We start from the raw sequence: 243,106 nt of genomic DNA, 5'->3' as shown, positions 1-243,106 counted from the left end.
AATTTATCCCTCCCCTACCCCCCCTTTCCCTTCAGTAACCATTAGTTTGTTTTCTGTGTCTGTGAGTCTCTTTCTGTTTTGCAAATAAGTTCATTTGCATGTTATGTTATGTATATTTTGCCACTTTTTTTTTTTTAAAGCTGTTGGTTCAGCTTACAGCATTGCCAATGTGCTTTTTCCTGGAGACTACGAGGATATTTCAGTATACAATAAAAGTGCTTTATGTGAAATCACTTAGTCATTGAGAATTTTAAGATGCATCCTCACGGATCAAAATGTAATCAAATTAATGTTTTTTGCTGCCTTATTGAGGCCATTTTTTAAAAAAAATATTTATTTATTTAATGGCTGTGTTGGGTCTTTGTTTCTGTGCGAGGGCTTTCTCTAGTTGTGGCAAGCGGAGGCCACTCTTCGTCGCGGTGCGCGGGCCTCTCACTATCGCGGCCTCTCTTGTTGCGGAGCACAGGATCCAGACGCGCAGGCTCAGTAGTTGTGGCTCAGGGGCCTAGTTGCTCCGCGGCATGTGGGATCTTCCCAGACTAGGGCTCGAACCCGTGTGCCCTACATTGGCAGGCAGATTCTCAACCACTCCGCCACCAGGGAAGCCCTATTGAGGCCATTTTAAAGGGAAGCTGGCTTGTTTTTCTGCAAGTATTTAACAGAGACAAATGTAATGTCAACTAGATAGTTTAGTGCCGTTGCCTTGATTCATATTAAGTTACAAACAGTTTTGTCCATCGTTGGCTTTTGCAACATCAGTGCAAATGTCAATGCAGTTGTTCCAGGATACACCATGAGATTCAAGAAAGTTATTCAATACTCAGAGTGTTTCAACATGGAATGTGCTTACTGTCTAACATTCACATTGAAGATCCTGTTTGATGATTATATGGCACTGAATCTGCTCAAATACGAGGAAAATAGCAGGTCTAGCCATGTTTGTAGATGTAATCTCCCCCTTTTAAGCCAGAGTCATTCTTAAATGTTAAGTCTTCTATTTTAGAAAAAAATATTATTAACTTCTTAAAAGCAACAGTTTTAGATAAAATTAAAAATTTAGAAATGTTTTCAAATTTTAAAAATTGTTGAAAAATGAGACAACAAATAGTATTGACTTTTTTTTGTTTGCATAGGTGCGATAACTTAATAATTTCAAAATAACAATTTAGTCCATGATAATGAGATTGCAGAGACTATAGCAGAAATAACTGAATAAAGCCAGCAAGAATATGATAGAAGTACTGAGAAAAAACTTAATATCTGAAAATATAATTTAGAATTTAAATTCTAATCCTACTACCTCAGAGAATTCTAAAAAACATAAGAATACAAAGAACACATTTCATGGCCAGAATGATGACATCATCATATATCCTGTAGCATCTGGATAATTCCACTGTATGCTCCTGAAATAATGAGAGTTTAAAAAGCAAATAATGTATTATTACTATTATGAAAATAATCTTGACTTCCTGCAAGGGTCTCGGTCCCCTCAAGAGTCTGCACTCCATACTTTGAGAATTGATTAGTAAATATTCAAATATTGAATGTTTGGAATTTGTAAGATACTGTGTTAAGTTCTGGAAAATATTTAATTAAGACATGCTTCCTGGGACTTCCCTGGTGGTCCAGTGGGTAAGACTCCGTGTTCCCAATGCAGGGGGCTGGGGTTCAATCCCTGGTCGGGGAGCTAGATCCTGCATGCATGCCACAGCGGAAGATCCAGAGTGCCGCAGCTAAGACATGGCGCAGCCTAAAAAAAAAGAAAAAGAAAAAAGACACGCTTCCTGGTTCTCAAGAAACTCAAGTTACATTATCAAATCATATTTGATGAACTGCCCAAGTCAGTGTGATTGGACAAGTAGTGTGAATTGTCCAAACACAGTTCAATTGTGCTAGGGGCCAGGGGCATAGCCTCAGGGACTCTTACAGTAGAAAGCCTCCTGATCATTCCCCAAACATCCTTCTATGAATATTTATCTCAGGCTTTGTTCTACATATCCTAGTTGTTTCCCTTTCTCTTTCTACACTACTTCAATAATTTAATATTCATTCCTTTTTTTCTTTTTAGGGAATTCTACCTGCTTTCTGTAGCAGGCAAAAATATGTGTTCTAAGAATATTTATGCATGTGTTCTGCAGGGGCACATTGGAGATAGGAACTCTTTTTGAATTCTCACTCTGACTCTTGATCATATTGTGTTGTTGTCAGGAAATGACCTTTATAGTCTCTCCTTTATATGTGTGAAAGAGAGGCAAAGAGGCTCACTGAAATTTAAATATGAACTGTTCTAATATTTCTAATATTAGAAAGTATGTTTCCTAATATTTCAATTTAAGTAAATTCATAATCACATTTAACTTTCAAATTTGGGATGTTTCTTTCTCTCTCTCTCTTTTTTTTTTTGGCTGCACCATGCAGTATGCAGGATTTTAGTTCCCTGAGTAGGATCGAACCCATGTCCCCTTCAGTGGAAGCACAGAGTCTTAACCACTAGACCGCCAGGGAAGTCCCTGAAATGTTTCTTATTCAGTGCTGAACGTTCATTTACTTATTCATAAGTTATTAAGTGCAAAATATGTATCTTCCTCACCAGTAGTACTAATTAAAAAAACCTTGTTGACATATAACATATATAAACACAAATTATAAGTGAATAGCTCACTGAACAAGTGAATACAGTGAACAAATCTGTATAACCACCATGAAGAGATAGAAGAGGGGCTTCCCTCATGGCACAGTGGTTAAGAATCCGCCTGCCAATGCAGGGGACACGGGTTCGAGCCCTAGTCCGGGAACATCCCACATGCAGCGGAGCAACTAAGCCCGTGCGCCACAACTACTGAGCCTGCACTCTAAAGCCCATGAGCCACAACCACTGAGCCCATGTGCCACAACTACTGAAGCCCGTACACGTAGAGCCTGTGCTCTGCAGCAAGAGAAGCCCCCATAATGAGGAGCCCGCGCACCGCAACGAAGAGAAGCCCCCGCGCGCAGCAACAAAGATGTAATGCAGCCAAAAATAAATAAATAAATTTATTGGAAAAAAAAAGAAGACATAGAAGACAAGAGATTGAATACTATCAACACCTAGAGACATCCCCTTCAGGCTTCCCTCCAATCACTCCCCTGCCCCGCTCTCCAAAAGTAATCACTCTCCTGACTTTTAATACCATAGATTAATTTTGCCTTTTTAAAAATTTTATACAAGTGAAATCATACCCACTATGTCAGATTTCTTTTGCTCAGCATTGTGTCTGTAAGATTCATCCACGTTTGCTCATTTTCATTGTTGTATAGTGGTTCATTATATGAATATACTATATTTATTCTACTGTTTATGGATATTTAGTTTCAGTTTTTTAAATTAAGATATAGTTTACATAAAATGCGCAAATCTTATGTACAGTTTGATGAAATGTGAATAACAAATGTACCATGTAAACAACACCCCAATTAAGATACAGTTCCATTCATCACAGTAATTTCCCTTCTGTTCCTACCAGTCAGTTACTGCCATCCCACAGGCAACCACTGATCTGATTTTGATCATCATAGCTTACTTTTGCCTATTATAAAACTTCATATAAATGGAATCATGCAAACATACTTTTTTGTGTTTGCTTTATTTCACTTAGTGTAAGGTTTTTGAGCTTCACCCTTGATGTACGTCGTTCATTCCCTTTCATCGCTGAGCACTATCCACTGTATGAATATACCACAATTTGTTTATACATTCACCTGTTGATGGATATTTGGATTGTTTGTAGTTTTTGGCTAATATAAATAACATTGCTATGAATATTCTTGCATAATGTTTTTTTTCTGGATATATAAGTTTTTGTTTCCCTTAAGTGTAATTTTAGGATCATAGAGTAGGTGTTTATAAGAAACTGCTGAACTTTTTTCCAAAGTGGCTGAACCATTTTGCACTCCTTCTGGCACTAATTGATAGTTTTAGGTACTCCACATTTTCACCGATATTTCGTATTATTAGTCTTAAATTTTAGCCATCCTGTTGAATGTATAGTACACTCAGTATGGTTTTAATTAGCAATTTTCTGATTACTAATTTCACATGTTTATTTGCCATCTGGATATCTTCTTTTATGAAATGTCCATTGAAGTTGCTTGTCCAATTTTCTATTGGGATGATTCATTTCCTTTTTTAAAATTTTTTTTATTTTTTTTATTTTTAAAATTTTATTTATTTATTTTTGGCTGTGTTGGGTCTTCGTTTCTGTGCGAGGGCTTTGTCTAGTTGTGGCAAGCGGGGGCCACTCTTCATCGCGGTGCGCGGGCCTCTCACTATCGCGGCCTCTCTTGTTGCGGAGCACAGGCTCCAGACGCGCAGGCTCAGTAGTTGTGGCTCACGGGCCTAGTTGCTCCGCGGCATGTGGGATCTTCCCAGACCAGGACTCGAACCCGTGTCCCCTGCATTGGCAGGCAGACTCTCAACCACTGCGCCACCAGGGAAGCCCGATTCATTCCCTTTTTGATTGGTAGGAATTCAATATATATTCTAGAGGAACATCCTTTTTGGGTCAGACATGTTGCAAATATTCTCTCCTACTCTTTAGCTTGCCTTTTTACTCTCAGTGGTCTCTTTTTATTAACAGCTTTCTTGAGACATAATTTACATGCCATACGATTCACCAATTTAAAGTGTACAATTCAATAGTTTTTGGTATATTATTAATTTTTAAAAATTATGGTAAAATATATATAACAAAATTTGCCATTTTTACTATTCTTAGGGTAAAATTCAGTGGCAATAATTATGTTCATAATATTCAACCATCACTACTATCTATTTCCAAACTTTTTCATCATCCCAAACAGAAACTCTGTAACTCTTAATGGTGTCGTTTAATGAACAGAAAGTTACAGTATTGTGACCCATTTTGTTAGTAAGCCTTTTCTTTTGCGGTTAGTACTTTTTGTGTTCATTAAAAAAATGTTTTCTCACTCCAAGATCAGAAGTAATAATAATTGTAGCAACAGTAATAATGTATTTATAGATTAGGTTACAATTCATAATATGCTTCCATCAGTCTGTAAATGCCATGTCAGGGGCATTGTATTCTGTGTGAATGGTGCCCCATGGAGTTGTGTCATGCCGGGCCATGTCATGGACCATGTCTGTTTTGTTCACAGTGCTATCCTCAGCTCTTGCAGAGAGCAACTTGGTAGGGGCTCAATAAATATGAGTTGAATTAATTTGTTGCATGAATAAGGCAGTGGGTGAAAATCTTCTAGTCTTTTTTTTTTTTTTTTCTAGTCTTTAGTAGAGATGCACAGAAGGAAGTTTTCCTCTGTTTAAGAAAAAGGCAGGGGGGAGAAAATTAGGTTAAGACAACTTGTAACAGTACTAAATGATAATAAAAAAGATCCCAGAGCGTTGTTAAGCATTTATAACCTTGGAAAAGTTGCACAGACCAGTCTGTAGAGGAGCTAATATAGGTCAAGTCCTTTAGGTACTGTCGTGCTTTTTTCTCCAAAATATTTGTAAAGCATGAGTTGAGACACTTACTAAAAATGTCCTTGTTTTAATATTAAACAAATGAGAGAATCACAGTAAGTATAGTTTCAAGGTCTTAACGGACTCAGTTTTGAAGGAAGGAAGGAAGGAGAGGGAGGGAGAGAGAGAGGAGGGAAAGGGAGAAAGAGTGGGAGGAAGAGAGGAGAAAGAGAGACAGGCACACATAGGAAAAATGAATGAATTCTCTTCCAGGGTTCTTTCTTATGTTTTGAAGGCTATGAATTGAAGGGTATCATTGCTACTTGTAAAATTGGGATAATAATAATTACCTCTCAGGGTTGTCATGAATCTTAAATGTGATCATCTGGCAGAATTCCTTGTACATAGTAGGCACAATGTTTCTTATGGTGTGAATTTCAACAGTTGCCATTAGAACTGGTGAGCTTGCTGTGTGCATAGGTTCGGTGTGTATTTGGAGGCCAGGCAGAAATTCAGAAGTTAATACAGTTGTAGGTATCTTGTATGTTTATGTTCCCAGCAGGTATTTCCTCCTCTTCCTTCTGGTGATAAGGGTGGCATGGGCCTTGAGCTGGGCCAGTCAGAATTCTTCTCCAGGGTTTTAAGTGGATCTGGCAGAGAACAGACCCTTTTTCTCTGTTGTAAGGTTGTGGAGATGTGACCTGGAGCTGGGAACAATGGAGCCAATGCTCACTGAAAGCAAAGGTGGAGATGCATCCAGGTTCACCTCTCCCTTCCCCCAATTGTTTATATGATCTAACACGATCCTCCTTTTGGCTTAAGCTAAGTCAGGTTTTTGTCTCTTGAAACCAAGAGAGTCCAGATAAATACAAAAACAACTTTGGAAGGAATTCCCTGGCAGCCCAGTGGTTAGGGCTCTGTGCTTCCACTGCATGAGGCATGGGTTTGATCCCTGGTGGGGAACTAAGATCCCACATGCCATGCAGCCAAAAACAAAAAACAAAAACAAAAAACACCAACTTTGGAGAGTTTACATTCATTTATAAGTTCTCTGTTAAGGGTCTCTAATTTTGGAAGCAATTATGTTATTTATCATTTATAGCTTTTACCTTATCTGTGTGTGGTTTATTTCAATTGGAAAAGCCAATTTAGAAGTATCACAAGATTCCTATTCACATAAATTAAGATGCAGTACATAAATGCACATAATTTTTTAGATGTTATTTTGTGGCTTTCTTTAACAGCAGTATGTTGTATTGTTATTTATTCAATGTCTTCCATAGAGTAACAGAGTGATTCCATGTAATTTTGTGAGGTTTAGCCTTTAAATGTATTTAAATGGGTGCAGCTGAATTTCAATCTGGCTTTCCCTCATGGAAATATGATCGTTGTAGGAATTCCCCATGGCAGAGCACGGTGACTTGAGAGGTAATTTAGAAGAAGAGTTTTTATATTACACTAATGAGTTGAAAGAGAAAAATGTCAGACTTTCTGGATTCAAATGATACAAGCCCCAGACATCCTAGGAGAGGCTAAGATTTGAGAGCCTGTCATGTTGATTTTGAAAGCTAAAGCAGTAATACAGTTTCTACCTGGACAGAAATTTGATGATTTCACTCATCTCAAATAGCAAGTATATTAATTATTATTATTAACTGTTTTATTACAGTATAATTTCATACCATAAAATTCACCTGTTTTTAGAGTAGAAATAAATTATTTTTCGTAAATTTACATAGTTGTGCAACCATCACCACAATCCATCTTTAGAACATTCCTATAAATCTAAAAAGATCTCTGTGCTCATTTGCAGGCACTCCCTGTTCTTAACCCCCAGCTTCAAACAATTGCTAATTTATTTTGTGTCTCTATAAATGTACCTTTTCTGGACAGTTCGGATAAATGGAATAATACAACATACACTTTTTTGTGTGTCTGACTTCTTCCACTGACATAACATTTTTGAAATTCACCCATGTTGTAGCATGCATCAGTACTTCATTTCTTTTTATTGTTAAATAGTATAGCATTATATGAATATGCCGCATTTTGTTTATCCATTTACAAATTGATAGACCCTTGGATCACTTCCAGTTTTTGTTTTTGACTATGAATAATACTGCTCTGAATATTCATCTACAAGTCTTTGTGTGGGTATATGTTTTAAATTCTCTTGGGTAGATTCCTAGGGATGGAATTGTAGAGTTCTATGGTAAATTTATGTTTAACATTTTAAGTACATAACTGGCAAACTGTTTTCCCAAGAGGCTGTACCATTTTACATTCCCATCAATGTTGTATGAGGGGTCCTGTTTCTCCATATCCTTGCCAACATTTGTTACTGTCTCTCTTTCTGATTATTGCCATTTTAGTGTGTATAGTGGTGTCTCATAGTTTTGACTAGCATTTTCTTCATTTTAAAAAAATTAATTTATGTATTTATTTTTGGCAGCGTTGGGTCTTCGTTGCTGCGCATGGGCTTTCTCTAGTTACAGTGAGCAGAGGCTACTCTTTGTTGTGGTGCGTGGGCTTCTCATTACGGTGGCTTCTCGTTGCGGAGCATGGGCTCTAGGCATGCGGGCTTCAGTAGTTGTGGTACGTGGGCTCAGTAGTTGTGGCACTCAAGCTTAGTTGCTCCGCAGCATGTGGGATCATCCCGGACCAGGGATGGAACCCGTGTCCTCTGCATTGGCAGGCAGATTCTTAACCACTGCACCACCAGGGAAGTCCCTTGACTTGCATTTTCTTAATGACTAATGATGCTGAGCATGTTTTCTATGTCTATTGGCCGCTTATATATCTTCTTTGGTAAAGTGTCTATTCACATTTTTGGCCCATTTTTCACTTGGGTTATTTCTATTCTTGTTATTACCAGTTATTTTTAATGGTTCTCTGATTTTGAACATATCTAATATCCTCATGAACAAAGTTGGTGGGAAATCTGGCAAATGTCCAGATTTCTGTATGTGCACTGCAATGTCTATGTAACTGAAATAGGGGGTGGCATTTGAAGTTTTTTTGTTTGTTTTTGTTACAGAAAAAAAGAGGCACTGGTGACAAGTGGTGGAATTTTGTAGAAATTTGTAGGAATTTCACAGAGCGCGTAGAGACCACTAAGGAATGCTGAAAAGGCTGCATGTGCAGCATGCATCATCGTGGTCAAGCAGAGCAGGCGCCTTTGTTATTCTCCACAGGAAAGCAATCCTGGAGAGATACCAGCACACTTCCCCAACTGCCTGAACCAACAGACACTGATTAGTGAATACACACTAGTTTTACCTTAGTTTGAATTGCTCCTGGATTTTATTTGGTTTATAATTTGGTGATTCATAAAGAGAATTATTGAGCAATTTTTGAATTATTTATCACTGTTAAATGATGATTGTGAAATGCTTTACTAATGTAGAGCGTCTAGACATGTGATATAGTATGTTTTTGTTATGTTAGGTTCATTTATATCACTGGTTATGGATTGGAAATACTCATTCTACTTCCTTGGATCGCTTCTCCTACAGTTTTTTTCATTCTTGGTTGTCCTCTGCCATGTGTTACTAAGTTACTTTTAATAATACACCCAGCTCTCTGGAGGCGAGCTATAGAAACTTAAAAAGTTGTAGATTTTTAGTTCCGGAAAGATCATTAATGATAATCTTTTTCAAGATTCAGATTCTGTTAGATAGGGCAGTGTAACCTCTGGAGATTTTGATACCTTGGGTCTGGGGTGGGGCTCTGGAATTTGTTTTTGTAAGAACTTAAGGTGAGTCTTAGGATCAGGCAGGTTTGGGAAGCATTGATGTGGTAGGAAGAGCAGGACTTTGGATTCAGATGGACCTGGGTTCTAGTCACATCTCATTTGATTGCCAGCTGTGTGTTTCTGGGACACATAAACGACCTCTGTAAGTTTTAGTTTCCTTACGTCATAGGATTATTGAGAGAGTTAAAATAAATAACATATATAAAGAATGGGGCACATAGTAAATATGCAACAAAAATTATCTATTATAATTATATTCCATTTAACAACAGTAATCAGGCAAATATTTGAACACTTATGGGCAATGATGAAGAAGATTCATTTTTTGCCCTCAAGAAATTTACCAATTAGTAGTGCGGTGGGGATGAGGTTTTTATAGCGAAAGCAAAAAGTTGTATCATCAGATAAGTTCAGAGCCATTTTTTGTGTGTGTGTGTGTGCAGCAATGCCATATTATTAGTGAAAGATTAAAAATAATTTCAATTCAATATTAGAGAAATGGTTTCATAAATTCAGGCACATCTATACAAGGTAAAAATACATAGTCACTGTAAATTATGTATTTGTAGTCTTTGTTTATCTCACTTCATGCAGATATTCACAAGTTTTGCTGAAGAAATGTTCACGTGTTTCCTGCCCTGTATCTCCTAGAGATGGTACATACAGTACAGTACACATGCACTGTCTCACCTTTCTAAAGTTTAATAAGCTCTGAGTTCTAAAATGCACGTGGACCCAAGGGTTTCCTACTGAGGAATTAAGGGTTTCAGACTGAGGAATTATGGACCTATCATTTTCTTGAAACTTCATAACGTTTTCTGTAAACACTGCAGCCTGAGTCAGTAGTACTTAGCAGGACTGGAGGGAGGGATCGGCGCCCATGGCAGGTGTAAAGTGAGCCGGAAAGCAGCAGCCAGCTCTCCTCGAACCACCCCTTTATGTAGGCAGCTGTGGGGCCTGGGATCTGGCTCAGGAGGGCTGCTCTCTTCCTGAGAATGCTCCAGCATCTCCAGGGCCAGCCTCAAGTCCTCGACGAGATGGAGCACCGGGAAGGGGTTCATGTAGGAAGCCGCGGAAGCCAGTGCAGGCTCACAGGTACCATAGCTAATATCCACCCCTGTGTTAGTGCCTGCAATGATCCCGTCCATCTGCTCCAGGGCAGCTTCCAGCACGTGACTCGCATCAGAAGCTATGCGTCCTTTTCCCTGCTTAGTCTCCTCCTTCTCCTGCTGGGTGCGGGGATCCTCTCCGGGCAGCTCAGGTGTGCGGGCCTGTCCCGTGTCCCTCCCACCTCCGAACATGAGAGCCGAGAACTGAGCTATAGGCCACCGACCCACGGAGCAACTCAGAGCCATTTTTGAAGAAGGGAAATGAAATGGGCAGACATTGCTAGAACAGGAGTGTGGGGCGACTGTATGGGGTGGAGTAGGGGTGGAACTAGGAACAATAAAGACTACAGGCATAAAGCATCTTTCAGAAAACACTGAAGAGTCCCATTGGTCTCTTTCAAATGGCAAACTTAGAGTAGCACAAGGAGATAATGATAGAAAGATAGGTTGGTGGTGGGCATTAAGAGAAGATTCAAGGAGGTTTTGACTTTTGTTTCCACTAAAGATTTTGAACAGGAGAGTGAGAGTAAGAATATATTTTAATCCTCTAAAAAATGTACTTTAGAAGATTAAACTGGTAATAGTGTGAGGGTAAGAATTGATACAGGGCGAAAAATTAGGAGGGTTTTTCAATAATAATAGTAATTCAATCGTAATTAAGGGTTTGATAACAGTGGGGATCTACATCTCAGAACGAAATGCAGATGCCTAAAAAACAGCTGAAAGATGCTGTCTGTATTCCTGTAGCCCAGGTAAATAGAGGAAAAATGGTCCATATTAAAGATTTTCCATATTAAATAATTTTAAAGTCGGGTCCCTTATTTTAGTGGCTCTCAATTGTAGTTGAGAGCCAAGAGGTCGGAGGAAGAAACTGGAGGTCCGTCCCAGGCGAGAGGGTCGGGAAGCAGGCACCCCAGCGCGAGGGGGCGTGTGCAGGGGCGGGGACACAGGCAGAGGTGCGCGCAGCCCCGGGGTATCGCGAGAGTTGGGAGGGCCGAGCAATCGCAGCAGCCAATTCCCCCACCCTCCCAGGAGGAGCCGCCGGCCCTGGACTCTCCAAATTCTGAGCTCTCATCATGGCGGCGGCGGCGGCGGCGGCAGCGGCGGCCGTCGGGGGTCCGCAGCCACCCCAAGCCGAGATGCCCGCGTCCGGGCTGGCCCTCGACAAGGCGGCCACCGCCGCGCACCTGAAGGCGGCCCTCAGCCGGCCGGACAACCGCGCAGGTGCCGAGGAGCTGCAGGCGCTGCTGGAGCGGGTGCTGAGCGCCGAGCGGCCGCTGGCTGCGGCTGCGGACGGCGAGGAGGCGGCGGCGGCCGGCGGCGGGGGCGGTCCGGGGGCGGCCGAGGAGGAGGCCCTGGAGTGGTGTAAGTGCCTTCTGGCGGGCGGCGGAGGCTACGACGAGTTCTGCGCGGCGGTGCGGGCCTACGACCCCGCGGCGCTCTGCGGCCTGGTCTGGACAGCCAACTTCGTGGCCTACCGCTGCCGGACGTGCGGCATCTCTCCCTGCATGTCGCTGTGCGCCGAGTGCTTCCACCAGGGTGACCACACCGGACACGACTTCAACATGTTCCGCAGCCAGGCCGGCGGTGCCTGCGACTGCGGGGACAGCAACGTGATGCGGGAGAGTGGGTGAGTGGAGCTGTCCTCCGGGGCGGGGGGCACAGCGGGAGGCCCAGGCCGAGGTCTGGGGAGGCCTTGGGGAGGGGGAGCTTGGAGCCGACCCAGAGCTGTCAAGGGAAAGGAGTGGGGCAGGAGGTTGCAGCCACATGGGGATGGAAGTGACTGAGCTGTCAGCGGTGAAGGAGATGGGGAGGAGGGGAGAGCGGAGAGCATATTTAGGGAACAAGGCTGTGAATTTTCAGGGAAGCCAGGGCGAACGAGTGATTGAGAGAAAAGAGCCAGTGCGTGGGGTAGGAGCGGAGAGAAGAGGAAAGGATACTTGGGGAATCTGGTGTCGAGCTGTCAATTGCGTACTTGTTGGGAAAGGCTTTAAAGCTGCCTGTTTCTTGGGAAGAGACTGATGATGTGATTTGGATTGGCTGGGAGAGGGATGATATTGGGGACCGAATTGGGTCGCTGGATGATGCGACTCGGGGAGGTGGTCTTGCAGCTGCAGGGGAGGACAGCTTGTGGAAAGGGACTTCTGAACTGTCAGTGTGTCAGTATGAGGGAAGGAGCTCTTGAGCTGATGGGGGTTGAGGGAGGAGGGAAGGGGAGGGGCCTGTATGAAAAGTGACTGTTGAGCTGTCAGTGGAGTATTTGGTGTTCTGGAATGACATCTAGAATTGAGCTTACTGAGCGAGCAGTCAATTATAGAATACCTTCCATACCAGCACAAACAAAACCCTGAGCGAATTAGGAATCAAGTGTTAGGTCTTCTCCAGTTAAAAGGGCACTTTATACACTGACTAATGTGTGAACCTCTATCTAAAAGGAAACACTCAAATCTTTTTCGATAGGAATAATGTACCAGGGTGTTGGGATTTAGGACAAAAGACGTTTCAGAGATTGCAGTGAGTTAAAGAGTTGGTACATGTTGTATCTTGGCTTGGGACATGATGTCAGTGTCTGGGGAAGTCCCGGGAAAAGAAAAAACTTAGTCAAAGAGAGGAGATTTTGGCTGGGCAGTAGCCAAAAGAATGTTAGCAAATCCAGTTATTCAAGTTTTTCAATTTTCAGGTCTTATAATTAATGATAGAGTATAATCCCGTTAGAAATGGTCACTGTTTTCTTTGGAGTACTTGTAGGTTACTGTTATTCCAGAATATTTGTATCGACTAGGTACAAGCAAGGCTCCTAGGATATTAAAAATGAACAAGACATTGACCTACCCCTTAAGCCGCTTACACTAGAGTAGAAAATGATAAATTCCTTAAATAGTCTGGGAGTTAGAGGAGGCTCTGTGCAGAGGGAGTAAGAAAAAAGCTTCAGAAAGGAGCTGTTTGTTAATGATAATAATACTTATAATACTGCTATTGCTAATAACAACAATAGTAATAATTGCAGCTAACATTTGCCAGCTTAAAGTGTATGCCAGACACTTAAAAATACTGTAAAAATTGACAATTGAATAGGTAAAATATTTATGTAGCTAAAAAAGCAAAAAAATAAAATAAAAAGATACACAGTTTGAAGTTTCCCTCCCATCCTGTCTCCCATCTGCCCAGTTTCTTCACACCGTTACTAGTTTCTCTTCGTGCAAAAAGAAACAAGGATGAATATGTATTTTGATTTTTCAGTCTCTTTTTATGCAAAAGATAACCTATCATATGCACTGTTGTATACATCTTGAATTTTTCACTTATTTGAGATCTTTCCACGTCAGTAAATCAGTGTACTCACTCTATTAAAAAAAAAAAAATCTGTTGCATAGTGTTTCATGTCATAAATTTGCCGTTCTTTTTTTAGTCATCACTTTTGATGGACATTTCGGTTTCAGTATGAAATAAAAAAATGGTATACCTCTCTTTGCCTACCTGTGCAAGAATATCAGTGGGATAAATTCTCAAAGTGGGATTTCCAGATTGCCCCCCATAAGGCTTAGGAGTAAGCAGAGCATGTGACTCTCTGTTTCACACCAGCCTCAACAACAGAGTGCTATTAAAATTTTGGATTTTTATTCATCTATTTGGAAAATAGTGGTCAAATATTAAAATCTGTTTTACATTAACTCATTTAATCAATAACTGAGATTGTTACTGTTATTATTCCCCTTGTACAGAAGAGGAAAGTGGGGCACAGAGTTTTAGGAAACTTGCTCAGGATTACACAGGTAGCTGGCTAGGCATGCTGGCTCCAGAGCCTGACAGTTCAGCACTTTTCTCTATTGCCTCTACAAGTAGCATTCCCTTTTTTTTTTTTTTTTAATTAATTGATTTATTTTTGGCTGTGTTGGGTCTTTGTTGCTGCGCACGGGCTTTCTCTAGTTGCAGCGAGTGGGGGCTACTCTTGGTTGCAGTGCGTGGGCTTCTCATTGCGGTGGCTTCTCGTTGCGGAGCACGGGCTCTAGGCACGCGGGCTTCAATAGTTGTGGCACATGGGCTCAGTAGTTGTGGCTTGTGGGCTCTAGAGCACAGGCTCAGTAGTTGTGGCTCGTGGGCTCTAGAGCACAGGCTCAGTAGTTGTGGCGCACAGGCTCTAGAGTGCAGGCTCAGTAGTTGTGGCACACGGGCTTAGTTGCTCCGTGGCATGTGGGATCTTCCCGGACCAGGGCTCGAACCTGCAGTGTCCCCTGCATTGGCAGGCAGATTCTTAACCACTGTGCCACCAAGGAATTCAGTTATTTTTGATTAGTAGTACTGATATAATAAATGTGGCCTATTAACAGGTATAGGAATCAAAGGAAGAAAACAACTGAGAATTCATTTGTGGGAAGAGATCACAAAGCCTATAGAAACTATGTATTAATAATTGTATGTTGTCACTAATGTAAGTACAGTCATTGTCACAAATGATTAATGGATGGATGAGTTCAAAAAACGTAATGAAAAAAAAAAAAGTAATGGAAAATCTAAACTAATGTCAGACTGGTTTGGGGCTCTGATGTTATGAACCAGAAATTGGAATTTTAAACATTAAGTTTTCAAATTTTGATGCAGAGGATGACCATTTTCATGTTCTATCGTGTATTATTGATTTCTTTTGCCTCCTTATTCTTCCTCACAGATTCTAAACTCCTTAAAAAATAGGAACCTCATCTTGCTATTATTATTCAAAGGCTCTTGTACTTAGTAGTAAAGGTTGAATTAAATTGGATAAAATAGTAGCTGTTATACCTGAAAATTTGCCCTGAGATTACATTGCTTTAGTTATTCAGGGAGTGGCATGGATTATTAAATTTATAGCATCTTTTTTCAGCGTACTTCAGGAATGATTTCTTTTTTAATTTCAAAAGTAATACTTATTGGTTATAACATAAAAATAGGTGGAAAAGTAAAAAGTAAAGGTTCCTCTTTCCTCCATCCCACACCTCAGTGAGAGATTTCCCTTACTTTTGAGCTTAGTTATACATTTAAAAGATTTTAGTTATAATTTACTCAGCATTTTTAGATGTTTTGTTGTAGGAAGTTTTTAGGTTATTTGGTGTGGCAATGCCAGAAATCAAAGCAGTGAATGTCTGCTTGAACAGTGTTATACTCCTCTGAATCTTCTTGCTTTTTTCCTGTGAACGTACTTATTGGATTCTGTCTCTTATTAGTACACATAGAACCATTTTATTTTATTTTTTAAAGTTAAATTGTATTCTATTGCATTTTCATATTTTTGTATTTTACTGTAGTTTATTCAGTCAGTTCCCTACTGATAGACATGTAAATTGTTTCCAGTCTTGGGCTTAATATAAGCTTTGTTGTAGTCAGTATTCTTGTATACACTTCTTTGTGTATGTGTGTGAGTATATGTGTGAGGATAAATTATCAGAAGTTATATTATATCTTGGTTAATGGAAATGTGCATTTTAAACTTTGATAGAGCCCTCCAAAGAGATTAATTTACACTCCCACCAACAGTGTTTGAAAGAGCATGTTTCCACACATCTTGGCCAATGTATATGGTGTTACCAGTTTTTCTGATCTTTGTTAACCTGATAAGTGAAAAGTGATATCTTTTTAATCTATTTTGAAGCAAATCTCAGGTGTCTTATAATTCAGTTTATAAATGTTTAAGTATGTATCTCAGTAAAGAGGTATGAACCCTGAAAAATAAAACTGAACCCAAATGTCCACTGACAGATGAATGGATAAACAAAATGTGGCATATTCATAAGATGGAATATTATTCAGCCTTTACAAGAAATGAAATTCAGACACATACTACAAAATGGATGAACCTTAAAAACCTTATGCTAAGTGAAATAAGCCTGACACAATAAGACAAATGTTGTATGATTCTGTTTATATGAAGTACCTGCAATAGTCTCATTCACAGAGACAGAAAGTAGAATGGTGGTTGTCAGGGGCTGGGGGGAAGGGGGAATGGAAAGTTATTGTTTAATGGGTAGAGTTTCAGTTTGGGAAGATAAAACTGTTCTTGAGTTTGGATGGTGGTGATGGTTGCACAACAATGTGAATGTTCTTAATACCACTTAAAAGTGGTTAAATAATAAATTTTATGTTATGTGTATTTTATCACAATTAAAAGAATTACAGTACTGTTACCACAATTATAGTACCTAAAATATTCACAGTGATTTTTTAATGTCTTCAAATAGCAAGTGAGTGTTCAGATTTTCCCACTTGTCTCATAAATGATTTCTTAGGGTTAATTTAGGAGTAGGATGCAAACAATGTCCTAATGTTGTATTTGGTTTTTATTTCTCTTAAGAATCTTAATTTATAGTCTCCCCCTCCCCCTTCTTTTTTCCTTCTTTGCAATTTATTTGTTAAAGAAACCGACATTCTGGGTTTTACTGATTCCATCTCTGTGATATTTAACTTGTTCTTCTGCCCATTATTTCTTGTAAACTAGTAGTTGGATCTAGAGTCTTGATCAAATTTTAGGTTCTCTTTTTTTGGGGAGGGGGCAAGAAAACTTTATCATGGTGTTTTATACTTCCTGTTGAATCATAGCTGGAGCCACAGAATGTCTCCTTGTCTGTTCTTTAATAAATGTTAGGTTGATCGGTGGGTTCAGGTTTGTCAGCCCAATCCATTTGTCATGAAGTTCCCTGTCATGTTAAAGATATTTGCAGCTATCGATTATCATTGTCTAGATCTATTATTTTATTAGGGGCTGCAAAATGGTGAAATTCTAATTGTATTATCTTTTCATGTATTAGTGAGTTCTTTGTAGAATACTCTATTTTTTTAAATTAATTAATTAATTTGGCTGAGTCTGGTCTCAGCTGCGGCACATGGGATCCTTCGTTGTGGCCCGGGCTCTTTGTTGACGTGCGGGCTTCTCTCTAGTTGTGGCATGTGGATTTTCTCTCTCTAGTTGTGGCACGGGCTCCAGGGCCCATGGGCTCTGTAGTTTGCGGCATGCGGGCTCTCCTGTTGCAGTGTGCGAGCTCAGTAGTTGTGGTGTGCGGGCCTAGTTCCCGGACCAGGGATCGAACCCATGTCCCCCACATTGGAAGGCAGATTCTTTACCACTGGACCACCAGGGAAGTCCCTAGAATACTCTATTCTTAAAGTTTCAAGGATCAGCTATATTTTATCTATTTCTCTAGACATGTTTTACAGAGATTTTCTACTACAGAGGGGTGTACTGTGGCCAAGCAAATTTGGGAAACACCTCACGTTGTATCTTCTTGACTATCTGCAATGTGTAACATCTTAAAGAAATCCTATAGTAAAGAAATCTGTAACTTTGAATAATCTAAGTTTCATTGGTTAAATCTAGGAAGCTATTATTTTGAGTCATACCAGTTTGGGAACTTTTGTCCACTTGAATACCCTCCCATTACCTTAATGTCAGCATGTCTAAATTGAATCAATTATATCGCTCTCCAAAATACTTCCATGTAGATTTTCCTTTTTTTTTCTGTTTATTTATTTATTTATTTATTATTTTATTTTAGTTTTTTTGGCCGTGCTGTGAGGCTTGTGGGATCTTAGTTCCCTGACAAGGGATTGAACTTGGGCCTTTGGCCATGAAAGCACAGTCCTAACCATTGGACCGCTGGGGAATTCCCTTTGTTTCTTTTTAAATTAGTATTATTTTTCCCCCAGTCAGAAATCCCAGGTACTAGTGGCTTAAACCTTGAAGAGATTTACTGTTTTGCATTTCAGGACTAGTTCAGCAGCTTATTAGTGTTATTGAGGACCCAGGCTTTTTATAAACTTTTGTTCCATCACTTAGTTTGTTTACATTTGGTCTTTGTTGTCTCATGTCTGGGGAAAAACAGAGGAATGGATTTTGGGTAGATATCTAATAGTGTCTCCTTGTGTCATTATTAATTCTTCCCTTTCCCTCTCCTTGCATGCTTGGTACCAAGACCTGTTCTTTTGTTTTCTCTTAGATTTGTTCTTTTCATTCTCTGCTGTTACCTTAGGTCAAGCCTTCATCACATCATAACCTATTCCATGATAATTTACTGTTTTTCTGCCTGTAATAATTTCACAGTTCAGTCTAACCTTCACTCATATAAAATTCTGCTTTACATATATCACTACTTTGCTTAAAATAGCTTCCTGGTGGTCCAGTGGGTAAGACTCTGTGCTCCCAATGCAGGGGGCCCGGGTTAGATCCCTGGTCAGGGAACTGGATCCCGCAAGCATGCCACAACTAAGAAGCCCCCATGCTGCAACTCAAGACCCTGCATGCTGCAACTAACAGTCCGCGGGCTGCAACTGAGACCTGGCGCTGCCAAAAAAAAAAAAATGGCTTCCCATTTTTTATAAGCTAAAGTCTGACACCCTTAGCCTGGCGTCAGTGTTTTCCACAACGTGGCCTCTACCTACGTTGCCAACCTTATCATCTCCTTTGCAGTGGGATCCTCTCTGTTATTTTTTTTTAGCTCCCTGTATGTATTCCTGTCCTTCAAGTCTCATGTTGCAAAGTCCAGTGGTGAGTTTTATCTTCACTGTGAAGCTCATGTGTAGAGGCAACACCGCTATAGCATAAGTACAGTGTGAAACCATACTGCAGGATTTGATTTTCTGAATTAACAATTTTTTTCATTTCTAGTTTATATCGCTACAAGTAACAAACTTTCAATAAAGATTTGATGATGAAGACCTGTGCCATATTTATCTCTTTTATTTATATTCTCTTTGCACATATTCAGAGTTTTAGTATGTTATCTATGTGTTTACATGGATTACTTGTGAAATTTTCTTTCCTATGAATCTGAAATTTTCTCTACAGCAGTATCCGTCTAACTCAAGTCACAAATTCAAACAAAGGAGCACAACACTCCTGTTCTGAGAGCTTGGAGGAAGAAGAGTTAAAGAAATCTTTGTTCTCTTTTCTGTGTTCATTGTACTTTCTGTCATTGCTAATTTACTAGAAATAATGTAGACAGATTCTACTTAGTGGAGAAGATGCTCCTTGAGCTGGAAGTGTAATTTCTAGTCATCTTCATAGTTACGAGGTTTAACTACAACAGAGCAATTTAGAAGTGTTGTTAAATAGTAATTTTTTTTCTAATCATTTTTATTTCATATTAAATTCTTTAAAACTATTTTCAACTATGAAACATTTTCAATATACATAAAAGTATAAAAATAATATAACAAATACCTTTGTACTCACCACTGAGATTAATAGAGGTCAACCTTTCGTCATATTTTCCTTAGAGCTTTTTTCAATCAGAAAAATAAAGGTCATCCTCTTCTCCCTCCCTTTCTCTTTCCCTCCCTTGGGGTTACCATTATCCTGAAATTCCTGTGTCATATCCATGCATGTTTTACTTTTATACTTACTTTTTACATTTACTTAAATGTACTACATTTAAACAATATTTATGTGAAAATCTTACATAAATTATTTTACATTATATGAATCCTTTTGCAGCTTGCCTTTTTTATTTACCATGTTGCTAAAATAGACTAGTTCATTCATTTCTAACTACTATTAAACATTCTTTAGTATGATTAAACCATAGTTTGCTTACCTGTTTCTTTGCTGAAGGACAGTTAGATGCTTTACATTTTTCATTGTTTCCAAAAGGGCTATAGTGAATATCTTTGCATGTGTCTCCTTGTATAGATATACCAGAATGTTTTTAGGAGAGGAATCACTGGATCATAGAGTGTGCATTCTATTCTTCAGCATTACTAGATAGTTAAGAGGTGCCTTCTGTTGGTTTATCCAGTTTACTCCCAATTACACTTCCACCAGGAATTTGAGTTCCTGTTTTTCTACTTACCAAAATTGGTGAGATATATATATATATATATGTATCTATCTATCTATCTATAATATTTTGCCAGTCTGTTGGTTATAAGCATATTTAAAAATTTTGCATTTCCTGACTGCTAAGTAAAGTTGAACATCTTTTCATTTGTTTTTAGACCATTTAGTTTCTTCTTTTGTGAACTGCTGGTTCATATTCTTTGCCTGTTTTCTTTTTTTTTTTTTTATTTCAGATAGTCCTTTCGCTTTATTCTTTTTATTAAAGATTTTTCAACCATTCTTGACCTTTGCATACACTCATAAATTTTTTTTTTTTAATCAGTCATCATCTTTGTCTGTTTTCTACTGGGTTTTTAAATTTTATTTTACTGAGTCTTAATGTATGCTAGATACTGATCTTTGGATTCCTAATTTCATTGTTTTAGCCTGTGGCTTGTCTTTTCACCTTGTAATATATAATAGTGTTGTAAAAAGCTTGAAATTAAAAATCTAGTTTTACTACTGTAGTTTTTGTATTATTTGTGTTTTTTTAAAATATTTATATATTTTTTGGCTGCATTGGGTCTTCGTTGCTGCATGTGGGCTTTCTCTGGTTGTGGTGAGCGGGGGCTACTCTTCATAGTGGTGTGCAGGCTTCTCTTGTTGCAGAGCACGGGCTCTAGGCGTGCGGGCTTCAGTAGTTGCAGCACGCGGGCTCAGTAGTTGCGGTGTGTGGGCTCAGTAGTTGTGGCTCACGGACTCTAGAGCGGAGGCTCAGTAGTTGTGGCACACGGGCTTCGTTGCTCCGTGGCATGTGGGATCTTCCCGGACCAGGGATTGAACCTGTGTCCCCTGCATTGGCAGGCAGATTCTTAACCACTCTGCCACCAGGGAAGTCCTATTTGTCTTTTTAAAGCAATCCTCTCTACCTTGGTTTAAAAAAATGCTTATAAGTTTTCTTCTGAAAGATTTAACATTTTGTATTTCATATTTAGGTCTTTAGTCCATTTGGAATTTATTTTTACATATAATGTGAGATTGAGATCTAATTTTATCTTTTTCAATATGAGGATCCAGTTATTCTAGCACCGTTTATTTATTAAAAAAAATTTTTTTTACAGTAGGTCCTTCTTGGGTATCTATTTTAATATAGCAGTGTGTACATTTTAATCCCAAACTCTCAGTCTGTCCCTTCCCCCCAGCCTTTCCCCCCGGTAACCATAAGTTCATTCTCTAAGTCTGTGAGTCTGTTTCTTTTTTGTTAATAAGTTCATCTGTACCATTTTTTTTTTTTTTTTTAGATTCTGTATATAAGTGATATCATATGATACTTGTCTTTCTCTGTCTGACTTACTTCACTTAGTATGATAATCTCCAGGTCCATCCATGTTGCTGCTAATGGAATTATTTCATTATTTCATTCTTTTTAATGGCTGAGTAATACTCCATTGTATATATGTACCACATCTTCTTTATCCATTCATCTGTCAATGGATGTTTAGGTTGCTTCCATGTCTTGGGTACTGTAAACATCTAGCACCATTTATTAAACAGCCATGTTTTTCTTCATTGATTTTTGTGCCACATCTGTCACGTATCAGTTTCCCGTATATGTCCTAAGCTCTCTGTTGTATTAATATGTCTCTTGCAACAATATCATACTATTTTAATTATTATAACATTAGAATATATCTCAACATGGCAAGATTTCCCTTATAATTCTTCAAAAGAATCTTGGCTATACTTGGTCCCTAGCTTTTTCATTTGAATTTCAGGGTCAGCTTGTCAAGTTCTGTGGAAAAATTCTGTTAGTTATTTTTTGGAATCATGCTAAATTTGAGGACATTGCAGAAGGAGTCTCTACAAGGATATTCATTATAATACTATTTGAAATAGGAAAAATATAGAAATAATGAGAAAATATAGAAACAATTAAACTGTTGTTTAATCATGTAGTGGAATTCTTTTCAGTAGAAAACACATGTTGTCATCTTTGTAGTATTAAATCTTCCTAACCGTGAGAGTAGTGTAAATTGTTTTTTCTATCAATAAAGTAATTTCCTCCATAAATTGTGTATCTTTCGTTAAATTTGTTCCCCGATACCTTCTTTTTGTTTCTACTATAAATGATATCATTAAAAAAATTACTTTTTCTAATTCCTTGTTTATTGCGTTTCCTCAATATTTTATATTATAAAAATTTTCAAATGCTATTTTTTTAATGTTGATCAAGCAATATTCTGAAGTCTCTTCTAATAGCTAATCTGTACATTTTCTTATTAATGAGTTTTATTGTAGGTCAGGAATTTACATATATCTAATTTAACATTCTTAACAAGCCTTAGGGGTTGATATTATCATCTACATAAGTAAAATATAGTCTCAGGGAGGCAACATGACCAAAGTCACAGAGCTGTTATTCACACCCATTTCTGTGCATATCCAAATCTTGTGTTCTTAGCCTCTGTGGTCTCTGTTGATACTGCATACTAGTGAAAGCTGAAGAAAACTTTACAAAGAACTTGAATTTGATTTGGAAGGAGATTGGGAGTTAAAGGAGGACATTATGGATAGAAGGAACAGAAAACATAAAGCCTCACAGGCTTGAAAGAACATGATGTAATCAGGTACTAGAGTAGTTTTCAGCCTCACTCTCAAATAATATTTTAACTGGGTTAAGAATTTTAGTTGACGTTTGTTTTCCCTTACACTTTGAAGGTACTTTTCTGTTGTCTTCTGGTCTCTGTTGTTGAGAAGTTAAATTCCATCTAATTGTCCTTTTTTAAGTAATCTTTGTTAATTACTTTTAAGGTTTACTTTTTGGTGATCTGTACTTTCAGTTTGATGTGTCTAGGTGTGGCTTCATTTGTTGAGCTGATTCTAGATGAGGATTTGTGTCTCTCATCAATTCTGAAAATTCTCAGCCATTGTCTCTTTGAATTTCAACTCTCTCCCATTCTTTATCTTCTGTTTTGGATACTGTGCTACTATAACATATCTGTTGGATCTTCTCATTCTGTTTTCTAAATAGAGCTCACTCATTTTCTATCCATTTATCTTTTTTTTTTTTTTCCCTGAATTGGGGGTGATTTCCTCAGATCTGTCTTCTAGGTAATTCCTTCTTCAGTTCTGTCTAATCTGCTGTCCAGTTTGTCTATTAAGTTTTTAATTTGCATTTCTAGAAAAAATCTTTAAGGAAAATTTCACAAGAAATTTGAGTTTTACCTGGAAGGAGATTGGGAGCTGTTTTCTAAGCCATCACAGACATCATTGGCTCAGTGCCAGTTTTAAAAATTAATTTTTAGTTTGGGGAGTTCCAGTGCCACATGAGTAATGTAAATTTGAACCCCAAACTTGCATGAAGCCTAGATTTGGGGTTTTGATTTCTTAAGGGAATTTTAAGCCTTGCCCATTGCTCAGGTAGAGATAATCCTGCTTGTAGGTGATTTTATTGGGAGAGATGGGGACAATTAATGGAATATATTCTTTTTTTTTTAAACTTAAAAAAAATACATTTATTTATTTATTTATTTTTGGCTGCATTGGGTCTTCGTTGCTGCACATGGGCTTTCTCTAGTTGCGGCAAGCGGGGGCTACTGTTCATTGCGGTGCACGGGCTTCTCATTACGGTGGCTTCTCTTGTTGCAGAGCACAGGCTCTAGGTGCACGGGCTTCAGTAGTTGCAGCATGCGGGCTAAGTAGTTGTGGCTCCTGGGCTCTAGAGTGCAGGCTCAGTAGTTGTGGCGCACAGGCTTAGTTGCTCCGTGGCATGAGGAGTCTTCCTGGACCAGGGCTCGAACCCATGTCTCCTGCATTGGCAGGCGGATTCTTAACCACTGCACCACCAGGGGAGTCCTGGAATATATTCTTTAAAGAATCTCAGGAAATCTAACCTGTAATAGTGGAAATAATTTCCTAGAATGCTGGTTGGCAAGAATATTATAGTTCTGATTTATTCACAGTGATATTTTCATTATCACAAAACTCCAGGTAGCTTATCAGTCATCTCTAGAGAACACTCATTTTTTGACCAGGGGGACCTTTGAAGTTGGTCTTGCTAATTTTCAGTTTAGAATTTGTGAGAACATAACTGTCTATGAGGCCATGTTTTGGTCTCACTTCCCAGCATTTGTTATCGTTTAGTCCTTGGGTAAATCACTTAATTTTCCTAGGCTGTAGTTTTTCTCACATGTAAAATGGGGGCAGTATTTGACCTGCCTACTTCAATTTTTCTTTTAACTAAATGAGACTTGAAACATAAATAGAAAGGTATTTTTCCAATTTTATGTGATTGATTGCCCAGGACTATGAAACATTGACACGCTATATTAATATTCCATTATACTGGTGATAGAACTGTTAAAAAGCAAAGCCTTTTATCAAAGCATTGGATTGGAATGCTTGACCAAGGCAATTGCATATGCTTTTGAAGGCATTTTTTGGAATAGCTTGATTGAGGCATAATTGATTTATAACAAGTCACACACATTTAAAGTACATTAAGTTTCTCTCTCTCTCTCTTTCTCTCTCTCTCTATATACACACACACACACACACACACCCCTGTAAAACTATCACCACAGTCAAGATAGTAAACATAGCAACCACCTGCAAGGTAGTCCCTACCTTCTGCCTTTTTTCTGTGCCTCTTCCCCCAGCAACCACTGATCTACATTCTGTTGCTGTAGATTAATTTGCATTTCTAGAGCTTTATGTAAGTGGAATATATGTGTGTGTGTGTGTGTGTGTGTGTGTGTGTGTGCATATGATCTACATTCTGTTGCTGTAGATTAATTTGCATTTCTAGAGCTTTAAGTGGAATATATGTGTGTGTGTGTGTGTATGTGCGTATATTTATATTTTGTGATGCTAACACCACATTTATAAATGTAAAATAATAGTTCACCAAATAACACTCTCATATGGTGGCTTTTTTTTTTTTTTTTAAATGTTTCCGAAAACCTAAATCAGGGCAGCATTTTTAGATAGTCATCAGGAAAATAACAGTGCATGGAAATTCTAGCCTTTCTCAGTGAGAACTTCAGCATCTTGTTTTTACCTTTTAACCCTGAATTATTCAAAAGTTAATGCATTATTGCTTCAATGATAGGAGGAAAACACCTTTTCCCATTTCCATTTTTCTTACTTTGTTCTCATGTTTATCAGAGCACCCAAAACATTCTATTATCGATAATTCAACTTCTTACAAATCATCCTCAAAGGCAGGACACATTAAGTCAGTCTGGTGTGGATATATATACACACGCATATATTTGATCTGGTGTCCTTCACTCAGTGTAACTATTTTAGATTCATTCATGTTGTTGTGTGTCAGTAGTTCATTCCTTTATTGCTAAGTAATATTCCACTGTAAGGATATAACACAATTTGTATATCTGTTCATCTGGTGATGAACATTTGAGTAGCTTCCAGTTTTTGGCTATTACAAATTTAGCTGTTACGAACATTCATATTCAGGTTGAGGTTTGTGTATTGATCTTACATCTTGCAACCTCACTAAACTTATTTGTTCTAGTAGCTTTTGATGGATTCCATTAGGTTTTCTATGTAGTTGAGCATGTTGACTGTGAATAAAGATTGTTTTACTTCTTCCTTTCAAATCTTAGTGCCTTTCCTTTCTCCCTCCCTCCCTCTCTTTCTCTCTCTCTGTATTTCTTCCTCCTCCCTCCTCTCTTTCTTTCTTTCTTTTTCTTTCTTTCTTTCTTTTTTCTCTCTTTTTCTTTCTTTCCCTTTCTTTCTTTCTCTTTCTTTTCTTTTCTTTTCTTTTCTTTTCTTCTCTTCTCTTCTCTTTTCTTTTCTTCTTTCGTTTTCTCTCTCTCTCTCTCCTTCCCTCCCTCCCTTCCTGATTGCATGGGGCACAACCTCCAGTACAGTGTTGAGCAGAAGTGGTGTATGTGGATATCCTTGTCTTGTTCCTGATGCTGGGGGAAAATAAGTCTTTTATCATTAAGTATGATATTAGCTGTAGGCTTTTTGTAGATGCTCTTTATCCAATTGAGTAATTTCTATTCCTAGTTTGCTGAGAGGTTTTGGTTTTTTTTCCCCCAATTATCAGCAATGGGTTACTGGACTTTGTCAAATGTTTTTTCTGCATCTACTGAGGTAATTGTGTGATTTTTCTTTTTAATCTGTAGATATGGTGAATTACATTAAGTAATTTTTTGAGTATTGAACCAGTCTTGCATCCTGGGATTAAACTCTACTTGGTCATGATGTATTACCCTTTTTATATATTGCTGGATTCAAGTTGCTAGTATTTTGATAAGAGGATTTTTGTATCTGTGTTCAAGAGGGATATTGAACTATAGTTTTCTTTTGTAATATCTTTGTCTAATTTTGGTATTAGGGTAAAGCTACTTTCCTAAAATGAGTTTGGAAGGGTTCCCACCTCTTCTGAATTTTTTTAAGATTTTGTGTAGAATATAATATATTTCTCCCTTAAATGTTGGGCAGAGATTGGCAGTGAAGCAATCTAAGTTTGGAGTATTTATTGTTGGAAGGTTTTTAAGTACAAATTCAGTTTCTTTAATGATGTACTACTTATTCAGGTTATGTTTTTGTGTGAGCTTTGGCAGTTTCAGTCTTTCAAGGAATTTGACCATTTCATTTAAGTTGTTGAATTTATGGGCAAAAGGTTGCTTGTAATATTTTATTGTTCTATCAGTGTCTGTAGAATGTATAACGATATCATCTTTTTCATTCCTGTGTCACTTTTGTTGCTCTTTTTAAGCAACCAGCTTTTGATTTTATTGATTTTTCTGTTTCTTTTCTTTTTTTTCCCCATGTGGTTCTTAATTTCAGTGATATGTCCTCTGTATCAACGGTCCCCAACCTTTTTGGCACTAGGGACAGTTTTGTGGAAGACAATTTCTCCACGGATGGTATCTATTTTTAAAAATATTTTTTCTTGGGAATTCCCTGGTGCTCCAGTGGTTAGGACTCTGAGCTTCCACTGCAGGGGCATGGGTTCGATCCTGGTCAGGAAACCAAGATCCCGCAAGCTGTGTGGCATGGCCAAAAAAACTCAGAAACCAAAACCCAAAAAACAAAGAATGTTTTTCTTTTAAACTATTTGTGTCTTTTTATTTAAAGTCCATTTCTTGTAGGCAGTTGATCTTGTTGGGCCTATCTTTTTTTATCCAATTTGATAATCTCTGACAGTGGTATTTCGACCACATTTGATATGATTGCTGATACGGTTAGATTTAAGTCTATCATCTTGCTGTTTATTTCCTATTTATCCCATCTACCCTTTGTTTGCTTTTTTCCTCCTTTCAAATTATTTTTTATGTTTCCATTTATCTCCTTTGTTGGTTGATTAGCTTGTCATTGTTATTTTATTGATTGCCTTATGGCTTATAATGTACAGTATATCTTTAACTTATCACAGTCTACCTTCAGTTATATTATACTACTTTATGTATAGTATAAGAATCTTCTAATAGTTTGTTCCTGTTTTTCCTCTCCCAGCTTTTATCTTACTGTTGTCATACATTTTATTTTCACATATATCATAAACTCATGAATACATTGTTGTTATTTTTATTTAAACAGTCAATAATTTCTAATAGTGATTTAAATGATAATAAAAAAATCATACTCATCTAGTTACAATTTCCAGTGTTTTGTTCCTTTGTGTAGGTCCATGTTTCCACCTTATGCCTGAATGACTTCCTTTAATATATCTTATAGTGCAGGTTTGCTAGTGATGGATTCTTTCTTTTTTTTTTTTTTGGTATGTCTGAAAATGTCTTTATTTTGCTTTGTTTTGCCTTTGTTTTTGAAAGATTCTAAGGATTCTAGTACTTTATGATATACTAGTGTCTTCTTGCTTGCATTGTTTCCAAGGAGAACTCTGCTGTCATCCTTTTTTTTTTTTTTTTTGGCTCCTCTGACCTGTCTTTTTCTGTGGCTGCTTTTCACATTTTCTCTTTATCCCTGCTTTTGAGCAGTTTGATTATGATGTCTCAGTGTAGGGTTTTTTTTTTGTTTTTTGTTTTCATGTTTTTTGTGCTTGGGCTTGTTGAGCTTCTTGGACTTTGGGTTTATTATTTTAATCAAATTTGGAAAAAAATTTGAACATTATTTCTTTTATTTACTTGGCTGCGCTGTGCAGCATGCGGGACCTTAGTTCCCCAACCAGGGGTCGAACCTGTGCCCCCTGCAGTGGAAGCATGGAGTCTTAACCACTGGACTGCCAGGGAAGTCCCTGAACATTATTTCTTTATATGTTTTTCTACTTTCCTCTACTTTTGGGGACTCTAGTTATATGCATATTAAGCTGCTTGAAGCATAGCTCACTACTGTTCTTTTCATTTTTGGTGGTCTGTTTTTTTCTTGTCTTTTGTTTTTGCTAGTTTCTCTTTCTATGTCTTTAGGTTCACTAATCTTTTCTTCTGTCATGTCTAATCTGTTAATCCAATCCATTGTATTTTTTATCTCAGACATTGTAGTTTAATCCCTAGAAGTTCAACTTTTTAATATCTTCCATATCTCTACTTAACTTTTGAACATATGGAATGCCATTATAATAACTTTTAATGTTTATTTCTGCTAATCTAACATCTGTGTTAATTTTGGATCACTTTTGATTGATTGTTCTCCTCATCATAGATTGTTTTTTCCTGCTTCTTTATACTCCAGACATTGGATGCCTGCCACTGTGAATTTTACCTTTTTAGGTGCTTGATATTTTTTCTATTTACGAATATTTTTGAACTTTGTTTTGGCATGTAGTTAATTTTTTGGAAACAGTTTGATTCTTTCAAGTTTTGCTTTATGGTTTGTTAGGTGGGTCAGGAGAATTGCTCAGTCTAGGGCTAATTATTTCCCATTACCAAGGAAACACCCTCCCCATTACCAAGGAAAGTACCTAATATCTCATGAATTATGAGTTTTTGCAGGCTGGCTGATGGAAATGACTGTTCTAGGTTCTATATGTGAACATGTGCTGTGTTCTAATTTTTTTTTTTTTTAAGTATTTGCTTATTTATTTATTTATGGCTGTGTTGGGTCTTTGTTTCTGTGCGAGGGCTTTCTCTAGTTGTGGCAAGCGGGGGCCACTCTTCATCGCGGCGCGCGGGGCTCTCACTATCGCGGCCTCTCTTGTTGCGGAGCACAGGCTCCAGACGTGCAGGCTCAGCAATTGTGGCTCACGGGCCCAGTTGCTCCACGGCATGTGGGATCTTCCCAGACCAGGGCTCGAACCCGGGTCCCCTGCATTGGTAGGCAGATTCTCAACCACTGCGCCACCAGGGAAGCCCTAATTTTTTCAATTAAAAAAATTTTTTTTTTTTTTTTTTTTCCCTGGCCTTGGGTAGTTTTCTTATACTTATGTGCTGATCTGTACTCTGGTGAATACTAAGGGATTCCCTGTATAGATTTCTGGAATTATTTCTCTGTGGAATTCTTTTCTGTTTGGAACTCCGTCCTGTTCACTTTAGTGGCATTGATTTTCCTAGACTCTCAGTTCTGCCTCCTCCCTTAACTCAGGAAGCTTGCCTGGCTCCATTTGGTCCTCCTTCCTCGAGTTGTGGCCTTGAAACCCTCAAGGCAGTAAGATGTGACACTTGAAGGGGCTCATTTCATTTGCTTCCTATCTGTTAGAGATCATGGTCTTTCACTGCCTGATGTCCAGTGTCTGGAAAACCACTGATTCATGTATTTTGTCTGTTTTTTTTGGTTGTTTTTGGATGAAGGGATAAATTCAGTATTTGTTACTCTATCTTGGGCTGAGGTACAAAGACACTGACATGCAAAATTTTAAAAAGCCTTTATTCTGATAACAGATTTTATTAACTCTTATTAATAAAGTATACTCTTGGAGTAAAGAATAGTATCATTATAATGTTGTTTTACTTTTGAGTTAAATAGTACTTTGCTTGCAAAAAATTGAGGAAAAAGTGATATTACCCATCTTTTTTAGAGAATATGTTTTTAAATGGGTTGCTTATCTCTAATTATGCACATATTTGTAGTACAGTATTATATGCTGTATTCTTATAGCTATATTTACCAGTCACCTAAGTGGACTTTTTTCTATATATGTGCTCTCAGAAAATCTATTGGATTTTGCTCTAACTTTGGAAGAGTACCTTTTGCTTTTAGAGAAGAGGGCCCACAACCTGTTAGACGTTTACCCTCATCTGTGTTCATTGGTGGATTTTCCTGAAAACATGTAATGTCAGGTTTCTTAATATTTAAGTTAGGCACTTTGAGCTTGTCATTTATAAGGTTGGTCTGACGTTCATAAGTTAGATAGAATTTGCATGTATATATCTTTCCTTCCCTTTACTTTTAACTTAAATATATCTTTATGTATTTATATTTAAAGTGCATTTCGTTAAGTAGCTTATTGGTGATCATTTCACAATATACACAAATACCTAATCGTTATATTGAACACCTGAAACTAATATAATGTTGTATGTCAATAATATCTCAAAGAAAGTGCATTTCTTGTATAGAGGATATATTTGGATTTTGCTTTTTGCAAATCACTATGATAATCTCTGTCTTTTAATTGGCATGCTTAGACTATTCCCATTTATTTTAATTCTTTATATGGTTTTATTAACATACACCAGCTTTGTTGTTCTCTATTTTTATTACATTTTTTTTACGCTTCTCCAACTCATAATAATTTCTGAGGTAGATACTATTGTCCTCATTTCACGGAGGAGTAATTTAATTGGGGTAAGAGTGAGTCTTACTCAATGAATAGTAATTGGCATAGCTGGGATCCAGGTCTTTTGAGTTGGAGTCTGTTGAATAAATCTTGGTTTGAAATGTGAACCACTCTTTTGCTTACTGATTAACCATCTGCGTTAAAACATCTTTTCAGGGACTTCCCTGGTGGTGCAGCGGTTAAGAATCCGCCTGCCAATGCAGGGAACGTGGGTTCGAGCCCTGGTCCGGGAAGATCCCACATGCCGCAGAGCAACTAAGCCTGTGCGCCACAACTACTGAGCCTGTGCTCTAGAGACCGCATGCCACAACTACTGAATCCCACGCGCCTAGAGCCTGTGCTCCGCAACAAGAGAAGCCACCGCAATGAGAGGCCCATGCACCACAATGAAGAGTAGTCCCTGCTCACTGCAACTAGAGAAATCTGAGTGCAACATTGAAGACCCAATGCAGTCAAAAACAAACAAACAAATAAATAAAACACCTTTTCAGAGGTGCTCATATTCCCTATAATTTGCCTTCCATAGTTATTTTCTTCCTGGTAATTATTTATCGTTAGAGGGCAATGTGTCAATCTCTTTAGGCCTTAGACTGCCTATTTTTTTAATTTTTAAATTTTTTTATTATTATTTTTTAATATCTTTATTGGAGTATAATTGCTTTACAATGCTGTGTTAGTTTCTGCTGTATAACAAAATGAATCAGCTATGCGTATATATATATAGCCCCATATCCCCTCCCTCTTGCGTCTCCCTCCCACCCTCCCTATCCCACCCCTCTAGGTGGACACAAAGCACCGAGCTGATCTAGCTGTGCTATGCGGCTGCTTCCCACTATCTGTTTTACATTTGGTAGTGTATATATGTCCATGCCACGCTCTCACTTTGTCCCAGCTTACCCTTCCCCCTCCCCCTGTCCTCAAGTCCATTCTCTACGTCTGCGTCTTTATTTGTGTCCTGCCCTTAGGTTCTTTAGAACCTTTTTTTTTTTTTTTTAGATTCCATACATATGTGTTAGCATACGGTATTTGTTTTTCTGACTTCACCCTGTATGATAGTCTCTGGGTCCATCCACCTCACTACAAATAACTCAATTTCGTTTCTTTTTATGGCTGAGTAATATGCCATTGTATATATGTGCAACATCTTCTTTATCCATTCATCTGTCGATGGACACTTAGGTTGCTTCCATGTCCTGGCTATTGTAAATAGAGCTGCAGTGAAAACTGTGGTACATGACTCTTTTTGAATTATGGTTTTCTCAGGGTATATGCCCAGTAGTGGGATTGCTGGGTCGTATGGTAGTTCTATTTTTAGTTTTTAAAGGAACCTCCATACTGTTCTCCATAGTGGCTGTATCAATTTACATTCCCACCAACAGTGCAAGAGGGTTCCCTTTTCTCCACACCCTCTCCAGCATTTACTGTTTGTAGATTTTTGATGGTGGCCCTTCTGACTGGTGTGAGGTGATACTTCACTGTAGTTTTGATTTGCATTTCTCTTATGATTAGTGATGTTGAGCATCCTTTCATGTGTTTGTTGGCAATCTGTATATCTTCTTTGGAGAAATGTCTGTTTAGGTCTTCTGCTCATTTTTGGACTGGGTTGTTTGTTTTTTATTTTATTTTATTTTTTAACATCTTTATTGGAGTATAATTACTTTACAATGGTGTGTTAGTTTCTGCTTTATAACAAAGTGAATCAGCTCTACATATACATATATCCCCATATCTCCTTCCTCTTGCATCTCCCTCCCACCCTCCCTATCCCACCCCTCTAGGTGGTCACAAAGCACGAGCTGATCTCTTTGTGCTATGTGGCTGCTTCCCACTAGCTATCTAGTTTACATTTGGTAGTGTATATATGTCCCTGCCACTCTCTCACTTCATCCCAGCTTACCCTTCCCCCTCCCCGTGTCCTCAAGCCCATTCTCTACATCTGTGTCTTTATTCCTGTCCTGCCCCTTTGTTCTTCAGAACCTTTTTTTTTATTTTTAAGATTCCATATATATGTGTTAGCATACGGTATTTGTTTTTCTCTTTCTGACTTACTTCACTCTGTATGACAGTCTCTAGGTCTGTCCACCTCAGTACAAATAACTCAATTTCATTTCTTTTTATGGCTGAGTAATATTCCATTGTATGTATGTGCCACATCTTCTTTATCCATTCAGTTGTCAATGGACACTTAACGTTGCTTCCATGTCCTGGCTATTGTAGATAGAGCTGCAGTGAACATTGTGATACATGACTCTTTGAATTATGGTTTTCTCAGGGTATATGCCCAGTAGTGGGATTGCTGGGTCGTATGGTAGTTCTATTTTTAGTTTTTTAAGGAACCTCCATACTGTTCTCCATAGTGGCTGTATCAATTTACATTCCCACCAACAGTGCAAGAGGGTTCCCTTTTCTCCACACCTTCTCCAGCATTTATTGTTTGTATATTTTTGATGGTGGCCATTCTGACTGGTGTGAGGTGATACCTCATTGTAGTTTTGAGTTGCATTTCTCCAGTGATTAGTGATGTTGAGCATTCTTTCATGTGTTTTTTGGCAATCTGTATATCTTCTTGGGAGAAATGTCTGTTTAGGTGTTCTGCCCATTTTTGGATTGGGTGTTTGTTTTTTTGATAGTTAGCTGCATGAGCTGCTTGTATATTTTGGAGATTAATCCTTTGTCAGTTGCTTGGTTTGCAAATATTTTCTCCCATTCTGAGGGTTGTCTTTTCGTCTTGTTTATGGTTTCCTTTGCTGTGCAAAAGCTTTTAAGTTTCATTAGGTCCCATTTGTTTAATTTTGTTTTTATTTCCATTTCTCTAGGAGGTGGGTCAAACAGGATCTCGCTGTGATTTATGTCATGGAGTGTTCTGCCTATGTTTTCCTCTAAGAGTTTTATAGTGTCTGGTCTTACATTCAGGTCTTTAATCCATTTTGAGTTTATTTTTGTGTATGATGTTAGGGAGTGTTGTAATTTCAATCTTTTACATGTAGTTGTCCAGTTTTCCCAGCACCACTTATTGAAGAGGCTAGACTGCCTATTTTTTTATATTATTATTATTTAAGAAATATTTATTTATGTATTTGTTTGTTTGTTTATTTTGGCTGCACCGGGTCTTAGTTGCGGCACTCGGGATCTTCGTTGTGGCATGTGGGAATTTTTTAGTTGTGGCACGCAGACTCTTATTTGCGGCATGCACGCGGGATCTAGTTCCCCGACCAGGGATCGAACCCAGTTCCCGTGCGTTGGGAGTGCAGAGTCTCACCCACTGGACCACCAGGGAAGTCCCCAGGCTGCCTATTTTTAAATGCACATGTAGAATTTTAATGCTAGAATGTACCCTAGAGATCATTTACTATCAGCTCTTCATTTTGTAGTTGAGATGTATCTTAGACTTTTTAAGCAGTGATTGAGATCACTGTATTTTAAATACTTTCATAATCTAAGAGCACTGGCCTCATTGACTGACAGATCAGTGGATTATGGATTAATTTGATTAATGAATAGGTAGACTTGCATTTTTCTATTCCATGGCTATATATCCTTTGGATTCTTCTAGAACATGGAGTTGGCGAACTACTTCCCAGGAATTGGCTGCTTGTTTTTATAAAAAAGTTTTTTGGAATACACCGCATTCATTTAGTTATATTGTTTATGGCTGCTTTCACTTCACAAAGGCAGAGTTGAGTACTGACAGAAACTGTATGACTCTCAAAGCCTAAAATATTACTCTCTGGCCCTTTAAGAAAAAATTGTTGGCTTCTATAATAGAGCTGTGGATTTTTGTGGATCTAAAAATGCCTATTTTAAACCAAGTAATTAAAATTATAAGCAAACCTGTGAATAACTATTAACTTAAATAAATAACTTGAGATCTCATCCAAACCAAGATACCATGAAAGAATGTAAATTTTCAACAGATGTGTGTTTGGCTTTAATATTTTCTTTTTTCTTATCATACATTAGTGTAAGCATAACTAAAAATCACTTAGTCACTTGAATTCTGGTTTGAAAGGTGAGAGGGAGGAACTACTCACGGATGCCTGAGAAAATGTTGCTGCCATAAGCTGAGATAAGGAACCCAGGAGAGGGGAACAGTTTTGGTGAACAGAGATCATAGAGGACTGGAGCTGGGCAAGAGGCAGACAATTTTTGACGACGTTCCATTTTGTCTAGAAAATGACTCACTGTCATTGATCAGGGTTTATTGTAAGCTACGAGCAGAGTATTTTTGTCAGGTAGGTTACAAAATGTGCTGGTTCTTAAAATGTAAGTACACTTTTTTCTTTTTTCTCTCTAACGGAACTTAGTTTCTTTGAACTCCGCATGAATTTATGTGTGTTGTTTGTGTGTATATATATGTGCAGAGGACGAAGTAAGGAAGAAAGAAAAAGAGAAACCTATTAAATAATTCTGGTCAAAAGATCCCCTGAGATATAGTTTATTTTTTAAACAGTAATAGAAAAAAATCCTTTAAGGTAGGTGTTCTTCTTTATCTCTGAGAATATTAACTTAATGTTTTACCATAGTTTTGGTAATTATATTTCTTATCATCTGCTCAATTATCCATCTTGCAGTTAGGTACTCTAAAAGAAAAGAAGTTTAGGTTTTTATAACACTGAAATTTAACACTGGCAATTAAGGTTAACCCTTCTCATTGAGAAAGAGGGAAGTGATGCCTTGTCTTAGGTTTATTTGGAGTAATACTGAATAGGGGTTTTAACTCAGATTCTGAGTATCTGTATAAGTAAGTCAGTGTTTTTTATGTTATCAAATTTACATACACAGGAAAGTATGTATAAAATGTCTGTATACAGTATAAAGAATTTTAGTAGAAGGAACACTCATGTACCACTATCTACATTAAGAAATAGATTATTGATAAATATTTTATATTACCTTAATTCTAATAGAAAATGAATTCAAGTTAATATGAAACTTCAAGGTGATGAAAGTTTTTTTTGTTTTGTTTCGTTTTTTAAGACTAAAAAAAGCTCTAGAGAGTATTAAGGGATTAAGCATTGAGATTAGGAAGAGGTTAGAAAGGGTTAGTAGCCTTAAGGCTGGTATTAAAATACTATATATAAAAGATTCTTAAAGCAAGATAATTTCTTATTGTCATTTAATTAGAAGGGCCATGCAGCCTAGATTTTCCTCTCTAGCTTTATTGAGGTATAATTGACAAAGTTATATACATTTAAGGTATATAACATGATTGTTATATACATGTAACATGATGTATATGTTACAAAATGATTACCACAGTAAGGTTTAGTTAACACATTGATCACTTCATATAGTTACCTTTTTTTCATGATAAGAACTAAGATCTACTTTCTTAGCAAATTTCAAGTATATAATACAGTATTGTTAACTGTAGTCACCATGCTGTACAGTAGATCGCCAGAGCTTATTTATCTTACAACTGGAAGTTTGTACACCGTGACCAACAATCCATTTCCCCCATCCCAAGCCCCTGACAACCACCATTCTACTCTCTATTTCTCTGAGTTCAACTTTTTTTAGATTCCACTTACAAGTGAGATCATACAATATTTGTCTTTCTCTGGCTTATTTCACTTAGCATAATGCCCCTTAAATTCATCCATATTGTCACAAATGGCAGGATTTCCCTCTTTTATGGCAGAATAATTTTTTCCATTGTGTGTGTATCACATTTTCTTTATCCATCATTTAGCTGACACTTAGTTGTTTCCATATCTTTGCTGTTGTGACAGTGGTACAGTGGACATGGGGATGCAGATATCTTTTTGAGATAGTGATTTAATTTCCTTCAGATAGATCGAGAAGTGAGGATTGCTGGATCATATGCTAGTTCTATTTTTAATTTTTTGAGAAACCTCATACTGTTTTCCATAATGCTGTACCAGTTTACATTCCCACTAACAGTGAACAAGAGTCCTCCCTTCTCCACATCTTTTTCAATACTAGTTCTTTCTTGTCTTTTTGATAAAAGCCATTCTACCAGATGTGAGGTGATACCTCATTGTCGTTTTTTTCCCCTTTTTTTCTTTTTTTAACATCTTTATTGGAGTATAATTGCTTTACAATGGTGTGTTAGTTTCTGCTGTATAACAAAGTGAATCAGCTGTACATATACATATATCCCCATATCTCCTCCCGCTTGTGTCTCCCTCCCACCCTCCCTATCCCACCCCTCTAGGTGGTCACAAAGCACGAGCTGATCTCCCTGTGCTATGCGGTTGCTTCCCACTAGCTATCTATTTTACATTTGGTAGTGTATATATATATCCATGCCATTCTCTCACTTCATCCCAGCTTCCCCTTCCCCTTCCCTGTGTCCTCAAGTCCATTCTCTACGTCTGCGTCTTTATTCGTGTCCTGCCCCGAGGTTCTTCAGAACCATTTTTTTTCTTTTTTTTAGATTCCATGTGTATGTGTTAGCATACGGTATTTGTTTTTCTCTGTATGACAGACTCTGGGTCCATCCACCTCACTACAAATAACTCAGTTTCGTTTCTTTTTATGGCTGAGTAATAGTCCATTGTATATATGTGCCACATCTTCTTTATCCATTCAGTTGTCAATGGATGCTTAGGTTGCTTCCATGTCCTGGCTATTGTAAATAGAGCTGCAGTGAACATTGTGATACATGACTTTTTTTGAATTATGGTTTTCTCAGGGTATATGCCCAGTAGTGGGATTGCTGGGTCGTATGGTAGTTCTATTTTTAGTTTTTTAAGGAACCTCCATACTGTTCTCCATAGTGGCTGTATCAATTTACATTCCCACCAACAGTGCAAGAGGGTTCCGTTTTCTCCACACCCTCTCCAGCATTTATTGTTTGTAGATTTATTGATGATGGCCATTCTGACTGGTGTGAGGGGATACCTCATTGTAGTTTTGACTTGCATTTCTCCAATGATTAGTGATGTTGAGCATCCTTTCATGTGTTTGTTGGCAATCTGTATATCTTCTTTGGAGGAATGTCTATTTAGGTCTTCTGCCTATTTTTGGATTGGGTTATTTGTTTTATTGATAGTGAGATACATGAGCTGCTTGTAAATTTTGGAGATTAATCCTTTGTCAGTTGCTTCATTTGCAAATACTTTCTCCCATTCTGAGGGTTGTCTTTTCGTCTTGTTTATGGTTTCCTTTGCTGTGGAAAAGCTTTTAAGTTTCATTAGGTCCCATTTGTTTATTTTTGTTTTTATTTCCATTTCTCTAGGAGGTGGGTGAAAAATGATATTGCTGAGATTTATGTCATGGAGTGTTCTGCCTGTGTTTTCCTCTAAGAGTTTTATAGTGTCTGGTCTTACATTTAGGTCTTTAATCCATTTTGAGTTTATTTTTGTGTATGGTGTTTAGGGAGTGTTCTAATTTCATTCTTGTACCTGTAGATGTCCAGTTTTCCCAGCACCACTTATTGAAGAGGCTGTCTTTTCTCCATTATATACTCTTGCCTCCTTTATCAAAAATAAGGTGACCATACATGCGTGGGTTTATCTCTGGGCTTTCTATCCTGTTCCATTGATCTACATTTCTGTTTTTGTGCCAGTACCATATTGTCTTGATTACTGTAGCTTTTAGTATCGTCTGAAGTCTGGGAGCCTGATTCGTCCAGCTCCGTTTTTCCTTCTCAAGATTGCTTTGGCTGTTAGGGGTCTTTTGTGTTTCCATACAGATTGTGAAATTTTTTGTTCTAGTTCTGTGAAAAATGCCATTGGCAGTTTGATGGGGATTGCACTGAATCTGCAGATTGCTTTGGGTAGTATAGTCATTTTCACAATGTTGATTCTTGCAATCCAAGAACATGGTATATCTCTCCCTTTGTTTGTATCATCTTTAATTTCTTTCATCAGTGTCTTATAGTTTTCTGCATACAGTTCTTTTTTCTCCTTAGGTAGGTTTATTCCTAGGTATTTTATTCTTTTTGTTGCAGTGGTAAATGGGAGTGTTTCCTTAATTTCTCTTTCAGATTTGTCATCATTAGTGTATAGGAATGCAAGAGATTTCTGTGCATGAATTTTGTATCCTGCTGCTTTACCAGATTCATTGATTAGCTCTAGTAGTTTTCTGGTAGCCTCTTTAGGCTTCTCTATGTATAGTATTGTGTCATCTGCAAACAGTGACAGCTTTACTTCTTCTTTTCTGATTTGGATTCCTTTTATTTCTTTTTCTTCTCTGATTGCTGTGGCTAAAACTTACAAAACTATGTTGAATAATAGTGGTGAGAGTGGACAATCTTGTCTTCTTCCTGATGCTAGTGGAAATGTTTTCAGTTTTTCACCATTGAGAATGATGTTTGCTGTGGGTTTGTCGTATATGGCCCTTATTATGTTGAGGTAGGTTCCCTCTACGCCCACTTTCTGGAGAGTTTTTATCATAAATGGGTGTTGAATTTTGTCAAAAGCTTTTTCTGCATCTGTTGAGATGATCATATGGTTTTTATTCTTCAATTTGTTAATATGGTGTATCACATTGATTGATTTGCGTATATTGAAGAATCCTTGCATCCCTGGGATAAATCCCACTTGATCGTGGTGTATGATCCTTTTAGTGTGCTGTTGGATTCTGTTTGCTAGTATTTTGTTGAGGATTTTTACATCTGTGTTCATCAGTGATATTGGCCTGTAGTTTTCTTTCTTTGTGACATCTTTGTCTGGTTTTGGTATCAGGGTGATGGTGGCTTCTTAGAATGAGTTTGGGAGTGTTCCTCCCTCTGCTATATTTTGGAAGAGTTTGAGAAAGATAGGTGTTAGCTCTTCTCTAAATGTTTGATAGAATTCGCCTGTGAAGCCATCTGGTCCTGGGCTTTTGTTTGTTGGAAGATTTGTAATCACAGTCTCAATTTCAGTGCTTGTGATTGGCCTGTTTATATTTTCTATTTCTTCCTGGTTCAGTCTCGGAAGGTTGTGCTTTTCTAAGAATTTGTCCATTTCTTCCAGGTTGTCCATTTTATTGGCATATAGTTGCTTGTAGTAATGTCTCATGACCCTTTGTATTTCTGCAGTGTCAGTTGTTACTTCTTTTTCATTTCTAATTCTATTGAATTGAGTCTTCTCCCTTTTTTTCTTGATGAGTCTGGCTAATGGTTTATCAATTTTGTGTATCTTCTCAAAGAACCAGCTTTTAGTTTTATTGGTCTTTGCTATTGTTTCCTTCATTTGTTTTTCATTGATTTCTGATCTGATCTTTAAGATTTCTTTCCTTCTGCTAACTTTGGGCTTTTTTTGTTCTTCTTTCTCTAATTGCTTTAGGTGTAAGGTTAGGTTGTTTATTTGAGATGTTTCTTGTTTCTTGAGGTAGGATTGTATTGTTATAAACTTCCCTCTTAGAACTGCTTTTGCTCCATCTCATAAGTTTTGGGTCATTGTGTTTTCATTGTCATTTGTTTTTAGGTATTTTTTGATTTCCTCTTTGATTTCTTCAATGATCTCTTGGTTATTTAGTAGTGTATTGTTTAGCGTCCATGTGTTTGTATTTTTTACAGGTTTTTTTCCTGTGATTGTTATCTAGTCTCATAGCGTTGTGGTCAGAAAAGATACTTGATACGATTTCAATTTTCTTAAATTTACCAAGGGTTGATTTGTGACGCAAATAGATTTGTGATCTATCCTGGAGAATGTTCCATGAGCACTTGAGAAGAAAGTATATTTTGTTGTTTTTGGATGGAATGTCCTATAAATATCAATTAAGTCCATCTTGTTTAATGTATCAGTTAAAGCTTCTGTTTCCTTATTTATTTTCATTTTGGATGATCTGTCCATTGGTAAAAGTGGGGTGTTAAAGTCCCCTACTATGATTGTGTTACTGTCGATTTCCCCTTTTATGGCTGTTAGCATTTGCCTTATGTATTGAGGTGCTCCTATGTTGGGTGCATAAGTATTTACAATTATTATATATTCTTCTTGGATTGATCCCTTGATCATTATTTAGTGTCCTTGTTTGTCTCTTGTAATAGTCTTTATTTTAAAGTCTATTTTACATGTTATGAGAATTGCTACTCCAGCTTTCTTTTGATTTCCATTTGTATGAAATATCTTCTTTTATCTCCTCACTTTCAGTCTGTATGTGTCCCTAGGTCTGAAGTGGGTCTCTTGTAGACTGCATATATACGGGTCTTGTTTTTGTATCCATTCAGCCAGTCTGTGTCTTTTGGTTGGAGCTTTTAATCCATTTACATTTAAGGTAGTTATTGATATGTATGTTCCTATTACCATTTTCTTAATTGTTTTGAGTTTGTTATTGTAGGTCTTTTCCTTCTCTTGTGTTTCCTGCCTAGAGAAGTTCCTTTAGCATTTGTTGTAAAACTGGGTTGGTGGTGCTGAATTCTCTTAGCTTTTGCTTGTCTGCAAAGGTTTTAATTTCTCCATCGAATCTGAATGAGATCCTTGCTGGGTAGAGTAATCTTGGTTGTAGGTTTTTCCCTTTCACCACTTTAAATATGTCCTTCCACTGCCTTCTGGCTGGCAGAATTTCTGCAGAAAGATCAGCTGTTAAGAAGGGGATTCCCTTGTATGTTATTTGTTGTTTTTCCCTTGCTGCTTTTAGTATTTTTTCTTTTTATTTAATTTTTGATAGTTTGATTAATATGTGTCTTGGTGTGTTTCTCCTTGGATTTATCCTGTATGGGACTCTCTGTGCTTCCTGTACTTGATTGCCTATTTCCTTTCCCATATTAGGGAAGTTTTCAACTATAATCTCTTCAAATATTTTATCAGTCCCTTTCTTTCCTCTTTTTCTTCTGGGACCCCTATGATTCGAATATTGGTGTGTTTATTGTTGTCCCAGAGGTCTCTGAGACTGTCCTCAATTCTTTTCATTCTGTTTTCTTTATTCTGCTCTGCAGTAGTTTTTTCCACTATTTTATCTTCCAGGTCACTTATCTGTTCTTCTGCCTCAGTTATTCTGCTATTGATTCCTTCTAGAGAATTTTTAATATCATTTATTGTGTTGTTCATCATTGTTTGTTTGCTCTTTAGTTCTTCTAGGTCCTTGTTAAAAGTTTCTTGTATTTTCTCCATTCTATTTCCAAGATTTTGGATCATCTTTACTATCATTACTCTGAATTCTTTTTCAGGTAGACTGCCTATATCTTCATTCGTTTGGTCTGGTAGGTTTTTCCCTTGCTCCTTCATCTGCTGTGTGTTTCTCTGTCTTCTCATTTTGCTTAACTTACTGTGTTTGGGGTCTCCTTTTTGCAGGCCGCAGGTTCGCAGTTCCCATTGTTTTTAGTGGCTGCCCCCAGTGGCTAAAGTTGGTTCAGTGGGTTGTGTAGGCTTCCTGGTGGAGGGGCCTAGGGCCTGTGTTCTGGCGGATGAGGCTGGATCTTGTCTTTCTGGTAGGCAGGACTGCGTCCGGTGGTGTGTTTTGGGGTGTCTGTTACCTTATTATGATTTTAGTCAGTCTCTCTGCTAATGGGTGGTGTTGTGTTCCTGTCTTGCTAGTTGTTTGACATAGGGTGTCCAGCACTGTAGCTTGCTCATCGTTGAGTGGAGCTGGGTGTTAGCATTGAGATGGAGATCTCTGGGAGAGCTTTTGCCATTTGATATTACGTGGAGCCAGGAGGTGTCTGATGGACCAGTGTCCTGATGTTGGCTCTCTTACCTCAGAGGCACAGCCCTGACACCTGGCCGGATCACCAAGACCCTGTCAGCCACATGGCTCAGAAGACAAGGGAGAAAAAAAGAAAGAGAAAGAAAAAAAAATAAAGTTATTAAAATAAAAAATAAAAAATAATTAAAAATAAGGAAAAAATTAAAAAGTAATTAAAAAAAAGAAAGAAGAGAGCAACCAAACCAAAAAACAAATCCACCAATGATAACAAGCACTAAAAAACTATGCTTAAAAAAAAAAGTAACCAAAAAAACAGACAGACAGAACCCAGGACAAATGGTAAAAGCCAAGCTATACAGACAAAATCACACGAAGTCCACCACCTCAATTTTGGGATGATTCGTTGTTTATTCAGGTATTCCACAGATGCAGGGTACATCAGGTTGTTTTTGGAGATTTAATCCGCTGCTCCTGAGGCTGCTGGGAGAAATTTCCCTTTCTCTTCTTTGTTCGCACAGCTCCCAGGGTTCAGCTTTGGATTTGGACCCTCCTCTGTGTGTAGGTCGCCTGAGGGTGTCTGTTCTTTGCTCAGACAGGACAGGGTTAAAGGAGCAGCTGTTTCAGGGGCTCTGGCTCACTCAGGCCGGGGGGAGGGAGGGGTACGGAATGCGGGGTGAGCCTACAGCGGCAGAGGCCAGCGTGATGTTGCAACACCCGTAGGTGCACCGTAAGGTCTCCCGGGGAAGTTGTCCATCGATCACGGGACCCTGGCAGTGGCGGGCTGCACAGGCTCCCGGGAAGGGAGGTGTGGATAGTGACCTTTGCTTGCACACAGGCTTTTTGGTGGCTACAGCAGCAGCCTTAGCGTTTTATGCCTGCCTCTGGTGTCCGCGCTGATGGCCGCGGCTCGTGCCTGTCTCTGGAGCTCGTTTAGGCGGTGCTCTGAATCCACTTTCCTCGCGCACCCCGGAACAGTGGTCTCTTGACTCTTAGGCAGGTCCAGACTTTTTCCCAGAGTCCCTCCCGGCTAGCTGTGGTGCACTAGCCTGCTTCAGGCTGTGTTCACGCAGCCAACCCCAGTCCTCTCCCTGAGACCTGACCTCCGAAGCCCGAGCCTCAGCTCCCGGCCCCCACCTGCCGAGGCGGGTGAGCAGACAAGCCTCTCAGGCTGGTGAGTGCTGGTCGGCACCGAGCCTCTGTGCGGGAATCTCTCTGCTTTGCCCTCTGCACCCCTGTTGCTGTGTTCTCCTCTGTGGCTCGGAAGCTTCCCCGCCGCCACCCCCTGTCTCCACCAGTGAAAGAGTTCCCTAGTGTGTGGAAACTTTCCCTCTTCACAGCTCCCTCCTGGAGGTGCAGGCCCATCCCTATTCTTTTGTGTCTGTTTTTTCTTTTTTCTTTTGCCCTACCCAGGTACGTGGGGAGTTTCTTGCCTTTTGGGAAGTCTGAGGTCTTCTGCCAGTGTTCAGCAGGTGTTCTGTAGGAGTTGTTCCACATGTAGTTGTATTTCTGATGTATTTGTGGGGAGGAAGGTGATCTCCACGTCTCACTCCTCCTCCATCTTGAAGGTCTCCCAGTTTTAAGACTTCACTTTCTTCCTCCTCATCCCATGGCCTAAACTTTCTTCTCCAATCTAATTTCCCACAGCTTCCTGAATTATATCGAAGAACTGAGGCCCACATGAGGAGGGTTCTCCAGACTGTCTTTCTCTAACAATAACCATACTGCTACAGGCTGAGTGAATTAAGGCTCTTTCCCAGACACAGCATTTCTTAGCAGCAACACACTTGCAGGCTTGCCTGTACTCTACTCATAAGTGGCAATCCACAACTAGAGAAAGCCTGTGCACAGCAATGAGGACCCAACACAACCAAAAATTCCTCATTGTGGTTCTGATTTACATTTCCCTAATGATTAGTGATGTTGAGCACCTTTTTATGGACCTGTTGGTTTGTATGTCATCTTTGGAAAAACATGTATTCAAGTCCTCTGCCCATTTTAAAGTCAGATTTTTGTGTTTCTTTTGCTTTTGAGTTGTATGAGTTCTATATCTATATATATTGGATATTAACCTCTTAGTATAGTTTGCAAGTATTTTCTGCCATTCCTTAGGTTGCGTTTTCATTTTGTTGATTACTTCCTTTGTTGTGCAGAAACTTTTTACTTTGAGATAGTTGCACTTGTTTATTTTTGCTTTTGTTGCTTATATTTTTGGTTTCATATCCAAAAAATCATTTCCAAGGCCAATGTCAAGGAATTTTTTCCTTTTTTTATTTCTAGAAGTTTTATGGTGTCAGGCCTTACATTTAAGTCTGTAATCGATTTTGAGTTAATTTTTGTGCGTGGCTGAGATAGGGATCCAGTTTTATTCCTTTGCATATGAATATCCAATTTTCCCAACACCATTTATTGAAGAGATTATCCTTTACCCATTGTGTATTCTTGGCTCCTTTGTCAAATTTTAGTTGACCATATATGCATGAGTTTATTTGTGGGGTTTCTACTCTGTTTCATTGATCCATGTTTTTTTTTTATGCCAGTACCATTCTATTTTGATTACAGTAGGTGTATAACATAGTTTGAAATCAGGAAGTGTGATGCCTTCACCTTCTTTCTTTTATTCTCAAGGTTGCTTTGGCTATTTGGGGTCTTTTGTTGTTCCATATGAATTTTAGTATTGTATTTCTCTGAAAAATGCCTTTGGAATTTTGATGGGGATTGCATTGAATCTATAGATTGCTTTGGGTAGAATGGACTTTTTACTGTTAATTCTTCCCATCCATGAACTTGGAATATCTTTCCATTTATTTGTGTCTTCTTCAATTTCTTTCATCAGTATTTTATAGTTTTTAGTGCACAGATCTTTCACCTCCTTGGTTAAATTTATTCCTATGTATTTTTATTGTTTTTGATGCAGTTGTAAATGGGATTTCTTTTTTTTTTTTTTAATTAATTAATTAATTAAGTTATTTTTGGATGTGTTGGGTCTTCGTTTCTGTGTGAGGGTTTCCTCTAGTTGCAGCAAGCGGGGGCCACTCTTCATCACGGTGCGTGGACCTTTCACTGTCGCAGCCTCTCTCGTTGCGGGGCACGGTCTCCAGACGCGCAGGCTCAGTAGTTGTGGCTCATGGGCCCAGTTGCTCCGCGGCATGTGGGATCTTCCCAGACCAGGGCTCGAACCCGTGTCCCCTGCATTGGCAGGCAGACTCTCAACCACTGTGCCACCAGGGAAGCCCAATGGGATTTCTTTTATAATTTTTCTTTCAGATAATTCATTGTTAGTATATAAAATACAGTTGATTTTTATATGTTGATTTGTATCCCGTAACCAGTAATATTAGTTTTAACAGTTTTTTGGTGCAGTCTTTAGAGTTTTCTATATATAATGGTTCGTCATCTGTAAACAGAGATAATTTTACATATTCCTTTCTGATTTGGATACCTTTTATTTCTTTTTATTGCCTTGTTGCTCTGGCTAGGACTTCCTGTGCTATGTTGAATACAAGTGGTGAGAGTGGGCACTTGTATCTTGTTCCTGGTCTCAAAGGAAAAGCTTTCAGCTTTTCACTATTCAGTATTATGTTTCTGGGCTTGTCATGTATGGCCTTTATTATGTTGAGGTACATTCCCACTATACCCAGTTTGTTGAGAAGTTTTATCATGAATGGATATTGAATTTTGTCAGATGGCTGTTTTTGCATCTGTTGATATTATCATGTTTTTTATTCTTCATTTTGTTAATGTGGTATGTCACGTTGACTGTTTTGTGTATGTTGAGACATCCTTACGTCCTAGCGATAAATCTCACTTGATACTGGTGTATGATCTTTTGATGTGCTGTTGAATTTGGTTTGCTAGCATTACTATTCATCAGGGATATTGGCCTGTAATTTTCTTTTCTTCTAGTGTCTTATCTGGCTTCAGTATCAGGGTAATGCCGCCTCATAAAATAAATTTGGGGGTGTTCTATCCTCTTCAGTATTTGGAAAAATTTGAGAAGGATTGGCATTAATTCTTCTTTAACTGTTTGGTAGAACTGACCAGTGAAGCCATCTAGCCATCTGGTCCTGGGCTTTTCTTGGTTGCGAGGTTTTTTTTTTAAATTGAAATATAGTTGATTTACAATATTGTGTTAATTTCAGGTGTACAGCAAAGTGATTCAGAAATACATATATATACATTTTTTATATCCTTTTCCATTACAGTTTATCACAGAATATTGAATATAGTTCCCTGTGCTATACAGTAGGACCTTGTTGTTTATGCAGTCTGTATATCCTACTTTGCATCTGAAAAAGCCAGTTATTTTATAAGTAGATGGCTCCTAAGTAACTAGATCTTCAACTAAATTTAAACATTTTTCAAAACAAGTTGAGTGTAAAATACTCTCTACCAGCATTAAAGTGATGAAAAGGAGATAAATGAAGAATGTCTTATATCTGAATTACTTTGCTGTACACCTGAAATTAACACAATATTGTAAATCAACTATATTTCAGTTAAAAATATATATACATATATAAATATACATCTGAATTCAGATATATATATATTTATCTTATTCAGATGTATATATATATGTTTCAGATTATTTTCCATTTTAGGTTATTACAAGATATTGAATATAGTTCCCTGTGCTATACAGTAAATCCTTGTTGCTTATCTAGGTTGTGAGATATTTGATTATTGATTCAATATCTTGTTATTGGTCTGTTCAGATTTTCTATTTCTTCATTGATTCATTCTTCATAGATTGTATGTTTCTAGGAATTTATCCATTTCTTAAAGGTTGTCCTATTTGTTGACCTACAGTTGTTCTTAGTAGTCTCTTATGATCCTTTGTATTTCTGTGGTAGAAGTTGTAATTTTTCTTCTTTCACTTATAATTTTATTAATTTAAGTTATCTTTTTCTTGTAGTCTAGCTACAGATTTGTCATTTTTATCTTTTCAAAAAACTAATTCTTAGCTTTGTTGATCTTTTCTATTTTTCCATTCTCTATTTTATTTACTTCTGCTCTATTTTTTATTTTCTCCCTTTTGCTAACTTTGGGCTTAGTTCTTTTTCTGGTTCTGTGAGGTGTCAGCTTAGGTTGTTTATTTGAAATCTTTCTTTTTTCCTAATGTAGGCATTTATAGCTATACATTTTCCTTTTAGAGCATCTTTTTCTGCATCCTGTAAGTTTTGATTTGTTTTGTTTCTTTTTTGCATTTGTTTCAAGATATTTCTTGATTTTCCCTTTGATATCTTCTTTGACCCATTGGTTGTTCAGGAGTGTGTTGTTTAATTTTCACATATAGGTGAGTATCCTAGTTTTTCTCCTGTTATTAATTTTTAGTTTCATACCATTGTGTTCAGAAAAAAATACTTCATATAATTGCAGTCTTCTTGAATTTATTAAGACTTGTTTTTTGGCCGAACATATGATCTTTTCTGGAGAATGTTCCATTTCATTTTTGAGAAGAATATGTATGCTGCTAGTGGGTGGGATATTCTGTATATGTCAGTTGGATCTATTTGATCTATATTGTTGTTCACATCTGCTGTTTCCTTATTAATTTCCTGTCTGGACGATCTATCTGTTGTTGAGAGTAGAGTATTGCAGTCCCCTACTATTATTGTATTTCTGTTTATTTCTCCTTTCAGTTCTGTTAGTATTTGTTTTATATATTTAGGTGCTCTGATGGGGGGGGTGCATAATTTTTTATAATTGTTATATCTTCTTGATGAATTGATCCTTTGTTATTATGGAATGATCTTCTTTGTCTCTTTGATTATTTTTGACTTAAAGATTGTTTTGTCTGATATAAGTACATCCACTCCTGATCTCTTTAGGTTACTATTTGCTTGGAATATCTTTTTCCATCTCTTCACTTTCAACCTATTTGTGTCCATAAAGCTAAAGTGAACCTCTTGTAGGCAGCATATTGTTGGATCTTCTTTGTCTTCATCTTTCTCTTCTTTTTCATCTTCTTCGTATTTTTCCTCTTCCTCCTCCCCTTCTTCTTTCCCTTTCCCCCTGTCTTCCTCTTCTTACTCCTCCACCTTCTCCTCTTCTCCCTCCCCCCTTCAGCCTGTGTCTTTTGATTGGAGAATTTAATTCAATTACATTTAGAGTATTTTTTGATAGGTAAGGACTTACTATTGCCAATTTGTTAATTGCTTTCTGGCTGCTTTGTATTTCCTTTGTCACATTCTTCCTCACTTTCTTCCTCTCTTGCCGTCCTCCTCTGTGATTTGATGACTTTTTGTGGTGGCATGCCTTGATTTGTTTCTCTTAATTTTTGTGTATCTACTACAGGTTTTTCCATTGTGATTTTTACCATGAGGCTTTCATAAGGTATCTTATAGTTACAACTACCTTTTTAAAGGTGATAATTACCTAAAACTGTAGTTTTTTTGTTAATATATCTTTATTGGAATATAATTGTTTCACAATACTGTGTTAGTTTCTCTTGTACAACAAAGTGAATCAGCCATATGCATACATATATCCCCATATCCCCTCCCTCTTGAGCCTCCCTCCCACCCTCCCTATCCCACCCCTCTAGGTCGTCACAGAGCACCAAGCTGATCTCCCTGTGCTATGCGGCTGCTTCCCACTAGCTAGCTATTTTACATTTGGTAGTGTATATGTATATATGTTGATGCTACTTTCACTTGGCCCCAGCTTCCCCCTGCCCCTCATGTCCTCAAGTCCATTCTCTATGTCTGTGTCTTTATTCCTGCCCTGCCTCTAGGTTCATCAGTACCTTTTTATTTTTTTATTTTTTCTAGATTCCATATATATGGTATCAGCATACAGTATTTTTTTTTCTCTTTCTGACTTACTTCACTCTGTATGACAGACTCTAGGTCCCTTCACCTCACTACAAATAACTCAGTTTCGTTTCTTTTTATGGCTGAGTAATATTCCCTTGTATATATATGTGCCACATCTTCTTTATCCATTCATCTGTCGATGGACATTTAGGTTGCTTCCATGTCCTGACTATTGTAAATAGTGCTTCAGTGAACATTGTGGTACATGACTCTTTTTGAATTATGGTTTTCTCAGGGTATATGTGCAGTAGTGGGAATGCTGGGTCATATGATAGTTCTATTTTTAGTTTTTTAAGGAACCTCCATACTGTTCTCCATAGTGGCTATATCAATTTACATTCCCACCAAGAGTGCAGGAGGGTCCCCTTTTCACCACACCCTTTCTAGCATTTATTGTTTCTAAATTTTTTGATAATGGCCATTCTGACTGGTGTGAGGTGATTCCTCATTGTAGTTTTGATTTGCATTTCTCTAATGATTAGTGATGTTGAGCGTCTTTTCATGTGCCTTTTGGCCATATATATGTCTTCTTTGGTGAAATGTCTATTTAGGTCTTCCGCCCATTTTTTTTTTTTTTTTTAACAAATTAGATTTTTTTTTTCTTGTTTTCTTTTTTTTTTTTAAAGATCAAATTTATAGAGAGAATGTTTTGCTTATCTCTTTTAAATTTTATTTATTTATTTATTTATGGCTGTGTTGGGTCTTCGTTTCTGTGCGAGGGCTTTCTCCAGTTGTGGCAAGTGGGGCCACTCTTCATCGCAGTGCACGGGCCTCTCACTATCGCGGCCTCTCCTGTTGCGGAGCACAGGCTCCAGACGCGCAGGCTCAGTAACTGTGGCTCACGGGCCCAGCTGCTCCGCGGCATGTGGGATCTTCCGGGACCAGGACTCAAACCCGTGTCCCCTGCATTGGCAGGCGGATTCTTAACCACTGCGCCACCAGGGAAGCCCCGCCCATTTTTTAATTGGGTTGTATTTTTTTTGATATTTAGCTGCATGAGCTGTTTGTATATTTTGGAGATTAATCCTTTGTCCGTTGTTTCATTTGCAAATATTTTTTTCCATTCTGAGGGTTGTCTTTTCATCTTGTTTATGGTTTCCTTTGCTGTGCAAAAGGATTTAAGTTTCATTAGGTCCCATTTGTTTATTTTTATTTTTATTTTCATTACTCTAGGAGGTGGGTCAAAAAAGATCTTGCTGTGGTTTATGTCAAAGAGTGTTTTTTCTGTGTTTTCCTCTAAGAGTTTTATAGTGTCTGGTCTTACATTTAGGTCTTTAATCCATTTGGAGTTTATTTTTGTGTATGGTGTTACATAGTGCTATCACAAGTAGTGGACCTGGAACTGTAATTAAAAATCTTCCAACAAACAAAAGTCCAGGACCAGATGGCTTCACAGGCGAATTCTATGAAACATTTAGAGAAGAGCTAACACCAGACCTTCTCAAACTCTTCCAAAAAATTGCAGAAGGAGGAACATTCCCAAATTCATTCTACGAAACCACTATCACCCTGATACCAAAACCAGAAAAAGATATAACAAAAAAAGAAAATTATAGACTAATATCATTGATGAACATAGATGTAAAAATCCTGAGCAAAATACCAGCAAACAGAATCCAACAACATATTAAAAAGGTCATACACCATGATCAAGTGGGATTTATCCCAGGGATGCAAGGATTCTTCAGTATACACAAATCAATCAATGTGATACACCATGTTAACAAATTAAGGAATAAAAACTATATGATCATCTCAATTGATGTAGGAAAAGCTTTTGACAAAATTCAACACCCATTTATGATAAAATCTCTCCAGAAAATAGGCATAGAGGGAACCTACCTCAACATAATAAAGGCCATATATGACCAACCCACAGCAAACATCATACTCAGTGGTGAAAAACTGAAAGCATTTCCACTAAGATCAGGAACAAGACAAGGATGTCCACTCTCGCCACTCTTATTCAACATAGTTTTGGAAGTCCTAGCCACAACAATCAGAGAAGAAAAAGAAATAAAACGAATACAAATTGGAAAAGAAGAAGTAAAACTGTTATTGTTTGCAGATGACATGATATTGTACATAGAAAATCCTAAAGGTGCTACCAGAAAACTACTAGAGCTAATCAATGAATTTGGAAGGTTGCAGGATACCAAATTAATGCACGGAAATCTCTTGCATTTCTATACACTAACAACGAAAGATCAGAAAGAGAAATTAAGGAAACAATCCCATTTACCATTGCAACAAAAAGAATAAAATACCTGAGAATAAACCTACCTAAAGAGGTGAAAGACTTGTACTCAGAAAACTATAAAACACTGATGAAAGAAATCAAAGATGACAAACAGGTAGAGAAATATACCATGTTCTTGGATTGGAAGAATCAATATTGTGAAAATGAGTATACTATCCAAAGCAATCTACAGACTCAATACAATCCCTATCAAAGTACCAATGGCATTTTTCACAGAATTAGAACAAAAAATTTTACAATTTGTTTGGAAACACAAAAGACCCCAAATAGCCAAAGCAATCCTGAGAAAGAAAAAAGGATCTGGAGGAATATTTCACCCCACTTTTTCCTGGCTTGTGAGATTTCTGTTGAGAAATCCACTTGTAGACTTATGGGGGGCTCCCTTGTGTGATGATTCACCTTCCTCTTGCAGCTTTCAGATTTCTCTCTCTGTCTTTGACTTTTGATAACTTAGTTATAATGTGTCTCAATGAGCCCTTTTTGGTCTAAACCTGTTTAGGGACTTCAGGGCCTCAGGAATCTTGATGTCCATTTATTTCCCCAATTGGGGAAGTTTTCAGCCATTTATCTTTGTGGAAACTTTTGATCCCCTTCTCTCTCTTCTCTTTTTGTGATTCCCATAATCCATATATTGATTCTTTAAAAAAATTATTTATTTATTTTTTAACTTATGGCTGTGCCAGGTCTTAGTTGCGGTACACAGGATATTCGTTGTGGCATGTGGGATTTTTAGTTGCGGCATGTGGGATTTTTAGTTGCGGCATGTGGGATTTTTATTTGCAGCATGTGGGTTCTTAGTTGTGGCATGTGGACTTCTTAGTTGTGGCACGTGAAATCTTAATTGTTACATGCATGCAGGATCTAGTTCCCCAACCAGGGATTGAACCCAGGCCTCCTGCACTGGGAGTGCAGAGTCCTACCCACTCGACCACCAGGGAAGTCCCCATATACTGATTCTTTGAATGTTTTCCCATAAGTCCTTTTGGCTTTCCTCATTCGTTCTCATTTCTTTGTCTTTTTGCTCATCTGACTGGATAATTTCAAATTACTTGTCTTTGAGTTCACTGATTCTTTCTTCTGCTTGGTTGAAGTCTGCTGTTGAAGTTTTGTGTTAAATTTTTTAGTTCAGTCATATTCGTCAGCTCTAGGATTTCTGTTTATTTTTAAAGTGGGTTCCATATCTTTTGCACTCGTTTTATTCATGTATTTTCACCCTGTTTTCAGTTATCTGTTTGTGTTTTCTTATAGTTCACAAAACTTCTTTAAGAGTATTATTTTGAATTCCTTGTTGTTCAGTTCATAGATCTCCATTTCTTCAGGGTCAGTTATTGGAGCTTTATTAATTTTTTTTGGTGGTTTCAGGTTTAGTTGATTGCTTTGTGATTCTTCTATCCTTGTGTTGGCATCTGTGCATTTGAGGAAGTGGTCTTAGGTTCACTTTGTCAGGGAGAGACCTCCAGTCAGCCCAGTTTGGGATTCTGGATGGGCCAACTGGTAGTGTACACTAGCAGGCAGCATCTGCTTTCAACATGTCTAGTGAGGTGGGGCCACTGCCCATGCTTTGAGGTTGGAGGGGCCTGCTGGCTCAGTTCCATAGTTGGTTGAATCTACTGGTTAGGCTCCCTGGGTGGGTGGGGCTGCTGGCTGGGATCCATGGTCAAGTGGGGCCACTGTCCGGGCTCCATAATCACCTCTGGTTGGGCAGGGTCACACACTGGGTTCCCTGGCTGGGTGGTGTATCTGTTTGGACTCTGTGATTGGGTGGGGTTGCAGTCTGGGTTCTTAATCACCGCTGGTTGGGTGGGTCCCAAGGCTGTGCTCCCTGGCCAGATGCCGGTCTGTACTTCCTGTTGGGTCAGATTTTTTGAATTAGCTCTGATTTTGATATTCTCTTTGATTGTTTCTTCAAACCATTGGAAGCTAAGGGAATTAGAATATTTCATTATTTTGGCTAGCCTACATCTTCCAACTTATCTCTTTTATCTGGACACCGTATGAGAATTCTTTCTTTGACTGTGGTTTGAGAAAATGTCTTCATAGGTATGGTGGAAAAGAGTTCCAGATTAGAAATTAGGCAGTCCTGACTCTAATCTCCCATGGATTATTGGGTCAAATGGATGTGCATTTATACTTTTGGTAGTCCTCATATTTGGTATGTTAATTTACACTCTCTCCAACAGTACAATCAGAATATCCGTCACTTTATTACCTGGTCAGGACAGTATATCATCAAACTTTTGGTCTTTGCAAATATGATAGGTTCAAAAAAGTTGTCCCAATGTAGTTTTTTTTCTTTTTTGGTCCATGTGTTATTCACAGGTGTGTTATTTAATTTCCAAATTTGGGGAACTTTTTTAGGTATGTCCGTTACTGATTTCCAGTTTAATGTGTGGTCTGAGAGCATACTTTATGTAATGTCAGTTTAAAATGCTTCAATTCCACAAAGTTGGTAAGATCCATATATCCTTTTTTGATATTTTCTGCTTGTCAGTATTGCCGTAAATCTCTGGTCTGGTCTAATTTCAGTTCCGGCGATAAGACTGGCTCCATTGTGTGTTTAGGCAGTCATGTCTTATTGAGGGAGTGTAGTAGTCTACTCACTGCCATAACATATTACCACAGCCTTGGGGGCTTAAACAACAGAAATTTATTTCTGGAGGCTGGATCAAGGTGCTGGTGGGTTTGGTTTCTCCCGAGGCCTCTCTCCTTGGCCTGCAGATGACCACTTTCTCTCTGTATCCCTGGTGTCTCTTTCTCTTATTATAAGGACACCAGTCCTATTGGACTAGGGCCCCACCCTGTGATTTCATTTAACTTTAATTACCTTCTCAAAAGTCCTGTTTCCAAATACAGTCACACTGGGAATTAGGACTTCAATGTATGAATGTTAGGAGGCCTCAGTTCAGTTCTTAATAACAGGAGGGGCATGGAGAGTGGGTATATGCATTGGAAATATATGTCTTGTGTTAATCCTATGCAATGTAGTCAATGTATATGTTGATAAATGTATATATACAATGATTATTTGGAAATACTATCTGTATGTTTAAGTTAATTATATAATTCTGAGTCAATAATATCCGCTTGCTTCTTAAAAATCTAAAATGAAATGAGGCATTTTATGAGCAGTGGAATGAGCATCCAGCTGTTGTAGGGTGTAGTGTTCTGTTAGGTCTAATTGGTTGATAATACTTTTAGTAGTTATCTATTGCTGTGTAACGAATCACTCCCAAACTGAGCAGCTTAAAATGACAAACATTTATTATTTTATACTTTTTGTATGCCAAGGATTCTGAAGTGGCTTAGGTGTGTGGTTATGGCATAGTGTCTCTCAAGAGGTTGTAGTCAAGACCTTGGCTGGGGTTACAGTCTTCTGAAGGCTTCTTGGGATGGGAGGATCCACTTCTAAGATGGGTCACCCACATGGCTGTTAATAGGAGGGTCAGTTTCTCAAAATGTGGGCTTATCATAGGGCTGCTTATTAGACTTACTTCCATTTTTTGTGCAGGTGTGATGACAATGAATTTTCCTAAATTTTTTCTGAAAAGTTTTTATTTCTCCTCAGTTTTGAAAGTTATTTTGTGTTAAGAATTCTGGATTTGCAGGTTTGTTTTCTTTTAGCACTTTAAATATGTCTCTCCGTTGTGTTCTGGATTGTGTGATTTCTGATGAAAAGTCTGCTATCTTTTGTATCTTGGTTGCTCTGTACATAATGGATCGTTTTCTGGTTGCTTTGAAGATTTTCTTGTTGTCACTGGTTTTCAGCAATTTGATTATGATGTGACTTGGTATGGCTTAAAAATAGTGTCTTATGCTTGGGGTTTGATGAGTTCTTACATGTGTGATTTTATGGTTTTCAACAAATTTGGAAAAATTTTGGCCATTCTTCACATGTTTGTTCTGTCTCACCTTCTCCCCTTTTTGGGATTCCAATATAATGCAATATTGCTTGTTATTATCCCACACCTCACAAAGACTCTGTTCTTTTTCTCAGTCTCCATGCTTTATTTTGTATAGTTTCTTATTGCTTTGTCAGTAAATTACTGATCTTTTCTTTCTTGTGTCTAATCTACTGTTACCCCATCAGGTATATTTCTTTTGTTTCTAATGTATTTTTCATCTGTAGAAGTTTGATATGGGTCTTATTTATTTATTATCATGGTGTAAGGTGTGAGGAGATTCTCCCCTGCCACCCACAAACTGGCTGGTTATTCATCTCAGTACCATTTCTCTGAATGAGTCATGTTTCCTCATAGATTTGAAATCTGCCTTTGTCATAAATTCCACATATATTTGATTCTGTTTCTGGACTCACAGCAATTAATCTGTCCATTGGTAACGTCTTTTCATGTACCATTACCACATTGTTTTATTTCTGCCTTCAAACATTCAATTTATAATTTATTTATTATCTTAAAAGTTAAGTACATTGACATCTTTAATTTTGCTTTCAAATTTTCTGATCTTATATGCCTTCTCTAATTGAATTTAGAACTTTTAGTTTTCATAAATATTTTACTTTTGCTTTTCTAGTACTTTAGGCTCCAATAAATAATATTAAACTTACATAGATGGAATTTAAAATGTTTCCTTTTGTTTCTTAACTATTCATGTAATCTAACAATTTTAGACATGAGATGAATCTGTACCTTAATCAAGCCATACATATTAAAGATGTAGAAATGTATATCTAGAGAAATGGTGTAAGAACACATATAGGTGAATTTCTGTCCCAACTTCCACTTGGTTTACTTTATAGTTTATTTAATTGCATTTATCATTAATGTCTACTCTCTAGAATGTAAGCTCCCTAAAAGCTGGATAACAAGACATTTTTTTTAAACACTTCTTTCTTTTTAAAAAAAAAATTATCTATTTATTCATTCATTCATTCGTTCATTCTGTGCCAGGTCTTAGTTGTGGCATGTGGGATCTTAGTTGTGGCATGCGGACTTCTTAGTTGTGGCATGTGGGCTTCTTAGTTGCAGCATGTGGACTCTTAGCTGCAGCATGCATGTGGGATCTAGTTCCCTGACCAGGGATCGAACCCAGGGCCCCCTGCATTGGGAGCATGGAGTCTTACCCACCGGACCACCAGGGAAGTTCCAACAACACTGTTTTGATGATTTTAAACTTCAAAATAAGTTAATACCTGATAAAACTACTCTACTTTCATTACACTTATTTTACAGAATTTTCTTAGCTATTCTTAATTTTCCGTTGGAACTTCAGAATCATCTTGTTTGTTCCTTACTGATACTTTTTCTGAGGTCATGTTAAATACATAGATTAGTTAGATACAATATATCTTTACGATATGCCTTCTGTGATCTTCAGGAGTCTTTTAACAATTTTATTGGTTAGGTGTGTCATTTAGTGTTTCTGATACTTTCGTATCTGTAAAATGAAGAGAAGAGAATACTTCAGGTGCTTTTTTTTTTTTAATGTAAATTTATTTATTTATTTATTTGTTTTTGTTTTTGGCTGTGTTGGGTCTTCGTTGCTGCGCATGGACTTTCTCTAGTTGAGGCAAGCAGGGGCTACTCTTCGTTGCGGTGCGCGGGCTTCTCGTTGTGGCTTCTCGTTGCAGAGCATGGGTTCTAGAGTGCAGGCTCAGTAGTTGGGGTGCATGGGCTTAGTTGCTCCGCGGCACGTGGGATCTTCCCGGGCCAGGGATCGAACCTGCGTCCCCTGCATTGGCAGGTGGATTCTTAACAACTGCGCCACCAGGGAAGCCCCTATTTCAGGGGCTTTTAATTTGGGATGCATGACTCTCCAGAGATCTCTATGAATTACCTTAAATTATATGCAAAATCATGTATTTGTATGTAATTTGTGCTAAGTTGGGAATGTAATGTACATGCCACAGTCTAATTTTTAGGGGAGCTTATTTCAGATGCTTCTCTAATTTTTGAAATGTGTGGTTGAGTTATTTGAGTTGGCTTCTCCTTGCCTTTCTGCCCCCAACCAAGTCTCAGTAATTTGGAAATGGATGACCAGAATGCTCTGGTCATTTTTCTTTCCTCCCTTCTCTGTTCTTCTCATCCTATCCCTTTCCCTCCTGTCCTATTCTGCCCCCTCTCTTTTTCTCAGCATACAAGAACTCTGCTTTTAGTCATTTAAATTTGGTATCAGTGGAATCACAAGGAGGGTTTCTGGAATGCTGGTAATATTAGGTGGCTTGGTCTGATTGGTGTCTACATGGGTGTGTTCAGTTTGTGACACTTCATTGAGCTGCACACTTAGCTTTTGAGCAATCTTCTGTCAGTTATACGTCAATGAAAAATTTTTAAAAAGTTGAGGTAAAATTAAATTTGGAGAGATTATTTTATCAACTGTTTCTATACTTCTATTTGACCATTCTATTTATTTCCATAACATCCTGTTTCTTTAAGAAATATTTAGCCTTCTTACTCATTCAGAACCATTGGATTCCTTGAAGAAAATATCTGTGACCTGTGAACTGCAAATGCAAACACATTACTTCCCGCCGTTTTTCCTTTGGAACCATACCAGTTGTCTAAAAAGCCCTTTTTCTGTTCACCTGGGGAGAGATCTTTAGTACCTGATTATATGCAGTTGCATTTGTCATACCTCTTGACAATATGTTCTACCCACAGAGCTCTGCATGCCTAGAGTAGCTCCTTCATTTCATTTGGTCTGTAGCCCAAATATCACCACTTCAGAAAGGCCTTCCCTGGCAAACCGAATTTAAAGGCACCTAGTGGCTGCATTCTATAAATCATGCTGTGATATTATTTTTGTAGAGCATATTTTTCATATTAATATTTTTGTTTCTCTCTCCTCTGCCCTGCCCTCTTTCCCTCCCCGCTTCTCCAGTAGAAAGTTACCTCCATGAGAGCAAGGCCTCTGTATTCCTAAGGCCTAAGTGCCAGGCATATAGTGGTTCTTAAAAACATATTTGAAAATCTGGGATTATTAAATGGGTTTCTGTTTTTCCTTTAATTGGACGCCCTTGAAATCATTTTTGGAGTTCTACTATTAGATTAAATCTTTGTTTCACCAAGCCTTTATTGAGCACTTGCTATGTAATATGTAAGATGCTTTAGTTCCCCACACTATTTTCGCAGCGTAAAATACACAAACCAGTTTTGTTTGTCGATCTTATAGTATCTTATAGTTACTCTTGTAAACTCAGTCCCTAGGTTGCTTAGACCATTCTTGCTGCTCCTTCAGCTTAGTTCCATGTTGAATTGTCACTCCTTGAAGCCACTGCACACTGTTCAAATGTTCTTCACTCTCTGTCCAGTAGCTCTTTTTGAATTAATTTCTTTCCTACACAGAAAGTGTCTAAGAGAGCTTTCTGTGCCCTCCTTTAGCTAATCTTTTCTCTCTTCCTGCTTTTTCGTTGTATCCTTTAGTCTTTGTGCCCCAGTATGTTTTCCCTTTCTTCTCTTCTGGCTTTCCTTTCATCTGTTTTCTTTCCTTCACATTCATGCTTGTAAGCACTTCAGTTAAATTATCTTAGATCACCACAGGTTTCACAGGGCTGATTCTTTTTTTTTTAATCTTTAAAGGTTTTTAAAATAGAGTAGGATTTTAAAAATTTCTTTGATTTTACTTAGATTTTGTGTACCCCATCTGAAAGAAGTTCTTAAGTTTCTATTTCCCTTTAAATAAAGATTTGGACTTTAAGGTGTGATACTTTATAATTTTTTTCATTATATGATAAATATGAAAATGATATTTGGATGGGACACACAGATAACTGAGGAGGCTGCCCGGACCCTCCTGGTCTGTCAGTCTGATGACTGATGAAATCCATGTCTCCACACTGTAATCTTTTGACCTGATGTTTGGAAGCTCTGTCTTAAGAGTAGATAGACTTCAGTAGTATGTGAACACTTGGTTTTATTTTTTTTGTGTTGCGTATATTTTTCTTTTTTAAAAAAATTATTTATTTATTTATTCATTCATTCATTCATTCATTCTACACCAGGTCTTGGTTGTGGCACTCGGGATCTTCATTGCAGCATGCAGACTTCTTAGTTGCAGCATGCAGACTCTTAGTTGCAGCATGCCAACTCTTAGTTGTGGCATGCAGACTCTTAGTTGAGGCATGTGGACTTCTTACTTGGGGCATGCGGGCTTCTTAGTTGCGGCATGCATGCAGGATCTAGTTCCCTGACCAGGTATCGAACCTGGGCCCCCTGCATTGGAAGTGCAGAGTCTTACCCACTGGACCACCTGTGTATATTTTTCTTAAGAAAGAGTTATAACTTTCATTAGATTCTCAAAGGTGTCCATGAGTCAAAAAAGGTTAAGAGTTAATGTTCAAATTGTGGAACTAAAGCCAAATGAATGGCATAACTTATTAGTGTTTTTGGAGTAAATTTTTTTTCTTTTGATTACACACTTTTACATATATTTGCCATGCAAAATTCAAACATTGTAAGTAGAATTAATGTAGAAAGTAAAAGTATGCTATAACCCACTTTCAGTTAATTTCCACAAAATTTGGTGTACATTTCTCTAAATATTTTTCTCCTTACATATATTAATATTTTTTTCTATTCTTTCTCCACAATTTTATGTATAAAAGAGATTATTATATATGTGTGTGTATATATATGTGTGTATATATATATATGCTATGTAATTTTTTTCTCACTTATTTTGGATATAATTCTATTTCAGTACTTGTTGAGCTCCCTCATTCTTTTTAATAAATGCGAAGTATTTTATTGATCTACTCTAATTTGGTTAATCTTTATTCTGTTACTGAACACGTGAGTTGTTTCTAACTTTTTTGCATTGCAAACTGTGGTACAGTGAATATATCTGTAGATATATCTTGCAAATTTAGGATTATTTCTGTATAATAAATTACTAGAAATAGAAATGCTAAGCTAGGGTTATGAACACATTAAGTTTTAGTAGATATTGTCAAAATGACACCCAAAACTGGATCTATTTACACTTCCATGTGTATGATAACAAATTTCTGAACATGCTTTCCAACAATGAATTAGTAAAGTGAATTTTCCCTAATCTGCAAGATGAAAAAACATGTTTGTGTTACCAAAAATTTCAACCATACACAAAGGTAGAGACAGCAGAACATTTAACCTCCATATACCCATCATTGGACTCAATGTTTATCAAGATTTTTGCCACATTTGCCTCATTTGCCCTTTTTTCTCTTTTGCTAAAGTATTTTCAAACAAATCCCAAACATTGTGTGACACGCTTCACTATTCATCTTTAAAAAATATGAATATTTCCTTTCTTTTAAAAAATTTTTAATTTTTTAGTACAGAAAATTTCAGACAGATATAAAAGCAATGAGTATAACCCAACTGATATGACATTTTATTAGGAAAAAACTCCTTTGGTGCTATTTATTTATTTATTTTCTTGGCTGCGTTGGGTCTTCATTGCTGCACGTGGGTTTTCTCTAGTTGCGGTGAGCAGGGGCTACTCTTTGTTGTGGGGCGTGGGCTTCTCATTGTAGTGGTTTCTGTTGTTGCAGCGCACGGGCTCTAGGCGTGCGGGCTTCAGTAGTTGTGGCACATGGGCTCAGAAGTTGTGGCTTGCGGGCTCTAGAGTGCAGGCTCAGTAGTTGTGGTGCACGGGCTTAGTTGCTCCGTGGCATGTAGGATCTTCCCGGACCAGGCCTCGAACCCATGTCCCCTGCATTGGCAGGCGGATTCTTAACCACTGCGCCACCAGGGAAGCCCTGTTTGGTGATGTTTAATCAAAAACTACATTCTTTTGATTTGGTGCCTTAAAAATCTAAAGGGAGTGGTACTTTTCTGGCTTTGATATTGCCCCACATTCTGCTTAATGAGTGTAATATAAGAAAACCCTTTATCAGTCTCCCAGTTTCTACAATTAACAACTCAAGCTGGGCTTGGTATACTCCCACTTACTTTTCTTCACCAAACTAGATTATTCTGAAGCAAGTCCCATACATTGTAGCATTTTATTCATAAATATTTATATAGATACATGTAAAAGACAAGACTTTCCTATTCAATGATAACCACAATGTTGTTGTCATACCTACACAAGATAATTCCTTAATATTATTAAATATCCACGAACATTTTCTTACATAATCACAGTGCCATTATCTTACCTAATAAAATCATCTAACGAACTAGTACCCAGTTCTTAATTGGACTTCCCCTATTGTCTAAAAAATGCCTGTTTCAAGTTGGTTTGTTAGAATCAGTAAACACTGATTTACTGGTGGTTATTGGGTTTCTCAGGCCTCTTTAATAAGTGATCCTTCTACCTCCTTTTTCTCCCTGCCACTGACAGTTTGCAGAAATGGAGTCAGTTGTCCTGTATAATGGTCTACATTCATGATTTGTCTATTTTTTTTTTTTTGTGGTGTCATTTAACTTGTTTCTTTATCTCTCATGTTTCCTATAAATGGAAGTTAGCTCTGGAGACTTGGTGTCATTAGAGGTCAACTTGTTTGGTAAAAACTCTTTGTAAATGGTGCTCTGTACTTCACAAGCATCATAGCATCTGATTTTTTCTCATTTCTAGTGATACTGAGATTGATAAGGATGTAATAGTCTGATCTCTAAGTGGAAAATTTCCCCTCAAGCCTTCCTTTAATGGCTCCATTGCATGGGTCAGTTATTTTAGTAGGTATCACAAAATGGTGATTCTCTAATTATTCATTTTTTATTTTAATAAACTTCATTTCTTTGATTATTAGAGAACTTGATCATCTTTTCATATGTTTCTTGGCCATTCACTTTTTTGGTGAATTGTTTATGACTTTGGCTGATTTTTCTATTGAATTATTTTCTTTCTTAATCCATTTTTCAAGAGTCAAAAATCATAGATATTAATCTTTCATCTGTTTTATCTATTGTAAATATTTTTTCCAGTTTGTAATTGTTTTCTGCATAGAAACTTTTGATTTATGTAGCCAATTTTTATCTTTCTTTTATGACTTTGGTTTCAAATCTTATTAGACTTCTGTTCTTTGAGATAATATAGGGGAATAGTTTATTTTCTTCCTAGTAACTTTTTTCACATTTGATTTTTGATCTGTATGGAATATATAATAGTTTGTATATGGTGTAAGATAAGGATCAAATTTATCTCCTGCATGGAATCAATTGTCCTATAGCAATTTATTGAAAGTCTTCTACACAACCCCCCGCCCCCCACATTGATTAACATAGTCATTACATAGTCTATTTCTAGACTCCATTGTGGTCCATTGATGTTATCACATTACCACAGATTTTACTTTAAGTTTTAAAAATCTTTATTGGAGTATAGTTGATTTACAATGTTGTGTTAGTTTCTGCTGTACAGCAAAGTGAATCAGTTATACATACACATATATCTACTCTTTTTTAGATTATCTTCCCATATAGGTCATTATAGAGAGATTACTACAGATCTTAAATTATGTTAGCTTTATGCTATGTTTTAAAGTCTAGGTCACTATCATTAATTTTTTTTTTATAAGTTTTACTGTTTTTTTTTTTTTTAACATATATATTCTTCCATTTGAACTTTAGAATTAGTTTGTGTTTAGTCCCATTGGGATTTAAATCTAATGTCATTAAGTTTGGTGGAAGTGACTTTTTTTAGAAAAATAAAAGTTTTTTCCATTTGGGAATGTAGTTTTTCTCTATCCATATCTCTTACGTTTTTCAGCTAAAATAGTTTCTCCACCTATCATAATAAGTTTCTTTCTAGGTATGTTGTGTGTTTAGTGTGGTTATTTTGTGTTTGGTCACAAAATACCTTATTTGTGACTGTTTGGATTGTGAACATAGAATAGTTTATTTCATTTTTGCTCAGATATACCAACCATACTTTAAAATAAGTATAAATAAGATTAGAAGGAATGTGCATACTTAAGTGTATAAACTTTTCAAATAAACTTTAAGTATTGATATCACTTATCTATTCATTAATGCAATAAGTTCGAAATAGTTAAGGAATAGAAAATGCGAATTCTTGGGAATGATCAATTTGTACTTAATGGTTTATAAAGGGTAAAAGTAATAAAGTAATATTTGCAAGTAATAAATTGCAGTTAAAAAATATAAACTCTTTAACGAGATTTTGGTTTTGTAATCTAATTGGAATCTAACTAGAATGGTCTTTTATTAGGAAGAAATCTTCCTAAGTGCCAATTTTTATTTAAAGACCAATTAAAACTATATTCTTTTAACTTGGTGCCTTAAAAATCATAAAAGAGTAATACATTGGCTTTGATATTGGCCCACATTCTGTTTATGGATATTGTAAATAGAAGTAATAGATTCTTAGCAGATTCGACATCGCCATTAATTCTTTTCTTTTTCATATTACAGGTTTTGCAAAAGGCATCAAATTAAATCAAGTTCAAATATTCCCTGTGTCCCCAAAGACTTACTGATGATGTCTGAATTTGTTCTTCCAAGATTTATTTTTTGTCTTATTCAGTACTTAAGAGAAGGCTATAATGAACCAGGTATGTTTAATCCACTTTTCGTTAGTACTCTTTTTAAGTTCTCAGCAAAGTTTAGCACTAATAATGAGGTGAATTTTTTCAGATACCATTTTTTTGCTTACATATAACATTTTTTATGTAATGACTATGAAATACAGAGACTAAATAAAAACACACTAAATATCAATTATATAACCTCATTGATACTTCTAGTAGGCACAGTTTGGCAATCTCTGCCGCTGGGATCTTAAATGTTTCTGATCAAACTTATTTGGCCTTTTGCAGATGAGGAAATAATTATTTTATGGGATTAAAGTGACTTTATTTGTGATTATGTTATAATAGAGCATAATTAAGAAGTCCTGGGAATGTTTGACTTTAACTTAGATTTTTAGAAGATAAAAATTTCACCAATATCTTTCTCTCCCCTCCCCCGCCTCTTTTTTGTAGAGGTCTATACATTTTTATTCCCCTCCATATATAATAACTTATGAGAGGGTCAAATTGCTCACTCCCATATTACTGGTAGAATGCATGGGTGTAAGCATCCTAATAGTATTGAAAAGAGAAAAAAACCATGCAAATTACAGATATTCTTCTTACCTTTTAAGATTTAGTCACAATCTTGATTAATATGCGTTAGTTAAATATTTGTATTTAGATAACATTTATTAAAGTTCTCAGTGTGACATTGTGAATTACAGATATCAATTAGTGGTATGAAACGAATTTATTAACTTTTTATGATGTCTTTTACCTTTTTAGTAATATTTGCATTTTTATCATTTAAGGGACTGCATTTGCATTACTTTTAGAGCTTTTAAATTATTTAATTCTATAAATCTTAAATCCAATTTGAAACTATGGCACAAATGTTTATCTTCTATTTTCCATCCTAAAAGTGTGAAGAAATATAGTATCTTCATCATTTCTAGAACTATCATGCTATTTGCATTGTGAGCAAATACTTATAGTTCTTCACTTTTACATTTTAAGCAAAATATACAATCTTTTGTCAAGTACTTTTCCTCTCAGAGTATGTCTTAAAATATAGAAAGAAATACTATTTTGATTTAGTCCCAAACTGCTCTCTCTTTGGAATGAAGGAAGTGGAGACCAGCTGGATTATTGAAATTGCCTTCCATTTTATTTCTCATATGCTAGTTAACAGATTTTTTGGATGTTTACATTTTGTACTACAAGTGTTCTATTTTAGAAAAGTAGTAGGTAGAAATCATTTATTGTGAGAACCATAAAGCTTACCATTAGTTTAATCAAAGAGTAATTCATATGAGTGTATTATATTTATTTTTTCCTTGGTGACATTTAGCAGTTATAAGTGGTAGATGACATATGTACATAGCTTTGATAATTATGTTACCATTATCTGAAAACATAAAGGAATGAATGGAAGTACTTTTTTTGTCTTAAGATGAGTTTCATGAACTTAGGTTCATGAAGTTTTCCTCTCTATATTACCACTTGTGCTCAGCATTAATTTCTTCTGTCTATGCAAAATCTCTGAATTACTTTCTGCAGAGATCACTGTTTAAAATTAAAGAAAGGACTTGAAATCATCTAATCTGAGATATGGAAGCTCAGATAATCTTGTGGTTTGACAGTTGCCTTGAATTCCATTTCCCATTTCACCCTACCATCCTTAGACCAGTGTTAGAGCCCTTGGAAATCAAGAACAAATGCTAATTAAATATCTACTATGTTACTACATAAGTCATTGGGGAGAATATAAAGAAGAATAATATACGGTATTGGTTTTCCACTGAGAAAGTAAGGTTTTTTGGCTTGGGTCCCATGACTCAGTTATCTAGAATTTCATTCACAGGTTATCTTTGAACTAGGTTGTGAGTTCCTTGGGGGTAGGAACTATGTCTTATTTAGTTCTGCTTCTCAGTGCCTGTCGTGTAGTAGATACTGAATAAATATTGAATGAACTTGATGACCCCTTTTCTGGGCACACAGGCCCCCTGTTAGCTCCGTTATATGTATTCTTCTTTTAACCAGTTATGGCTAAACTCTAAATCTCTCTATTCACTTCTTCCTTTTAGACCTCAGTTTCTCTAAAACATCTTTTTTTCTTTTCCTCTTAAATATTCTTTTTTAGTTGCTGTCCAGGTTTCTTCTCTCCCCCTCTACCAGCATATCTTGCCTTGTATTTTAAAATTGTTTTAGTAAAAACATCCATATTTTTCATTTTAGTTGCTTTGACCTCTAGCTAATATGAATCTGTATTTTTGAATATGATAACGGATGGGTTATTTGCTACACAGGTTTAAATTTAGAGCTGACATAATTTTGTCCTAATATTCTTATGCTATCTCAATATATTTCATTTCTCCTGTTTTATTTTAGAGAGTGATCTTAACTTTTTTCTTAAACACTGTTTATCTAATTTTGAGATGATCTTATGATTACATATATACATCTGGAAGTTTAGGACCCTAAATTGAATGCTTCTTACACAAATTAAGTGCTTAATACCTTATGAAGTCATCTCTTTTCCCCATCAATCTTTTCTCAGAGGACTGACTTCCTAAACAAGTCTGTCCTAGGCTGGGTGCTTGGTGGGTGCCTGCTTTCTAAAGAGAATTCTTATGTTAACTTTTTGATTATAAAATACTGTCATCTAAGTCATCATAATTTTAAAGAATAAAATATTGTTCTTAGCAAATATTTTAAAGAACGTTGATTATATTTTTTTTAGCAGCTGATGTACCATCAGAAAAAGACCTTAACAAAGTCCTTCAGCTTTTGGAACCTCAAATTTCCTTTTTAGAAGATCTAACTAAAATGGGAGGAGCAATGCGGTCTGTTCTTACTCAGGTTTTGACAAACCAACAAAGCTACAAAGATCTGACTTCTGGTGAGTAAAATTTAGAAGAGAAGAAGGTTAAAATTTACTTATATTACTAAAATAATTAAAAAGTTGTGTATTTTAGAACTTAAAAGTAAAATGTAGTTTTTTAAAAATAGAATGCTAAAGCTGGAAGTTATTAAGAATACTTCTTAGTTTATGGATGAAGAAATTGAACCCCAGAAAAATTAAATGACCAGTTCAAAACCTCACAACTAACTGATTTTAGAGTTGGGACTAGAACCCAGGTTTCCTAAATTTGGTGTGACATATTCGTAATTATATTCCACTTCCCCTTCTCCAGACAATAACAGCAACCACTTTTGTGTCTTCATTTTTGTTATTCTAAACGTTTGTGTTGTGTGGCCTAGGATTTTATAGTGACGTAGAGTTTAAGTTATAAAACTTGGAATTATTAAGTATATTTGTACTGTTATATAAAATAATTTAGTTTTTAAACCTTTAGTTTAGTTCAAATTTATAGTATGGTAAATATATCAATTATTTAAAAATCTTATAAATAGTTTAAATAGTGTTCTTTATGCTGGCTCATGAACAGCATGTTTTGAAAATTGAAGTGTATCTTCTTTCTTTAGAGTGGTGAAGTTTTTATGTGTACTGTTAACCATGTATTATTTAGAGATAGTCTTATCTGATGTATTTATTTCTTTAGTGAGTACTCATTAAGCACCCACTGTGTGCTTGGCTTTGGGCTAGGTATTAGAGCTTGGAGTAGGGAAGGTACGTAGTAAGCCAGGTACTCCTATCTCTGCCCTTATAAAGCTTATGGTCTAATGAGTGAGATGACATTAACAAAGTCTCCAAACCAAAAAATTGTGTAAGTATAAACTGTAGTAAATAACTGTGAAGGGATAGGACAAGTGTTTATAAAAGGGAGACCTGATTTCATTGATGGAGGAGGTGGGAAAGCTTCACTGAGGAAGTGACATTTGAAGTAAAACATTGAGAGAAAGTCATTTAGCTAGAGGATGTGGCAAGTTGGGTGGTAACGGGGTGGAGTTAGATTCCGGGTAGATAACATTTTCTCCTTCTGACTACTGGACTAGCCCTTATGTCATAAATAACATAAAACTGGAAAAAATGTGAGGCAGTTGTTTTCAGACATTAGACAGCAGGCAATACAAGACTGTAAATCTTTGAGAGAAAGGAGAAGCATGAGATGAGCCTCACAATTCTCTGAATCTCTGTCTGGGGATAACTTCCTGAGTGTAGTATAGAGGGCTGGTATTGAAGCAGAGCGTGGTGGTCCAGCCGAGTTAAGGAGGCAGAGGTCACAGTTTAGGGCAGCTGAAACAGTTGGAAACTGGAATCTTTGGGGCAGAATAGCAAGAGTTTGTGGGGTACATGTATGAGGGACCCCTAAAAGTGCTTGGCTGAGAACTGAGATACACATGTACAGGATGAGACTACCTAAGGCTTATTAGAGAGTGCTGTGGGGTTACTGCTATGGGGTTAAAAGCAGCTTTTAAAGATAAAGGTTAGGCAGTGTTGGGAGACATTGGAGTATCAGCTCAACCAGACTAGAGAGACCTTACCAGTACCCTAGGCATCAAGTTGACACACCAGAAGACCACACCTGAGAGTAAGTTCTACTCTAGGTCAGCCTTAATGAAGCCTAGAACCCTGACAGAGTTTGGAGATTACTGCTGTTAATTTGCAGGGCTTTTTTAAGAATCTCAGGCTTTCTATAAATCTGCCCCTTACAAAGTATAAAACCAAGTCTTTATGAGTTCTAGGTGATCAGGCTGTTTATTGAATGTCTTGTAGAATTAAAATTAATACTCTTCAAAGGAAGGTAACAGAATCCAGAATCTTTGATAACATGTCATTAGAATGTCCAAGAAAAAGGACAGTAATAGAAATTGACCTTGAAATGGCCTAGATGTTAGATTTAGCAGTTAAAGACTTTAAAGCAACTATTATAAATATGTTGAAGAAATTAAAGGAAAATATGTTCAAATAAGTAAAGGAAAATATGATGTTAATGAGTGAAGAGATCAGGAATCTTAGTGAAGAAATGTAAACAAAAAAAAAAATTCTAGAACTGACAATTACTGTAGAATGCAATTGACAAGTTCACTGGATGGACTTAGCAGCAGTTTGGAGAGGATAGAAGAAAGACTTAGTGAATTTGAAGACAGATTAATACATTATTCAATCTAGAGAACAGAGAGAAGACACAACAGAGCCTCAGGGACCTGTTAGATAGAATCAGATGACCTAATGTACATGTAATTGGACTCCCAGGAGGACAGGAGAGTGGGAATGGGGCAGAAAAAAACATTTGAAAAAATCATGACTAAAATTCCCCAAATTGGATGAAAAACATTGGTTTATAGATTCAGGATGCTTATTGAACCCCAAACATGATAAATATTTATAAAGAACATAACACTTAGGCACCTCCTAGATTCCATGCAGAGGGACCAGCATGTGGAAATATTTATGGGTGAGAGTGAGCTTACTTTTTTAAAAGGTACTAAAAAAGGCTATCGTGGTTGAAATGAAATGAATGTAGGGGGATAGTGGCCCAAATAAGGCTACCACATTAGGCTAGATCTAGATTAGGTAGGCCCTTGTTAGCTATTTAAGGTTTTATATCTTATCCTGAATGTAGTGGGAAGTCATGGATATATTTTAATCTGAAGAGTGACATGATCAGATATGTGCTTTAAAAAGATGGCTTGTTATTTTGCCAGGAATAGATGGGAAGAGGCAAGAACAGAAGCTCAAGTGCAGCAGCCTAGGATAAAATGATGGTCACTTGTGTTTGAGTTTTGGTGATGATGCTAGAGAGATATCAGAATTATACCTGAAAGTCTGTTATTTCTTCAACCTAGAATATGGTTCTTTATTCAGAAACTATCAACTGTTGGGAAAAAGAACAGCAAGTTGTTCTTAATCATTGTAAGAATGTATTCCTTGAGAATGATTTATGGTAATTGTCTTCTTTTCGTTCTACAATTCTTTTAAATTCTTATTTCTTGAAATTGAAAAACAAAACAACAGAAATCTTTAGCTAACTTGTAGTGATGGAAATTACATTAGGTTTGATTCAGAAGTTTAAAATTTGTAGTCTAGGTTCATTTCTAATCACTGCTTGCTTACTCACTGGTTATTATATCTTTGTAAGCCTCAGTTTCCTCACTTATAAAAATGGTGATAATATGTTCATTTTTCTCAGGCTTGTTGTAAGGGGTTGATGAAGTGTATTTTGTTAATTAAAAGTATTACAAAAATTTCATATATTATTATTGAGATAAATACATGGCTTTTATTATTCAGGAGACATTTAGTCATTTCTTACATAGGACCCCTAGAAGTCCTTTATTCTTTATAGACTAATTGTGGTTGTTTTTAGTTTTGGACTTGAATTGAAGGATAGATGTATTCCTATCTGTTTAATCTGTGCTGAAGGTTTTTTGTTTTTTGTTTTTTTTTTAAACTATCCCAGACAGACATTGGGCAGAGATTTAAAAAACAAAACTAATCTATTGCAATTATTGAGGCTAGCAAAGAGAGGAAATTGAGAAAAGCTCAACAAATACTAAAGAAACTCATTTACTATATATTTTTATAATCAGAGAGATTGAAACCTTAATTAAAGATATATAATCTGCTTAAGAGGTGGCAAATGACATGGTAACTTGGCTTTCAGACAGAGAGTAATTTTTCCTTTTAAAGAACTTTCAAATGTCAGTATTTTTATTTTATTGTTATTCTATTTTCCATAATATATTAAAAAAACAAAAGACAAAATTGGCATTAATATGCCCAAATGCTAAAGTGAAAGACCTAGGATTGTTTAATTCTAGAACCTAAACTTCTCAAAATTTTGGAATAAATTTGTTTTAACTGATACTTCCGTAGAAATTATACTTTTATCCTTAAATGTGATTATAAAAACATATTATGCTTGGTAAAACAGAAATTAGTAATCTCAGTTACTGTTTGAAAATTCCACTCAGGCATTATCTTCTCTAGGAAGCCTTTCCAAAAACTGCTTTGGGTAAGTCTGGTTGTACGGTATTATGAGAGCACAGGTTGTTAAACCAGATGGTGAAGTCTGCTACATAATTGTCATTTACCATATTATCTGCCTTTCTTTACAGTAATTTTAAGTTCTTTGAAGGCAGGAATCATGTCTTATTAATCTTTGCACCCCCTGTATTTTGTATGTAATCTCTGGCATATTCTAGATGCCCAGTTACTTAGTGGATTTCATTATTTGTTATAAACATGCTGTGCATTCTGAGATTGTTAATGCCAAACATGAGCACAAAAATGTTGTCTGAAGCTATCTTATGTTATTCATTCTAGGGTTTCCCTTTCATTAGAATATTCATCTATTTTATATGTGTATACATTAGTTATTGAGATGGCTGTACTTATGTTTTGAATGGAATATTTTTTCTGATTTTAAATTTATTTTAAATATTAGGTCTTGGAGAAAATGCTTATGCAAGGAAAAGTCATGAAAAATACCTTATAGCTTTGAAGAGCTCTGGACTTACATATCCTGAGGATAAACTTGTTTATGGTATACAAGAACCATCTGCTGGCACTAGCACTCTGGCAGTTCAAGGTTTGTTTAAATATTTAATTTGAACAATGATAACTTTTCTGTACTAAAACAAAAAACCCTTCAAACATTACTCATTGAAGAAATTTAAGTGCTGTGTCATTCTTTGTAAGAAAGTAGTAAAAGTAGTAAAAATTTGGAAGCAAGAAAGGATAGAGTCGGTCAAAGACGATATTTCATTTTTCTTAAGTGGAATTTGGTTAGTTTATCAGAGGTTCTGGTTCTAACTCATGAAAAATATAGCAGTTGCTATTTAAGAGTAGCCCTAAAGTTTAGTAGTTCAATATTTTAGTAAACCATGGTTTAAAAGTAAAAGAAAGCAATTCTTCTGAAACACCATGTGTGTGATTATTAAATCTGGGTTTTCACTGGAGATTTCCTATTGAAGTATAAGCCTATTAGGCTCAAATTTATTAAAGATAAATGTTGAATTCTGCCAAAATAACTGTTAGAATGAGTTGTCTTAACAAAACTTAGTTTTTTGTTATTGTTATGTCTCAAAATAATTTTAAAGTAAAGCAATATATAACAATTATGAAGGGCAACCTTTTTTCTCCTTTCCAAAGGTTTTGCAGGTGCAACAGGAACATTGGGACAACTAGATTCTTCAGATGAGGTGAGAGATTTAACCTTTGAAACTTTTTAAAAGTAGAATTTTAAAAGTTTTAGAACTACCATACAGATTTGTGGATATTATCTAGTTGGAATTCCTCATTTTATAGACATGGACACTGAACCCCAGAGTGGAATAACTTAGTCAAGGTCACACAGTTACTTAGTGACAGGACGAGAACTACAACTAGATTTTTACTTCTTGTTTGTAAATTCATTTCTCTTTTCACAGTTTAGAAATGGGAGATAGAAAGACATAGAGATATTTCTCCTATGAAAATATCTCCAAATTTATCCAAGTTGTCATATGCACAATGAAATTGTTTTTAAAAAATTTAGCTAAGTCTAGAATAATTTACTAGAAGAATGTGAAATGTAGCTTCTTTTCTAATCTCATAATAAAGTTATATCTTATATGGCAAAGGTTATTAAAAAAAAGCAATGTACTGGGAAATAGAATGTCAATTTGAAATTTGTAATTTTAACTTTTATAGTGTTTATTAATAATAAATATTTCTAATAAATTCCTTATAACATTCTTGTATTTTGTTAGTATACAATTTATAAGCAAATATTGGTTTTTGACTTATATCTGTTTATAATCTTGGTTTCTGTAAAACCTAAATTTCATATTTTTATTGATTTATATATTTAACGATTGAAATTTTAAAAACTAAATCGTTTTTAAACATTTAAACATTTACATGTTTTTCCTTTGAAAACCCATTTTGATTTGATAATATCATATGAACTAAGCCAAGTATCCTTCTTTTGAAAACATGATTTCTTTTATGGAGGTCTTATAATTGATCTAATGCCTTATAATTTAAACTTTGTAATAGTATATTTCCCCTCTAAGAAGGCTCCCACAAAATGCAACATTTTGTGGAGTCTCATTTTGGACTAACAATTTTATTTCATTTATTATTTTAAAAATTTATTTATTTATTTTTAAAGTCTTTATTGAATTTGTTACAATATTGCTTCTGTTTTATGTTTTGGTTTTTGGCCGCAAGGCGTGTAGGATCTTAGTTCCCCAACCAGGGATCGAACCCACACCCCCTGCATCAGAAGGCGAAGTCTTAACCACTGGACCGCCAGGGAAGTCCCTGGACTAACAATTTTAAAGAGTTTTCAACAAATTGGATAGGCAGTTTATTTATTTATTTTTCTGAAATATTTATTTATTTATTTGGTTGCATTGGGTCTTAGTTGCGGCATGTGGGATCTTTGTTGCGGCTCGTGGGATCTTTCATTGTGGCCCGGGCTTCTCTCTAGTTTTGGTGTGTGGGCTCTAGAGAGCGCGGGCTCTGTAGTTGTGGTGCGTGGGCTCAGTAGTTGTGGCATGCAGGCTTAATTGCCCCGCAGCATGTGAGATCTTAGCTCCCGGACCAGGGATCGAACCCGCATCCCCTGCATTGGAAGGAGAATTCTTAACCACTGGGTCACCAGGGAAGTCCCTACGTAGTTTAGTATACTGCTTCCGAGTTTGACTCTGGAAATAGAGTGTCTGGGTTTGAATCTGGCTTCTGTACCAATTAGTAGTGTGACTTTGGACAGGTACCAACTTCTCCATGCCTCAATTTCCTCACCTGTAAAATGGAGGTAATAATAGTACTTAATGCCTGGGGTTATGATGATGATTGAATGAGTTAATATATGTAAGCACTTAGAGCAGTAGTGCCTGGCATATTGTAACACTATATGTATGTTTGTTAAATAAATAAATTAAAATAAAATTATTTAAAAAAATTTGTGTAAATGGTTAGCTATAATTTTTGCTTTTTTTTTTTTTTTTTAAGCTTTAAAGAGTTACTTCTAAGAACACTGCTGCTGTAATGACAAATGGGGAAAACTTGCTGATATTTAAAATAGACTTTCAAAAATATATACACTATTGACTAAAACAGTAATAATTTTGTTTTGAAGCTAGGGGAAGCGAGTAATGGGGGTAAGAATGCTAATTCTTCACATGTCGAAGAAGGAAGTGATTAGATAATAGACATATGATTTTAAATTGGTTATTCTGCTTTCTTTAAGGGCATTTTGTGGGGAGGTGGAATGATCTCTCAAAGGCGAGATTTCGGAATACTAGTTGAGTTGAATATGAATGGGTGCAGGGGGACCCTTCCTTGGCTAAAGCCAGCGAGACAGGAAGGAAACCTTGAATCTGTTGTCAGTAGTAACTTTATTTTATTTATTTATTTATTTTTGGCCGCACTGCGTGGCATGCTGGATCTTAGTTCCCTGACCAGGGATCAAACCTGTGCCCCTTGCAGTGGAAGCATTGAGTCTTAACTTCTGGACCACCGGGGAAGTCCCATCAGCAGAAACTTTAGAAGACTATTTATTACATGATGAAATGGTCTAGTGATATTACAAAACACTTTATTAAAATAATCTAAACATCCTCATGTGATCTAGAACAATAAAAATCTAGTTTTATGTTTGTGTTTATATGGTAGGTTAAAACCTTCATACTATTTTAGTATACCTATTTTATGCATCCAATGGTCTGCTAATAATTCTACTTTGTTTTTATGAATTGAATTTGATTTTGGAGAATGCAGAAAGCTGATCTTCAATATAGATACTTTTTCCTCTATGTAGGAAAAACATTACAGTCATTTGTTGGCCTAAACTCTCCAGATTAGCTTTTAAATCTCCAGTGGCTACTTTAATTGTACATAACTGCATTGCAGCAACACCATACTTTACGGTAGGGTGCTAGAAGGAGATCCCTGTGTGTAGTGGGGGGAGGGGCTGGGGGGATGGCTTTTGAATTTCTTCTAGAAATAATTTCTCGAGGGATATCAGAGGATTTGAAATAGGCCTTTCTTTGCTCATTACCATTGCTTTTACTCTGTTCTTTTTAGGTCCTCTCTTCTGTTCCTTCTGTTCACTTCTCTTAGATTCTTTGTTTCAGCAACTTCTGTGTGTAATATAATTTATATAATCATTTGTTTCTTAATTATGATTATGTCTCAGTGTAAATATTGTAGTAAATGCTTTTTGATGGTGACAACTTCAAAATACTTCATTTAAAAAAAATACTTCATTTCAGTATGTTTTCTCATAAAACACTTTTTATAATAGTAGCTGAGAACACTTACTTTTAGAGTATGTGAATTATATTTGACTTATATATTTAAAAACAGTAAGACTTTTTGATCTTTAAATCATATTTTATAATTAAACTTTTAGTCTATTTAAAATTACTTTTTATAGTTTATATATTTATCATATTTTCCAATTGGGATGAAAATGGGGTCATTTGGACATCTGAAAGCTTAAGAATTTGAAGTAGAGTTGTTTAGCTGGAAGTGGATTGAAGGGATATCTATTTTGGTTTTTCTTTAAGAGAAATTTGAGTTTCAGAGTTAGGCAGATCTGAGTTTGAATATTGCCTCATAATATTGCTGTGCCTTCTGCCAGGTTTTAAACTTCTGAACATCAATTTCCTCATGAAAAAATGGTGATAATTCTAATGTTAGGATTAAATGGGATAACATATGGATTACCTATTATGAACCAGATACATATTAGGCTCCTGATAAATGTTTTCTGTCCTAGTGCTTTATATGTAGAAGGGGTTCAAATACTGAAGTTTTGAGCTATCATAGGTCATATGATAGACATTTCTGCTCATCTTTCCAGAGGAAATAGTTTATTAAAGCATGGTTTAAGAGTAATGAAGTTTATCTTTAAAAATTTAAATTAAAAATTTACCCAAATATCACACAAATACATTGTAGTTGTTTTGCCAGTATTCTGAAATATGAATAAACAACAGTTTATCCAATCATTTTTATGATTTCCAATTTTTAATTAAAGATACAATGCTTATATTTCTTTTTGTGCAGATGTGCAAATAGTTCTCTAAGATATGGAATTGCTAGATTACAGGGTAGGCATATCTTAAATTTTATTAGATTTATTTTTCTGATTATAAAAGTCACACACACATATTTAAAATGAGAAGTATGGAAAAGTACAAAGTTAAGACCATTACCCAGGGCCAATCATAGAAGGGTTTTAGTGATAGGAAATTTTCTATTTTAAGATTGTGATCGTAATTTTTTATACAAAAAATTCATTTATGTTTTATTGACTTATACACTACAAAGTCAAATCTTGAGTTGGAAATAGAAAAGTTGTATAATATAACGAAACAAAAATGAGAATCAGGAGGAGGCAATTTGCAGGTTTAAAAATTTAATGAATGCTAGAGCTAAAAGAGACCTTAAAGTTCATCTTGCCTAACTTTCTTATAGATGAGGAAGCTGAATTCCAAAGAATTAACTGATTCACTCAGGCAAGTGAATTTCGTCTAGTTAGTAGTGGAGTTGCAAATGGTCGCTAGGTCTCCTCCCTGCTGGTCTTGAGTTTTTTATGTGAAGTAGATAAGCCACTGTTCTTATTATTATTTCTATACAGCAAATTTGTCCTAAACTTTGTGGCTTAAAATTACCATTTTTTGTTTTGCTCACAATTCTTTGACTCAGGAATTTGGGAATGGCAGCCAGGCAGTTCTCACTTGGTTATCTCATGCGATTCCTGTTAGTTGTTGGCTGCAACTGCACTCATCTGAAGGCTCAGCTGAGATGGAGATTTAAGACGGCTGATGGACAGAGCTGGCAGTTGATGCTGACTGTGCACAGGGAGCTCAGCCTGCATGTGGCTTTTCCAGTATGGTGGTCTCAAGTTGTTGGGACTTCTCATATAGTTACGGCTTCTCCCAGGATGAGTAGCTCAAGAGCAGAAGCTGTGGAGCCTTTTCTGAGCTAACCTTGGAAGTTACGTAGTATCACTTCCACTGCATCCTGTTCCTTGTGAGTTGCTAAGATGGGCTCAGATTCAATGGCAAAGGAGGTAAATCCTGTCTCTCGAAGGGAGGAGTGTCAAAGAATTTGTAAATACATTTCAAAACTTCCACAACCAGTATGTGACATTTGCCATTCTTTTCCCTGGATTCTCTTGATATCCTAGAAATGACTCGTGATTATAGCTAAATAACATACCAATAATTGAGTATGTATTTTTCCATCTATTTCAGTGGTACTTGTCTGTTGGGAAAAACTATAACATGGTAATGAAATACCACTGTAGCTAGAAATGGCTACTGTAGGGTTTTAACTAAGATCACAAAGTTTTCCTTAAGTATAGTAGTTATTATTGTACCTCAAGAGAGTGAAAGCTTATATTTGAAGTTGTAAGAGTTTTAAAAAAGTTGATCTTTACCTTTGTAAAACAAAAGGGGATATAATAAAATTTTACAAGCATTCATTGCAATTTAAGGAACAAAATATAGTTTTGAATTTAATTAATACTGAAATTATTGAATTTATACTGAAATTATAAATTTGCATTTAATTTATGCTGAAATTATAAAATTAGTGTAACTCTTCTGCTAATCTCTTCTTGGGGTCTCCTCTTCTGCTTTTATTTTTTAAATGAGAAACATTATTTTAATAGGACCAGTGACCTACATGGAAAAAGCTTCCTTTTGTGCCTAGATATCATAAATAAGAATTAAGTTAATTGAGTTTTAGTGTGATATATTTAGAGGGAAAATACAAGAATTTCCACCTACTCACTTAAAAACTAATGATATTTTAAAAAAACTAATGACATTAATATTTTAAATTTGTATTGTACTTCTTTTCAAAGCACTTTTTACATATATAAATGGTGAAAATGGAAGCAAATTAAATTTAATAAAGGATGGAATAGATAAAGGAGAAAGTAGATGAAAGGATAAGGTAGATGGAAAGAGTATGATAGAAGAAGAGTACCCAGATACAGATGTTCTTGAACAAAAACCTATTTTATGCCATTTAAAAATTTCGTTAAAGCTTTTAAAGCCATATTGCTTTTTATTTTGCAACTACAGGCACAAATGATTGTTTGCTTTTAGTATTTATATTTGAAATTTAATGAAGAGCTGAATATGTCTTAAGGATTGGAATTTCTACACCCTTACCTTACAGGCCCATGGGATTATTGAACAAACCCTTTTTGTGATTTCATTCTTATAATTTAACAAATTATATAAAAAGGAAGACAGGATGAGAAGAGCGCAGTGACATCTCAAAAACTATAGAGAGGGAATTGTAACAATTTAAAAAATGCTGTAAGTTAGAATTGGAAGAGATCCTAGGGGTAATCTAGTCCTACCACTTTGTTTTAAAAATGAAGAAACAGGTTTGAAACTCTAACAGCAGCAAGATTTTCCCTATTTGTAAAGTTTTACTTGAATGGGTATACTATTACTGTCTACTTAATTTTATTCACACAAGTTGTGTCAGGTATTTGTCCCTGCTGTCCCTAGAGTAAGAGAACATTATGTACTCAGCAAGGCTATTTATACACAAGACATTCTTCATACTACTATTTCTTACTCTTTTTTTGTGTAGTTAATATGTAATAAGAGTAGAAAATGTTCTTTGTGTTGTATGGAACCAAAAAGAAAAGAAAATAGGAGCACATTTTAACTTCATTAAGTATTTTAAAATGTAAATTTGTGTTTATTCATTTTTTTGTTTAGATTTATTTATAACCATCACATAATTCAGTTCAGAAGAAAATTATCTCTAGAATTATATGTACGTGGGTGTAATAGAGAGTTTCTTAGAGAAAATAGGACCTCTTAGATCAAGATAGCTTTTCAAGGAAAGATTATATTCACTGTGGCCATTACCATAGCAATGTCCATTTTTCTTTGTGCAATGACCAGATCATTAATCTCTGTGTGAAATCATTTAACACACTTTACCCCCTGTGTAACTATAAAAATATGAATGTTCGTTGTGGAAAAATTGAAAAAAACAGAATAAAAAAAGAAAACATTTACCTTCAGCTGTGCTATCCAGAGATAACCATTGTTTATTAATTTTGCTGTTTACCTCTAGTCTTCTGTTTTGCATACTCTTACATAACTGAGAAATAAGCACTTAACAAAATAAAATAAGTTACTATGTAGATGTGCTGTCGATATTCTTGCCTTTATTCAAGATAGAATGCAATGAAAAGTTAAAACTAATTTGGTCAAAACTTGCAGCAAAAGCAGGATTATTGAAATTGAAAGCCAGAATAGCTTTTCATAAATGAATAGGTAAAAGAAAAATACTGTTTTATTTTGAGGTATAAGATTTGATTTTAATTAGTTAGTTATCATAAATTACATTAAAGGTAAAGGGTGGGGTGGGGACTCACAGAAACTTTTGGTGCGAAGGCCTTAGAAATATCTAATATATTTCTTTTACAATTTAGGAATTGATTTTACAACATTCCTGACAATTGGTAACCCTCTCCATAAACACTTCCAATGGTTGGGAGCTTACCCAGTTTATAAAGCAACTTGTTCCTTTGTTTGATAGCTCTAATTATTAGGAATCTCTTCTCAATACTGTGTTAAATATTACAATTTTCACACATTTCTTCTTGTTTTCCCATGTAGAAATATTTTAATTTTTACTCCCATAAGACACCCCTTTAAGACACCCCTGCTGTTCATAGCTCTTTCATCTGTTTATTCCCTTTTAAAATCTATGATCTGATTTGGTATAGAGTCATAAGGACATCTTGTCATGAAGCATGTTGTGGCTTCCTTAAGGCCCAAGGTTTTTTGTTAGCCTTTTAGCAGCTATGCTAGACTGTCGCGGGAGCCCCAGTGGTCAAATGAAATGCCCAGGTCCCCCACCCCACCCACCCCTTCACCTCTCAGACAAGTTTGAGAGCTCCCTCCCTGCTTTGTATTTGTAGAATTTAAATAGATTTAAAGCAAACAGTCTCATATTACAGTGGCTTACATAAATGTTGTTTTCATTTCATTCTAGTCTCTCAAGATCTCCTTTGGATTTTATTTTTATAACCTTATATGTTAAATGTTCCTTTTAGCTTTGTGTATTCTGTATTAACATTCTCTGAGTATTGTTTTAACCAGCTGTGAATTTACTTGACTTCGTTTTTTGGAGCTCATTTTTTTTCATCTGTCCAGTAAATTCATCAAAGAAAGAAAGAAAGGTTAATTTGGGTTGAAAAACCATCTGTAAATTTTGCAGGGTAGGAGTTTGAATCTGATTTTTTTTTTTGGGGGGGGGGACTTGTATATGTATTTTATGCCTGAAACACACATAGCAATATTGTCTACTTCTGTGCCCAGGAACTAGTTAAGGTTTGGAAAGTGTTTCTGAGGGCTGTACAAATGCTGTCTGGGTTGAGGTTATTTATTTCCTCTTTTGTCCACTGGACCATCATTTTCTCCCAGGGTTCTGTACTGTTTTCTCATGGATAAATGGGAAAGAACTATAACTCCCTATCATGAATTTGGGGTGGGTGGGGTCTTGTCATGATAACGGAATTGTTTTCATCTTCCTTAATGCCTGAATATCCCACCACTGGAAGTTATTCCTGTTTGTTAAAAGTTTTGTTCTTTCTCAAAATAAAAAAAATGGGACTTGTAATAGGTAACACAGTAATCCATTATCTTGAGCAGATTGTTGTAGTTAGGATTGGCAATCAGAATTAGTATTAAAAACATATTTATTAGCTTAAAGCTATAATTCATTGTCATCGTTGAATAAATAGAAAATTAATATTAGCAAAAAGATGATGAAATTACCTATTACTTTATCACTTAGAGGTGACTTACTGTAAATAAATATATTCTAACAGATTCTATATATAGTATATTTTAATGGCTCCATGCTATATATGCTGTTCAGTAACCTGCTGTTCTTACTAATGGTAGTTTTGAACATCTGTAGCAAGGGGTATATTTTAAGAGATTTTATTTGTGTGTATTATCAGTACTTAAATGGTTTCATACTCCATATGCTATTCTTCATAGCATGTTTTTTTTTTTTCTCATTTATAGTAATAGTTTTTGAACATTTATCTGGTCACAGTGAATATAGTGCTCTAGTATTGTGTTTTTGTTTTTTTTTTAATTTTTATTTTTTTAATGCTATTCTTGTCTGCCTACATTCTTTTTATGTATGCATGTATGTATGTATGTATGGCTGTGTTGGGTCTTCGTTTCTGTGCGAGGGCTTTCTCTAGTTGTGGCAAGCGGGGGCCACTCTTCATCGCGGTGCGGGGGCCACTCTTCATCGCGGTGCGCGGGCCTCTCACTATCGCGGCCTCTCGTTGCCGAGCACAGGCTCCAGACGCGCAGGCTCAGTAATTGTGGCTCACGGGCCGAGTTGCTCCGCGGCATGTGGGGTCTTCCCAGACCAGGGCTCGAACCCGCGTCCCCTGCATTGGCAGGCAGATTCTCAACCACTGCGCCACCAGGGAAGCCCTCTAGTATTGTTTTTCTTCATAGGATATATGTGTGCTATAATTTATTTACCTAATCCCCTGCTCTGCTGTTGGAAACCAAAGATTTTTTTTTTCTATTATAAATAACATTGTGATGAGTATCTATGCATATAGTCCCTATTCACTTGTCTGATTATTTTTTCAGGATAAATTCCTAGAACTGGAATTTCTGTTCCAGTGATAGATATACTTTAACGACTTTTGACATGTGTATTGACAAATTGCCATTCAGGATAATAGTTTTATTATATACTCTCTCAAGCGATGTACAAGAGTACACGTTTTCCCACCAGTTTAGATGGAGATAAACTCCCTTCCTAGCTGAGTTTGATATCTATGATGATGTCAAGCTGATCTTTGTTTCTAGACTTTTGTCATTGTGCTTTTATTCATGGTGTCTTCTTGGAATGACTTTCCTTTCCTTTGCTTGGCTAATTTTACTTGTCCTTTAAAGTGTAAGGTTGGGAAATTTATAAAACTTGTATTGCCATGACTATTGCTTGATCAAGGATACTCTTTCATAGGAAGTTTGTATTTGAAATTATGAAGTAATCCTAACCTGGAATATAACATTAGAAGTTTTTCTTTCTTTTTTTTTTTTTTCTTTTCTCTCAGGGCTGGGAGAGCAGTTTCATAAATGGCTGTTAGCTAAAATCTCAAATTTTAGAACCTTCTGGGTCTTGTGGCATAGTTTTACATTCTTATGTCTGTCTTTTATGGCTCCAAATTTCATACTGGTTGAGTTTCTCTAAGGGCAAGGTGAGGGTGGCAGAGGAAGAGGAGAGTGTAGTTTGACTGTCAGTATTGCTGCCAGGTAGACCATAGAGGCCTGGCTTTGGTAGGAATTAACAGGGAGAGCATATTGAAGTGCTTAGTAAATGCTGAATGACTGAGCTAAGTAGTGTCTTTGGGTAACCCCAGACTGGTCCTGAGGACTGATGCTGGACTTGGCAGAAACCTGGAGTTAAGTCTGTGGTGCGCAGGCCAAGGAGACTACACCAATGGGCAGAGCAGCAGCTTAAAGCCGAGGCTTTTCTGCTTTGGAGATTTGATTTAATTGAGCAAGTGTCTGGGAATTTGTACCATGCTTCTAACCTGCCACCAACATAATTGGTTAGCACAACAGACTGTGTGCCAAAATGCTACCACATGTCTTTATAATACCAGTTGGCTCATATATGTTTGGAAATATAGGAAAAAGCTGTCAGTATAACATGGAAGTTTTGGATTCCTATGCAATCTTTCCTAGCTCAGGAGAGCTGGGATAGTGGTGTAGAATCATATCCTCTAGCTGGAGGGGAAAAAACCCTGAACGGTGAAGGCAGCAGGAACCTTTTTAGCAACATTCAAAGGAAATCAGAAACGAGCATCTGCACCCATGGCTCCCTCCCTAAGAGGCACATCGCTAGCCTCACTGTTGGTTTCTCTAGTAGCAGGCTGCTTCCTCTGCTCCTCTTCCCTCTGTGTTGTCTCAGCCAGCTAGCTTCCCACTTTTTTGTTGTGGTAGGTTGTTAACATCCCCTGAGACAGCCTCAAATCACTCCAAGATGTTTGCCTGGGCATCCAAATGATCTCCCCAGGTACTGATTATTGCTTCTGTTACTTCTTTGGTTACAAACTTTCTAGGTTACAAAATAGGTTGTGAGTGGTCTGCCCCTCACCCTTTTATTTCCTATAAGCCTTTTTTTTTTTAATTAAAAATTTTTTTAAATTTTATTTATTTATTTTTGGCTGTTGTTGGGTCTTCGTTGCTGCACGTGGGCTTTCTCTAGTCGAGGCGAGCGGGGGCTACTCTTCGTTGCGGTACGCGGGCTTCTCATTGCGGTGGCTTCTCTTGTTGCGGAGCACGGGCTCTAAGCGCGTGGGCTCAGTTGTGGCTCGTGTGCTTAGTTGCTCCACAGCATGTGGGATCTTCCTGGACATGGCTCAAACCCATGTCCCCTGCATTGGCAGGCAAATTTTTAACCACTGCACCACCAGGGAAGTCTGCCTTGTTGTTTTTAATGTGAGGTTTTTTTCAGGAATGGATATATCACATGTGAGCAGAAATGCATGTATTTTCTTCTTGGCTTTTTTTCCTAAGCACATTTTAATTTGTTTTTATTATTATTTTTTTGACTGTCAACTCCAGCTTCTAATATGCTATGCTTATTTTTCAGAACTTGATCTCTTGAACTCATTTTGTTTGTGTTAGACTCTTCAAAGCCTTTCCTCTATTCATTGTTTTAACCGTCTTCTCCTTCTCCCCTTCCTTCCGATGCTAATCTGCTCCCTCCTCACCTTTAGCTTCTTTGATATTATATTTATAAGGTTAGGAAAATTTTTATTTTGGCATTTTGGGGTATTTAAGAGTCTTTCATTAGAAGCACAGATTAAGTTCAAGAACTCTTATATTTTAATCCTAAGGATTTTCATGATATATTTTAATTATAATGCTAATTTTAAATTTAATTTTCAATTTAAAGTTAGCAGCATTAAAATATATTTTATGACAGCAAATACATAAAATCGTTGGTTAATAATATGTAAGCATGCCTATATTTTATATTTAACATAATTTATAAGCATATTTATATTTACATAAAATGTATAAATTCATGAATAGGACTATAGATAATGCTAATTTTGTTTTTCTCCAGGAGGATCAGGATGGGAGTCAAGGTCTGGGCAAGAGAAAGAGGGTCAAACTAAGCAGTAACACCAAAGGTATTTATATTTTGTTTTTTCCTTGTATAAAAAAATGCTTAATCATTAAGAGCACTTGAAGGGAGAGTAATGTTATTAGATTTGTCTAATATGGAGAAAGTGTTGTTAGAGCATGATTGTGGGGGACCTCGAAAGCAAGTAAAACCCTTACTGTTGGGATTTTGTTCATTTGTTTTCTTTATAAAATGAGAAGCATCATATTTGAGCCAGAAAAATAGTCTCTTCATTGAATCTTTGATTTGGATCCAGCATATTTGGTGTAAAGCTTTAATTTGATTTAAAGGATGAGCAAGAGGGAGATTTTGGGTGTTTGTGTGAGAAAAAGTAACAAGAGTGAAAGAGAGTGAGAATGAGAATGAATGGCACTTACCACATATTAAGGGCTCAGAAAGGACTCAATACATATTGTTGCAAAGGAAGAAGTAGATATGCCTGTAGTGAGGGAATAGATTAGTAATAAGTAATACATATTGAACTTTTTTTTAAATGACACTTTTAATTTAATTAATTAATTAATTAATTACTTTTGGCTGTGTTGGGTCTTCGTTTCTGTGTGAGGGCTTTCTCTAGTTGCGGCAAGTGGGGGCCACTCTTCGTCGCAGTGTGCAGGCCTCTCACTATCGTGGCCTCTCTTGTTGCGGAGCACAGGCTCCAGACGCGCATGCTCAGTAGTTGTGGCTCACGGGCCTAGTTGCTCCGCGGCATGTGGGATCTTCCCAGACCAGGGCTCGAACCCGTGTCCCCTGCATTGGCAGGCAGATTCTCAACCACTGCGCCACCAGGGAAGCCCTTGAACTTTTTATATATGCTAGACATAGTGCTAATCACATCACATGCATTGTGTCATTTAATTCTCCAAGTAACCATATGAAGCGGGTTTTATTATTATTACTATTTTATGAATGAGGAAATGGAGGCATGTTAGGTTTAACAGCTAATGAGAAGTAGGTCCTTAATTCAAATCCCAGAGTTTAAATGCTTTGTCACTATATTTTCTTGACCCTCCCTAAAAGCTTTTCTAGAGTACTTGTTATTAGTTGGCAGCCTGTGCTCTGGATTTTTGCCATGGATTTCCAAATCTTAACATAGTCTATTTTCTGGGTTAGTATGGTCTGTTAGAAAGTCTCCAGAGGTTAAAATATTATTTTGATGAAAAGATTCTTACTTCTGGTGCTAAGTGTGTCTTGTGGAAAGTTTAGGACTGCTTGGAAGGTGGAGCAAGCAGGCAGTTTCCGTTGAGGCTCATTTTGTAAGTCTGTACTTAGTTATTCATGTTGTTGCATTTAACTTACAGACTGTTAGCAAAGGGCATGAAATTTGATTTGCTGGCCAACATAAGCATTTTCCCTTTCTTCGTGGCCCAGCAGAGAACCTGTAATGCCTGAAAGAAATTAGAAATCCATATGGCTAACTGGCCCCTTGACTTACCAGAGTTGTCCATGTGTTTACCTGAGTCCTTGAGACACATCTGAGTTGGAGGAGGTTGTTAGGCATATACTTGAGTTTAAGCTTCAGGGATGTTCAGAAAATACCTGTTACGGCGTAAGAGGTCATTGTTTTCCTTCAGCCTGGTCAAACTCTGGCTGAAGTTACGTTTTATGCAGACTTTATGTTGAAGTTGATTTTCTATTATATGAATTTTTTTGCATTTGAGATTGATTGTTTTCTCTTCCTTCCTCTACTGGTAAGAAGTGGTATAGAGATTTAAGACTTGATCAGTTATCATGTTTGGTTTAGGTATGTATGTGGAAGAAGTGGCTTTTGAAAAAGTAGAAAGTGAGGCTTTTTGAATTAGTAGAACCTCTGTTTTCAAAAAGTGATTGTTGCTTTTGAAAATGTCTGAAGTTCAGGGAGTGGTTTAGTTTTTGTAAGAATTTGATTCAGCAGTTTGAAAGTGAGCTGAAAATAAAACATGTAATGATAGGCAAGAGGAGAGGCACTGTGCTAACAAACACATCACTGCCTATTCTCAAAACCGCAATTTTAAGGGTGAAGGGCCTAGGCCTAGAGGGCTTCAGCTAACATGGCCAAGATTATTGAGCTCGTGAGTTGCAGAGGCTGGACTCTACTGTCTAAATTAAATGCTGTCATGCATTTGTACCACATACTGATTCTTCAAAAATCTCTTTTTACAATTTGGCTTGAGTTGTTTAGGCGTTGTAAAGGTCATGACAATTTAATCAAGATTTTAAAGGTAAATAATCATACGTAACTAATGGAAGCATTTCTAACCACATTTCCATAACATAACATGTAAAACACATAACACATGCTTTAAATATCTTGGGAAACTGATATCATTTATTTTAAGAATAACAGTGAAGACATTGTGGGTTTTTCTCCCTTTTTTTTGTCTGAAGTTAGAAAAATTGGATTGTACATAACTGCAGCTATTTTCAGCATAACTGCAGCATTTTAGTAGAAGCCATAGCTTTTCTGGTACGTTCAGATTGTTTTATTTATTTAAAACAAAGTTAATGTATCTTTCTTTTTTAATTCTTGACATATAATAATTATGGTAGCTTCAGGCTTTTCTTTGGCTGATACAAGCTTGCAGAGAGTTATAACTGAATTTTAGGATAAATACTGCTAGTTTTGTTCAACTTTGTAATTATTTTCAGAAGCACTTCTCTGTGAGGGTTTTATTTTTTTGGTAGTCTGTGAAATTTTCAGTCATGTTAGTACCAAGTGAATTTTGAGAATTAAATTGGCTTCAGCAATGTGTGCTGTGGATTATATTCTAATTTTTAATTGTAATCCTTATATTCCTGTCACCTGATTCATTTGGTCCCTAATTTTATTACTTTTTTGGCTTTGAATCTGTCAGCTTGTGCCTTTGAATATATTTTACCTCATTTCTTGCAGGACTCGTTTATGTCTCTTTTTAAATCATTGCCGTATCCTGGGAATGATCTATTTCAGGAGGAAGAGATTTCTGTTTTACAAGTAGAAAATTCTGAGATTTGGAAAATAAAGAATTATTGTTTCCAATAAAGGGATGTGTAGTGTAATTGTATTTATACTTTTACTCCTACTACATACGGCTTATACTAAAGGCACCACTGAAAGGGAATTAGGTAGGGGATTAGCAGATACTTTGGTCTCTCTGTAATCTAAATCGTAGTGTCTCTAGATTAATGAAATTATTATTCTGAAAACAAAGGGTTATTAATTATTAATCGAACATGGGGTTAAAGTTACATCTAACTTTAATATCTGATTCAAGTCTTATTAAACTCAGTGTTTTACAAAAGAATCAAGAGAGTGATTAAATACTGAGTTGTTACTCTTTTAGACTCGTTACCTGAGGAGATGTGGTATGAACACATTACTCAATAATAGAAGAACTGTGACACTGGGGTAGGATTGGGGTAAGGTTAATTGAAAAAACTACAGGGTTACCCTGCAAGACTACTTCAACTGTGATATAGTTAGGGCTGTACCTGAGTATTTTGGTTCATGTGATACTGGTTTTTCAAATCTTTCATCTAACTCTAGTCTCTGCTTAAGCACTGTCACTGAAACAGTCCATTCATAGTTGACACTTGATGCCCTTATCTTCTTGATGCCCTTATATAGAGCTGATGATCCAGAGCAGTATCCCAAGATAATTTGCTCCAATAAAGATTAATAGGGGGCTTCCCTGGTGGCGCAGTGGTTGAGAATCTGCCTGCCAATGCAGGGGACACGGGTTCGAGTCCTGGTCTGGGAAGATCCCACATGCCGCGGAGCAACTGGGCCCGTGAGCCACAACTACTGAGCCTGAGCGTCTGGAGCCTGTGCTCCGCAACAAGAGAGGCCGCGATAGTGAGAGGCCCGCGCACTGCGATGAAGAGTGGCCCCCACTCGCCGCAACTGGAGAAAGCCCTCACACAGAAACGAAGACCCAACACAGCCAAAAATAAAAAATAATAAATAAATAATAAATTTAAAAAATTAAAAAAAAAAAAGATTAATAGAATTTTCTAGTTCATTTTGAGGGGAAAAAAATTAGAGAAAGTGAGAGAAAGAGATAGCCAAAGTATTAAAAATATTCAGTTCACACTTTGCTGTACACCTTGAAACTAACACAACATTGTTAATCAACTATACTCCAATGTAAAATAAAAATTTAAAAAATTTCAATTCATCATATACCAGTTGAGACCTTTTTGTTGATTAAGCATGGCAAGGAGGCAGAGATAAGCAAGAGACAGCCTAACCCTCAAGGAGTGGCACTTGGCTTTAGAAAATAGACTTTCCAGTAAATAATTTTATTCCCCCCTTTGAATACCTTTAGTCAAAAGGGGCATGCATTTCCTGTTTCCTCTATGCATGAAGAGGGCATCTTGAGTCCAGTGCAAGTAAGCATATCTAATGTTCTATGTGTTTCCTGGTATGTTCCTACCAGAAGAAAGTAACTGCTTCTGTATACTAGAGTAAGCAATGCACTAGTGATTATCTTCTCTAGTGAAGTTAATATTTCATTTATGAAGGATAATTTTAGAGAAATCAATTATTCATCCATAAAGATTTTTTTCAAAAATAAAAAATTTAGATAACTTTGGAGTTTATGTCCTTAAAAGTATGTTTTTAGGTTAAAATTACTATTACTATTTTAAATTAAGTGCCATGAATATTGTTCTTGTAAGATAATTGTTTTAAATCTTAGTAGAAGTTTTAGATAAATGGCTTATGTTTAAGGGCAAGTAATTACTTATTTTTCTAGTAACTGCTTTATATTAAATTATAAGGATTAAGTATTTTACTATTTATATACTGTGGACATTATAGAAATTTAGCTTGATATTGTTAGCATTATCATTTGAATTATTGAAAGGATAGCCTTAATTTTTAGGTACATTCAGATGTTTGAGGTTGATGGGTTATTAATCATAGTAAGGTTTACTGAGATGAGCAACTTAAATCATTAGGGTGATAAATTTTATTTTTCTTATGTAGATCAATCCATAATGGATGTTTTGAAACATAAAAGTTTCTTAGAAGAACTATTGTTTTGGACTATAAAGTATGAATTTCCTCAGAAGATGGTGACTTTCTTACTCAACATGCTTCCTGATCAAGAGTATAAGGTATCTACATTTTTTCCTTCCTTTATGAACTTTGCTCCTCTTTCTTTGCCTTTTCAACACTAAATCTTTTTGATATATTTCTCAGCTCTGTTGCCAAAAGAGGGCCTGCACAAAAAGCACAGTATTGTAGATCTGAGTCAAAGCACCATTACAGAGCAGGGTTTCTAAGGGTTGCCTTTGTGCATGAAACTTGGTCCAAAGGGATTGCTGGGGGACAAACAAAAACACAGTTGCACAAATAAATATGTAGTTACAAATTGTAGTAAGTTCTCTAAAGGAGAAAGGTACAAGGTGCTATGAGAATGTTTAATGGGGGCAACTGAATTTAGATTGTATGGTTAGGCATGGGAAAAGCATGGAGTTTGTAGCTGCTGGCCATGACTGTTAAAGACACAATGGTATTGACTCATGTACACATGTACATAGGTGAAGTCTCTAGTTTCAGAGGGTGTGGACTCACCTGTTACTACTGTATGGTTATGGCAAAGTTGCACAACCTAGTGTCTGAAAAGACAATAAATCATGCTATAGTTCTTATGGTTTAGGTAGTAAAGCCTCTTTAGGAGTGACACTTTAATAATGCTGTTGTTTTGTGCCTTTATACCTGCTTAAGAAAACAATAGAGGAAGTGTATATGGTATACAGAAGAGAATATTTAGTCAGAATGGTGGTTGGCTTTCAGATCAAATAGGAAAAGATATTATTTCTTTCGGAGTAGTCACGTTGACTCACTTATTGTTTAGTTATATAAACACCTCTGATGGTTTTCAAGTGAGGCTTTAGATTTTGTTGTTAAAGTTGGTAGCACAGGACAAAGACACATACTTTGACATTAGTGAATTGATATATTTGTGAGCAAAGTGAAGATTTGTATTTTTAGACTATCTTTGTAATTGCTTTAAAACTTTAATAATTTAAAATGCATATTGAACATTTTTTTAACCATCGAAGTATTTTGCTAATTTTCCAAAAAAGGACAAATGTAAGACTACCATCATTACTGAAATTATTTTTCCAGTTATCTTGGATATCATCACAAGCTAATCATAGCTTAAAAATGCTAGTATAATATGTTGGAAAATGTGTTATAAAACTTAAACTGTGTTTTTTTTCTTCCTATTTAAAACATTTTACAGGTTGCTTTTACAAAAACTTTTGTTCAGCATTATGCTTTTATTATGAAAACACTGAAGAAAAGTCATGAATCAGACACAATGTCTAACAGAATTGTGCATATTAGTGTTCAGTTGTTCAGCAATGAGGAGCTAGCCAGACAGGTAACAGAAGAATGTCAGCTGCTGGATATTATGGTCACTGTGCTGTTATACATGATGGAAAGTTGCCTTATTAAAAGTGAGCTACAAGGTAAACACAGCATTATTTTCACTAGTTTTATAAGTATACTTTGTATAACTAATCTTAAAAACTCCCTTTATGCTTAAAAATAGCTTTTAAAAATATTATAAAATAATACATGTTTGTTAAAGAAAAATTTATAAAAATTTCAGCAAAATTTAAAGAAAAACTTTAAAATCACCTATAGTTTTGTTATTCACAAATAACTTAATATTAACAAATATTTTGGGATATTTCTTTCTGTCTTTTTGTGTGATGTGAGTATATTTACAGATGCGAATATGTACTGTAAAATATGCTATCAAGTGTACACATCAAGAACATGTTCTTTCATGATTGCAGGTAGTAATATATGACTTTACCATTATTTAACCATTTTCTTATTAATTAGATATGTTTCTGTTTTTTTAATCATGAATTTGTTACTGTCAGCTTTAGACATTTTATATGCATATACTTTTATAATTTAAAAGTTGGAATAAATCTTGCCTTTTTTATATGTTCCTTTAGTGTGATATTTAATTTTCTTCCTTTGTGCCTCCTCAAATTGCCATAACATTTCTAGGAATTCCTCCCATTCTTATTTCTTTGTGGTCTTTCATCTTGACTTCACCTCCTTGTAATAATTTATATTATTTGAGTATTTGCTATGTACTAGGCACTGTGTTAATACTATTTATATGTTGTCTCAATTAAGCTTCTGAACAACTCTCTAGATTGGCGTTATTATTATTTCCACTTTAAAGATGAGTAAATTGAAGTTTAGAGAAATTAAGTCATTTACTGTAGATTATATAGTTAGTAGATGACAGAGCCAAGAAGGACTTTATATCTCCTGATGTCAGAATCTTTGTTCTTAGCCACAATACAGCCAGGACAACATTAATAGGACTGTGTCTTAACTTGTTGGCACTTGGAGCTAAACTTAAAAAATAACAACAAATAATGCCTCAAATTAAATCTTAGGACCTTTCCATTCTCTTTGGATGGGAGATCTTATACTTGAGACTTGCCTTCTGCTGTTGTCTCCTTTTGCATATCAGCTCCTATTTTCTCTTTATACTGATAGTCTGCCTATTCTCAGATGTAATACCATAGCCTGAAAATTTATATAGGGCTCAGTACAGGGCATGATGCCTTATATATAATAATAGCTTGCTAATAATGATGATGGCTACCATCTTTCGAGCACTTACTGTATACCATGCTTTTTTTTTTCAGTACTTTATATGTATTATCTAATTTATCAGTAATTCTGGGGAGTAGATATTGTTTTTTCCATTTTATAGATGAGGCATTTGTGGTTTAGGAAGTTGAAAAGTCAGTGATCTATGGTTTTATAGCTGTAAGTGGTAAAGCTAGGTGTCTAACTCATACTCTGACCCACCGCGTAACTGCCTTCCCATTGTAGGTATAGTGGGAGAATAATACATTATTTACATTGAACAGTATACCTCTTTACCTTTTTAAAAGAAAAATTAAAAGCTGCTTTGTATTGTACTTTTTCTGTCTTTGTGTAGGATGACCTTTTCTTTCTTAGAGATTTAGCTACGTATATTACTTTCTCTTTTCTTTTTTGAAATAGTGTCTATCATCATTCAGCTATATCAGTGATATTCTTATGTGTAGAATTATATAATTAGAAAAGGACTTTTCACAAGTATAGTATTTTTAATTTATAAACTGGAAAACTTTAAAAAATTAGAAGTATCTACTCTTTTGAAAAGAATCTTGAGTCTATTTTCTTGACTAAGTGGTTTAGCTATGCTTATTTTATATGGTTTGCATTTCAGAGGAGAATGTTTGGGAGGAAGATGTATATGAGTCTGCCTCCCACTTTTTTCTATAGGCATCTTTCCTGAGAGAGTTTTTATGTTCATTTCCTTATCTTCCAGTCACTCATTAACCCACCTCAATCTACTGTCTGCTTCTGTCATTCTATTGCTGTCTCCAAAATTGTCCATGACTCCAGTAGCCACATGTCCTACTTTCCCCAGAACAGCTCCAAGTTATGCCTGTTATTTTGACATCATTTTTCATACAGTCCTTTTTACTCTCAGAAGTGTCCCTGTTTATATGATAAATTATATGGTCACCCTTTCTATGACTACATGATAAGGAAGCCAGTGGCAACACTTTGGACCTTATCTTGCTTGATTTTCATTATCATTTTACACTGTTGATTCTCTGTTCCTTGTGTGGCATGAAACTATTTTCTACTTGTTCTATCAGTGTTGGTGTTTCTTGGCACTTGGTCTTGCTGTCTCTGTGTTTCTCACTTTTCCCATATTTTCTGAAATCGTATTACATGGTTTTAGTTGCTTTCTACACATACCTCCTTCTAATGCAGTTAGTCTGTCCTGGAAATTCTTACACAAATTGAATTTTCCAAAAGCTAAATAGCTATAAGTAACATTGCTAAGATCTTTAAATATAAATGTATTTTTTCTAGCAATAAATTACATTATTTCTAAGCCAAGTCTAAAACTATCTTTAGCTCCTATGCTGTTTTTTTTCCTCTTTTAAAAGTAACATAACATTTCATGTTACATATTTACTGGTTTTCTAAAAGCACCATATGTTTTCCCTGTTTTTACATGAAGAGTATTGGAATGAGCTTTAAATATATTGAACTAGCTACAGATATTGCACAAGTTCTTTATACTTCTTATTTTGTAATAGCCCCTATCTAGCCTTTGTATACATTGTCATTAGACAATATTTGAAAATTCTGTCCACACTGTTAGTAAATGTAGGAGCTGATACAATGAGAATTCACATGGCCACAGCAATAGCTGAAGATTAAAAGGAAAAAGCCTCTAGTAGTACGTGCTCCCTTCCTTATACTTTTACTTTGTTGTATTCATTTCTGCACCATACTACTTTGTGATTCCAAATATAACTCATAACTTTCCATATCCCTGAAAGTTTACAGTTTGTCTTATGAAACTGTCTGTTTAAAATGAAACTTAAAACCATGTGTTGTGGGACTTCCCTGGTGGTGCAGTGGTTAAGAGTCCGCCTGCCAATGTAGGGGACATGGGTTCAAGCCCTGGTCAGGGCAGATCCCACGTGCCACGGAGCAACTAAGCCCGTGTGCCGCAACTACTGAGCCTGCGCTCTAGAGCCCGTGAGCCACAACTACCGAGCCCTTGTGCCACAACTACTGAAGCCTGTGCACCTAGAGCCCATGCTCTGCAACAAGAGAAGCCACTGCAATGAGAAGCCTCTGCACTGCAACGAAGAGTAGCCCCCGCTCACTGCAACTAGAGAAAGCCCGTGCAGCAGCGAAGACCCAACACAGCAAAAATAAATAAATTTAAAAAAAATGGTTAACTTAAAAAAAAAAAAAAAGGAATAAAGTTTAAAAAAAAAAAACAAAACCATGTGTTGCATAACTATAGCAATGTCTGTAGTTGCTAATAATGCCAGATTGATCTTCTGTCCTGCATATCAAATTGTTTATTAAACTATATACTTTGGATGTCTACAAGCAACTCAGACACACAGTGTCAACACCAAAACCCATTCTGTCTCTATCAAGCCTGCTTCTTTTCTATTGCATTTGTGCATATGTGTGTATGTGTATATATGTATGTGTGTATTAGCACTCAAGTCGGTGTGTTGGTACCACTCTAACCATCTACAGAGTTGCCCAACCTAAAAACCTAGGAGTCATTTTTGACTTCTTACTCTTTGTAGAAATAGTGAACATCACCAGGTCTGTCATTTAAATCCTTCTGAATATCTTAGAATAGCCAATTCTTTTCATCTCTGCATCTTCATGCCAACACCATAGTTCAAGCCATCGCCATCTCTAGGCCTTCTACTACTAGTCATCAGCACCCTCCTGTATAGTCAGTCTCCACACTAAACATCTAGTCATGTCCTCTCTCTTAAAACCCCCTCTGTGGCTTGCCATTCTCTTCACATGAACTGCAAACTCCTGAAGCTGATTTATGAGGCCATCTAGACTCATTTGTGCCACCTATTCTCTGCATTCTTTGTCCCAGTAATTCCATCCTTTTTTATACTGCTTCCTCTACTTAGAACACCATTTCCTCTCCATCTCTAGTTTATTTGGCTAATCCCAATTTCTGCTTCATTCTGTAAATCTCAGTTAAACATCACTTCCTCAGGAAACTCTTTTCCTCAGTTGTAGACCAGCTTTATTTGTTCTTATGACTTCTTGTACTTTTCCTGTTACAGACCTTACCACACTCTGTCTTCTTAGATATTAACCTCAGTGGAGAGAGAGAATGTATAAATCTTGATTTATTTACCGCTTTATTTTCAGAGCTTACTAGAATACCTGACCCTCAGTAGGAGCTCAATAAATATTTGTTGATGAATGAATAGCATTTAACACTGAATCATTGCTTTCTCTGTATCTATATTTGGAAAAGTATCAGTTGGATAAAAATAGAAGTTCTAATCATTTTATTTCATAAAAAATTCCAAGGTATTTTTTGCAAGAACAGTAGTAGTTAAAGCAGTGTCAGGAAAATAGTGATTTTGATTAATTATATTCTGCTTATTCATCCTCTGATTTCAATTAAATAGAACAGTGATTCTCAATGTTTTAAAAAATTAAAAAATCCCAGCATCCCTAGGCACTGTCCCATCAGCATCAGCTGCTCACCAACTCACAGTGGCAGTAGTTGTCAGAGAGGGCGTTTCTGAATCTCAGGTGTGGGTAATTTATAAAAGCTCCCTTACTCCCACTTCCTCATTCAGTTATACCCTCTCTCATCCTGTTGTGGGTCCTGTTCTTATGTCTTGTTAAATTTGAGTTGGGTAAAGTAATTTCATGGACTGAAACCTAAATTTAATTTATGGAAATAAGTGCAGTAGAAGCCCTCTTCACTGATGAGTTTGACAATGAGGTGGTTATTTGAAAAGTTGGTTAAAGTGAGGCATTGTTAAAAAGTGATACCTACGTATCTTAAATGGTGGATTTTAACTTAAACCACAGGAATGTATGTTTGTTTTCCAACCTTTTAATTTTGGGCAAAGCAGTTGTAAGGTATGGTTTTCTTTACTGGAGTTCTCCGTCGTCCTTCTTGTATATACCACATCTGTAAAGCAGCATCTGTGATTTTCATTTTCAGTTTCTTTAAAGTAGAGTAAGAACATAAAGATTTTCATGAAGCAATCTGAGTGTAAAATCCTTCTAGACTTTTGTGATTTTTCTCCTCCAAGATTTTCGTAGGCACTTTTATTGTCTTTCAAAAGCTTATGATCCAGTTTTTGTTATACCTCTATTTATGCATTCATATTTTATCAGATTATTTGTAACTTAAATTTTATAATTATAGTAAAAAGAACAATTAGTATGAACAGAAGCAAAAACAGACTCTGGATAAGCTTATACCTTGGGGCTTGTGTACTAGGGAATAGGCTACAAGCTTTGAGCATTCTGTGTATTATGGGTATTAGTGTGTTTTACAGTGGGAATGGGGGGCTTGTTTGTCCAGTGAATCAGTTAAGCTGGAATAGGTCAAGAGAGCTAATGCATACATGCTATAACTTCTAATAGTAAAGTTGTTGTACAAACCTAATCCTCCCCATATCCTCCTTCCAGCAATGTATTTAAACTTTGAGGATTTTTTTTTAAAGCTTAAGAGATTTACGTGTGTTTTTTGTTGTTTCATTTTTGAAATACTGTGTTAAAAATTGTTTTTACATGTCCTTTGAATAGAAGAAAGCAATTAAATATATATCATTTAAGTCATACAGATTTGATTGAAAAGATAGAATGAGATTAATCTAGGGATAAAAACATTTTATTGATTAGAACTGAAAATATTGCATTATATCATTAAAATCAAGAAAATAATAAGGTTTTATAAACATGTAACTAAATATCATGTAATATGTTAGACATGTGGTAATAATTATTATAATGATGTGCTAAGTGTTATGTTAACATTTCATTTAATTCCCTTAAGATATGTGTCTTTTTCTGTTTTACAGATGAGGAAATTGATTCAGAGCTATGTAATATACCTAAAGCCATATAGTTATTAAATGGCAGGCTGGGGTTTCAATTTAGGTGACTCTGATTCTAAAATGTATAATCTGTATCATTGGTAAAACTATTTTTTTAAACTAATTTTTTTTGTGTGTATGTGTCTATTTTAGATGAAGAAAATAGTTTACATGTGGTAGTGAATTGTGGAGAAGCATTACTGAAGAATAACACTTATTGGCCTCTTGTCAGTGATTTTATTAATATCCTTTCTCATCAAAGTGTGGCTAAGAGATTTTTGGAGGACCATGGTTTGTTAGTGACATGGATGAACTTTGTATCTTTCTTTCAAGGTATCAATTTCAGATTTTTTCTTATTATTTTTTTTTTTTTTTAGTTTACAAAATGCCTAATGTTAAACTGTCAAACACTAATTAAAAGATAATAGCACATCATTCAGTTACATGTGAAATGTCTCATTTTAATTAATTGATATTTGTAAGTATTTTGATAAAGTGTTCATGAAAACATATCAGAGTTAGGAAGAAGGTCAAACTATTACATAGGAAATAGGACTGTAGTTTTTAAAAGCATTTGAAAGCATTAATCTAGAAATTTCTAATCTGTTCTCTAAGAAAGACTCATAATACTTTCATAAAAATTTCAACCGGCATCAATTAAAATAGTTTTGACTTTATTTAATATATTCAATTATATTATATAAGAAAGAGACAGTTCACAAAATGTTTCTAAGAAAACGTAGTTTATAAAGAATTCCAAAAGGACCAGATTGTTTTATTTTTAATAATTTATTAATTTCTATATATATTGTGTCATTATGCCATTTGTGTGCATTAAAATGTGTTTGGTACTAGGAAATATTTTACTTGATTTTTAATATGGGTGTTTATTTCCATTTGGCAAGGTTTATATCTGTTTTAATTTTTGCAAGGTATGAACTTAAATAAGCGAGAACTAAATGAGCATGTGGAATTTGAATCTCAGACCTACTATGCTGCCTTTGCTGCTGAACTTGAGGCCTGTGCACAGCCAATGTGGGGACTCTTATCACATTGTAAAATTAGGGTATGTTTTGTTAATTTCTGTGTTTACCTTTAAAATAATTATTTAAGAAAATTATTTGTGAAAACATTGATTTGTTTACTTGTGTGTAATAATATGCAGTGTTTAATTCTGAATTCACTTGTTGACCTGAGACAGTTAATTGTTATTCTTAGGCAGGTTAGAATTCATTTATATAAATGAATTATCATATCATTCCAGCCTTCCCTTATTGTGAATAGTCTTTGGAGCTTTATAAGTCTCCACATTCATCTTTATTGTTTCATTTTACCCATTATCAGTTAGTTGCCTAATGTTTCTTGTCTCTCAAGGGATGAGGATAGTCCTCAATAAAGTTTACACTTTTAGGATTCCAAGCACAAAATCAGTATACATTTCATACAACTTACAGTTGTTTGTAAAAAGAACCTAAGGGTACATAGCAACAACATAAATTCTTATAATTGGTTAAGAAGTGCTCGCTTATAATTGCGTGCATTTATGTCTTTCTGTACAAATATATATTTTACCTTTGCATTTTAAAGTATTCGTTTGATGGGTCTCCAGAATCCTTGGATAGTTTGTTATCTCCTGACCCTATAAACTAAGGACTTGACTAAGATTTTGCTGTATGGATCCCATGAAGTCCAACCTGCTAGCCTGTACCAATAAGCATGCTGCACAAGATTTTATAGTGGTCTTGGCTCTGCCTCTTTTGACTTAGGTGACTTGGTCAACTCATTTAAAACTATTTGAACTTCTTAGTCTTTATCCTTTTCTTTTTAAAAACTAAAGGAAACAAAATAGAAATGGGACAGCAAAGCCTGCTCTTCCTCACAGGGTTATTATGAGACTCTCTTACATATATTCTTTAAATGTATGTGTTCCTTTAAGTGGATTTCTATTTTCTTTTTGAATTTTATTTATTTTTTCATACAGCAGGTTCTTATTAGTTACCTATTTTATATATATCAGTGTATATATGTCAATCCCAATCTCCCAGTTCATCCCACCACCACCACCCCCCTCCACTTTCCCCCCTTGGTGTCCGAGGATTTCTATTTTCTCTCATGACTCCAGCTTTCTCTAAATGCAGATGACTCACAACTTTGTTACAGTCTAGCCAGGTTGAAATTTACAACAGCTCTGGTTATTCATGTAGATCTCCTTATAGGTTACATGAATTTTCTCAGGTTCCTAAACTAACTTTTTAAAAACATTTGTCTGTGCTGTGTTCTTTATGTCATTTTATGTATGGTGTTTTAAATGATGCAGTTATCCAATATAGAAACCTCCCCTTGCTGTACCAGGTGTGTTCAAGCTATAATCAGATACCATGAATTTTCTCTCATACCAGAAATGTCTCTCTACCACTTCTTTCCTCTGTCTTAATTTATTTCTTTATATTTTTAAAATCTGGGTTGTTTCTTAACTGGTTTTCCTGCCTCTAGATTCTTCCTACTGTAATTTTTCCTAATACTGAAGTTACTGCTAAGTTCTGTGCTTATCTCTCCTTTGCTTAAAAATCATTCAAGTTCTTATGTCTACAGGATAATGTCCATATTTCCTATAAAGGCATTTAAGACCTTCCACAGTTTGCCCTCAACTTGTTTATCGTAATTCACCTTCCTATACCCCCTCTACCTCCGTGCCTTCATTGGATTACCATTCCTCAACATGCAATTCCTTTCTTGATTCCAGTGGTTTTGTTCAAGTTAGTCCCTTTTTTGACAAATGAGCTCATTCTTTCTGCTTAGTCCAGTGCTTCTCTTATATGAGAATCATCTGGGAAGCTTGCAAAATACATGTGCCTGAGTCTCACTGTCAGAGATTTTGGTTTGATGTGCAGTAGGACTTCGGCAGCGATTCTAACTGGAATGAAGAACAATTAGTGTGAGCTCTTCAAAAATTGTACTCATAAGACTCAGCTGATATGTAATCTGCTCCTTTAAATTCTTTCATATTTATGATTCCAGTCTCTGTTTTTATAGTACCTCGTTTAATCTCCATTGTAGCATTTATCAAAAAAAACTGTCATCTAATATGAGATTCGTTTGTTCATTCATTCAAAAAAGTATCTATTGAATGCTGTTCTATGCCAGATGCTATCTAGATGCTCGGGTTTTTGGTGTCAAACCAAATAGATGTGGTTTTTGCTCTCATGGAGCAGTCTAATAGGAGAGATAGACATTAAGTAAGCAAGCACACAGGTTTATTTTGTAAGCTTTTGTAAGTGTTCTAATGGAAAATATCAGATTGCTATGAGAGTAATGAGTGTGGAGGCTGGTTACGTTTGAGGACCAGGGAAGGCCTTTCTGAAGAATGAAGAAGCCAGCTATATGAAGTATAAAAGTGGGGTTAGTGGTGGGAATAGGGGAGATAGTATGGAATAACCTACCTCCAGTAGGAAAGTGATTGGTCATTTTAAGGAGTTTGTGGCTGGAGCCACAGAACAAGATGGAGTTGGAGAGATAGGCAGGGATTGTATTATTAATGCAGGTTCTTATAGAACATGTTAATGAGCCTTAGATTTAATTTTAAGGACAAGCCAGTGAATATTTTAAAGTAGGGGTTTGATGTGATCAGATTTACATTTAAAAGATCCTTCTGTTTGCTGGAAAGACTGGATTGAGGGGAGCGTGGGGAGCATCATGACTAGTAGCAAATAGACCAGTTAAGATGCTGTGATAATAATCTAGGAAATTCAGGTTTGAAATTCAAGGTGCATTAAAGGTGCATTTTGGATATTGAAGATGTATTTTGAAGGTAGAACCAAAAGCCTTGGTGATGGATTGTATGTTATTGATGAGTGAAATAGACTTTTGGGTAACTATGTATGGAGGTAATTTTACAGAGGTGAAAAAGATCGATAGAAAAGGTTTAGAGAGATCACAGTTAGTTTTAGATATGTTAAGTTTGAGATGACTCTGAAACATCCAAGTGAAAATAGTGAATAGTCAGTTGGATATATGAGTTTTGTGCTCAAAAGAGAAATCTGGACTAGGGTTATAAATTTTAGACCCTTGGGAATAAAAATGGCATTTATTGCCAGGGGATGGGATCACGTCAAACAGGGGGAGAAGAGAAATGGACCTTGAAGAAAAAGCTAACATTTAGACATCAGAGAGGGAGAGGAGAAAAACCAGGAGAATGCAACATCATATAAGCCATTGATACGATGTTGATCATATAAGCCATTGATACGATGTTGATATGAAAAGGTCAGTATTTTAGGAGGATTATTCTGACAACTGTGTTTAGGATGATTTTGCATTATAAGGCTGGGGCTATGTTTATCTATGTGATAATGAGAAATCATTGTTTTCAGGCAGTAGTTTATTTTTCAGTTTTGAAGGCCAGGATTGCAATGTGTTATGGTTTTCTTAATCTAAGAAGTGAAGACAACAGAGAGAAAACGAGCTCATAGTGTTCTGGTAGTATCTGAGAGTAGTTTCTTAGCTAAAGGAGCATCTAGTTCCTAGATAAGACGTTCTCTTGATGAGAGCCTACACTATGCCAGACATTGTTCTTTACATTATATTGCTTACATTATGTTTGTATCTAATCTTCATAGCATCTCTTATAAAGTAGATAGTATCATCCCTTTCTTTCAGAGGTTAAATAATTTGCCCACATTTACACAGCTGCAAGTGGAAGCTTGAGTTTGAAAACAAATCCATCTGATTTCAGAACCAGTGCTCTTTATCACTTTGCTATAATCGTCTCTTAGGCAAGATTGTCTAGAGCTTTTTAGCAGCAGTGTTGTCAGGTTTTAGAAATGTAAACTAGAAGAAAGACTATTATTTTCAGTAAAACAAAGCTATTGCTTTATGTTTATGTTCTCTAATTATAAAATATAAAACTAAAGGATTAGCAATAGAAAAAAGGAACTTCACCTGATAGCTTACTTTCTTTGTCTGATTGCCCTGTATGCTATTTGGTTCTTGAAAATGCTAAGGGATAGTTAAACAAGTTATACTAGATTAATAACAGATAGCTTGGATAAAGGGATGGCACATTTCTAGAATTTTACTAATTTTTGCTTTCTGAACAGAACAAATAAGCTGTAAAATCTCCATCTAGTGGCAACTTTGCATTACTGCAGGCTTGACAGAAGTTAAGTCTGGCCATGAATCTTATGAATCTTTGGAGCGCTTAAGTAGTACTTGTCAGATGTAGTGCTAGACTGTGACATAGAGCATTTTATGTACATTATTTCATTTGCTTCTTCATAACAGTACTAGGAGGTAGGTAGTATTATGCCCATTTTTACGTATGGAGAAACTGAAACTCATAAAATTCAAGTAATTTCCTCAAGGTCATAACACTAGTAAGTCACGCATACTGAATTTTTGGGGCTGGGTGTGATAGTGATGGGGAGGTGGGAGAGATGATCTGAACATGATTATTAAGTATGCTGTATTTAGGAATGGAATTAGTTGGTCACCTTTTTGAAGACTCTTGATATACCTACTTTTCAAATTGTTCTCCGGAAGAGTTTATCAGTTTACACTTGTGTAAAGAGGATATAGTGGTGTCCCTTTACTCAAACCTTTGATTAAATAGGAAAACATTTGGTTTTAAATGTTTCTTTATACATGAATTATCTGCAACTTTAGTTTGGTTATGACACATTATTTATGGTAACTTAAAGTGTCATTACATTTTTTTCAGTAAGAGATAGGGAACAGAATGTATAAAATAATATTTTGAGAAGGATAAATCTCATATAGGATAGATTAAAACAGGGTGAGACTGTTGGCAGGGGAACTAGTTAAGTGATATTTTGTCTGAATGGTATCAGAAATAGGAGAAAATGGAAGTGAACCTACATGACAATATTGAGGAAGAATTAACAGGATATGGAGACTGAACTGGGTGAAGGAGAAGTAAATCTCTGAAAGAAAGGGATGATAATATCTACTTTATAAGAGATGCTATATTAATTAACTAATTAATTTTGGGCCACATCTCTTGGCTTGCAGGATCTTAGTTCCCCCACTAGGGATCAAACCCACACCCGTGGCAGTGAAAGCACAGAGTCTTAACCGCTGGACTGCCAGGGAAGTCCCCAGAGATGCTATTTTTAGATATGGATGTGAGGCTTGTAGTTTTTTTTTTAAAGTCCAGAGTAATTTATACATGTAGCTGATGAGACTGTGATGATACCTTTTATTCTGCATTGATGTCCCAAAATGTCTTTTTAAAAAACTTTTTATTGAGATAAAATTCACATAACATAAAATTCACCATTTTAATCATTTTAAACTATACAGTTCAGTAGTTTATAGTATATTCACAAAGTTGTGCAGCTATCACCACTAATTCCAGAACATTTCCAAGCCCCCGCCCCCGGCAAAAAAGAAAACTCGTACCTCCCAATTCCAGCCTCCTTTCATCTACTGGAAACCACTAATCTCCCTTTTGTCTTTATAAATTTACCTAATCTGGACATTCATATAAGTGAAATCATATAATATGTGACTTTTTGTGTCTGACTTCTTTCATTTGGTATAATGTTTTCATGGTTTGACTATGTTGTGGCATTTATCTGTACTTCATTACTTTTTATTCTATAGCATAGGTATATCACACTTATTTGTCCATTCATCGGTTGATTTCATTTTTTGGCTACTGTGGATAACACTGCTGTGAACATTTGTATATGGATTTTTGTGTGAATGTATATTTTCAATTCTCTTGGGTATATAAGAGTAGAATTGCTTGGTCATATGGTAATGCTGTGTTTAACTTTAAAATGGCTGCAGCATTTTATATTTCCACCAGCAATGTATGAGAGTTTCAGTTTCTCTGCATCCTTGCCAACACTTACTTTACATTTAAAAAATTATAGCCGTCCTGGTAGGTGTGAAGTGGTATCTCATTGTGACTTTGATTTGCACTTCCCTAGTGACTGATAGTGTTGGCATCTTTTCTTGTGCTTATTAGCCATTTGTAGGTCTTCTCTGGAGAAATGTCTGTTCAAATCTTTGCCTATTTTTTTAAAGAGAGGCTATCACGATTTATTTTTCCATTTAACTTAATACTTGCCTATTTCACTGGATCAATTTCTCCATAAAACATTACAGTTTTCTTTCACAATACCTTTATTTTAAGTGGCACATTCCTATTCTTCCTTCTTTTAGATTCTTTTGCAAGCCAAGATATTCACAGGCTGCTTACAGTACTTATATGTTCTGCCCTCTTTTTTTTTTTACTGTGGCAAAATATATATAAATTTTTTAACACTTTAACCATTTTTAGGTATGCAATTCAATGACATTAAATACATTCTCAATGTTGTGCAGCCATCACCACTATCCATTTCTCGAACTTTTTTATCATCCCAAAAGAAACTCTACCCATTAATAACAGTAGGGAACTTATATTTTTAGGATCTTTTGAAATGGAACCCAATTTACATCACATAAATTTATTTCACCTTTGACTCATTTCAGGTTAGTTCATTTTCATAACTGTCACTAGTTGTTACTATTAGTTTGTGAAAGGATGATTCCTTGAAATGACAAATGTGGTTATTTTGAAAATATGTATATTTTACCATTATATATACAATGCACATAACTTTTTATATATTACATATACTTTGAAGTTGAACATATACGTATTTATATACTGTAAATTTATATAACTTATTATTTTAGGAAACTCAAGAATATACCCGAAATGTTGTGAGATACTGCCTTGAAGCTCTTCAAGACTGGTTTGATGCTATTAACTTCGTAGATGAGGTATGTATATTTTTGATATATGTAAAAGCATTTAAGAAAAGTGTTAGATCTCATTTAACATTGAAAATAATGAATGTCTTTTCATGGGATAAGGGAAAGGTGTTGGAATAAACATAAAATCACTAGACTTTAAAAAAGGAGACGTAAGAGAACAGTTGTTTGACACTTAGGAGATTCTACAGTGCATTAACTGTACTTGCTTATTTCCTAGAGAAGGGCATAATTTTTTTAATGTTATTAAATGTATATTTCTCAGGAGTTCATTCAAAGAGATAAAAGTGACAGTGCAAATGTGAACAGAATAGGGGAGATTGATGGAAAGGGTATCACAACTTTATTAATTGGTCAGTGTTCTCCTCTGGGCATGAATAAAGATGATTTTTTTTTTTTAACATCTTTATTGGAGTATAATTGCTTTACAATGGTGTGTTAGTTTCTGCTTTATAACAAAGTAAATCAGCTATACATTTACATATATCCCCATATCTCCTTCCTCTTGCGTCTCCCTCCCATCCTCCCTATCCCACCCCTCTAGGTGGTCACAAAGCACTGAGCTGATCTCCCTGTGCTATGCGGCTGCTTCCCACTAGCTATCTATTTTACATTTGGTAGTGTATATATGTCCATGCCACTCTCTCACTTCATCCCAGCTTCCCCTTCCCCCTCCCTGTGTCCTCTAGTCCATTGTCTATGTCTGTGTCTTTATTCCTGTCCTGTCCCTAGGTTCTTCAGAACCACTTTTTTTTTTTTTTAGATTCCATTTGTATGTGTTAGCATACGGTATTTGTTTTCCTCTTTCTGACTTACTTCACTCTGTATGACAGACTCTAGGTCCATCCACAGTAACTCAGTTTCGTTTCTTTTTATGGCTGAGTAAGGATGATTGTTGTTGATAATGAACTGAGAAGAACTAAATAAGGGCTTGCTGTTAATTAGTCAGCCAAGTTTCCTATCAGAAGCCCCTTTTATTCCTCTTATGAAGTGGGGTCAAAATTTGCCAGATGTGGAAGGAAGAGCACTCCTTATCTGATTTCTGAACTCTGGGCAGATGCAACTCCCGGTGTCTTAGGCCGGGGCGCGGAGAGGAGGGGCTTTTATTTATTTCTTTTCCTTAAAAAATTTTTCTTTTACACAATCATAAACTTATTGAAAAGTTGGAAGTGGAGTACAGAACTTTTTCTTGAACTATTTGAGAGTTAACATGTTAACTTGATGCCCATAACTCCCAAATACTTTAGTATCCATTTCCTATAAGCCAGGACATTCTCTCTCTTATATAAACAGAGACAACCATAAAAATTAGGAAATTAACTTTATTATATTATTACTATGTAAATCTTAGAACTCATTCATGTTTTACAAATTGTCCATTGATTGCCCTTTATAGCAAAAGGATCCTATTTAGAGTCACTTGTTGCATTTAGTTATCATGTCTCTAGTCTCCTGGAATGATTTCTCATTCTTTGCCTTTCAGGACAATAACGTTGTGAAGAATACGGCTCAGTTATTTTTGTAGAACATCCCTCAATTTGGGTTTTCTTATGAGTAGGTTCAGATTATGCATCTTTTGCAGGAATATTACAGAAGTGATGTTGCAGTCTTTTCACTGCACCCTCTTTAGTGGTTTATGATCTTTGTTTGTCCTATTACTGATGATGTTCTCTTTGTTCATTTGATTAGGTGGTACCAGCCAGACTTCTTCACCATAAAGTTACCCTTTTTCTCATCGTAATTAATAAAGTATTTTGTGAGGACGTGCTTTAAAGCTATTTAAATACATCTGTTTTCTCATCTAATATTTAGTTCATTCACTAATTTTTTTCTGTGGAGATTCATAGTTTCTTTTATTCACTGGGTTATAATCCAATACTACTATTACTTGATGCTCAAATTGTTTCAGATGTGGCCAGTGAGAGCCCCTTCAAGCAGGTTTCTGTGTCCTTTTGACTTGTCCCGTTATTCTTTGAGCACTTCTATTCTTAGTGGCTCAACAAGATGTTTCAGGCTCACCTTATATTTTCCCTATTCCACCCCTGGAATCAGTCATTTTTTTAAGGATCTTTTGTTACTTTTAGTAGAGAACAGTATTGAGAAAGCAAGATCTGGATGCTTGGTGTGCTCACTGCTATCGAGGTATTAACTGCTCCCAGGCCTTCTCAGTGAACAGAGGTTCAGAATATATGTATGCATTTATGTATATACATGTACATATCTGCATCTATATTTATTTCTCTATTATATATATTGGAAGCTGTGAGTTCAAACTGATACTTTAAATTCCCATATAGCACAGGACTTAATTCTAGTTTTCTCTAACAGTGAGAAACCTGGCTTCCATTATCCTTAATATATTTATTTCTTTGACCAATCCTCTTATATAGAACCAATTTCTCATATTAGTTACCTCCCTTTTCCCTACATGGATGCCCTCTTCTCCCTGCATTCTGTCCCCCACCCTGCCCTACATATGGACACCCTCCTCATCCCACTTGGACTCCAACTCCCCACCTTGGACTACCCTTCCGTGAAGAATCCTTCTCACCCTGTGTGTGCTTTGAATTCCCACACCAGGCATTTTTTCATTCTGGCTGCCCTCCTCATCCTGCTTTGGCTTTGATGCCCCATACTGGGTCCTTTCCACCTGTGGATAATCTCCTCACCTTGCTTGAATTTTGATTCCTTATTCCAGGCTGGCGCCCTGTGTCATTGCCCTCTTTACCTCTGTCAGGTTCTGGCTTCTCATCCCTGGTCAGTCCCCACTCTCCTCACCCCGATTGGCTCTGACATAGTATACTGGGCTGCCCTGCTGTGTGGATGCCCTGACTCCGTATGCCAGGCCACACCCCACTTCTGTGTAGATACTCTTCACCCTGGAAAACCACTGACATTTCCCCCCACCCCGCCCCAGCACACACAGTTGTCCTCCTCACCCTGGGTTCTGATATCCCTTTTCAGGCTCCTCACCTATAGATGCCTATTTTGGTTTATTTCGCCTCTTAACACCTCCCCCACCAGTGGCTTTAGGACTGAATTATTTATGAAGGGAAGAGCCTCCTACTGTCTTTAACTCTCATCCTTCCTGCCTCAAACTAATTTATCTTCCATCCCTGATGACTCCTCCTCCAGTATTTGTGCCTGCCTTTAGCCTTCAACCTGGCCATTTTGTCCATTTGGATTCTGATTCTGCCTTCACCCGAATCACCGATTCTTATCTTGTCTAAATGTTGGTACTTAAGCTTAAGCTTTGTTTATATAAGTGGTAATGAGTCAGTCTTTAAAGAAAACATTCTCCATTCTTCACAGAGCTCCATCCTGCTTTTAACCTGCTTCACTATTTCTTCACCCCGTCCGAGGATTGGTCCGTCAGCTGGGGCTTCAGCTGGAGCTTCTCTCAATCCAATTCTCATTAGTATTTGAAACTTTAGGAATTATTGTTGAAATGGTGGCATCACTAAGACAACAGGAAGATTGAACTAGGGGGAAATTATTATTACACACAGAGGGTTAGGTAGTATTTGACATGAAATTAATCCACGGTTGAACTTGGGGTGGATTTACGGATATTTAGAATCAAGTATGGTATACAGAGCAGCTGAATTCAAGGAAATAGTTTGTGTGTGTATGTGTGTATGTATATACACACATATATATGTGTGTATATATATACACACACATATGTTTTTAAATTTATTTATTTATTTTTGGCTGTGTTGGGTCTTCGTTGCTGCGCGCAGGCTTTCTCTGGTTGTGGCGAGCGGGGGCTACTCTTCGTTGTGTTGCACGGGCTTCTCATTGCGGTGGCTTCTCTCATTGCGGAGCACGGGCTCTAGGTGCGCGGGCTTCAGTAGTTGTGTGTGGGCTCAGTAGTTGTGGCTCGTGGGCTCTAGAACGCAGGCTCAGTAGTTGTGGCGCACGGGCTTAGTTGCTCCACGGCATGTGGGATCTTCCCGGGCCAGGGCTTGAACCCGTGTCCTCTGCATTGGCAGGCAGATTCTTAACCACTGTGCCGCCAGGGAAGCCCCAGTATATTTGTTTTTTACACAGAAATATTTTAGGAAGATACTGAATGTTGTAAAAAATTTTTTTTTAAATATTTATTTATTTATTTGGCTGCGCTGGGTCTTAGTTGCAGCATGTGGGATCTTCGTTGCGACATGTGGGATCTTTAGTTGTGGCATGTGGGATCTAGTTCCCTGACCAGGGATCGAACCTGGGCCCCCTGCATTGGGAGCATGGAGTCTTAATCACTGGACCACCAGGGAAATCCCGAATGTTTCAAAAATTTATATAGATTTTTAATAGAAAAGAAAATAAGTGTAGAATTTAAGGAATCAACCAATATATCTTTTACGATGTTTAAAAGTTTCTTCTTTCTTAAAGTGCTTTTTGATATATTTGTTTCTCAAAACAACCCTGTGAAGTAGGGAAGATATTATTATCACTCCCTTTTTTTCAGATGTAAAATGGAGATGCAGAGATATTAAATGACTTGCCTCTAGTTGTATAGCAAACTCCTGGTATTTCTGGGTCCAGATCCCACGTCTCTCAACTTCTCGTCTGGTCGTATTTCAGCTGTACTGGCTTTGGCAGTGGAAGGAGCTTTAGAGTCAGGCATACCTGAGTGGACACTATGTGATCTTGGTCTTGGACAGTTTTTGTTTTTTTTTTTAAAGCATTGCCGAGTCCATCTCCTCATCTATTTATTCAAGATAATAATATTAGCCAATGAGGATTGACTAAGAGGCACATATTTTATGTGTGATAAATATTTGTTCTTCTTTCAGCCTTGAGAGTGGAGGTCAGAAGTTATTGCAGTAATCCAGCACAGAATAAGCAAATAATATTTTTTTGAACTGGATTAAGCCAAATCAAACAGTCACTTAGAAAGACAGGATGGAATAAATTTTCCCAAAGTATAGGCCATTTAAGAATCCTCAAATACTGAATATCATTTATGAGTATGTAGCAGAGCAACATTTATGAGTATATAGCAACATTTATGAGTGGTTTGATTAGAGTCGTCTCTTATAAGATGGAAGTAGAACATGTGTTCATCCAGCAAATATTTATCGAATGTTTACTATGTTCTAAACACTGGGGATACAGTGATGAAACGGTGCCCAATTTAAGGAAATGGAAGACAAATAAATGGCTAATTTGATCAGAGGGCTTCTGTAAAGTTGTGACCAAGGTGCTATGGAGGAGAATAGAGTGGAGCATTTGATTTACTGTGAGGGACTCAGGAAAAGCTTCCTAGCAGAAATGTCACTTCAGCAAAGTCTTAAAGGTATGTTAATCCAGTGGGAGCAAGGATGTGTAGTGTTTGAGGCAGAGGGAAAGGCATATACAAAGGCGCTACCTATGGTGCATGAGTTTATATGACAGGAGATGAGGCTGGAGAGGTAAGCCCTGTCTCTCAAGAGTCAGAAGGTTAAAGGAAGTTAAAACTATAGGGAGCCATTAAAAGATGATGAATGGAGAAGTACAAGGTTAAATTAATGTTTTGGTAAGACCACCTCCTGGCAATATATCAAGGTTTAAATAGATGTACTAATTAAGGTTCTTTTGAATACAAAGAAAAAAAACATTTTTGAGGCAGCCTAATTTAAAGGAGGAATAATTTATTATGAGTACAGAGAGGTCTTTCAGGGATCTTATGGCACCTGGACTTCAAGAACTGAGTGGAAAGCTGAACAGGAACTCCTGTCTCTTGCTTTTGCTTTGGCCTTTCTGCCTCATTTTTTCTTCCCTTTCTGTAGATTGGTTTTCTGTGCTTTTTTGCCTATGTGGTTAAATATTACCTTCCTACAGTTGCCTAATATTGTAGTTTCAGCCATACTCTAAGACTCTCTGCAGATGTCTTTAAATCTAGTTCAATTTTCAAGTGAAGAGAGAGCCTCATTGCCCACGATGGGTTAGGTATCTACTGCCCTGATCCAGTCAGATGTGGCTACTGTAACTTGACTGTCAGGCTCCAGTCCCTGTGTGTGTGTATTTGGAAGGTGGTGTAGGAAGGGACATTCTGAGAAGATGGGGAAGGTTGTGAGCTAGGCAGATACCACAGAAGGTTTCTTACAGAGGGTAAGAATAGAAGCAAAGCCTAGCACTGAAATCTAGGCACTAAATGTTGAGGGCCTGAGCTAAGGTTAGTTAGGGGCAGTATGGAAAGAGAGGAGGAAGTAAAGTTAAGAGGTATTTAGAAAATCAGACACACTTTGGTGCCTTATGAAAGGTGAGAGGTTTGAGAGAAGGAAGGAGTCTACATTTCAGATTTGTATTACTGGGAATTTGGAGAAGAAACATTGAGGAGGATTGAGTTTTAGGGCAAAGATGCTGAGTTTGGTTTGGACACAGTGTATTTGTGGTCCCCACGGGATATTAAGTGTTGATATTCAGTAAACACTTGAATGTACGGTTTGGAGTTCAGGAGTGAGATTTCTGCTGAGATTTGGGAGTCATCTTGGGTTGGCAATTGAAGCTATGAACTGGATAAAGTCACCTAGAATAAGAAGAGTAGAAAGCTAAGAATGGAATCTGAGGACCACCTCAGTATATATGGAAGGAGTGGAAGAAGAGTTTTTCAAGTGACTAATTTGTGACATTGGACAAGAGGGGATTATGGAATATAACACTGTAGTAGAATGTGTGTTTAGCATATGCTCAAGCCTTAAAAGACAAGATAGAGTCTGTGGCTCAGTAATTAATAGAAATGTGTGTTGGGTACTATGTTCTCTTACTTGATCCTCACAGCCATCCAACTGCTTATTATCTCCACTTTACAGGTCAGGCAACTTAGACACAGAGAAGTTAAGTAACTTGCTCACAGTTTTACAGCTGTAGGTGGCAGAATCAGGATTTGAACGCCTGCAAATCCAGCTTTTAAGAGTCTGCTCTTAACCACTGTTCTTGATGCCTGCCTTCGAAGGAAATGGCAGGAGATTCTGATTCAGCTAGTTAGTATAGTTTATGTTACTAAAATGATTATAGTAATGGAGGGCAAACTTGTTTTATTTTTATTTTTGATTGTGGTAAAATGCACATAAAATAAAATTTACCATCTTACTAACCTTTTTTTAAAGTATACAGTTCAGTCGTGTATTCACATTGTTGTGCACCCAACCTCCAGAACTTTTTGTTTTGCAAAACTGAAACTCTATACCCAGTAAACTCCCCATTTTCCCTTCCTCCCAGCCTCTGACAACCATCATTATACTTCGTGTCTCTATAAGGTACTGTAAGTACCTCATATAAGTGGAATCATACAGTGTATCTATTTTTGTGACTGGCTTATTTCACTTAGCATAATGTCTTGAAGGTTCATCCATATTGCAGCGTGTGTCAGAAATTCCTTCCTTTTTATGGAAGCCAAACGTTTATTTATTAGAACAGCTTTCTTCAGACATTTATTCACATGTTGAGGAAGATCTTTTCCTCATATCGGTTTTGGAAAAGACTGTTTCAGGGATGGGGACATATTGCACATCTTTATAGCTCTATACTGGTATTTGAGTGTTTTGGGTAAAACTTTTTAACAGGAGAAAACTTTACTAAAAACTTAATAGAAGCATTAAAAACAAATAATACCTTTTAATTTTTCTTGTCTGTTTGAGAAGGACAACTGTGTTGTACTTTTTCCCTGTAGTGATAGCGTGACCCATGGGAGTCACCGATTTAAAATACAGTTTTTATAATATTCACAAGGATACCAAAGGTCTTTGATGTATACTGTACTAAGCTTTCCTATAGAAACTGTGTGTTCACCACTGATATGGGGAGCATCTCACCCAACTAGGTAAGCCTTTTAACTGCACCTCAGTTTAGGGCTGTAGTCAGAGCCTCTTACCGTTCTGAATATAACAGCAGAGTTCAGGCTAGCTTTTCAGTTCACTACTTGTTAACTTTAGGAAGTTACTTAAGTTTTTAAACTTGAATTTCCCTATTTATAAAATGGAATATTCAGTTTCTACCCCATTGGGTTCTCCTAGGATTAAACTAAATCTGAATAAAGTGCTTATTAGCACAGTGACCGGCACATAGTAAGTGCTCAGTGAATGTTAGCTGTAATTATTGTTCTTGTTACTATCATCATGTTTGGTATGCATGCATCTGAAGATTCCCAAATGGCCTACTGTAAAGGGAAATCTATTCCATCCCTTGTTCTGTGCTAGATGCTTCAGAGGATTCAATGTTGAGGAGTATACAGTTTCTGCCTTTAAGGAACTTACATTTAAAATGGAATAATTTTATCTACAGTGGGTTTTTAAGCTATAACTTCTAAAATTGTACTTTTTGATTAGAAAGTATAGGGGAATAAATCAAGGTGAAAGTGTGGTTTTAGCATTTTAAAACCTTCTTTGAATTCGGTAAAGGATTCTTTGACTTGTGGATTTTGTTTGTTTATTTCCAGCCAGCACCTAACCAAGTCACTTTTCATCTGCCACTACATCGTTATTATGCTATGTTTTTGAGTAAGGTAAGAGTGTCATTAAACAACTCTGTTTGTTTGTTTTTTGAATATTGGGAAATACGTATTGAATTAGTAACATTTTTTATCATAATTTTTAGGCTGTGAAATGTCAAGAACTAGATTTGGATTCTGTTTTACCAGATCAGGAAATGTTAATGAAACTAATGATTCATCCACTCCAAATTCAGGTATGTTTTCAGGCTTTTACAAGGTTTTGAATTCCTTGGTTAAGTGATTCTTCCTTTATTTTATTTGTATGCCTTTATCATTGTTATTATAGCCAAAATGTTTGAAATTTTAAAAAAAATTTAGTTTTTGTATTTTTGCCAGATTATATTTGGGTTTTTTTTGTTTTTTGTTTTTAAATGAGATTGACATTTAGTTATAATTTCCCCAGGAATTCTTTTCACTATATTTACTTATGGGGGTGTTTAACATACTACAATACTGTTTTGGGAGTCAGGAGACCCAACAAATTCTAGCCTTGGTGCCACCACTATTTTATTATCTATGTTGTTTGGAGTGATTCATCTACTTGATTCTTAGTTTCCCCATCTATAAAGTGAGAGGAGAGAAAAGAGAGAAGAATTGGCCTACATATGCACTGTGGTTTCTTGCATTTCTAACACTGTGATTTTGTGGACCACCTTTTATATACATTAGAGGGATTTGCACTTCAGTTTATTTTTCCTGGAAATTTTAGATTTGTTAATCATTATTGAACTTTACCTCTGGGAGTTAGGAACAAATAAGAGATAAAGTTATGACTGTGCTTAGTTTTAGTTGATACAGGACATAAATACATGAAGAATTAAATATTAATATAGTAAGAAAATTTATTCTGATCTGCTCTTGCCGAATTTTAGAAAATGACTAGATTGAAGGTTGAGTTAGGGTGAATTAAAGACAGATTATATTCATTGATGTTGAACAGTGAACAGTTAGCTTGTTTGATGCTTATTCCTGTGTTTCTTTAAGCATTATGTATTTTTTTTTTTTTTTGAAGTGGAAAAAGTTAAATGTAATTGTCAGTGATTCCTCATTAAAGATTTCAGTGAGTATTGTTATAAATGTATCCAGGAGTCATCATGGAAAACTGACTCATGTATAAACTCCAGAAGAAGGGACTGTATAAAATATAATGAGCATCATAAAATTTAAAATTATATATTTGAATTGAATATCTTAAACATTGGACAGAATGTCAGGCTTATGCTGTGATTAAGTTATGAAATATTTTGAAATGATTGTTTATTGTAACATGATTTTATAAAGGTTGACTTTAGATGACTTCTTTGTCCAATTTACTTAATTTTTGTTTTACTAGGCAAGTCTTGCCGAAATCCATAGCAATATGTGGGTAAGAAATGGTCTGCAAATCAAAGGACAAGCCATGACCTATGTCCAGTCTCATTTCTGTAATTCCATGATTGATCCTGACATTTACCTATTACAGGTAAGCCAACTTGATGATGCAGATGTTGTACTTTAGAAGTATCTCATTTGTACCTGTGGGATTTTAATTTATAGAGGTGACTAAATGATGACATGGAGAGGTCAATGCTATTGAAAGAAGAATTTTATTACTTATAATTTCCAAAGGAGGGAGGCATGCCACACTACGCAGGACCAGAGGGGAAGCGTTAGATTTTGGTCAGGAGGCAGAAGGAGGAGTGAGGGGAAATCCTAGACCAGAAGCTTTATTGGGGTTTCCATAGGAACGGCAAGGCAGGGCAGGGGAAGTAGTTTAGGATTGGCTAGTTTGAATAATCTTGGTGGGTTCTGGGGCATAAAGGCTATCTGGTACCTGCCCTGGGCAGGGGGCCAGGGGGAATATTGGCTTGGTATGTGAGTTAAATAAAGGACATGAGTGACTTGCATATGAGAGACTTGCTCCCAGGTAAGCTGTTTATTGTCTTTTGGAATTAGCTAGCCTTTAGAAGGGTAGTTTCTCTCCTGGTCTGTAGGGCCCCCCCTAGATGCCAGAACATCAGAAGATACAGAAAATAAAAAACATGATTAACACAAGAAGTAAAACTGGGGAAATCCCTGGCGGTCCAGTGGTTAAGACTTGGTGCTTTCCCTGCTGTGGCCCGGGTTCAATCCCTGGTTGGGGGACTAAGATCCTGCAAGCCACGTGGCGTGGCTGGAAAAAGAATAAAAGAAGTAAAACTGAATATTGAGAAATAAAGATTGTGGGTTTTATTTTTTGTCTTTTAAAGGTTTGTGCATCTAGACTTGATCCAGATTATTTTATTTCATCTGTCTTTGAAAGGTAAGCATAATTTTATTAAGACAGGTATTAGGAAGTATTTGGAATTTAAACTAATTTTGTTTTAACTTTATAAAAAATCTGTCTCAAATATTTTTTTAATAGATTTAAGGTAGTGGATTTGTTGACAATGGCTTCACAACATCAAAACACAGTACTTGATGCAGAGCATGAGAGATCCATGTTAGAAGGCGCTCTTACATTTCTTGTGATTCTTTTGAGTCTTCGTTTACATTTAGGTAAAAAGCACTAATACAAATACTTGGGTATTAACTATTAACCTCCCTTTCCTCCCCTCTCCTTGTGGTAGTAACTGGCTTATGGAAAAAAAGGAAAGGATGTATTACCGTTGACACTCCTTTTAGAATATCCTTTAAAAAACCCCTTAAGGGAACTGCAAATATCAGGGTAGTTAAACTGCAGTTATATTGGGGCATTGTATTCTTTGCTCTTTAATTTTGGAAGCATCTCATTTTTGGTATTTATGCTTAATAAATTGTGTGGTAAGTTGTTTCTTTATAATATATAGATATTCAGATTTATTAATTCTATTTTTAATTTTAGGAATGTCTGATGATGAGATTCTCAGAGCAGAGATGGTAGCCCAGCTGTGTATGAATGACAGAACACATAGTTCATTGCTGGACCTCATATCCTTTTAAAAGTTTAATTTTCTGTTAGTTGCAGGATCTAAGTTATAAGTAATATTTATAGATTAGAGATATATCACTTTTTGATTAAAACGTTTTTTTTTGAAGTTGAAAAATAATATGGAGAAAAACTCCAATTGTTTGTTCAATTCTGTGTTCAAGACCACTGGTAGATTTTTTTTGTCTCTGTCGTCTCTCAGGGTACTCTTGTTAGACCTTGGTTAGGCATCAGGACTGGTGGCTCTGGGCACCCCAGGATCTGACCTTTAAGGACAACAATAGTGAAAGGGAGCTGGACACTTGGTGAAAGGCAGCTAGGTCTACTTTATCTCTATAGCCAGGCTGGAATTCATGGTTAAAATTTAGAGGTATAACTATTATTACCAGAGCTTTAAACATTCTGAGGATTTTTTTCTTAGAATTCAGTTTTAAACCAAGAGGTTTTTAAGGGCAAAGACTGTTGTCTACAAACTTTAAAAACTTATGGTTCTCTGTATAGGACTGAGCATACAATGGACACTTTATTATTTTTTAATTTATTGTTTATAAAATTTTAGACAAAGATCATCATGTTGTGATAAAATTTATTTTGTGAATTTTGGACTAAATTTAATTTGTACATTATGATTATGTTTGAAATAATTGGCTAAATTTTGTGAAATAGCTCCTATTAGAAATGCCTATTTGATAACCTTGAAGATTTTCTTAAGCAGCCAACAATTTGATACTGTTTGATGATGTCATTCAGCCATTATATACTGTGTATTAGTGCTGTAAAAGAGCAAAAGCATTCTCTGTAACTTTGAATTTAGAAGAATTATATAGCTTTAATGTGAAACCAAGAGGAAAGAATCTTTGTGGTTTTCTTCTTTTAAAAAAATTTGCTTAGTATCTTTTTCCTTCTTATTTTGAGGATGACATTTTGTGTTTTTGGAAAAATAATCTTTGCTCATAAAAATCTGGGCTGATTTTTAGTATACTGTGTTTGATTTTCTAAGGGAAAGTACAAGTTTATTTGCAAAAGGATGAAAATGGAGATTAATTTTAAAAGTTTTTTTTTAAATTTCCTGAAACTGTATTAATTTGTTTTGGGGGAAATATACTTCAGAACTACTTCAGCATGTAATTTATTAGTAGGCTTCTAGATTAAGCTATCTTAAAAATTCACAGTTAATAAAAAGTTATTATTGAACTGTTGTATTATATAGCCCTCTTGTGGCCGACTTTATGTATTACAGCCAATTACTCTGCATATTTTAGCAAGGGAAGTTAGAAACTAGAATACCTTGGTAAGATTAAATATCTGGCTTTTCGTTATTAATTTTTTTCTTGACACATACATCATATTCCAGAAAATCCAAATCCCAAAAGTGGCATTGTTCCAGGAAGTTATAGCTTTGAATCAGTTTTATCAGCTGTAGCTGATTTTAAGGCTCCTGTTTTTGAACCTGGAGGTTCTATGCAACAAGGCATGTATACTCCTAAAGGTATGTTTATATACATAAATGTGTTTTTTCAAATATCAGTTTTCTGAAGGTTCGTTGTGTATACTGAAACAAAATGTTTGCCTTTTATTTGTTCAGCTTTGGTTTTTCCCCTCAACTTTCTTATAGATGTATGTTTGTCTTTTATGGTGTACAGTGATACTGGTTCCATTTATTTACAAACCTATGGTTTATATTACAGTAAGACTTCTTAGATGACTCTGAATTATAAAAGGAACTTTATATGAACTCCAGTTTATTTTTGTAAGTGAATGAACTGTAAATGAACCAGAAATTATGAAGCAAAATATATACTTACAGACATTCTGAATGTATTTGCCCTTTAAATTTGATTTTGAAATAGTTCTCACTACCCAAATTTTAACTAGAAACAGTTAAAAATCTATGTGGAATACTGATAACATTCTCATACATTTTGAACCTGTGTAAATACATAAAAACCTTTTCCGTAAGTGGTTGGTTTTCTAAAGTTTTCCCCCTGGATTTGTAGATGACATGCTTGACAAAAGCCAGAAATAGGTGAAATCCTGATTCATGGTCTTTTCTTCTCTTTCACATTTTCATTAATCTAAGTTAAAATTTTGAAGGAAGTAGCAGTTACATGTTTCTTGCCCCCCTCAGCACTCATTGTCTAAGTGAAAAACTGATGCCCACTTTGTAGTTGTAAATAGCATGTACCGTGTTTGGTAAAACACACCAAAATAAACCTTATCACGTGTGATTTTTCAGAGAGTTCACAAAGGTAGCAAGAACAATCCAGAGCCTCTGGTTGGAATGTATTCCATTAAAGGAAAAGCACAATATTTCTTTCTTGTAGAGAACACTTTGTGTCTAAAATTCAGATGAGCTTAGAAGTAGAGTGATGTTCTTGTATAATGCAGCGCTTATTAATAAAGTGTGATGTGAGCATAACCTGTGTCACTCAGTCGCGGTCCTTATTAAAATACAGGTTCCTATGCCTCAACCCCAATCTGCTCTCATCCACATCTCTGGGGATTAATTCTGGAAATCTGCTTTTTTACCAAGCTCTAAAGGATGATTGTCACGCACAATAAAGTTTGAGACACTGAGACAGAGCACTGGACATTTGAAGATTAGAATCAAGAAATTGGGTGTCATATTCAGATGCAGTACTGAGTTGTATTAGCCAGTTGTGTGCTATTGAGAAAGTCAGTGTTTTATCTTTGGATTTGACTTCTTATTTGTAAAATGAGTGAGTTGGAATAGATGAGTGATTTTTAAGCTTTTTTAAAAAGTGTTTAAGATAAGCCTTTAGTTTTGGGGAACTAAGCCTTAAGTGAACTAAGCCTCTGTTATACAAAAGCAATAAAAGCAAACCTACTCTTGTTAAAGTGAGTGTGGTTAGTGGACATAGCTTCTCATCTGTTTTACCATCTCCTTGCTCCTAAAGTGGCCCCTGGTAAACCTCTGTTGAAATCCAACTTCTTGGAACACTGAAGCCTCCTGGACCAGTTAGTTAATCACTGAAGTTTTCTTCCATTTCAATGGTTTTATAATTCTGACAAAAACAGATAATAGAATTAATAACAAAGGTTCTATGTCTTTTTGAAGGCCTATCTTAAGGATCTTAAATCATACTTAGGATAATTTAAGATGGCCTGTTACATGAAATAGGGACAGTTGTTAACATTTTTTTTTTAATGCCAGAAAGTTGAAATTATAGTAGATGTGTAGAGAGATGCTTAAGGTTCAAATGTTAAGAAATGTTAAGAATTCTGCTGGAGAGAATGAGAGGGGAGAAAATTTTATCTAGGGAAGAGACACTCTTAAGGCAGTGGTTTCTAAAATTATTCTCAGGCCATGTTTTAGATTTTTTAACACATCCAGATACCATCTCTACTATTATATACTTAGTATGCTGCGTTTTCTTAAATGGATTCACATTTTTAAACTTCTCCTCATCCTAAGCGTGAGTATTAATGAGATCACAGGTTTTATTTGCAATGTGCAATTTTCTAGTACACGTTAATGTAATTATATAGCTATTAACATAAGCTTTGTGCACTTAATACTTAAAATCATCTTGTGTACCACCAATTGTACATATACCACACATGGGATAATGGTTCCTAATTGTGGAGAAGGTAAGGAGATCAATTATCAATTATAGCAAAAGAACAAAATCTTTTATAAACCAAAAAGTGTTTATAAACTAAGCTCTTGAAAATCAATGGCTCATTAATTTTTTAATCTAGCTTTCACATTTTTATCTTCGAATACTTTCAAAAATGTTAATGCATTGTGTTTCTTACTTTCTTGTTGGCACTTTACAAAAAAAAGTGAGCTAAACTTTTATGGTGAGGCATTATCACATTATAAAACTTTTTTTAAAAATAAATTTATTTATTTATTTATTTTTAGCTGTGTTGGGTCTTCGTTTCTGCGCGAGGGCTCTCTCTAGTTGCGGCAAGTGGGGACCACACTCTTCATCGCTGTGCGCAGGCCTCTCACTATCGCGGCCTCTCTTGTTGCGGAGCACAGGCTCCAGACGCGCAGGCTCAGTAGCTGTGGCTCACGGGCCTACTTGCTCCGCGGCATGTGGGATCTTCCCAGAGCAGGGCTCGAACCCGTGTCCCCTGCATTGGCAGGCAGACTCTCAACCACTGCGCCACCAGGGAAGCCCTATAAACCTTTTTGCTCGCTAGTTCTTGCTGAACTTAAGAGAACATTATAATGATGAAATAATGATTTTTGATTTAGAAAAGTGGTCATTGCATCAAGCTTATTAAGGCACATATATAATCAAATTAAACTTTCCCATCTTTTAAATATAAGATATACTTAAATGTAATTAGTCATTAGAGATTGACTTTATTCCTAAGAAGTCAGTGTTTTGTTTCTACTCTCTTTTGAATAATAGCTGAAGTCTGGGATCATGAGTTTGACCCCGTCATGGTCATTCTTCGAACAGTTTACCGTAGAGACGTGCAGTCTGCAATGGACAGATACACAGCATTGTAAGTACGTTATATTAGTCAGTAAAATAATGGATATCTTGTGTTTATAGAGAAAAATTTCAGTTATAACACAAATGATATGCTCTCATTAAAATATACTCAATCTTTAGAGGAGAAAATATTTTAAGATTAAAAAAATAATCTGGCTGAGATTTATGTTCTCAAGATCTTGATCCAAAAACCTGACATTAATATGATAAAAATAAATTTTATAAAACATCACAAATAAACGTAAAAAAATAACAAACTTATTTAGTTGCTCTTTGACCAGCAGAATTCAAAGCTTGGTTTTGTGTTGTTCTACTTTTAAAGCAGTAGAGGAGGCACAAGTTAAGAGAATAAAATTGATGTCAGAGATGATGGTTAGGTACAAAAAGTGTGGTGATATTGCTGTGTTCTTGACAACTGGGAAAACAGCCAAAGTAAAATGAATTTCATTTGTAAATATTTAACAAAGTAGTTAAAATGTTGATAATTGCTGAAAAATTTTGAAGGATATCTTTTTAATGGAGAATTCAGTTTTATATATTATTGTCGTAGACTATTTTTTAATGTATTATTTTCTCCTATTTTAAAACATTAGTTAACCTATTGTTGAACATTATAGGATATCACCTTTTATTTGTGCTCAGTTTATTTGTGCTTAGTTAAACATTTTGAAAACAAGTTTAAAATGATATAAATGTCTTTGATCTTGAGAAAATATTTGTTCATATAACCATCAAAGTGTAAATACAGATATTGGGTGTAATTGAAACTTCTTTTTGCCAAGACTTGGCAGTAATAGATATATGCTGAATTTAAGAACCATCATAGATACCTCTGAAAAAAGTTTATAGTGTAGAAGTTTAGCATATTCTCCCCTCCCCTTACCCCACCCCAAGAAAGACAAAAACGAAAAACAAAATTTAGTTCAGCATCTCTCTTTACCTTTCTCTAAAACCCGTGGGGAAATAGTCTGAGATTCTCCTTTCTCTGCTTTCTTAGCAACCTCTTTTTATGCTTTTTGTGTAGCTTTGTAACTATTTGTTTGCTTTGTAGGGTTTTACTAGACTCTTAGTTACTTGAGGGAAGATATTTTTGTCTCTGTGCCTCTTTTATATCTTCAGAATCTATCTCAGTGCTGGCACATAATAAGCATTCAGAATATATTTGTTGAGTATATAAATTTGAGTAGTTCATGCTGAAAAATGAAAACCATATCTGTAGAGCTATTTTTATTAAATTTTCCTCTTTCCTATTTTGCTGTCTATTTTTTCTCATAATCTCATTCTCCTCATTTGGCTTTTGAGTTCCTGTACAATGTCTCTATAGTTTCTTAGAAATATGTCTGAATTGCTGTAATGTTTCTTGGCAGTTTAAAAATCTTTGTTTAAAGAAATGTGTATTTAAATAAAAGAATAGTAGCAGATAACAAATACACTTTAACTTCAGATTAAAATCATTTTCTTATAAATTAATTTCTGAAATTTTATGTGCAATATGATATTAATCCAACAATATTTTGTATATTTAAGATAAATATATCCGTGAAGAATGTGTTTGTTTCCATGTAAAACTTAAATTTTTTTGAAATTTATTTTGTATATGAAATATAACATGTCTTTATGTGATATCACTTATATGACTGTATAATTGACCATTTCAGTTCTTATTATAACACAACTGGGAAATAACCCTAAAGTGTAGGGCTTATTGGCTGTTGGTCATTTTCATTTTCTTTTAGTTTTAAGGAACAAAAGTGGCAAAACTGATTTACTTAGTGTGATTCTTTTTTATTTCAAGAAGGTAATAGAAAGGCATTTTGAAAAATTATAGAGAAAAATAATTAGGTAAATTAAAGCTATTGTGTCTTTATTTTTAGCATTTAAAAAAATCTTTATTTATTTATTTATTTATTTTTTAACATCTTTATTGGAGTATAATTGCTTTACAATGGTGTGTTTCTGCTTTATAACAAAATGAATCAGCTATACATATACATATATCCCCATATCCCCTCCCTCTTGCATCTCCCTCCCACCCTCCCTATCCCACCCCTCTAGGTGGACACAAAGCACCAAGCTGATCTCCCTGTGCTATGCGGCTGCTTCCCACTAGCTATCTATTTTACATTTGGTAGTGTATATATGTCGATGCCACTTTCTCACTTTGTCCCAGCTTACCCTTCCCCCTCCCTGTGTCCTCAAGTCCATTCTCTACGTCTGCGTCTTTATTCCTGTCCTCCCCCTAGGTTCTTCAGAACCATTTTGTTTTTTTGTTTTGTTTTTTAGATTCCATATATATGTGTTAGCAAACGGTATTTGTTTTTCTCTTTCTGACTTACTTCACTCTGTATGATAGTGTCTAGGTCCATCCACTTCAGTACAAATAACTCAATTTCGTTTCTTTTTATGGCTGAGTAATATTCCATTGTATATATGTGCCACATCTTCTTTACCCATTCATCTGTCAATGGACACTTAGGTTGCTTCCGTGTCCTGGCTATTGTAAATAGAGCTGCAGTGAACATTGTGGTACATGACTCTTTGAATTATGGTTTTCTCAGGGTATATGCCCAGTAGTGGGATTGCTGGGTCGTATGGTAGTTCTAGTTTTAGTTTTTTAAGGACCCTCCATACTGTTTTCCATAGTGGCTGTATCAATTTACATTCCCACCAACAGTGCAAGAGGGTTCCCTTTTCTCCACACCCTCTCCAGCATTTATTGTTTGTAGATTTATTGATGATGGCCATTCTGACTGGTGTGAGGTGATACCTCATTGTAGTTTTGATTTGCATTTCTTTAATGATTAGTGATGTTGAGCATCCTTTCATGTGTTTGTTGACAATCTGTATATCTTCTTTGGGGAAATGTCTATTTAGGCCTTCTGCCCATTTTTGGATTGGGTTGTTTGTTTTTTCGGTATTGAGCTGCATGAACTGCTTGTAAATTTTAGAGATTAATCCTTTGTCAGTTGCTTGGTTTGCAAATATTTTCTCACATTCTGAGGGTTGTCTTTTCATCTTGTTTATGGTTTCCTTTTGCTGTACAAAAGCTTTTAAGTTTCATTAGGTCCCATTTGTTTATTTTTGTTTTTATTTCCATTGCTCTAGGAGGAGGGTCAAGAAGGAGCTTGCTGTGATTTATGTCACAGAGTGTTCTGTCTATGTTTTCCTGTAAGAGTTTTATAGTCTCTGGCCTTACATTTAGGTCTTTAATCCATTTTGAGTTTATTTTTGTGTATTGTGTTAGGGAGTGTTCTAATTTCATTCTTTTACATGTAGCTGTCCAGTTTTCCCAGCACCACTTATTGAAGAGGCTGTCTTTTCTCCATCATACATTCTTGCCTCCTTTATCAAAAATAAGGTGACCATATGTGCATGGGTTTATCTCTGGTCTTTGTATCCTGTTCCATTGATCTATATTTCTTTTTTTGTGCCAGTAGCATACTGTCTTGATTACTGCAGCTTTGTACTATAGTCTGAAGTCTGGCAGCCTGATTCCCCCAGCTCTGTTTTTCTTTCTCAAGATTGCTTTGGCTATTCGGGGTCTTTTGTGTTTCCATACAAATTGTGAAATTTTTTGTTCTAGTTCTGGGAAAAATGCCATTGGCAGTTTGATAGGGATTGCACTGAATCTGTAGATTGGGTAGTAGAGTCATTTTCACAATGTTGATTCTTCCAATCCAAGAATATGGTATATCTCTCCATCTGTTTGTATCATCTTTAATTTCTTTCCTCAGTGTGTTATAGTTTTCTGCATACAGTTCTTTTTTCTCCTTAGGTAGGTTTATTCCTAGGTATTTTATTCTTTTTGTTGCTGTGGTAAATGGGAGTGTTTCCTTAATTTCTCTTTCAGATTTGTCATCAATAGTGTATAGAAATGCAAGAGATTTCTGTGCATGAATTTTGTATCCTGCTACTTTACCAAATTCATTGATTAGCTCTAGTAGTTTTCTGGTAGCCTCTTTAGGATTCTCTATGTATAGTATCATGTCATCTGCAAACAGTGACAGCTTTACTTCTTCTTTTCCGATTTGGATTCCTTTTATTTCTTTTTCTTCTCTGATTGCTGTGGCTAAAACTTCCAAAACTATGTTGAATACTAGTGGTGAGAGTGGACATCCTTGTCTTGTTCCTGATCTTAGTGGAAATGGTTTCAGTTTTTCATCATTGAGGATGATGTTTGCTGTGGGTTTGTCATATATGGCCTTTATTACGTTGAGGTAAGGTACCTCTCTGCCTGCTTTCTGGAGGGTCTTTATCATAAATGGGTGTTGAATTTTGTCAAAAGCTTTTTCTGCATCTATTGAGATGATCATATGGTTTTTCTCCTTCAGTTTGTTAATATGGTGTATCACATTGATTGATTTACGTATGCTGAAGAATCCTTGCATTCCTGGGATAAACCCCACTTGATCATGGTGTATGATCCTTTTAACGTGCTGTTGGATTCTGTTTGCTAGTATTTTGTTGAGGATTTTTGCATCTATGTTCATCAGTGATATTGGCCTGTAGTTTTCTTTTTTTGTGACATCTTTGTCTGGTTTTGGTATCAGGGTGATGGTGGCCTTGTAGAATGAGTTTGGGAGTGTTCCTCCCTCTGCTGTATTTTGGAAGAGTTTGAGAAGGATAGGTGTTAGTTCTTCTCTAAATGTGTGTTAGAATTCGCCTGTGAAGCCATCTGGTCCTGGGCTTTTGTTTGTTGGAAGATTTGTAATCACAGTTTCAATTTCAGTGCTTGTGACTGGTCTGTTCATATTTTCTATTTCTTCCTGGTTCAGTCTCGGAAGGTTGTGCTTTTCTAAGAATTTGTCCATTTCTTCCAGGTTGTCCATTTTATTGGCATATAGTTGCTTGTAGTAATGTCTCATGACCCTTTGTATTTCTGCAGTGTCAGTTGTTACTTCTCCTTTTTCATTTCTAATTCTATTGAATTGAGTCTTCTCCCTTTTTTTCTTGATGAGTCTGGCTAATGGTTTATCAATTTTGTTTCTCTTCTCAAGGAACCAGCTTTTAGTTTTATTGGTCTTTGCTATTGTTTCCTTTATTTGTTTTTCATTGATTTCTGATCTGATCTTTATGATTTCTTTCCTTCTGCTAACTTTGGATTTTTTTTGTTCTTCTTTCTCTAATTGCTTTAGATGTAAGGTTAGGTTGTTTATTTGAGATGTTTCTTGTTTCTTGAGGTAGGATTGTATTGCTATAAACTTCCCTCTTAGAACTGCTTTTGCTCCATCCCATTGGTTTTGGGTCGTCATGTTTTCAATGTCATTTGTTTCTAGGTATTTTTTGATTTCCTCTTTGATTTCTTCAGTGATCTCTTGGTTATTTAGTAGTGTATTGTTTAGTGTCCATGTGTTTGTATTTTTTACATGTTCTTTCCTGTAATTGATATCTAGTCTCTTAGTGTTGTGTTTGGATAAGATACTTGATACGATTTCAGTTTTCTTAAATTTACCAAGGCTTGATTTATGACCCAAGATATGGTCTATCCTGGAGAATGTTCCATGAGCACTTGAGAAGAAAGTGTATTGTGTTGTTTTTGGATGGAGTGTCCTATAAATATCAATTAAGTCCATCTTGTTTAAAATATCATTTAAAGCTTATGTTTCCTTATTTATTTTCATTTTGGATGATCTGTCCATTGGTAAAAGTGGGGTGTTAAAGTCCCCTATTTTTGTGTTACTGTCGATTTCCCCTTTTATGGCTGTTAGCATTTGCCTTATGTATTGAGGTGCTCCTATGTTGGGTGCATAAGTATTTACAATTGTTACATCTTCTTCTTGGATTGATCCCTTGATCGTTATGTAGAGTCCTTCTTTGTCTCTTGTAATAGTCTTTATTTTAAAGTCTATTTTGTCTGATATGAGAATTGCTACTCCAGCTTTCTTTTGATTTCCATTTGCATGGAATATCTTCTTCCATGCCCTCACTTTCAGTCTGTATGTGTCCCTAGGTGTGAAGTGGGTCTCTTGTAGACAGCATGTATACAGGTCTTGTTTTTGTATCCCTTCAGCCAGTGTGTATCTTTTGGTTGGAGCATTTAATCCATTTACATTTAAGGTAGTTATCGATATTTATGTTCCTATTACCATTTTCTTAATTGTTTTGGTTTTGTTATTGTAGGTCTTTCCCTTCTCTTGTGTTTCCTGCCTAGAGAAGTTCCTTTAGCATTTGTTGTAAAACTGGATTGGTGGTGCTGAATTCTCTTAGCTTTTGCTTGTCTGCAAAGGTTTTAATTTCTCCATCGAATCTGAATGAGATCCTTGCTGGGTAGAGTAGTCTTGGTTGTAGGTTTTTCCCTTTCACCACTTTAAATATGTTCTTCCACTCCCTTCTGGCTTGCAGAATTTCTGCGGAAAGATCAGCTGTTAACCTTATGGGGATTCCCTTGTGTGTTAATTGTTGTTTTTCCCTTGCTGCTTTTAGTATTTTTTCTTTGTATTTAGTTTTTGATAGTTTGATTAATATGTGTCTTGGTGTGTTTCTCCTTGGATTTATCCTGTATGGGACCCTCTGTGCTTCCTGTACTTGATTGACTATTTCCTTTCCCATATTAGGGAAGTTTTCAACTGTAAACTCTTCAAATATTTTCTCAGTCCCTTTCTTTTTCTCTTCTACTTCTGCGAACCCTGTAATTCGAATGTTGGTGCATTTATTGTTGTCCCAGAGGTCTCTGAGACTGTCCTCAATACTTTTCATTCTTTTTTCTTTATTCTGCTCTGCAGTAGTTGTTTCCACTATTTTATCTTCCAGGTCACTTATCCATTCCTCTGCCTCAGTTATTCTGCTATTGATTCCTTCTAGAGAATTTCAAATTTCATTTATTGTGTTGTTCATCATTGTTTGTTTGCTCTTTAGTTCTTCTAGGTCCTTGTTAAAAGTTTCTTGTATTTTCTCCATTCTATTTCCAAGATTTTGGATCATCTTTACTATCATTGCTCTGAATTCTTTTTCAGGTAGACTGCCTATATCCTCTTCATTCGTTTGGTCTGGTAGGTTTTTCCGTTGCTCCTTCATCTGCTGTGTGTTTCTCTGTCTTCTTATTTTGCTTAACTTACTGTGTTTGGGTCTCCTTTTTGCAGGCCGCAGGTTCGTAGTTCCCATTGTTTTTAGTGGCTGTCCGCAGTGGCTAAGGTTGGTTCAGTGGGTTGTGTAGGCTTCCTGGTGGAGGGGACTGGTGCCTGTGTTCTGGTGGATGAGGCTGGATCTTGTCTTTCTGGTGGGCAGGACCGCATCTGGTGGTGTGTTTTGGGGTGTCTGTGGCCTTATTATGATTTTAGGCAACCTCTCTGCTGATGGGTGGGGTTGTGTTTCTGTCTTGCTAGTTGTTTGGCATAGGGTGTCCAGCACTATAGCTTGCTGGTCGTTAAGTGGAGCTGGGTCTTAGCATTGAGATGGAGATATCTGGGAGAGCTTTCTCCATTTGAATTTACGTGGAGCCGGGAGGTCTCTGGTGGTCCAGTGTCCTGAACTGGGCTATCTCACCTCAGAGGCTCAGGCCTGACACCTGGCCAGAGCACCAAGACCCTGTCAGCCACATGGCTCAAAAGAAAAGGGAGAAAAAAAAGAGAGAAAGAAAATTAAAAAAGAATAAAGTTATTAAAATAAAAAATAAAAAAACATGATTAAAAATAAAAAAAAGACAAGAGTAATTTAAAAGAAAAAGAAAGAAAGAACAACCAAACCAAAAAACAAATCCACCAATGATAACAAGCGCTAAAAACTATACTAAAAAATAAAAATAAAAACAGAAACAAAAAAAAACGGACAGACAGAACCCTAGGACAAATGGTAAAAGCAAAGCTGTACATACAAAATCACACAAAGAAGCATACACATACACACTCACAAAAAGAGAAAAAGGAAACAATATATGTATCTATATATATAAAAAAAAGAGAGCAACCAAATCAGTAAACAAATCTACCAGTGATAATAAGCCCTAAATACTAAATTAAGATAAACATAAAATCAGAAACAAATTAGCTGCAGAAAGCAAACCCCAAATCTACAGTTGCTCCCAAATTCTACCGCCTCAATTTTGGGATGATTCGTTGTCTATTCAGGTATTCCACAGATGCAGGGTACATCAAGTTGATTGTGGAGATTTAATCTGCTGCTCCCGAGGCTGCTGGGAGAAATTTCCCTTTCTCTTCTTTGCACTGCTCCTGGGGTTCAGCTTTGGATTTGGCCTTGTCTCTGCGTGTAGGTTGCCTGAGGGTGTCTATTCCCCGCCCCGACAGGATGGGGTTGAAGTAGCAGCTGATTAGGGGGATCTGGCTCACTCAGGCCAGGGGGAGGGAGGGGTACGGAATGCAGGGTGAGCCTGCAGTGGCAGAGGCTGGTGTGATGTTACAACAGCCTGAGGTGCACAGTGTGTTCTCCCGGAGAAGTTGTCCCTGGATTTCGGGACCCTGGCAGTGGCAGGCTGCACAGGCTCCCAGGAGGGGAGTTGTGGTTAGTGACCTGTGCTTGCCCTCAGGCTTCTTGGTGGCTACAGCAGCAGCCTTAGCGTTTCATGCCCGTCTCTGGTGTCCACGCCGATAGCCGCGGCTTGCGCCCGTCTCTGGAGCTCATTTAGGCGGTGCTCTGAATCCCCTCTCCTCATGCACCCTGAAACAATGGTCTCTTGCCTCTTAGGCAGGTCCAGACTTTTTCCCGGACTCCCTCCCGGCCAGCTGTGGTGCACTAGCCCCTTTCAGGCTGTGTTCACGCAGCCAACCCCAGTCCTCTCCCTGGGATCTGACCTCCGAAGCAGGAGCCTCAACTCCCAGCCCCCAGCCCGTCCCGGCTGGTGAGCAGACCAGCCTCTCAGGCTGGTGAGTGCTGGTTGGCACCTATCTCTGTGCGGGAATCTTTCCGCTTTGCCCTCTGTACCTCTGTTACTGCACTCTCCTCCATGGCTCTGAAGCTTCCCCCCTGCCAGTCCCCGTCTCCACCAGTGAAGGGGCTTCCTAGTGTGTGGAAACTTTTCCTCCTTCACAGCTCCCTCCCCTAGATGCAGGTCCCGTCCCTATTCTTTTGTCTCTGTTTTTTCTTTTCTCTTTTTCCCTACCCAGGTATGTGGGGAGTTTCTTGCCTTTGGGGAAGTCTGAGGTCTTCTGCCAGCATTCAGTAGGTGTTCTGTAGGAGTTGTTCCACATGTAGATGTATTTCTGATGTGTTTGTGGGGAGGAAGGTGATCTCCATGTCTTACTCCTCCGCCATCTTGAAGGCCCCTCTCTATTTATTTATTTATTTATTTATTTAGGCTGTGCTGGGTCTTTGTTGCTGCGTGTGGGTTTTTTCTTGTTGTGGTGAGCGGGGGCTACTCTTCGTTGCAGTGCACAGGCTTCTCATTGCGGTGGCTTCTCTTTTTGCGGAGCACACACTCTAGGTTCGCGGGCTTCAGTAGTTGTGTCACACGGCCTCAGTAGTTGTGGCTCATGGGCTCTAGAGCATAGGCTCAGTAGTTGTGGCACATGGGCTTAGTTTCTCCATAGCATGTGGGATCTTCCTGGACTAGGGCTCAAACCCATGTCCCCTGCTTTGGCAGGCGGATTCTTAACCACTTCGCCACCAGGGAAGTCCCGCTATTGTGTCTTTAGAATCTACCTTGATGCAGGGCACTTTGTAGATAATCAGTAATTGCTAAATGAATGAAAAGTAATTTTCTTAAAATTTTTTTGTGCTGAGAGTTTAAGTGAAAATAAGCCATTTTCTTTGTGTGATGTTTAGACCTTTAGAATTTTAGGATCTTCTTGCTGGAAAAGCCCTTCAAGATCTTCTCTCCAGCTTCTGTAGAAATGTCTTGGGAGCCATCACTGGAAGAGGGGGTTGGGCAACAGCAACAGAAGGCCTAAGAGAGTGGAGGTGGCTCATCCCGTTTTCCTCACTCCCTTCCAAATACCCCTTAATGGGCAATTCAGCTTTTAAAATGAGAAAAACAAAAACAAAAAACAACAAGAGCAAAAACAAACCAACAGTTGGAAAACCATCCATTCAATTCAGTGTTATATTTTACATATGAGGACATTGTGGTCCAGAGAAGTTCAGTGGAATACGTTTGTTAATGGCAGTGTTGGAACTATTGTCTAGACCATTTCCAAAAGACAAATGTGATTTTTATATAGTGGTTACTTTAAATTCAGCTGGAAAGCAGATTTTTTTGAACTGTAATTTCTGATATTTCTGTTGCTTCCCATCTCCCATCTTGAAGGTTAATGGCTGCTGGCCCATGTTTTAAAGTATGATGTATGAGTTTATATATGTCATTTTTGTCTCAAGCTAGTCAATAATTAAGTGTTGGTTTGAGTCACTTAACATTTTTTTTTGCTGTCATGTAGCTTTTCATTTGCATTATTTCATTAATGATTTTGAAAAGAGCAGTCAGAATGATGTATTACCTGCTGCCTTGAACAAATATATAACCTTTATTTCAGAACACTTTATTAATCTAGGTGCTGCGTATTTAGGGGCCTAGTACTTAAAGCAAACAAACAAATAAAATAAAAACTAAAAATTGCTTTTCTATGCCAAATGAAATAGAATAATTGAAACATTTAATCATAGGTTATTGGGATTGCTTTGAAAATTATGCTTATATGTAGCCACTATAGTATTATATAGAAACCAGTTTTTTTTTTAAAGCAAACTTAATGGCATCCTCTTCTTGAATCATAGATGCAATTCATTTCTCTGGTATGTAGATGGTAATTTTTTTTTTTTTTTTGAATAGAGAAAGGTTTATTGCAGGGCTAAGCAAGGAGAACAGGTGGCTTGTGCTGTAAAAAACCCCAAATTCCCCCATGGTTTTCAGGGAGAAGTTTTTATAGGCAAAATTTGAGGTGAGGGCTGTAGGGTGTGTGACTTTCTTCTGGTTGGTTGGTGGTGAGGTAACAGGGTGGTGCCCCAGGAATCTTATGCTCAGCCTGAAGTCACCATCCTCCACCTGGGTGGGGGGCCCCAGTTCCTGGGTGTATGGCTATTGTCTCCATTCCCTTCACATCCCAGGGACCCTTCTTTTGCTCCATAAAGGTGACCAGGTCTGGCTTAGAGACAAGACCCAAGGAGACCAGGTTTTTATAGTTCTCTAACATCACATCCCTGTACAATTCCCATTGAGTGCTGTCCAGAAATTCCCACTCATCCTGAGAAAATTCTGTGACTACATCCTGGAATGTCAATAGTCCCTGAGAAGCTGCCATTTCCTCCTCTTCTTCCTCTTGTCTGGGTCATTTTCTCATCGATGTTACGTTGAGGAATCACATCAGCATCTTGAGAATATGCCTTTGCTCCTAACATACCCACAGGCAGAAGGATCTTGAAATGCTGAAAAGGCCAACTTTTCCTGTCCTTGTCTCAGCAAATATTCAGGAAAAATCATCTCCTATATGGAGACCAAACTATGAATTCATTCTTTCCTGTTTCTAGGTGTTCTCACCTCATATAGATGTCAGGAAATTCTGCTAACACGGGGTATGTGGGCTGTACTGACTTTCCCCTTCCAGACCCATGTAACAGGAAACCATGTTGCCTCTCCTTGTAATTTATTATTTTTAAGATTTTTTTTCCCCCTCCCTACATGATATTTGTTTCCTCCAAGTTGAGTTTTCTACTGTTCAGTCTCTAGCTTTTATGTTAGCTGCATTCTTTGGATGTCTGATAATTCTGGCTGCTTGTGGTGAAGAGCTCTCAGTGCCTTGGTGGATCTTTGTAGATTCTGAGCTTTAACGTAGTGTGATTTGGGTAGGCAGGTTTGTTGAGAAGCCCTTATGTTAGTCTCTTTAGAACTTCCTTTTTGGTTTTGTCAGATTCCTCAGAGAAGTATTTTCAAATATTGCCCAGAAGGTAATGGTCTGGCTGCCATTATTTTGTGAACTGAATGGAGTCAGAGCCTAAGTGCTCTGAGTCAAAATGCATATGATGACTTTCTTTTTTTTCTCTGTCATTTTTCTCACTTTCTACTGGCTCACATCAAGCCTGGTAATGGGGTGGAAATATGTAATATACCAGCAGTGAGGCACCTCATGTCATATGGCAATGAACAGGGATGTCCTCCTCTTTTAAGGAAGTGATCCAACAGTTGGGAACAACAATACAGTCTGCCGTAGAGAGTGTTCCAAATGCAAGAATAATGGGACTCAAGCAGTTTGGTCCTGGCCATACCTCCTCCTATTGTTTTAGGTCAATACCATAGCTTAAGAAAACTTCAGAGACAAAGATTTCTAAGAAGGAATTTGCATAAAGAGGGTGAAATCTCAGTGGCTCTCAAAGGACACCTGGACTTTCTAGGCATACGATGATTTTAATCGCCCATCCTCCTACCCTTAACTGTGCTTGCGTTTTACCTTCTCCAGAGATGAATTCTCTAGCCAGAATTCTGTTGGGGTCGGGGAGAAGCAGTTTTCATCCAATCCTCATTTTAGCCTCCTATCTCCCCAACTCCAGTGATTGAAGAACCAGGTGTTTCCAGTTTCTGAGCCTTTTGAGGATTCTGCAGTGTAATTGGGGTTGATTCTCAGCTGTCCCCATTGCCTTCCTGTGATTTGGCTTTCTTAGGTTTACTAGAGTCAACATGTACCCATTTGCTTTCCGATTGACAAAATTTTGCATTTTTTTTTTTTTTTCGGATTTTCTTCATCCTGGTGCTTTTCATCCTTTAAGAAATACCATTACTATATTTTTATTGGAGTTTTGAGTGAAAGTAAAATTAAATATTTATGTTCATTCTGTCATTTTAACTTCAAGTGCTGAATGTATAACTAACTCACTTGCATTCTCTGGATTACTGGGTGAGGTTGAGCCTTTAAAAAAAACTTATTAATTTCCCTTCATGATTCTTGGTATGAGATTGGTGTATGGATTATTCTTCGATGATTTTTCTGTTAGATTGTCTAAAGTTTATCAGTTCTAAAGTTTTACTTTTATATTTGGATTTTTAATCCACCTGCAGTTGAATTTTATATAGAGAGTGAAGTAGTGATTTATGTATTTTTTTTCCCCTACAGAAAACCAGCTCCAGGACTATTTATTGAACAATCCATCCTTTTCTCACTGATTTGTAATGCTAATTCTGTCATATACAATTGATCCTCATTATTTGCAAATTCTATTTTGCAAATTTGGCTACTTGGTAAAATTTATGTTTATGCCCGAAATCAGTACTCGGAGCAATTTCTTGGTTAGTCACAGATCTCGGTGGATATGCAGAGGGCACCTAGGTTAAAGTGGAACAAAGCAAAACTCTACCCTCTTGTTCCAGCTCATACTGTAAACATGTGTCCTTTTCATGGTCAATTTAGTGCTATGTTTTTGCATTTTTGTCCTTTGGTGATTTCGCTGTTTAAAATGGTCCCCAAGTGTAGTGCCAAAGTGCTGTTTAGTGTTCTGGAGGGCAAGAAGGCTTTGATGTGCCTTACAGAGAAAATTTGTAGTCAGATAAGCTTTGTTCAGGCTGTTATAGTGCTGTTGGCTGTGAGTTCAATGGTAATGAATCACTAATATGATACATCCAGAAAAAGGTAGAGGAAGTTATGATCTGTACCTAAGGCTATTCCAAAAAGTGCTGAGGTAACATATATATAGTGTGTGATGAAGCTATGGAATCACCATTTAAATTACATTTTAATCTTGAGTCTATCATCTAATTTTAGTTTTGTTTTATTTTTACAGTTTAAAACAGAGTGGAAAATTCCCTGGAAATCCCTGGCCTCCCTATAAGAAAAGGACGCCACTCCATCCCAGCTATAAAGGTCTCATGAGACTTTTGCACTGTAAAACTTTACACATTGTGCTATTCACTCTGCTTTACAAGGTACAGTAGTAATTTGAATAGAAAGACTCAGATTAGAATTTATTACCATAATTTTTAAATAAAAGTGCTAAAGGATAATATTTACATAAAAATACTGTTTATAAAGCAAAGTGTATTTATATGTTTAAGATGTGTGAGGATATTTCATAATCACATATATGAATTGTATTCTTTATGTAATTTCAAATCTAAGTTGAAAATAATAGAGCTATACCATTTTTGGGGGGAAACTATTCATCTTATCAGTTTCAGATAGGAATATTTTTTTATGGTTTCTGTGCCACAAGAAGTGAAATATTATGTGAGTACAGGAAGAATGAAATGAACAGTAGGGACCAAACAACCACCAGAATCCACTAAAATGACAAAACTAACATGGCAGCCATAGGAGCCAGTGACCCTGTGTTTAGGCTTGTTCTCTTGGCTTTCTTCTTCTGATCAGGAATGTGACATGGAGGGATTTGAATGGGTTCCTATGTGACAACATTAAGGATTTTCTTTTGTTAAATACCTTAGAAGCTCAAAAGGTGATGCTTTTACTTTTTTGTTACCTAGAATTTGTTTTATCCTTGGGTCTTCTCACACAGAACTGACTTACTTATTTGGCTAACATTAGTTGTGTACTCAAAAATTGTATACATAATGTCATGGAGTATGTGTATGTATATTTATAACAGGCATATTTATGTTCTAACCTGGATAAGAGATGAAAGACAAACTATACTCATGTTATATAGATAAAATAACTATAGACATTTATAAAGTAACTAGACACAATAAACATTATACAGTTAGATACAAAAAAAACTATTGTTTCTTCTTTCTAATTAGAATTTGAAAAATTAAAAATTAAATTAAATAAAAAAGTAAGCCTATTTGTTAGGCAAATTTACAATTACTACATATACATTACTTAAATTACTTAAGAAAATATACATTAAATTTAGTTCAGTAGACACTTTAGTTTTTTTCTTGTTTGCTGTGTAAACAAATATAGCTTTTAGATTTCTGTACCCCCTATTCTTTTTAACTCTACCCCATGACCAGTTTTTCGTTTTACTTGTAAAAATTACTCCTGTTAAAATTTTAGACATGCGCCTCAAAAAAACATCTTGAATGGTTTATTTTCATTAATTTCTAAGAGAATTATTCAGTAAAATGATTTAAAACGTTCTTTTTTTCATTAAGAAAAGTAGAATATTTTTTCTTACTAAGAAGATATTTGTGGTTTAGATTTTTTACAAATAGATATTTTTTGAATGTCTACTTAGTGCCAGATTTTGTTTCAAGTACTTTATATACACTTATATACATTACTTTGTTTAATTCTAGGAAACTTCCTTATGAGTGAAAGTTCTGTTGTTATTCTCATTTTTCAGATATGATTTTTAAGTTTTAGAGATTAAATAACTAGTTCAGATAGTGAAGCTAAGTACATGTATTGGGTTGGGCAAAAAGTTTGTGTTTTTCCGTAACATCTTACGGATAATAAATGTCAGTAATTCTTGATTTAAAAATTAAAGAAGCCTACTGCAAATGATTTGTGTCCTCTTTCAAGTTAAATTTTTCAACCTTTTTATTTGCTTACTGTAAAAAGAATATTTCATGAAAAATAGAAAGGCAATATTTAATTGTTGCAAGATTATTATGAACAAATTTTTAAAAATCTCAACTTTGTAATAGCTTTCATGACTTTTATGATAATAGAAGAACCTTTAATTGACATTGCATTGGCAGGTCAACTTTCTAAAAATCAGTGTCAGTAAACCATTTCATCTCCTGCCATGTTTAATATTAAAAAACTTTAATATAGAACATATTGATAAAAATCCCCAGAAACCATTTATTTTTTTTTTGTAGTACCTAATAAAGTTTTTTCTTTTCTTAGCCTTTAAGTTACTCATTTGAAGCTGTAAGATGTAATGCCATAGAATTTCAAGCCATAAGAGGAGGCAGAGTAGTAATGATAGGCAATCCTTGGGAGTTTGAAACTGTGTTCTAGTATTGCTTGTGCTAGCTGAGTGTGTGGCTGAGCCTTGGTTTCCTCCCTGTAAAGTACTGGATTAGAAAAAATGACCTTTGTTGCCTCCCAGCCTTCAGTCCCCTCTTACTGCTGTTCTTGCTCCTCCCACTATCCGTACCACCTACCTACTATTTATTGAACACCAATTGCTAGATACTGTATGAAGCAAATTACAGATAGTAATCATGTAATCCTTGCAATAATTCTGGACTACTATTCCAGTTTTAAAGATGAGAAAACTTAAGGCCAGATGTTGCTCAAGGTCAAATAGCTAAGTACATACAGAATTTGTATAAAAAATCAGGTTTTTAAAAGGTTTTGAAAGTCTATTCTCCTCACCACTGTGCCACACAAAATATGAATGGAAAAGCCTTCTCAGTAGTCAGAATAAGCATTAAAAAGTCAGTGAACTGAAAGTCTTTATTTTTTAGTCACAATAGATTAGCTCCTAAGTGACTAAGTCCTTTCCAAGCTCCCTCTGCCGTTTGGGCAGTTTCTGCTAGGCTCAGCCTAGACTGGCCTCTTTTTTGTTCTCTTTAGTCTCATCTGCAGCTGACAATGCCACTCCCTGCAGAAGCTCTTCCTCTTACCCCTTCCATAGTTTGACCAGATGGCTTTTTTTTTTTTAAATAATGAAGACAACATGATAGCTACCAGGCTGTTTTTTTCTTATGGTATTTTATGTGTCTTCTGGTTAATAGTTTGTTGCATCATATTGAATGAGTGATTGGTGTAGGTTAGCCCCAAAGTCCTGCATAAAATGTGTAAGGCTTGCATTGTGTATTCCATGTATAAGGTCAGATGTATCAGTATTTCCTTAGAGAAGCCTCTCTCCTAACCACTTGCATTCCTTTTTCCTTTCTCACTCATATAAACCACACATTGCATACACATTTACACAACAGCACAAAACACTCAGGTTCAGAACTTTAATTTTAGAGACAGATTTTAAAAATATTAATGTTCCATAAACAATTATTTTGCTCCCAATTATATGCCAAGTACTATGCCAAACACATTTGCATGAATTATCCTATTTAACAAACTTATTTATCTGATATCTTTGTCATCAGGAGAAGAGTGTCAGCAACTTAGGATGTAAAATAGTCTTGTTAAATTACTTTATTAGATACTAGTATTTTTATAATAATGGTTTTAGTGGATTATTTAATGTCTTAACCTTTAGGAAATCAGTGAACTAATATTTCTGGATATTGCCTAAAATACTGTGTGATCTTGAGAGGGAACCTGTTTTACTGGTTTTAGTTGTCTTTTCACCAAGGTATAGCTTTACTTACGTATATGATTATGAATTTTGTATATATATGTATATATATACATATGCATACATACACATATATATGTGTATATATATTTTATGTTACTTTCATCTATAACATTAAAATATTTTTTGATATTTAAGTGAAATATGTTTTATGGAAAAAAGTAATTACAGGGCATTTTTTCCCTTTTTAAAGATTTTGATGGATCATCAAAATCTGTCAGAACATGTACTCTGCATGGTTTTATATCTGATTGAATTAGGACTTGAAAATTCAGCTGAAGAGGAATCAGATGAAGAGGTAAGTAGTTTCTTGTATTTTTAAATGTTAAAGTTATGACATGCCTTAATAAAAGGTTGTATGTCATCTTGAAAGGTATTTATGGATTCATCATACTCAGATGAAAATCTTCCTAAGAACTACTGGAAAAGGCCCTTTTTAATCTTCACATACATATGTTCTTTTAGAGGTTTCACTAATACATTAAACTCCATTTGTAGAATTATTGAATTTGAAATTCGTAATTCATAATATGTAGATCTAAGAAACGTGGTTAGTGCACTTTTGGTGTTATGCTAATAGCATTGATTACTGGTAAATAATTGTTATGTTAGGAATTCAGTCTAGAAATTCTACTAATTTGATTAGGGATTAATTTTGAATAGCAAATTGTTTCTGTAAAGGTTTTAAGTTAATGGAGTAAGTATTGTTATAAGGGAGAATGTTTACTTAAGAATGCAAGTTGTTTGTTAATCTGTTTCAGGATTTTATAAGTACCACTTCCATAAAAGTAATTGTCACTACTAATTGATTTTATAATTAATTGATATTTTCCTCATCCCCTCCCTCCAAAAAGACAGAATACAACACAACATAATAACAGCAAAAAAACAAACAAGAAAAAAACAGACAAGTAAAAAGACTAGACTGTACTTTATATTCTAAGTTGAGTCAACATATATTCTTTCATAGATATTAAAAGGTCATTACGATTCCTCTAAGACTTAAGTCAGACTTTTGGTTGATTTTTCAGACTTTCTTCTACAGTTAGTCCAAATTAGCATTATTTGACTGTATTATGAGTTACTCCTAATGGTTGATGAATAATATTCTGTACTAAGTATTTCCAAATTGAAAAATGTTTTTTTTTCTGGAGAAGCTTAGCTGACTTCCATTGGACTTACCTATATTAGTACTGAGAAATTTGTTCTAAAATTTTGTGTTTGTATTTGGTTTTATTAGCACTTTGTGATTTGTGAATGAGACTATAAGGGATTCAGGAATATGACAGGCAATAGACTATTATTTGGGCTTGTTACATTTCCATTGTACCTTAGACCAGATTGGCAAGGTTTGATATTCATTATGTTTATGTTTTAGGCATCAGTAGGTGGACCAGAACGTTGTCATGACAGTTGGTTTCCTGGTAGTAACTTAGTATTGAACATGCGACACTTTATAAATTATGTTAGAGTGAGAGTTCCAGAGACTGCTCCGGAAGTGAAGAGAGACTCACCTGCAAGTACCAGCTCTGATAGCTTGGGTTCTTTACAAGTAAGTGTAAAAGAGAGAACAAAAAAAAGGAAAGACTTTGTTATGTTGGGTTGTGTCATTTAGATCATCCTATCATATCCAAAAGAAAAATAAATGTGGTTGTAGATAACTTTAAATTGTCTTTTATTTCCTCTGATATATCTAAGCAACTTTTGCCTCACCTATCTTTTTCCTTTAATCTGCCAGAGTTCACGTCGGCCTAAAGTTCTTCAAAGAGAGGTAGATGTATATAATATTTGCATTAACTAGCAATATGGCTTTAACTGGAAATGGGGACAAATGCTGAAGTATTTGTGTGTATATGTGTGTGTTTAATTAGTATGGTTAGATTAAAAAAATGTTTAACGTGTGTGTGTGTTTTTTAAATGCAGTAATTTAGGCTTAATTTTAAAGAAAATTCATATTATTGAACTTAAAAAATAATACTGCATATTTAATAGTGGGTTTTTCTTAGTAGTGTTAGTATTTTGGGCCAATTATAAGCGGCACATTTCAGTCTGTTTACATTTAGCATTGTTACTAACATCTTAAAAATGAATGTTTCCTAAATCAAAATAAATTTAATCTTTAGTTGCTGGTGGCATGCCCATTCACAACTTTTTTTTTTTGCTCCTATGGCAGTTAATTAACTTTGATAAAATAAGCCCACAAAAATCTTAAACTCCATATATTGTGTATTTGGACTCATTTTGAAAATCAGCTCTCTCATTGCATGTAGCTTAATTAATTTATAGAAAGCAGAAATGAAAAATCTTGATATGACAGGGCAAGTAACTAAACTTAAATACCTCTAATTCCTACAATATAGATTTTTGCAAGTGAAGAACATTGAATCAGACATTTCTTGTTGAAGAATCCATTTGTAGGAACTTTCTTTGTCTTTGACAATATGTTTTTGCTGTGAACACCATAAAGAATTTTGATTAAAATATTGGAATCTATACGCGGCAGCCTTTGCCTCTAATGCTGGGTAGAGAGTACGTTGAAAAACAGCTTGGATGTTAAAAAAAAATAATGTATGTTATAATTTAGCTCCTAAAAAGCTCAACTGATTGAAGCATCCTTTCTATGCTTGCTTAAAAAAAATTAATGAAATCCATTAAACTAACTTGTATCTTAATTAAAAGATGATTTCTAAGAGCCCTAATGCAGTTTGACTGCTTTAGCAAAAAAGGCTAGTTTGAAGATAAATTATTGAGAAAAATGGTTTTAAAAAATCTGTTCAAATAACAAATTATAGTGATATTTAAATATGAAAGAGATTAGTTTGATTTTTCATCTTTATATTTCATTTCAGTAACTTAAAGCATTTGTGTTAGAATTAATTTTCAAACTTTTTAAGTTCCTTAAAAATGAAATTAATTAGCAGTTCAGATTCATTAACTTGGAAAAAAATTAATTTATAATTTTCTTAAGTGGAAGATATCGTGGTCTTCTAGAAGTTGGTAAAGAGTATAGTATTCTTGATGAATGTTGGATAGAATAGCTTTTATTCCTTTAATCTGATGAAGGACTTTGTTTATGATTCCTCTTTAATATGGCTGTAGAAACTACTCAAGCTTTGTCTATTTTCCCTAGTAGGTAGGCCCAGGAGGTTGTAAAAGAGGTGTTACTGTGGATAATCGCCTTTCTCCTTGATGTTTCCAGGTTGAGTGGGACTAAGTATATTTGAGAGAAGTGAAGAGACAGATTTACTTAAAGAGCAAATCTATTAAATAAATCTTTGGATGAAACTTTGAACATTCCCTTTTGAAAATGTAGTACTAATATGGTTTTAAACTTGACACTGAATAACTTCTCTTTATTTTTCTTTCTTTCTCTTTTGAATGGTAGAATTCTGGTACAGCTCAAGTTTTCAGCTTAGTAGCAGAGCGTAGAAAGAAGTTTCAGGAGATCATCAATCGCAGTAGCAGTGAAGCAAATCAGGTGGTTCGTCCTAAAACTTCAAATAAATGGTCTGCACCTGGTTCAGCTCCACAGTTAACTACAGCCATTTTGGAAATTAAAGAAAGCATATTGTCTTTGTTAATTAAACTTCACCACAAACTCTCAGGAAAACAAAACTCCTACTATCCTCCCTGGCTTGATGACATAGAAATTTTAATCCAACCGGAAATACCTAAATATAGTCATGGAGATGGTATAACTGCAGTAGAAAGAATTTTACTAAAAGCTGCATTGCAAAGCAGAATGAACAAACGCATCATTGAAGAGATATGTAGAAAAGTGACCCCTCCTGTACCACCCAAAAAGATCACTGCTGCAGAGAAGAAAACACTGGACAAAGAAGAAAGGTAGTTTTTATTTTTAATGCTTTAAACTAATGTATGGTACAGTTGAAGATTTTATATTACCACCCCCCATCCCCACTTTTGGCCATCTGAGGCTAATCACCTGGATGTTTATCAGCTGATTAGTTGGTAAGATAAATGGAATCAAAGATAGTCAGTGCTTGTGCGTTTAGCATGCTTGAGTTGGTTGAGTTATCATTTACGTTTAGAATACACATGGTGACAGCCATATGTATTCTAAATGTAAATGTACATGTATGTATTTAAAGGTGAGCTGTAGAGTGCGTAGCTCATTGTTTTAATTAAAGAAACATACTGAAACTTATAAGTTTATTATAAGTTTATGAAGGGGTAGTATAGGAGACCAAACATATTCTATCAGTGCTATTATTATTTAAACATTTTTGGAGGTCTCATATGTCTTTGAGCATCTACGGCACATTTTTGTTTGTTTCCATTTCTTCCTTGATGACGAATTTTTGTCCTTTGAGCATGGGTTTAATTTTTAAAACCTTTTTATTTTGAAGAAATCTCAAACTTACAGAAATGTTTCAAGGATAATACAGTGAACTTCCTGGATCATTTCAGAGTAAGTTGCTTTACCCTGGAATACTTTAGTGCGTGTTTTTTAGGAATAAGGTCGTTTTCTTACCTAATCAGAATACACCTTTCAAAATAAGGGAATCAACATTTTATTTAGTACGATAAAATCCTTAGATCCCAAGTTTTGACAGTTGTCCCAGTAACGTGTCTCAGAGCAAAAAGATCCAGTCCAGAATCACTCATTGCATTTTGTTGTCATGTTTCTTTGGTCTCCTTCAGCATGGAATAGTTTCCTCAGTTTTTCCTTTATTTTCTTGACCTTGGCACTTTTGAAGATTATAGAGCAATAGACACTGTAGAATGTCCCTCAATTTGGGCTTGTCTCCTTTCCCATTATGTTTGGATTCAGGTGATGCACCTTTGAGAGGAATATCAAGGAAGTGTTGCTGGGGAGTTGCCTGGTGGCTTAGTGGTTAGTATGCCGGGCTTTCACTGCCATGGCCTGGGTTCAATCCCTGGTTGGGGAACTAAGATCCTGCAAGTTGTGCGGCCTGGCCCAAAAAAAAAAAAAAAAAAAAAGGAAGTGTTGCTGTTTTCTTTTGACTGCATCCCATCAGGTGTCACATGATTTTAATTTGTTTCATTACTGGTGATTAACTTTGATCACTTGATTATGAGGGTGTCAGACTTCTTCACTGTCAAGTTACCCTTAGTAACTTTCCTCTCTTTTTTCCCCCCTTTGTAATTAATATGTAATTTGTGGGGAGATACTTTGAGATGCTGCAATATCCTGATCTCCATCAACTTTCAGTTTATTCATTTATTTACTTATATCAGTTTGGAGTTATGGATTCCTATTTTATTTTATGGGTTATAATTTCTTCCTCATTAATCATTTTGATGCTCAAATTGTTCTAGATTTGACCAGTGGGAGTCCCTTCAAGCTGGTTTCTGTGTTCTTTGGATTTCTCCCCACCATTCTTTGAGCATTTTCAATTATTTTCTGGGCCAAGAAGATAGCCCAGGTTCATCTTGTGTTTGGTATTAGCCATTCCTCCAAAGAGTCCTGGTTCCTTTTAGTAAAGAATCTTATTTAGAAACCACAGTCCACGTGCTCATTCTAATGAGCTCATTCACAGACCCTGTTAGTGGGCAAAATGTGTGTGTATGGGGGGGGATAAAGGGAGGGGAGAGAGAGTTATTAAAAACTATGACTGTGAGTTCAACCTGATAATCCCAATTCTAATCCAACACCATAGGATTTATTCTTCTTTTCCTTCTTTTCATAATTGTAATTCTCTCCTCCCATAGTGAGAAACCTGGCCCCTATAATCCTTAATATGTATTAATTTTTGATTAATTCCCTTGTGTATAACCAATTTCTTGTAACTTTCCCCCACACGAATGCCCTCCTGTGCCAGGCTGTTGGGTCTTGACACCCTGTCCTAGGCCACTGTGCCACCTTCCATGTTCAGGAAGGAAAGAGAGCGCAGGAGTGGTTTTTAATTTTTTGAAATGGCTAATGTCATTGGGAGTCCAGTTTGATGAGTAAGGTGAGTGATCAACCTGGATAATAATATATTGGCTTAAAATATAAAATATAATATAAAAAATAAGAGTTGTATTTATAAATTAGGTAATAAAGTGAGTTTTCTTAAGTGGGGCCTAAATTACATTTAAAGTAAATATTAGAAAAGGAGTGTTAAAAATCTCTTGAACTTTATTGGCAAAATTATGTAACTTTTCATGGTAAGCTGGACCACAGTACTTGATTTTATAGACGTTTGTGATTATCTCCACTAAATGGGTCGGAGCGGATGTGTGAATAATCTAAAAATTACCATCAGCATTCCATTCTTCTAAATTCTATATTCTGTATCCTTTAATCATTTCAGACTAATAGCAGAATTCTTTCATGTTTCCCATAGAAATTACTTCATAGAATCTCAGTTTAATAAAGTTCTTTTGTAGTATATAGATATAATAAATGGTCAGTAAAAGAAACTGCTATAGTATACTCCATCCATTATGTTTTTAATGTCCTTTGTATCATGGGATATGATAAATCCCTTTTTGAGTTTAGTTCAAGTAAAAAGTTTGTCTCTCCCAATGAGTTAATATATAACTTATAACCTTTTTCTTCTTCCTCTCTTGTTTTGAATTACTATATTAACCTTACCTTGCTGGGGGTAGAATTTTATGCTTATTAGTATTTCTAGCATCTTTAAATGTAGGGAAGCCTATCTCCTGTCTTTATTAGTTTACTTTTATTTTCTTATACTTATGTTATAGTCATTTTTTTTCTTTTTCAACTAGCCTCAAATTAAAATGCTCTTTGGAAGTAGATAAGGGATAATTAATAAATAGAATAAAATGAATTAATCCAAAGGAATATTTATGCTTAGATTTGGAATATAGTTTTATCTTTATCTTATATTTGAGACTCTTTCATATTCTTTTACTTCAAACAAAATAAACCAAACTTGGAATATTTCCTAGTAGAAACTGGAAAACTTCCTGGCTTTTTGCTATTTCTCTTTTAGGAAGAGACCTGTTCTTAAGGTAACAGTAAATCTGACTATTCTTTTTTTAAAAAATTAATTAATTAATAAATTAATTTTTGCTGCATCGGGTCTTAGTTTCGGCACATGGGATCTTTTGTTGCGGTGTGCGGGCTTCTCTCTAGTTGTGGCGTGTGGGTTCCAGAACGCGCGGGCTCAGTTGCCTGGCAGCATGTGGGATCTTAGTTCCCCAACCAGGGATCGAACCCGTGTCCCCTGCACTGGAAGGGGGATTCTTAACCACTGGACCACCAGGGAAGTCCCCTAAATCTGACTATTCTTAACTTTTAGATTCTGTTCATAGCTTAACATAATAGTTTCTTCTAGCAATGAGTTTGCTATTATTTGTACCTGGGGTTAAATTGTGGATTCCTAGCTAAAACTCTTCTTGCTCTTGCTGTGAACTGACATATATTTAGGAAATTGTGTTGTTGGACATCCAAATTTTCTATCTACTTTAATTATTATTTCACATTTTAAAGTAAATCGTGGCTTTTATTTTTACCTATTTAAGCCCAGTGATTTTCAAACTATTTTAAAGCAGCAGAATCCTTTTAAGGACAGTAAAATTTTACCTGAAATTTAATACATAGTACAGAAAATTGGTTGTTCTTAACTGTGTGCCGGGGGCCTTTCATACATTATATACTCCTGAAAGATAGTAGGTATGTCTTAAGCACATCTGGTACTTATCAGTTTATTTCTGTTTAATCTAGGCGACAAAAGGCCAGAGAGAGGCAGCAGAAATTGCTTGCAGAATTTGCTTCACGACAGAAAAGCTTCATGGAAACTGCAATGGATGTTGGTAAGTCAAAATTTATCAGTTTAGAACTCTCATACTTACAGTTATTACCTTAGGGATTATCTAGTCCAATCATCCACCAGTTTTTAACATTACAGACAGATGATTTCTGGTCTTTATTTAAACAATAGAGTGATGGAAGATCAGACCTTTATTATAGACAGTCCATTCTGTTGTTGAGTAGCTACAGTTGTTAGAAAGTTCTTCCTGATGGTAGTAATACAGTATTCTCCTGCTGCTTTCTTCTGTTAAACTGTCCTTTAGATTTGTGAGGTTCATCAATATGAATTTAGTTATTCTGATTTTTTCCTGTGAAATTATTCTAAGATCCTTAAAATACTTTTCAGATACTTTCAGTGTCTCTTCCTGCTGCCCACCCCTTCACTATTTCTTAAAATCAGGTGCACTTCTCACTTCCATTAGGATTAGCATTAGCATTTGTACAGTGAGAGAGGATGCCATTTTCCTGTGTGATGGTAGATTGCTATGAGTAATCTTTTACAAACATAGGAGAAATAGATTAAATCTCAATTAATCTCAGTCTTCAGTTAACCAGGATACTCCCTTCCCTGACTATTACTTGCATTTCATTGATTTCTCTCTTTCTTTTAACTTTTAGACAAAAATGCTGAAAGAAAACACACTGAAGTTGTGCCTTTAGTTAAAATATATACACATATGTGCATTCAGACATGCAAATACAGTCTCATGCACATAAGCACATGTAACTAAAGTTATATATATATATTAACTAATGTTCAATATATAACTAATGTTCAGAAGAGGTGTGAAGAGGAGGGTCAGTCCAGATTTAGCATAATGTGTTCTAAACCATCAACAGTAGAGTTTATGTTCAGGACATAACTTTCATGTAAAGTATACTAAATTCTGTTTATTGGATTAACTTGCTATCAGTTGACTTTCTTATAAGAAATAATGAAGATTTAGTTCATTGACACTGCTTTCACTTTTTCCATTGTGTTTTCTTTTCCTTCTTTCCAAAAATTAATAATTATATATAATTTTTGGTTTTCATAGATTAAAGATAATTGTAGTAAGTGTTACAATTAAGTGTTCTATTAAGTGTTCTATCTATAGCCAGTTTCTTCATATCTCTTCATATAAAATGAACTAATAAGCACCCCTATTTTTCATTTTTCTTTTCCTTATCTCTACCTTCTACATTTTATTAGTTACTTCTTTTCTTTTAAATTAAGGTTGCCAACATTTTGTTTTGCAGTTGCAGTCAAGTCTTCCATCCAAAGGTTTATTCTAAACGTTGAAAAACAGTTAAGATAACTTTTTGAATGTTGTTGAATACAGGGCTAAAAGATAACCTAGTATTCATTTACTTTTTTTGAGTCCAGTGGCCTGACTCCTTAGCGCACTTTAAGGAGATTGTGTTTAGTATATAGCCTCTTTTCTCACAGTCTTGCAATTGCTAAAACCATACCATCCTTTATTCATTTCTGTTTGGGCCATTACTTTGTATTGTCTTTTGTTTCTCCTGAAGTTTCCAACTGCCTTTTTTTCGAACTAATAGGCCTTTATGATATCCCTATTATTCTGCCCACTCAATCATACTGTCCTTTGCATGGAATTCTATTCCAGTCTGGTCCATTTGCTCTGTAGGCATGCTCTGCAGCCATTACCTTAGGATTTTCCTCTTATCATGTTGATCTGGGGTTTCCTGCATCTTATGTCTTTTTGGGAGTCTTGTTTATTGGAGTGCAGCCTCAAGTGTATTCCCAATAATGCTTGTGCTGGAAGCTAAACTTTCTGATTCTTTATATTTCCAGATGGAACTCTGGTTTGCTCTCATGCTTGATTGTTAATTTGGATGAACATAAAATTCCCCGTTGATACACATTTTCTGTTACAACTGTTAAAGCAATACTCCCTTGTCTTTTGCCATTAATTTGATAAGAAGTATGGTGGTAGTTTGATTCTTATTCATTTGTGGGTGAGCATTTTTTTCCCTTTCCTGTGACACTTTTATAATTGTTTGATCTTTAGAGATCTGAAGTTTTATGATATGTATCTAGGTGGATCTTTTTTCATTCTCCTTAGTACTTAATGGACCTTTTCGGTCTGAAGATTCATGTATCAGAAGCTCTGAGAAAAATTTTTCCTATGATTTTCTTGATAACTAATATAGCCATCTTCCAAGATGACCCTCGATCCATACCTCCTAGTATTTATGCCCTGTGTAGTCTTCTCTGACATTGTGCCAGAATTGGTATACATGATCACTGGGATATGGCAGAAGTGATGGTATGTCATTTCTGAGATTAGGTTATGAAAGATACTATGGCTTCTCTCTTGACGGCTTTTCTTGCTCTTGGATTACTCATTCTGGGGAAAGCCAACTGCCATGTTGTGAGCAGCCCTATGGAAAGGCCTGTGTGGTTAGGGACTGAGGCCTCTGGCCAACAGTCATGTGACTGAACTTGGATGTGAAAGTGCCAGCCCCATTCAAGTTTTCAGATGAATACTGCCCAGCTGTTACTTTGATAGCAATCTCATGAGAGATGCTGAGCCAGAACCATCAGCTAAGCTGCTCCCAGACTCCTGACCCTCAGAAACTGTGTGAGATAATAAATGTTTTTTTTTTTAAATTAATTAATTAATTTATTTATGGCTGTGTTAGGTCTTCATTTCTGTGCGAGGGCTTTCTCTAGTTGCGGCAAGCGGGGGCCGCTCTTCATCGCGGTGCGCGGGCCTCTCTTGTTGCGGAGCACAGGCTCCAGACGCGCAGGCTCAGCAATTGCGGCTCACGGGCCTAGCTGCTCCGTGGCATGTGGGATCTTCCCAGACCAGGGCTCGAACCCGTGTCCCCTGCATTGGCAGGCAGACTCTCAACCACTGCGCCACCAGGGAAGCCCATAAATGTTGTTTTAAGCCACTGAATTTTGTGGTAATTTGTGAAACAGCAATAGGAAACTATTATAGTACTTTTCTCCGTATATTTTCTTTATTCTCTTTTGGTGGGACTCTCACTACTTGGATATTGGATCTCCTGGATTGATCTTTTAATCTTTTATGTCTTTTTTTTTTAATACATCTTTATTGGAGTATAACTGCTTTGCAATGTTGTGTTAGTTTCTGCTGTACAGCAAAGTGAATCAGCTATATGCATACATATATCCCCATATCTCCTCCCTCTTGCGCCTCCCTCCCACCCTCCTATCCCACCCCTCTAGGTGGACACAAAGCCCTGAGCTGATCTCCCTGTGCTATGCAGTAGCTTCCTACTAGCTATCTATTTTACATTTGGTAGTGTAGATATGTCAATGCTACTCTCTCACTACCTCCCAGCCTCCCCTTCCCCCTGTGTTCTCAAGTCCGTTCTCAACGTCTGCATCTTTATTCCTGCCCTACCACTAGGTTCATCAGTTATGTCTTTTTTATATCATGTATTCTTTTTGCTTTACATGCCTAGAGGTTTCTTCTCTTCAATATCTTGGTCTTACTTTGTCTATAGAATTTTTTCTCAAATCTTTCTGAATGTCTCTCTCTCTCTTTCTCAATTATCCTTTATCCTTCTAAATTGCTTAGAAATTTAAGTTAGTCTTTCATGTTGTTAGTTTTCCTTATTTGCCTGATAATCCTTGACTCTCCTGGAAAGGTGGTCTGGGTAGTTAATTTGGGTTTACCCTGCTGAGGTCTAAGTAGGTTTGATTCTAGTAATTCTCTTTAGCCTGAGTATGGATGAGGCGTGTCGACTGTCGGACTTAGATTTTGGTGGGAGGACTGCAGACTACTCTGTTTGGGCCCCCAGATGTTAACACTCAATTAGAAACCCCAGTGCTCTCCAAGTGACTTGTTCGGTTCCTCTGGAGAAAAATAGTCTTTTTTTCCTCCGTGAGGTAAATGTCAAATTATCTGAGTGCTCTGTCAGTCAAAGTTGGGGAGGGAATTGGGGTGCTGAGTAGTGAAGTTCTGTATATGGACTTTTGATTAATTACTCTGTTTTCAGAGTCGCTTAATACTTATGACTCCTATCCTCTGCCTCACCGACTGATTCTGAGCCCAGAGTTGACGTTCTTCTAATGGACAGATCAATTCTTCCTTTCTGTAACTTTCTCATAATACATAAGTGGTTGCAGCTTTTATGACTTTCTTTCATTGTCAGCATGTCTCCATCTTCTCCAATCTTTTGGAAATTTTATTGACATTTCTTATTTGTTGGTTGGTGAAACTCTCTTCCACAACTCCATCCTTTTTCTATATTCTTGTGGAAATATTTCTTTATGTATTTCTCTACTTTTATTTCAGTGGTTTTTTAGAAGGAAGGGAGACAAAAGCCTGTGCTGGGTCTGCAGTCTTGATTAGATACTTACTAATATTTGTTATTATAATATATAAAGTTAAAATTTCTGTTATTACAAAAACATTAAATTTTTATTATAGAAACTTAGAAAACACATATAATCAAAAATAAGAAAATAATATTATATTTTTACTATCAGATTTCCTAACCTAGGCTGTATCCTTACAAATCTTTTCCTGAGTGTATATGTATATAAATGCTTTTTTTTTTTTAAACCAAAATGAGTTAATTTCACACATGCTGTTTATTCTTATGAAAAATTTCAAACATACAGAAAAGCTAAAGGAATAGTATTATAAATTCCCATGTACCACTATAACCCTCCCCTAGTTAACATTTTTCTTTATTTGTTCTTTTCCTCTCTTTCTGTCTGTCTCTACTAAATGAAGTAAGTTATAGACATCATGACACTTTACTCCTAAATACTTCAACATACGTGTCCTAGGATTGAGAATATTCTCCTACTCAAGCACAATACATCATATGTAAGAAAATTACTTTTTCTTTCAAAGTAAATAGCTTCAAATACCAACCTGGATATTATGTTAAACAATGAAATCATTGAATTAAGTTTAAAAAATTTAAAATTGTTTACAGATCATTTTGTCCTTCGGTAATTCTACTAAGGGTATGTAGTCAAAAGCTCTGTGTTCTGAAGTCACTTGAGAGCAGTCTTTTGGGGGGAGGTAGTGTAACCAGTTTGATGTACAGTTTGGTTTGTTTGTTTGTTGGCAACCTTAGGAACTAAGAAAAAAAGCTTAGTTAATACTGCTTTTAGAAATTGTTTTTATCTGTTGCCTCCCACTCCCAAGTGAGACAGAACAAAAACAGTTTTCTAAGGAATTGATTAAGCAAAGTATCCAGAGGATGTTAGGTAGTACTGTCTTGAATAGGAGAATGGCCACCGCATTCCCTGAGGAGACTGGAGGGAAGAGGGAAAGAGTGGATGGAGATAGAGGTAAGTTCCATTAGGGGCAGGGGAAGTGGGAAGTTCAGGTGATCACTCAGTTGCTTCAGTTTTCAGGGCTAAGTAAAACATGAGTTCTGCTGAGTGAAAAGAATGCCACCTGAGGTTTGGAATAGTTGCTAATGAGAGTGGGAGATGTTGCTCACCCAGGCTAAGTATAAAAATTGATAAGCAATGCTTAGGAACCAATGTTCACAATCATATATTTGAATGTCATTAGTCTGCAAAGTTATTGACTCGCTGTCCTAAATCTTACTACTTTTTGGAAGGTTTGATCTTTTTTGGCAGTAGCCAGGGCACAGGAACAACAATTGAGGGATCAGGCAGACATGATTGCTAGCAAACAGAGGCAATTCACAGAAGCCATCAGGATAATGGGCTCCGCTCTCTCCTAGTCCCGGTTCTTGCATGCTGCAGTGGTGACAGGTGAGGTAATATAGATTCATGAGCATTTGGTTTATTTATGTTGCTTATGGCCATGCCAGTGGGATTCTGGACCATTCAGATTTGCATATTCCTTTTATTTGTAACTCACTCCCTTCCCAAAGAGATCTGTTTGACCCCTAGAGCCTGTTTGAGATCCCATTTTCATACAACGCCCAAGATAAAAATTACAGAGTTGTATGTCTCACTGCCTCTGATTACTCTGCTTATTTACATCTGATATTATGTATTATAATATTATTAACACATGAAGCAGGACCCACACCTGAGGTACTATTTAGCAGTAATACAGACACAATTTAATCTCAGTCCAGTCCTCTGCTTTATTTGTCAGATACCTTTTGTCTTCTTGCCTTATTTCCCATCTGTGTTGTAAATGTAAGCATTCTGTAGTTGCTTCTTTCTTATTTTGCCTTTATCTTTGTGTATGAGGGATGTTCTCCCAAGATTTCTAGTCTAGTAACATGTAGAGTATTTCGAATTTATAACATACAGTACTTTACAAGTCCTCTAATCAAATATTGTACATCATTAGGTAAAAATTTAAGGACAAATGCTTTTCTCTCTGAATGCAACAGATTTCTACTCTGTGATGAGTACTCTTATATGTTGATAATGCCTTTTTGTAGTTATCAGATTTTCTATATGAAAAGACTCCCTCTGCAATTCCTTCTGTCTTTGTCTCCTGATTACTATACCCCATTATTTGTTTTTACTAGCCATCTAGGTATAGAAGTCAGGATGTTAGACCTTGATTCATTAAGGCTTATCAGATGGATATGACTGAAATCCAACATAATTGTTTCAAGTGAGAGTTTAGATGCTTAATATAGAGTAAATTTATTTTGGAAATTATTTTCTTATCTTAAACATACTACATGTAATCGTGGAAGTTATATGGTACAGAAAAACATAAAGAAGGATGAATTTCATCCCTAATCCCACCATCCAGAAGACATGTACATTACAGATGATACTGCGTAGTACAATTTGGTTTCACGTCTTCTTGCTCAACATTTTAGCGTAAACATATCCCTATATTATTATTAAAACTCCTGGTAACTATGATTTTTAAAGGCTTTACTTCGTTGGGGAGGTAGCAGGTAGTGGTTATCATCGTGGACTCTGGAGCCTTACTGCCAAGTTCATATTGCAGCCACTCCATTGCCTGGAGTAATTTACTGAACTTCTCTCTACATTGGTTTCCACATAGTTAAAAAGGAATTATTATACTGCCTACCTCATAGGGTTGTTGTGAAGACTGAATGTATTAGTACATTTAAAACACTTAAGACAGAGTGCTTCGCACATAATAAGTGTTTATAAGCATTGGCTATTACTGTTATTACTTTTATTCTATAATTTACTTAATCATCCCATCATAATTGGACTTTAGTTTTAAAATGTTTTAAATTATTATAAGCATTGTATATACAAAACCTTGTCTGTATTTTGGGTCTGGGTCTAAGTATGAATTTTGGGGGATGATGATGATGATGATATATATTTTTGTATGTTAACTGTGTAACCAGAACTATGCTAAACACATTCTGTATATTGACTTATTTGTCCTGATAGACCCATGAGATAGATGGTAGTATTCCAGTAAAGATGCCTAAATTTAGGTTAAGAAATTTGTCTGAGGTTATACAGTAGTAAATGGTGGAGTCTGGGCTGTTAATCAACAAGCTTTGCCTGCTCTTTACTATTTCTTCATATTTGAAGCAAATTGAGCAGTTAAGTCCCTCCCCTCCCCTACTTCCCCAAGTTGGTAGCCCGGAGATAGAAAGGGACAGTTATGAGAATAGTTGCAAAATAAGAATTAATAGACTGATGATTGATTGATTGATTGAGGCACAAGGTACAAGATAGAAGGGATATTCAATGTGTTTGGAAAGTTTTATTTATTTATTTTTAAACCAGAATGAAAAGAATACTTCTTTTCCAGTAGCTGAAACAAAAATCCTTGGTGTGACACTATGAGTCTAGCCTAGTTATAAGGTCAGCCCCACTCCAGTCATATGAATCAGAAGTGGGTGGTGATGGTATGATTCTCTAAGCAAAAATTGAGTCCTGCTGTTAGCAGATGGAACAGTAGATACTAGGTAGATAGAAATAGTAACTGTCCACAGTACCCATCCTTTAAGATTTCATTTGGAAAGTGGGGTAGTCCAAGCAGGAGCTGGCATAGATCAGGATTTGGTTGACCTCTTATTGTTGTTAGTTGTGGAGGGAGCTGTTTATTTTGCTATTTAATAATACAGTTTAATTTGAGGTTTATCCTTTTATTTTTTAATAATTTACATAAGAAAGGGGGTTGGGGATATATATATATATTGAGACATAAAAATAATTACATCCCCAGTGTCCCCTTCTTAGGTAAATGATAACATACTATGTATAATTCTTCTACCTTGCTTTTTTCACTTAACATTATATCCTGGAGAACCCATCATGCAGTGTATAGAGATGTTCTTTATTCTTTTTTCTACCTGTATAGTAGATTCCCCGCAATACCACCCCCCCCCCCCCATAGTTTATTCAAATGGTCTTCTATTATTAGACCTTTGGGTAATTTCCAGTCTTTTGTTATACAAGTTGTACTGCAGTGAATATCTTTGTGCATGTATCTTTTTGTATTTTGATAATATATCTGTAAGATAGATTTCTAGATGTGGGATTGCTGGGTCAAAGGGTAAACACATGTGTAATTTTGCTAGATATTGCCAAGTTACCCTTACGGGGTTGTACCATTTTGCATTCCCATCAGCAGTGTGTCAGAGTATCAATTTCCCTACATACTTGTCATTAGAATATGTTGTCAAACTTTTGTATTTTTGCTAATCTGGTAGGTGAAAAGAAGTGGTATCTGGTCTAATTTTAATTAGCATTTCTCTTATTATGAAAAAGGATGCTGTTTATATCTTTAACTGCTTCTTATTCCCCGACACATCTTTTTGCTGCTTTAGGGTTTGATTCTATCATAAATTAGCCTCTTTTATATTCTTACATTTCCTTGGAATCAGGCACAGCTGTAGACTTGCTCTGTTTTAGGTAGGACCGATCTACTTGTGACGCTGGAATGCATATAGTGCATTAGTCCTATGTATCTATGGCTGTTGCATCTATGTTATTATTTTATAAATTATTGTAAATTTTGCTATGTTAACTTGTGAAATTCTTATTCTCTCAACTAAATAGAAACTAATTGAATTTCTTTTCACTTAAATTAGAAAGCAGATCTCGTGGATAGAATACTTTTTATGTTGGTCACTCTGATTGTAAATTTGTTCACTTTTGAGGGATGGTGCTGCATCTGTCATTTCAAGTCAGTCATGTGTGCTGTGGTATATTTCAAAAAAAAAAAAATACAGCCCATATATGTAAGTTATGTTTTGGTTATTTGTTCCATAAATAAGACCCACTGATACCAATCCAAGACATTAAAAAAAATATGCTTAACATATCATACAAAACTGTATGAAAGCAAAGCTTATCATCTCTTCCGACCTTCCCATTTAAATCTCACCCCTCCGGGATAAACCATTATAAACAGGCTTTCTTGTTTCACATGAATACGTTTTGTTTCTATTTGTTTTTCCTGAAATAAAATTTTACTGTATATAATGCTGTACAGTTTGCTTCCTTTTTTTTTCTTTTGGCCTGCGCAGTGCGGCATGTGGGATCTTAGTTCTCCGACCAAAGATCGAACCCGTGCCCCCTGCATTGGAAGCACGGAGCCTTAACCACTGGACTGCCAGGGAAGTCCCATGCTTCCTTTTTTAAAAAAATTGAAATATAGTTAGTGTACAATATTATGTTAGTTTCAGGTGTACTACATAGTAATTTGATATTTGCATAAATTATGAAATGATCATTTTAAGTCTAGTAACCATCTGCCCCCATACAAAGTTACTACAGTATTATTGACCAGATTCCTTATGCTATATATAACATCCCACTGCCTTATTTATTTTATAACTGAAGGTTTGTGCCTCTTAATCCCCTTCAGCTATTTTACCTCCCACTCCCCACTCCCCTTCCCTCTGGAAACCACCCATTTGTTCTCTGTATCTATGATTCTGTTTTCATTTTGTTTTGTTTTTTTACATTCCACTTATGAGATCATACAGTTATTTGTCTTTCTCTGACTTACTTCACTTAACACAGTACCTTCTAGATCCATCCATATTGTTGCATATGTCAAGATTTCATTTTTTTATGGCCGAATATTATTCTGTGTGCGTGTGTGTGTGTATGTATATCACATCTTCTTTATCCATTTCATCGGTCAGTGGACACTTAGATTGCTTCTGTATCTTGGCTATTATAAATGCTGCTGTGAACATTGGGGTACAGCTTCCTTTTTAAAAAACTTAACAATGTATCATGAATATCCCTGCAAATTAGTATCTGTAGATCTCTTTTAATCCCAGATATCATTATGCACACATGTGCTTGCATATGTATGCAATGTTATATACACAGGATTAATATAAATATTTTTAATCCATATTATTTTTTTCTTCTTCCATGACCCATGATTACAGCTTGGTTTGTGTATTCTTGTGCTTTTCTCTGTATTTTTATAATTATATACAAACATACTACAATTATATGTTCATATCAGGTTTCCCCTCCTTCTTCCCTCTCCCCCTTTCTTTCTTCCTTGATTTTGATCATTGTTTGCTTTACCAAATGGGATCACTTTTTGCTGCTCTCTACCTCAGTAATACCTCCAGGTGTTCTCTAGTAGTTCTGATTCAGTAGTACTCAACTTTGCACATTAGAATCATTGTATCCCCCGTAAAATAATATCTGTGCCTGGGATCCACTATAGACTAGTTAAAGAAGAGTCTCTGGGAGTGGGGCTCAGTCATAGGAACCTTTTGAAAGTTCCCAGCTGATTCTTATGTGCAGCCAGAGTTGAGAACCACTGCTCTAATTTGTTTCTTTTCCTTCCATTCCTTTATTTGAGGGGATGGAGGGAAAGCTCATAATAGCCCATAATGAAGTACTTTACTCAGCCACCTCTCTATTATTGGATATTCACTTTGTTTTCAGTTTGTTTTTTATTTTGCTATAACTAACAGTGCTGTGGTAAACAGTCAACATAAGTTTCTGAAATTGGTATTTCACTTTATATATCTACTCTTTGGTAGCCACTAGATGGAGATAAGTGTTTATATAGTTTTAATACCTATTAACTAATAATTTTAAAGAACCAGTTACAGTGATGTAAATCTGACATTAACTCAGGTTTTTTTCCATGTATTGTCAATTAAAGATACAAAAAGTTCTTTCTCCCGAAATTTTTTCGTTTAGGAATTAAACATTTTCCTATAAAGCTAAACTTAGTTTTACCATATGATCCAGCCATCATGTTCTGAGGTATTTACCCAACTGGTATAAAAACTTATGTCTACATGGAAATCTGCGTATGAATGTTTATAGCAGCTTTATTCACAATTGCTCAAAACTGGAAATAGTGAAGATGTCCTTCAATAGGTGAAGGGATAAACAAACTGTGGTACATCCATACTATAGAATACTGTTCAACAATAAAAGGGACTGCTGTATCAAGCTGTGCAAAGATGTAGGTGAATCGTAAATGCGTATGCTTACTGAAAGAAGCCTGTCTGAAAAGGCTACATACTGTATGTTTCCAGTTACATGACATTTTGGAAAAGGCAAGACTATAGAGCCAGTAAACAAACAGTGGTTGCCAGAGTTTGGGAGTGGTAATGGGCTAAATAGGTGAAGCATAGGGGATTTTTTAGAGCAGTGAAATTATTCTGTATGATACTGTAAAGTTAGGTACATAACACTATGCTTTTGTCAAAACCCATAGAACTTTGTAACAGAGTGAATCTTAAGTATGCAAATTAAAAAGTCATTTAGGAGGTTGGAGGTCTCAGGATGGAATACAGAATGTATCACGAGAATCTAGCTGTATATTACAAACGTATGAAACAACTTCACTGAAGGGGATGGGAGAAAAGGTACTTAACTTGGAAATGAGTGGAATTGCTTAAGACTGAAGGCAAAAGGAACTGCGCATAAGCATTGTACTGTAGTTGATAAAGTTTCTGCCATGGTGAATGGGTTAACTGTTCTGAAACCACTGTACATGTATACTGAAATTGAGCACTTACGTACCGGCGTACCTCATTTTATTGTGCTTTGCTTTATTGCACTTTGTAGATACTGTGTTTTTTACAGATTGAAGGTTTGTGGCAACCCTGCTTTGAGCAAGTCTATTGGTGCCATTTTTCCAACAGCATTTGCTCACTCCGTGTCTCTGTGTCACATTTTGGTAATTCTCACAATATTTCAGACTTTTTCACTATTATAATATTTGTTATGGTAATCTGTGATCAGTGATCTTTGATGTTACTATTGTAATTGTTTTGGGGTGCCACGAATTCACCCATATAAGATGGTGATCTGAATCAGTAAATGTTTTGTGTGTTCTAACTGCTCCACTGACTAGCTATTCCCCTGTCTGTCTTCCTTTCCTTGAGCCTTCCTGTTCCCTGAGGCACAACAATATTGAAATTAGGCCGATTAATAATCCTACAGTGGACTCTAAGTGTTCAAGTGAAAGGATGAACTGCACGTCTCTCATTTATAATCAAAAGCTAGAAATGATTAAGCTTAGTGAGGAAGGCATGTCGAAAGCCGAGATAAGCCTCTTGTGCCAAACAGTTAGCCAGGTTTTGAATGCAAAGGAAAAGTTCTTGAAGGAAATTAAAAGTGCTACTGCAGCGAACACACGAATGATAAGAAAGCAAAACAGCCTCATTGCTGATATGGAGAAAGTTTCAGTGGTCTGGATATAAGATCAAACCAGCCACAACATTCCCTTAAGCCAAAGCCTGAGCCAGAGCAAGGCCTTAAGTCTTTTTAATTCTGTGAAAGCTGAGAGAGGTGAGGAAGCTGCAGAAGAAAAGTTTGAAGCTAGCAGAGGTTGGTTCATGAGGTTTAAGAAAAGAAGCCATCTCTGTAACACAAAAGTGCAGGGCGAAGCAGCAAGTGCTGATGTAGAAGCTGCAACAAATTAATCAGAGGATCTAGCTAAAATGATTAATGAAGGTGGCTACACTAAACAACAGAGTTTCAATGTAGGTGAAATAGCCTCATATTGGAAGAAGATGCCATCCAGGATTTTCATAGCTAGAGAGAAGTCAGTGCCTAGCTTCATAGCTTCAAAGGGCAAGCTGACTCTTTTGTTCGAGGCTAATGCAGCTGGTGACTTTAAGTTGAAGCCGATGCTCATTTACCATTCCAAAAATCCTAGGGCCCTTAAGAGTCATTCTAAGTCTAATCTATAGATGGAACAACAAAGTCTGAATGACAGCACATCTGTTGACAACATGGCTTACTGACTATTTTAAGTCCATTGTTGATACCTACTGCTCAGAAAAAAAAGATTCCTTTCCAAATATTACTGCTCACTGACAATGCACCTGGTCACCCAAGAGCTCTGATGAAGATGAATGAGATCATGTTGTTTTTCACGCCTGCACTATTTATTCTGCAGCCCATGGATCAAGGAGTAATTTCGACTTTCAAGTCTTATTATTTAAGAAATACGTTTCTTTTTTTCTTTTTAAAAAAATATATATTTTATTTATTTATGTGGTTGTGCTGGGTCTTAGTTGCAGCAGGCAGGCTCCTTAGTTGCGGCTCGCCAGCTTCTTTAGTTGCAGCTCGCCAGCTTCTTAATTGTGGCACGCATGTGGGATCTAGTTCCCTGATCAGGGATCGAACCCGGGCCCCCTGCATTGGGAGCACAGAGTCTTAACTGTTGTGCAACCAGGGAAGTCCCAAGAAATACATTTCACAAGGCCATAGGTGCCATAGATAGTGATTCCTCTGATGGAGCTGGGCAAAGTAAATTGAAAACTTCTGTAAAGGATTCAGATGCCATTTAGAACATTCATGATTCATGGGAAGAGGTCAAATATCAACATACATAGGAGTTTGGAATAGGTTCATTCCAGCCCTCATGGATGACTTTGAGGGGTTCAAGACTACAGTGGAGGAAGTAACTACAATGTGGTGGAAATAGCAAGAGAACTAGAATTAGAAGTGGAGTCTGAGGATGTGACTGAATTGCTGCAGTCTCACGATAAAACTTTTAACAGATGAGGAGTTGCTTCTTACGAATGAGCAAAGAAGGTGCTTTCTTGATGTGGAATCTACTCCTGGTGAAGATGCTGTGAAGATTGTTGAAATGGCAACAAAGGATTTAGAATGTTACATACACTTAGTTGATAAAGCAGTGGCAGGGTTTGAGAGGATTGACTCCAATTATGAAAGAAGTTCTACTCTGGGTAAAATACTATCAAACAGTATTGCGTGCTACAGAGAAATCATTCATGAAAGGACGAGTCAATCAATATGACGGACTTCGTTGGTGTCTTATTTTAAGAAACTGCCACAGCCACCCCAGCCTGTAGCAGCCACCACCCTGCTCAGTCAGCAGCTGTCAGCCTTGAGACAAGGCCCTCTGCCAGCAAAAAGATTAGACTTGCTGAAGGCTCATATGGTGGTTAGCATTTTTTAGCAATAAAGTATATTTTAATGAAGGTGTGTACGTTGTTTTTTCTGGACATAATGCTATTGCACACTTCATAGACTACAATATAGTGTAAACATAATTTTATATGCACCGGGAAACCAAAAAATTCATGTGACTCACTTTATTGCCATACTTGCTATATTGTCATGGTCTGGACTCGAACCCACAATATCTCTGAGGTATACCTGTAAATAGATGGCAGATGATTGGAACTTGATTTCTCACTGTTGGAGTGGGAGGTTACAGCTAAGCAAGGGAAGAAGCTGGAATGTCCATGTTTTAATGGATTAGAGTTGGAGACATCAGTATGAACTCACATTTAGGTTAATATAGATACAGGTGAAATTACATATGTATAAATATTTATGGGTTCGTGCATATACACAAGTTAGTATGCAGACATAGTTTTCCTTGCTGTGTCAGTGGAGAGGGCCTAGAAGTAAAGATACTCCAGTAGAAACAAGCACACCCAGTGCCCCAGATCTTGGTTTCTAATACAGTTCTCCAAAAATATATGAAAAATTAAAATAAAAAGGAAGCAGATCTTGGAGAAATGGTTACTTCTAGAACCGGGGCAGGGAATATGCAAGATGAGCCTGGAGCATCTCGTAGCTCTAGGAAGTTAGGAAGTACTAAAAACACACACACACACACACACACACACACACACACACACACACACACACACACATTGGTGGGTGGGAGGTGGGGCAGTATGTCAGAGGGACTCAGAAGCTGACTGAAAGTACTTCCAAAGGCCAAGTTGGACCAATTTGAACAAGAAAATAAAGTAGTATTGGATTATAACCCTAAGTATAAAACGAATACCTATGAGTTCATACTTAGGTAAGTAAAGGATTGAATACATAAACGAATGAGGGAGAATAGACAAATTTCCCATGCTGAAGAATTCCAAGTAATTTATGTAGATTTTCACCCTCAAGGAGGTGGACCATAACTCCCTACTCTTTTTTTTTTTTTTTTAATTTATTTATTTATTTAGGCTGCTCTGGGTCTTAGTTGTGGCACGCGAGACCTTCACTGCAGTATGCCAGCTCTTAATTGCGGCATGCGGACTTCTTATTTGTGGCATTGGACTCTTAGTTGCCGCATGCATGCGGGATCTAGTTCCCTGACCAGGGATCGAACCCAGGCCCCGTGCATTGGGAGCACGGAGTCTTACCCACTGGACCACCAGGGAAGTCCCTAACTCTGTACTATTTAAGTGTGGGCTGTGCTTAGCGACTTCCTTCTCAAAAGTACAGTGTGGAAAAGGGGAAAAAGTAACTTTACAGGTGAGAAAGTTGGCAAATACTGCCTAAATCAGATGATCAAGGTCAATATCAACAGTAGTAAATCATGCTGATATTATGTACCCTTGATAGGATGTTGATGAGAATGGTACTTTACTTCAGTGGTCCTCCTCCCTCAAAACCATAACCTCAGACTAATCTTGAGAAAAACATCAGACAAATTACAATTGAGGAATGTTATACAAAATACGTGACCAGTATTCCTCAAAACTGTCAAGGTCATCAAAAACAAGGGAAGTCTGAGAAACTGTCACAGCTAAGAGTAGCCTAAGGAAACATGACAACTAAATGTAATACGGTATCCTGGATGGGATCCTGGAAAAGACATGACACTAAATGTAATACGGTATCCTGGATGGGATCCTGGAAAAGAAGAATGACGCTAGGTAGAAACTAACAAAATCTGAAGAAAATATGGACTTTAATCTATATTTAATCTATATATGGACTTTAATCTATATCAATAAAAATTGCTCAATAATATATCAATATTAGTTCACTGTGACAGTCACATCATGCTAATATAAGATTTAAGGGGAAACTGGGTGTGAGGCATATGAGAACTCTGTAGTAGCTTCAAAACTTTTCTGCAAATCTAAAATTATTTTAAAATGGTATTATTTTTAAAAAGGGAATGAGAAGTTCCTCTCTGTACCAAGTAAAAAGAAGAAGAGGAAAGCAAGAATGTTAGTAATAAAAATGACGATCAGTTCAGGACAGCCCTGTACATCTTTACCAGAATTAATGATATTGCACAGCAGGAGTTTTACAATAGTGGCAGTTGTCACAGGCTTCGTAGTAGAAAACAGTAAACTCTAGTATTGTGCTTAGTTTATAAATAGTAACTCACCTGGTAGGTTACTAGCAAATACTCAGTTGTAGTTAAAAATTAAAGTGTATTGTGTGTTCTTAAAACCAAGCATCAATTTATGCAATAAAGAAAATTCTCCGTGCCTACCACTGGGCTGCAGACCACACTTTGCCCTGTGATACTTGTGTATGGCAGTTGACTATTCCTCAGGGAGGGATAATGTTTTCAAACAAAAATATATTTCCCATGATTCTGAGGGCACTAAATATATCATCCCTACATCATTTTCCCATTCTTTTCTCCATGCATCCACAAAACTCCATAAACACAAAAACAAAACATGTGCCAAGAATGATCTGATAGTTGGTTAGTTGGGATTGGCCTGAGCTGGTGGGACAACTTGGCTGTGTTCCAGGTGGGCTCTCTCCTTCTCCAGCAGGCTACCCCAGACTTACTCTCACGTAAGTGGTATGGTCGAGAGAGAGAGGGAAAGAGAGATATTGGGGGAGAGATTTTGAGGGAGAGCTATTGAGAGAGAATATACAAGACCACTTTAGACCTAGTCTTGGAAAGGCATGTTATTCTGCCACATTCTCTTTGTCTAAAGCAAATCAAGGCAGCCCATGTACAAAGATTGGGGAATAAATTCTACCTCTTGGGAGAAGTTGCAGAGTTACCTTGCAAAGATCTTAGATACAGGGAGGAGTGGAGAATTGGGACCATTTTGCAGTCATTCTAACAGAATGATTGTAAGTAGAACTTGGTGAGTTGAAATAACATTCAGAAGAATCACCTACTTAATTCAGATAGATTCTTGTCTGTTCATGTTAAACCAAACAGATGAGGTAACTATCGCTTTATTAATTTTTTTTGCCTTATTGTACTAATATTAATTACAGTAATTTAAAACAGGCACTTTTGTTTTAAAAGAGAAAGTGTCAATTTTACACCGAAACGCATTTAAAATTTTAATTGTATTGGAAGTCAAAGTAGAATTTAAGAATTCAAAGGGTTATTAGTAGCAAGAATGTTTTCATTATTAGAATGGCCTCTGGTAGCACTTACATTTATCATCTTTGACTATTACTCTATCAGTTTTGTATCTGCCTCCATTTAGTTTACCTAGAGAAAATCATTGTAATCTCTTCATTGTGTCAATTTGTAGGATACATCCTTTTAGATTTTATTTGGTGTGGAAAATATGTGCAGATGTTGATGTGTATATGTAGTTGGCAGAATTAAGTATCTTTATTTTAATACTTATTACAGAATATACCCAGTTATGCTGTTCATTTAATTGGGCTTAAAAAAACCCTTTTTATTGAAATATAGCGTATACATAGAAATGCTCATTTATCATGAGTATAGAGCTATTACACATATAAGTGTGCATGTGTCACGAGTATAGAGCTCTTTGAGTTTTTAAAAACTGAATATCACTGTGTAACCAGCCTCCAGATTGAGAAACAGAACATTACCAGCATCCCACAATCCCTCTTCATGTTCTCTGTCACTGTCTCTTCCAAGAGTAGCCAGTGTCCTTACTCCTAATCCTATACATTAGTTTTGCCTGTTTTTGTTCTTTATGTAGCCACTTATATCTAATATGCATTCTTTCGAGCCTGACTTCTTCAGAATAGGGTGCTCTTAATTGATATTTTTTCATGTCTTTATCTATAGGTGAGAAACAGTAATTACATTTGGTCATAGGTCATTTTAAAATCTTAACTAAAATTTTGAAATTGGGTACTGGAATGATGGAATCAATCATAAATTACCAATAATGTATTTTAATTCATTGTAGGATTAATGAGTTCTATAAAGCAGTAATTTTCCTCTTTTAAGAAGTAAACTATAATCTTTTTAGCTTCTTGAAGGAAAAAAGGGACATTAGTGTCTGTAATTATTAAAGTTAGAATTAAAATAAAAATACTGTGCGTGTAGAAGATTGTAAAGCCTTACTTTTAAAAACTCTAGAAAAGGTAACTTAGCAGTCTCTTTGATAACAATTTTGGTATTAGGATTTCCTTGAAGTTTTCAAGTTAATTGTACCAAGATATAAAAGAAGGAAAAATATCTTTGTGTGTGAGATAGAGTTAATGAAATTCTAGTTCTTTGGCACTTAACGTGAGACTGAATTATTTCATGTCACTTTAATCAGGTATTTCTGTATTTGAACTTGAGAGCAATCAGATACATCCCCTCTTTGAAACTTGAGATCAGTCAGACACATCCCCTCTTTTCTGTACTAAAAATTTTCCCCTAAAAAACAAAGTAATCACATGTCAAATCTTAATGGCCCCTGGTACTTCGTTTGAAATCTTCTTTTCATTTTGACCCATTAATCTTGTTTTCATAGACGTTGAGCTTTCTGGTTTTGATTCTGTTCAAATATTGTTGATTGTTTTTTCTCTGATTTTTTCATTGGCTTCTTTTTTAATTTCCATTAATTTTGAGCATTATCCAAAGTTCTGTTTTAGGTTTCTGCCCCTTTTCCTCTCAGTCTTAATAAATATCAGATATATGTTTATCTGCATGAATTCTTATTAAAACATATGCTAACTTGACATCTTTCTTTTTCGATGTCTGTCATTTTTTAACATATTTATTTAGATATGCTTCCATCTTTTAAACATGTCATAAATCATTTCTGCTTCCCTGATCTTCCTAGTCCCCTCTACTCCTACTCCTTTCTTTGCCACTATGGATGTCACTGATCTTCATGAATTTAAGAATTTTTATCTGGAAATGATTATTGACTCAATATTTTATTTCTTGCTGTTAATGACATATCACCAAAAGATTACTGTTATTTTCTATAATAGTTCTCCTTTATTAATATATATGGTCATATATAAATGTTTTCCCTACATAAATAAATATATATTGATAATTACTATCACTAAGATATAATCACTACAATTAAAAGAAAGGAGAAATAGTTTGTTCCTCTTTTATCTCCTAATAAATATTGCCATTTCTTTCCAAGAGCTGCCATGTTATTATAAATTTCCCCTCTGAGGTGCCTCAAAGAAAATTAAGACAAATGATCTCCCCCTTATTTCCTTAAATTATAGTATGAAAAAAAATTTTTTGGATACAAATATCTTTGCGTCTGTGTTTTAAGATTTAATTTTATGTGTGAATGATACAACATCAAGTGTATTTAACCATATATTATTTAAAGTCTTTCATTATATCAATTCTTTGCATTTTTTGTCTTTTTCTGAGTATTTTAGCAAGATAACTTTCCCATAGTTTTATTACTATATACATTTGTTTATTTGAAGTTCAAAATTATTTTAGCTTGATTTTTTTTTTTGTTTTCCATAATTTCATCGAAGAGAGATTTTTCTTTTCAGGAATTAAGAGCTGCAACTTTTTCCCCTCAGATTCTCCAGAGAGTGATATTCCTATGGAGATCACCACAGCAGAACCACAAGTTTCTGAGGCAGTATATGATTGTGTTATTTGTGGACAGAGTGGCCCCTCCTCTGAAGACAGACCTACAGGATTGGTTGTACTGTTACAAGCATCCTCAGGTAAAATCAAAGTAATTTTTTAGTGGGACCATTTTAAAGATGAAGTATTTACAATAGATTAATAAATATCTCTGTTAACTACAAGCTATATTTTTGTTTAGATAATAATTATAGATCTATAGCAAGGATCTATTTAGATCTGTTTAGCAGAGATTCTTAATCTCGTTTTATCTCACTTTCCTGGACATGAGTGTTGGAAGAAGCCTTTAAGAGAATATGCTACACAATCTTTTTCTTTAAAGTGTGATGGAATATAACCAATGCTAGGTGGCCAAAAACTGAATTCAGCTTTCTTGGCAATTTAACTGATCTAAAATCTAGAAGCATTTTAAGCTCATAAATATTGTCAATTTAAATATTTTAATTATATAAGGCATATTCAGGTAGCTTTGCCCTTATTTCTTGAGCTTAGAAGCATTCGTTCTTGAAACAGCCTGCAGATTGATATGTTTGCCAATCTATAGTTAGAACAATTAAAAAAAAAAATTGAAGGATTTGTCTGAATGCTCTCTATCCTCTGCCATATTGAAGTATTTTGAGGTAGTGATAACTATGACACTCCAGTCCTAATGGATGTAATCCTTTTTCCACAGGAGTATGTGTGGAGCAAAGAGAAATAAAAGACTTACATATTTCTCCAGAGCATTTTTTTCTAGGGTGTTTACTCTCTGAATTAGTAAAGTGGAAAGAGTTAAGATATAAGACATTCCTCTGAATTCAGATACAGGTATTGCTTGACATAATCTGGCCAAGTTTGTTGCTTTCTTTTAAATATAGAGATAATACTGACTTCAGAGGATTGTTGTGTTGGTTAAGTAATGTAATATAGGCAAAAGGATCTAATATGGTGCCTGGTAGATTAGTTTCTCCTCTTACTACTCTCCTTGTTTAAACATGAAATTGATCTGGGAAGCCCTCACTGAATAGGACATTGGAGTAGAGCTGTCAAGACCAGAAATGCCTACTAAAAAGGAAATGTGTGGGAGTACTGATTAATTTTGCAGCTACTTATCTTTTCTACTATTGTAAGGAAATCACTTCATTAGATTATTGCCACTTGACTTTCTATAACTTCTTCACCAAATACTGTATAATCACCAACTTAATGTTTTATTCATTCATTCATTCATTCATTTCACATACATTTACTGAGCACCACTGTTACAATAAACAAAACAAAACAATATCCCTGCCCTAATGAAGCTTATGTTATTGTTTTAGACTGTTACTTGTTCATTATTTTATATTTTTAAAGTTGCTTTGACTTGTTACTTCATTTAATCCCCTTTTAACAATTTTGTACACTATCTAAATTTATTGGTATTAGATAATTCCACTATACCACAGCTCTTTTATCATTTCAAGATAGGAGAAAAAGAATAAGAAACTACCATTAAAAGCATTAAACCTCAAGGGTGATTTTAACTGGGAATTATAGCCGGGGAAATCTCTGGCTGTTTCTTTCCTTTCCTTCTGAGTCTCACCCACCCACTGACATCCTCTCACCTTTTACCCCTCTTTACTTTTTCCTTACTTTTGAATTCTTTATTTATTTTGATTTGCCTCTTCTCTTTTTCTTTTATCTTTTTACATTTGAATATGGAAACTTTTAACCATGTACTGATATAAAGAGACTAGTAAAATGAACCTCCATGTCCCCATCAGTCTCTAACATTGATCAACTTGTGGCTAATTTTAACTTATTTATTCCCTCCCCCTAGAATTATTTTGCAGCAGATTCTAGATATCACTTTATTTCATCTGTAAATATTTCACTGTTTCTGTTAAATAGAAAGGATTTTTTTTTAAAAAACATAACCGTAGTCACTCCTAAGTAACTTAGTTCCTCAATATCATCAAATATATAGTCAGTGTTCAAAATTCCCTAATTGCTTCTTATTTATTTTGTTTAATTAATTAATTTATAGTTGTAGGGGCCCCTTGTAGTCTTTTAATTAATAGGTTCCCTTTTCATCTTTCCTGTGCCTGTCTCCCTGCCCCCAAATGTATTTTACCATTTGAAGAAATTGGTTCATTGAACATTTTTTTAATCAATATTGTTTAATTGCAGTATAGTTGATTTACAGTGTTAATTTCTGCTGTACAGCAAAATGATTCATTTACACATATATATACATTCTTTTTTAAAAGAATATTCTTCTCCATTATAGTTTATCATAGGTTATTGAACATAATTCCCTGTGCTCTACAGCAGGACCTTGTCATTTATCCATTCTGTATATAAAAGCTTACATCTGCTCACCCCAACCTCCCACTCCATCCCTCTCCCAACCCCCTCCCCCTTGGCGGCCACCAGTCTGATCTCTATGTCTGTGATTCTGTTTCTCTTTCATAGATAGATTCGTTTGTGTCATATTTTAGATTCCACAGATAAGTGATGTCATATGGTATTTGCCTTTCTCTTTCTGACTGACTTCCCTTAGTTTGATAATCTCTAGTTGCATCCATGTTGCTGCAAATGACATTTTGTTCTTTTTTATGGCTGAGTAGTATTCCATTGTACATATGTAGCACATCTTCTTTATCCATTCATCGGTCTGTGGACATTTAGTTTATATCCATGTCTTGGCTGTTGTGTATAGTGCCGCTGTGAACATAGGGTTGCATGTATCTTTTTGAATTATAGTTTTGTCTGGATATATGCCTAGGAGTGGAATTGCTGGATTTTACGGTAATTCTATTTTTAGTTTTTTGAGGACCTCCATACTGTTTTCCTTAGAGGTTGCACCAATTTACATTCCCACCAACAGTGTAGGAGGGTTCCCTTTTCTCCACCCCATCTCCAGCATTTGTTATTTGTAGACTTTTTAATGATGGCCATTCCAACTGGTTTGAGATGGTACTTTATTGTAGTTTTGATTTGCATTTCTCTAATAATTAACGATGTTGAGCATCTTTTCATGTGCCTATTGGCCATCTGTATGTCTTCTTTGGAGAAATGTCTCCTTAGGTCTTCTGCCCATTTTTTGATTGAGTTGTTTGTGTTTTTGTTGTTGAGTTGTACAAGATGTTTGTATATTTTGGAAATTAAGCCCTTGTTGGTTGCATCGTTTGCAAATATTTTCTCCCATTCTGTAGGTTGTCTTTTGATTTTGTTTATGGTTTCCTTTGCTGTGCAAAAGCTTGTAAGTTTGATTAGGTCCCATTTGTTTATTTTTGTTTTATTTCTGTTGCCTTGGAAGACTGACCTAAGAAAACATTGGTACAATTTATGTCAGAGAATGTTTTGCCTATGATATCTTCTAGGAGTTTCATGGTGTCATGTCTTATGTTTAAGTCTTTAAGCCATTTTGAGTTTATTTTTGCATATGGTGAGAGGGTGTGTTCTAACCTAACTTCATTGATTTACATGCAGCTGTCCCCAACTTTCCCAACACCACTTGCTGAAGAGACTGTCCTTTTCCCATTGTATATTTTTGCCTCCTTTGTTGAAGATTAATTGATTAGGTGTGTGGGCTTATTTCTGGGCTCTCTATTCTGTTCCATTGATGCATATGTGTGTTTTTGTGCCAATACCACACCTAGATAAATGAAATAGCGAACAGAAAAGCAATAGAAAGAATCAGGAAAACCAAAATCTTGAAAATTTCATCAAAATTGATAATTTTTTTAGCTAGACTGACCAAGAAAAAAAGAGAGAACACACAAATAACTAAAATCAGAAATGAAAGTGGAGACATTACTATAGACTTTACAGACATAAGAAAGACATATGAGTAATTTTATGTCAACAAATTTGATGTCCTAGATGAAATGGATAAGTTCCTAGAAATACACAAACCACCAAAACTGACTCAAGAAGAATAGGAAATTTGAACAGACATTAAACCAGTAAAGAGATTGAATCAGTAATCAGAAACTTCTCAACAAATAAGAGCCCGGGACCAGGTAGCTTCAGTGGTGAGTCTTCCAAACATTTGAAGAATTAATGCCATTCCTCCTTAGATTTGTCCAAAAAAAAAAAAAATTAAAAAAGAGGCAGAGGACGGACTTCCCTGGTGGCGCAGTGGTTAAGAAACTGCCTGCCAATGCAGGGGACATGGGTTCAATCCCTGGTCCGGGACGATCCCGCATGCCGCAGAGCAACTAAGCCCGTGCGCCACAACTACTGAGCCTGCGCTCTAGAGCCCAAGAGCCACAACTACTGAGCCTGCGTGCCACAACTACTGAAGCTCGCGCACCTAGAGCCCATGCTCTGCAACAAGAGAAGGCACCACAATGAGAAGCCCACGCACCGCAACGAAGAGTAGCCCCCGCTCGCTGCAACTAGAGAAAGCCCATGCGCAGCAACAAAGACCCAACGCAGCCAAAAATAAATGAATAAAATAAATAAATTTAAAAAAAACCCAACTAACTACTCTATATTAAAAAAAAAAAGAGAGGCAGGGAACACTGCGTAACTCATTCTCTGAGGCCAGCATTACCTTGATACCAAAGCTAGATAAGGACATCACAAGAAAAGAAAATGATAGACTGGTATCCCTTATGAATATAGATGTAAAAGTCCTTAACAAAATCCTAGCAAACCAAATTCAGCAGTGTATTAAGAGGATTATACATCATGGCTAATTATATTTTAGTTGCTAGCATCTACCTGCTTCTGTCTATTCTTTCTGTTGCTGCTGCCATAAATCTCCCCAAAACTTGGGGCCCACGGTGCTGTGCCTGATATTCCCTTCTCTAAGAATTGCTCTTCCCATGCTTATTGAATCTTAGAGTAATGTGTGGCACTGTATGCTTATATCCCCACTTCCTTTTTTTGCGTTACGATGTTTTATAATTATAAAAATACCTCTTTTCCAACTTTTCATTTTGAAGAGTTTTATATCTACAGGAAAGTTGAATACCCTTCACCTATACTCACTGAATGTTAATATGTTGTCATATTTATGTTTTCTTTCCCATACTTATCTATACATACACACACACAGACACACACATGGCAGACATCATGACATTTTATCCCTAAATACTTTAGGATGTATCACCTAAGAACAAAGATATTCTTTTTATATAACATCAGTACCATTATCATACCCAAGAAATTTAATATTAATAAAATCAAATAGTCTATGTTCAAATTCTCCCAATTGTCCCAATAATATTTTTTATAGCAGTTATATTTTTTTCTTGATCCAAGAGCCAAGCAAAGATCATGTGTTGCATTTAGTTGTCATTTCCTGTTAGTCTCTAATCCAGAACAGTTTCTCCAGGCCCTTTTAAAAATTCTGAAGAGTTCGGGTCAGTTCTGTAGACTGTGTCATTTTCTGGATTTATGATTGTTTCCCTATGATTAGATTCAAGTTAAACATTTTTGGCAAGGGCACTATTATGATGATGTTCCTTCCCGTTGCATCACATTAGGAGGCTCATAGTGACAGTTTGTTCCATTATTGGTGATGCTAACCAAGTTTAATCACTTGGTCAGTATTCTATAGGATGATACATTGAGAGTCTAACATCATACCCTTTTACTTGATGTTCCCTGCCCAAATCAATGAAATGTGTTATCTGTTACTGTCATCATTCTTTTTGATTCTCAAATTTTCTCAAATTTGGCTAGTCAGAACTCCTTTAGGTCCTCCTGACCTGCCCCCTCAGTGTTTGAATACCTCCTTACTCTTTATTACACACAATTCCAGGCTCACCTTGCACTTCTCCCGAACCCTGGACTTAGCTTTTCCTCCAGTGATACCTGTTTCCTTTTGGTGAAAAATGGTATATTTAGAAATGAAGTTTATTTGTACTGGTGAGTCATAACTTCTAGGCTTTTTCTCTGGATAGATTTTGGAAACCATCCAGAGTTCATACTCATATTTTGGTATTATTTTAGAAAATAAGTATTGCCATATGTAAAGCTTTATTTATTCTGTAGAAGAAAACTAGAATATCACTTTTTTTTTAGGTCTTTAAAAATATTGTAATGGTGAAAAACTGAGTGGAGCTTATGGTAAATAACTGTGCTTTTCTTGGTTTTATAAAGTCTACATGTAGGTTTTTTAATGAGCTCTTATCTCTGTTGTTAATGTAGTTTTGGGGCAGTGCCGTGACAACATTGAGCCAAAAAAGTTGCCTATCACTGAAGAGGAGCAGATTTACCCTTGGGATACATGTGCAGCAGTTCATGACGTGAGGCTCTCATTATTACAGCGTTATTTTAAGGATGTAAGTAACCTTTTTTATTAAATGGTATTTTTGTCTGCAAAACTGATGGTTATTCCTCTCCAGAGTTTTATATTTTTTCTTCAACTTATTCAGTCAAAATATAACCCAGACCTAAGAGCATAATAATTTTGAAGGGGAGATCTAATAAAGGAGAGAAAAAGTAGGGTATCTCTTTCTTGCAGTCAGAATAGCTACTCATTTCTAGAAAAAAAATCTTTTTTTGTAAAAAAGCTCTGAACTGGACTGAATCTCTGTTTTGCTTTTGTGAGTGATTGTGAGATTTTATTTCTACATTAATATTTTTGTGTACTTTCATAATGGTTATTTTATTTATAAATGGTGTGCTCCCTGGACTGTATACCTCTGGAGATCTAGGGCCATTTCTTCTATTGGTTATCATCCCCTCAGGGACTAGCACATGCTTGTGTCTTGTGGATGCTTACTGTATTTCAGTTTTGTAGCCAGACAGACCATACAGAGCAGAAGAGCTATCAGTGGACACTGGTACTGATTATAGAATTAAACTGCATGAATTCTGCTCTCTTCATACCAAATGCATGCATTTTATAGAGTTGATGTGTAGAATTTCAGTCATGTAACATGGTATGTTTACTAGTGAAATTGGAAGTGCTATTGAGAGATATGACACAGTAGGGAGGGAACCTGAGCTTTGGAGTCAGATAGACTTAGGGTTGAACTTGGGCTCTACCACTTTTAACTGAGTGATCTTGGTCAGCTTTTCACTCCCTTTTTATAAAAAGGGATAAGACCACTTACTGTATGAAGTTTTAATAAATATTGAGGTTGTGAAGATTCAGTGTGAAACACAGCACAGTGGTGAGCACATTGTTGAATATAGGTCTTCCTAAAATATAGGTCTCATATTAGTAAGTGATTTCCTGCTTTTTTTGGCTCTAGCAGATTAAAATAAGACATCTAACAGTTACATAGACAAATGACCTACTATTTGCAGTTTTAAAAGCTAACTGCTTTTATTAAAAAGAAAGATTAATTACATTTTTATAATACATTGCCAAAGAGAGCAGCTTGTTTATTAGCTGCCTACCAACTGTTCTAAAATGATCTAATACCCAAATCTGCTTCTACTTCAGATGGCTCCAAAACATAAAACAGAGATGAGCCAGTCTCTTGTTGTTTTTCTGATGTGTAACAGTAGAAGCTAGCTCACCTGCTGTGAGTGTTTGATTTGTGCTGTTGCACGTCTTTGAATTGTCTGGGAAGGCATTTTACACTGTGTAGTATTTTTAACTTTCAGATACTCATGAAGAGTCTTGATTTAATATTAGAACTCTGTTTACTATTGTTTAAAGATGATTTGGTCATCTTACATTATAATGTATAAATTTTTTTCCAACATAAAAATAAAATTTAATTGTTTACTCAGTTTTGATGGCTGTCAAATCTTTCATCATATGCTGTCATGTTAGACCTCGTGCGTAATATTGCGCTGGCTTGGCCATCTATTTGCTACAGACTCTAGAGGGTGAACTTAAGTTCAGGCTGAAATGCTGTTTGACAGAGGCCAAATGAAATTCAAAGAAAATTACTTTAGGAGGAAAAATCTAATAAGCCTGTTTATAGGTTGAAGGGAAGGAATTAGCAGAGAAGAATTTGAAAGAGAAAGAGAAGATGAAAGCAATTAACTTTTAAAACAAATTTCAAAAGGGTATGTAGTTTGCTTATATAATCTGGGTCCCTTTTTTATTGTTTATTATATTAAACCCTTGTAAATGTTTAGTCACTTTTTGGGGTTATTCTCATGACCACATTTGTACTTTAGAAAGATGTGTGCAGGATGCATCATGGAGACAAGAAACTTTATTTAAGAACCCTGTCCCCACAGCAAATGACACAGGCTTGCAAGGACAGGCCAAAATCATGAATTATTTAGGAGATGGATTTCATATGGTTTGGGAACCGATTCTGTGGTGTGAAGGAAAGGGGGTGATGTAGAATAACTTGTAGCTTTCTGATTTGGTGACTAAACAGATGTGGAGTTTTTAAACCAATAGGAAGTGAAAGATTCATAGAGAAAATGAAAGTTTTTGACACATTGGTTTTACGTTATCTGAGGGACCTCAAATTGGAGATTTCTGGTTGGCAGCTGAACATTTTTATCTGGCACTCAGGCAAGAGACCCAGGCTTGGAGGGTAGTTGAATTTACTGATTAAGTCACTCAGGGAGAATAGTTTTAATAAGAGAATAGCACTAAGAATAGAACCTTGAGGAATTTAAACATTTGAAGGGGCAGACGAAGAAAGAAAAGTCTTAAAAGGAGGCCTAAACCAAATGGTTAAAGAGATTGGAAAAAAACCAAAAGAGAGTAGCATTATGGAAGCTAGAGGGAAGTAGGTGCTTTAAGAAGGCAGTTGTTAAGGTTAGATATCACAGAGAAATCAAGTACCATGTCGAACAGGTAAAATAATCAGTAGCAGTATAGTTTATTATATCTTATGGGGTAGAGAAAGGCTAGTTAATAATTATTCTCTTTCATTATGAGTATAGTTATTTGGAAGCTAAAACTCTGTTCCAAGTTTAAAGATATTGCCTCAGGGCTGTCAAGTCAGGTGTTTCTTTACATCACAGAAATACAAAGCTCACATTAGTATAACAATATGAAATCTTTGAGAGGTTTATGTGGATTTGTTTAGATATGTTTCTGCTTCTTTAAAATTAATTGTATTTTGTCCTTTTCTTTTTTTTTTTAAGAGTTCTTGTCTCTTGGCAGTATCAATTGGCTGGGAAGGAGGTGTTTATGTACAAACCTGTGGCCACACATTACATATAGACTGTCATAAATCTTATATGGAATCATTACGGGTAAGTCAGTTGAAACATTTTAAAGGTGTATGTGTCTTTCCAGGTATTAAATATTTTTACAGTATATACATCCTAATTCATCTTGGGTGATTATGGTTGCCATTTGGACTGTCCAGCCTCACATTTCCTTGACCTCTTCAATTTTAAGGATTTCATTTTTTTACTTCACATTAGCAACTTACTTCCACAGCTATAATTTTAGACTTTGCTATTCCAGCTCAAAAATAGTAAGCTTTAACATCCTACCATATCATTATGTGATTATTCTTCAAAGTCTCTTATTTTTACTCTTATTAGTGTGTTTTACTTCTGACCTCAAGATCTCTAGTCCTTTAGCCCCTTGCATTTTCCTAGTACACTAGCTCTTTCCTTGCCTCACTTTCTTGTACTATGCCCATTTGCTCTTATTACCAGTCATTTAATCCACCTCCTTTGATTTTATACCCAGTCAGCTAGCACTGTTAGGAAAATCATAAAACTAGGTGAACTGGTACCTCCACAAATCCGTGGTTTCTTAGAATAGTGGCTTAGATTGGGGTGGTGGACTGTAGATATTACTTATCAATTCATTTACCTGTCTTTGATCAGTTTCCTCTCCTAGTCTCCTTAGCAGCTATTCCAGACCTTTGCCTCCTCTATCCCAGACTCTTTGCCTAAATCCCAAGATGCCTTTCCTCTCATCAGATCTGTCTCTTCCTATGGCACCAAGACAACAGTGGCTGTCTGTCACATACTACCTTAGCTTCCTACCTTGCGTTTCTGTTCCCCGATAAGTGACTGCATCCCAGCCAATCCTTTCTTTTTCACTTTTTAAAAAAATTAATTAATTAATTTATGTTTTGGCTGCGTTGGGTCTTCGTTGCTGTGTGCAGGCTTTCTCTAGTTGCGGCGAGCAGGGGCTACTCTTCATTGCAGTGTGCGGGCTTCTCGTTGCAGTGACTTCTCTTGTTGCGGAGCACGGGCTCTAGGGTGCACAGGCTTCAGTAGTTGTGGCACGTGGGCTCTAGAACGCAGGCTCAGTAGTTGTGGTGCACGGGCTTAGTTGCTCCACGGCCTGTGGGATCTTCCCAGACCAGGGCTCCAACCTGTGTCCCCTGCATTGGCAGGCGGATTCTTAACAACTGCGCCACCAGGGAAGTCCCCTCTTTTTTACTTTTGAGGGTAGTATTCCTTTTTCTGTTCAAGAATAATTTTCTGTTTATGCTCTAGTTTTCCTTTCTCCCCATCACCTCAGGGGCCTTGGTCTATCAATAAGTAACCTCTTTTTCTTCTGTGTCTTCAGTTTTTCTGCCCATTCTGTCTCTTCATTTCAGTTCATAAAGATGCTCAAGCCTCTGGCATTCAAAATTCCTTCCCTTGACCTTGCATTCCCATGTAGCTGCAGTCTTTCTTTTTCTCTCAGCTCAACTTCTTAAAAGCATGGCCTACCCTATTCCCAGATTCCTAACTCAGAAGCAGAAGAGTTCTCTTTTTCCCTTCCTACTCCTTACCTCTCACATTAAGTCACATAACAAATTCTATTGATTCCATTTCCTAAATCTCACTTGACTACATTCTGCCTACATTATTACCACTTCTTTTTTGCGTATGCCTTCATCTTTCATCTTGACTATTGCAATTGCCTTCTTATCAGTTTCCTTATTCCAAGTCTAATTTATTCATTACATCGATCTTTCTAAAATGTAAATCTGGTGAGAAGTTGTTGGCTTAAAAATTCTTTACTGATTTCTTCCTGTTGGGATAAAGTTCACTCTTCTTTGAATGGCATTCAAGGCACTCCATGATCTGGGCTTGCATGTTACTTTAGCTTTGTCTTCCATCAATTCAGCATTAATAAACTAATTAATAGTTACTTAAGCACATTATGCATTTTTCATACTTCTGTATTTAGTCAATCTTTCAACAAATATTTATTCAGTGCCTACAGTGTTCCAGGCACTGTGATAGACATTGGGGATACATCAGTGAATAAGACAGTTTCTTCCCTCGAGGAATTTACTATGCATTGTGTGAGACAGAAATAAACAAATTGTTGTGGTATAGGTGCTAAGAGTTATGAGGTATGCACAGGGTCTTATTGGGACATCTGCAAGTTCCAGAATTTGATGAAGTAAGGTGCTTGAGTGATAAGAGAGAAGACTGGAGAAGTAATTAGGGGTTATATTGTAAAGGGTCTTGTGGTCCATGTAAGGAATTTGTACTTTAGACAGATTCCTTACAGAGAGCCATTAAAACCATTTAAGACTCTTAAGCAGAGAGATGACATTCAGAAAGGTTATTGTGGTGGTTGTGTAGATTTTAGGGTGTGAGATTGCAGGAGAATAAGAAAGAATATGGTGATAGCGTATATTATTTAGGAGGTAAGAGATGATGGTGGCTTGGGTTTAGTCATGGCAGTGAAGATGGAGAAGAGGTTAGAGAGTTGAAATTTTTTTTTTTAACATCTTTATTGGAGTATAATTGCTTTACAATTGTGTGTTAGTTTCTGCTTTATAACAAAGTGAATCAGCTACACATACACATATATCCCCATATCTCTTCCCTCTTGCATTTCCCTCCCTCCCACCCTCCCTATCCCACCCCTCTAGGTGGTCACAAAGCGCACCGAGCTGATCTCCCTGTGCTATGCGGCTGCTTCCCACTAGTTATCGATTTTACATTTGGTAGTGTATGTCCATGTCACTCTCTCACTTCATCCCAGCTTACCCTTCCCCCTCCCCACGTCCTCAAGTCCATTCTCTAGTAGGTCTGCGTCTTTATTCCCATCCTGCCCCTAGGTTCTTCATAACCTTTTTTTTTTTTTTTTTTTAGATTCCATATATATGTGTTCGCATACGGTATTTGTTTTTCTCTTTCTGACTTACTTCATTCTGTATGACAGACTCTAGGTCCATCCACCTCACTACAAATAACTCAATTTTGTTTCTCTTTATGGCTGAGTAATATTCCATTGTGTATATGTGCCACATCTTCTTCATTCATCTGTCGATGGACACTTAGGTTGCTTGAAATATATTTAGAGAAGGATTTTCTAGACTTGGTGAGAGATTGCGTGTGGAGCATAAGAGGGAGGAAAGAATTAAGGTAAGAGGTGATGGTGATCACTGAAAGATTTTGATTGGGAATAAGTATCTCACATTAGGTAGATCATACTGGCAGTGATATGGTTGGGAGACTAGTTAGGAGATATTAGCAAAGGGAGTAGAAGGAAGAAAGTGGGTGGAAGGACTGATGGGATTTATTAATCAGATATTTGGGGTGGGAGAAGGCAGGAAGCTGAAGGAGCTGCTGTTGCAGGCGAATGGGGCAGGCACGAGAGGATGGTCAATGTCCCAGGTCTTGGGCATGTCCCTGGGGCAGACCGCCAAGTGAGGGTCCTTGGCTTTGTTCAGGAAAGAATTCAAGAGCGAGCCATAATAAAGTGAAAGGGATTTATTCAGGGAAGTACACATTCCATAGGCAGAATGCAGTCCTTCTCAGAGGGTGAGAGCACCCTGGGGTATAGGGGTGGTTAGTTTTTATGGACTGGGAATTTCATAGGCTAGCAAGTGGGAGGATTATTCCAACTATTTTGGGGCAGGGGTGGGGATTTCCAGGAATTGGGCCATCACCCACTTTTTGGCCTTTTATGGTTAGCCTTGGAATTGTCATGGCACTGGTGGGTGTGTCATTTAGCATATGCTAATGTATTACAGTGAGCATATAATGAGGCTCAAGGTCTACTGGAAGTCGAATCTTACACCATCTTGGACCTAGTTGGTTCTAACCAGTTTGTCGTATCCTCAACAGCTGTGTCGTTCTTTTAAAAGTTGTGCCCTGCCCCCTTTCCTCCTGTCTCACTGCCATGACCCTCTTCTTTCTGAAGTAGGAGGTGTAGCTTTATGTTCCTAGAGTAGAGGGGGCAAAGCTGGGGTAGGTAAAGGGACTTGACAAGTGAGGAGACGGTTTAGAAAAACCACTTTGGAATTGGGTGAAAGAATGCTTCATAGGATGTTGGAGAAAGATTGCCAGGAAGTATTCAGGGCTAAGTTGAGGTGGGAAGCAGTTTGTAGCAAGAAGCTACTTCAGTTTTCTCTAACAGCACTCAGTTTGAATGCAGAATTGGAAGTCATACACTGGATTAATTTTGTATGAAGATTTTGTTTAGGTGTGTATCATAGAAGGACATATGGAGGGAGAACGAGAAGTGTTGAGAGTTTTTAAAATGATATATCATGGTGTATGGTAGGATAGGAAAGACCGTATAAACTGAGGAAAAAGGCAGGGACTAAAAGAGATAGGAGTTGACAGAATATAAGATGTTTGAATTTAATATTTTCAGATATGGACAATTTTTGGCCATTATAAGATAAGGGTGTGGTCATGGTAACAGGTGCTAGGGTAGAGTGGAGGTCAAAGCCATTGGAGTTGATGAGGTCAAGGAGCTAAGGGACTAAGATATAAGATTGGTTGTCTACATACATTGAAATTGTGTATGAGGATGGCAGGACTTGGAGTGATGAGGAAAACTGATCTAGGTACCAAAGTCTTCAGATATTAAGGGCAATGGATGACAGTAAAAAGGAAGGAAAAGGCGTGATCTCACTAAATGGCATGAGCCACACTGGGAATGCAAGAGTAATGATCTTGAGCCAGCACTGGAGATGAGAAAGATACTGAGGTTTGAGAGATGTGGAAAAATGAGCAGTGCCTAGTTGAGAGGGCTTCTGGTGATGCTTCAGGAAAGAACCTAGTTTCAGTCAAGGCTAGGATGAGGACCTAGCATTCTTTAAAATTATGGCTACAGGGAAGCTTATCATAGAATGTCCTTCAATGACCAGGACCCTTGCCCCAACCTTTTAGTACACTCCTCTTATATATCTTTAAAAGTTACTTCACAAGTCTTCTTTGGGAAGCCTTCTCTGTTGCATTTATCACACTATTGTTATAATTTGTTTCTATTTGCTTTTAAATTGTCAGTACCTTAAATGAAGATGTCTCTTAACTCTTTTTGCTGTCACATGGTGCAGTATTTGACACATGATAGGAGCTTAGCATTTGTTTATAGAATTGGATTTAAGAAGACATGGTGTTAGATTTTTAAGGAATTGAAAAAATAAGTGTCACAGAGTAAAAAAAAAAAAATAGAATTCAGTTCTTTTGGCCAAAGTACTTGAAATCCAAGATACAGTGAAATGAACACTAAATTAAAGAGTTGGGAAACCTAAGTTCATTCTGACATTGTCATTAACTACCTTTGTAACCATGGGCAAATAAATTCACTTTTTCTTCTTTGTATCCTTTTTTCTCATTATTTTTGTCTTATTAGTAATAATGGTCATATTGTAGCATTCATACATATATTAGTACATTAAAAACATATTTTGAGATAAAGCATTAGGTTAGTGGCAGAATAAGAGAGACTGCTGGAAAAAAAGAGTAAGATAGTGGTTAGGACTACACAATAGAAGTAGCCTGAAAGGGCAAAATACACGTGGGTGGTGTCAGGCAAAAGAAAGGAACAAATATAGCAGCCTGGATTCCTGCCTTAAATCCTGGTTAGTTAGCATGAATTGCAATCTCTCATGAGCAAGAGTTTCCTCCTAAGCATATGTGCTTTATGTGTCTCTGTTTCAAAAATTCTCATTTTTCTTCCTTCTCCTATCAGGAACATCTGAAGGAGAGGATGTTAAATTAATTCCCCTCCTTATCACCCTTATGTTCTGAGTATTCTAACTGAATCTTTCCCCTATCCATTAAACCTAAACAAATCCACTGCATCAAGTCCAATCAGTTGTGTTCGGCCATTAGACACCTTGGAAGACACACTACATTTTTTTAGGCTTAAATACTCTCAAAAGCTGTCTATCCTACATCAAATAACATGAGCACTGGGAGAATCTTTCCAGTAGTCACTTATAGGTGAAGAAAACAGGGGCATGGGGTAAGAGGAAGGTGATTCACTTTAATGTGGCCTGCTTTTTGAGTTATTCTCTATCTTAAATCCACATTTCAGATTGATTGCATCATTATTTAAATGTTTCATACTGAGAGAAGAATAGGATACTTAAGCAGTTCATTGGTGATGGCAAGTGTTGCATGATTGCCATGATGTAAGAAGTGATTTGATAATCTTCAGTTAAATGATTTTATGCTTTTATGACATGTATTAGAGGTCCTTTTTTGTATGGTTCATTTATTTACTATAAAATGTAGTGGTGTTAATTTTGTTTTCTGTAAACGTGTGCATCATATAGCTAGCTGTATGTTTGTTTCATCTTTTAGAATGACCAGGTTCTTCAGGGCTTCTCAGTGGACAAAGGAGAATTCACATGTCCTCTCTGTAGGCAGTTTGCTAACAGTGTTCTTCCTTGTTATCCTGGAAGCAATGTCGAAAACAACCTTTGGCAACGTCCTAGTAACAAAAGCATACAAGATCTCATAAAGGAAGTGGAGGAGCTGCAGGGACGTCCGGGAGCTTTCCCAGTAAGCATCAGTGTAAGGCAGAAATATCCTGGTTAACTCAGCTCTGCTTTTCAGCTTTAATTTTTGTTCTATTTCTAAATTACTCTGGACCTTATATATTTAGTAGAAATTGCTTTTAGAGGTTTTACTCTTCTGTTGGTGGTTATTAAAAACAAAAATGAGAGTAATAGAACAAATTATTACTAAAGGCTATGCTTTTCCTTAGTCTACATTGTTATAGTTTTAATATACATCTTCCAGATCATGAAATGTCCTATAAGCTTAGATATGGTTATGTTGAAATATTTAAAAACAAACTCCAGCATTATATAGATGTATCTTGCAATGTAAAGCACAATCTAATCATTTAAAAATATGCCCATTAGGTATATTAAAATTTAGATGATGTATTTACACACACACATGCAAACTTTCTGTGTGTGTAATTATAGACTTACACATACATTTGTGTGTATGTGTGTGTGTATTAGAGAGAGAAAATATTGTATATATGATCGAACCATAAGTCGGTCTATTTTACTGTGAGATTTGGTTTAAGTGAACCCATCTTTTATCTCATCCAGTAGGATTTATTTGATTTAAATTCTTAAATATTTCACCTTCATTATAGATTTATGTTATGGTCCCTGAGAGGAGTGACAGCTATGCCCAGTATATGCAGTAAATTTATGAAAACTGTGAATATCTGACTTTTTTAACAGAAATTCATAGTTTAAAGCTAATCAGAAATATTCATCTCCTTTCCTCAATTGAAGACTAATTTTTGAGTCTATGTGGTATTTTTTTTCTTTTCTAAATCCAGATTTTTATGTGATTAAAATATGCTTAAAGTAAGGGACATCAATATTAATCTTGAAAAAATGAGCTTAAATGAAATATTTTTTTAAAGCATGGAAACTGTTCTAAGATATTTTAATGACATACACTCATTTGTTTAGAGTATAGTTTGTGTGGTTAATTCATGGTTGGATCACAATATAAAATTAGAATAAAAGGTCCCTAAAATAAGAGAAAATACCTCTTGATCTGTTTTATCTTTGTGCACTTAATATATTTATGGTGCATAGCTAATGTACATCTGTTTTGACTTTTAAACCTTAATTTCCTAGTGTGCTCATACAATAAACAATGTAGTGTTAGACTATTATTAGAGAAAATGAATATACATAAACTTTATATGTATGTTTGTGTTTTTTACAGTCAGAAACCAACTTAAGTAAAGAAATGGAATCTGTAATGAAAGATATCAAAAATACCACTCAGAAGAAATATAGAGACTATAGCAAGACTCCAGGCTCACCAGATAATGATTTTCTCTTTATGTATTCTGTTGCTAGGTAGGTATACATAGTATATACTTTTATATTTACTTAATGTTAATAGTTTATTTTATTTTATTTCTCATTCATATTTATTTGAAAAAAGGTTGCATATTTTTAATGTTGGTTGAAATTATGGCTAGTTTTAGAACCTGCTAGAGGGTCTATAAAAGTAGAGTTTTCCTTCATTTTTCTGAGGAGTTTTTATTTTAATGGAATATTAGTTTAAGTATTATTAAGCATTATAGGATATATGAGGAAAAGTATATTATTAACATTTGGGACAGATGTCTACCTCAAAGCATGTGAATATTATATATGAAGGGTGTTGTTAAGAAATCACTGTTTAAGCCCTGTCAAAAAAGTGATAATACTAAGAACTAAAACATTGTAATATGTTAAATACTTCTAATTTATAAAAAAATAAGAACAGTAAGAAGAAGTAACTTTGTTTGTTTTAAGCTCATGCAAGATCTAGTAATGTCCTAGAAGACTATAGGTGGTTTAGAAAATCAGATGAAGGAGAGGAAACAAGAGATCAGGCATGTTCTAAACTTCTGTGAGTAGCTACCAGCATCTCAAGAAAACAGAGGTAAATGCTTCTCATCTTTCAGATTAGGTAGAAATAGTCTAATCTACTGAGTAGGTGTTTAATACCTAAGAAATAATTCCAAATAGGAATTTTAGAAAACTTAATTGAATGAAAATGGAGAACCGTAAAAAAAAAAAATATAGGAGAGAAGCAGGCACAATTGTAAACACATTCTGCCAGATCTGATATTGTAGACCCTTGGATATCTCTAGAAGCATACTTCGTATTTTGTTCAAGTAGTATTGTAATAGGTAAGATTTAGAGAAATAACGTGACTTGAAGTCATGCAACAAATTAGTGGTAGAGTAGGACTAGAACTCAGATTTCTTGATCTGAGGTATAGTGTTCTTTCAATTACTGTTCTCCTTTTTCCTCTCCTTAGTTCAGCTTTTATAAGTCATATATACATGAAGTTCATCATGACCATTCTCTCTTCCCCATTCCTGGAACAGAGGGTAACAAAAGAGTGAATGAACTATGTACTCTTTTGAACCCAGGAAAAATGGAACCAGACTTAAGAAAATTGCAGCATGCAAGTTAGACCTCAGGATAAGGAAACATTAGTTTTTGATCTAAGAATGCAAATGCTGGACTTGGATTGATGTAAAAGGATCTAATGGATTGGGAAGTAACTAGTCTGTGTATTCCTAGTCTATTGTTATTTATCTAGAATGCTTTGGGGGAAGATATAACAGTTAATTTAACATTTTGTCTCTGAAGAGTTACCAATTACATACTTGCAATAAAATATACTTTATGTGAAAACTAAATTGAATATAATTTAATTTTGCCAGGTTTCAAGGTTTTATAAAGTTCTGTACAATATTATGGTAATAATGTTGTAGAAAAGTGACATGGATGTAGACCAACTCAATGCATGTATATACACACACATATTTATGTCACTTGTGCATTTATGCCTTTGATTTTATTAGGATTGACCTTGTAAGAAAATCCTGGTTGAATGGGAATGATCTGTACATGGAATTTTGCTGTAGTATGATAAATCAAATAATTTGATTTAAATTTAGTTTGGTAGAAGTTTTGGATTCCTATTTCTTTGTTTAAATATATAAATAATTTATAGAATATATATATAGTTTTTTAATAGAAATATTTATAGAAAGATTGCTATGATAATGGGAGACTTTTTGAATCAACATATTTTTGTTTTTCTCTTTTATATAGAAGCAGGGACAGATGTCAAATATTATTTACTAAGGGTGTATATAGAGAAGTGGAGAAAATATGCTCTCCCATCCTCCCATCCTTCTCTGATCCTTAGTGGTAAACTCTAAAGCAACAATATAATGATTCCAAAAGTGAAAGTATATAACCTTTAAAAACGTTATCCTTGGTTAAAATTACCCAGGCCATTGCAATGTTCTCACACTGAGATTGCATGCCTTCTCTAAGTTTTACTTAATCATTAAAAAGAAACACAAAAACCAGATTGACTCAAAAATTAACAAAAACATGAGTTAAAGGAAAAAAGCATGTGTATTCTATTTGAATAAGATGTAACTTTTTCAAGGTAGGAAACCAGGTCTTTGCAGTTATCTTCTGCCTGGCATATAACCTTGTTTCATTAAATACTTATGATTACAGGTTATGATCATTTTTATGCCTAAAAGGTAGTCATTGAAATATTTAGCAGTATTTAAAATGGTTAAGTAAGTAAAATATTTAGAAGTAAAATTAATTTCAGTTACTTAACTTTTGAATTAAATGTTGTGATTCTTAAATGTATAGTTCCTTAGAACGTGCAAATGTATTTGTATTTGACATTAGTAATTTGAATGGGCTACAACCCTAGTTTCCCAGGACTGAATTTCTCCCAGCTGAATAAGTAATTTTGTTTGCTCTTTGGGGAGCTTAAATTTTTTGATGTTTAGAAACAAAATATTTCTAGTGGGTAACTAGCGCGTAAAGCTGTGTCCTTTAATAATTGTTTTTGAGCTATTTTTTATTTTTTGGTAGGACAATATGTATCTCTTTGTTTTTAATTTTATTTGCAAGGTGAAGCCTTGGAGGATTTTCTGAGGGCAGCAAAGAAGAAATTGTTGGAATGATCTCTTTTTGTTGCATTAAAATTAATCAAAATTACTATATTCAAGTTTTAATGTATTTCCAAAAAACATTCTATTGCAAATATCAGTCATTCAAATGGATTATGGAAAATTAATTTTGGAGAAGAAAGCTTTCTTCACTTCAATGCCAATTCATTATTTCATTATTGAAACAATGAATCACACTAATTTGAGTAATTGATTTTTCCAAAGATTTTGGACCCAAGTTATGTATAGCCTAGAGTTATTAGTAAGTAGCACTTAGCCTGTATGTGTGAGAAACATGGAAATGGAAAGAAGGTGAAATGTGAGTAACTGAGATGTAGATGGAGAGACATCTTTAAGTCATAAGTGGGTAAACTGTTCAGTAGAGTGAATGCAGCTTGCTTTATACATTAGTTGCATTATAAGTTTAAACTTTATAAACTAATTATGTTTGAAATAAGAAGAATGCTTGCTAAAACACCAAATTATGAATCCTTTTTAAAACTAAAGGAAGGGTCAACAAGATAAAGATAATAAACTGCAGGGATTAGAGAATCTTATCACTGGCTACATATCAAAACAAAGAGGTGTTCAGGTCCTGGGAATTTTTTGAGCACTTTGCTATGTACCATCAGGGATATAGAAGCTGCATCTGAAATGGTCCCTGGTCTCCAGGAATTTACAGTTTAGTTGGAGAAACAAAACTAATATACATCAATCTGTATAAAACAATATAATTTTTTTTAACTTATAAAATATTTAAAAATATAAATATTAAAAAATATATATATTTTAAATGGATATATTGAGAAAGTGCTGTAGAACTTCAAAAGGGAAGATGAGCAAATTGAAATATAAAGTGTGTAGAAGCGCTTCTTTCCTGTTCCAAGAAAAGGGAGTTAGTTCTCCCTAACTCTTGGAGGAGTTAGAGCTTGAGCTGAGTATTCGATAATATAGGCCAGGCCATGGTATGGATGAAGATCTTTTCTTCTCTGAGAAATTGAATTAATTGGTCATCTAGTAGGGGTAGGCTCAGGCCTTGAACCCACACTATACCAGTATGTGTTTGAGTCTGTGTGTGTGTGTGTTTGTACACACGTTTGTTTTTCAAATTATAGCTCTAAAAATATAAGTTAGTGCCAAACGAGGGATAGAAGGCATACTTAGTCAAGCAAAAAGAAACTGGAGCATAGTTGGAGGAGTTTTTATATGGGTGTATCTAGGTGGCCACCATGATAGGCTTTAAGCAATCTTTCTTTCAAATGTAGAGATTTTCTCTTCTTTTTTATTCCCTGTCCAAACTAATTTGAATGTGTTTGTGTTAGAAAATATAGAAAGTTGAGTCTACTTTTCTCCAAGAACAAAAAGGCTTGGAAAACTTCTGCTCCCAATACATCTTAATTTTTATATCATCCATTCAGGAGGGCAGAAACAGAATATTGCGTTACGATTTTCAACAGTGAGGGAAAAGCAGACATGGGGCATGTGACACATTTGTGTGTTCTTTTCTCTAGCAAGACTTAAAGGGCCAATTTTGTTATAAATTAAATAAGGAGAAGGTGATGGCTAGGGCTTCTGACATATTGATTTTTTTAAATCCTAGATATTATATGAACCCTTTGGATAGGTAGTTTTGTTTTCTTAACTCAGAAGGAATGTTGTACAGGAGATCTTCCAACCATAATCTGAAGTAATTAATTACATTTGGTAGTTTTCTTTCAAATATTCTTTAAAATCAAATTTCTGGTAACATGTTTATCATCCTTTAAAGTATCTTATTTGATGATTAAATAAATAGACTTGTTATTGTATTTATATTTTAATGAATATTTTTGCATATTATGCTGAAATAAAAGTTGACATTCTGGTTCTGACGATCATTTGTAAGAATTAATCGCGTTTCTGGTTAGCTCTTTTAAAAGTACTATCTAGGAAATCTTAGTTTTTATAAGAGAATATAGCCATTAATTTTTTTCTACAGATTAGGCAACAGAAGATTTGTGAAAACAAAATGTATTGATCTCATTTATATTCCCTTGATGAAGGAACACATGCTGGTCTCCGCTCGCTTTCTGTCCACTAATATGAAATCCTTGTCCCTGCTTCCTTGCTGGTAGGTTTTTAGAAGTTCAGTGAGCAATGCAAATCACCTGAAGGGTGGAAAATTCCCTTGTCACACAGATGCCCTTATCAGCGGCAACCAGATGGAGCTCTGAACAGGAACATTATCAATGTTAAATTGCTTTTTCTCCCTCCTGAGTAGAGAGGATTAAAGCATTCCTTTAGAAATGGGTGGCAAATATACAGGTTTAGAAATATTAATATTTTTAACAGTTTGCATTTATAAGTAAATATATGAAAATAACATTTCAAAACATTCTGTGTTCAAGATACAACCAAAACCAGCTGAAAATGTTTTGTTTTAAATAAAATAGGGTTCTATTCTTTCCTGAATTCACTTGCAAAGAGTAAGCTTGAAACGTTGCCTTTTTTTTTTTTTAAAATGGGGGATATCTCACTCTTAGTGTCATATATACATACCTTGGATATAAACTAGTTTATTCAGTTTTAGTTGTGGCAAATAAAGGTGTGTTTAAAAGTTTATTAATACTGTTGAAATAAAAATACACACTGTCACTCAGAATTTTCGTTTATTATTTTGTCAAAATTGATTGGCTATTTTACTGTTACTGCTTTTGAGTAAATCTTTAGATTCTGCATCAGTTTGATTTTTGAAATGTCAGTTTACTAATTATTGCTATTCTCTAAGCTAATAATTGCTAAATATAATTTCAAATCTACATGAACAATATTGTTGTTTAGCAGTGTTAATAGTTATACAATGTATTTTAATAAAACTGTAATTTTAGAAGTCTATAAAGGAGACTGCTGTTTAATTATATGTGTTGTTTATAGCCACTTTGATGTTAGTGATTTTGTTTCTTAATAATGGTTTCTAGATGCCATCTGAGCTCCAGTGAGTGATAACCATTTCTCTGATAGAAAAATTGGTATGACCTTGTGTGTTATATGCCAGTAACCACCTAATCAGTGGCTGCCAGAGTACAGATTCTTCCATCAGATTCATATGCGGGTTTTTGAAATGTGTTGCAGTTTTTTTCCTTAAGGCCTAGTTTTTAGTATTTGCCAACATCTGGGATTTTGCAACAATTACACTGTGACGTGTGCAGTTTTGCAGGTATAAATATGAACATATAAGTAAGGGTAGATAAACTGTTCCCCTTTTAAATTTCTAAATATCAGATAAAATATGATTATTACTGATATTGCATAAACTATAATTTTTCAAATAATAAAGTTGAAGAACTTTAGGTTTATTCAGACATATCAATAGAACAAAAAGTATTACTTCAATCTAATGACTGAGATATTTTTTAATGCTTTGCTTACAGAACCAATTTGGAACTTGAATTAATTCATCGAGGAGGGAATTTATGTTCAGGTGGTGCAAGCACAGCTGGTAAAAGGTCTTGTTTAAGTAAGTCTTAAGCAGTGCTAAATTTTAAAAAATTTCTGATTATTTCATTTTGAAAACATATAAAGGCAAAGTGGTCTTTTGATGTATTTTCAAATTCTTTTTATGTTTTGTATAATCAATTTTAATAGTGATTATATGCTTTAAATGGTTAATCTTAGAAGAATCATGAACATTTAGCTCTTTCTATACTATGATTGGTCAGTAAATAAATGTCGTAGTAATTAATCAGAATTACGTTGGTTCAAAATTAAAACAGTGTATTATTCTCAACGATAAAAAATTTTCCTCCAACTTAAATTCTTTTAAAGAATTTTTATGTTGTCTGGACTTAAGAAAATTTTTATAAAGACAATTTGTGTCACCTACAGATTTCTATATAAATAGCTGCTGTTAATCAGTGAAGGCATTTGTACTGTATTTTGATGTGCACAAATGTATTAAAATGTATTAAAATTGTAGATGTTTACTTTTATTTACGAATATGCTTTATATTGTAAACTGAGCATGATTCTTCAGTACTTTTTGTAAGGGTATATTTCTGAGAAGTATCATTTGGAACTTAAAGTAGATTTTTCATGAGCATGGTTTTGATGCTATCACTGTGTAGTCATTATTTAGAGAATTAATGTGAATACTAGGGGTGATATTATTTAATGTCATGTACAGTTAATTATTGGTCCCAAATCAATGGAGTTAAAATACTTCCTAATGTGATTGATATGGGAAATAAAAATTGTTTAAAACATAATGTATTTTTTTGAAAAATGAATATATTTTCTTAAATGCTAAAAATATTAGTAATTATTTAAAATTATCAATATATATTAGTTTTTCAAAAATACATGTATATTATTTTAAGAAGATATATATGTAATTTTGGAGTGATTTCAGAGCAAAGGACTGATCAAAAACACCTTGAAATTTCTAACATAAAGATATAAACTTATGTGAAATTTAACCAAGTTACTTTTAAAATTCTTACTAGTTGTACTAGATTTTGATATTTTATTTTGTGGTATCACTTTGTTCCTGGAAATTTAAGGTTTGGGAATTTATTTTTTACTGAGTATTCGGTATTTACTGACCCCTTGATGTATATACTTAAACCCTACTTGTGCCCAGTGATTTAGTATGTTTTATAGAAGTTGTTGATAAATAGGAGTTTTAGCTTCTAGTCTGTTTGAATTGGCAGAAACTATAATTTCACTTACATAAATTATTCTTTCTTGTTAATTTGTTGTTTGGCATTGGCTGATAATATTCCAGAAACTGTTATGTGAGAAAGTGTTTAGTAAAGGAATTTTAGTTTTATGCTAGAAAGCTACTTTTTCCCCCCTCTGAGGTACTTAAATTTATACAGAGGCTTGTAAATGATGAACTTAACCAGAATGCTAAAAATAGTAGTAAAAGTCTAGCAGCAGCCACTTCAATTATCACCCTCAATTTTAATTTAAATTATTAAATTGATAGTTACTTCCAGACTTTTGTTTCTTTTTATTTTCCCCTTTAGTGAATAAGAGATTTCAAGGTGCCAGTATAGAAGAGGTTGTGATGAAGCTTATCCTAAATATAAGTTAATACTGTTTTTAGTTTTCTTTTTTTCCTTATCAGTTATGTTAGTTCTTTTTCCCCCCAGCTTTATTGAGGTATGATTGACAAATAAAAAATTTTATATATTTAGGTTGTACATGATTTTTTTGATTTTAGTTTTCATATGATGTATTGTTCAGTTACTTATGCATTATTTATCCTAATTATTTATAAAAGAGCTCTATAAATCATGTATGCAGAATGTTACATGTTCTATAAAATCCCACTATTTTGCAAGTGTATAAACTTAATGTATTTGTTATTGACTCAAGCCTAACTCAAACCTAATTTAAGTTTAATGCAAGAGCATATTGAAGGTGTTTCATAGGATCTTAGATCAAATATCTCAGTTTTTTCATTTTCCAGTAGAACTCTAATGGTATTAGTAAACAAAAATTTCACTTTTTCTCTAGAGCCTATTCATAAGTTACTATTTTCCTTTTCCCATTCATTACTTTCTATGGCCTCTTAAATATATCATTTTTAAAATGTCTTTTCTCATTTTCATAATATTTTGGTAAAAGAGAATGAGAAAATGCTCCACTAATTAAGCAAATGATAATGGAAGTTACACTTTTGGAGTAATGTTCCATCACAAATTCCTGATGAAATTGAAGTTTAGTTTAGTCGAGAAAAAATTTAATAAATTTTGTCTTGAATGGCTTGCGTAATGCCCGATAGATAATTATGGATGGACACACACACACACACACACACACACACACACACACACAGTGGGGGCGGGGCACGGCACAAGATTGACCTATTTACAACAGTAAAAGCAGAAAATATTACTGGCCAAATTTCTACTGAGAAATCAAATTGTCGTGGAATAATGCCATTCAGCACTTCCATATTCAAACAAATTTTTGAAGTATTGAGATAAAATGACCAGTCCAATCAGAGTAAAAGTTCATTCCTAAATATATGTCTGGGAAATTTTCCACAGTAAAAAATGAGCAAAATTAATTCACATAGCAGCATACTATGGTATTTTAATTATACCTTACGTTTGCAGTTTTAAAATTTAAAAAGTGCTTTCACATAAATTATTTAGTCTTTAGAATGACCATGTTAAATAGGTGTTATCTCTTTTTCATAGAAAAGAAAGCTGGAGTTCAGAGTGATTGCATTGCCAAGTCATATAGTTGGAAATGTCAAAGCTTGCAATTGAACCCAGTTCTCTGACATTAAATTCAGTTATGTAAGACATATCTCTTGCCCTTAAGTGTCCCAAAAGATGCAGAACCTTTAAAAACTTTCACCCCTGGGCTTAGTCAAGGATATCCTACTGCACACTGTTGCCTTGGAATATTTCCAGGATCTCCCATGCTATCCTTCCTGTTATATTGCCTATTTTCTTTTGCCAGCCATTCACTGTGAATTCTATTTTTGTTTTGGGCCACTCCTTCAGACATTTTCTCAAGTCCTCATTCCTTCTTCCTTGGATACCAGTTGGTTCTCCTTTATTTTTCACCAGTTTGCTAGCTGGTTCCCCCTTGCTCCTGGTGTGAGCCATCTCATCAGCTCCCACATGCAGCTCTGCTCCTGATTTCTAGGTCCGACCTGTGGACCTCCTCTTTATTCACTGGAAGGTCAGGCATTAAGGACCTTGTATTCAGCAGATAAGACTGATTCTAGATAATTTATTGTAAGATAGAAAGTGTTAAGCTCTAAAGTGGGGTATGGATAAAGTTCTAGAAAATTTGGAGGTTTGGAATCATATCTAGCTTGTAAAATCAGTGAAGCTTTTGGCGGACATGGCATTTGAACATGGTTTTGAAAGATGAGTGAATTTGGAGTTTTTGTTACAAATTGGTATATATACTGATAAGTACCACCAACTTGGTTAGCAACAGATGTAGGACAAAGCAGATGCAAAAATTGAAGGCATAACTTTTTATTAAGAATATTTTATTAAAGTTACTCAGTTAATTTCTTCATTCAAGTGATTTGAAAGTAGACATGGAACGCCATAGATTCCAGTGAAGTTCACAGGCTTTCAACACTTTTTGCTATGATATTCTTAGTGTATTTCTCAAACAGAAATTGTTGAAACCAGTGGCTGGGGTGGGGTTGGGAGGAAGAGGTGTCACTGATAAATTATTAATATTGGAGGATAATTTTTTAAAAATTATCTTTAGTTAGATCAACATCTTTCTATATCTTTGAGTCTGAGCTTTCTGCTTATTACTGTGGTTTAACTAAGGAGCCAAAGTTCATATCACAAATGGATTTCATGATTTTATAGAGATAAAAATTAAACTTTAGTCAAGAAAGGTTGAGGCAAACCCTTGCTTTGACATTTTCATTTGAGGTGCTTTAACTTAATTTTGACATAATATATGATCTTTTCAAGAAATGATGCACACAGTGGAAAACTGCCCCCTGTGTTTGTTATTCATAGAAAGCAATCCAGCTTAGATGTGTGCATGCAGCATGCAGCTCAAAGTAGTTTTAGTTGCTCAAAGAATGAATTTTTAGAGAATTCAGAGTTAGAGAAAATTATTTTGATGTTAATTTCACCCTGCAGTAAGGCTTCATAAAGATATTGTTTAATATCACAAAATTGCTATTAAGTAGTCTAATTTTATTCTTTAACAGTGGTAAAATTCTGATATCCATGGCTTAGTAAGGTCCTTTCAGATTTAAAAAACTATGAATTCTACAAATAAGTTGGATCACAACTTTTGTTCTGTTCTTTTTGTTACCCCGTAACAAGAAGAAAATTTGGCCACCAAATTATTATAGTGGTCAAAGTACATAAATTAATACAAAAATGTAGAAATTGCCTTCAGACTCCACTCTTCATGAGTGGGCAAATAGTTTAATGGCAAGCTTATTTAATCTCATGGCTTCTGTTCTTCATAGTATCCAACCAGAGGATTGTTGTAAGAACTCAGTTTTACAATGTATGTTCAAGTCTTCATAGACTGTAAATCTCAACATTACTGTTTCTACTACTTCAATACTACCATCATCAAATTGGGGGTGGGGGTGGGTAAGGGGGCCAGAAGCAAGATAAAAGTTAATTTTCAGCCTAGTCTTTTTTTTTCTTTAAAGAAAGCACTTAACAAACCTTAAGTTTGACCTGTTAAAAGATGGGGTTAGAAGGACAGAATGGGATTAAAGACTGATATAGCTTATTTATTGGGAACAAAATACATTGTTAATTTGGGGTGGCCTGGGTTAGAGGTGTGGTTTAAGATTTTGAGCTAAGAAGAGTGGCTTCAGCTATTCTTTGAAGTTTTTCTGCAGGTCCTGTGCTTTGTGGCCCATCCTGTGGGCCTGTGCTTTGTGGCCCATCCTGTAGGCCTTCCTGTGTTAATGGTGTGGTTATTCCAGGAACTAAGTTCCACAGATAATAATTTCCACTGTCAGGGCGTAGGGGTCCTGAGATCTTGGTTGGCTTAGGGCAGGGCAGCTCCTTTTTTCAGCAGGAGCTGAAAAAAGTTTTCAGGTTCTCACTTGGGAGTTCCCTCCATCTTTCCACAGGTCATTTCTCAGGACTGTGTAGAGGAACCGAGGAAGCTGACTCTGCTGTGAGAGGTGTATACCCACACCAATTATATTCCCCCTAGGATAAATGGGTCAGAACCATTTCCTTACTTTGATTATTCAGTTATAGAGAAATTGAAATTTTTTTTTTCATGGTAACTTAGAGAGTCATTTGGCTAGTTGAAAGTTTTTTCATTGACAAGTATTTAATACTTGCAGTGATAACTGCACTGATAGAACTAAAATTTTGAATGATCTGGAAATGCAGACCCAGTTAAGTTTACCTTAGGTAAATTTTAACAGTGGTACAATTTTAGACAGAACCAATTTCTAAAAGTTTTTAGGGTAAGTCTTTCCTTTAATATGTATTTCCGTCTTAATGACCAGTATGAGTGTTATACTAAGAAATAATCTGCCTGTTTAGAACTCTTACATGTTTAGAAATGACTGACAGAGACACAGAATTTCCAAGCTGGTACTGAGCTCAGTAAACATCTGTTTCGAAAGCATTTTGAAAAATATGTTATGAAAAACATATAACATATAACAAAAACGTATGCAACAACTTTGCGTTCAATTTCCTTAAGTGGATACTCCCCAAGTCATAAAAATTGGCATAACGGTGTTTCGTGTGTGTGTATGGTATTCATAGCCATACGTGTAAAACTCTTAATTTTACAATAAAGTTGGAGTTATGTTTTTATTTTATAGATTTTTTTGGTATAATAGTCTTACTTTAATACTGATACAGATAAAAGAGATTGCTAAATCTTACCTTTTTGTTCCAGCTGAGAGTTCTTATATTTAAATCTTTGGTTTTTTTCAACGACAAATCAGTCTTTCAGTGGTGTTTTCTGTTTTAGTAATGATATGTTTCTCTTGTGATTAAGTACATTATAATACCTTAGACTTGTCCCGGTTGTAAAGAATTTGATTAGGTGTTGCAGAAAATAGAGTTCATTGTCCCAGGTGAGTTGTCACGGCAACCGACATGGGGAAGAAGATAGTGGGAGCAAGTAAGTCAAGCACTACTTTAGTAGTTAAGAGTTGAGAGGTCACTCTCTTTGGGGCAGTGAAATTAGGGCTAGTTAATTGGCCTCTTTCTTGGTTACTAAGCCAGTGTGTCATTACAGCAGAAAAGGAAGAGTATAAATCCATCATGAATTTTAGGCTTATATTGTATGATTTTAAAAAATAGGATTGTTGACATATTCATACAATATTCAGCATGCTTAAAAAAAAATCCTATTAAATGTCAAGCACTGTGCTAGCCTGGGAGGTACAAAGAGGAAAAGAAACAATTGTCTTTTTCAGGGAGATTTCACCGTCTCATAGGAGAGGAAAATGTGAAAAATAATTACAGGGCTGTATTAGAAGTGCTAAAATAAAGGTAACTCAAGTGTAGAGAATGCGTAAAGCAAGGGATGATCACATCTGTCTCAGGTGTGGTATTAGAGAAAAATTTACAGAGGAGCACTTGAACTGGCTCTTGAAAGATGAATCAGGTTTGCCTGGAGAACAAGAAGATGCTATTGTAGGCTGAGAGAACATCTTGCAAAGACAGAGTGAGACAATATGACACATTAGGGAATAGTTGCTAAAGTAAAGGGAGGAAAGAAGGTTAAGTAATAAACCAGAAAAAGAAGATAGGGGTTATCTCATGAAGCGCTTTCTATGCCTATTCTTTCAGTGGTTCACCAACCATTTATGAGATAATATGAATAGATTTCCTGTTTACAGCAATTGGAAGGGGGTGAAACAAAAGACATAAAACTGAATGAGGACATTGTTGAGTAATCTAATTGAGAAATGATGTAGGGGTGGAGTAGAGTAGAAGAGGGGTCATAGGAGGCAGAACCAATAGGATTGGTAATCAACTGGCTACGGAGGGCGAGAATGTGGGAGATGACTCCCAAGTTTTTCCTTGGATGTTTGTATGGGCAGTGATGTCATTCACTCAGATGGAATTATAAGAGGAAATGAATATTGGAGCTAGGCTGGGCTATATAATCAATTTAGTTTTGGATATATTGATCTTTGTGGTGCCTGTCAAACATCTGAAGTGCTAGAAAAATTTGTGAATTGTAAACTTACAGGTAGAAGTGGAAGTTGAGCTTATGTGAAGTAGCGTGTGCAGAATGAGAGGGAAAGAGGGCTTAAAAGGGATCCCTTTTCCTTTCTTATGGAGAATGCCACCTTTTAGAGTTCAGTAGAGGAAGAAGAACACTTACAAGTAATTGAGAAGAAGTTGGGGGAGAACCAAGGAAGAGTGGTACCAAAAGTTCAGGGGAGGAGAGAGAAGAGGTTAAAAATATATGTTAATATTTTGTATAGAGTGGTAGTTTTATGTGGAGACCTAATGTGTCTAATGTAGTCATAATCTCTAATTTAGCTGTATTATCTCATTTATAAGTATTAAATTTATTTTTTTGGAATTTATCCTTAGAAACCATATATGTATGTACATGTATATAAACACTGTCTACATACTACAGATGTATGCTATTACCGTAACTACTATCACTTAAAACAGCCCATAAAGTTGGTATTATCCCCGTTTTGCAGATAATAAAACTAAGGTAATTTGCCCAAGGACACATGGCTAGTACAGAGCTTGGATTCAAAGCCAGGACTTCCTGGGTCCTACTAGGCAGTGCTGCCTGTTTATTGAAATCACAGCACACCTATAAGTTAATGATGTTTCTCATTTCTAAACCCTTTTATAAATGTAGGTATAAACTTTAGAACTTTAAAATCTGTCATTCCAAAAAAAGTTATCTATTTCTTTTGCTGTTATTATTCAAAATTTTAATAATGTGCTTTCTTGGTATAATTGCTTTTCAACTTTTAAAATGTCATGAACATAGTTGGTGTTTAACACATTTTTCTATTATTTTTTAGTCTTTAACTTTTTGATATGATCAGAGGTTCTCTTCATCCTATGTCTGCTACTGTCAATATGTGTTTACTATAGAAGATTTTTTTTAAAACCCTGATTCCTTTATTAGAGAATGGTATTTATTTTATTATTATCATTTTTTATTTTTTTGGCCGTCCCACATGTCATGCAGGATCTTGGTTCCCCAACCAGGGATCAAACCCGGGCCCTTGGCAGTGAGAGCACAGTGTCCTAACTACTGGACCGCCAGGGAATTCCCTCAAAGATATTTTTGTTGCTAAATAAATATTAGAGTTCATTCTTACTGATAGGTCTCAGACTAAATTCTAAAAACACAGTGAATTATATAAACATAGTGAAAAGCATTGATTGTTATTTGGCTTATTCTGTTTCCTGTTGAAGTTATCTGCAGTTTCCAGGACTGTTTTTGAAAGGTAGATGTACCTCATTAGATATGTTATCATCCTTCAGTTCTAGTTAAAACTAATACCAAAGACTCTTGTTATTTATTGTATTATAGCTTTAGAAGGTGCTGCAGGGTTACAGTCTCAGTTTTTCATAGGAATGGAAAGGGGTGTGTGTGTTACAAAAGGAATTTTATACTTTTCTTTTAATCATAAAAACCCCAAGGAGAACTGGAATGGTAGAAATAACTAACAAGTAGGAAATCTTGAATTCTGTTCTTAACTTTTCCAATAAATATTAGGGTGACCTGGCAAGGTACTTCCTTTCTCTGGGCCTATTTCCTCATGTGTAGAATGAGGCAATGTAAGAAGATTAAAAAGTTTTCTTCTAACATATGTATTTCTTTAATTATGGTAAAGGCTAGGAAAGTAGGCAGATTACAACATTACTTTTATGCTGGCCATGGTTTCAGTGCAAAACAGGTTAGTAAAATTGCAATGTCTATGCTTTTGATTAAATCAAAACTCCAAGTTAATTGACTTTCATCTTGAAAGGAGATATTAAAGAGAGCCCTTTGATTCACTTAAAACCTATATAAGAAGAATGCAAAACTCCTCAACTTGCAACTTGAGTTAATCTTAATATTTTCTGCTAGAGGAATTTATTTTTTTTTAAACATTTTTAGGTTTTAGACACTTTTTTAAAAGTTATAAATTATATACTTCATAAAAAAGTCTCTTATGTGTAATTGAATTGAAATAAAATTAAAATGACCAATATATTTTTCATCATGTTATTTCTCTGCTAAAAATGTCTCTTGTTCTTAGTGTTATGAATGGAACCAGATTACTAGAAAAACTGAAAATTTGGGAAACTTGTCTCAAAACTGGGCATAACAGTGTTACCTACCTGGTAGAATTTTTGTGAAAATAAATTGAGATAATCCATATAAAGTGATTATTAAGTGGTGCTTGGCACTAATAAATACTCAGCTAGTGTTAACCATTAATAGGATGAAGAAATTTTAAGAGGATTTAGACTATACATTGACTTATAGACAGAAGGTGAAGCAGGATATGGTATTTAGATTCTTCTGTTTGTTATAGAGACACCAGATTGAAACAGTTGTATGTACAGAGTGTTAGGTTCAGCTCCCCTGCCCACCTCCCATTTCCTCTACCCTGCCCCACAGAGTGGAACATTTATTTTGTTCATCTTATAGCTCTCATGTCTTACAAATAACTTCCCCAAGCTGCTGTCACCACTAATATTACTCCTCCTCCTCTTCCTCCTCCTCCTCCTCATAGTGATGGATCTCAAGTTATTCTCAAGTATAGTTAATTTCCAAGTCAGTTGCTCAGAGAAACAAAATGTTGTTTAGTTTTGAATATTTTAATTTAGAGGGTGACAACAATATGTTTGTGTTATTTGGCTTTTTTCTTTCTGGTTTTAAGAATTAATTTTAATCACATGTCAAAAAAGTATTATCTAACTTTCTAGAAAGTGAATTTTGATTCATTTTAATTCAAATATTTTGAGTAATAGCAGCAGAATAATTTAGTCCAGTCCTTGTCATTTATACCAGAAAATGGACATGTGATATGAAAGCAGAATTTAGAATTTTTTTCCCAAATAATTAAAAAATTTTAAACAAAATTTTCTTTCTAAATGCCATAGCAGAATTTTGTTGAAAGCTAAGACTGGTAGACTGTTATCATGGTTTAGGTAGAAGAAATGAAAATAGCCAGAATAATCCTCTTAAATAATCTTATTTCCATTATTTTTTCTTAATGTTGAATCAAAAGATGATGAAGTCACAATTAAATCTAATGAATATTTAGGGGAAAATATTAGGTAAAGAAAGATATTTACCTAACAGTGGTTTATATGGAAGTTACTGTCCATATTACTCAGAGTAGGGTATTGAAGATAATAGTGAATTTTGGTTAGGAGATCACAATAGTGAGAAGTACAAGTTACCAAGCCTGAAGCATAAAGCCAAGGAAAAGTAGGTCTCTGACAGGAGATGAAGAAAACAAACCATTCCTGTATTAAGATTGAGCATAAGGACAGTCCAAATTCTAGTACAATTTATTTGGATATATATTTCAGAGTTTACCTTAAAAGAGAGCATGAAGTAGTTGGTACTTAAACTTGGTGAATTATAATTATAAGGATAGGAAACATTTCCTTATAAATTAGCTAGAAATTTTGCCTGAATATTGTTCTGGACAAATTTTGTGAACCTTCTAATTACCTTTTCTTCAATTTTTTTAGATCAACTGTTCCATGTATTAGCCTTGCACATGCGGCTTTACAGCATTGATTCTGAGTATAATCCTTGGAGAAAGCTCACACAGTTACTAGAAGAGATGAATTCACAGTAAGTATTATTGAAAGATTAAAATCGATTAAAAGTATTTTTGAAAAATAGTTAAGTATAAAAATAGGATTGAAGTTCTTTATAAATATGTGAATTTTCCTTATGAAACACAGAAATATATAATAAAAACTGAAAACAGTTTACCATTATACTTTCTGTAAAAATTGCCTAAAAATTCCTACTAAGTGAGAAAGTCTTTTAAAGAATTTCATTGGTTTTTATGCAGACAAAATATTCAGATAGAGGCACATAATGGCTGGTAGTCTTTCTTTTTATGTCAGAATTGATCAGTGGGTTCAGGTAACCGTAGACTGATCCTGTCATTGTAAAGTTCCCCATAGCCTTTCACCTAATGATTTTTGAAACCTGTGATTATTCTTGCCTAAATCCAGTATTTCATTAGGTACTGAGAAATAGTGATTTTAAAAAACCACAAAAAATTTTCCTTATGATTTATTAGCTAGGTTGTTTTTATAAAGAAAAACTTTCCCAGTATCAGCTGTTTGGTTACCCTGAAACATAGTTTGGCAAGATGAATGCTTAATTCTTCCCTATTTATAAATCTGCAAAGAAATGAGTTGATACCCTAGCAACTTCCAGTGGTGACTGATAAGTTGTGGTTATTATGATCTCATGGATTTTTACATACTTGATGTGTTTCACTCCATTTCAGACATTCTTTTCTTTAAAATTTTTTTTCTTTTTCTTTTCCTTTCTTTATTTTTGGCTGTGTTGGGTCTTCGTTGCTGTGAGCGGGCTTTCTCTAGTTGTGGTGAGCAGGGGCTACTCTTCGTTGCGGTGCGCGGGCTTCTCATCGCGGTGGCTCCTCTTGTTGCGGAGCATGGGCTCTAGGGCACACGGGCTTCAGTAACTGTGGCGTGTGGGCTCAGTAGTTGTGACTCGTGGGCTCTAGAGTGCAGGCTCAGTAGTTGTGGCGCACGGGCTTAGTTGCTCCGCCGTGTGTGGGATCTTCCCAGACCAGGGCTCAAACCTGTGTCCCCTTGCATTGGCAGGCAGATTCTTAACCACTGCGCCACCAGGGAAGCCCCATTTCAGACATTCTTTTCAATGCAAATTGCTTCCTTTTAGGTTAGTGCGAATCCCTTTAGGTTGGCTATTGTACTTCAACATGATCAAAGTAGTCTTTGGTAATGCCTTTGCTTTCTGACACAGTAAGTTGACCTGGGTTTATTTTGTACATTTTCCACTCTGTACCTGGAATCAGCCATTTCTCCATGTAGTTCCCTTTAATGGGAAATGGTATTTAGACATCACAATCTGGGTGCTAAGGAGTATCCATAGCTACTGTGCTATTATTGCTTATAGGCCATTCCAGTGGACAGGATTAGGAAATATTTTTTTAAGGAGAAAGATCTTGAGTTCTTACTGGTGTTTGCAATTCACACATAAGATTGTAAGGTTATATTTTGTTTCTTAACTTTTTTGTTATTTACATCTTTTTTCTCTTATTCTGGAAATCTTGGTTCCTAGTGATACTAATAACAGTATTACTATTTGCATAACCTACAGTATAACTACAATTATTTTTTTTAATACCAATATTAGTACTAATTATAATTTCTTTTTGTCCTTAGAATATATACCACTAGGGATGTAGAGACAAAATACTAATTTCTAAGTCATTTGAAGTAACTTTTTCTTGTGTGGTTATGCTATCAGCTTGATTTATAGTCAGGCTAATTTGTTTTCTTTTTTCCCCCTCAATATTTAAAGCAATAGTGCCCAGCTGTAGAATAGAACATAGGTTTGTATATGCTGGAAAGATCGATAAGATACATTTAAAAAGGGGGGGGGGAATAAATTAGAAGTTTGGGATTAACATATACACATTACTATATATAAAATAGATAATCAACAAGGACCTACTGTATAGCACAGGGAACTCTACTCAGTATTCTGTAATAACCTATATGGGAAAAGAATCTGAAAAAGAATAGATATATGTATATGTATAACTGAATCACTTTGCTGTACACCTGAAACTAACACAACATTGTAAATCAACTATACTCCAATATAAAATAAAAATTTTTTTAAAAGGCAAAAAAAAGATATATTAAAAAAGCAAAATTTTCAAAATCATTGTTATAATTCTATTTTTGTTTAATAATAATAAAACAAACTATGGAATGTTATTAACTCTGAAAAGATTGCCATTTTTCCCTTGATTTTTAAATTTTAATTATGTAAAACATATTTTTTCCAAATTAAAAACTGTATAATGAAGTAAATTCAGAGATATATGTCTTTCATTTCTGTCCATTTGCATTTCTTTTTGTGAACTCCCTAAATCTAGTTGTTGGTCTTTTTCTTCTTTATTTAAAAAATATGTTTATGGATTATGGATATTAGTCCTTTGTGTGATAAGTTGCAAATATATTTCACCAGATTGTCTAATGTCTTTTTTTTGTGTGTATGATTTTTTTTTGCCATGCAAAATTTTATTTTTAATGTAGTCATATTTATTAATCTTTTTTTAAAAAAATTAATTCTGGAACTTGATCCATTTTGACTCAGGTCTTTTCCCACTACCTGGTTATAAAAGGATTGATTCATTCATTTTTTTCTTGTGATGAGAACTTTTAAGATTTACTCTCTTAGCAACTTTCAGATATACCATACAATGTTATTAACTATAGTCACCATGCTCCTCATCACATCCCTATATGTACATTACATAACTGGAAGTTTGTACCTTTTGACCGTCTTCACCCATCCCCATCCTCCATCCCCCACCCCTGTCTGCAATCACCAGTCTGTTCTTTGTATCTATGAGGAGTTTCTTTGTTTTTTTCTAAGATTACACATGTAAGTGAGATCTTATGGTATTTTTTTTTCTCTGTCTGACTTACTTCACTTAACATAATGCCCTCAGGGTCCATCCATGTTGTCACCAATGGCAGGATTTCCTTTTTTATGGCTGAATAATATTCCATGGTATATATATATGCCACAATTTCTTTATCCATTCACTCATTAATGGACATTTAAGTTGTTTCCATGTCTTGGCTATTGTAAATAATGCTGCAGTGAACATGGGGGTGCGTATATCTTTCTGAGTTAGTGTTTTCCTTTCCTTCAGATAAACACCCAGAAGTAGAATTGATAGATCATACAGTAGTTCTGTTTTTTTAATTTTTTGAGGAACCTCTGTATTGTTTTTCATAGTGCCTTCACCAATTTACAGTCCCACCAACAGTGCACCAGAGCTTCTTTCCTTTTCTCCCCATCCTCACCAGCATTTGTTGTTTATTTTCATTTTGATGATAGCCATTCTGACAGGTGTGAGGTGGTATCTCATTGTTGTTTTGATTTGCATTTCCCTGGTGATTAGTGATGTTGAGCACCTTTTCATGCACTTGGTCATCATCTGTATGTCTTTACCAAAATATCTACTCAGATTCTCTGCCCATTTTTTAATTGGATTGTTTTTTGCTATTGAGTTGTATGAGTTCTTTATGTAGTTTGGATATTAACCTTTTATCAGATATATGATTCTTCTATTTCTATGGCTTCAGTTTTTACAGTTAGATCTCTAATCTATTTGGAATTTTTCATAATGTATGGCATAAGGAATAGATTCAATCTTAATTTTTGCCATATATAGATCAAATATCCTACTGCTTTGCCTTCCCTACATAAGTAAATTAAGACATGTACGCAAAGAGAGAGGAGAGAGAGAAACGGAAGAAAAGTTGCGAAAGTGCTTTGCTTACTGATATAGAAAGATCTCCATTCAGATACAATATTAAAAGAAAAACAAATTCAGGAGCACTAAATCTGTACTTTATGCTACCACTTGTGTAATCAAGGGGAGATGAGAAATAAATTTGTATTTGCTTGTTAAAATAAAACAAAACATACCAGATCCATACATATGTGGATATTGGATTTATAGCATAGATGGAACTGTGGAGCAGTTGGGGAAGCACAGTCTTTATAGTGAATGGAGCTGGGTTAGTTGGATATTTATATGAGAAGTAATTAATATTGACTTCTACCTCATGCAGAACCTATTCGGATTTTGCCAGTTATTTCAGTAATATCCTGGGAAATGCAAATGCAGTGCAAAGAAAATTCAAGATTGTGTTTGTGTTTAGTTTCATGTCTCTTTAATTTCCTTCAGTGTGAAATCGTTCCTGACTTTTTCTTTGTATTCCATGACATTGACTTTTTTTTTAAGAGCTCAGGCCAATTATTTTGTAGAACCCCTCAGTTTATTTTTGTCCAGTATTTCCTTGTGGTTAGATTCAGGTGATAAACTTTTGGCAGAAATACCGCAGAAGTAATATTGTGTTCTTTTTCGTGTGTCACATCAGGAGGCACATGCTATTGATTTGTCTTGTTATTGATGTTAATAACTCTGATCATTTGGCTAATGTGGTATCTGCCAAGTTTTTCCACCGTAAAGTCATTATTTCATCCTTTGTAATTACTAATTATCTGGTGGGGGTATACTTTGGGGGTATGAATAAATCCCGCTACTTCTCAGAAAAAAAAAATTGTATGTGTGTGTGTTTGTGTTTGTAGACAAAATTAGTAAGCTCTGAGTATTTTGCTTGTTCTGGCTAGGGAAAATAAATCACTTTTCTTGATAGTAGCTAGTAATTTTCTTTCCTAGCTAGACTTGCATACTCAAGGACAGGGTTGGTGTGCAGATGAAGTATTAGAATGCCTAACTCTCTGAGTCTAAAGATACTCAGCAAACAAGAGGTTTCTTAAGTGTAGTATTGGTGAATTAAAAGTTTTAAAGACCAGACAGAGGTACTCTGCTTTCCATATTACTGATTGCTGGGTTGTGTCCTTTTATAGCCCTAAGACGAGTAGGATAGTAGTAAATGCTGCGAACACTTATCCAGTATTTACATCATGCTACACATTTTTGTGCTTTGCATATATAATCTCATTTAATCATCACCATAACTGTATAAACTAGGCACCATTGTTGTCTCAGTTTTTACATACGAGGAACATGAGGCTTAGAAAAGTTAATTAACATGTTCTTTAGGGGCACACAGCTGTGAAGGAATAGAGCTGATCTGAATCCAGATCTTTCTGATTCCAGAACCTAAGTAAGCATAGAGTAATAGCTAAAAACTTAGGCTCTGGAATCAGAAAGATTTGGAGAGATCTGAGGAATTTCTGGAAAATCTGGTTGATTTTTTTTCCCCTTCTTATTTGCTCTCATTTTTATGGTTCATTAGTTCACTAACTTGTAATATTACAGTTGATTATGTCATCTGCGTTTCATTTCTGTATAAGAGTTTTAAAAATGGAAGTATCTTTTTCTATATTCTCACTTTTAATCCTTTTACAACATAAAATTCTATGTCTAATGATATAGGTTTCTCATATACACTTTTTTCTGTAATCCTCATGAAACTTATTTCCTTATTTTCTATAAATTTCATTGTGTTGATAATCACTTTGGTTTAAAAAAAATGGGAAAATTAGGCCTATTAAGTCTAACCCACCCATTTCCCCTTATTATCCATGGAATTAATAGTACTGTACAGTTTTTATAATCTGGATTTTAAAGATTACCTAAAAACTTTGAGATAGAGATAATTACGTATTTTAAAATACTAAGCATGTAACAGATACTTATCACAATGATGATATTAAACCCCACATTAAAAAACTGTGGTTGGGACTTCCCTGGTGGCACAGTGGTTAAGAATGCAGGGGACGTGGGTTTGAGCCCTGGTCCAGGACAATCCCACATGCCGCGGAGCAACTAAGCCTGTGAGCCACAGCTACTGAAGCCCACGTGCCTAGAGCCCGTGCTCTGCAACAAGAGAAGCCAACGCAATGAGAAGCCTGCGCACTTCAAAGTAGCCCCTGCTCACCGCAACTAGAGAAAGCCCGTGTGCAGCAATGAAGATCCAACACACAGCCAAAAATAAATAAATAAATAAATAAATAAATAAATTTATTTTTTAAAAAAAAAACCAAAACTGTGGTTGTCTTCTCTACAGTGGGGTGTATTCATTCATTCATTCAGAATATATGCTTACTGTGTGCCAGGAAAGATCCATTCCTGTGTCCTCAGATGATTGTTATTATCTTAGTAGCCAACAAGCTCCAGGTTATTGTTTTAGTAAATTTTTCCTGATTATAAAATTGTAGTTATTGTACAATGTTTAGAATGTACCAAAATGTTGAGAAAGAAAATGAAACAATCTAAAATCTCATAACCTACCTGCTATATATAGTTTATTACATTTAATGAACTCATGAACCATAAAAATGAAACATAATGTCTCATAAAAATGAGAGACATTTCTTTGCAGTCTCTTTTTTTCTCTGTGTGTGTGTGTGTATATATATACACACACACACACAGAAATACCATGTGTAAAATAGCTAGTGGAACATGCTATAAAGCACAGGAAGCTTGGCTCTGTGCTCTGTGACAACCTAGATGGGTGGGATGTAGGGGAGAGGTGGGAGGGAGGTCCAGGAGGGAGGGGATGTGGGTGTACACAGAGCTGATTCACTTCACTGTACAGCAGAAACTAACACAGCATTGTAAAGCAGTTACACTCCAGTAATAAATAAATACATACATACATAAATAAAAATGGGAAAAAAAGCTGTTTGAATCATATTGTATCAGTTTTAGAATCTGCTTTTTAAAAATATCACCAACCAAATTCCCACATCATTAAAAATTCTTTAAACGATATACCTAATTTATTTATTTACTCCCAATTTAATTTACAAACGTACAAAACCTGTACTTTATGCTACCACTTGTGTAATCAACGGAAAACCATTTCTGTGGGAATTTGAGTAATAGGTGAGGAAATGGTGTCCCCTCGATTTTTTTCTTTATAAGAACTTTGGTCATGTAAAGAAGAGATGCCAGAGAGACTTAAGAGACAAGAAATACTAGGATTCATGGCATTAATGGAAGGTTACCTTTGGAGAGAAAAACAAGTATATTAAAGAGATATTTGTAGAGAATAGAGACATTCAAAGAGCTGTCGTCCTCTGGCAGTTATTTAAGCTTCACAGCAGCAGAGATTGGTTTACTCACATATGTGTCCAGTGTCTGGCATACAGTTAAGTAATCACTATATATTTGTTGAGTGATGGAGCCTAATAAAAGATTTGAGCGATTCTTGTTTATCCCAAGTCTAGTCTGAAGTGTAGCTTCAGAATTTAACCAATTCTGGAAGCTTAAGATTAACTTTTTTCTGACATTAAAAATAAAACCTATGACCAAAAATTGAAACTTCTAAAGGAGTTTTAAAAATTCTTTTAGAGTGAAAAGAGCTGCTTTATAATATATTCTATGTGTTTTATAGTACTATACATTCCTTAGATTTACTATTTTATCTTTTATAGTGTATTTTAAGTTCTGCTTTGGTTATTATTTTTTTTTGAAACTTTGAAACTGTTAAAGATTTTATTTGAATTTTATATTAGTCATAAAGTTGAAACAACTTTTAACGAGATATTGACCATGCCTTTTCAATGTAACTTGTTTGTGAATTGTTTTTCTTATAACATGAATATTTCTTCTTTAGTATGAAGTTTGTCATAGCAAGTGTCCTAAGTGCCACCCCATTTGTAGTGAAACTAATTCTCTTAAGCTCCGTTTAATGCTTTGTTTGATTTCTGTAATCTAAGAGATCAGAAAGTTAATCATAATCAAGTTAATATATCCTAAGACCTAATTTTCTATGTAATTTTTTCATATTAGGCAGAGTCAAGGAAATATGTTAGCCTAAAAGGTTTTATTTTTAGGCCAAAAATATGGCTCTAACTTTTTCTTCTGAGATTTCTCAGTTGCTTATGAAAGTTGATTTCTGTTGCATAGACATATATGTGAAATATAAAATGAATTAGAAGGAAGATACAATACTGTCTAAAGTGATTATGCATTTTTCTTTTAGGCTGGGAAATGAGGAGCAACAGTCTGAGGTTCCAATTCTTTATCATGACGTTACATCCCTTTTGCTTATCCAGATCTTAATGATGCCACAACCCTTACGCAAAGGTATGTCTTTATAATTTAGATTCTTAGATTATACTGTATATATAATGAATATTCTAAAAATTATAGGCATAAATATAGCATTCAGTCTGATGGAAATGTTCTGAGGTAAATAGCATTGTAATCATATATATCTAAAGAAGATGACAGTGAATTAGTTTTTTTCCCTTATGGGTCTATTTTTAGATTTTTAGTCAATAATAAGGTAGAGACATGGGGAAATCACTCTTTGTTTTTAAAAAATTAAAATGATACAAAATGTGCAAAATAGAGCAAACTGTCAGCCTTAATGCCTCTACCTTATCTACATGCATACATACATATTTTGATATAGTAGGTATCATAGAGCCATTCAAAATGTGATGACCCATTATTTTTAATTAGTGTTAATATCATACTAGTATGATATTAACAGAATTAATATTATATTAGAAACACATTAATTATTGTTCCACAGTTGTATGAGTTCTGTGAGTTCTTTGTATATTTTGGATATTAACCTCTTATTGGATACATTGTTTGCAAATATCTTCTTCCATTCAGTAGGCTACCTTTTTTGTTTTGTTTTGTTAATTTTTCATGGTAATTTTAGGAAAAGAATAAAGAGTCTGATACTGCCTTCAGATTATGTCCTATTTACTTGTATGATTTTTCACATCTGGGTTTTATTATTTTATATGTACTCTATCTTGTCCTAAAAGAAACTTGGAGCATTTTATGTCACCTTAACTCTAAAACAGTTTATGGAAAATAAACTTTTGCAGACATCTCAATCCTCTTTGTCTTCTTGTTTATCACCTGCACTAAGCCTGGTACTTTTAGGCAAGCCAGTAAATAAATGGATGTTGAATAACTGTATCTCTGCAGGAGATTATAGATTCCCTGGATTACTCTTGCAGAACACAGCACAAATACTGTTGCATAGAGTGCGTACTCACTAAATATTTAATTGTCTGATTTTTGAAAATTTCTTGTGTTTTCATGCCTTACCCACTGAAGAAAATCTGGTTTACTTAGATTTTGTTTATATCATTCCAGAGTCAAGCTGTTGTCTCAGCTTGACATCAGTATCCTTTGAACTATATTCCTGTTTTAGGATTTTTATTTTGATGAAAAAAAAATCAGAAATATGGATAAAGATTTACATGTGATATCTATTTAAAAAGTTGCTTCATGAACTATAATGTTGCAGATTTTTAACAATGATGAATTGCATGCTAACAACAAAATGATGACTTCATCTTCTGAAATAGTGTGATGAGATAGATGTGGCATCTACCTAGTTCAGTCCTCACAGCAATTTAGAATACGAAGTAAAGAAATAATTTTCATTTGTGATTCTAAGGAAAAATTCACATTTTAAAGAGCCTCAGGCCAACATTTCTACCTTACCAGACTCTTTATCTTATGTGATCAGTAGGGGCAAGCTTTTAATTATTGAGCCCTTGAAAGTGCCTTGTCTCCCTACCCGCTTCCTTTTTCCTGTCAGGCAGTAGCACTATAAAACTTAAAATCTGTACCATTGTTTAAAGTCTGTTTGCTTTTAAGGCATTTAAAATAGATATTGATCTTCCTTTGTTTACCCTCAGGTAGGTTGATAGTGGCTTTTTGGTTTTTTTAAAAAACAGATTGAGAGTAGATATCCAATTCCTTTTTCTCCTTTTTAAATTTTGATAATTACATGTGAAGGGCTTTGCTCTCTGTTGTAACCTTGGAAGACAGCAACCTGTTGACTTAGTATACACCTCAAATGAGTGATTCCTTGTTTTTTCCCTAAGTCCCAAAAATGCATTGATTTCACACATGGCAAGTATTCAGTAAATAAATATTTCTGAAATGAATGAGTGAATGTGAGAACTTAAGCTTAATCTGTGACTTTAAACTTCCAGTTTAAATATTTTTAAAATGATAATAATCAAGGCAAAGTAACAAAAAAAAATTAGTAGTTTGCTACAGCAAAAAGCTAAAATTATGCTTAAAAAGTCATTGTCATTTTTTTAAATGCATCATTTCTTTTTAATTAAGAATTAATTTATGGGGCTTCCCTGGTGGCACAGTGGTTGAGAATCTGCCTGCCAATGCAGGGGACACGGGTTCGAGCCCTGGTCTGGGAAGATCCCACATGCCGCGGAGCAGCTAGGCCCGTGAGCCACAATTACTGAGCCTACGCGTCTGGAGCCTGTGCTCCGCAACGAGAGAGGCCGCGATAATGAGAGGCCCGCGCACCGTGATGAAGAGTGGCCCCCACTTGCCGCAACTGGAGAAAGCCCTCGCACAGAAACAAAGACCCAACACAGCCAGCCAGCCATCCATCCATCCATCCATACATACATACATAAATAAATAAATGTTGTTTAAAAAAAAAATTAATTTATGTAGTTTATAATGAGAAGAAACTAAATGTGAGTGGTATTTCTAGGCCATGTAAATGACTTACTGGTTAAAATCATTTTGTTTTGTGCTTAGTAGACAAAATTCTCTAATTTTTATCATTCTATTAAAACATTTAATCGTCATGAAATACTCTTTTTTTAATTTTGATGATACCATCCTTTCTTGGTTTTCCTCGTATCTATTTTTCTGCTCATTTTCAAGGCTCCTTTTCATTCACCTCTTCCTCTTCCCATTCTTTGAGTTGTTCCTTGGTTCCTGACCCCTTCTCAGTTTTACCTTCTTTCCTATAGCATCATCTGTACCTGTTCTTTGATGATTCCCAAATATTCTAGCTCCAGTCTACAGCTCCCTGGTGAGCTGCAGATTTCTACACATGCCTCAAACTCAACATATATAACATTAATTCATTTTCTTCCCATCCAAACTTGCTCTCTTCCTCTGTCTTCCATTTTAGTCAATACTACTACTAGTTACTCTTTGTAGAATAAGAGTCTACCATTATTTTCTACCTCCAGAGCTCTACCAAATGCTGTAATTTCTGTCATCTAAATACTTCTCTAATTCGACCCATTCTTTCCATCAGGCCTTCTAATTTGACATATGCTAGAGTACTTTTGCTATCTGCTAATAGGTGTTCTTGCCTCTAGTCTTGTTTTAGTCCCTTTCTCCTAAGAAGCAGCAGTGAATATTTTAAAATTCAAATCTAATATTATCCCTATCCTGCTTAAAATTACTTCTCATTGCCCAGTCTAGATTCTATAAATCAAATGCTTACAGATATCAAATAAGTAACTTAAATAGTAATATTAATAACAACAGATATTTACTGATTGCCATTGCCAATCACTATTTTAAGCATTTAACTTAATCCCTTTAAAGCAGGTGATATTATCCTCATTTAACAGATGAAAAAATAGAAGCAGAGTGTTTAATTTGCCTAAGATCAGAAGAGTCAATTTAAATCTAGACAATTTGCCTTCATAGCCTAAATTCATTCTTAACAATAATGTCTTTGGTTTGATATAAATGGGAGTTGGGGACTGTGACAAGTTAGAGAATGCATGCTTGGCCGAAGAGGACACTTAACTATTCAGCTCCAGACAGCTGTCATCATGTAAGAATGTGGACCCAGTATTGTCAGATCTTCCTGTTTTTCAAGAGTAAGTGGAAATCCGGACTTTTACAAGAAGTATCTGATTTTTAAATGTCAGTAACTAAAGACAAAACAGGGTAAAGACAAACCAAACATCTCCAGGCTGCATTCAGACAGGTAGCCTTCAGTTTGCAACCTTTGGTCTTCGGCATAAAGATTACTTTTCTAGCTTCATCTCTCGTAGATCGCTACTTATAGTCTAGATACATTGGACAATTTACATTTCTTGTAAGTCTTGGGCTCTTCTTGTGACCCTTGTACAAACAGCTTCCTCTGTCTGGAATCCCCCTTTCCTTGCCTCATTCCATCTTTGCCTTCCTTATTATGGCTAATTTCTCTTCATCATTCAAGACTAACTCTCCTCGTTGGGGCAGGAGGCTTGAATTTTTTCTATTCCCTGCCCTTAGTCTGTATTAGTTCCTCCTCCTGTTTGCTCCCATCACACCCTGTACATACATATAGTCATCTGTCTCTCTCACTATCCAGACTCCAAGTCCTTATTGTCTATAACCTGGCATGCGTTAGGTGTTACGATATTTAGAAACCCATTTAGAACTAGCTTATAAGCACAAAGAAAGAGCACTGATGGACTCACATAACCAAACTGTAGGAATTGGTAGTCTTAGGGATGACCAGAACCATGGCTTCAGATGCTGGCAGGGTTCTTGCCATCTTGGGTCTATCCCTCTCTCTGTGGATCTGCTTCATTCAGCCTTGCCTTAGACAGTCTCCGCCATAGACTAGGAGCATGACCTCTGATATTTCCAGACTCACATCTTTACACCTTCCCTTTGCCTCCAGTTAGAGAAATCCCAGATAGGTACTCTGACTGGCTCAGCTTATATCAAGTTCCCACCCCAACCCATAAACATTGGTAAGAGAAAGCATGTGCATCTGTATGCATGTGTGCACAGGCACACCACACACATACACACACACACACACAGAAACACACACAAATTTAAAATTAGGCAAGATTTTCCTTAGGGCATGATTTTTAAGGTGTCATCTGACTAATTTAAGAGTTAGCCAGGTTACAAGGTAATTCCACTTGAACAGAGACCCAGTAGAAGGATGTCAAATACTTCTTTTCAAAAGATCAGTCTTGCTGTAATAAACAGACAAAAAAGATTGCAGGGGGCAGGTAATGCTGATAAACCACTGTGCAGAAAAGAGTTAATAAAGAAGGCCTGAGTGCTATCCTTTGAAAGGCCTGCTTCCAAGGTTGGCCCTTGACTGGTATCTGGGAACTTCGATTTTGGGAGAGTTTCCACCGTCCCACTGACAAGAATGGCTCTCTGTGCCTAAACTGTACAAACAATGTGGTTTATGCTGAACATACCTGCTTTCTTCCTGGGAATCTAGAACTTTGGTATGTGCTAGGCAGTGGGTACCTATGTGACCTGCTCCCAGTAAAAATCTTGGGCAGAGTTTCTTAACCAGCTTCCCTGGTATATATTTCACATGTACTGTCACAACACATTGCTGGGGGAATTAAGCACATCCTGTGTGACTCTGTAGGGAGAGGACTCTTGAAAGTTTCCTCTGGGCTTAACCCAATATGCCTTTTCCTTTTGCTATTTTACTTTATATATATATATATTTTTTTGCTGTAATAAATCATAGGACTATATGCTGAGTTTGTGAGTCTTCCTAGTGAATCATCAAATCCGGAAGTGGTCTTGGGAACCCCCAACACAACTATTTAGGCTGGAATTTATAGGTCTAGGCAAGAAACGATGGAAGCATGGTCTGGGGTGTTGGAACTGACTTGAACGATATTTAAAAAGAATTGACAGGATTTGGTGATTGTTTTAATGTGGGGAGAAAGAGACAGGAAAGTATCAAGGATGTCTACAAGTTTCTGAATTTAGCAACTGATTAAGTGGTGGTAACTATTTACTAGGGGAGTAGCATAATATAATAGAAGGGATAACTGAATGATCTGTATGGATTCAAGTTCAGATGTGGGTGCTTATTAGCTTTGTTGTCACAGGCACATCTTTTGAAGCTCAATTGTCCAACTGAGACTGTTAATGAGAATTGAAAGGAGACATTTGAAGAAATTTTCTAAGTTATTAGCTGTATATAAACATTAATTATGATGACTAAGCTACCGTTTATTAAGTACCTAATATGTGCAAGGCATTTTACATATTGTTACTACTGTTTTTGCACTGTTACAATTTTCATTGAGTTTTAAAATTCAATTAGAGTACTTAAAATATTGGGATTTTTTTTTTTTTTTACTTTAGAAGTTCTATATTGTATTGTATTAATTTTTATAAGATATATATCAAATTAGAAGCAGATAAAGTGTTGGTTTTAAACACTCAAGACTCCCAGACATTGTTATTAAGCACATGATGCCCAGTAAGGGGATTTGCCAAGGGTACACAGTTATTCTGAGGTTGAAACAGAGCACACTTCTCATTCTGCTAAAAGCCTCTTATTGGCATATTGTGTAGATGAATAAAGGAGATTTGATTTCATAATTTCAGATCTGTTGGGTAGCAAATATAATATCACATTGTTATTTTATTACTTAAATATTGAACAAAAACCAGTTACACATGCAAGGAAAGTCATGTATTTGTGAAATTATCTTGAGTACAAAATGTCTAGATTCCAAAGAAATAATGATCTTCTCTTTCTCTTGTAGACCATTTCACCTGCATTGTGAAGGTGCTTTTTACCCTATTGTACACGCAAGGTCTTGTGGCACTTTCAGTTAAATGCAGTGAGGAAGATAGGTCAGCCTGGAAACACACGGGAGCTCTCAAAAAGGTTAGTGTCTTGTCTGAATTTGTTATTTAGTAGTTAGGTGAATTTATTTAAGTTGGTGATATGAATGGATGAGATTAGATGTTTGAAAGGCAAAACGAGTTATTTTTAATAATTTTTAAAATAGATTTATTTATTTTTGGCCGCGTTGGGTCTTCGTTGCAGCGAGCGGGGGCTACTCTTTGTTGTGGTGTGTGGGCTTCTCACTGCAATGGCTTCTCTTGTTGTGGAACACAGGCTCTAGGTGCACAGGCTTCAGTAGTTGTGGATCTCAGGCTCTAGAGCGCAGGCTCAGTAGTTATGGCGCACGGGCTTAGTTGCCCCGAGGCATGTGGGATATTCCTGGACCAGGGCTCGAACCTGTGTCCCCTGCATTGGCAGGCGGATTCGTAGCCACTGCACCACCAGGGAAGTCCACAAAATGAGTTATTAACAGTATTTTAATTGGAAATGGAGCACCTTCAGGCTATAAACGTTGAAAATGTTTTCCTTGCACAATGAGGTCTTCTGTGTCTCTAAACGTTGGCCTTTTCCCCTTTGTATCTGGACAGTTTTGTTCTTGCTGCAAGCCTTAAACTTAGAGAAGTTATAAGAATTGTATCAACACAGTTAGCAAGTAATAAAATGTATGTAGACTTGCCTGTTTTACTTATCTGTCATCTTTTCTTCTCCTTGCCTCATCCCCAACCACGATCCAAAGATCGCTTTTGACTCACCACTTCTAGATGTAAAAATCCTGGCCTTTTCTTAGTTATACCTCTTTAAAAACTACTTTTTTCCCATGTTTAAAAATATGTAGATATATAAATTCTTAGTAAATTTAAAGGCATTCTCTTTCAGTTAAAATTATATGAACAATTTAGAAAAATTGTGCAAGTTTAGTTAAATGTAAGTATTTTCAGTGGCTTGAAAACAGTTGGGATACTATGGAACCAAAGAACTGAGTGAGTAGTTTGGCGTAGAGATAGGTGAAATAAGAAGATTACTTCCCTGTTTATTTGGGGAAGTTGGTAGGAAAAAATAATAAGTATAGTGTAAATTGAACCTTTTCTTTGATTTATAGACTCTTAAAGAAGTTTTAAACCTCATTGAAAAGTTTCTGTTAAAATCACATCTACTTGTATTAAAGGAGAGAAAACCAATTGTAGATATTGATACATGAAATGTATTCAATATAACCTTCACTTTTATCACTAGTTTAGCCCCAAATCATGATTATGTGTACAGAAATTTAATGTAGTATCATTATGAAGTTTGTTATATCTTAATTTAGGGATACTGGTTGTTGGCCATTGAACCTGAGTACTAGGCCAAGCTCCTGCCACTAAATGAAGATATTACTTTTTTGTTCAAGACATAAAAACTCTCTGAACCTCAGCCTTGTCATAGGTAAATGAGAAATTAAGAACATATGATTTATAAGGGCCCCTCTATTTCTAAAATTCTGTTATTGGAAATAACAAAATGAGTTTCTGTCTTTTCCTTCAGTGATTTTTTCCTCCTTGTTTCTAGTTGTTTTTTGGATAATTTTGCCTTCTGCAATTATCTTTCTTTTTTCTAAATATTCTTTCAGTCTCTCTGAGTGCACTCTAATCTGATATTGGGATTGTTTGTATTCAAATCAGGTATAACAGGTTTCTATGCTGTGTCATTGTTTAAATGTTTCTTTAGTAAGTTGTCTAACCATGAAAAAGTACACATTTAAAACATTTTCTGATATAGTTTGGGTCTAAATCTATTCATCTGACTGTTCACTAAAATGAGACCTACTGACAGAAAATTAGACAATTGTAAATCTATGATGGAAGGAACATGAAGTAATTTAGGTAACCTCTGTCAATTTTCTTTCTCAATTTGATCATTGTTAGCTATTTTTTAAAATACTTAATAAAACATTTAATATAAGGCAGATTCTTATCAGAACATAAATTAGAAATTTATAGCCATATAAATTGCTTCAGTGAATGAAAACAAAAAATTATGATATTCTGTAGGTTGGTTTGCCACATTATTAGCTTTTTCTACCATAAATCTAAACATTTAGGTATATAGGATTATAAATAATAGCAAAAATAATATTTATGTACAGTGAAATATCACTGTGATTTCTGTAATTATTCTGTATCATTCATTCCTCCTTTAAAAAATTTCCTTCTTCCTTTAGTTCTTCCTTCCTTCCTTTAGTTCTTCCCTCCTCTCACTCCCTTCCTTTTTTTCTTTCTTCATTGAGTCTCATTCATTTCATCCTTATAATTCCTTATCCTCAGGTATGATAATTCCAATGAAAACAGATCTAATCTGGTAAAATAAAATACATAGGTACTGTGTATTTTTCAAAGGGATTTTAGAGTTAATTTGATAATGAGGTTTAGTTGTTTGGAAAAATCATCATTATAGTTAGTATAAACTGTGATCTTTCGGTTAGTGGAATTTCTGTTAAGAGTTTTTATACCAGGATTTCTTAATCTGGGGTCCTTTCCCTTTGTTTTGTTTTGGGGAGTAGGACCATAGCATCCAGCATATACTCAAAGGGCCTGTCACCCCAAAAAGTTTAAGAAGCACTATAATTTTTTCTTTTTTAAAATAAATTATTTATTTATTTTTGGCTGTGTTGGGTCTTCGTTGCTGCATGCGGGCTTTCTCTAGTTGCGGTGAGTGGGGACTACTCTTCATTGCAGTGCGCGGGCTTCTCGTTGCGGTGGCTTCTCTTGCTGCGGAGCACGGGCTCTAGGTGCGCGGGCTTCAGTAGTTGTGGCGCGCGGGCTTCAGTAGTTGTGGCACATGGGCTCAGTAGTTATGGCTTGTGGGCTCTAGAGTGCAGGCTCAGTAGTTGTGGCACATGGGCTTAGCTGCTCCGCGGCATGTGGGATCTTCCCGGACCAGGGCTCGAACCCGTGTCCCCTGCATTGGCAGGTGGATTCTTAACCACTGTGCCACCAGAGAAGTCCCTAGAAGCACTATAATTTAGACAAAGCATCTACCCAACACAGCGTCTGTTGCATCTCTCAACTCTTAATTCTTTTCTTTATTTAACTCACATACTTCTGCCACTTCTCCCACAGGATTCTTCTGATCATGATCATGGATCGTTCATCCATGGTCTCAGAAATCCTCTTCTTAAGCTTTATTTATTTAAAAAAAAAAAAGAAAAGCTTTACTTCTTAAAGGTTATCTTCTTAGCTTTACCAAGGAGCCTACTCTTCGCTTTATTTAAATATTGCTTATATAAAATATGGTTTCCTAAGACTTCTTATGTATGAAATAAAATTATTTTCTTATCTAATACTCTTCTAGTGGGAAGAGTTCTCAATACAAAACAGTGACTACTACATTATATTTGACTTTCTGATCTGATATAGTACCTCCTTTAAGTAAAAAAAAAAATACTTAAAATGTATCTGATAACAATAATTTAAAAAATAATTATTGTTCAATAACTTGCTTGGGTGATCTGAGTATCATTTGTTTCTTATTGGAGGATATTTTCCCCATAATTTGGAAAGTATTATACTTGAAATACTTTTCTGTTGTTATGCTCTATAAATCTTTTACTCAAAAGAGTATGTTGAATTAGGCTTTTAGGCTGTCTTGTATATTTTCACAACTTTAAATATGTCACATTGATTAATAAGCAGCAAAATTGTGGTAATATTTTCTTTTGAATTGCCTATTCAAGAACTACTCTGATTAAATCAATTCTAAAAATGTAACATGTTGCTGTTTTGATATTCAGTGGGATATTGATTCTTGTAAATTATATGTAACCTGCAAGTCATCATATTTGGCAAGTGATCATCCTGTTGATTAATTAGGCAGAGGTGGGGTGGGTCACGTGATATAAGGATAGCAGTTGCTGAGTCAGGGACTTTTTATAGTTTATCAGGACATGATAACACTGCGTGGCTGCATGATATGGCAGAAAGCAGAGGAGTACTTTAAAGATAATGCAAAGAATTGATTATAAAAAGAGAGACATCCAGGCAAGTTCCAAGGTCAAAAACTCCATTACCAAAATAAATTCCATCAATTAACCACCAGGTATTATTGCTCAGAGTTTTGTTATGCAAAGGGAGACTTAGAAAATATAAAGCATAGTTCCTGACATTTTGGAATTTACAGTCTAGTTGAAGAGAGCACAATAACATGTGAGAAAGAAAGTATCATCAAACAACAAATTCTGTGGTCCTGACTATTAGTGCCTTAAAAATTCAGGATAAACTTATATCCCATAGTGTTTACTCAGTGCTTATATTTTACTATTTAAAAAATATAGTTAGGGACTTCCCTGGTGATGCAGTGCTTAAGAATCCTCCTGCCAGTGCAGGGGACATGGGTTTGAGCCCTGGTCTGGGAAGATCCCACATGCCGCGGAGCAACTAAGCCCGTGCGCCACAACTACTGAGCCTGTGCTCTAGAGCCCGCAAGCCACAACTACTGAGCCCGCGAGCCACAACTACTCAAGCCCGCGCACCTAGAGCCCGTGCTCCGCAGCAAGAGAAGCCACCGTGATGAGAAGCCCGCCCACCGCAACGAAGAGTAGCCCCCACTCGCCGCAACTAGAGAAAGCCTGCGAGCGGCAACGAGGACCCAGTGCAGCCATAACTAACTAACTAACTAACTAACTAACTAAATAAATAAATAAATAAAGTATTAAAAAATTTAAAAATTAAAAATATAGTTAATGAATAAATATCACAACAAACTTATTACGTTAAGATTGTTTACACTTTACTGTAATTTGCAACAACTTTTAATATCTCAGTGAATATAAAAAGTGCATTTCTTTATGTGCAAAAACCTTACTGAAATAAATTTAAATTTATAAATAGCCATTTTTTTCTTTCTTACAAAAAGTATAGTCATTAAGCTTAATTAATTTGTAGATTGTTATTTAATGTTATCTGTAATTCTGTAATAAACATATGGTCCTATTTATTTTTACATTAAGTTGTTTTAACAAATTCTATTCAAGGAATTTGAGTAAAACTGTAAAAGAAAAAAATTGGGGGTCCATGTTATATTTCATGCATGTATGATTTTATCACTGTAACGAGTGTATATATACTTCTATTTTTTGCACACCACTCTATAAACATTTTTTTCTGTAGCTCAAATTTGTCATGTTTACTGCCTATAAAATATTCTGATATTGCATAATTTAGGTAACTGCTTCACCTTTTTAAAAAAAATAAATCCATTTATTTATTTATTTATTTATTTTTGGCTGCGTTGGGTCTTCGTTGCTGTGCGTGGGCTCTCTCTAGTTGCGGTGAGCGGGGGCTACTCTTTGTTGCAGTGAGCGGGCTTCTCATCACAGTGGCTTCTCTTGTTGCGGAGCACGGCCTCTAGGCTCGTGGGCTTCAGTAGTTGTGGCTTGTGGGCTCTAGAGCGCAGGCTCAGTAGTTGTGGTGCACGGGCTTAGTTGCTCCACAGCATGTGGGATCTTCCCAGACCAGGGCTTGAACCCATGTCCCCTGCATTGGCAGGTGGACTCTTAACCAGAGAAGTCCAATAACTGCTTCACTTCTGTTGGTCATTTCTAATTTTTCACTATTATAATGCTTCAGTGAATGTCATGGGCATAAAGTTCTTCTTTTCTCTTTAGATTATTTCCTTAGGAAGAATTTCCAGGAGTGAGAATTACTGGGACAAAAGATAGGATATAGATATGTTCATTTACACATATATTATGTAACTTATATGCTGTGTTTTAAAGAAGTATTGGAATAGCTTTAATCACCTATCCAAATTCACTGTGAATCCAGAGGTGTACTGTTGTACACAGATTTTGAGCAAGTGAAGTTTACATGCTTGGAAAGTAATGTAATCATGATTATACTCTACTCATTAAAAGGTATTCTTTCCAATGTAAATGGTTTTGTAATTTTCAGTGACTAATGGAATTAATTTTTAATTTTTTCCAGAATACATGTGATGCAGAGAAGTCTTATGAAGTGTTACTGAGCTTTGTGATAAGGGAACTATCTAAAGGAAAGTTATACCATGAAGAAGGAACGCAGGAGTGTGCAACGGTATGTTCTCTATGACCAGATGTAGTGGTTATTTAAAAATTTAGATTTTCTTGCCATTATGAATATTACTGTTTGTTATGTCTATTATAGAACGAATTGTTCTGATTTTCTTTTTTAACTTTAGATTAGCCCTGTTGCTTGGTCTCCTGAATCCACGGAAAAATACTTACAGGACTTCTGCTTACCTTTCCTCAGAATCACCAGCCTTCTTCAGCACCACCTTTTTGGGGAAGATTTACCTAGCTGCCAGGTATAATTTGTGGTAGAGAGTAGGGAGCCTTTTTTTTTTTTTCAAACAATTATCTAATTTTAAAAAATATACTGACATATAATAACTTATATCTATTATATATCCAGAACTGTCATACAAGTATATGTTAGTCTAACTCAAAGGAATAAATATTTAGATTATTTACTATTATTGTTACTTTTGTATTTGTTAGCATCTACCCATTTTTATAGTAATATTACTAATATTTGACATTAGAGGAGTTTTGGATTAGATCTGTGGTAATAAATGCCCAGTACTTGAACAGAAGATAGTATTCATATTAATATATTTATCACTAATCGTCATTGGCTTTTAATATCCTTTTTAAAGGGTGTCATGTTATGTTGGCCAGCAAGCTGGTTGTTTGAATATCTGATGGAATTTATGTAATTTTAGAATTGCAAAATATTCAATTTGTAGCCAATTAAAACTTGGATGAATGAATTATCACTGGTTTAATCATTTTGTAAAACTGTGGGTCAGTGTGAGTAGGCAAGAAAGTGACAGAGTAGGAAACCAGAAGGTAAGTAAACCAAACTGTGTTTATAGGATTATGTCCCTGACATTATCTGCCATTCATTTCCAGGGAATTTGATGTGAGAATTAAGTCACTTATCATATTTATGGTCTTTGAAGCCTGCATGCGGTATATCAGAATTAAGCTGTTGATTGTTCCTTCTCTCTTAAATAATTGACCATTGCATTAAATAGTTTGGATTCCTTGGTTTTTATCAAGTGATTCAAGATAAACTCTGCACATTTGTCCCCAAAACATTCTATTTAGAATTCTAAGATATTGAACAAATTAAAAATATTCATCCATTAGATATTTTCTTTCATAGTTATTTATTTTTAAATTTGAACGTAAAAGCATGTTTCCTTCTGGCATGTGAACATCCTCAAGCATAGAGAAGGTTAACCAAACAAAATCTACTACTTCCTTCATCAGCTTTGCTTTCTTCACATTTAAAAGCCAAAGGCTGTGGTTCTTTGTGTTCTTGTTACCTTTGTGTTCTTGTATTCTTGGTTTATTTTGTCATTTGTTTTTTATTGGAGGGTATTTTTCTCCCATAAACTGAGAAGTACCTGGAAGCAGAAGCTCTAGTAATGAGCACTGAAAATTAGTCTGGGGCTTGGGTGTACAGTGATGCCTATAGTAGAGCACTGGGAATATACTTAGACCAAGGAAGAAATTTATCTATTAGGAGGCATGAAAAGGAATGGTGTGACATAGTGTCAGAAAGACAGGTTAAGGGGAAATTGTGGTGGATCTTGAATTTCACATGAAAGGAATTTGGACCACTGAAAGATTTTTGGACAGAAATGTGACATGATTCAAATTTTATTTCAGCATGCAACCTCATTCTAATATAAGACATTTTGTGAGCTGTGAGGATTGGAGGGACTAGGAACAGAAAAGCCAGTTGGGAAAGGAAATATTAGAAATAGAAGAGGATAGGGAGCAATTAAAGATCTCGGAGATGAAATAGTAAGGATTTGACAGCTAGTTGAACATGTAGGAGTCAAGGGAGAAGAAAGAAGCATACTGTACTTGGGTTTTGAGCCTGGGAGATTTGAACTGTTATGGTACAGTTGATGGAGGAGGAATATGGAGCAGTTTTGTGTGGGCCGAGATGAAAGTATTTTGCATATATTCAATTTGAGGGGTTGGTTGGATTATTTGAGTTAAGTGGATATTTTCACCTGAAGTGAGAAAAGTAAGATTACAACTTTAGATAGAAATTTGCTCTTTCTGTTTAGAGTTCTGTCATCTGTGTAATCTTTTTTTGCTTTTAAGTATATATGTAATACTTAAAAATGTATGTAATTATAGAAATACATGAATATATAATACAGAAGTATAAATATACAGTTAGATATTTGCTTGCTCTTCTACTTTATTCACTTTGGCTTTTTTGTTTCTATTAATCATGGTAGTGTGATATAGATGGGTATAATACTATGCCTACTTTTAACTTTTGTGGATTTGACATTTTTTTCTTTATGTCACTTTCTTTCATTTGGAGTATTTTGTTTCACCCATTCATATCTCATACTTTTATCCAAAAAATGTTTTATTAAAATTTATTCCTTTGCTCCCTTTGATTCTAATTGCAAATCTACTCACTCAGCAGTTTTCCCTTAATGTTTTCTTCTTTATTTCTTGAAGTTAACTCAGGAATCGTTCATTCATAGCCCTTTGTTTCATTTGGGGGAGAAAGGACTAAACATTTATTTGTTCAGAGATATTTACAAAGCAGTTTATAATGGCTGGCTGTTTCTTAACTAGCTTATAAACTAGGTTTTCACTTTACAGTGAGGAAACTGAAGGATGAAGACACATCTAAGCTAGTAAGTCAGTTAGAGGTAGAATTTACCACATTCATCTGATAGTATTTATATTGTTCCCCTTGTTCACTTCTTAAACTGAAATTATCTTTTCAATTTTGAGAGGAAAGATGGAGGTGCATATGTACGCAATTCAGTTGATCACACTCCTCAGCTTTGGCGTACTAAGTATAGTGCCTCTAATATTATTCTCCCTTTGTTCCCCACACGATATCTAATCCCTTACTTCTCAGAAGTAATGTGTATGTCAATATAAACTGCATATAGTGTTATTTTGTGTTTGTTTAATTTGTATAACTGGTATTGTGCTATAAATCTTGTATCTTTCTTACTTTTTTCGTGCTAAATATTATATCATTTAGACCTAATCATGTAGCTCGAGATAATTCTTTCTTATTTCTTCATAGTGGTATTCCAATATATGTGTATTCCACATTTTACTTACTCCTCATTGGTGAACATCTAGGCTGCCTTCAAATCTTTGCTACCATGAAAAAAAATAAACTGCTGCAATGAACCTAATGTTTTGTATACTTTTAAACTTTCTCTGGATTCTATACCTAGCGAGCTATGGGATTGCCTATGTATGTATGGGATACATTCTGCCTCCTTGCCTTCTAACATGGCTGCTCAAGGTTCACATTCCCATTTGCATTGCATGAGGGTTCTTGTTTTCTGCCCTATACTTGCTAGCACTTATTATCCAGTGTTCTAATATTTGCCAGTCAGATGGGGGTAAAGTATATGCTTATGGTTAATTTACTTTGCATTTCTCTAATATAAATGCAGTTGATCATCAGTCCATGTACTTTTTAGACATTTAAATTTTCCTCTGTATATTTCCTATTCCTATTCTTTGAGCATTTAAAAAAATTGGGTTTTCTGTCACTGTCTTGCTATTGCTTTGTCAGTTTTGCAGATATCTTTTAACAGACTTTGTATTGCCCTTTGTGGAACAGAAATATTTAATTTTAATGTCGTCAGACCTATCACTTTTTTATTTATGACTTATGCTTTTGGAATCTTATTTTTAAAATCCTTCTCCAGTCTGAGATTATAAAGTTATTTTATATTTTCTTCTCTTATTTTTATAGTTTTGTCTTTACATTTATGTTTTTCATTTAATCTGAAGTTTATTTTGTAGTAAGGTATGAAGTAAAGATTTAATTTTTTCTCCATTTGATGAGGCAGTTTTCCTAAGACTATTTACAAAATAATCTATTTATAAAATAACCTAACTTTTTCATACTAATTTCTTATGCTAACATGTTTCTATATTTCTGGATTCTTTGTTGTATACTACTGACCTATTTGTTCCTATACTAGTAGCACACTCTTTTTTTTTTTTTTTTTCAGAGTAAACATTTATTTATTTTTGGCTGCGTTGGGTCTTCGTTGCTGCACACTGGCCTTCTCTAGTTGCGGCGAGCGGCGGCTACTCTTCGTTGCGGTGCGCGGGCTTCTCATTGCGGTGCCTTCTCTTGTTGCGGAGCACTGGCTCTAGGCGTGCGGGCTTCAGTAGTTGTGGCGCGTGGGCTCAGTAGTTGTGGCGCGTGGGCTCTAGAGCGCAGGCTCAGTAGTCTTGGCGCATGGGCTTAGTTGCTCCGCGGCATGTGGGATCTTCCTGGACCAGGGCTCGAACCCGTGTCCCCTGCATTGGCAGGTGGATTCTTAACTACTGCGCCACCAGGGAAGGCCCCACTGCTCCACCAGGGAAGCTCCACACTCTTAACAATGGTTTTATTATAGACATTATATCTGGCAGGGTGAGTTTCACTTTTTTTTTTCCTTCTAATATCTTTTTGCCACATTCTTTTTTCTAAAATTTTTTTCTGGTTAGCTATATATGCACCTTTATTCTTACATATAAATGTTTTATCAATTCTTAAATATCTTTCCAAACTCCTACAAGCTGTTAGATGAGGATCTTTTTGAATTATCGTTTTAAGGCATTGAACATAGTTTTTATGTCCATTTATTCAAGTCTTCTTTTAATATTTTCATGGAATTTTAAAATTGTCATCTTAAAGTCTGGTATTTTTTATAAAGCTAATCTAGAGGCTTTATGGTTTTAGTTTCTATTTAAATGATATCTCGTTTTCTGTAACATTCTCTGATTACTCCTTGCTGGTATAAAATAATACTATTGATTTTTGCATGTTCTTGTGACTGGGCACTTGCTGAACTCTCTATTAATTCTAGTAGTTTGCCTGTTGATTCTTTTAGGTATTCTGTGTATCATATCATCTGAAAATAATGACAGTATCATCCCTTCCTTTCAAATCTTTATTTCTCTATTGTTGTCTTAATGCATGTCCAGTACTATTTTGAGCAGTGAAAGTAATAGGCAGTATCCTTTTTTGTGCCCTACCCCAAAAAGAATGCTTTTAAAGTTTCCTGTGTATGTCTGTTTGTTTTATTGTAAATGGAATCATTTAAAATTACATTTTCCAATATGTTGCTAAAATGGAGAAATCCAGTTGGAATTTTTGAACGTTAATCTTCTATATTTAGCCACCTTGCTAATGAATTCAGTGATTATTTCCAATAGCCAGGACGCTCTTGAGTTTAATAATACACTTTTTAAACAAACATTTTGTTATCCATGGGACATCATCAAGAATGGTACCTGGTACATGTTCTGACACAGAAGCCTGCTCTCCACACAACTCTATTAGACTTTCCTCATTTAGTTAAATATCTTAGTCTAACACTATTTCTAGTACCATATTAGGGCTGATTATAGTAACGCATGTGGTTCTCTTTATCTTTGCTCCAACTTAATTGCATCTTCTCTTATTTATACTCTAATTCTGGAATTATTAACAGAGGAACTGGAGGTAGTTTTTGAATTCCATAGCACTGTTTGTAAACTGTTTGTGTATGTGTATTTTTCTTGGAAGAAAATAGTTATCAGATTATTATAGGTGGATTATCCACCCACCCTCCGAAGTTGAAAAACCACTGCTCTAATATATCTCCTTTAATTCTTTTGTCTTTCTTCTATCTGTCAGAAGTAGTTTCTCTTCGAATAATAGTGATAGCTAGCATTTATTGTACACTGACTACATGCTAAGCATTGTTTTAAGTGCTTTGCATTTAAATTCATTTAAGCTTCACAAAACTATGAGGTAGCTGTTATAATCTTCACTTTACAGACAAGAAAACAGGCACAGAGAGATGAATAACTTGCTCAAGATTCACAGCTAGTAAGTAAAGCTGCCAGAATTCAAACACATTTAGTCTGGATGCCAAATCTGTACTATTAACATCTGAGCTATGCTGCTGCTTAGTACACAAATCAGTTTTTGAGGAGTACATGTTATTTTCTTCTAGTTTTAAGTCTGTAAAAGCCACTATCTTATTGCATATTATACTCTGTTTGATCTCAATATGAATACTCTATAGACATTTCTTAAAGTATAATAATATAGTGATTGATTTGTTGATAGTCGAATAGACATACAAGAATAGCAGACAAAATTGAAAACATCTCAAGTGTCCATCAATGAAAAACTGGTTAAATAAATTGTGGTTTATTCATACAATGGCATACTCTGCAGAAGAAAAAAGAATAGAAAGTTTTCTGTGTGCTAATACGGAAAATTCTCAAAAATATATTAAGTATCCCAAGGCAAGGTGTGCTATATTAAATGAAAATAGAGGAAAAATAATGGTACTCATATTTGCTTGTGTGTGTGTATGTATGATACTCTGGAAAAATACGTTAAGAATTATGGTCAGTTCTTACCGAGGAGTTGGGTTAGTGAGTTTGAGATTTGGATAGAAGGGAAAAAAGAATGGTGGAGAGACTTTTTTAAAAACAGTATCTTTTTATACTTCTAGTTTTTAAATAGTGTAAATATACCACTGCAATAATTTATAGAAAAAAAAGTACTTATTTTTTTAACAGGTAATGTATTCACATTTTTTAAAATTCAAAAGGTACAAGAAGATATTCTATGGAAAAAAATCTGTTTTACCCCTTTCACTTGATTGCTGCCCAGTTGCTATCAGCTTCCTCTGTATTATTCCAGAGACATTTTATGCATATACAAGAAATATGTGTGTGTGGGGAGGGTGTATTTTTTTTTTTCTTTTAGTCCTCTTTTTATACATTGTTCTTCAGCTTGCATTTTTTTTCCCTTAAGAGTGTATCTTGGAGATCATTTCATATTCAATACATGAAGACCTTCCTCATTTTGTCTTACAGTTTCAGAATATTTCATGTATGATGTACCAGGATGTATTTAATTAGTCCCCTATTATAAACATTTGGGTTATTTCTAGTCCGTTGCTATTTACAAATGATACCGCAATGAATAATAGTATGCACAAGTTATTTTGCATGTTTTTGATTGTATTTGTAGGATAAATTCTTAGAAGTAGCTGAGTAATATTCCATTGTATATATGTACCACATTGGGAAGCTGCTGTATAGCTCAGGGAGCTCAGCTCGGTGCTCTGTGATGACCTAGATGGGTGGGATGGGGGGGCGATGGGAGGGAAGTCCAAGAGGGAGGGGATGTATGTATACATATAGCTGATTCACGTCATTGTACAGCAGAAACTACCACAGCTTTGTAAAGCAATTATACTCCAAAAAAAAAAAAAAGTTTATGCACACACACACACACAAATCCTTAGAAGTGATTTGCTGTTTCAGCATTTGCATACTTTTGTAGTTTTGATGGTTATTGCCAGAGTACCTTTCATTGAAGTTGTACCAATTATGTTAACACCAGTGATGTGTGAAAGTTCCCCTGTACTTGTGTCTACTTAGTGTGTTATCATATTATTTAATCTTTGCCTCTAGATCTTTGGTCTAGGTAAAATATCTCAATGTAGATTTTTTTTTTTTAAGGTTGTTTCAATTTACATTTTTCCTAAGGTTGAGCATTTTCCTTATGCAGAGCCATTTGGTTTTCTTTACTATGACCTACTTGTTACATAATGCTTCTTTTGAAAATAATTAGGAAATGAAAATGACTGGGAAAATCATTTAGTATCTGATCTTTTTTTTTTTTTTAAAGTCATTAGGGTTTTCTTTTTTTTTTTTTTTTTAATTAATTAATTAATTTATTTATGGCTGTGTTGGGTCTTCATTTCTATGCGAGGGCTTTCTCTAGTTGTGGCAAGTGGGGGCCACTCTTCATCGCGGTGCGTGGGCCTCTCATTATTGCGGCCTCTCTTGTTGCGGAGCACAGGCTCCAGACGCGCAGGCTCAGTAATTGTGGCTCACGGGCCTAGTTGCTCCGCGGCATGTGGGATCTTCCCAGACCAGGGCTCGAACCCGTGACCCCTGCATTGGCAGGCAGATTCTCAACCACTGTGCCACCAGGGAAGCCCCCTAGTAGCTGATCTTTAAAAAAGTATCTCATGAGTTTTTCTTTGTGTAGAATAATCTGACACTCTCATCTATTTTGTCCAAGTCAAATGATAGGGAGGAATGAGCAACTTTTCTTTCATTTTTTTCTTCTTTTATACATTTTTCCTCAGGTTTCTTTCATTTTAGTGACCCACTTTTGGATTCAACATCTGCTTCATGAGAGGCCAAGTAATCCTGAAGTAGTCTGTGAATCCCAGGGGGAAAAATACATTTATGTAGATCTTTGTTCATTTTTATCCATTGTTGGATTTCCTGTCATAAAGAAGATGAAAAAGTATTGCTATTTTCCTACCATTAGTAGTTCCCATTGTCTCAAGTTGTTTTTGTGCCTTACATTAGAACATAAATGCCCTCTCTCAATAGAGCAGGAAGATATAACAGCTGTAAATATATATGCACAAAACAACAAAACCCCAAATTACATAAAGCAGAAATTGACAGAATTGAAAGAAGAAATAGACAATCCGCAATTATAGCTGGAAACTTCAGTGTTTTTTCTTAGTAATCAATAACAAGTAGATAGAAAATCAACAGGGATAAATGAGACCTGAACCATACTATCAGTCAGCTTGATTGACATCTATAGAATACTCCACCAAACAATATCGGAATGCATATTTTTTACAAGTGCACATGGCCCATTCACCAGAGTGTACCATATGCCAAGCCATAAAGCAAGTAGCAATAAATTTAAAAGAATTGAAATCACAAAACATATTTTCTTACCACACAGAATTAAATTAGAAGTCAGTAAAAGAAAGAAATATATAAATCCCAAAATGTGTGAGAATTAAGCAGCACACTTCTAAATAACTTATGTATCAAAGCAGAAATCACATGGAAATCAGAAAACACGTAAACTGAGTGAAAATGAAAACACAGCATAGCAAAATTGTGAAATGCCCCTAAAATAGTTCTTGGAGAGATATAGCTTCAAATGCTTATATTTAAACAGAGGAAAGGTCTAAAATCATTTATCTAAATTGTTACTTTATGAAACTAGAATAAGAGTAAATTAAACCCAAAACAAGTAAAAGAAAGGAAATTACAAAAATCAGAGCAGAAGTCAATGAACAGTAACGGAGAAACAGTAGAGAAAATCAATTAGTTCAAAATCTGGTTCTTTGCAAAGATCAATAAAATGGATACACCTAAATGTCGGGAGCTCAGCTGAGCTGCTAGGTACTGGAGTGGCTGATTAAAGCAGGAAGCCGCAAGTGAAAGAGTTAAACCTTTAATCACTTACTGTGATAGTATAATCAAGAGGCTAAAATCAGAGAAAATGCTGATTCCCCGTTCCATCACCTTCATAGAATGAAATGGTGTACCGGTTAAGGATCAGGTGGATCAGCACAGATGTGGGAATCTGTTAAGGGAGCCTCAAACAGAAGGTTCTTGCAGTGTCATGAACTCTGAGGTGGAGAGGGGGGTGAAGGGGTAGGGATAGGACTGGAAGAGTCCTGGTTACTGAGTCAGAGTGGGGAAAAGTTTTTTGAAGGTTTCAGCTTTTTCCCTTCATAAGGTGGCCTTGGCAGAAGTGTCAAAGTGACCCCTGCCCAAGGCCTCAGATAGAGACGCTTAGGAATAAAGGCGCCAGGCCTGGGAATGTAAATGTGTGAAAGAGCATGACTGGCCAGGGGGCCTGAGACCATGATTGCAAATCCCTTCGGAGACTGCAGTGCACTGACTGTGTGCCAAGTCTGGTGGAGGGAGGACAGTTTTCACCATGAGGCCTGCAAAGTAAAACCTTTGTAATTATGTGTAGTTAGGCCTGAAAAAATACACATAGGTTTTTAACCAGGAACCAGACTCCTCACTAGATTGATATGGAAAAAAAAAAAAAGAGAAGATACAAATTACCAATATCAGGAATGAAGGAGGAAATGTTCCTACAGAACCATAAGAGAATATTATGAATAACATTTGCAAACAAATTTGATAACAGATAAAATGAACAAATTCTTTGAAAGATGCAAATTACTAAAACTGACTCAAGAAGAAATAGAAAATTTTGAATAGATCTATATTGAGTAAGGAAATTGATTTAGTTATTAAACTTCTACAATTATTATCCTGCCAAAAAATGAGATCAACAACTTTATAACAACAAAGATAACATCATGATGAATTCTATGAAAAATTTAAGGAAGAAATTGTATCAATATTATATAAACTTAGTAAACAGAGGAAGAAGGGACACTCCATACTCATTTTATGAGGCCAGTTTCACCAATACCCAATCCAGGCATCATGAGAAAAGAAAACTACAAACCCATATCTCACATGAACATAGAAGCAAAAGCCTTAATAAAATATTACCAGTAAAAAGGATAATACACCGTGACCAAATGGGTTTATCCTAGGAATGCACATTGGCTCAACAACAATAAAAAATCAATAAACTTAATTTACCATATTAATAGAATACATTTTTAAAAAGCATGTGCTCATCTCAGTAGCCATTTGACAAAATCTAACACCCTTTCATTTAAAAAAAAAAAAAACACTGAAAAAAGGAATAGAAGGGAAAGTCTGATAAAGGGCACCTGTGAGAACCCCATAGCTAATATCATATTTAAAAGTGAAAGATAGAAAGCTTGCCCACAAAGATGAGAAATAAGACAAGGATGTCTGCCCTCTTCCTGTCTTTTAAGCACTATATTGGAGGTTCTAGAAAGAGCAGTTAGGCAAGAAAAAGAAATAAAAGGCATCCAGATTGGAAAGGAAGAGGGAAAACAACCTCTGTTTGCAAATTAGATGATCTTGTTTGTGGAAAATTGTCAGGAATCTCTAAAAAGCTATTAGAGCTCATAAACGAGTTTAGCAAGGTTGTAAGATATATGATAAATGTACAAAAAAAGTCAGTTGTGTTTCTGTGCATTAGCAATGAGTAGTCTGAAAATGAAATTAAGAAAATAGGGTGATGGAAATATTCTGGAATTAGATAGTGGGTGATGGTTGCACAATTTTGTGAATATACTAAAACTCACTAAATTGTACATTTTAAAAGGATGAATTTTATGGTATGCAAATTATATCTCAAAAAATATATTGAGAAATTATTGTATCCAGAATATATCAGGAACTCATAACTCAATAATAAAAAAGCAAAAAACACAAAGTGAGCAAAAAATTTGAATAGGGCACACTTCTCATCAGAATGTATATGAATGACCAACAATACATGAAAAGGTGTTCAACATCATTATTGATTAGAGTACAAATTAATGTTACAAGTGTTGGTGAGGATCTGGAGTACCTGACACTCTTCAGTCATTTGCTGGTGGGAATGCAAAATGGTATAGTCAAATTTGGAAGAAGTTTGACAGCTTCTTTAAAAAGTTAAGCATACTTACAGTACAACCCCAAAATAAATAGGTGTCTACTAAAATAAATGAAAACTTATGTCCACATAAAGACTTTTATATGAATGTTCATAACAGACTAATTTGTAGTAGTTAAAAACTGGCAACAACCCAGAATTCCATCAACAAGCAAATGCATGAACAAAATGCGGTGTATTCATCCAGTGGAATACTACTCAGCAATAAAAAGAATGGACTGCTGATACACGCAATAACACGAATGAATCTAAAAATACTGCGCTAAGTGAAAGAGGCCAGGTACAAAAGACTACATACTGTATGATTCCATTTACATGGAATTTTTAAAAATCCCTAAACTATAATGGCAGATTATAGTTGGCAGAAAGCAGATAAGTGGCAGATTATAATGGCAGAAAGCAGGTAAGTGGTTGTTTGGGGCCAGGAGTAGGGGCTGGAATTGATTGCAAAAGAGCACCAAGGAACTTTTTCAGGGGATGGAATTGTTCTAAAATTTTATTGTAGCAGTGGTTGCATGAGTATACATTTTCTAAAATTTCATCAGACTTCACGTAAAGTGGGTGAATTTTATGGTATGTAAATTATACCTCAGTAAAGTTAGTTTTTAACATGCTTTATTAATGTATCTATACAAATGGGGGATTTGTGGCCTCATTTCTAGTGATTTAAAAAATTAGCATCTTTTTCAGCCTGCATATCATTTTGCTTTTTCATCTTTCTTTCTTTTTTTTTTTTTTTTGGCTGTGCTGCACGGCTTGTGGGATCTTAGTACCCCGACCAGGGATTGAACCTGGGTCCCGGCAGTGAAAGCGCCAGAGACCTAACCTCTGGACCGTCAGGGAGTTCCCCTTTATTTCTTCTTTATAGTGTATTTCAGAATTTTGTACTTAATCCACATAATTAGTTGTTTTGCAAACATGTTTGTTGAATGTCTGCTATGTGCCAAGCACCGGGAGGACAGAGCCCCTACTCCCAGGGACTACTCCCACAGTCGTAGAGGACACGCTAATTTATTTTTAACGTAGAAAGTATAAATGCAAGAACTGAAGTGTTTACACAGTATGGACGTACTAATTTTATCTCAATGGAACTAGGTAGTGTAAGGTGTCATTAAGTGGGGTCAGGAAAGGCTTCCCTGAGGAGCTGGAATTTGAAGGATGTTAGGAATTAATTGATCCAGTGGACAGGGGAAAAGTAGACTAACTTGCCTCCTAAATGGATTTTCAGTTAAATAAAGAGGGGTGGGGGGTATATTTTGGTGTTTACAAGACTAACAAACTCCTTTAAAAATCAACTTTCAAGATATGAGTCCTTGGATCATTGATTCCACTGGTTCTGTTATTACTAAGTAGAGCTTCAGATTACCTGGCACTTAGAGCTCTCAAGTTTTTAAAAACTCTACCCTCTTTTTATTTTTTTTATTTTTTAAAGAAAATCCTTTTTTTTTTTTTTTTTAAAGTATTTGTTTTTTATTTATTTATTTTTGGCTGTGTTGGGTCTTCGTTTCTGTGCGAGGGCTTTCTCCAGCTGTGGCGAGCGGGGGCCACTCTTCATCGCGGTGCGCGGGCCTCTCACTATCGCAGCCTCTCTTGTTGCAGAGCACAGGCTCCAGACGCGCAGGCTCAGTAATTGTGGCTCACGGGCCCAGCTGCTCTGCGGCACGTGGGATCTTCCCAGACCAGGGCACGAACCCTGTCCCCTGCATTGGCAGGCAAATTCTCAACCGCTGCACCACCAGGGAAGCCCTCTATCCTCTTTTTAAAACTGACTTTGTTTCACACTCATTCAGGGTCTAGGCAAACGATTTAGCACTGTCTGTTGTGAATTCCATGTTTTTGCTATTGTTCTTCTTTATCCACACTGACAGTCTATGTCTTTTTAACCAAAAGTCACTTTCCCTTTGCCCCAAATTAACATTTGCTTTCATAGAGTAGCTAGGTTCTATAGGCTATATTCATCAGATATGTGAAAACACTATTTTTAAAGTAAATGTATAAATGAAGCAGATGCTATGGCACTTAGAAGTTAAATTTCAAAGAGAAATATTATGGAAATATTGGATATAACAGCTCGGAACCTTTTTCTCTCTTCTTTGCTCCTCTTACTCCCCTCACTTTATTTAGTTGACTCAGTTAAAGTTTTCTTACTATCCAGAAGTAATTGATGAGAATGACACTTAAAATATCTATAATGGGAAATGTTCATGATGAAATGTCTTGAGAATTTTCTATTTCATATCTAAAAGGAAGAAGAAGAATTTTCAGTTCTTTCCAGCTGCCTGGGACTTCTGCCAACATTTTACCAAACAGAACATCCATTCATCAGTGCCTCCTGTCTGGATTGGCCAGTTCCAGCATTTGATATTATATCTCAGTGGTGTTTTGAGATAAATTCATTTACTGAAAGACATGCCGAACAAGGAAAGGTATGTAAAAAGAGTAATACTCACTTGCTATAGTGGTGACATGCTAATAGGTAAGAGAATAATGAAGAATTTAAAATTTCAGGTAATCTAGTCTTGGCAGTATTTATTAAACTAATTATTTTGAAAGAATGGTTTACTTATATTTATCTGTGAGTGTAAAAGCAGAAATGTTTCAGTTAACAAAACTAAGGTATAGTGTGTTACTTTTAGTTTGTTTTAGGTCATCAGGTTTTTATTGAATACCTTAAATAGTCACAGCACTAGACTTGGAAGGTACAAAGGAATTTTAAGATAGACAAGGAACTTGTAAGCTTATTGGAAAGAGGACTGTCACATAAAAATTAAAGATTTGGACTTGCACATCTAAAAGATCATGTCTTTAACTTTAAAATTTGCTGACTCTATGCTGCCAGTTCGATGGGTAAAGGTGTTGTGTTGGAGATGAGGGAATTGGAAAGGTGGAGTGCCGACAGTGGTGGGTGGCTCTTAGTGCCATGGTTTGGTGCTCAGACTCTCTTCTCTCTAGAATTACAGTTTTTGAGAAATGGGATAATATGATGAAAGTCGTGTTTTAGGGAGGTAATCTTAGTGGCTTTTCTTAGTAAGTAAAATTGACGTTGTGGAGAAAGGGAAACCAGAGATTATTTAGTGGTGATGAAAATCTGGATTATTGTTTTGATAGCTAGCAGAAATTAGACAGAATGTAACCAATGCAAGAGACACATTTGAGAGAAATATATAGGCCTTGGTGACATGACTTTAAAATCCTGAACTCAAGTCATCAGAAGAGTAGTAACTAGTATACATAGTCCTGATGGGAACCTGCTCCTGCTTAAACACCGCTGACGATGGATGTCCCATTGGCTATGGAGAAAGACAGGAAGCTTTTCATGGCTTTTCATGGCATTCACCATCTTGCTTGCCTTTCTAACTTCATTTCATACCACTTCCCAGCCACCACCTTGCTTATTTAACCCACGGAAGACTATTTCTTAAGTGTGCTATGCATTTTTTAAACACCTGTGCTATTGCTTATTGCTGTTACTTTTATTTAAAGCAATCTTCCTACTGTTTTCCTATTAATTACCCATGAAGGCTTTGCTAAGATAAATGTTACCTCTTCTGTAAAGCTTTATCTGAGAGTCCATCTCCCTCTATTACGTATGACAGTACTTTTGCCACTGTTTCTAATAGTTGCCATGTTTATCACTTTTGTTTGTTTAATGTGTCTGAATGGGGGCTCCACAAGGCAAAAATTGTTTCTTGTTTATTCTTGAATCCCTAGTTCTGGAAAGTGCCTGATATAGACTAGTCACCTAATAAATATTTGTGAAACAACTAAACGGTGGATTAATGTCATTGGGAGAAATAGAACTGATGAAAGGGGAACCGATTTCAGGAAAAACGAGAATTTTAATGTCAAAGGAACAATAGAAAAATTAGTATTTCAGATGGAGGTTGTCACTAGACTTAATTCTTAAAACATTGAAGTGAATAACAAAGGCAAGGGAAGCATAAATAATAAATGTCTCTGCTTTTGTTCATTTTCATTTTCTATTGAAATCCTTAAAGAGATATTATCTCATTTTATACTTTTTTTAAAAGGAAAGGAAAATTGAGGAAGTTAATTGAACCTTGTGCATTATGTATAAAAATATTTTCCTATCTAGTAATTGCTTTACTCACAATTATAGCTATAATCTGAAGTTATATTTTGGTGTCTGAAAACCTATGAGGAATGTCTTGGAGTAAGAGTTGGTTATTATTGTAGAACCAGGACAGGAGAAAAAGTGATGAGCATACTTAAAATTATTTTGTCTTCATATGTGCCATGGGTTGAGCAATAGATAAAAATGAAATCACTTGATAGTATAAGAATAAGCCTCCCTTTTTAGATGAATGATTACTGTTGTGAATATTGATAGAAAATCAGAATTTACCATTTAAATATATTTCATCTTTTTGTAAAATTGAGTGATAACTATTTGTTTTAGAGTGAGAACAGTACATATTTATTTATTTATACTTATGCAGAATTTTTATGTCATTTGAACGCACCCCTATCTGACCTGCATCCCTACACTTGTCCCTTTACTCTGTTCTATCTCTAACCTCAACTCTGTCCATTTGCCAACCAGATTTCTTTTTAACCAGCAACTTTAAATTTGAATAGAGAGACTTAGATAAATACAAACAGTGATTGGAGCTGAATAGTGCAACAGCTTTCCTTGAAAGATAGTCTGAATTACTGCTTCTCCTTTCTTGTAACAGCTAAGATTCTTTGATTGCAGGCAGTTTGGTTGCAAACCTCTGGTCTGTTTTCTCTGAAGCGCTACTGCTAGATGACTCCATCTCAACCACTTTCCTTCCCTATATATATGCTCCAAATTCAGATTCCTGGGAGAGAGAATCTGACTGGCCTAATTTGCATCATATGTGTACCCCTGCGATGGGGCAACACCATCAGATCTGTATGGAGCAGGAAAAGTGGTTATTTTCCAAAATAAGTTATAATGCTGCCAATGTAGGAAGGCAGATGAGGTTGCTAGACAAATTGGAAAAAACAAACACTGGTGGCCTGCTACCTTCACATCTTACCTCCCCAGCACATAGACATCCTTCTCCTCATTCACAGTGTTTCATTTCTTCCCCTGTTTAGAATGATGTAACTGTTCCCTTTACAACCACAGATGCAGCCACCATTTCCCAAATACCTAACCTGAAGTCGCATCCTGTAGTTATATCATCAAGCTTCCCTGAATCCAGAGGCTCTGGGAGATGTCCATTCCTTCTGTGAATTATTGTTCTTACACCCCAATGGCCTGGAAATTTTTAATTAGCACCTACTCACCCTGAATTCAGTAGTAGGAGAAAGGAAAAGAGAATGAAAACCATTACAAAAATATATGCCACAACAAGCAAGAAAATTTTAAATTAGTCATAAAATTGTAGCTAATATACAGTCAAGTATATGACTTTCTTCTTTCACCTTCTTTGACCAGCACCTCAACTGGTTGGATTTATTTGAACAAAGATGTGATCCAAACTTTATTCTGAGAGGTCTGAGCTCAGTGATTTGTCCTGTCATGCTTATATAAGACTGTAATAGTTTTGTGTGAAATTTTTACCTTTCAGGCCTGAATGCACTAGGGGTGGGGGTGGGGTGTATCTCTAGTTTCGAACATACTGCTACCGGGGGTATTTCTATTTCATTTGATGAGATCACTCCCTCCAGACAATACTGTAAGCCATTCCCTTTCTTTTCCGAGTGGTATTAGGGAACCTAGAGTGGTCAGATGACATTTAGCTTTTAATTCAGTGGAACTATTATTATGTCCCTTGTTGGCAGATAGCACACAGCTTCCTTACGGTAGTACTGAAACCACAGAAGAATCCAGAATAGCAGGGAAACAGAAATTAAAGACCGAATTTTTAGGTCTACTTATGAGAGATGCCACCCCCTGGTTCCCAAACCTGTGCACTCCATCTGTAAGAGAACAATCACCCTATGTACTGGTTGCTTTTTTAGCTCGTATACCTCATTCTGTAGGAGCATATACCTCATTCAATAGCTGTTTCCTTCTAGTTGGTACCATCTAAAAATTCATCAGCAAAGTAGTTCATCATTTAAAAGACCAGTGATTTTTTTCAGATGATTGACTGTATGTTAAGATCAGTTAATTCCATAGACATCCACCTATTGCGTTACATCTTTATGAAAAAAATTCTTTGATTAGAGACCATGTGGTGTGTGCTACTGGGTAATTTACAACCTAATCTGGATAAGTATCAAGTTCAATGAGGACAAATTGCTGTTCCTTCCACTGATGGAAGGGTTCCATATATAATGAACCCGTTACAGAATATGCAGTCTTTGGAGTCCGGGGTTGGGCACTGAGTACTGGCAAACAGCATACTGTAAGCCCATATATTGTCCTTATCCTTCCTTCCATGGCTGCTTTATCCATGAACATATTGATAAACACCAAGCTGGATACTTAGTTATTGGACTGATTGAGATATATTATGGCTATAAGTAATGTGAGATGATCACCATGTGAATTGCCAGCCTCCATACAGTTTCTTAAGATAATAGATTCATACTACATTTTATCTGATTTAAGTGTTAATGAAGTAGCATCTAGAAAAAAAAATTAATGCTATTTCCAGTATTTTTATATAACTGCAAAAAATGAACAAAATACCCTGTAGGGAAATTTAACTAATCTGTTTTTTTTTTTTTTTTTTTCCACACTTACTGAGCAAATTTGTGAAAAGAGTTGTAGCCCCAGCATTTATGGATACAAAAGATCTTAACAGCTTGAGGTGTAAGATTTTTCATCTTCTAGGAAGGAAAGATTATAAAGTATTGAAATAGAAATATGAATTATAACCATGATCTTCCCTAAAGAAAAAGCCAATGAATTGTTTGTTTATCTAAGAAAGGTCAAAAACTTGGTTTTGAAAAATGTGTATAACTGTTTAAAATTATGTATTAAGAATATTTAAAAACAAGTACATCTATGTATATTTTCCATGTATGCTTAGTTATATTTAATATTTTTCTTTTAAAGTTAACAAATTTAAATGTTTTAGGTGCTTAGTCTAAAAACTTACATCATGTTTTAATTGAAAATTACATTAAAATAGAGAATAGTAATTGTTGAAGTACTATTTTAGTCATTTGTAAAATGGAAATGGGAAGAGTGTTAATAAAGAAAATAAGCCACATTCTTGGAGACAGATTTTCTTTTCTTTAAAAAAAAAAAGACCTTTTAAAAAATAAATATTTTGTGTTAGTGACTTAAATACATAGGACTAATGAATATTTTTGAATAATGTTTTAGGCCTTGCTTCTCCAAGAGTCAAGATGGAAATTGCCACACCTACTACAGTTGCCTGAAAATTATAACACCATTTTCCAGTACTACCACAGAAAAACCTGTAGTGTCTGCACCAAGGTTCCTAAAGATCCTGCTGTTTGCCTTGTTTGTGGTACTTTTGTATGCCTGAAAGGACTTTGCTGCAAGCAACAAAGTTACTGTGAATGTGTATTGGTAAGCAAGAGTAAATAGTATAAAATTTATGAAAACTCAAATCTCATCCCACATGGAAATGTGTTATATATGGTCAAGCCAGCTCTTCAAATTTAACTGCTCTTTGAATTAAATACACGATACATATAAGGATCTTGTTTTTGTTGTTGTTGTTTTAAATCCAGTAGAAGGGTAAAAACAAAAACAATGACAACAACGAAAAAACACCTGGGGTTTTATTTAAGTGAGTAAAACTTATCGTAAGTGCAGCTTCAGTTCCTCTCCCGAATCCCGCTGCCCTTTAATGGTATATATGTTTAGATGTTGTGCTGTGAAACAGTAGTCATATATGCTGTTGTAGACACTAGCCTCTGAATTAGGTTTAGGTTAGCTCTTAATTGATTTCTTAGGTAATCCTTATCCAAATTCCTCCTGATGTATTGTTAATAAAGTATTAAGAATGAGTGAATAAGTTTAACTTAGGTGAAATCTGATTTTAAAACATTTAAACATTTCTGTATTATTTAGAAGATAAGGCATTCTTGATTTTCTTATAAAGTCCATTTGATTATGAAGTTCATTCATATATTTTTAATTTTTTTAGCATTCTCAGAACTGTGGTGCTGGAACAGGGATTTTCCTTTTGATCAATGCATCAGTGATTATCATCATTCGAGGGCACCGCTTCTGTCTCTGGGGTTCTGTGTATTTGGATGCTCATGGAGAGGAAGACCGAGATCTTAGGTTAGATGTGCATGGATATATCCACATGTTTTATTGAAGTTTTGCCAGTAAGAATAATGTACCATTCCTGACTTTGTAATTATAATAATAATTATTTTTTATTTCTGGCAGTCATTAATTTAGAGCTATTTCTATTTTGGGGGATATTTTCCCCATCATCATGTTAAAGAAATATGAAATAAACCAAATTACTATGTGAGATTTTTGCCATAAAGAATCTGTTTTTAAAAATGTGTGTAAGATCTTCATTGTATTATATTACTTTTAATACTTTTTTTTTCCTTTTTATTCTAGGCGAGGCAAGCCTCTCTACATTTGTAAAGAAAGATACAAAGTTCTTGAACAACAATGGATTTCTCATACTTTTGATCACATCAATAAAAGATGGGGTCCACATTACAATGGGCTGTGACTCACCACCTTAGCATTGCATTATATCATTTTCATTAAGAATTTATCAACAATAAGCTTTAACTTAATTTGGGGGATTAACGCTTTTGCTGAGGGAAAGAAAGAAAACATACATTATAAAGCCTTTCCAAAATTAGGTGCTTGGTAATCACATTAATGGTATAATAATTTTTTTTTAAGTATATGGAGAGCATAACAAGTAACAAGTTAAATCATTCTTTAGTGGTCCTTTTTTTGTTTAAGTCCACAATTAATAAGAAGCACAACTTGTTGACAAAATCATTTAAAAATGATTCTCCCAACAATGCATATCTGCTATTCATTGATATTTAGAGTGGGTGTGACTTATTTAAAGTTTTACAGCTTCTTTATATCTGTGTGTTTTAATTTGCATCTGCTAAACGTAATGCATCCTTTCCCTCTGCCATTCTTGTGTTGATTTGAGATTTTTGCTGTATGTAATTAGAAAAAAATGTAAAACATGATTTATGTGAAATACTGTATAGTAAAATTTGGTCTAATAGTAGAACTTTACAATTTTTTCTTATCGTGAGGAATCTGTTAAAAGTTTAAGGCTTTGCTGAAAACTTAATTCATTCTCAGGAATTTCATAAATATTCTCCCCAGGTAAATAATTGAAATAGTTGTAAAATAAGTAGATAGCTGCTGTTAATATAATACAGTACATTTTGGGGGACATGTGTGGTTGGGGGAGTCCCTAAAAATCAAAATTTGCCATTTCATTTGGGTGAATTACTTGAGGTAGTAACAAACCGATTTTATTATAAAATCAGAAGTTTTAAGAACATTATACATGGCAGATTTTGATTCTCTGCATGCCCACCTTTTATTACCAACCAAGTTTTTGTTTAAATGATTGGACTGGAAAAATGCTCTGACTTCCCCACAAATGAAGCATAGTTCCGGAACTTTCCTTATCAGCTCAAGAGGTTCATCTGTATTGTATCTGTGCAGTGTTATCACTGCTATTTCTGCTCGGTTTCCTAAAAGGGAAGAAAAAAGGCTCAGTGCTGATGATCCTCATGAATGAGCTGTACATCTGCATTCTTGTTAGAAGCTGCTGTGAAAAGCAGTTTATGTTTGTAGGGTTTTTAAGTTAGTAAGAATGGAAATGATTGAGCTAAAACCCACTCTGTACTTACAGAGGGAAGATGACAGAAAAGCATGTGATATATTGCTACCAAAATTTTTCTTCCAAATGATTCAATAATTTGATGATTATTTAATATATAGTGCTATCAAGCAATTCCTGGTACTTTGGACTTCCATGGCTTGTTATATAAAATTACATTTTTACATGTAAAAATAAACTAAAAAACATCTAATGATAAACTATAAAAATAAAGTCAGATCTGTGTTCTAAAAATTATTGAATGACATGATATTACAGGATATAAAAGTGGACATTAAACGATGGCCTTGCATTAAAACAGAACAGTAAATATTCAAATGTGTTCAAAAAGTCAAAAAATTACCTATAGCTCTACAATAAAAATACAATATGGAAGTAGCTTGCTATTTTTATATACATTTCCAAAATATTAAGTTAACTTTCTGAAAGACTAGAATGATTCTGTTTAAACAGCTGTTCTTTCCAACACATTGCTACTTTTTAAAATACTGTATCATAAGTTCAGCCTGTCTTATTTTTTGCATCGGTCATTATGGATACCAGACCAGATACTTTTGTTCTTCAAGTGTGGTTGAAGAACAAAATGCTAATTTACATCTCTAGTAAATACTGTTACAGGATTCATGAACTTGAATAATTCTACAGTTTGAAACTCTGATGCTATATATACATGGTATAATGTACTCAGACTTTGGTTACTACATATTTAAAATGGAATGTTTTATGGTTGTGCATACGGATGTGAAGTGAAAATATTAGCCTTAACATTAAAATTTGGGTATTTGATAGTGTTTATTTTGATATTGGTGAATTAGTCACCAGTAAAATTTTAAAAAGCACTTGGTTGAAAATTGTACTTGAATTACATACATGCATGCTGCTAAACTAGAACTTTAATTTTTTTCCCCATAACTTTTATAAGTCCCATTTATAAACCCACTTTTAAAAATAACAGGTCCAAGTTAGAGTGATGTGTGTATATTATTCAAAAAAATGTACTGGTGTGATATCTTGTATGAATGATCATTTAAATACAGTACATTACTGTAGAAGCTAAATCAATCTTTATAAGCAAGCAGAGATTACAAAACTAGGAATAATCAACATTGTAAGATATGTTAATAAAAACCTGCTGTCATTTGGTTTGTGAAAGGTCCTTAAAATGTTTAATTCTTACATGTTTTTCTTGTTTTTCAAAGATATTGACAATAATATATGTAAGTGAGCATAGATAAAAAGATCAAAACGTAACATCATAGTTGCTGTAAGGTAGAGTTAATATAAAGGGTTTGCTTTTCCTTTAACCACTTATTTACGGAGCTAGTTCCTGTTTCTTCTGTCTTTGTCTCATAACTAATGCAAAACCTTTGCTAAGTGTTCTTTCTATGTGTTTTTAGAGTCAGGAAATGGGTGAAGGGAGAGGAAATGGGTTTTTAGAGAAGGAAATGGATGTGCAGATCTGAAGAACACTGCTGTGGTCCTTCCTCCTTTCTGAGAATCCCCAGCTAAACTTCAGAAATCTGAAGGCTTTATGATAATGTTTATTTTGATTGATCTGTATCTTGTTTGAATTGACAGTCCTTGCCCCTACCCCTCCATCCTGTAGCTCACCAGCCATTTATCAACTAGGAATCCATTTGTGTTCACAAACCTTTTTTTCTGTTTTATGTAATTTGATATTGACTTCTGTGACTTAGAAAAGATGCTGACTGAAAGCACCGAAGGCTTGGAGGTAACAGCAGTATTAGAGGAGGTGCGGCCCAAGGGTTTCTGTAACATCTCCAGGATTGTAACTGCTAACTCTTAGGTTCCTGTTGTTGGCTTGCATTTGAGTCATGTTGAACAACAACAACAAACAAAACAAAACAACATGGTTTTAACCACTAGAATCAAAACACAAAGACAAGATGCATTCACTGGTGGTTATGCCTGACACTTGATGGTTAGTGGGAGAGCAGAAGACTTGTGACTGTCTCAGTCCCATTCACAGCACATAGTTCTTTCCTTTAACTGTATGATCTGGCTGGATGATATCAAGCATTGCTTAGTTCATCAGGGATGAGCTGAATGGCAACGTGATCACTTCTGTATTCATGGCACTTCAAGCTCCCTTGATAATGAGGCACATTAACTATGGAAGCGGTATTACCTACCATCCTAGTATACAGTAATCAACTAGCAGTGGAGTGAAGCTAACTTCAATTGATGCAACACAATGAAAAGGCATAATGGGACCTTATGTAGAGCTGCCTTTGTGTGAGTTACATCAATGTAAAATGCAGCAATACCAAAATTGATGCAGCTGAGCCCAAGAGCAGGCTAGAGAAGTAGAGTCAAGAGCACAAATGAAAGCTTGAGGGGAAGAAAAAGGGACAAGAGAAAGGAAAGAAGTCTAGAGCAAAGAGGGTTCATATCTGATTACCTCTTATTAGTGCAGAGAAGCAGATAAGAGTTGATAGTGGAACAGGCCTAGTGTATCTGGGAGCTTGAGTTAAATGTTTAGACATACGGTAGGAGAGAATAGGCTAGAAATAAAGAGAGGTACCACAGAAGTCATACTGAGAGCCCAGCAGGGTTAGAAGCCATAACATCTAAATGGAAGCAATTAGAAAGGTTCTATGACTTTATAGGGCCCTGAGATCAACAGGGCTTTTTTCTGATATTATCTGTTTATATTTACATGGTAACATTTTAAGGCAATGGCTGCATTGGTCATACATAGTAGAAACCATAAAAAAGAGTTAAGAACTAAAATGTACGTCATACACTTATGTATATATATTTTTTACAGAGAGGTAAAAAGGCTTATAAAAAATCAATACGGTGGGGTTTTTAGTATACAGGTAAAGAATGGATTATCTTCTACATGATGATCAGGACCAGATTGAAAAGGAGAAGAGAGGCCAGTAGGAAGAAAAAAAAAAAAAAAGTGAAATCCTAGAAGGAAGGATATTTTAAGAGAG

The 243,106-nt window shown here is 35.6% G+C and overlaps 1 protein-coding gene across 1 annotated transcript; it reads left to right on the top strand.

The window, feature by feature from the left end:
• The first annotated feature begins 11,361 nt into the window (after window positions 1-11,361).
• On the top strand, window positions 11,362-241,265 carry UBR3 (ubiquitin protein ligase E3 component n-recognin 3). Its single transcript, XM_068544929.1, has 39 exons — window positions 11,362-11,954; window positions 63,744-63,883; window positions 66,585-66,743; window positions 71,197-71,340; window positions 71,904-71,953; window positions 83,913-83,979; window positions 88,921-89,051; window positions 90,188-90,416; window positions 96,552-96,731; window positions 97,331-97,464; window positions 104,106-104,192; window positions 112,600-112,665; window positions 112,758-112,847; window positions 113,987-114,115; window positions 114,882-114,934; window positions 115,037-115,170; window positions 115,496-115,580; window positions 116,926-117,068; window positions 119,968-120,064; window positions 133,705-133,846; window positions 137,348-137,452; window positions 138,533-138,706; window positions 140,540-141,000; window positions 144,818-144,906; window positions 164,751-164,900; window positions 170,953-171,086; window positions 173,818-173,928; window positions 180,193-180,393; window positions 181,594-181,730; window positions 187,772-187,857; window positions 198,527-198,632; window positions 206,558-206,661; window positions 212,868-212,992; window positions 218,914-219,021; window positions 219,146-219,271; window positions 232,620-232,799; window positions 237,647-237,856; window positions 238,440-238,579; window positions 238,874-241,265. The coding sequence occupies exons 1-39, from the start codon at window positions 11,401-11,403 to the stop codon at window positions 238,989-238,991; spliced, it is 5,679 nt and encodes a 1,892-aa protein (XP_068401030.1). The 5' UTR covers window positions 11,362-11,400; the 3' UTR covers window positions 238,992-241,265.
• The last annotated feature ends 1,841 nt before the right edge of the window (window positions 241,266-243,106 follow it).

Source organism: Eschrichtius robustus, chromosome 5 (genome assembly GCF_028021215.1).
Source record: "Eschrichtius robustus isolate mEscRob2 chromosome 5, mEscRob2.pri, whole genome shotgun sequence".
In the NCBI taxonomy this organism is placed as follows: Eukaryota; Metazoa; Chordata; class Mammalia; order Artiodactyla; family Eschrichtiidae; genus Eschrichtius; species Eschrichtius robustus.
This window is presented reverse-complemented; position numbering and strand designations above follow the sequence as displayed.

Coding starts and splice junctions, on each gene's coding strand:
- UBR3 (XM_068544929.1), top strand. CDS start 11,401: ATGGCGGCGGCGGCGGCGGCGGCAGCGGCGGCCGTCGGGGGTCCGCAG. Junction 137,453..138,532: donor AAGAGGAATCAGATGAAGAG/GTAAGTAGTTTC, acceptor TTTATGTTTTAG/GCATCAGTAGGTGGACCAGA. Junction 238,580..238,873: donor GAGGAAGACCGAGATCTTAG/GTTAGATGTGCA, acceptor TTTTTATTCTAG/GCGAGGCAAGCCTCTCTACA.